Below are 288,358 nucleotides of genomic sequence, written 5' to 3' on the forward strand. Positions count from 1 at the left end.
CAATTCATAGGGGGCTTTTCTTCTTCCAAGAACTCATGTAAATAAAACATGGTAATGCACTTATAAGGGCTTCTAGGGTAGCTCAGCTGATAAAGAATCCACCAGCAATGAGGGTGACCTGGGTTCAATCCCTGGATTGGGAGGGCCCCCCTGGAGAAGGGAATGACAACCCACTCCAGTATTCTTGCCTGGAGAACTCCATGAACAGAGAAGCCCGGCAGGCTACAGTCCACCGGGTCACAAAGAGTTGGACACGACTGAAGCAACTTAGCACAGCACAGTACAAGTATTTCCACAATCCTAGCCAACAGATGATTTTAACCTATAACTTTTTTCCAACGTTACGTTTTTCGTTTTATTGGCAGTATTATGGCAAGACTTGCCAGTCCTGGTCTACTAGTCACAAATGATTATCTTATACACAAGTGACAGCAAATAAGTTCAAGTTGATTTAAGGAGGGAAAGAGGAAGTTGAGGAGAGGGAGCAGAGAGGCAGGGGGTGAAGAGGGAAGAAGGAGAAGAAGAGGAAGAAAAAATAGAAGGAAATGGGGTGTTAAGAGAATACACGTGGAGCTTACTTTATGTTAAGTGGTCAATACTCTCTTCTCTGAGGAGGTAAATTTTAATCTGAAATATAAATGATAAGGAGCCAATTACTGGGAAAGCAAACATTAATGGTCACAGGCAGAAAGGACATGTGAACAAGAGCCACAGGAGGACCACGTTTCAGCTCTCAGGGCTGCCCGTTTCCACTCGAGAGGGGCCGAGTCCACCTGACTCAGGCGGGAAGTATGCGGCCTGCCCACAGTGATTGGTCCAGGAATATGCCTACTGGCCTAATCAGGCCAAGGAGACTCTGGAAGGATGGAAATGCCTTTTCCAGGCTGGGTGATAAACAAGCAAGGGTGGTTTGGGACCACTGGTCATTTTGCGACCTCACAGAGGAAGTCTAGGTAAGAATGAAGGCCAAGAAAAGGGAGCAGAAGCCCGAAAGACAGAGGGCCCCTGACTCGGAGGTTTCATTTGCGCATTTGAAGTCACTACAGCAGTTTTTCTATATGAATCAGGAAAACCTCCCTTTCAGTTTAACCCAGTGGAGTTTGGCTTCCGTCACACGTAACTGAAAGCAACATGACAATGCGGTGGGCTTTGGAAATGACAGAAGTTAAGAGTCCCTGTGTATTTAGAGGACTGTATACTTCATGAGTCCCCTGGACATCCTACTGAAAAGCTTGGATATCCATCTTGGGATAGCCATCTGGCAGAGGATTATGTGGTGGTGGTGGTTGGGGGCGGGGGACTGGAAAATCATTTATGAAAACCTAGCCACGAATGATGAAGAGGAGGGAGACACAGATATAGGAATTCAATACCTTCCTTCTCTCCCTGTCCCTCGTACTGTGGTTAAGGTAGAGGGGAGAAAAATCCTAAACTGATACACCTGGGAGTAGCAAGAGTTTGGAAAAGGTAGAGCTTGCCCAATCCTCTCCAAACGTACAGTGATGAGTATCTATTGTTCTGCCTGCCTGAAGTCCTCTCCGCCATATTTTTGGAGCCGCATCACCATCTGGAATCTGGGTGAATCTCACCTCCCTTTCTCTTGGTTCACACAGTTTAGGTGCTGATCACTGAATCTACAGGAGTGGACCACATGACCCAGACCTGGCCATTTGGCATGTTCCACCCTTGAGCCACGGTGGTCACGCTCAAGTAGGCCTCTTCAGAACTAATACAGGGACTTGGCCTTAGCAACAGGGAAGAGGTGCTGGCTTTCAACTGGACCTTGGAACTACCAGGAGTCCTCATGGAGAAGATTCACCTGCAGAGAGGAGGGCAGAGTCCAGAAAACTATAGAGGGTCTTCCCTAGTAGTTAAGACACTGCACTTTCCCTGCAGAGGCATGAATTCGATCCCTGGTCAGGGCACGAAGATCCTTCATGCCATACTGCACAGCCGAAAAATAGAGAACAAAAACAAAAGCAGAAAAAACCACAGAGAGGCAGAGAGAATGCCTTGTTTAAGCCCTTTAACTCTGGCACACAGGAAATTACAATCACCATTTAGACTTTTTGGTGATGTGAGCCAATAAATTCCTTTCCCATTGGATAGGAATTCCTCTGTTCACCATTTATCCCCAAGCAAAGAATGGAAACTGAACAATATGAGTGAAATAAATTTCCAATCTCATTTGTAAGGAGTGGAAAAAATGTGTTAATGTGTTTTCCCTCAGAGTTTGTAATACTGGGACTTCAGGTACCTGATGATTAGCGTAGATTTTCTGGGTTAGCCTACAACCAGTTAGTAATTGACATTCTGAGATTTAACCTACAAGATTTAGGGCTTCCCAGGTGGCCCCAGTGGTAAAGAACCTGCCAGCCAATGCAGGAGATGAGATGCAGGTTTGACCCCTGGTTCGGGAATCTCCCCTGGTGGAGGGCATGGCAACCCACTCCAGTATTCTTGTCTGTAGAATCCATGTTCAGAGGAGCATGGTGGGCTATGGTCCCTAGGGTCTCAAAGAGTCGAACATGACTGAAGTGACTTAGCACACACGCACAGGATTTGCCTACATTAAAAAGAGAAATCATTCACAAGACTGTAAATTCTGAATCTTGCTAACTTCCTTCCACCAAAAAACCAATGAGCAGGACCTAACGTTATAAACCAACTGCACTGTGACCAAGACCTCTGCCCTCCTTCCCAAATTATCAGGTGTCTCTATTCAAAGGAGTAAGAAACATGCATTATAAAGGCCTTTTTTAAAAACCATTTATAGAAAGGGTACACTGAGTATGAGCATAACCAGAATTTATATATTCACTAAAAATCAAAACACAAATTACTTTTTGAATCCAAGAATAATGACATCTGAATGGCAATAGATTCCTTAACCAGAATTTTATATTTTCATTGGAAATGAAAACCTAAGATAAAATGCTTACTCATGAATAATAATGTTTTAATGGCAGCATTTTCATCCTACACAATAAACAAATGTAAACACACTTACCTTAGGAAAACAGAAGAAATTTTCCTTATCAACTCCATATAATTTCTTCAAAATCTCCAGAATTTTCCAAATGACATTCTTTGGAACTATTAACAAGTATTTTATACACACATATGTACACACACACAGTCAGAAAGATTAGGAGATATTACATACTATTCCAGTCCTGAAAACCCTCACACACATTTTCATATTTCAGAATGTGAAAACTCTTGCAGTAGAAAACTATTGTAATTGGATTAACATGGTATTGCCCAAAGTGAACTTTCTGAAAATTAACTATATCTCGTAGTTAACTATATTTCCATTTTGCTTCCTACCCCCACCTCCAAACCCTTATTCCCCAAAGCAACTTTTGGAACAGCTTGTGGAATGAGTTCCATAAAGCAAAGTTTGGGAAACACTAGTTTACTGGCTTCTATCTACACAGATTTTGCTGTCTGAATAATATGTAAGGAACTTTGAGTGACAATTGCACCCATTTGGTTATAACTTTAGCTGACTCCATAATTAGAAATTTAAAATGCAAATTTTTCTAAAGCAAACTGCCTTTACCATTTAGACATGTTGCTGAGATTTATTTGGATTTGGGTACAGTCATATTACTTTCCAGTGTATCTGGTAGAGGTAATAGGCTCCAAAGATCTATAAATATTGAACACAAATAAGATTAGCCATGTCTAAATTTCATATATAAACAAGTCTGACAATTTTAATATGGTAAATGTACTCTGTATTTGGTGGGATGGGGGAGGTATGTGCCTCTTGGGAAAACTGGGAATGGAATGGAAGCTTCTTCATTTATATTCTGCACAAGCTGTATGTGACAGAGATTCATGTTAGCATGGGTGAGGACACGAAACCATGGCTATTGGGCTTCAGAGGTGGCAGCAGAGAATTAAGACATCATTGCCATCTCTCTCTAAATATAATGAAAATCTAACTTTACAACACTCCTCTTAAATGAGCTTTCCTCATGCTACTTGGCTATGCATTAAATCTTGGCATACACAAAAAAATAAAAACACAGTGGTTCTAAAGGTTCATTTATGTTGGCTGGATTAGCAAGATTAACTCCTCAGATGGTGTTTGAAAGAAGTCATCAAATGTAAGTATAATTGAAAATAAAAACCTGAAAAACATTTACATACTGATAGACAAGTGAACAGATAGGATATAGCCAAGATACCTTTCTTTAGATACATAACACCTGTGTGTATCATAAAGGATTAAAAAAATAATTCTCTAAGGAATACAATAGAGATTCCAGTTTCAGCAAGGTAGATTTTCTGGAAATAGCATTTCTCAGAGCAGAGGCACATGTGCAGAGCAGAAAGGTTTAAAACAAGTTATATTTTTGGTCATTTGTGCTGAAGATGTTGTCACAACGTAGTAAACTGGATTTATTGCTCGTGCTCTAAAATATTTTAATCCTGGATCCTAGAGACAATAATGTCCTCTTCTCCAAAGTAGCCTGTGGGTTCCATCACCTTGCCAATTCACACAAACATCGGCCATATACTAAAATATAGAGTTTCTCAAAATGTGCATGCTTCTGTTGACACATATGATGATTTGAGGTGACCCGGGAGTATTCTTCTATTTTAATAATGAAAGTGGTTATGATGATAATATACAAATAGCTATACATATTGAACATTTACCATGTGCTGCCAAGCAAAAATTCTAGCTCATTGATTTGAATACTCTTCACAAGACCACTTTGTGGTAGCTGCTTTTATTATTTCCAATGAACAGAAAGAAAATGGAGGCACAGAGAAGCTAAGAAAATTGCTCAAAATCACACAGCTGGAAATGGGCAGAGATAAGATTCCAAATGAGTCAATTTAGCTGAAGTCTATGCTTTGCCATTTCATGGATCAATCTACTTGCTTTTTAAGTCGGTTTGCTGAATAAAGATTTAAGAAAGGTAAGTCTTTGCATATGAAATACAATTATACAAGCTGTAGGCAAATGTCTGATGTTAAGATAACAATTAGGGGTGGGGAGGGGCGCGCAGAGCTAGAGATTGAAGATCCTTATAGATTGTGAAGTGAGTGTGTATGGACAGGTCAGAAATCTGGGTTAAAATCCGGGTACAGGCTCCCTGAGGTGAAAAGCCCCAACTTTCACCTTACCTGCTTTCATTGTGGTCCAGAAAATTCTCTCATTCAGATAGGAAATCTTCCTACTTTACAGGTTTTTTAAGACATCACACAATCACATGTCTATGGAAAATATAAATGATTCAACTAACTCTGAAAAAGAAAAGGCTCGATTATTGTATATTACAGTTTAAGGGGGAAAAGAAAAATCAAGCTTAAGAAAAAGCTGACAATCAAATTAGAAACGTTATGGGAAGTTTCTTGCTCATTTTCTCCAGAGGTTAAACCAGATGATTTTTTTTTAAAGGGCAGAAGTTTAAGGTCTAGCTAGGGAATAGAGACATGTTTTGTCTGACACTTCCCAATTCAAATTCAACATTTATCAAGTGATTATTAAGTACTTAAAAAAAAAAAGCCAGCCAGGAGCTGGCAACCTGGGTATACTAAGGTTTCATTATCACAAATTTGTATTTTAAAAACCTTTTTTGTAAATATGCAAGAGTTTCTCTGACAATTTCTCTCTTTGTAAAGCCACCTTTCACTGAAACATTTAAAATAAGCTCCTATATCTAAATGAATTCTTGGCATTTGGGACTTTAAAAACTCCCCAAATTCAGAGTGGGGGAAAAAACTGGATAATTACAGTTCATCTGAGTGCAAGTCATAAAATAATCAAAAAGTAGTATCTTAGAGTGGCATTTAAAATAATTTTTTAAAAAGTACTTACCAGCATTTAAAAATTTTTCATGCAATCTGTTAATTATTAAGTCAGAAGAAATTGTGCACTATTTTTTTGATAAGGCAAACAATATTCAAAATTGGCATTAACCAAACACAACTGGCCACCACTATGTGAAAAACCAAATGCTTTAATGAGGCTATCAAGAACAACAGTTCAATTGTTTCATTGGATACATTAATATTGATCCATAATATACAGTGCTATGGACCATACAGAAATTATTGCTGCATCCAACAGCAGGTGACTAGTATTAACATTACAGTACCAAGCGTCCGCAAGAGACAGTCATTTGTCATTTATTTTTTCAAGAAATAGGGTTTTTTTTTTAATATACTGTTATCAACATCAACTTTCCCCAGTGCATTTTTAAAAAATATTAATAAGTGCATTCCTTTGTGCTTTATTTTATATCTTTTAACTTCCTATGTATTTTATCTGTTCTTATTGCTTTAATATTTTAAAACAACCAGAAAGAACTCTGTCATCCTATGTATGACCAGGTTGGTTGTATGGTTTTTTGGCAAAGTCAGAAGGTTTGGTATTTCCATTGCCATACTCAGAGGCAGGTGTACAAGTTTGGCATTTTGGTTACTCCATACGGAGGCCCAACCCCAAGGCACAATTGCGCACTCAGGGATGGGGGGAGTGGTGTGGACCATTCTCCTTGTCACAAACAGTGAGCCCAAACCACCACCTCTTGGCTTAGCTAGTCCCTAAAACATATGTGCACTCTATTTGGCAAAAAAGAAATAAATAAAACCACCCCCAAGGTTGCAGCATTCTCCTGAGCTTGCTCACCTGTCCCCTCCCAGAAACTGTTAAGAAGGGGATGGAGAAGGAGGCAATGGTGAGCTCAGGAGCTGCGAGTGTCAGGGCAGTGGCGCAACATGCCAGGCTTTCTTTCAACAAAGCTTTCTATAAGTTGGCTTAACCCTGGCCAAATTCCCTGGGCCATGGGTGACTCAACCTTGCTCTATTTTTAAGAACTCTCACGATCAGCTAAGGAAAACTAGCATCATACCATTGCAATCTTTGACTTTTGCACCCAGCTCCCCTCCCCCCATATAAATATGAAGAGAAAAAATAGACAATGCTATGATTGTATCAATGAACACTATGGTACAATTAGCTGTTCATGCAGATTTGCATCACTATTCTAGGAAAAGAGCTATACAATTAAGAGGGGTTGAAAGAATGGGAACTAATTTTCCCTACCCCCTTAAGTCATAAAGCTATAAAACTGATAGCATCATCAATGTTTCCAAGGATTCTCATTGCCCAACGTGTATGGGAACTATGCAGTTGATTATTTTCATGTAAGCCATCCATTCATGTATCTGACAATCACTCCTTCCCCCTGAACCCTCCAATACCCATCACCAATTCACATTTGACATTTAAACTGTTTTTCTTAAAAAAACAAAAACAAAAAACCCTCCTGAATAAGGTTTCCTGATGAAAGAAGTTGGCACTCTGTCACTAAAATATATTCCATATTAAAAATATCTGAAGGAAAACTGGAAGCTCTTCTATTGTCTACGTAGGCACCACACTACACGTCCCTCTTGATTCTAGATACCATCTTGAAACTTTCTCCTACATTACAGTTCAGTCAGTGCTAGAGACTACTGCTATATTTAAGGCACTTCATTCTGAATGGATATGCTTTATGCCACTTGCTATTCAATCATAGGCTGCTACTGAGAAATTCCATTCAACAGCCTGCCTCTTAACACCATATGTCATCTGTATAAAACATCTAGGCCTGATAGAATATATGTAACACTACTGTTATTGCATAGGACTATACAAGTAGATAATGCACTGAAACTAACTTTACAACATTGCTGTTTGTTAAAACATTGTTATCAAGTAACAGTAATTGGCCAATACAGTATTTCTCTCTTTAAAAAAACATTCAGGTTTGCTGAAATAAACCCCAATTTAAATTACCATAACAGGCATATTAACGCTATGGTTATCATTCTCCAAGAATATTGCTAGTTTTATATCACTAAAAATAAATATGTAAGTTGTTTCTCTTTTGAAAGCCAGTTTTAGCCTATTTATACTACACCTTAAATGTGTGGAAAAACAGTTCTGAGTGAGACTGCAATATACAAAATATTCACAAAGCTCTCTTTAAATGCAAGACCTTGCATAAAAGTTTTCTTTCATGTGTGTACAAAGAATGCGGAAAACCACTAGTGAGTTGTAAAAATATTGAAAACGTGCCATTTTAAGATGCATTTTCTTACAAATTAATACAAACATAATGAAAATAACAATGATAATAAAGAATCTGTACAAATCAAATGAACAGTAAAACATAATTTAAAAATAAAAATAGTAAAGCCAATTAGAAACGTGCCCAGTTTGGTTTTCTTATCAAAAGTGAAATTGAGAAAAAAAGAAAAAAAAAAAACAACTTTCAGTGCTCCTCAATATTTTCCTTTGAGAGGACATTAATGATCATTGCAAAATAAAATTTACCTCATGAAAAACTGAATCACGTTCACTGATGAGGAAACCTGTCACAGAGCACAGAGTGACGAGCAAGACGAGACTCCGTGTTTCAGAGCCTTGGCCTATATCTCCTTTCAATTCAGTTGCACCTAAGGTACTGGTTGTTTTCTAACCAGACAATCCACATGAAAATGGCTGCATTTTTTTTCTTTTACAGAATACAGTATTTCTTTAAAGAATTTGCAGTATAAAGACTAAATGATGCTAAAAGGGTACTGTATCTTTAAGGCAGTACCAATGAATCAATACACTTACAAAATGGAAAAAGGTTAGTACGGATTCCTTTTTTCTTCTGTTTTTCCCCACCCCTCTCCTCTCCGTCTAGCTCTCTCTCCCTTTCACTCTCTCTCTTGTTTGGTTGCTTTACATTCTTTCAATTAAACTTTACATTTCATTTCCAAGGAAGTTGCAGGCATACAGATAGCAAACCAAGTTTCCCCTGGATAAAAACGGACAGAAATTTTTCTGACGCCAAAATCCTCTTGCTCTGAAAGCTAAAGTCTGGGTGTATTCAGTTCACAGATACTGTACATGACCGTACAATACTTCGGAGGCATTTGTAGTTGTAAAATAGAATATACAAGTCTGTTTCACAAAATTCTAAAAATAAAATATATCCTGGGCTATTGATAAAGCATGAAAAAAAATTTTTTTTTCATATTAAAAGAAAATGATCAAGAAAACCCCTTTCAGGTAAATTATTAAATCTGCTGATCAAGAAAGGAAGCAGTTTGTGAGAAAGCAGAGCAGGGAGAATTTGCTAGCAAGCATGTTCGGTTTCTTCCATGCTCATACTGCTCCTTCGGCTGCTGGTTTTGGATGCTCCGGGGGACACCGAGGAAAGAAGTGGATCAGTTATGCCAACAGGAGAAAGGGTATCGTCCATGAGGATGTCTTCCAGTTTCGACCCCATTTTCGCGGGGACGCTGTAGGCCTGGCTGCTCTCGGTCCCAGCTCCGAGGCTGTTGTTGAAGGTGATGGTGCCGTCTGTGAGATCCAGGGTTGTTGTACACGTGAGGTCTGCGTGATGCTGGAGGAGGTCTTGGTTGCAGTTCTCAAGAGCGGGTTCCTGCTTGATGATCCGACTCACCAGATCTGGAGAGCAGAGACCCGTGGATGGGATAAGGGAAAGTCCGTGAGCTCGAGCCTGCATTTCAAGTTCCTAAAAGGGCAACAGAAGTCAGACACTTAACAAGGTGGTGCACAGGGGATTTTAGGACAGTGAATATTGAACGTGATATTATAATGATGGTTATCTGTCACTATGCATTTGTCCAAACTCAAAGGATGTGCATCGCTAACAGTCAATCCTTAGGTCAAGTAGTGATAATGGCGTGTCAGTGTAGACTCATCCACTGTTAGAATGTCTCACTCTGGTGGGGGGTATTAATATCGGGGAAGCTATATATATGCAGGAGTAGGAGTATATAAGAACTATCTACGACTTTAGGTCATATTTGCTCTGAACCTAAAATTGTTATAAAAAGTAAAGCACTTTTTTAAAAATCATATACTTGGAAGACAATAAATTATTAAAATAAACATTTTTTTGCTATTTCAAATTAATAAGTGTCATTTTTTTAAAGTACAGTGTATCACTGGTAATGTATAAAATGATTTTTAAGGTGGTATATGGATTTTATTATATATTAGGTAGGACAGTCTCTCATACATGTTAATGTTCACAGTGAAGATAAGTCAAAAAATATAAAAGCAAAATGTCAAAATGTGAGCTGATTAAAGGAAAATATTCAGTAAATAATATAGTCCCATGATCCCTAAACTGTGCAGAGATATCCATGGGTTCTATAATAAACTCCCAGGATATTGGGACTATTTTAAAGTTTCAAGGGAAATGCACCTTACTGTGAGAATGATCAAACTCAATATAGTTTCATAGTGCCAGTATGAGATTGTGCTACACTCTTTCCATCATATCATATCAACACAGAGCCAGGTCTCAGATGGTTACTGTGACTCAAAAAGAAAACAAACAAAAAAACCAAGTCCTGCCTGAAAATAAATGGGGAATGGGAAAGAGGGTAACAGTGTCCAAAATGACTCCAAGGCTGGAGAAGCCGTGCCCCAAGAGGCACACACATCTCACTGGTAGTAACATGGTTATTTAAAAATAAAATGAAAATATGATTTTTCTTTCAATTTATACATTTTGTCTTCTGAAATGGTTACTAAATTGTTAAGACCTAACAAGGAAATGGTAGGTATTTCTTTGGCTTAAGGTGCAATGAAAAGGTTACTGTGATACTAAGGGCACAGGGAACAAATAAAGATTGGATAATAATAGCAGAAGTTATGACAGTGCCATACGAGTAACTAAAGTCATATCATTTAATCCATCTCATCAAGGCAAAGGGAGTTATTTTGTTTTAATTCCACAAGAAAGTTCTTACGTGTAAGAGGAACAATCTCTTCTTACAACTTTTTCACATCCTTCCTGCTATAGACTGAATTGTGTCCCCTCCCCAAAATGACTGGAGAAGAAAATGGCAACCCACTGCAGTATTCCTGCCTGGAAAATCCAATGGACAGAGGAGTCTGGTGGGCTCAGGGGGTCATAGTCCATGAGGTCGAAAAAGAGTCGGACATGACTTAGTGACTAAAAAACAATCACCCTCAAGTCATACGCTGAAATCCTAATCTCCAGTAACTCAGAATGTGACAGTACGTGGAGATAATGTCTTTTAAGAGGTGATTAAGTTAAAATGAGATCCTTAGGGTGGGTCCTCATCATGAGGCACTGCAAGGAAACAGAGAAACAAATAGGGAAAGCCTTTCAAACAAGCTCCTTCCTGTCTCCCTTCCTGAGTATCCTTAAGTGAAAGTCCCTCAGTCGTGTCCGACTCTTTGCGACCCCGTGGACTATATAGTCCATGGGATTCTCCAGGCCAGAATACTGGAGTGGGTAGCCTTTCCCTTCTCCAGGGGATCTTCCCAACCCAGGAATCGAATCCAGGTCTTCCATATGGCAGGCAGATTCTTTACCAGGTGAGCCACAAGGGAAGCCCAAGATACAAGAGTATCCTTAGATCCTCCATAAAATGAACCGTATAGACAACTGACCCCAAAGAACATTTGTTCCTATGTGCCAATGCTATCTTCCTATGTTTTATGATACAATAAAAATAATAGACTATATATCTGAAGCAAGACACCTTGCATCAGGAGAGAAGGCAAAGGACACAACAGGTCAAACCTCTCAACCTTTGCCCACGAGCCTAGAAACACATGTCATGTTCAGCCTGTATGAAAGGCTGTCTGATCTCCAAGGACATTCTCTAGATTCAGTACAAGTGAGAGACGGGAGTCTGAGATGTCACAACACTATCTGCATATTCCTTCATGTGATTTCCCGACACACAAGTGTCCCTGGGCATCATTTGAAAACCATGGGCTGTTTAATAATAAAATTCCAGTCCCAGTGATATTAAGGCTTCATGGTCTTTCTTCTGTGAACATTTTTGCATGCATCACTTAGGGTGAAAATGAAAAGAATCCCTTAGGCTCAAGCTGATCACATGCACTACCGTAAATCTACACCCACATGATGAAAGCAGTGCCCCCACACTTGTAGTATGTCTTAAAAAAAAAAAGTTGAATGAATAGAGGCACACGTCTTATTCTAATCTTTTGTTGTTTAATTAAAAATGTTTACCAGCCAATTAAACTTTTACTTAGATTGTTAAATAGTGTGACAAGTCTCATCTAGAAAATTCAGGTTCACTGCATGACAGAGCTTTCCTAATTAATAATGCTTTCCATGATACACAGAAGTTCTAAAGGCTGCTTCACTGGCACTGGGAGAAACCCAAGACATAGTCACCATGCAATTTCCAATTCATATTTTTCACAGGATTTGTATTTCACATGAATGGATATATTTGGAACCCAAGTGACTAAACAACCACAATAAAGCATCTGGGCACAACCTTTCACCAACCAATCAACATGTAACTAACTTCATTTTATATGTGTTTCTGTTTAAAGATATCTTGTTTACAATAATATCATTGATTTGTTAAACCTAGCCTCTCTTTCAGAACAGTTATTGTATGTTAATATTTGTATTGAGATGCAGATGGTGACTGCAGCCATGAAATCGAAAGACAAAAAGTAAGAAAAGTAATGACCCTGGAAGAAAAGTAATGACCAACCTAGATAGCATATTAAAAAGCAGAGACATTACTTTGCCAACAACAGTCCATCTAGTCAAGGCTGTGGTTTTTCCAGTGGTCATGTATGGATGTGAGAGTTGGACTATAAAGAAAGCTGAGTGCCAAAGAAGTGATGCTTTTGAACTGTGGTTTTGGAGAAGACTCTTGACAGTCCCTTGGACTGCAAGGAGATCCAACCAGTCAATCCCAAAGGAAATCAGTCCTGAATATTCATTGGAAGGACTGATGCTGAAGCTGAAACTCCAATATTTTGGCCACCTGATGTGAAGAACTGACTCATTGGAAAAGACCCTGATGCTGGGAAAGATTAAAGGCAGAAGGAGAAGGGGATGACAGAGGATGAGATGGCTGGATGGCATCACTGACTCAATGGACATGAGTTTGAGTAAACTCCGGGAATTGGTGATGGACAGGGAGGCCTGGCGTCCTACAGTCCTTGTGATCACGAAGAGTCAGACACGACTGAGCAACTGAACTGAACTGAACACTTGTATAAAGAAGTAACACATTAGTATGAGTTGCTTTTGAAAATAGGTATATATACAAAGTATAAGAAACCAAAAGACCTCTGGCTAATTACATAAAGCAAGCAGCAAAAGCCGAAAAAGGGAAGAGGGTAAGGGGGATTTCCAAATGACATATAACCTCTGTTTCACTACCAAGATTCTAAAATGCTCTCCCAAGAAGAAAACCATCTTCTGCATCTCTGATCCGGGACTGAAGATTACTGCAGTGAAACAAGAGATGTGACCTCTAGAAATGTTGACAGTGTTGTGGGGCATTAACAAGATCCGAGATCATAAGTAATCTGCTCTGTTAAGTAAATGTAATGTCGGGGTATAAACGTCACTAGATAGCCTTTCAAGTGCCATGCTCTGCATTGCTATTCCACAATTATTTGCACTGGAAACATGAAATTAAAAAAAAAAAAAAGAAACCATTGGTATATGGCAAAACTGGGTACAAGTAGGTACATCTACTCAAGAAGAAGATAAAATGTCATTAACCCTTATTCATTGGTTGTGTTCAAAGTGAGCAAGTAAAGTAAAATGACTCTTGCCAACTCCTTTAATCATAAGCAAAAAGTCAGTTTTTCTTTCTCCAAGATAGTTTGAAAGGAAGTTGCATCTTTATATTTAGCATGAAGAGCCAAATGACAAAGAACCATCAGGACCTGATATGCAAGGGGTCCCTCATCTCATGCTTACATTGGTATGTATGCTCCCTCAATGGAATGACATAAGAAGTCCAAGTATTATTAAAATCACTTTTCTCCCTTTAAGAGCAAGTCAAAGATACATATGGAAAACTTCATTATCTGGAACAATTTCTAAAATTTATATCCTGATGATAAGATTTTCAAGGTGTCCCCAGGTTCCCTATAAACATGAGCTTGACCATGGATTGCGCCTCCTTCAATACTAAGACACCTTTGTACTTAACAACTACTGTGAGTTGTCATGATTTGCAGTAGTTATAGCTATGGAGTAAAATCTGTGCCCCCGCCCCCACCAAATTCATATGGTGAAACAATTCCCAATAGGATGGTATTTAGAGACAGGGTTCTGGGAGGTGATTAGATCACAAGCAGGGGCGCTTCACGAATGGGATGAGGCCCTTATAAAAGAGAGATCCTGCAACACTTTTGTAGTGTGAAGTAATACCAAGAAGGCAGCTATCTATGAACTAAGAAGCAGGACTTCAATCCCACAATGAAACGGCCAGCATCAGATTTCCCAGCCTCTAGAACTGTGAAAAATAAATGTTTGATGTGTAAACCTTTCAGTCTATGGTGCTTTTTATCACATGAGCATGACTGGTCAAAGACAGTTATGTACTACAGAGCTGCTATGAACACTGAATTAGTGAACGCTGAACCACTGCTCCTGGGGAAAACAGGATTACTTTCCTGCAAGCATCTGAACATGAGCTCCCCCAGTGGTTCAGTGGTAAAGAATCCGCCTGCCAAAGTTTGATTCCTGGATCTGGCAGATCTGCTGGTGTAGGAAATGGCAACCTATTCCAGTATTGTTGCCTGGGAAATCCCATGGACAGAGGAGCCTGACAGGCTACAGTCCATAGGGTCGCAAAAAAGAGTCAGATGAGACTTAGCGACTAAACAACTACGATAAAGCATCCGGGCACAACATTTCACCAACTAATCAACATGTAACTTTATGTGTCTCTGTTTAAAGACAACTTGTTTACAACATATCACTGACTCATTAATATTAAACTCAAGGCCAAGAGGCCCACAACTCATGCCTGAATGAAACGTATCTCCATAAAGCACATCACAGCCTTGCTGTGCTCAGAAAGATGAGAAAGCACTTCAGGGCCATGCTCACCGGCCACTTTAAATAGTGAATCACCCCAAAACCCCACAAAATTTGAACGACAGGACACTGAAAACACAGCAAAAAGGACACCTGTTTATAGTATGAACTGAAAGAAGAAGATAGAGCATTGTTCAACCTTAACTCGGAATAAACACACCAGCTAAGCCACATCTGCCACTCTGCACGTCTGTGAATGAGCATGTAAGTACCACAAGAGTCGATTTGGGGGTTTCAAATAACTGTTTTGCACAGAAACAAAAGCACAAAATAGAATCCACAAATAATGAGCACAGACGGTCTCACGTAAGTCAGGCCCCTTATGGCTCATTACACCCCATCTTCTCCATCTCCAGTCACCTCCACCCTGCGCACGCCGGGTACCTGTATTCTGAGTAACAAGTGCCGGTTGGCGTGCTCCAGCTTCTTCTGTCTGTTTTCCAGCTCTTTCGCACGTTGCTGTTCCCGTTGCAACTTTCGGATATAGTCCACGGAAGCTTTTAAAATGGTTCCCTTGTTCCAGCGCATGTCTCTGGAACGAAAATGGAAGGAAACAGTTTTAGTGTTGGATGCTCCATGAAAATTCAATACTCTCAGCATTCAGTTTCTCAAGATGAAATAACAATTAGAAGTTGAGAATCACTGTCATTGACTGAGTGCTAGTTATGTGCTGGACACAGTCTACTCACATCTTCTACTTTATCTTACTTCAACCAGACAGGTGCCTGGCGAAGGAGGGCCACTAGGCATGTGCTGAATCAGAGATGATTCCAATAGCCTTCCATTCCAGAGCTACATGAAGGCAGAGTCAGGACTTAAATTTAGGTCTGTTGATGACAAAGTCAATATTCTTAAACACTATATTCAATAGCTATAGCTTTCTAGGATGATAAAATTAAAACAGAGTAATAAACAGTTAAAAAAAAATTCTGTGAGATCCCACTACTTAATTGTATGCATGATAAAAGTGGCATCCTTGGGTTTTATCACGAATATTCATAGGCCGGTTATAAATTCTCTCCGTCTCCATGTCCTCATCAATAAAATGGTGATGCTATGCTTCTGTGAGCAGCCCCATAGGTATGTTGGTAGAATCAAAGTAGACCCTTTATATGAGTATGCTGAAAGAAGTCTAGAATACAGTTCCAACAACGGAGCAGGCACTGCGCTAGGATTCAACATCATAATTACCACAGCTACCTTTAAATAGCATTTGCTGCCTGACAGGTACTTTTTAAAGTGGTTTTCTGCTCATTTAATCATAACAACCTCAATTGGTAGACATTAATATCATCCCCATTTTATAGACTGAAAAACAGAGGCACAGACAGGTTAAATAATTTGCTCTAAGTATACAGCTAGGAAATGGTCGAGCCAGGAAGCCTGGAGAATCTGGTGCCAGACTCCATCCCCTAAACCACCTTCCTCTCAAGAGACTGAATCCTCAAATCAACTAGACTAGATAGAAATAGTCTGCTCCCCACCCTCCTTTTTTTTTAACAGGTAAGAAAAATGGAATACTTGGGGAAAATTTCCTCCCCAAGTCACACATCTAACAGGTTTTCTAATTCAAACGCAGGCAGCCTGAGCTTGGTGCCTTTGGGTTTCTAAACACTATCGTTCTAATGCATTCCTATATGAGAACATTAAAAAAGCCATTAAGGTGTAGGTAAGGTTGGTGGTTTAGTAGCTAAGTCATGTCTGACTTTTGCGACCCCTTGGACTGTAGCCTGCCAGACTCATCTGTCACTGGAATTTTCTAGGCAAGAATACTGGAGTAGGTTGCCATTTCCTTTTCCAGGGGATCTTCCTGACCCAGGGATAGAACTCATCTCCTGCACTGTAGGCAGATTCTTACCAACTGAGCCACCAGGGAAGATGTAGGTAAAACCGAGTTGAAAAACTTAAGAGTGCCCCAGAAAAATCATTAGGAATAAAATTATAACTAAACAGTGATATTTCTATATGCTTTAAATTAACCTGAGCTCTTTTATAGAAAATATCCATGATAATAATGACAATGGTAAAGCCAAAAACAATTTCATGTATGGAAAACCTCCTGTGACATAATCTAAAGCTGCTAAAAGCAGACTGGAAGTATCAGCTGGGACATGTGAATGGTGGTGGTTTAGTTGCTAAGTCATGTCTGACTCTTGCAATCCCATGGACTGCAGCCTGCCAGGCTCTTTGTCCATGTGATTCTCCAGGTGAGAATACTGGAGTGGGTTACCATTTCTTTCTCTAGAGGATTTTCCTGACCCAGCAATCGAACCCAGGTATCCTGCATTGCAGGCAGATTCTTTATCAACTGAGCTATAAGGGACACCCCATAATCTATAGCTGATCAAAGATCAGAAGTATCAGCTGGGATGTGTGAATGGAGGAACATTAAAACAAGCCACCAAGTAACTGATCCTCACATGGCTTAGATGGAGAACAAAACAGAAGCTCTCCCATGAGATGCTGAGTTACAGCCCCTGGAGAACTCCCTGGGGCTGATCTCTGGGGTCTGGGCACCAAAAATGGCAACCCAGGGAGGTGTCCTGAGATGCTAAGAGTGAGCACAAAGCCAACCTGTTCAAGGCTTAAAGGAAAACAACAGACCTGCCTCAGCAGCCAGAGAGAAATAAAATTATACTGAAAGATGCCTTCACTAGGCCAATAAGGTGAGAAACCCATAATTAAACAAGAAAGCAGATACTCTGGTTTTAAGAGGTGATGACTCTAATCACTTGGGCTTCCCTGGTGGCTCATCTGGTAGAGAATCCGCCTGCAATGCAGGAGACCTGGGTTTGATCCCTGGGTTGGGAAGATCCCCTGGAGGAGGGCATGGCAACCTAATCCAGTATTCTTGCCTGGAGAATCCCTATGGACAGAGGAGCCTGGCAGGCTAAAGTCCATGGTGTTGCAAAGAGTCAGAACGACTGAGTGACTAAGCACAGAATTAAAATCACTTACCTTGGGTTTCACTTCCTTGTGAGACCCAATTAATTAATTATGCTTTGGAGTTTTCTTTTTTTTTTTTGCAATGAGAGCAATCCTTTTTTTTTTTTTTTTTTCTCACACAAGGCAGACCTAGTCTAGGGTAGGAGAGGGTGTGGGGCTGTGATCAGCTTGACTATGTCTCTATAGCAGCCCCAAGGTCTGTGACAGAAACCTGGCTTAGAACAGAACAGATGCGGTCTGCTGTATCTTAAAACAATACCTACAATTAAAGATTGTTATCAGTTCAGATTATAAACACATAAGTATTCTAACACAATAAAGAAGATATGCAAATAGAGGCTTTCACTGCAGCCCCATAATTTCATAATATGTTGCTAAAGAGATCCATCTGCTGCAGTTTAAAAGAATATGCTAAAAAGTGAAAGCTGATAAAGAACAGGAAAATGGGAATTCAATTTCAACTATCATGCAAGACTGACTATAGGAAATGAAGGTCACAGCCCCTTCGTAGGATGCATTTGTGCTGCAGAACTGAGAATTTGAATGTTTTGAGTTTCAAAACGGCTTTCCTTGAAACCTCGGAAAGTGAAATGTTGATGATGGAGACTTTGCTTGAACATTCATCAAAACCACCTTAGAATGGGCAATGGTTTTATTTTGTCACAAATTCTCTGACAATAATGTGAATAGCAAATTTAATAAGCCTTGCATGAATAATGCTTGATTTCATCTTTACATTTTATTAGGTAGCTAAAAGGTCATATTCAGAGGCTAATTTCATAGAATGCCTGTGGGAGCCATTAAAATGTATACATCTTCGAGCCCTTTACTTCAAATGGGCCAATTTCTAATGGATAAAAATTGTGTATTTGTTGTCCTATTTGCTGACATTGCTGGTAGGAAAATTATCTTTACAACCGTTATCTCTGAAAGAGTGCATTAGAGACTGGAAGTTGAAATCCAAATTAGCTGACCGATGCTTATAAGAGGATTAAAAATTTCTTTTTTTCCCCTTGATTGGTAAAACAAACAAAGGGCATATAATTTGGGGGGGGAAAAACTGACTTTTTCTCTACTGAAGATTGTTAAACTTGAAATCTCCACTATCAGCTCTCAGTGCCTATATTGTATGAGCTTAAAAGCAAATAAATAGCCAACAAATCCTGCTTTATCACCTACTGAAGTCTCTGTCCAGTCTGAACTGATAAAATAACTTTTTTAGTAGTTCAGTGTTTGTCAAAGATTCTCAGATTTCAGGAAGCCACCTTCCCACCTCCAAAGCTGAACAGCTCATGTCCAATAATCTTTTGGAACAACTCAGTTCAGGTCTCTTGAGATTTTAGTTTGATAAACCAACCAAAAAAAAGGAGCAGGTGGTATGCATAAATGAAACCAAAGGAAGAAGGGATACTTCTTTAGTTTTATCTGCACACTTTTTGCAACATATGAAAAAACATTAAGGTATGAAAAAATATATGATGCAATTGTACTCACGGATCATTTGACTTGGGAATCAAAGTACCTAGTTCCTTAATGCGGTCATTTATGTTAAATCTTCTTCTTCGTTCAACTTCAAAAAAAGAGCACAGGAAAGGGCTATTAGTAATGGTGCCATATACGCATTTAGCACATCTCATTAAAGGCATGTGTGTATTATCTCTGCTTGGTTGGGACAATGAAAACCTGAATCTATATTTCCCAGTTACTTTCCTGCTTTTGGTACTGAGGTTAAAGCCCTTTAAAAGATGAGCTACCTTGGTACAGAACTGTATCATTTATGAAGCCCTGAGATTATAATTTCTCATTTGACCCTAGTAACTCCTGAAATTAGAGCTACCATCCTTAGTTACAAATGACAAAACTACCTAGGTGATATCAGAGAGCTGATGACGACCCAATAGGTGGAGAATAGCCAGTATTTGACCCTGAGCCTCCAGACCAGGGGCAGCCAGTTTTCTGCAAAGATAGTGAGCTCTCTGTAGGCCAAACAGCAAAAATAAGCATATAATTAAGTACCTACACAGCAAAAGAGAACACAGATTTCCATAAATTTTGTGTTAACAAAATTCAAAATGTACTAATATTAACTGAACACGATTTTCAATGATGCAAGTTTACTGAAAAGAATCACTGGATATTGAAACTTGTATTTTATATAATTTTCACATATCATAAAAAATTATTCTTCTGGCATTTTAAACCATTTAAAAATGTAAAAAAACATTCTCAGACTATAGGCCATACAAAAACCGTTCCTCCAGTCCAGGAATACCCAACAGAAACATAATGCAAGTTTCACGTGTAGTTTTTAGTTTTCTAGCAGTCTCATTAAATGAGTAAAAACGAAGAAGTGAAATCTGCTTTAATATTTTTATTAAACTCACTATATCAAAAGCATTATAATATCAACATGTGGACTCTATAAAAATTTATAAATATTTAACATCCTTTTATTTGTACTAACTTTTCAAAATCCAGTGTGCATTTTATACTCGCAGCAAATCACAGTTTGAATTAGGCACATTTCAAATGCTCAACAGGCAGACACGTCCACTGGCTACAATAATGAATGAAATCATCCTAGAAGTCAAGCATCTTCAACTATACTATGCATCCTAACAGCATTCTTCTTTTATAAATCCAGTTGTATGTTGAACTGAATAATCATCTTCTTGGGGGAAGGGGGGTGAAATAGTAGGCATATGACTTAATAAATGTTTTAAATTTACCTAGTCTGAAAAGAAATTCCAAATAACGTAAAGTCTAATAAACTGGATTAAAGGTATTAATATTTTACTTTGCATATACAAAATCTAATATATATTTATATTTGACTCACTAACATTCTGCATGCTCAATAAATAGTATTATTCACTACTTTCTCAATGCATATTATATTTTTTTCTTAGCTGAGTGATTATTTCTAAGATTAAATCAGTTATGCATAACACAGTCTTATCATCAGACTTTTATAAAATAGAAACAGTTAGGGATAATCACTGGCTCTGAAGAAGAAAGTTTTGGACCTCTGATCTAGCTAACTTCTTCCAAAACTCTGAAGCATGACATGTTTTCTTTTTCCAAGCATATAATATTCATAAAAAATCAAACATTACTGAAATACATAAAATGAAATAAAAGTCTCTAATGAGCCTGATACCACCACTGTAAAATTTATTACATATCCTTGGTGATTATTTTTATGTTCTAAGAAAAGCACACACGTGGCCTAGGGGTGCACCTAGGAAACAGATGTTGGGGCTCTTCTTAATCTACATTCAATTCCTGGTAACCTCATTTACTATTATGGTTTTGAATACCACATATACAATGATGACTATCGTATCTGCAGCCCAAACATCTCTCTGGAACTCTAGACTCACAAGTCTACTACTAGAGATTTATGAAGGTCATATGGAAGTCCTCCATATAAAGGTCCAATGGGCAGCCCTGACACTCCAGACTTCAGCCCCTGATCTTCCTTTTTTCAATAAGCTTCACCCTGGGGCTTTCTTACCTCACTGTAACTCCATCTTTCCAGTTGCTTAGGGCAGAAACTTAGAATCAATTCTGTAGCTCTATTTCTTCCACATCCTATATTCAATCCATCATCAAAATCTGCTGGCTCTATCTTTGAAATATTTCCAGAAGTTGTCCACTTCAAATCTCTGCTGCTGCCTGATAGAAACCATCACCATCTCTTGCCTGGATTATTGCAGTCCTCCCAAGTGGTACTTCTGCTTCGCCCATGCTCTTCATTCCCTACCCCCATTAGTCTATCTACAATGTATAAGCTGTGAAAACATGAGTCAGAGCTTGTTTTTTTTTTTTTTTTTCTTTTTCAGAACTTGTTAATCTCTTGCTGAAAACTCTTCAATCGCTTGCCCTTGAGGTGTCCTACAGGATCTGGGAGTTCCCATCCCTCTGATCTCATTTCTCTTCCTCTCCTCCTCTGATCACATTTTATTGTGGCTCGTCTGTGTTCCTCCTATCCTCAGCTTCATGAGCTTCTTGCTCTTCCTCAACCAAATCAGACACACTCCCCACTTTAGGACCTCATATTGCTGTTCCCCCTGCCTGGAACACTCTTCCCCCAGATACCTGAATGGCTCTGCCCTCACCCTCCTCCAGCAGTGACTCAAATTTACCTATGAGCCCTCCCTGACTGCCTATTTAGAAGGGACCCACCTCCTCCCGTACCCATCCCAACACTCTACTCCCCTCTCTGCACTCTGCCTCCTCATAGGACTTTCTGACATCTAACATCTATATATTTCATTCATTCATTCATTCATTTAATCATAGACCTGTCTACCATCTAACATTTGCCTGTTTCTATTTATTTATATATGCTTAGTCATTGATGCCTTCCAAGTACCCATATGAGCCTAGCACACACTAGGCCTCCAACAACCATGAACCGAATAAAGTATAACATCACTAAAGCAGAATTACACGAAAACCCATTCTGCATCTATCTTTTCTCATTTAACAGTGTATTGTTGATACATATTATCATCAACATTTGTATGTACATTTTATTTTTAATTCAGTGCCTTCCCCCTCAACTATGTTTTTACTATAAAAGTGATATCAGCTTGAAAAAAAATGGCAAAACATGCAAAAGTGTGTAAAGAAAAAAAGTAAGAAACAACTCTGCACACCATCCAACATCTATATGCCTGAGGAAACTGCCAGTGACAAGGCTGACTCCTAGTTCTTCTACACACACACACAGTGTATTCCTTTTACATAATGGGATCCTATACATATCATTGTGCCGTTTGCTCTCCTCATTCAGTAATTCGTTGCAGACAGATGAAACAGACCAACCCCATTCTTCTTAAGAGCCACTGAGTGTCCTTTATAAGGATATACCATAATTTATTTTTTTACAAATCCGCTACTGATAAATATTTTGACTATTTCCAATGTCTTTCTTTTTCAAAGGTATAACGACTACTTTTGCTAGTGGTCGCATGTACTTTTTATTCCCCTCACAGTACTTAGCCTATGCTGAAAACACCGTCTGCATGAATCTGTTTGCTCAACCATTCTGTTTGCCCCTGACTTACATGTAAGCTTCTCAGGACAGGGGACAAATCTGTCTGTCTGGTTCACCTCTGTAGAAAAGTGTCTTATATACAATGGGGCTCAAAAAGTAGTTACGCATGAATAAATGAATGTAATCTTTAGCTCATTTTGTCAGGAACTCTTACAAAATAAATTCCTAGAAGAGGAAAAGTCAATGGGCAAGTGAACCTTGAGTATTAATTTTTAACAGTTCAATGAAATCTTAAGACTGCTTTATTGTCCTCAGAGTTGGAGCTGATAATATTTGCACTTTACAGACAACCCTGAACTTGAGAGTTCAGGTGACAAAGTAAAGGCGGATACTGTTCTTGCCAACATCCAACTTAGTTTTCCACATTTCAGTTTAGGAGAAGCTTTAGAGACTGTCTCATTATCTCATTTCTAATGTATTTTATTTTATTTTATTTTTTTGAATTTTTATTTATTTATTTATTTTTAAATTTTAAAATCTTTAATTCTAATGTATTTTAAAAGAAGAAATATCTTAGAGTAAAGTTACTTGGAAACCAGAAGAGACTTTAGAAATATTAGTCAAAATCTAAGTTTCCTCTAAGTGAAAGGGTGACTGGGAAGAGCAGGATCTATTCAAAGAAAACACACAGACACAACCACCTTCCCCTAAGGACTTAACAATTCCATTTCTCAGCATTTACCCTGGAGAAACTAACTCTGCTGTACACAGAGAGCCATGTCTGCAAATGTTCGCTGTGGCATTGTTTATAATAGGGAGAACCTGGAAACAGAACTAACACTTGGCAATAGGAGGATTACTAAATATCACAAGTCACATGTGGAACACCATGCAACAATTTTTTTTAAAAGTAGATAGATCTAGACGAGTAATAGCAAAAGGTCTTTAGGACACACTGTGGAGTAAAAAACCAGGCATCAATATGAGACTATTTGTGTTAAATCATAGACAAAATCATTCTATTATAATCTCTGCATGCATAAGGGCGAGTATTCTTAAATACACAGGAAAAGGTTGCAAAGACAAACAACAAATTGGAAAAAAAAAACCCAACAGTGATTATTTTTAGAGCGCAGAGAAGAACTGTGAGCTTATCCTATCATTTTTACATGGACAAAGTGTTTATACATAACTTCATCCTTAAAAATCAATTTAGGAAAAAGAGGACAGGGGATCTTGAGATGAGAAATTCACACAGACACAATTTTCTACTTCCAAGCCCAATATTTTTTTTTTTGCAGCCTCTTGAACTTGTTTATGTAACAAAAATCTTGAATTTTCATAGGAAAAAGCATAAAGATGTGATTAAGAGTAAATTAAGCATGTAAGAAAGTAATTTTAAATGTTAGAAGACTTCTATTTTTTCTGTTTTAATGCTTCTTAATTATTAAAAAAATTAAAATTTTTATTTTACAGAACTGTTAGACTTTTAAAAATCACTTCCTCATAGAAAGTTATACAACAAATGGTAATTCTTCTACTGATAGAAGACTTTTTTAAAATCACAGTTAAAGTTAGAAATTTGGGAGGCTACCTCACCTCACTCAATGACTCTCCTCCAGATGTTTCATTTTTTTTTCTTTTAAATCTCACTGGAGAAGGTGATTCCATAATCCCCTTTTGTTAGTTAAGTTCCAGTGTGAGCAACTTATAATTGGGTAGTCAGGGATCAAGATTCCCTCTTACAAAAAAAAGAAAAAACATCAGTCCTCAAGACACTGAAAACAAGTGTCTGTATGTGTGTGTATATAATTCACTTTAATCTGAGATTAAAATGTGAGGCAAAGTATATACTTTGGACTCTTCAAAAAACAATTTTCTTTCATAAAGTATACCTTTAACAGGTAAAATCAATTTCTCTTTGAAATGCCTAGAAACTCTTTGATATAAGGGGGAACATCAACTCCAATGTAATAAACATAAAACCAACTTACTCAAGTTGTGATTGTCCTTTTTTTGTCTCTCTTTGGCCAATGCTCTTGCTTCAGACTCTGTGGGAAAAATACACGCTGTGCACATGAATGAAGTCATTAGAAACCAGAACCTTTCAAGGAACACAGTGGTGTAAACTAAAAAAACACTTCATTGTCTAAACAGATGGATGTTTATCTGACTTTAACCATAAATAAAAACAGAGTTAAAAAATTTTTAACTTTGAATCAAAGACTTCCTTTTTTTTTTCAAAAGCAATATATATCCAATAAATGCAGAATTTTAGCTTCTACAAAATGGCAGAAGACCAGTAACAAAGATCTCTGACAGGCTGGAACGACAGACAGGTACGAACAACAAAAAAAATAAATAACCAGAGATTATGAGAAGTTGCTGTCAATAGAGTATTGTCAGCAGTCAAATCTTCTTTTCAGGAAATAGCACTTTTCAGTCTTTCTTTGATGTGTTAACACACTGAGACAGAAGCTGAGCCAAGAAGCTCCCAAACTGGATCTCTAACTGGTTCATGGAAATGAACTCATTATTTAAGAACTTTGAGCCAGGTTCCATCAGAACCTGTTAGAGTGAAATGATTCAATGACTTCTAGGGCAACTATTTACTACTCTTGAGTTTATAAAAACAAAAATAGGCATTTGGGACAGAGGCAGTTGGTGACAACTCCATTTGATCTGTTTGCATAGCAGCTCTGGTGCAATCTATGCAATAAGGGATTATTAGCTGCCTTACAGAGAGTAAAACAAAACAAAGAAAAACAAATCAGGTTGCTTGACTAATCCTGGGGATTCAGGAACCTCTGTTACTTTCCTTTCAGAAGGGATATAAAAACATTACATTATCATAATCCAGAATTATATTTTAAAATATATATCTTTTCAGAGAAGGCAATGGCACCCCACTCCAGTACTCTCGCCAGGAAAATCCCATGGATGGAGAAGCCTGGTAGGCTGCAGTCCACGGGGTCGCTAAGAGTCGGATACGACTGAGTGACTTCACTTTCACTTTTCACTTTCATGCATTGGAGAAGGAAATGGCAACCCACTCCAGCGTTCTTGCCTGGAGAATCCCAGGGATGGGGGAGTCTGGTGGGCTGCTGTCTTTGGGGTCACACAGAGTCAGACACGACTGAAGCGACTTAGCTGAGCTTATAGCATATTTATTATATTGTTACAATGCATTATATATTATCAGGTCAGATTTGCTGACTTGTAAGCCTCTTTTTTGTGTGTATAGCGTGCTGCTTCCTGAGCTATCAGTGTTCAGAACCTCATTTCCTGTCCCTTTTCTCCTTTTCCTGCCATTTTACCCTTGTCCAGACCGGATTGGTCACTTTCTAAGATACCAGTGACTCTATAGGTAATGTCTGTTATACCTGCTTTTTAAAAAATTTAATAAATGTACACCCTCTTCACCCATTTCTTATATCCTCTTTCCCCTTGCTGCTGTGGTTTTATTTCTGAAGAAACAATCATATACATAATTCAAAACCCCATTTTACACTCAAGAATTTTATGCATGTCACTCTAACCATATTTTATCCTTATTTAATACAAGTTTCATTTAGCTATGTTTTCTAAAACTTCATTGTATTATTACTTCCTGGTACGATACCTACGTGTTTGTTGGCTTTTGATGGTTTTTAATGTATTAATCATCTTTTTAAAAACCAAATCAATGTCTTTTTTTTTAATGTCTTTCTCCTCCCACAATTTTCTGAACTTTTGTTTTTGTTCTTTCAAAGACACACTTGAATAGAAGAGGAATTTTTTTTTGCACCAAATCTATATTCCATAGTCTCAGTCTATTCACCGAATCCTGTAGGATGCAAGGATCAAATAATAAAAAGGGTTCGGATGAGCTGAAGGCCATAAAATCCAGCAGGGTAGAATGCCAGTTCTAATGCAGTTTCATCGTGTTTTAATGGCCAAATGCCTTCCCTAAAGCGTTAAACAAAAATGGCGAAACAGGTAATTTCACACTTGCCTCAAGAGCAAACGATACCCATTGCTCCATTTGATAAATTATTTTTTCACTCTGTGAGTGAATCTTTTGCACGTGAAAGAGCAAAAGTAACAGGAAGCATCTTAAGAGGTAAGAAATATGTCCTTAGTCTGTCCCAGCTGTGGGTCTGAACGTGTGTCAAAGGAAAATTCAGATCAGAGTTCTCAAACTCAAAAGTTACTAAGGGCCAGAAAAAAATCCAGACTGGGAGCCTGCTGCTCTCAGCCCAAAGGGGACAGCGGCCACAGACACAACGATGCCAGTCATGGAGGAATGGGGACCCAATTCCCAGCATCTCAAGTAATACTGGTAACCAGGATTTTCAAGTATAAGTACCCGACGCTAAAACATAGCTCCATGTTTCAACCACTGCACAGACCTGAAAACATATGCGTGTGAGTTGGAAATAGTTCTGGAGGTCACTACTTGGATAACTTTGCTGAACAGAACATGAACAGAAAACCTCCAGTGAGAGGCACATGTGCTGAGTATTCACCTGTGAGCTCCCTTTTTATGTTGGGAAGGTTGGCTGGGCAGGAGTTACTGATGGTGAGGCCTGGGGGTGGCAGGCCTTGATTTCCATAAAGGTCAATCAAGTTTCCAGAGACAGGTAACTGGAAAGAGAAAAAAAACAGGAATGGAAGTGAATCACTGAACAATTCCTAAATTAGCCAGCTAAAACCCATATCCTATTCCAGACTGTATTTACATATATACATCATTGATACTATGTATAAAACAGAAAACTAATGAGAACATCACGCTGACGAGCACAGGGAACTCTACCCAACACACTGGGGTGACCTGAATGGAAAGGAAGTCCAGAAGGGAGCAGACATATGTACCTGTGCAGCTGCTTCACTGTGCCGCACAGCAGAAACTAACACAGCACTGTAGAGCAACTAGACTCCAACAAAAACTGGTTTTTAAAAGAGAAATGATTTCATGTAAAAAATATTTGTTAATACAGGAAATGAGATGTTTACCGTTTCATTCATTCGCAGATATATGGTCTCCTTAGGGGTTCCCTTAGAGACAGGAAAGGAGGCAGAATCTCACACACATCAAATCACTATACAACCCATCTGATAGGTTTATCGTGAGCATCGAGACAAAGGATAATGTGGTGGACTCTATCGGAGAAGGCAATGGCAACCCACTCCAGTGTTCTTGCCTGGAGAATCCCAGGGACGGGGAAGCCTGGTGGGCTGCCGTCTATGGGGTCGCACAGAGTCGGACACGACTGAAGCGACTTAGCAGCAGCAGCATTATCTATAGCATCTAGTAGCTTATGGTAGATGTGCAGTAAATATTGGCTATTATTATTATAAGTCATGTTCTATGTGGCATAGCTTTGTAGCCAAGTCAGGTTTTGCACCAAAGTCAACTTTCTTCCTTCCTTTTCTTCCTCTCTCTCTCTACAAAGCAAAGTAATGAAAAGTGTTTTCTTATTGGAAAAGAAATGATATCCTTACTATTATACTAAAAAGGTATTTTCCTTGAAACTGAAATCTTCCACAAAGCCACAAGAGGGAGCCCACTGACTTTCATAAAAGAACAAAATGTTAACACTTAAAAAAAAAAAAGAAAAAAGAAATATTGAGCCTTTCCAAACGAGCTTAAGAGTGTTTGTCTCTTGTTCTGAACTGAATATTTTCAAGCAGTGAATCTGTTTTATCCCAACAATGACTTCCCTTTGTCACGTATGCATTTCCCTGTGACTAGCTCTCTGCTATGAGTTTGATGTACCCAGTTTTATAAACATATGAGATCCAAGACATTTCCTTTTCCCACTCCCTGAAATAAATGTCTAAGTATTAATTCTTGGAAAACAGTTAAGTGATCTCACTACTTCCATGGCAGAAACTTCCCATTTCCAGCTCAACTCGAATAATTTCTGAAACTATCATTACCAGGTGAGAGTTTATGTCTTTAAGCCCTTCCTTTACTTGATTATACACTCTGATTTTTACTCTAATCTGAGAAAAGTAAGTGTAGATAGCATTTAAGTCTGATTAAAATACTCAGTAATGCAGATGTACCTGGTAGAGGCTACATGACAATACAGCACGTGCCATTCTTTCCAGTAACCACTAACATACAGATTAAAAGATACCATGAAATAAAGATAGACTCAAATGTTTCCTCTCATTGGGAGCCACCAGGTATTGTATTCCTGTCATGACTTCTAAATAAACAGTCTATGAGCTAAACCCCTAGGTAGAGAGATGGGGGAAGTTTCCAACAGGTTAATATGACACTTGCTCTGGTATGATTGGGGTTGGGGGCTGTTCGAACAGACAGATCAGCAGAGCACATCTCTCTTCTGCACTCAGCCTTTTGTTCCTTTGCGAAGACAGCATCTAAATTATGCATATGAAATGGATTACACAGATCTCACTATACGTATACGTATGAAAATGTGATAATGTAAAATGCCCTTGAACCACATTTCAAGGGCCTCTAGCTAAGGAACTGATAAATAAGTGACTATGATTACTAGCTGTCTTAGTGGTTTTATATGAAACAGGTCATTTTCTCAGGTCAGCCTTGGCCCTGTGTTTGGTTTTATTCTTGTCCAACTTAATACAGCAAAGTGAAAGAGGCTCAAATGTCTCAACACAGCACTGCAGAGTCAGAGAGTCAGAAGTTATAAAGCTGGTATGACATCTGGTAAGACTTCGAGATTCCAAAGCTTTATCTTCCTCCTTTGTTGTTGCTCAGCCGCTCAGTCATGTCTGACTCTTTGAGACCCCATGGACTGCAGCACTTCAGGTTTCCCTATCTTCCACTGTCTCCTGGAGTTTGCTCAAGTTATCTTCCTATCCTTCTAGAATTTCAGACTTGGAAAGAACTATCAGGTATTAATAAACCAATAATGTGACTTGAGATTCAATGCCACAAGCTAAAAACAATTATTTCCATGGCTTGAGAAATAAAGATCACATGTGCAAACTGTGTGCAAAACATACAACTGGGTTATTATGATAATTTGTTAGGAATAAATAATAGGCAAGTGATAAACACAACTAACTTTAAAAAAAAACCTCTAAGTTATCACTGGATCAATACTGAACAGATATGTTCTATTATAAACTTCTCCAGGATAAGAATATATTTTCTAACCACAATCTAAAGGAAGATGGTATGTGTACATATACTTAATAAATGCAGACTCACAAAAAGAGAAAGAGAGGGTGAAAGAATTGAAAACTAGGGATGAGACAAAGAAACACACAAGGGGGTGGGTGGAAACAGGAAGAGAGAGACACAAACGCAAGAGTGGGGAAGAGATGGATGGGCAAGTCGGGTGGAAGCGGGGAGGACTCAGAAAGAAATGGATTGAGTAGGGGTTAAGAACTCCCAGAGAAGACTGTGTGGACTGGCAGCAGGGCTGACCAAAAAGAGAGATGAATTAAAATCTTCGGAACAAGACGCCTTATCGGGCACTCCACTGAGGTCAAACATCATTACTTCCAGTTGAAAAGGCAGCTTATAATCCTCTGGAGAGTTCTTGAAAAGATTTCTTGCTTCGGCAGCTTTTCCAATCTTGCTAGTTAGGAGTGGGCATCATAGAGCCTGCTGGGATATTTTGCTGAGAAAAACTTTATTTTGTGGGTGCCTACTCTGAGCCAGGCACAGAGATTAAAAGGCACTCCGTGTAACTTATCATGCTGACTTTATAAAAAGGAACATCGAGGTACTGCTCTGAGTGCAAGTTTTTGATAGGAGGTTCATATCGCATGTTAATTGTATTACTGGGAGGAGGGCAGGATCAACCTGCTGATAATAATCAATTAGAAACTGCAATTTTCAATTAATCTCCAAATGAACCTGAACAAATAAAAACCCAGTTGCTCACTAACTGTGGGTACTCAAATTTACAAATGAACGGGGCAGTCATTTACATCCTGGGCTAAGGAGCCTGTGACTCAGGTTAGAAGCTGCCTGTCCCTGACGTGCCAAATGATATTCAACTCTGTGAGGTGAGATGTCCCTCTCTGAAAAGTAGCAGTCGTACCACCCATCTCACAGGGTTTTGTAAAAAGTAAACAAGATAAAGTGGGTGAAACAGGTGGTGCAGTGATAAACAATCTGCCTGCCAATGCAGGAGACACAGGAGATGCGAGTTCGATCTCTGGGTGGGGAAGATCCCCTGAGGAAGGGAAAGGCAACCCAATCCAGTATTCTTGCCGGGAAAATTCCATGGACAGGGGAGCCTGGCAGGCTACAATCCACGGGGGTCACAAAGAGTCAAACATGACTGAAGACGCACACACGAGTGAAACAGAGTACCTGCTCTTAAAGTGACTGATAAACTATGTTTCATTGTTCAGTCACTCAGTTGTATCAGACTCTTTGCGACCCCATGGACTGCAGAACATCAGGCTTCCCTGTCCTTCACTATTTCCCAAAGTGGCTCAAATTCATGTCCAGTGAGGTTTTCCTGAAAGTATATTCTTTGTCTACGGTTTTTTCGCTCAGTGATGTCCACTCTTTGTGACACCACGGACTGCAGCTAGCCAGGCTCCTCTGTCCATGGGGATTCTCCAGGCAAGAATACTGGAGTGGATTGCCATTCCTTTCTCCAGGGGAACTTCCCGACCCAGGGGTCGAACCTGGGTCTCCTGCCTTGCTGGCAGCCTCTTTACTGTCTGAGCCACCAGGGAAGTCACAGTTTTGGGGGCAAACTAATTTTCACTTTGATTAACAAAACTATCCACCATATGAATTGCCAAGCATCCCGTGGATTGCAATGCAGATCTAAGCACAGAAATGAGGGGATGTGTGTGGCTAAAGTGACTACTCCATATTCCAAACCTTTTTCCATTGGGGGTGATTTTGCCCCTTTTCCCCAGGGGACATTTGTCACTGTCTCGAGACCTTCTGAGTTGTCACTGTGGGATGGCAAGGTGTGAATGGCCTCCAGTGGGTAAAAGCCAGGGACCCTGCTAAACATCCTACAACAGACAAGACAGTCTCCACAACAAAGGATTACCCATCCCAAATGTCAACGGTACCAAGGTTGAAAGACTGCTCTAAATGATGGCTTAGGCGCTTTATATTAACAGCTGTTATTTATGAATACTACTCAAAGGGAGGCTGATCAAAATAATATGGATTTCTAATTAAAAATCAGTCTCCTAGCCATGCAAATTTAGGAATTCAGTGGTTCCCTTTCTCATTTTGAAAAATTCTCCCAGTTACCTTCATTACTAGGTCAAAATAACACTTTTAAAGCTAAGGAAGACATTCGAATCAGTTCTAATGAGGTGGATGAAACTGAAGCCTATTATACAGAGTGAAGTAAGCCAGAAAGAAAAACACCAATACAGTATACTAACGCATATATGTGGAATTTAGAAAGATGGTAACAATAACCCTGTATGCGAGACAGCAAAAGAGACACAGATGTATAGAACAGTCTTTTGGACTCTGTGGGAGAGGGAGAGGGTGGGATGATTTGGGAGAGTGGCATTGAAACATGTATAATATATATGAAACGAATCGCCAGTCCAGGTTCAATGCAGGATACAGGATGCTTGGGGCTGGTGCACTGGGATGACCCAGAGGGATGGTACGTGGAGGGGGGGGGTGGGTTTCAGGATGGGGAACATGTGTACACCCGTGGCGGATTCATGTTGATGTATGGCAAAACCAATACAATATTGTAAAGTAATTAGTCTCCAATTAAAATAAATAAATTTCTATTTAAAAAAAAGCTAAGGAAGAGGAAACACAACTTCTGTTAACATAAATATATTGTGTCTTTGCGGGGGTTTTATCCAACACATTAACCTGATGGACAAGATTTCACTTCCAGTGCACGAGCTGTACAATGGACAGTAAAAGACACAGTCCCATTAGGACAAATAAAGAGAAGGTGGACAGGTGTGTGTATGTTCCCTCAACTTTGTCTGATTCAAGTTCTTCAATGTTCTGCTCCACCAAAATGAATATTGTTCCAAGTAAATGATAATTGCAAAATGTTATTATTTTTTTTTTCTCCCTGGATGGTCCCCTTCTCTGAATATCAATTAAGTACTGTAAGCACAAGTAAACTGGGACTTTTATTCTTTGTTTGCGATGGTACAAGAGGGCCCTTGTGCTCTCAGAATAGTTATTTCTAGACTCCAATTCCCTTAGGATAGTTTCCTCTCTAGGATAGTTTCCTCTCTAAGTGTTCCTTCCACTTTATTTTTTAAAACAGTTAACTTGAAATAGACCGTTTCGAAGAATCAACTAAAAGGAAAAAATGTCCAACATAAAGAATATTAAGTTTAAACTCCACTGTGGGGAAAAAATTAACATGTTAGTAAGTTGTAGTGGTTCTATTATTTAATTCTAACAACTAAAGCCCAATTTTATCAAGAATAAGAGCTAGAAACTAACAGCATAGGTTCTCTTGTTTTAGATGCTATTATTATCCCCATTTTCCAGCAAAGGAAAGTGAGGCAAAGACAAACAACTCACTCCAGAGTGTGTATTGAATTCAGATGTCTGGCTGAGAGTCTGTGTTCCTAACTTCTGTGTTACTGTGTCTTTCTGCCAGTTATAAAATGCCGAAATAGTTCCTTGTGGGAAACCTCTGATGTGGAGAACACAGAAGAGAAATGGGGACCAGGACAAAGTCAGTGACCCCTGAGGGTGCTGCAGGTTACTCTTCTCTTGACTGGGAATTAATCAAAGTCTGCCCTGGGGATTCTTTCTTATCTGGGGACTCCCCTGAGATGGTCTCTCTGCTTCTGAAACATCCTTCTCCATTCAAAGTCTGAAGTGGTCTCCTTTTCTAAGCTTGTAAGCCCAGTGAGACCAGGAAGGAGACCTGACTCATCTGCATCCAAAGCATCTCACCCGGCACTGGTCACATATGAGGCATCTAATAAAGGCCAAATCAATCTTAAAGTGAGGTCAGGAGCAATCGGACTGACCGAGGAGACACGGGTCTTCAGTCTAAAGGTCATGTCTTCAGAGGGTTGTGACAAGGACAAGTTCTCCACGGGGCAAACTGGGATCCACATCCACAGAGAGACTCACTATGATAAATATTTCCATTATTGAGTATGATATTATTCTAACATAGAGTTGGCATATTACAGTTGCTGAGTGAATATCACCTGGATAAAATACTATCAAAATCATTTAAACTATAATAAATTATATATAATAATTTAGACATTATTGAGTACAAGCTATGTTTCCAATGCTAAATGCTGTACATACTTTAGGGTTTCCCAGGGGGCTAGTGGTAAAGGGTCTCCTGCCAATGCAGGAGACAGGGGTTTCATCCCTGGGTTGGAAGATCCCCTGGAGAAGGAAATGGCAACCCAATCCACTACTCTTGCCTGGGAAATCCCATGACAGAGGAGCCTGGTGGGCTACAGTCCGTAGGGTCACAAAAGAGTTGGAAAGGACTCAATGACTAAACAACAACAATTCATAATTTAGGAGATGACCATGTCAAGGAGAAACAATGATCAGTTCTATTTTACAAAAAAGGAAATGGAGGACTTCAAGACACTAAGTAATGTGCAAGGTCAGGCTGTAAATGGCAGACAGGATTTGAATCCAGGTCTGATGATAAATCTTCAACTCCCAACCACTGTGTTACACTGCTTCACTTGTGAGTGTGGATTTGGAAGGTTTCAAGAAGCTGAAAGCCTGATATTTTGGAGGGGAATACAAAGGATATGCAAGAGGAAATTAAGGCAGTGAGTACTAGGTTAGATCAGATGACATCTGAGGTCCTCATCACTGGGGAAAACTTTTTTAAAAAGAACAATTTAAAAGAATCATGTCAATCCTACAGTTCTCCTGAGTATGCGCAGGTATCCATCTGATGCCACTGGAAAACTACCACCCTTGTCAGCAAAGTTCTTCTGAAATGACTTGGCCATCGCTAATTAGTGCTGCAAAGGGACTGCTGCTGCTGCTGCTGCTGCTGCTGCTGCTGCTGCTGCTGCTGCTGCTGCTGCTCCTAAGTCGCTTCAGTTGTGTCCGACTCTGTGCGACCCCATAGACGGCAGCCCACCAGGCTCCCCTGTCCCTGGGATTCTCCAGGTAAGAACACTGGAGTGGGTTGCCATTCCCTTCTCCAATGCATGAAAGTGAAAAGTGAAAGTGAAGTCGCTCAGTCGTGTCTGACTCCTAGCAACCCCATGGGTACATGTAAAAATATAAATTCCTGAGCGTAAGCTCCTCCAAGGTTTTTGCTCCTGTTTGTCCTAGGATTCTGACTACTGACAGGCACAGTCTGCCTCACGGATGCATAAAGCTGAAAGCAAGAGGGTTCCACAGCAGCTGACCCAGGGCTCAAAGAGAGTGGGACAAGTTTGGCATGGGAACATTTGTTAGAAATAATATTTAGTTCTTTCAAAATGGGGGGTGAGTTTAAACGGGTAGTAAATTGACAAAACTAAACACTCTAGAAAAAACTCAGAGGTTTTGAGGGAGTTCTTACTCCTCAAGACTTCAAGAAGGTGACTTAAACAACTGGATCAAGACAGAAAAGAAAATGTAACTATAAAAAACTGGTTTTCTAGGGATTTGGGTATAAATAAGTGAAAGCTACCACATTCCCTTGCCAAGGAAATTTATCATTGGAATTTAGTCTTAAAAAAAAATTCTGTGGTTAAAAAAAATATCATCTAAATTCACCATTTTTAATTATTTTTAAGTGTATAGTTCAATTGCATTAAGTATATTCACATTGTCGGGCAGCACATCTCCAGAACTTGTTCATCTTGCAAATCTGAATTTCTATAACCACTAGCAACAACTCCCTTTCACCCTCTTTACCACCATGGAAGTTAATCTTTTAGAAACCAATTACTACCCTGTTTAGGAAAAGCATCTTAGGAACCTGCGTAGAAATTCAGTTCAGTTCAGTCGCTCAGTCGTGTCCGACTCTTTGCGACCCCATAAATTAGCAGTTTCTAAAAGATGACTCCATCCTGCAACCAATCTTGCTTGCTTGAGACTGGCTCCCACAATCCGAACCAGCTCTGGCCAGTCTATCCTGTAACTGTCCTGAACTCACTGGTTTGTGTATACTGATTTGCTCGGTTTGTGTCAAGTCTGAAGTCAAGGGGAGATTCTATCAGCAACCAGAGTCCTCTGTTTAGTGCTGAATGGTAGGTTCTTCCTCCAATTCCAGGGCTTGTCTCCTAAGTGTATAGTTACACCACCCCCTAGATTGTCCAGCTGGTGAATATATTATGCAGTGTTAAATATATTGCATCCTTAAAGCTCTTTGTCCATTTTATTTTCATTTCAAAAATCTGAACAGAAGGCTAGCATATTCTTGAACCCTTGGTGAAATTTAAATGTTAGTAAAAATAGTATACCCCCCAAAACATACTAATTACTAAAGAATATGATAGTCTCACAACATTGCTTGTATAGAAAACAGAAAAGGATGGGACTAGGCATTCAAAGCGGAGAAGACAATGGCACCTCACTCCAGTACTCTTGCCTGGAAAATCCCATGGGCAGTGGAGCCTGGTAGGCTGGAGTCCATAGGGTCGCTAAGAGTCAAGACATAGCTGAGCAACTTCACTTTCACTTTTCACTTTCATGCATTGGAGAAGGAAATGGCAATCCACTCCAGTGTTCTTGCCTGGAGAATCCCAGGGACGGGGGAGCCTGGTGGGCTGCCGTCTGTGGGATGCACAGAGTCGCATATGGGCTCTGGTCGCACAGAGTCGGACACGACTGAAGCGACTTAGCAGCAGCAGCAGCAGCAGCAGCAGGCATTCAAAGATGTACCGTGTCCCAGCTCTGACACATCTGAGCTGTATAACCTAGGGCTACACAAGCTAACCTTTCCTAACCCTAAAACGGAGGGCAATGATCCATCCCAACATGACTCAAGGAATTCCTGCAAGAACCAAGTAAGACCCAAATGGAAGGAGTGAAAGAAAATAAACTCTACAGGCAAGGCTACAACTGCAGAGAGGAATACTTAACTGCTGCTGCTAAGTTGCGTCAGTCGTGTCCGATTCTGTGCAACCCCATAGACGGAAGCCCACCAGGCTCCTCTGTCCCTGGGATTCTCCAGGCAAGAACACTGGAGTGGGTTGCCATTCTCCAATGCATGAAAGTGAAAAGTGAAAGTGAACTCACTCAGTCGTATCCGACTCTTAGCGACCCCATGGACTGTAGCCTACGAGGCTCCTCTGTCCATGGGATTTCCCAGGCAAGAGTAGTGGAGTGGGGTGCCATTGCCTTCTCCGGGAATACTTAACAGAGAAGAGCAAATATGATCCCTGCTTAATGAACTAAAATTGGAATAAATTTGCCATTGAAAAGGGGCAAACTGAACGTCACTTAATCACCTGTCAATGGTAAAGGATCTCCTTTAAAAAGTGCATTACGTTTTCAGGCCGACCAGAAAACCACTGTAAACAACACAGTAAATAATAGCACGCAGTTATTTCCCTTGGCAGCAGTATACTAAGTTGGGCATCAGATGTCGAGGGGAGTTAGAAAACCTAGCATGTTATTGAAAGTGAACTTGGACTCCAGGGACTGCAGAGCTTTATCATGGGGTTACTGATAAACTCACAAGAAATCCTTAATTTCTAATGTCTGAGTCATTTATCTGTGATCTTGAGATATTTCTCTGCCTCATGAATTAACTTCTCAAAGATCACTTGCAAAGAGAAACTGAAAATTCAGGAACAGGAAAAAAACATGGGAAATAATATCTCAAGCTTTTCTTTTAGAAAAATAAAAAGATCACCAATACCGTATTTGCCATTTGCAAGGCGGGATCCATCAAGCCCAGGATCTCTTCATTATAACTTGATTCTAGGCTAATGATGTCGTCAATTACATCATCCATCTGAGGGAAAAAGGCAATGGAAGAGAGACAGATATAAGCAAAAACTGTGCAAAGCAATCCAAAGAGAGATCCATGGTCTTTCCTGATCTAAAGAAGTAACACTCTTTAGTAGAGTCTAAGAGATAACTGTCCTCTTCCTCTCCAAAGGAGTACATTATTGAAGACCATTAATGCTAATGGGTGATGAGGAGGAGGATATATGCACCCAGCACATAGTGAGTGATTACTAGGTGCCAGTCACTGGGCTCGCGGCTTTTTATGGACTAACTGGTTTACCCTGACAATAACCCTACCAGAATAGGTGCTATTATTACAGCAGTTTTTCAGGTGAGATACATGGGAAACAGCTTGCCCAAAGTCACCAATCAAAGAAGAGTTAGAGCCACGGTTTGAACTAAACTTTCAATTGTTGTATAAAACTGCCTGCCCTAAACAGGAAAGAGGAACCAGGAAACTTCATCTTGAACGATAGCTGCCTTTTCCTTTTCTCACCTAAATTTACATCCAGTACATTTCCCACACCGTCCTTGGAGTAAAAAAAAACCACAGATAGCTGTTCAACCCTTTGTTCCCATAGAGGTGTGGGGGGCACTGTGGCTCCCAGGCCACTGGTTAACCCTGCAGTAATCTTACAATAACTTGTACACTAAGTCTCTCCTTGTATGCCTGCCAGTGCGCTCGCACTCCCGGAGGAGAGCACCAGGACAAGGTTATCATTATAGTCGTGGAGCTGACATTCCCTCTAGATCAATTTTATTTCTGAAGTACCAAAACATCAATCACGATAGTAAACAACTGTGATTACATGTGCATTGCAGCAGTTGCAAAGACAAGTCTGTGAAAACATTTCTTCGTAAACATCTTATGTATTTGATCTAATTGGTATGTCTGTGTGTGTGGTGTGTGTGTGAGTGTGTGCGTGCATGCGAGCATGCAAACACCTGCTTGGGTCTTAATAGTGCTTCACAAGTACACAGTGAAAGCTCAGAACTCAGAGGGATGCCCCTGTGTACCTTTTTGCCACAGTTAAAGAAGACAGGCTTCAACATCATGGGGCTTGTCAGAATCTTGGCTCTCCCACTTTCTGGTTTGGATCATTGCCCCTAATCTTTAAGAGTCACAGTGTGCCAATCTGTAAAATGGGGTTAATAATACTCATGCCCTTATTGGATTCTTGTGAGATTTCAGGACAAACCATATGAAGTGCTCACAGTGCCAAGAATAGAGCATACATTCAAAAAATGAGCGTCACTGAGTGACTCCAGAGAAGAATAAATGGAGGTCAGTTTTGAGAAACTGCCAATACTGTTTCCTTTCCAGGTATACCAATTGTATGTCCTGTTTAAGAGATGACATTCCAAGTGAATTGCCAAACTGGAAAATGGGCCAGAAGACTTATGAGCAACCTTTCTTTGTAAATGTTCAATCTTTTTTTTTTTTTTTTTCAGGGAAAGGACATTAGTGGCTTTGGTGTGAGAGAATTTTTAAAATAATTTGTTCTTTTATGAAAAGAGTCATACATGTTGATAAAAAGTAAAAAAAAAATTTCTTCCTCTTATATATCCATGCACACATTTAAAATATAAAATATAATTAATAAATGGATGTAACAAAATTTATATATCCATTAAACAGGATGCCACAGAAGAACTTTTCATTGCTTGGGAAAATATTCATGAATTATCATTAAATGAATAAATAAAGTTTCCAAATATATTTTTCATGAGATTTCATTTTATAAAGCTATAAAACTATATAGATCTTACACATACACACATCTTGGTTTTACAGATATTCTGTCCAAGTTGCTAGCCCATATATTTGTATAACATACTTTGATGATGGTATCTAAATGAAGTACAGCAGTTTACATCTTATTTATTAAAATTTATGTATTTTAAGCACTGTTTAACACCTTACAGCAACTCAGGGGAAAATGCATTTTAGTATCATTTCCCTAGTAGTTTTAAAATCATGAGACATAATGAAGAAAACAGCACTGTTCATAGCTTTCTCAATTGGAAAAAAAAAAAAAATCAATGGGGGTGGGGGCAAAAATCCAAAATCATTAAGAAGGTGTGATTAGCCACAAATATAGATCCTCATTATAAAGTGTTATATCCTTGGGCTGCCGAGTCATTCAGTACCTGCATGCACGATGCTCGTGAATGTGTGTTCATACTTGGGCATTCGCTCTCCGCCCTGTTTTGCTCTTCGAACTTATAAAACCCCTGCAAAAACACAAGCAAAATCAGCCCATGACTTGGATTTGCAAGTGACTGTTCAGTGACATTTTCACACGAGGTTGATGGTGTAGCAACAAAATGAACTAAGCTCTCCAGTAAAGTGAAATGTGACCAAGAAGTGAAATAATGAAGGAAGAACTTCCATCGAATCAGTCTGACAAATGACAAGCATGGACAGAGAAAAATAAGATGGTTGGTTTAGGCAAAAGGGAGAAGACTTAGTCCCTCTAGAAATTAAAATCAACCAAACTTCAGAAGGGTTACCTCTGAAATCACATGAACATTTCAGAGGACAGTCAAACTCCATTAAAATGATGCTCATCATCTCACACTTTGGAAAAAAACAGGCATTAAATCACAACTTGCCTTTTAGGTAGGCTTCAAATTTTGGTGCCACAATTAGCTTTGAGGTATATTTGAGTCTTGTCTCCAACCCAGCCTTTATAAAAAGCAGCTTTCACCAGCAGCAGCAATTTATTAAGGAAACCAAATACACCTAGCAAGAAAATCTTTGCTTTTCTGTTAGATTCTCATGTACTACATTCTTCCAATCCAGCCATGCACCCTCTGTGCTTTTTTCGTTTTTCCTTTCCAGCTCAGGGAGAAATAAAAATAATATTTCAGACATTCACAGCAAGCAGAACTTCTAAACTGCCTGTCCGACACCTTTTCTATTTTTACTATCCCTTTTCCACCTTCCCTTCTCTCCCTGCATTTTCAATGCTTTGTAAATGGAAAGGCATGGAAGAGAACACTCAGCTAGCAAGCGGAAATGGGATAGGAGAAAAAGGGTCCTCGCCTCCGGGTTCTGCTCCAAGGGGGCCAAGTCCCCTGCCTGGAGCCATAACCCAATAACCCAGTGACAGTGATGGGGACCAGAGACTGGAGGATGACAGCTAGCATGGGGAGTCTGGGACAAAGGCCGGTGAAGGTGGCCACGCGGACAGACTAGAGTCCACAATCAAGTGCAGGAGGGAGATCCGACAGACAGTCATTCAGTGTAAGAGAAAGGAGAGGGGAGGAGACATGAATTACCTCTTTTTCACAGTTGGAGTTAAGTGTAAGCATAGCCATGGGGCTGTTGGGTGCGCTGCTCCCCGGCACTGGTGGCATGACATGGTCGCCAGGCTGGTTTGGACATGGCAAGCTCAGGACTTGGTTGGCATGTTTATTTGCTAAAGTGGTAGAAAGGTACTGCTTTACCTGCTGCCTTTGGGCTTGCTGTATGTGGTACTTGGTGGGGTTTTCGAGGTGGGTCTGCACCTGAACATAGCCATGGAGGGAAGAGAAGAAAGTGCTGTTATTGGTGAGTTTTGGACAGCTCTTCTTTTCAGGCACAAACATGAGACAGGCCAGTCTGTCAACAGAATAGATTATTAAGCCCCTATTAGGTACCAGGCACTGTGCTGATGGATTTTGCTATTACTGAAGTTTAAAGGCTAACTCTCTGGATTTGGGTTAATACTCTGCCTGGTTTCATTTCCCTGCTAATTAACGGTCCATCTCTTTAAAACCTTGTGCCCTTCTTCTCATGCATAATAGCTAAAAAGCTGCAACTATCTGTAGGGTAAAAATTTTCTCAAACACACCTGAAAGAGTTTATTAAGATCAAAACAATAATCTAGAAGAAGGTGTTTAACTTATTTCAGTTTTCTTTGGCAAATATAATAGCGTTCTGTTTTGTTTAAAAACACAAAAACAAAACCTCCTTTAGAAACAACTATAAAACAGTTGTAGAACATAAACAGAAACATTCTGATGATTAAATCCACCAGTTGCAGATTAATTCTTCCCACTTTCCCTGGGACATGAGTATTCAATATTTTAATTAAGATCTTAAACTCAACATAAAAAGCAGTTCCGCATGAAGTAGTTTCTTTCAAACACAAAAACACTTCCATAGATGTGTTTGTTTGTTTTTTCTTTTTTGGATGTGTTTTCAAAGGCATGTATATTAAGCCACCAGAATATTTTCACCTTGTTTCTTATAAGACATTAATAGAGAATACGAAGCTTTTAAACAAAATCAACGATACTCAATATAGTCACTTTTTACTTGAGAAACACAATTTAATCTTACAAGCTATGAATAGGAGTCATGGGGAGAATACAGCCATGCACAGGGGGGAAAAAATCCTACTAATATTTACTCTGTTCAAAACTACATTGGATTCCTGCTTATGGCATCAAACAATAAACAACATTAAATGGGAGGACACGTACCAACTGAAAACTGTGTGTCTACTACAATAACACGAAAAGCTGAAACACTCGATTTATGAATTACATTTCAGAGACTGAATAGAAGAATAAAGCTCACCTGATAGTGATTATATTCTAGCATTTCCAGCATAACCACGTTTTAGGTGGCCCCAATCCAACGAGAAACAGTAGACTATCCGTTCCCTCTACTTTCTGTAATTCCGATTCGTAGACTGGCATAGAGAAAGCACTATAAACAAGGTGTCCCGAGATACCACCGGAAACTTCATCACAGCAGCCCTGCTTATAATAACCTAAGCTAATTAGTTATGCATGTTAAAAAAAAAAAGAGTTCACACAAAGGGCTTTTTTTTTTTTGGAAGCCCTACGAATTTGCTCTTAAATATTGATATCAACCCCCTCATCCCACCCAGCTTGACGTCATGCTTTTTTTTCATAAATATAAAAGAACCTTTTTTAAGGGATGAGCTATCAAAGTCAAACTCGCTGTCAGATCAAGGCCAATTCACTATTCATCTTTAGTTCCAGTAGTATTAATAGACAATGCTATTTCTCTTTCAGCAATAGGTTAAGAGCTAGATGCCCTCTTTGGAGAACACTGCCTAAAAGCTACACATGAGACTTTGCTAATGGCTGAGTAACTCAGCCCCTTCCAAACACAGAAAGAGTGTCCTTTAGTATGCGGGAGTCCCTGATGAACTTTTGAGTTCAGCAGTCTCATCTTGCATCCAGGTCTCAAGATGTATCTTTTTCTTAGCTGGATAGATAAGTAAATTTCCTCCTGACCTTGCATTAGGAAAAGGGGGAGCTTTTCTAAATAGAAAAGGAAAAATACATATATCCACAGAGGCACTTTTGGATACATATTTACGTGCAAAATAAGAAATACACATCTACCCAATTCAGTCCTCAAATTAGGAAGCATAACAATTCTCACTGAAAATCTTTTAATGTAATTCTTGGTACTAGAGAAGAATATATTTATCATATACATAACTGGTGTATTTGTATATTTGCTCATTTATTCATTCCATTATTTAATGTTATTATGTGCTAAACGCTCTTCCAGGCAAAGAATGCATATTGTGAGAAAGTAGATACAATTGTCAGCTTTATGACACTGAGAGTCTGCGGTGAAGCAAAGGAAGGAAAACACAAACAGATATATATTTAAAATTAAGATAATGGTTGATAGGCACTGCTGAAATGGTGAGATATTTTAAGTATGAGAATTTAAAATTCAATAATTTTGTTCAAATGCCCAGGCTAATGAAGTCCTTTAGTTGACAATCTCAAATTGTTTCAAATGACTGATCTAACATGCACAGAAACATTTTAAGTTTCATAAAGGGTCCAGACATGATAATGATGAGGACAATAGACATTACTAAAATAAACATCAAATGAGGGCAATGGGTGTAATGTGCTTATTTCACTATTACACTTAAAAAAGAAAGGGCTGCACATTTAAAAATAAATGTTAATTCACTGGCAGATCCTTATTCTTTAAATGAATCAGAATTTCAGGCTTTAGTAAGGAAAAAAGCAACTTGTCTGTTCAGCATTGAGAGTGAGGTCTTTACTACAACCAGGTTGAGGTGGTCAGAGTGGGATATTTTGTTTCCCTTCTACTGTCAGTGTCTTTTGAAGTAAGTTAAGAACAGACTGGCTATAAACATTATGGAGAAGACAGAACATCCCCAGACATCACCAATTCAACACCTGAAACAGGTGACATAAAGGAGGTCATGATCTGTGGGGTTATGCACAGACCTCACAGGAGTGGTGAGGTCTGTGGCAAACTAGAGAGTCCACGTGCCTCATGTGAAAAAAAAAAAACCAAAAAACAGCTGACATAATCTGTAACTGACTGTGGCCCTGTGGGAACACCATGCCAGTTGAGTTAGGTTTTTTTTTTTTTAATTTTTCAGTTTAGCCTGCAACCTGAACTTGTTTTTTCAATGAAAACTCCCAGATTACGAAAACGACACCTAATTGTTTGATTTTTCTTACTGTACAAGACAAATCAAACACACTTGTTGGTTAGACTCAACAGAAATGTGGTCTCTGCTCTACACTGTCCAGAAGGAGAATCTTTCTTTCTATATTCTGGGGCCCGGCAGGAGCACCAAGGTTCTTAGAAGTTAGTTCTTCTTCTGAAACATTAGTGTCAAATATAGGCCATTCCATTCCTGGTGCTTCTCTGAGAGGCACATCATGCCTTCTGGCACAGTCAGCAGAAGAATTAGGTATTAGAAACCTGGGATCACATTCAGACCTCGCAACTTACTACTTATGTGACCTTCTGCACGATATTAACCTTTCCAGGCCTTCGTCACTTCATATGCTCAATGAGGGTGATAACAGGAACTGCCTGCTAGAGCTGTTTTTGGCATTAAGCGAAACTACACTTCTACTAGGCTTAGCAATCCATCTCAAACAACAGTTTTCAAATTTTCCTTTTTGCCTTAAGTAAGTAAGTGAAGTCACTCAGTCGTGTCCAACTCTTTGTGACCCCATGGACTGTAGCCTATCAGGCTCCTCCGTCCATGGGATTTTCCAGGCAAGAGTGCTGGAGTGGCTTGCCATTTCTTTGCCTTAGGACCCTTTTAAACTCTTAAATGTCTTGTGTTTGTATGGGTTATATCTATCCGTATTTATCATCTTAGGAATTAAAACTGAGAAAATTTTAAAACACAAGATAATTCACTAGCATACAGTTCGCTGGACATGAGAACAATGACATTGTAACACATTATGTAGCCTCTGTAAAACTCTTCTGTATAAAGTTATCCTTGGAATCCACAGGGATGGGTTTTAGGACCTCTGCAGATGGCAAACTCCAAGCATGCTCAAGTCCCTAACATAAAATGGCATAATACTCTCTTTGAGAGATGAGCATTTTAAAAAAGGAAAATAAGTTTGTTATTTTGATAAAAGTATGTTTGACCTGGTGGAATGGCAGGAGTCCTGGAGACCCCCCAGGGTTCTTGGATGACACTTTGAGAAGCTCTGATCTACCTGTAGCATTGTATCCAGCCCATCCTAGCCATGCTATTGCCCACTGTGTTGGTGGTGTATAACCAAGTCACTCACATTCAAAACACTAATAACCCTAATTTCCCATAGCATTGCTTTTGTTGTTGTTCAGTTGTTAAGTCATGTCCAACTCTTTGCAACCCCAACGACTACAGCACACCGGCCTCCCTGTGCCTCACTATCTCTCATAGTTTTCCCAAGTTTATGTCCATTGAATCGGTGATGATATCCAACCATCTCATCCTCTGCCACCCTCTTCTCCTTTTGCCTTCCATCTTTCCCAGCATCAGGGTCTTTTCCAATGAGCTGGCTGCTCGCACCAGATGGCCAAAGTATTGGAGTTTCAACTTCCACAACATTATTATGAGGCTCTATACTATAGTCTTTTGACTGCTTTATTTGCCCACTCTGTACATCCTGTGGGATCTTAGTTCCCTGCCTGGGGATCAAACCCTCACCCCCTACTAGAAGCACAGAGTCCTAACCACTGGACCATCAGGGAAGTCTCTCCTTTCGCTACAGTAAAAGCCATATAAATGTAACATTTTGTCTTCAACTGTCCTAAACCATAGATTTTTAGTTAGTGATTTCTCACTCATTCATTTTTAAACAGCCAAACAGGGATGCAAATGAAAACACATGTGTCATTAAACATCGGTATGATTTCCTGGTAATTTTTTGTATGTTTTTGTCCTTCAAGCCAACTGTATTATGGAATTCAGATGCCAAAAATTGGGTATTGTTGAGCAGTTGTGGTGCAGACCACAAAATAAAGCTGGAATACTTCTCACTCTATCAAAACACCATATTTTATTGACATAACTTATATTTCACATAAGTAAGTATGGTAGCTATCTGGGTCAAGGGCAAAAATCCAATGGCTTTGAAATTTCTCTTTCTTCTTATTACTACTGTCTTTTTCCCTTTTTCCTTCCTTCATTCAGATCCTGAACTGATAGCAAAAGACTGGGACTGAATCACTTTCTAGCTGTCACCGTTTAGTCTCACCACTTCCCAGGTGACACTGACAGGCTATTTCCCATCGGTTTCATTCTAAAGAGACCCTGGAGCACATCAGTGTAAGAGAGTGCCCGCAGATACCATCAAACTGGCTGACAAAAGAATTCACCGGAGGAAAGAAAAAACCCCATCTGATTGATATCCACTGCACTTCGATTACCTCTACTATTTGTAGATCAGAATAAAAATAAAATTGAGTGAATAGTCCCATAATTCTTTTCCTTTATAATGGATTTTACTTTTTGAACAAGTCAACAAAACTTTCAGATTTCTCACTTTGTGTTTAGAGAGAGAATGTGTTCTTCTGTTCAGCAAGTAAAAGAAATATTAAAATGGATTATAATTCAATCAGATGCTATCCATTACCACCCCCAAGGGCTTCCTTGGTAGCTCAGCTGGTTAAGAATCTGCCTGCAATGCAGGAAACCCCGATTCCATTCTTAGGTTGGGAAAATCCCCTGAAGAAGTGATAGGCTACCCATTCCAGTATTCTTGGGCTTCCCTGGTGGCTCAGACAGTAAAGAGATCCATCTGCAATGAGAGAGACCTGGGTTATATGCCGGGATTGGGAAGATCCCCTGGTGGAGGGCATGGCAACCCACTCTAGTATTCTTTCCCTGAGAATTCCTGTGGACAGAGGAGCCTGGCAGGCTACAGTCTATGGAGGCGCGAAGACCTGGATACGACTGAGTGACTAAGCACAGACACCACAGCACCCCCCAAACCACTCTTCTCTTCATACTATTTTTACAGGACAATGTACAGAGATGGTCACTAATGTAATCATCATCCCTTAGAACATGATGAAACAGAACATTCTGAAACAGCTATCATTCTGAAATGACTTACCCAAAGTCTTGCCCAGGGTCATGTATGAGAGGTGACAAGATTCTTTTCAGTCCCACAATTACAATATTACCATGAATGAAAACAACGGCCCAGAATGCAAGTTCTCATTCAGCAATGTTTTCACTGCAACCTGGACAACGTTCTCCTTAATAAAAAAGAAAGACAACAAGGACACAAATCCTGACCTAAGAGAGAAAACCATATGCAGACAAATGCAAATCCCAGAAGAGGGCATGGAGAAAAGGAACTCTCCTACACTGTTGCTGGAAATGTAGATTGGTATACACACCACAGAGAACGGCATGGAGGTTTCTCCAACAACAACAACAAAACCCTAACAACAGAGCGGTCAGAAGATCCAGCAAAATTACTCCTGGGCATATATCCAGGAAAAAAGAAAATTCTAATTTTAAAAGATACATGCACCCCAAGGTTCATGGTAGCACTATTTACAACAGTCAAGACATGGAAGCAACCTAAATGTCCATCAACAGATGAAGAGATAAAGATGTTGTATATATATACACAATGGAATATTACTCAGGCATTCAGTTCAGTTCAGTTCGGTCGTTCAGTCACGTCCAACTCTTTGTGACCCCATGAATTGCAGCACTTCAGGCCTCCCTGTCCATCACCAACTCCCGGAGTTTACCCAAACTCATGTCCATTGACTTGATGATGCCATCCAACCATCTCATCCTCTATCATCCCCTCCTCCTCCTGCCTTCAATGCTTGCATCAGGGTCTTTTCAAATGAGTCTGTTCTTTGGACAAGGTGGCCAAAGTATTGGAGTTTCAGCTTCAATATCAGTCCTTCCAATGAACACCCAGGACTGATTTCCTTTAGGATGGACTGGTTCAATCTCCTTTCAGTCCAAGGGACTCTCAAGAGTCTTCTCCAACACCACAGTTCAACAGCATCAATTCTTCGGCACTCAGCTTTCCTTATAGTCCAACTCTCACATCCATACATGACTACTGGAAAAACCACAGCCTTGACTAGACGGACCTTTGTTGGCAAAGTAATGTCTCTGCTTTTCAGTATGCTGTCTAGGTTGGTCATAACTTTCCTACCAAGGAGTAATCATCTTTTAATTTCATGGTTGCAGTCACCATCTCCAGTGGTTTTGGAGCCCCCAAAAATAAAGTCTGCCACTGTTTCCACTGTTTCCCCATCTATTTCCCAGGAAGTGATGGGACCAGATGCCATGATCTTAGTTTTTTGAATGTTGAATTTTAAGCCAACTTTTTCACTCTCCTCTTTCACTTTCATCAAGAGGCTCTTCAGTTCTTCTTCAATTTCTGCCATAAGGGTGGTGTCATCTGCATATCTGAGGTTATTGATATTTCTCCCAGCAATCTTGATTCTAGCTTGTGCTTCATCCAGCCTAACGTTTTTCATGATGTATTCTACATATAAGCTAAATAAGCAGGGTGACAATATACAGCCTTGACGTACTCCTTTTCCTATTTGGATGCAGTCTGTTGTTCCATGCCCAGTTCTAACTGTTGCTTCCTGACCTGCATATTGGTTTCTCAAGAGGCAGGTCAGGTGGTCTGGTATTCTCATCTCTTTCAGAATTTTCCACAGTTTGTTGTGATCCACAAAGTCAAAGGTTTTGGCATAGTAAATAAAGCAGAAATAGATGTTTTTATGGAACTTTCTTGCTTTTTTGATGATCCAGCGGATGTTGGCCATTTGATCTCTGGTTCCTCTGCCTTTTCTAAACCCAGCTTGAATATCTGAAAGTTCACAGTTCACATATTGCTAAAGCCTGGCTTAGAGAATTTGAGCATTACTTTACTAGCGTGTGAGATGAGTGCAATTGTGTAGTAGTTTGAGCATTCTTTGGTATTGCCTTTCTTTGGGATTGGAATGAAAACTGACATTTGCCAGTCCTGTGGCCACTGCTGAGTTTTTCAAATTTGCTGACATACTGAATACAGCATTTTCACAGCATCATCTTTTAGGATTTGAAATAGCTCAACTGGAATTCCATCACCTCCACTAGCTTTGTTCATAGTGATGCTTCCTAAGGCCCACTAGATTTCACATTCCAGGATGTTTAGCTCTAGGTGAGTGATCACACCATCGTGATTATCTGGGTCGTGAAGATCTTTTTTGTACAGTTCTTCTGCGTATTCTTGCCACCTCTTCTTAATACCTCTGCTTCTGTTAGGTCCATACCATTTCTGTCCTTTATCAAGGCCATCTTTGCATGGAATGTTCCCTTAGATTCTCTAATTTTCTTGAAGAGATCTCTAGTCTTTCCCATTCTATTTTTTTCCTCTATTTCTTTGCACTGATCACTGAGCCACTCAGGCATTACAAAGAATAATATAATGCCACAACCAGCAATATGGATGGACCTAGAGTTTATCATACTAAGTAAGTTGAGAAACACAAATACCACATAGTATCAATTATATGTGCTAAGTCACTTCAGTCATGCCTGACTCTGTGTGACCCCATGGACTATAGCCTGCTAGGCTCCTCTGTCTACAGGATTCTCCAGGCAAGAACACTGGAGTAGGTTGCCACTTCCTTCTCCAGGGGATCTTCCCACACCAAGGATTGAACCCATGTCTCTTACATTTCTTGCATTGGCAGGTGGGCTCTTTACCACTAGCACCACCTGGGAAGCCGTTACCACCTATATAAGGAATCTAAAAAAAAAAGATACAAATGAGTATATTTAAAAGACAGAAAACAGATTCTCAGACATGGGAAACAAACTTATGGTCTTCCAAAAAGAAAAGCAAGGGTTTGGGGGCATAAATCAGGAGTTTGGGATGAACAGAAACACACAACTATACATGAAACAGATAAACAACAAAGTCCTACTATATAGCACAGGGAGCTATATTCAATATCTTGTAATAACCTATAATGGAACAGAATTTGAAAAAGAATATACACATATATTCTTTTTCAGATTTTTCTTTCTTGTACAGCTGAAACTAATACAGCACTGTAAATCAGCTACACTTCAATTTTTAAAAATCATATGCAAAAAAAAAAAAATCAGTACTTAAATAAGTGACTACAGTTGATATAGCCAGGTCTTCTTCCCTATCACAGAGATCTGCCCACCAGCCCAATTAGGCCTGCTCTCTGCTTTTGCATGGCCTAAACACTAAGAATAGATTTTTACAGTTTTAACTGGCTGAAAATCATGAAAAGAAGAATGATATTTCATGATACATGAGAATTTTATGAAATCCAAATTTCAATGTCCATAAATAAAGTTTGCTTGGCACACAGCCCCTTCCATTCGTTGACATGTTGTCCACGGCTGCTCCCACACTATAGCAGCGGAGCCCACGTGGCTCCTAGCCTAAAATATCTACTATCTGGGTTTTTGGAGAAAATGTCAATCCTTGCTCTGTAAGAAAGTTTTACCAATCTAGAATTCAGTTTTCCTACTATGTTGAAGCTTAAGCAAGATTTGAAGAATGAGGTGATTTTTTTCAAAAGAGAAATTCAATATGTATAAATAATTTTATAGTTGTTTTTCCAAATAACTGGACAAAAGAACAGAGGATATGCTTAATTATCCCTATTTTAAAGGCTATAAAACACAAACTCTAAAAGGAAAAGTGAAAAGGCTCGCCAGGGCCTTGCCTCCTGTGTCCAATAACAAATGATGGAACCCCTTCACTGCTGATCAATTTCCATCAAGGACCTGAACCGAGTAAAGAGACAAAGATAAAACTACATCCAGAAGTGTACTCCCATATCTTATGCATGCAAAAATATGCATGAGTTTATATTGCATTGTTTTTGATCTGCACAGTTTAACACCACTTCCTGGCTTACTACTCTGTAGGCTCTCTGAATTCAGATGGATGCGTAGTAAATGTGCACATGAGGAATGGCGAGCAAATCTATTTTTCTGAAGCTGTGATGTAATAGAATAAAGTGGACTGACCTACCAAAAGTTCCTAGCAAGCTTCTTATCCTAAACCAATGACCTATAAAATACAGGACTTACTCTAAACTGCAAAGTGGGCATGCTTGGTATTTAGGAAAAACAATATTCAGCAGTCTTAAAAAAAAATAAAAAGGAAGTATTACTGTAAGAAAACTCATAGTATATATATTATTTGATCTCTCTCAGACCAAAATAAACCCAAGGTCTGAGTATTAAAAGAACATCAAGTGTTTATCTCAGCCAAATAGAAATATGAGAGATTAAAGGGTGGCAGCCATCTGCCTGCAGAGTATGAATAATCCCAGGTTAAAAACACCACTTACAGAATCAAATTCCTATAGGAGAAGCAGCAAGACCCAATAAACTTAATCCATTACTCACTTTAAGAGAAAACCATGCATTTACAGGTCCTGCATTCTGAGGACCATATAAATCATTATGCACGGTTATATCATATTAAATATAGCAGGATTTTTTCAAAACACAGAAAACAGAATTAGCCTTCATTCAATCAAAACTGTGTACCATGTACCTGATGCTGTGCATTTTATATTCACTCCTAGCTCAGGTCAATTTAAAATAAAGCTCAGAAATCACTTGGATAGCTTATAAAGTATTCTTGAAAGCTTCTTCTTACAATTTTTTACAATCATATGATGACAACTGATTAAATACAGAAGGAACTATAGACTCTTCAGATTTTCATAGGTTTAACCTCTTATATTGAATTGCTACTATTCAGACTATACCCAATTGTCCTCTTGCCAAACACAAAAAAGAACTAAATATAGGGTTGGGTGCAAGTCTTCATGTCTAAATAAATCATTTAGGATCTTATTAAGTGCTGTGTGATTCTGCAGGTCTAGGGTAGGGCCCAGGACCCTGCATTTCTAATAAGCTCCCAGGGAAGTCTACCCTGCTGATCCATAAACCACACCACACCCTGAGTGCAAGGCTTTAACACATTTTCACCTCAACTTCTGCTCCCATCAAAAGAGTTATATCTTCACCATTCACTCACCAAATACTGTCTACCAGCCAGATGCCAGGCAACTGTCTTCATTAGACACAGGCTGTTCAGGTGCAAAACTCACCCAGAAGGTGACGTGTAAGTACAGGTCTATAGTTGGGAAAAGAGAATGAGCTAGGAGATGGGTGGAAAGAGCAATCCAGCAAAGTACAAAAGTCCTCAGGTGTGAACAAGCCTCTCGTGTTCAGGGAAGAGTAAGGAGGCTCTTCACACACCTTTCCTTGGCTGCTTCGTGACAGGGTTTGACACTTGCCTAGGTTTTCTCCTGCCCCACCTCTTTCATCAGTTCTTCCCAGTGGCCTTTGCTAGTTTTCTCCTCTTCTCTCCTTCTTAAATGTCAGAGCACCCTAGGGTTCACAGCTTGACTTCCTCTCTCTGCAAGCACAGCCCTGGTGACGAGCCAGGCTCCTGGATTTAAACACCTGGTTCAGATGTCCTGAACTCCACAGTCACCTCCACCAGCCTACTCCATTGAGAGGACTGCAGACATCCTCCCCTCCCAATCAGCTCCTGCCATGCTCTTCTCCGTCTTAGTAGATGGCAATCCCATTCTTCCATTATGTTGAAACATATGAAATTAAAATAAATAAAGAACCTTCATCTGGTTCAGCCTAGTTGCTCATTTCTAAAACCGTGGTCAACTTCATCATCTTCAATTCATTTCTTTCCTTCACACCCTACATCCAATCCATCAAGAGGCACCGGTTTTCTTTTTAGGATATATCTCAAATGTAACTAGTTTTCATCATCTCTACTGTTACCACTTGATCCAAGCCATCATCATTCCTCATTTGGGTGACTGAAGAGCCTCTTGACTCTTCCACCTACAATGTGCTCTCTTGCAGCCTATGTTCAATATACTGTGTGATCCTTGTAAAACATGTCAGATCATACCACTCCTGTGCACAAAGAACCCCTCTCCAATGGCTCCCTATTTATCCCTGAGGAAAATAAAACTCCTTACAATGGCCTGCTGCTGCTGCTAAGTCGCTTCAGTCGTGTCTGACTCTGTGCGACGCCATAGATGGCAGCCCACCAGGCTCCCCCGTCCCTAGGATTCTCCAGGCAAGGACAATGGAGTGGGTTGCCATTTCCTTCTCCAATGCATGAAAGTGAAAAGTGAAAGTGAACTCGCTCAGTCGTGTCCGACCCTCAGCGACCCTTCCAGGCTCCACCATCCATGGGATTTTCCAGGCAAGAGTACTGGAGTGGGGTGCCATTGGTCTACAAGTCCCTAAGCCAGAGCTGTCCATGGGCTTGTTAGACATGCTCATTCTTGGGCTGCACACCGGAAGTGATGGATCAGTATTGCTGAGTGAGGATCAGAAATTGATGTTTTAACAAGCTCTCCCGGTAGATTCTCATCCACAACAAAGTTTGAAGACTCCAGCCCACTGTGCCCATCTCCCCGCCCATCCCGGGGTCATTTGTCTCTGATCTTATCTCCCATAACCATCTTAAGAATTTAGAAACCCCAACCCCCTCCCCACCAGTGGCCCCCACCCACCCCATCCTGTTCTCTGTGTCCAGAACATGGCCTAGCACATAGTAGGAGCTCAGCAAATATGTAGAGAATCGATGATTGAGTGGAGGCAGTGGGGCCGAAATGCATGAATGAGGGCAGAGACTAGAAAACTAAGGACAAAGGGCATCAGACTGTTTAGGGCCTCAGACAGGTTGGAGGTTAGGGTCCTGACAGATTCTGGAAAAGTCCTGAGAGAACGGAGAAGTGGCAGACTGATTTTCTTCTTGACTAATTCAGAAAACCCTGGAGGAAGTGTCTCCAAGCCAGGCAGATGATTCACAGTGCACCTCCCTAATTAGAGTTACAAAACTTCCTTTTCTGTGAGGGCAGACCCAAAGACTGCCAACTCTTATAGCTCTTGTTCATGATGCTCAGGGCCCTGAGCGTCTAACACACATGGCCAAGAGCCTGGACATTTGTCTCTATCTCTAGCTTCCCTCATAGCTCAGTCGGTAAAGAATCCGCCTGCAATGCAGGAGACCCCAGTTCGATTCCTGGGTCAGGAAGAGCCACTGGAGTAGGGATAGGTTACCCACTCCAGTATTCTTAGGCTTCCCTTGTGGCTCAGCTGGTAAAGAATCTGTCTGCAATGCGGGAGACCTGGGTTCAATCCCTGGACTGGGAAGATCCCTTGCAGAAGGGAATGGCAATCCACTCCAGTATTCTTGCCTGGGGAATCCCAAAGAGAGTAGCCTGGCGGGCAACAGTCCGTGGGGATCGCAAAAAGTCAGACACAACAGAGTGACTAACACTTTACTGCAGTATTCTGGCCTGGAGAGTTCCATGGATGGTATAGTCCATGGGGTTGGAAAGAGTCAGACACGACTGAGCAACTTTCACTACACTGTAGACCTCCTTATAAGTCACAATTAAAGCAGAAGTCCTCAAGATGGTGGTCCATAGGCACAGTCCACAGGTATGGCTTAATGGCCTACAGACTATTTAATTAAAAATTGGGAGTTTTCATACTAAAATTTGGATGTCTGGTTTCTCTGAATACAAAGACCTAATGGCACCCCACTCCAGTACTCTTGCCTGGAAAATCCCATGGACAGAGGAGCCTGGTAGGCTGCAGTCCATGGGGTCGCGAAGAGTGGGACACGACTAAACAACTTCACTTTCACTTTTCACTTTCATGCATTGGAGAAGGAAATGGCAACCCACTCCATTGTTCTTGCCTGGAGAATCCCAGGGACGGGGGAGCCTGGTGGGCTGCCATCTCTGGGGTCACACAGAGTCGGACACGACTGAAGCAACTTAGCAGCAGCAGCAGCAGCAGCGACAATGAACAACCACACAGTGGGCCAGTAGAGGGCAGAGTTGAGAAGCAGCTGCCTTCCTTTGATGTGACTCTTGCTCTTCATTTTGCCACATTCTCGTTGTTCAGTCACTAAGTTGCGTCCACCTCTTTGTGACCTCATGGACTGCAGCACACCAGGGTTCCCTGTCCTTTACTATCTCTTGGAGCTTGTTCAAACGCATGTCCATTGAGTTGACAATGCCATCCAACTATCTCATTCTCTGTTGCCCCCTTCTCCTGACTTCAATCCTATTCCCAGCATCAGGGTCTTTTCTAATGAGTCAGCTCTTCGCATCAGGTGGAAAAAGTATTGGAGCTTCAGCTTCAGCATGAGTCCTTCCAGTGAACATTCAGGGTTGATTTCCTTTAGGATTGACTGGTTTGATCTCCCTGCTGTCTAAGGGACTCTCAAGAGTCTTCTTCACACCATAGTTCGAAAGCATCAATTCTTCAGCACTCAGCCTTTTTTATGGTCCAACTCTCACATCCCGTACATGACTACTGGAAAAACCACAGGTTTGCCTATACAGACATTTGTCAGCATAGTGCTGTCTCTGCTTTTTAATATGCTATCTAGGTTTGTAATAGCTGTTTTCCAAAGAGCAAGTGTCTTTTAATTCTGTGGTTGCAGTCACCATCTCCAGTGATTTTGGAGTCCAAGAAAATAAAATCTGCCACTGCTTCCACTTTCTTCTCATCTATTTTCTGTGAAGTGATGGGACCAGATGCCATGATCTTCATTTTTTGAATGTTGAGTTTTAAGCCAGATTTTTCACTCTCCTCTTTCATTTTCATCAAGAGGCTCTTTAGTTCCTCCTGGCTTTCTGCCATTAGAGAAGTATCATCTGCATATCTGAGGTTGCTGATATTTCTCCTGGCAATCTTGATTCCAGTTTGTGATTCTTCCAGCCCAGCATTTCTCATGATGTACTCTGCATATAAGTTAAATAAGCAGAGTGACAATATACAGTCTTGGCATACTCCTTTCCCAATTTGGAACCAGTCTGTTGTTCTATGCCCAGCTCTAACTGTTGCTTCTTGACCTGCATACAGGTTCCTCAGGCGGCAGGTAAGGCAGTCTGCTATTCCCATATCTTTAAGAATTTTCCACAGTTTGTTGTGATCCACATAGTCAAAGGCTTTCAGGTATTCAGTGAAGCACAAGTAAATGTCTTTCTGGAATTCCATTGCTTTTTCTATAGTCCAACATATGTCGCCAATTTGATCTCCGGTTATCTCTCCTTATTCTGATATTTAAAACGGCCCTGATTTACTCGTTAATTTGCTTGACTCCTGAAGGCATTTAAATTGGCAAACTGCCTTAGCCTTTCACATTCCATATTCCAGGAGGTAGTTCCAAATCCGATGAAATGATGGTAGCATAAGTGGGACTAGAATACACTAAATGAACAATCTCATATGATACAGGTGAGAAAATGAATTGATACTAAGTTTTTAAAAGCACACGATCATCTAGCAATTCACATTTTACACAACTTTTCTAAGGTAATCATCAGATATAAGGGCAAAGATTTAAGAACAGAGAGGTCCAGCAGAGCATTACCTTAAAAAGAAGACGGCAAATTACTGCCTTAGGACCCACTGACTATTTTTGTAAATAAAGTTTTAGTGGGACAGAGCCACACTCATTAATTTACATATAGTCTACAACTGTTTTCAAGCTATTACAATACTAGACTGGAGTTGGGTAATAGACCTTACATCCTTCAAAGCATACGGTATTTACTACCCGGCCCTTTAAAGAAAGTGTGCCAACCACTAATCTCAAATAACCAAATATTGGAAATTAATATCAATACAAAGCAATGCATTCAAGTAATTATGAGGGAGCTATATGAGTTCAGGTTTCCTCAACCTCAGCACTATTGACACTATTGCCAAGTACTTCTTTGTTGTGGGGTTGTATGTGTTTTACAGAGTATTTAGCAACATCCTTGGCCTCTGTGCAGTGTATTCCAACGGAACCATTTCCTCAACACTGGTTGTAACATTCAAAAATGTCTCCAGACATTCTAAATGTCCTTAGGGTGAGGGGGGAATTTCCCTCAAATAGATGGACACAATATAGACAGTGAAATGTGTTTATAAAACTATTTAATGAGAGGAAAAGTTTATCATATAAGTAGGAACACAAAACAAGTTAGAATCACTACCTACTCTGTGACCCTAAACTGAATTTAAAATGCTTTCATTACATATGCACACACACACACACACACACCAGTTACAAATTATTCAACAAAAATCTTCATCATGACTATCTCAGGATGATTAAAGTATAGATGACTGTTATCTTATTGGTTTTTTAAAATATTTTCTATTATGTCACACAGAGTCAGACACGAATTTGCAACTGAACAACAACAACAATATTGTATATGATGATAATTTTGTAATTAAGAAAAAAAATCTATACATTCCACAAAAATTAAAGTTTGTGGATCTGGACAAATAAAAATATATTCAGGCAGAATTTCTCTACTAAAAATTTTGAAAACCAGAAATAAACTCATGAAGGCATTATGTAATGATGAAATCTGCCTCATTTCAATTGTTTTCTTTAAATACTAGATTAGATTAAGAAGACCCTGCTACTTTTGAAATTTTTGGTCTAACAATCAAGCCCAGACTGTTTCAGTTTGTACAATGTCTGACACATTTTTACGGTTTTCTAAAGGGCTGCAATTACGTGATTGCGTGGTGTTCTTACAATAAGAGCTCATTGTAAGGACTGTCCAGCTGCCCCTACCCTAATGGGAATTGTGAGTGCCGCATTCCACGTGTTATAACTTTTTTTTATGCCCCAGTTTAGCACTGCCTCCAAATCGCAGACGCCTTTTTGTTTCAGCATTTCTCCCCCCAAATGCCCCTATTGTTTGCAGTTTATCGGGTATTAGAGATCATTACGGCACAAGCGGCAAAACTTTTTGAGAAGGACAGACACTCTTTAAGAAACCGGCAGTGGTCAAGTTTGACAGAGATGAAAACATTGCCCTAGGCCTAAGCAAAAGGTCAGCCAGAAATGAGAGCTGAACGCTGCCGGTTTGAAGGTCAAGTCCACATGAGCTGAAAGCTGGCAAAAAGCAGCCGTCTCATAATAACACGGACTTCAGGGCCTGGATCATGAGACCAAGGAGGTCCTCCTGGTTTTTGAGGAAATGCACTGTGTTGGGCAAATCCTAAGACCTCTTGTACACATTATGTGATAAGTGAATTCCAGTCTAGAATGTACAACTCCAACAATTGTTAGCAGCAGCTCACAAGTACTTTCTGACTGAGAGTTTTATGTGCAGGTGCGTTATAATTACCCCACCAAACAACCTAGCCACTCGTTCAACTAGCATTTACAGAGGCTCAGAGGATAAAGCAGCCACTAAGGCAGAACTCCTGACCCCACAAAAGCCATACTGAAGCTGGGGAAGCAAAGACAAACACGATGGCAACAGTCAGCAAAGAAAGAAGAACTTCACACAGCGATACAAGTACAAAGCAGAAAAGATAAAGTCAGCCACTGGGAGAAAAGAAGGCTACTCTGCAGTGGGGACATTCCAGCTGAAACTCAAATGATGGGAAGGAACCAGGTATGTTGAGAGTCAGAGGTGCTTAAACCCTGAGCTGGAAGTAGCTTGGCATCTTGGACAAATGAGAATAACATCAATATCCAAGGCTGAGGGGCTGGAGCAGTGAGCAGGTCAGCACATAAACTGAGAGAGGTGGTCGGGGCCAGATATTATAGAGCTTTGTAGGCCTCAGAAAGGAATTTGATTTTTCTTCTCTGCTACTTATGAGAAGGTTTGGGGAGATTTTAGGCACAGAAGTGACAAGACTTGATGAACATTTGTAAAATATCATTCATGTGATTACATGGATGTAAAGGAACAGTACCTACAGAGCCTCTGGATGAAAGTGAAAGAGGAGAGTGAAAAAGTTGGCTTAAAGCTCAACATTCAGAAAACGAAGATCATGGCATCTGGTCCCATCATTTCATGGCAAATAGATGGGGAAACAATGGAAACAGTGACAGACTTTATTTTTCTGGGCTCCAAAATCACTGCAGATGGTGACTGCAGCCATGAAATTAAAAGACGCTTGCTCCTTGGAAGAAAAGTTATGACCAAACTAGACAGCGTATTAAAAGGCAGAGACATTATTTTGCCAACAAAAGTCTGTCTAGTCAAAGCTATGGTTTTTCCAGTCATCAGGTACGGATGTGAGAGTTGGACTATGAAGAAAGCTGAGTGCCAAAGAACTGATGCTTTTGAACTGTGATGTTGGAGAAGACTCTTGAGAGTCCCTTGGACTGCAAGGAGATCCAACCAGTCCATCCTGAAGGAAATCAGTCCTGAATATTCACTGGAAGGACTGATGCTGAAGCTGAAACTCCAATATTTTGGCCACCTGATGCGAAGAATGGACTCATTTGAAAAGACCCTGATGCTGGGAAAGATTGAAGGTGGGAGGACTAGGGCATGACAGAGGATGAGATGGTTGGATGGCATCACCGACTCAATGGACATGAGTTTGAGTAAGCTCTGGGAGTTGGTGATGGATAGGGAAGCCTGGCGTGCTGCAGTCCATGGGGTTGCAAAAAGTCAGACACAACTGAGCAACTGAACTGAATACCTACAACAACAAATAGCTACATGTCAAACTTCCCAGGTGCCTCAGTGGTAAAGAATCTGCCTGCCAATGCCAGACATAGGTTCAATTCCTGGGTCAGGAAGATCCCCTGAAGAAGGAAATGGCAACCCACTCCAGTATTCTTGTCTGGGAAATCCCACAGATGGAGGAGTCTGGCGAGCTACAGTCCATGGGATCGCAAAAGAGTCAGATGCGACTTAGTGAATTTATTACAACAGTAGCTCCCTACAGTTGATGATACCTTGGACTCATTAGGATACAGTTGGATATGAGATACATGAGCTGCTACCTCTTGTCTCCAGCCGCTTCTTGGCTTCCATCAAATCTAAGAATAAAGAACTTTCTTACACAATGCTATGAAAGGTCTCAAATCAACACGGAAAGTAATTATACATGCTGTACATGTTTGGCAGAATACCCCATGTACACCTGGTTGGAACACACAAGCTAATGTATGGCCAACGGTCAGTGCAATGGAGAAAGGCAGCCTTGTCTTATATCTGGCTAAAATCTCAGAGAGATTCGACCTCAAATCCTAGGCAAGTTGCTTAAATGCTGTGAACCTCAGTTTTTCTATCTATAAAATAGGTTCACAAATACTACCCACCTAGTAGTTGATCATTTTGTTGATTAGTTTAAGTGATAAAATGCATGAGAAGTGCTTAGCATGTAGTAAATGATCAATAAACTAATAATGCTCTCCATTATTATTAGTCCTGGATTTTTTTGTTTTGACATTCAAGTAGATCAGTGTTAGATCATTTAACTCATCTGGCTCAAAAAAAGAAAGAAAGAAAGAAAAAGCCACCCTGAAGGAGAAGTGAAGTGTTAGTCACTCAGTTATGTCCAACTTTCTGTGATCCCATGGACTGTAGCCCACCAGGCTCCTCTATCCGTGGGATTCTCCAGGCAAGAATACTTGAGAGGGTTGCCATTCTTTTCTCCAGGTGGAGAGGCAAAAAGGAGGGGGCAGTTCAGCCTCTTTCAGGTATACTTTTATCTTTTTCTGATTCAAATATCACTGATGGATGCCAAAGGTAAGATTAAAAGAGGAGAAATAAGAATCTGGGAGGACTGGACATTTGCTGACTGGAGTATCATACAGAAGGCTCTGTGAAATCTCTTTTTCTCTCCCACTTCCAAAGGAGTTAGCTCAAGTACTCTTTCTTAATTGGGGCCTCAGGGAAAGTGGAAACCCCTAAACATTATATGAAAACTTTTGGCTACGATTTTTCTAGAAGAGGTCTAACAAGAAAACATATAAAGATGAAATTACATATATAATTTGCAGGTAAGAAGGAGATATATACATTAAGCAAGATGACCCATTAGTTGAAAACCGTTAAAGCTAAGTGGTGAGTATATAAGGGGCTCATTATATTATTCTCTGCTTTTATTTAAGTTTGAATCAATCTATCTGCATTCATACAGCACAAAGAAATGTACATACCTGATACATCATTTGTACTCATTTTCTATAAAAAGAAAGGTCCTATGGTAGCATATTTACTAAGCAAGCACTTGGTCAATCTATTGATCAATCTGATATACCTTAAGCTTAAATGTCTGCTTTTTTCTGCTTGCCATTCTGGATCTTTGCCTGAAGCTTTCTTCTAAGGGAGCTAACTCGACATTCAATGAGTAGATCATGGATTCACCGTGAACCAGTCATTCCTCTATAGTGCCGTCATCCTGAGCACCTCTGAGAGAAACATTTTGTTAACAGAGCAAGTTGGATCTGCCTGTGTAGTATTCTCACTGATATGTATTTTAGCCAAAAATGAAATGTTTTAAAATTAACTTGTGTGTGTGCTCAGCTGTGTCTGACTCTTTGTGACCCCATGGACTGTAGCCTGCCGGGTTCCTCTGTCCGTGGGATTTTCCAGGCAAGAATACTGCAATGGGCTGCCATTTCCTCCTCCAGGGGATCTTCTCTTAACTTGTGCAGAGGGAACAAAGCTCAAACCACACCCTTTTTAGTCAAACTTAGGACCACCTCTTTCAAACCAAATGGCCAATGGTCTACATTTGTGTCATAGAAGGAAAAAAAAAAAAAAAAAACAGGCAACTGAAACTTGAACTATATTTAGGAGGAACTGTATTTTCCTCATTATAAAAAAGTTCAATTGCCAAAAAAAAGATTTATCACACTCTACAATGCAAACTCTCAGAGGGATTTAAAATTTGCTGCAAAACCATAACAATGTATAAAAATGGGACATATCTATACAAAACCAATACTGTAACTGAGATAGCCCAATGTGAATTTCTTTGGGTGACAAAACAATGGATAAAATGGATAAAGAGGAAAGGGACAAAATACTTCTTTCAAGAACAGAAATGGGAATTTTGAAAAGAGGAAAGAATATGAGAATATACTGGGGTTTCTCATAATGAAGAAAGACCATTAAAAAGTGAAAATGAAGTAATTATTGAGCACTCACACGGGGTAGTTTGGTCACTAAGTTGTATCTGAATCTTGTGGCCCCAAGGACTTTGTCCATGGGACTTCCCACGCAAGAATACTGGAGTGGATTGCCACTTCCATCTCCAGGGGATCTTTCCGACCCAAGGATCGAACCTATGTCTCCTACATTGCAGGTGGATTCTTTACCAATTGAGCCACCTAGGAAGCCCTATATATCCAAGCCCTGTCTATATACCACGTATATACCAGGGAGCATTCATATATCAGGTGATTCACCTAAGATTTTTCAACAGATTTCCTTATTTAATCTTCACTACAACCCTATGAGATAAGGGCTGTTATTATTTCCGTTTTAGGGAAAACGGCTACCCACTCCCGTATTCTGGCCTGGAGAATTCCATGGACTGTATAGTCCATGGGGTCACAAAGAGTCAGACACAACTGAGGGATGAGAAATCTGAGGCTGACTCCCAACCACTACACTGAATACTACTATGTGCTGAGTTATCTGCAAAATTTATATTTCAGCATAGTAGCACTGATTGTGAAACTGTAGTATGTGAAACTGTAGCTTTGTAGGATGCTTTTCTCTTGAAAACCTGATTTCACACTTTCATTATAAATAAGCTTCTGTTTAACATATGATGATCGCCTGCATGGATGCTAGGCCAATGTTCGACCTGATTCCTAAGTGAATAGAATGAAAACTGAATTTTACAGCATAGAGTAAAGGGAAAATTTCTTATGGGAAAGCTGCCTCAGTACTTGGAATAATTTAAGGGTTGATGCTGCTTCCTTTCTTTCTTCCTTTTCTGATGGGAGGTGGAGGGATGTGTGCAGGAACGGGGGAGGAGGGGTTGGCAGGCAAAAAGAATCTTTCAGACTCAAAAGGAATTTTTGTTAATCAAAAGCATCTGTATCATGGGATTTTTAAAGGAAAGGTTAAAACAGTGTACAGTATAGTGACTGATGTCTTTTATAAGAAAGAAAATGAGCCACTGTTATCACTGACATGCCAGTTGACATATACCTAATTATAAACCCGTATCAGGAGAAAAAAAAAGTTAGGGAAGAGAAGTGTGCAGATTACTCTTTGATTAAATGGCCCAATGCACTATCTGGTTTGGAAAAAAAAAGAAAGGCAATGAGTTAGTCAGTTCCCCAAAGTCTGTATCTTACATGTAGTAAAGAGAAAGAGGGATCTATCCTAATGTGAAAGTAACCCCGTCATTCCTCTCCTCAGCTTACAAATGGAGGGTTAGGGTGGGGACAGAGGAAAGGGAAACCCACACACAAATGTACACATTTTTAGATGGTCCAACCCTTGATAACAGTGGTTTTCAACCACAAGCGATTTTTCCTTTTGAGGAACATTTGGGAATGTCTGGAGACATGCCTAGTTGTCACAGCTGGACAGGGGGTGGCTGCTACTGGCATCTAATAGGTAGAGACCAGGGATGATGCTAATATGCTGCAGCGCGCAAGACAGCCCTTGACAACAGAGAATGACCTGGCCCCAATCCCAATATTGGAGAAGCCCTACGCTAACAGATGCTGTGTCGATTCACCACCCCAGACCTCTGAGGGTAGACTTCATAAAAAAAAAGGCAACAAACCAGTCAAGCCAAAGGAACAGTGTAGCTATGCCATAAACAACTGACGTGCTTTCTTCGTGTTCCTGCGTTTCAAGCATGCGTGGGTACTAAGTCGCTTTAATTGTGTCCAACTCTGCGATCCTATAGACTATACCCTGCCAGGCTCCTCAGTCCACGGGATTCTCCAGGCAAGAATACTGGAGTGGGTTGCCATGCCCTCCTCCAGGGGATCTTCCCAACCCATGGATCAAACCCATGTTTCCTATGTCTCCCGCATTGGCAGGCAGGTTCTTTACCACTAGTGCCATCTGGGAAGTCCATCTGAGTTTCAAAGTCAACAGTTATTTTATGTCTGGTCTTAACAAAGAGTTGACTCATTGGAAAAGACCCTGATGCTGGGGTGGGGTGGGGGGCGGGGGGTGTTGGGGGCAGGAGGAGAAGGGGACGACAGAGGATGAGATGGCTGGATGGCATCACCGACTCAATGGACATGAGTCTGAGTGAACTCCAGGAGTTGGTGATGGACAGGGAGGCCTGGCGTGCTGCGATTCACGGGGTTGCAGAGTCAGACACGACTGAGAGACTGAACTGAACATGTGAAGGACACTCTTCAGTTAAATGGAAGGAGGAAGAAATTCTGTCATCTCTGTGAAGAACTTAATTCAAAATCTGAGACTTGAGCTCTAGACAGTAACGGGGTGGGGTGGGGAGGGAAAGGTAAAATGAGAACTATCAATATCACATAATAATGATCAACTATGCCTGAAAACTACACAGAATAAAGATAAACATTTGTAATGATTCAAAAAGCACAGCAGAAACTTGCTTAGGCATCTGAATGCATTGGCAACTGTGAGTACCTTGGCAATATCACTTAAAAGTCTTTTCTATCTGATGAATATTAAAGGAACATTACTGCACTTGCAAACAAAGCCAGAGTTCATCAGCTGTTAGTTTTTACAAAGTTTCACACAAATCCTCCTTACCCTCCTAAACAACAATAACAAGAAAAATAGTTTTCGTTTATTCATTTCCTATATACTTAAAAAGGAATTATTTTTCAATGTATTTTAACAACTTCTGGGCATTCCCTGGCAGTCCAGTAGTTAGGATGCCATGTTTTCACTGCTGAGGGCCCAGGTTTGATCTCTGGTCAGGGGACTAAGATCCCACAAGCTGCATGGTGTAGCCAGAAAACAATATGTGTGTATATAAATAAAACAACTTTAAAATATATTAATTTATAATTTTTATATGACACATAGATTTTTATTTTCTAAATGCTTTTAAAAGGTCAAAATAGAAGTGACGCAAACACGTATCTTTTAAAGCTAAATAGTAGGGGAGAATGAGGCTGAATATGCTATTCCTATTTTGATGAATCTTAGAAATTTTCCTTCAAAAAGTCATAAAAAAAGTTTAAATAGTTTTTAGATGTATAAACACAGACACAAATGCTGTCCTGGGTGTTTATTAGAAAAAGTAATTCTAATGATTTTCAATTTCGGTCTTAAAGATTTCAGCTTTAGTTTTATTTTGATATCTGCCTCTTCATCCTCTACATTGAAAGAAAAAAAAATTCTGTAAAATAGTCAGAAGGGTAAACAAACAAAAAGCTAAAGTGGAAGAAACTGCACTCATTAAACTATCATCTCTAAAATCATTTGTCTCAAATGATGCTTGAAACACATAAATGTGGCTCTAAATGACCATAAATGGACTCTTAGTTTTAGCAAAATAAGTGATCTCACCTGCCAAACTGAAGATGCCTTATATTGTCTGTTTTATCTAATTAGCACTCTAGAAAATTCTTGCGTTGTGATGCCTGAATTTGAGTGTTGTCTCCTCTCCCTTTAGCACTGGAATATGTAATAATGCACTCATATTAATAACTTTACCACTGAATATGTTTGCAAAGTTATCATTTGATATACAATGATGAGAGAGAAGGAGGGAGGAGAGGACAGAGGGAGGGAAGAGGGACATGTTTTCTTGAAAAAATAGAAATGATTAAGGAAAAGCATGTCACGAAAGGCCAGATAGTGCAATATTTTTTATTGGTTTTCCTTTAGAGGGTGTGTGTGTGTGTGTGTGTGTGTGTGTGTGTGGGTGGGTGTGTGTGTGCACGCGCGCTTAGTCGCTCAGTCATGTACGACTCTTTTGCGATGCCACAGACTGGAGCCCGCCAGGCTCCTCTGTCTATGGGACTTCCCAGGAAAAAATACTGGAGTGGGTTGCCATGTCCTCCCCTAGGGTATCTTCCTGACCCAAGGATCGAACCAGCATCTCCTGCAGCTCCTGCAATGACCCGTGGATTCTTTACCACTGAGCCACTTTGGAAGCCTTTACAATACGATTATTTACTTAACAACAAGCCGTGCAATGTTCCACATTCAAAATGGGAGAGGCTAGCACACTGAGTTTTAACACAATTTTTACCCTCTCTGCTTAAAGAAAATTACAAAAGAAAATATACTTCTGTGGAGCATCTCTTCTGTATAAGGAACAGGCTCAGGAATTCACAGATGAGGACCTTACTTGATGCTGACAGCAATGGTAAGTGCGTTCACTCGTCTGGATTGCAGATGAGGGAACTGAGAAAGGTTAAATAACTAGTCTAATATCACTCACCTGCTCTCACACAGTCAGAGATCTAAACCCAAGTTTGCTGTGTTCCAAACCAACCAAAATAAGCAGGATACATCGAGGGTTCACTTCTCAGGAGTCACCAATGCCCTGCTACAAGTGATATGGAAAATACGCTTGCTTAAAGACCTCCAAAACTGTCACCACAAGAAGGAACGTACCAGAGAAAAACCACTGAGGGGATTGTATTGAATTTATTACTGCCCTCAAGACTAGGGAGGAAACAAGTATTTTATCACTTTTATTATTTAAAAATGTAACATGTATGGTTGGAGAAAATTTAAAACATAAAGATGAGAAAAGGGAAGGGAAAGAAAAACCACAGAAGTAATTCCATACTGAGAGATAAATCCTGACAGCATTATAACATCTATCTTCCTACCGATCAAACTAGAATTTTAATGCGGTCACCATCAATGTCAGTAGGACTGGAACAAATGTTATCTTGGTCAAAAAAGACCCAGGCTCCATCTTCCCTAAAGATTTCTCCCTGGGCTCTTAACCCCTAAATCCAATATCCAGATGTAAAAGCTTTAGACATGAACATATTCACCGTATCATTTTTCATAACAATGAAAATGTTATCAGTGATCTCCAGCATGAGAAGAATCGCAAAGTACATTCATTTTTATTATTATGCAACTATTTAAAAGGACACATAAGGGATGTAAACAGCAATACAAAAACACACAATATTGAAAACAAAATGCATATGTAAAAGTATAAAACCTATGATTGTACTGACAAAAAACCTTGATTTTTTTTTTAACTAAGAAAATTACATATTACAATATTTTTATATATGAATAATGGAACATGATATTTTCATCTTCTCTACCTTTCAAACTTTCTGGTATGATTATTAAAACAGTTAGCCAAGTTCTTTTGGCTGCAGAGCCAGCCTTCTACTAGAGAAGTGGGGAATCATAATTCTTTTCTGGCCTCTCCTGCAGCTCAGGAGTGACCACATGACTTAGGATCCACCAATCAGATGTACATGCAGAGGATGCAGGCGCTAGACATAAGTAGTAGGCATTAGCGGGGATGGTCGTGGTGGGAGAAGACTGGGTTCCTGGTGTACCAGGGGCAACAGGGTAGGCTTCCGTGGTGGCTGCTGCTAAGTCACTTCAGTCGTGTCCGACTCTGTGCGACCCCATAGACGGCAGCCCACCGGGCTCCCCCGTCCCTGGGATGCTCCAGGCAAGAACACTGGAGCGGGTTGCCATTTCCTTCTCCAATGCATGAAAGTGAAAAGTGAAAGTGAATGAAGTCGCTCAGTCGTGTTCCACTCTTCGCGACCCCATGGATTGCAGCCCACCAGGCTCCTCCATCCATGGGATTTAAGAGTACTGGAGTGGGGTGCCATTGCCTTCTCCCTCAGTGGTTGTTAGGCAGACCAATTCCATGCTGTGGTTTGAAGTACTGCTTCAGCTTCATGGCTCCAAGTCTGGTTCTCTTATCTACCTAACAACTCTGCAGGACTCCCAATGTGCTGTCAACACATTTCTTTTAAAATTAACCAATGTTGCTTAATGTCACTAGCTATTAAAAACTCTAATACAGAGCTACAGTTTGACTCCTTTTATAAATACATATGTATAGATATGTTATAAATACATATAATGAATACAGAAATAGGTACATATGTATACAGATATATTTATTTACATATATATAAAGGGGAACATTCACTAGGAACTTCCCATACAAACAGAACTATATGGTATGACCCATTTTTATTATGCCTGGTGGTGATGTCCACTTCTTGTGTTCAAAGGAATACAAGCTGTGGTTTAGAAAAGAATTCTACAGTATGGAAAAAATCACAATTGAAGGCATTCCCAAATAACTTCTTCCCGATATGGAACCAAGTGAAATGAACTGCTAACATTTCTCCCTGGGCTGCATACTGCAATTAAATGTAATCTGTGGAAGCAGGTAGTAAGTATCTCTATTCAACTTCATAGAGAAAAAAAGAAAAAGAGCAACTGATGATGTTCAGCAGCCATGTTTGTATCTATGTGTTGCACAGCATTTGACCCATGGAATACAAGCATGATTTGGTATCTAAGGAAAGACACTTATTTTACGATGTTTCTGTTCCATCAGAATCTACCAAACTAGGCTTTACACCTCCTGTGCCTGGTACAACACAGTGCTCATAGCAGGTATCCAATGAAACTGCAAAAACTGAATGGATAATGAACTATCCTGAACTGTTCATAATTTTTACAGGTTAAGGCCCCTGTTGTTGTTCAGTTGCTTAGTCATGTCCAACTCTTTGTGATGCCATAGACTGTGTAGCTCATTAAGCTCCTCTATTCATGGATTTGGCCAGCCAAGAATACTGGAGCAGGTCACCATTTCCTTCTCCAGGGGATCTGCCTAATCCAGGGATTGAAACTTTGTCTCCCACTTGGCAGGGAGATTCTCTACCATTGAGCCGCCAGGGATGCCTTAAGCCCCCTAGAGGAAGACAACCTTGGGGTTCCTCTTAGTCTCTTACTGAAACAACTGGTCAACTATTACAGTCCACCCATGCAAAAACATCCAGCCTTTAGCAGTCACCCTTGCTCATTTATTTACTCATCAGACACTGCACAGAGATGGCAGTAATTCAATGCTCCTGTGGGGCCAGTAAGCGTCACTACTGCCACCTCACAATTGGACAAAGCACCCCTAAGTCAGAGGAACTGATCATTTCTACACAGACAACAAATACAGAGAAGAATGTCAAGGTCATCTACTGGAGGGTGTTCAATGTGTGGCCCAGTTTATGTATCTTCTTCTGAAATGCAAAATCTTATTTTGAAAACAAAATGGTTCCATTCTGGTAGCAAGTATTGATGAGTATGGACTGTGTTTGGGTGTGCGTCTGTCTGTCTGATAAAGAAGCAGAAGGGAGGGTAACCACAGTGGAAACAAATGGAGAAGGTCGTGATGACAATTTCTCCCCAAGAATAAGTATTTTGTTAACTCACATTTCAAAAGGAGGAAGAATTCTGTCGTTTAAAGTGCCCAAATCCATCGTGTCATAGTCAATAAAAAGTGCGATATCAAATCTATATTGCATCCATGAAAGCCGGTCACAGCCTTCTTGTCATCCTGGGTGCAGAAAGACTGAACAGGCAGCAGTACCAAGACAATTCAAGGGCCTGTTATTTCATCACGCTATTTAGCACGTTTGTTAGGATGATATAAAATCACCAGCTTAGTTTACACGCCAGTGACACTCGTGGAACTGCCGGCTCTACCCTCCTGTCCAATGAGCTGTGCTATTGTTTATATCCAAAAAGGGTTGGCTGCATTATCAGAAACGAAATGCAGTTCATCACCACACCTGATGCTCAAGTACCTCAAGGGCTGAAAACTGAGTCACCTTCATGCAGACTCAACCATGTCACTGCTCCATTACCTCGGCTCTTTCTTTGGAACCACAGAAAAACCTTACGTTGCAAATGCAGGGCAAATTAGAGCTCTCGAAGAAGAATTTATCTCCTCAAGAAAAACAATGGCATAAAACAAGAAAGCAACATACTCCTTATATTCGGACAGAAATGTCACTCAAACACCGATAACACTACTATGTTGCTCATGAAACGATAAAACAAGCTCATTAAAAATCTTAAAACAATAAAGACAAACAACCCACCATTAACATTTACTAAACACTTTATTTGCATGCATAGGCATTATTCCCTCTTATATCATATATCTCATATCTCCTTATTATTATTGTTGCTTTATGGCATTATTAACTACTTTTGATAAAGCAAACTCAGTTTTACCTCTCTAAAGATTTCCATCACATATTTTCCATTTTGCCAATGGGAAAACACATCTAGGACATGGGAGAGGCAGAATTCCATGCCATCTGATACCAGTGCTTTTCACTCACATATTCCTGAAACATCTCCTACACCAAGGCAGAGTTAGGAGTTATGACTTTGAGAAGGAAGCTGAGTTTATGAATTCCAACTCTAGTCAATGGAAAGGACCACTGTGTCTCAATCAATGGCAGTTCAACACCACCACTCCATTAACCATTGATCAAAAAAAAAAAAAAAATTAAGAAAGAAGCTCCCAGAGATAAGGCTGCTGCTTGAAGTAGTTAAGGAATAAGCTGTCTTCAGAGACGAGGGCCTGATCTGCCTCATCATCCATGAGCGGTTCACGGTCAGAAGCAAGTCTCCGGTCACAGAAGGGAGTGACTACAATCAATAGGCTAACAGACCAATCACACTCATGACTTTGAATTCTTGGACCCAGTGTTCCAAACCAGACTTTGCTTGTCATCAGAAACTATGAGGGAATTTTTTAAAAAATAAAGATTGAAAGGGTACTTCCAAAGTCTAGGTCTAAATATAGCTGTATTTATTTTTAAAACCTCACCAAGTTATCTCAATGAGTAGCTAGTTTGGAAATCACTACTGTCAACCACAAACTAGATCCACTTCCTAGGGAAAACTGTTCTGATGATACACAATGAATTTTCGTCTCTATGGCTTCAAAATAATTGAAACTAAAACCCAGAAAATGTGGTCGACTTAAAAGGGAAATCAAATTTCTAAACTCTTTGAAGACTCAAGAGATCATAATTTATAATCTCCACAAACAAAATTAGAAATGATGAAACTTCATAAAAAATACCATTATTACATTATTTTAATTATTCTGTACTTTTGTAAAATGAAAAAGTAATTTTAAAATTCAAAAACAAATCCATTTACATTGAGGTTTTTTTTGTTTTTTACCTGAAAACATAAAGTACATATTAAAATGTTACAGACATAATTCCAGCTAAATATGATGAACTGCCAATAAACAACTACAAAGTCAAGATCTTTAAAGGCAAAGGCTTGAATGTGTTGCCATTTTGGTGTTCCAGAGGTCGTAAGTGTAACAAAGACTGCACAGTAATTAAAAGTAGTATTTTTGTTAGAAGATCAAACCAGTGTCTACTATATTAAAAAAAAAAGCCTCAGGCTGGTTTTCAAAGGGGTCTGTTTTATACCAGAATAACCTATGAGCTATCTGTTTCACCCTTCCTTTAGAGGAAAATATAAATCATCCTCACAAGCCCATGGACAGCTAGATCACTCAAACACAAAAATCAAGAAGTAAAGATTGAGTCATGGATTAAACTGAAATTTCTTTCAGTAAATATTTATTGAGTCCATGGTATGACCCAGTACTATTTTATATGCTGAAGTCCCAACAATAAGCCAAGATCCATGTCCTCACGCAAAACTGAACGTTATAAGTATGCAAAGATCATGAACTTATATAAATGGAAAGATGAGGATGCCTAAGAAAGAACCCATCACTGGAGAAACAGAAGAAAAAATAAGAAAAAGGAACAACCACACAACATGAATGCACTTCTTCCTCACAGATATTATGACTCTGCTGTAGAAGGTTTCAATGTCACCAATGGCCACCGATCCACTTTTCTTTTCACCAAGCATGGGCAACAAACTACCAGTCAAGGCCTTTTTCCACCGCCAACTGGATTGGGGACACACATCTCAATTTCCAATACAAATGGTTTCAAAGCAAACAGCATTCCCACCGCTTGCCCCTACCGTGGCAGACTGGGCCAGAGCTCCATTTCCTTCTACTAGGGTCTGTCCTGGTGGCTCCAACGGTCAAGAATCTGCCTGAAATTCAGGAGGACCCAGGTTCAATCCCTGGGCTGGGAATATTCCCCAGAGAAGGGAATGGCAACCCACTCCAGTATTCTTGCCTGGAGATTTCTGTGGACAGAGGCTACAGTCCATGGGGTCACAAAGAGTCAGACACGACTGAGTGATTAACCCTTCATACTTCATGTAGGCACATGCAGGCACAGAGGGGCCAACTCCAAATTGGTAATGCTTGCATTTCCAAGGGTGACTCACACTGGGATAAATAGCTAACTGCCTACAGCATATAAGTTCTTTTTTTAAATTTAATTTTTATTGGAATATAGTTGATTTATAATATTCCATTAGTTTCAGAAGGTGTAGAGCAAAGTGAATCTGTTACACATACACACATATCCATTCTTTTTTAGATTCTTTTCCCACATAGGCCATTACAGAATACTGAGAAGAGTTCCTTGTGCTATATAGCAGGTCCTTGTTGGTTATCTATTTTATAGGCTAGAAAGCCATGCTCAAAATACACGATGTTTCAAAAACTCAAAGTGCCACTTTGAGTGGCTTTCCTGCAACTCTCCAAATGAGATGGGTGGTGACAAGCAAATGCTTGTTTTCACAATTTAGTTAGTTTCTTCACCTTGTTACAACTTGTAAAGAAGTATGGAGCAACTCACACAACAGGACCAAGTGTCCTAACAAACAGCTGATTAGACCATGAGCGACTGGTTAGTGATAGCTAACCTCCATGGGCTCATGCACTATTCACTCAAAGTGCACTCTGACAAAGCCATTCATAAAGATATCTGAATCATGCGGGTTGGGAGAAGGACGGAGGATGAACAAAAGAGTAGAGTCAATGGCATAATGGCTAAAAAATTGGGTTTGTAAATAGAAAACTGTGCTCAAACCCATGAAATTAATCTCAACTTTGGCAAAATGGAAATTGTAAAAACTGTTATAAAAAACATGACTTAAAAAAAGAGCCAGGATACGTGCATTATTAATAACACACTATTCATATCTAAAGAAAAATGCTGAAATTAAAGTGAAATATTACTAATTTTAACACAGAGGCAAAAATCTTCCTGAAGATATAATGGATTTTTTAAAAAATCACTTTGATTCTCATAGCAGCATTATTTACAACTGCCAAGTGTCCATCAAAAGCTGAATCAATACAGAGGGTGTGGGCACACACACAGACACTCGAATACTACTCAGCCATAAAAAAGAATGAAAGCTTGCAAACTGCAGCAACACGGATGGACCTGGAGGGCATTATGCTTAGTGAAATAAGGCAGACAGAGAAAGGTAAATACTGTGTAACATCACTTAACGTGTGGAATTTAAAAAATACAATTAGTGAATATAACAAAAAAGATGCAGACTCACAGAGAAACTAGTAGTTACCAGTCAGAGGAGGGGAGGCAATAGCAGGGTAGAGGAGTGGGAGGTATAAGATATTGGGTGAATATAGGCTCAAGCATGTATTGTACAACATGGGGGATGTAGCCAATACTTTGCAATAACTGTAAACAGAGTGTAAACTTTAAAATTGTATTAAAAAGAACAACAAAAAAAGACTGATCACAAGTTTTGTGTTTTTTTTTAATTACTTTGCTTCCTATTACTGCTAATTTGGTTAAAGAGCTATTTTTTTTATCCAGCTGATCTAAGAATATAATGCTTGAAATTACAATCAAAACCCAAGTCATAAAGTTACACTGTAACAACTTCACCCAAAGATCTCAGTGTACTTCACACATATCTCATTCCATCCTCACAAGTTTTTTTTTTTCCCTTTTAATTGAGACAACTTTTCTGAAGAGATGTGCAAAATGGGACTTCTAGTGCCTAACATATTTTAAATCCACTTTTCCTATGTACGTACTACTTTCCCAGGCAAATTCTTCTAATTTCAATAGTAACAAATGCAGGACTCCCAGAAAGGACTATCTCTAAAGTAGACAGTGTATAATCACTTTTTACTCTGTCCGTCTATCACATTTTTCCCTTAGAGAGCATTGCCCTTCATCCTTTATACGCCTTAATTATGTTACTTTTGTTCTTAAAGTATCTAATCAAATATTTCCCAACTATTCAGAACATAACTTCCTATTATTACATTCACCTAAGCTGCTTCGTCCTTAATGAAGAAAGAGCTGGCCGAATACTTCCATCCACCCTTTTTTATCCTCTTCTATCAGTTTTTTGTCAACTTTAGCCCCAAAACAAGGTCACTGGTTTACCAAGTGTCAGCCAGTGTCGCCTCAGGAGTCAACCAGGAGAAGCACAGAGAACAAAGCTGTGGGAGGTGTTTGGATAAACAGCACCAGGAAGGATGAAAAGAAATTCAGATAAAGAAGGCACCACATGTATTATGCAAAACTAATTAAGGAGGAACTCTTGGAAAAAAAAAAAGAGAGAAAGAGGGTTTAGAAACAGGAGAAGATAGGACAAGCAAGAAAGGAAGCATCACATTTTTTACTTTTGTGGAGAAAGACTATCATTAATGCAAAAAAATAACACAGGTGCAACAGGGCTGGGCAAAGTGAGCCTTAACTGAGACCAGAGGAAGGGGTCGCCCACTGACTGTGATCTGAAAGGTGGCAGAGAAAGCCCCCACCACTACCCGCCAGGATCTTCTCTGAAAATCCATCATTCCTCCCCTCCCCCCATGCCAGCAAAAGTCAAGTCCTGTTAACACACAGACTTCTTGGAGGAAATTATGTTAAGTTACTCTCAACAAGCCTTTCTTGATTCATCAGATCTAAAAACAGAAGTACAGAAGTGGGCAAATCTCTGAAAACACGTGTCTGCTCTAAGGTCATGTCCCCAGTGAGACCCCAAAGAGGGACACCTTCCAGAGAAACTCAAGCCTAAATAAAGCCAGCAGCCCTTAAAATCATTTCCGTCAGAAGTCACCTGCATTTTTACTTTCTTTTTGCCTGCAACTGGCTGATCCAGAAATCCAGGCCTCCTGAGTTTACACAGTCAACAAAGGCATTCTTCTCTTCAGGTGAATTTTCTCCAAGTGATTCCAAGAGAAACTTTGATGCTGTTCTGCCAAGGCAGCAGGGGTTGCAGAGGAGCTGGTGTTTGCCTGAAGAGCTTCAGTGCACACACTCTCATAGGATGGACTGACCCCCACACCAGGATGAGACTCCCTCTAAACATTACCTGCCCATGATGGCTCAGAACGGAATAACAGGATCACGTTCTCTCTACAAACAGGAGACACACTTTCTAAAACTTAAGTCTGCTGACGCTAGCCAACATCCTTCCATGGCTTCTCACTGCTCCTGGGATAAAGACATAAATCCTAAAGATGGCCTGCAAGGCCCTGGTGGCTCTGCCTACCTTTTAGCCTTGGACTGTGTAATTCTCAGCCTCACTCTCTGCCCACAACCACCCAGATTTAGTTTCTTATTTCCTGGAGCTGCCAAGCCCTCTGGAACCACAGAGCCTTAAGCTCTGGGACTTCTGGCCATAAGCTTCCCTTTACATCCTGAAATGTGACCTCCCCACAAGACTTCACAGAGTTGACATCTACACTTCCTTCAGCTCCAGGATCACTTTCAGGGAATTCTTCCCTGCACAAACTCTTCCCCGCTGTTTTGCTATATATGCTCACAGAACCTTCTTTCTTTCCTTCACACTTGAGTTCTAAATTGTCCATTTGCTTTTGGGGAGTGGTGCTGGGAGAACTGTGTGACTAAGTCTATTTCCACAACTTTCCAGTAAGTCTTCTCAAGTTGCCCCAGAGATTCACAATGGCTCCTGGCCAACCAAGTTACATGCCTAAATGTTTTAATAGCAAAGAAGGAATGGGTGTCTTGGTAAAGGGGTCAGCCAACCATGGAAGCAAAGAGCAAAGAGTCTGAACATGGCAGGGAGGAGAACGAGCACTATGTCTGGTTTTGATCAACACTGGATCCCTACTACACAGATGCTCAGTAACTATCTGTTCAGTCATTGAATGAATATATACTCATTTCCCTTTCTTCTCTGTTCATCCTACAAATTGACAGCTCCATCTTTCCTCTTCCACTCCTCTCAGTCTATTCTTTCAAAGGTCACAGTTGACCTTCCAGTGAAACAATCCAATGGACGTTTCAACCCTTCACTTGGTAGATACTTGAAGACTTGCCCAAGTGCTACAACTGATCAGCTGTTCTTCCACCTCAAAACTTTTTTGTGACATTAGGTTCTCCAAGTTTTGTTCCAAGTTTTTGCATCTTCATAGGTTCTCCATACTTTGTCCTTCTCTACTTGTGTGTTCCAGAGTTCTTTTCAAGGCGCACATCTCTTCTCACAACACTCTCTCCAGTGAGCTCGTAATTCTCTCAGGATAAAAGTGCTAGACTATAGACCACTACATATATGTGCATGTGTGTGTATACACACACACACACACACACTACTGAGTATCAAAAGTCTCAAGTTCAGACTTGGCTCTAGAAGTAGATGGATACCTGCATCCAGATCACGAGAACTTTGCCCATCTCTTCACTCTCACCCCTGCACAGCTATCCTGCTCTCTGCTGCCACAGGGCCTTTGCACAGGCAGTTCCTTCTGTCAAACTGAAATCTATTCACTCTTCAGACCACAGACCAGGTGAAGACAGGAAAGCCTTCTCTGATTCTTTACACCCATCCTCCCAGCTCCCATAGCACCATGGCCTTCTCTTGTCTGGTACTTGGTCAACAATGCATCATTTCTGTGATGTGATTTACCTTTGCTAGTTTTTTCATTCAGTTATTCACTCATTCAATAAGAGTTGTTTTATGAGGTTTTACTACACACTGAATATAATGTAAAATGCTCAGTTTAGTTCAGCTGCTGAGTCATGTCCGACTCTTTGCGATCCCATGGACTGCAGCATGTCAGGCTTCCCTGTCCATCACCAGCTCCCAGAGCTTGCTCAAACTCATGTCCGTCAGGTCTATGATGCCATCCAACCATCTCATCCTCTGTCCTCCCCTTCTCCTGCCTTCAATCTTTCCCAGCATCAGGGTCTTTTCCAATGCTCAGAGGTGAACAAAAGAGAGAAGATCCCAACTCTAGGTTATTTGAATCCTCGGTCTACCACTAGACCATGTACAGAGAATAGCAGTCAGCAAACTTTTTCTCCAAAGACCCAGACAGTATGACCCAGCTTAGTGGGCCATGAATTCTCTGTTGCACTACTCAGCCTTCCACTGTAGTGTGAAAGCAGTCATGGCTGCATTCGAGTAAGACTTTACAGAGCAGACAGTAGGCAGAACCTGTCCTGTGGACTTCCTGTAAAGCAGCCCCCCGATTTAGACCAATTTCTTAATCTCTGCTCCGTTTCCTTATATGTAAATGGATATAGCACTATGTTTTCTTCCTTCTCCTTTTTATCTAATAAGTTTCCATTCCCTTTAATTTTTAAAAAAAACTAATGCTTTCTTCCTATGTCTCCTAAGACTCTTAGAGTCAATGCTTTCATAATTGATTCCCCCAATTATTTTAATAGCCTCCCCCCACCCCTAGAGCCTCATACTCCTCTAAAACGGATCAATCTCCCACCTCCACCAGTGCCCAGAGACATCCACCTGATATCCGTCCACAAACACATGTCTTCAGTGCCTACCCAAGACCCGCTGCGCTGGATCCAACCGCCTCAGGCCTTTTATCACGTGGCCCCTGCTCACCCAAAGCAGCTTCGCTTCCCAAAGCTCTCTCAGTCTCATCTTTCGCTATCCTTCATGTCACTGCATCGCCCCAGAATCTAGAACACGAACTGTGAGTTCATTCCTCTCTTCATGCCCTTCTGGAATGACCCTACTTGTTCGCCAAGGTTGCCCTCAACACAAACCTCTCCAAGGATTCGTTCCTCACCTTCTAAGACAGGACTGCAGGCCCTCTGTGTGCCCAGAGCACCTCCCCACAGGGCAGCCTGACGGGCTTCATCACCAGAGAAGGAAACACTGCGGCGTTCGAAGGCTTTGAGGGCACCAGCTCATATTTGTGCAGACTTCTTTCCTACTTATCCTTCAAGACACCGTGCAAAGGCAACCACCTCAGGAGCTGTGTTGTGTACTTCACATACATTAATTCATTACATGATCACAACTCTGAAGTTGATTCAGGTGTTCCTGCTCTAACTCCATCTATAAGTCCTGGAAAAATGTCACGTTCTGCAGAATCACAAGCTATGAATAACATGACATATAGGAGGAGAGAAGATGAGGGGCAACTCCTCGAAACCTCAGGACCTTTGTAACCAGAGCATGCATAATGACAATCAGTTAACTGTAATTCCACACTAGCTGGTTAAATTTCTACTGGTGTTTGCAGCCAGCTTCACAGACAGTTTTCAACCTTGAGCCACCAGCTTCCCTCCCTCCAAAAAGGTAGATCTTAGATGGTAAGTATTTCTAATGTAGATCATTTCTTTAAAAATGAAAATCTGATCCTGGCTACAGCCTTTGCTGTGAGTGCATTGTGATAATACAGAGAGAGATGTCTCTACAGCCTGCACTCAAATCTTCTTCAGAGAATGGAGAACCACAGAAAAGCAAGCAGTTTTTGAAGCCTAAATGCTACTATGGCACCCCACTCCAGTACTCTTGCCTGGAAAATCCCATGGATGGAGGAGCCTGGTGGGCTGCAGTCCATGGGGTTGCGAAGAGTCAGACATGACTCAGTGACTTCACTTTCACTTTTCACTTTCATGCATTGGAGAAGGAAATGGCAACCCACTCCAGTGTTCTTGCCTAGAGAATCCCGCGGACAGGGGAGCCTGGTGGGCTGCCATCTCTGGGGTCACACAGAGTCAGACACAACTGAAGTGACTTAGCAGCAAAAGCTACTAAAACTGCAGGAACGTCAGATGCTTTGTACTGAACAGATACCTGGCTTATGGTAAAGTCTTCATCGACAGCTAAGGCTTTCTCTTTAAATATCATAAAGCTTACCCTGCTGCTGGACTGCTTCAAACATTTACATGCCGTGGAAAAGGAACAAAAGGAATTTTGTGTTACAGCAGCATGAGTTCTTTACCTGCCAAAAAGATTGAAGCTATTCACATTAAAAAAACATACTACAACAAAACAGAATAAAGTGAAGTGAAGGGAAGTTGCTCAGTCGTGTCTGACTCTTTGTGACCCCGTGGATTGTAGCCCACCAGGCTCCTCTGTCCATGGGATTCACCAGACAAGAATACTGGAGTGGGTTGCCATTTCCTTCTCCAGGGGATCTGGCCAACCCAGGGATCGAACCCAGGTCTCCCACATTGCAGGCAGATGCTTTAACCTCTGAGCCACCAGAATATACTGACACTATATCCATATTCTAGGTGAGGAAACTAAGGTTTAGACTAGAGAATAAATAATCTGCCTCAAATTAACTAATGACAAAGCTGGGGATTCAAAGGCAACCCAAATAATTCCAGATTTAGGCATTTAAGGAAAGAAAGAAGGAAGGGACAGCGGGAGGGAGGGAGGAAGGGAAGAAGACAGCAAAGCAGAGAAGGAGACAGGGAGGGAGATTAACATCTACAAAGGTTTCCTCCAAGGGCAGGGAAAGGAAAGACTGAAAAGAAGCAAAGCTACTGAGAGAAAAATAGTCAATTCTCTCTTTCTCTCAAGAGAATTAAAGTGAGTATTAGTATGTAAAATAAAAGAAAAAATAACCAAATATATATACAGAAGACTCTACACATAGACATCACCAGATGGTCAACACTGAAATCAGATTGCTTATATTCTTTGCAGCCAAAGATGGAGAAGCTCTATACAGTCAGCAAAAACAAGACCAGGAGCTGACTGCAGCTCAGATCATGAACTCCTTATTGCCAAATTCAGACTCAAATTGAAGAAAGTGAAGAAAACCACTAGACCATTCAGGTATGGCAGAAAGTGAAGAAGAACTAAAGAGCCTCTTTTCTTTAATATAAATTTATTTATTTTAATTGGAGGCTCATTACTTTACATTATTGTATTGGTTTTGCCATACATCAACATGAATCCGTAAAGAGTCTCTTGATGAAAGTGAAAGAGGAGAGTGAAAAAGTTGGCTTAAAGCTCAACATTCAGAAAACTAAGATCATAGCATCCCATCAGTTCATGACAGATAGATGGGAAAACAGTGGAAACAGTGGCAGACTTTATTTCTGGGGGCTCCAAAATCACTGCAGATGGTGATTGCAGCCATGAAATTAAAAGATGCTCGCTCCTTGGAAGAAAAGTTATGACCAACCTAGACAGCATATTAAAAAGTAGAGACATTACTTTGTCCACAAAGGTCCATCTAGTAACGGCTATGGTTTTTTCAGTAGTCACGTATGGATGTAAGAGTTGAACTATAAAGAAAGCTGAGCGCCAAAGAATTGATACTTTTGAACTGTGGTGTTGGAGAAGACTCTTGAGAGTCCCTTGGACTGCAAGGAGATCCAACCAGTCCGTCCTAAAGGAGATCAGTTCTGGGTGTTCATTGGAAGGACTCTTGTTGAAGCTGAGACTCCAATACTTTGGCCACCTGATGCGGAGAGCTGACTCATTTGAAAAGACCCTTATCCTGGGAAAGATTGAGGGCAGGAAGAGAAGGGGACGACCGAGGATGAGATGGTTTGATGGCATCACTGACTCAAGGACATGGGTTTGGGTAATCTCCGGGAGTTGGTGATGGACAGGGAGGCCTGGCGTGCTGCGGTTCATGGGGTCACAAAGAGTCAGACACGACTGAGCAACTGAAGTGAAGTGAATCACGTGATCCTGCCCTGGTACTCACTCATCAATATGGACACCTTCAGCCTCAATTAATTCCTGCTTAAAATAGAACAAAAAGCTATAGGACATTCTGTAACACAAATTGTGTCAGAAATGGCTTTTTATGTTACAGATTTTGGAAACTTAAGAATTAAATATTTAACATGGATTTTAAGATGTCTGTATAAAAAACTAGTGGCAGTTTGTTCAACTTCCTCATCATCTATTTCCAATAAGTCTATGCTGAGAGTCTCTGCTTAAAAGGCCTTCAAGAATGTCTCAAAGATGCAAGAAGTGATATCCAGGATTACCATCACCATCATATTAAAAACACACAAAGACAAAAATAATAAAACAACTAAATAACAACAAAAGAGGTTTGTCAAGTGACTTTTTGCCACCCTCAGGTAGAAGAACCACTGTGAAACTCTAAGCAATATATACACTGGAGTGTCTTTATTATGACAATTGTCTTGTGTATCTATTATTTAAAACAATCCTAATATTTCTTCCTTTTTAAGGACTTTTTAAAGTCATCCTTTGTGATCTTCATCTTAATGTGAATGAAATTTCGGTCATCTATAGGTGGTCATCTCTCAAGGAAAAAGTAGAGACAGTTCACTGGATGTCAGTTAGGCTCTGAGACCAGCTAGTCCGATGGGGAGACCAGGGCCCAGAAAGGCAACTTCTCCAAGGTCATACTACAGGTCCACACTTGGGCATGGATACTATTCATGGATGTTTGATTTCAGGCCTGTAGTGTCGACTGTTAAGCAGTCGATGTTGTAAGATAGGTTGAAGGGAATGGCCTTTCTTCTTAAGTCAAGAATCTTATGTCACAGAAATAAGATAAGTGGTTTAATAACAAAAATAAAGGTCAACAAGCAGTTAGTAGTAAGTACAGAATACTCAAGGTGACATGCTTCTGAAAGGTAAGAAACAAAAAAGATTAAAATTATATATGTTATAAGCAATAGGTATTGGGAGAGCAAGATCTTAGACTAGGGGGGAAAAAAGGCAGATCATGTAAAGAAGAAGCCAGATAACCCCAGAGCATATGAATCAAAGCACTTAGAGACGATATAAAAATACTTATGCAGTCTGCTTAGTGATGAAAACTTTCTGAACACAGATAATGATTCGCATCAGTTGACTGGCTCTACAAAGTGAGTCCTGGGGCTCGGAGATGAGAGGCTGTGATTAAATGTATTTTGAATCTCTAATTGCCTAAAAATAATAATGCTTACAAAAGTGAACAGCTAATAAAATTTATATGATCACTTATTTTTAATCAGAGTTCCAGATCCAAAACTGATGATTTCTCAACCTATAAGGTGAAGTTTAATTTCAGAATCAGAACATTCTCACAGCCTTTGACACCTATTAATATTTCTTCAAAATTTAGCCCCACTTTTAACCACTTTTCCCAGAATTTTCTATAGGTAGGAATTTAACTGTTGCCTAATTTGGCTGTCAATCATCAAATCAAATTCTAAGAATTTTAAGTAATGGGTAAAATCTGGGGAGAAGTTAAAAACTGTGGTCAAGAATCACAGCCTTCCTTAGGAAAAAAAAATCACTGTTAAGGGAACCTGCATAATCAGGTGATTTTTAAGAACAAAAATTCCTTGCTGCTAAAATGTAACTCAATAATCATTGGTCAAAAGAAACTTTATATACCCCATCTACGTCTAGAGAAATTAATTCCAGATCAACTTCCCTCATTTTTTGCTAAAACATTAAAGTTTTGAGCATTTCTCAAGAACCCATCGGCAGTTCAATCACCGAGGACTTGGTGTGTGACTCTGGTGGAAATGCTGATGGCAGTAATCAAAATTAATAAGCACTGTGCTAGACACAGTGCTAAGTGCTTTGCAAGCATCATGTCACTTACTTCTCACAGTAACCCTATGAGGTAGGGACTTTTACTATCCTTTTTCATTGTGGTTCAGAAAGGATTTGGGCGCTGTCCATCTTAGTCCAGGGCTGAAGCCTTTAAACATGTACACAGCAACCAGAGGTGTGGCCTACAAACAACACCTTGAGGCAAGAGTTCTTTGAATCAATTTTAACTGAAAAATGGAAACCCTAACAGAAAAGTAAAGTAGGTATGGGAAAGAAGGTTCATGATCAGTGCAGAAGTTTGCAAGAGGTATCTTTAGGTTATTTCTGATTTCCTCCTCTTAAGAGAAGGGAGGTAAGAAGATAATCCATGTCTTTTGGTGGAAGACAAGGGCACTGCATGGCTTCTATGTGAGCCATGCTTCTTCTAAGGCTGGACTTCGGTCCATGTGCTGGGTGTGCAAATTAAGGACTCCAATATTAGAAAGAGTTGGTCTTTCCTGTGGAGCTTCCAAAAATGAAGGTTTGTTTTATTCAAACCCAGGGGGCAAGTTGGCTTCATGTACTGGATATACTGCCTTCCAGTGGAAAACTAATACTGAAAAAAGAAAAAGAAGAGAAAACACTTTCTGTTGATGTCAATGGCCCAGTGTAAAAGGCCAAGTGAAGACTATGGCCACGTCAGTAAAGACCTTTGATGTCAGAGACTGACCATCAAGGGCCTGCTGCTTGTGAAATGATAGATGTTAGGGTCCCCAGGACTCTGAAAAGGGCAGTCTGTGTTGCCATTAACTACATTCAATTTGAAAAAGAGGAAAGTAGATTCCCAAGTAGAGCTGAAGTGACACTTGATAGTTTAAGAAAGTTTCCTAAAAAGAAGTAGCTCTTAACATTTTTTTTTAAGTCAAATATTTCCAGGCCCTGTTTGATTAGAGTTGTGCTTTCGGTTTTTGCTGATCAAGAAAATGTGTAAAAATAAAGAATAAAATGAAATATATAGCCTTGGTATCAATTTGTACTTTGTTCATTGCAGTGGCATCAATGTTTATTTGAAGAAGAGATGTCTAGGTAAGTAAGGTGGATACTTTATTTATAAATGTTGGTGGACAAATGGATTCATTCATGCCTCAGAGTCCCTACAAAGTTACAATGGCTTCTGCAGCTTAAAATGGGAACCACTGTATAATTTTAGTTTCTTATTATTGTTTTATCCCCAACTCATCTCCCCAAGATTTTGGATGATTAATTTAGTTTTATCAACTTTGTGAAAATATCTGCAAATAATGGGATGCACCCCATGTACAAAAGACTCTACAGAGAGCTACTGGATGTTTTGCAACTTCCGCTGATCAACTTTACCGGAGAGAAACATTTCCTTTGCTTGTCTTCCTCTTCCCCTCTCCCCTCAAATGAAGTGCCTACCAATTTTACCACTGTTGGAGATTTTCCATAACTCTTTATATGTTTACTTTAGGTCTAAGAGGCTGACTTTATTTGCATTAGCATTTCTCAATTTTTCCTATGTTTCTTACATATTAACTTCCAGGTTTCTATAGCAGTGATTCTCAAACATGAGTGTGCATTAGAATTTTCCAGAGGGCTGGCTACAAGTTAATGGGCTCTATCCTCAGGGTTTCTGGCTCAATGGGTGTGGAGTGAACTCAGGAAATCTGTGTTTCTAAAGAGTTCCCACATAATGCAGGGGATCCAGACCCCAGACTATATTTTGAGACCCACTGAGCTACGGAGAAGGCAATGGCACCCCACTCCAGTACTCTTGCCTGGAAAATCCCATGGATGGAGGAGCCTGGTAGGCTGCAGTCCATGGGGTGGCTAAGAGTCGAACACAACTGAGCGACTTCACTTTCACTTTTCACTTTCATGCACTGGAGAAGGAAATGGCAACCCACTCCAGTGTTCTTGCCTGGAGAATCCCAGGGATGGGGGAGCCTGGTGGGCTGCCGTCTATGGGGTCGGACACGTGTCAGAGTTGGACACGACTGAAGCGACTTAGCAGCAGCAGCAGCAGAGCTATAGAAAACTTTCCCAAAAACACCTTTTAAAGTTAAGTTCTATACACCTTAGCTTCATGTCAAGCTGAATGAAAATTTTACATCAAAATGAAATATCCTCCCAGAATGTCCTAACTCCCCTGTCTATGAGACATTAGGGGTCCTAAGTGTCAGTAAAAACCAGCACAACATCCCATACTCTTAACATTGTATTATGAATTCCATCAGTGTTTTGTAATTAATGAGCTGGAAAAATTCTTTGGGTATAATGATATTAATATAAATTTGGAAAGCTACTGAGAAAATTGAAATCAACATGACAGTGCCATGCATGTTTGTTAACATATTATTTTAAAATTAAGATAATAATAATAATAAGTAATAAATAAATAAATAATAAACATTGAGATAATATGTAACTCCAAACGCACAAAATCATAACTTTTGACAACAGAAAGATTTTTTCTTTCTGGAACTCATTGCATGGTTAACATTTTTACTCCTTTGACTTTCTCACTTATGCAACTGAACAAAAATGCAACTTTATAGGCTCTTAGTTTTTATATGAAGAACACATTAAATCTTTCCAACAGAGTTTACTAATTCCAGTATAATCAACTCATTATTTGCATTAAGAATAACAAAGTATCTAAAAATATATAAATTATCATTTTAGACGTGTTTTTTTTTCTGGTTTAATAAATGGTCAGAAACTAGTATCAAAACAGAAATCCTGGGTGCCTGGTAAATAAGGAGAAAAAACCGTTTCATGGAATTATCAGCTATGCAGAAAATTCCTAAAAATATACTGCAAGTTAACTGAGAAAAGAAACATCCTTAGCAACATTAACAAAAGTAAAAATCATGTATAAAACTCCTTTAAAAAAAAAAGTAGGTTTCAACATCTTACTTGTTCATTCAGCTACTACGTAATATATATTTAAAGAAGAACTAGGATTAATTGATACCCTTTTCCTTCAATGTCTCTTTCTGTACCACGAACACTGATGAGATGCTTATATGTTCCTGAGGCTTTAGTCAGCTTTAACACACCACACAGGTGCTATTTAAGTGTGATGTGTGTAGGTTTGAGAAGAAACTGGATTTTGAGAGTCTGAGTAAGATGTGTGACTAACAAGTTAAGAGCTGTCATGGCTCAGGCCTGAATGGAAGGTGGTTGGCAGAGATGGATCCAAATGCAGTATTTCCAAGGGTGACTCTGTTGTGCCCTCCTGGGAAAGGGAGTTTTGACAGAAAATATCAGCCACATCTGAGATACATCAGCTAACCTGGGCTCCAAAGGGTTGTGAGAATGAAAATAATGACTAAAACTGGTTTGATCTTCTTTGGTGGGGAGGAAGGCAGTGGGAAAGCAATCGTGTTGCACAGGTATAATGGCAGCAAATAAAGATGGCAACTTGGAGTTGGCAGTAATACTTACTGTACCAATATTATTCATTATTATACAACGACACAGCAGAATCCTTGATTGAGCATTTTCCATCTACCTAACATGGCACTAAATGCTTTAGATATGTACTAAGACAGAGGCCACAGCCACATGGGCTACTGAGCACTGGAAATGTGGCCAGGGTGAGGAGGATTTTAAAAATTCTTTAAAATTTAAAGAATTTCAAAAATTTTTAAATTCCTTAAGAATTTCATTTTAATTTAAAGATTTATATTCAACTTACTTATTGGAAGTCAGTGAGTGGATAGGAATCTAGCTTTTCAACTGTAAATCTCATAAAACCAAAACAGATGGAGTAATTCAATGAAAACGTAGCATCTAAATGGCAATGTCTCTATAGGTGTAAAATATACACTTGATTTTGAAGACAGTATGAAGACTTAATATAGAAAAAAAAAGTGTGAATGCAAAAATCTTGGTAATTCTTATATTGATTGTATGTTGAAATGATAACATTTTGGATATACTGAATTAAATAATACACAGGATTAAAACTGATGTCATCACTTTCTTTTTACTGTGGGCTACAGCTCACTGGATCGCAAAGAGTCAGACACGACTTAGCAACTAAACAACAACTAGAAGATTTAAATTTATACATGCAGCTCACATCCTATTGGATAGTGCTGCTTTAGGTGAATTATCTCATTTAACCCTCACAAAAATTCTCCAGGTCAGACACTATTACTTCTATTTCACAGATAAGGACACTGAGACCCAGAATGAACAGGAAATGTGTCTAAGATCACCCAGTTAAGTATTGGAGACTATTTTATCTGCTTCATATGCTCCAATTTTGAGTCATTTAATCTAATCCCAGATTTTTCAACAAGGATGCTGATTATAGTCACATCTCAAAGCATAATGAAGTACATCAGCTGGCATTAAGGGGAATCTGGCATCCAGAGAATAACTTAGTGCAGTGTTTGGATACCAAGGTTACAAGGCTGAAGTCATAAGGTTCTGTACTTCTCATAAATTCAATCTTTTAAGATTAACCTGGCTGTCATAAATATCACCAAACACTTAACAATGCAGGAGGACCAAAGGCCATCACGACAGCCTGTCTTACCAGACGAAGGATTCAAATTAAATTCCATCAAATCACACGGAGTCAATATACTCTGACAAGCACCTCACATCCAAAACCTCTAAGAGCCTGGAATTTTTTTTTCTAATTTGCTCCCCCCTTTTCTTCACCAAGAGACAAAAGAAAGCCCAAGAAAATGCTGAATGGGGTAAAAGAAAATGCAACAAAGTTAATAGGGGACTTCAGAATTTGTAAAAACACAAAAACAAGAGGGCGCGTTTCCATCACTGCACAATATTGCTTTTGTTAAGAGCCAAGTCTCAGTCTTGAAATGTGTTGGTAATAAATCAGCAGGCATTATTTTAAATCAACTGGTTTTATGAAATAAGCCAAGAGTTGAAAGAGGCAGGACTAATTACCAACATTCCTTGATGAATTAGTTAGCGGCGTGTGCTAAGTCAATGTGCGTCTATGTCTTGATCCCCAACTTTATCCCATACTTATTTCCCAGGAGGTAAAAAGAACATGTGGCTAATTAAAGCACCGATCGCCACAGCCAGAAGTACTCAAGGTAGGATTCCTTTTGGGGAAAAAAAAAAAAAGAAAAGGTTCTTTGCCTGGTACTTATTAATCTAATTTTTACTACTTCACTAGAAAAACAGACCTAATCTTGTCACCTTTAGGCAGTCTGAACTACCATGCAGTGTTCTGAAAAAAATGTTACATATTTGTAATTTAGCCAATAAGAATTTCTTAAGCCTTTCCTAACCAGCAGGAATGTCTCTGGTTTGTCGCTTCTAATTAAGTCTTAAAATTTCTAGCTCCTAAATTTTAATTATACAAAACGCCAGGCCAACAGGGGAGATTATGACAAAGTTATGTCTGGTGGTAAGGTAGTAGAAATCTGAAGTTTGCTTTTCATGTTGGGCCTCTTAACTTTTATTTATTTTTATTTATTTTATTATTTTTTTATTTTACTTAACAATACTGTATTGGTTTTGCCATACATTAACATGAATCCGCCACGGGTGTACATGAGTTCCCAATCCTGAATCCCTTATTCACAAACTGGTGATTCAAATCTTTTTATTAACTTAATTTTCAGGATCCTCACACCTTGCTATTTTTCCTTTAGGGAACACCATGTAACAGGGAGTTATGCAATGTGCACATGTCTAGTAAACTCACCTAACAGAAGAATTGGGTTGCTCGAAAGACTTATAGGCGAAAAAAACTTCCCTAAGACTCCTAATAAAATGCATTAGAAGCCCACTTAATTATATTAAGAATGTATATGCATACATACACATCTTTAACCCTCTTGGTTAAAAAAATAAGTAAACAAAGTCTTTGACCACCAACATCTCCAATCCAAAAACTCATTCCAGACGTAACAAGTAAGAACAATTTGGTATAAAACAATCTAGGTCCTTTTCTAGAATATTCTCTAGTTTTTAAAACAGTGACTACAACTCTTTTTCTAGGATCATTCTCTACTTTAATAACTTCCTATTTTGTCTACTTCATATGCTCCAATTTTAATTCATCTCATTTTTGCAAAACTATAAATTAACAGGAAAAAACATCTAACTTTATAAACAAGGTCTGAAAGACTAGTGTATTGTTGGGAGTTAAATTTTTCTTAAAGTTGAGGCTGATGCTCAAAGAAGTCAATAACAAGAGACATATTCAGGGCAAGAGCCAAGATACTAGTACTGATTGCAGCTCTAACCTTGTGCAAAACCACTTACTAATTTACATATTTTTAAACACAGATCCCACCCCCTTATTTTAGTAGGACAATGTTAAAATTAGATTTTGCTTACACGTGTTCACCATCTCTGTTATTCAAGAGCATACCTATAGAAGATGGTCTTTCAAATCTAAGTCCCTTTTTTAATTTTTGGGATTACATAGGTAACATTTGTGAAGAAGATTCATGACCTTAACATACAGTGATATAAAATTTATGAAAGCAAACATTATTCACTTAAAAGCAAAGAGAAAAACAACCAGAACTGAAGTTCCAGTTTTAAGTGCTAAAATACAACAGAAGTAATAATACTGCAGTGAGGTCGGGGAAGAAAAATTCTAAATGCAACCATAATCCCAGCAGAAAATTAATATTAAAACACATGTACTGACTCTACCAAACTGGGTATTTCAAAAATCCTTTACAACAATATAAATGTATTATTGATACAGAACTATGAAAGATATGAAATAGGGCAATAAGATTAGCCTGGCCGACGGGATTTTTTCGAATGCAAATCATCTTGAGTTATGATTTCTCGATGTTGTTATAGAATATCTCAATATTCTGACCAATAATGATGACTATAATGAAACCATAAATTACCACAGTGGTCGATCTGGCTAGGAAGTATTTTTCTATAGTCCAGGTCTGCCATCTGGCATATAGTGGCAATTCAGGGATACACTTTAATTATTCCATATGGATGTCCCCTTACTAATTTCAAACGCTTAAGATCATGTGTCCTTCCATTAAGCCTGAAAGACTCCTCTGTAGTTTCTCTTCGACCTCCCACTTGGCTCTAACATAGTCTGTTACTGGTGATTTTTTGAGATGTTTAGAAGCTGTACTTGAACTTTGTAGGAAAGAGAGAGGAAGCAAGGTATGTGGTTATAAGCAGATAATGTAAGCTGATAAGTAGATAAGGTGGGCTTCCCTGGTGGCACAGTGGTAAAGAATATGCCTGCCAATGCAGGAGAGCAAGAGACACAGGTTTGATCCCTGGGTCAGAAGATCCCCTGGAGGAGGGCATGGCAACCACTCCAGTATTCTTTCTTGGAGAATCCCATGACCAGAGGAGCCTGGTGGGCTTCAGTTCATGGGGTAGCAAAGAGTCAGGCACAACTGGGCACACATGCATGCAACGTAGGCTGAGGAGTCTAACTGTGTGACTTCAGTGACAATCTCTTTTTGCATCAGTTTCCCCATGGGGAATATTGGGCTTATCCTACTTATCCCACAGGGCTGCTAGAGAGATATGTAATATAATTGACATAAAGGATTCAGCTTAGCATCTCACACAGCCAATAATTAATGTCTGTGCAGTCACTGCTTGTCCTCCTCGAAGCTGCTTTAGGTAGAATCAGTTACACCAGTAGTTCCTATATTTGCTGCAGGTACCAGGTTACCATGCCACTTAAGAAACTAAACATTGCTACTTCTGCCTCCTAAACTTTTTCAGGTCATTCATTCTAGGAGAGGAACAACCACCAATGATTAAGCAATTAGTGCCATGAAATCCAACTGAGTTCAAATCCTGACTGTACCACTTGTTTCACCCAATTCCGATGAACTATTTGACCCCTTCACCTCAGTTTCCACGTCTGTGAAATGGGGACACTAATAATGACTGCCTGATGCTGGACATGCTAACCATGACTGTGAGTCTAACAGTTCTCTGGGAGAAACAGACTAGCTGGAAGGCAGGCGGTACATCCATAAGAGCCTAAGTGTTTTCTAAACAGAACACAAAGAGGGGAGTTAAGAAAGATGCCAAACAGGAATTCAGCACAGAACCAGGAATGTTTCTCAAATCTTTTTTGTTTTTTCATCACCACCCGCTTAAGCAGATGTTTTAGACCTTCTTGTTCCCCCTAATTACCTCTCCCCTAATCCCCAACCAAGAAAACTGTAACAGGTACATATACTGGCTATCTGCTTATGTACTATGCCTTTTTAGAGCAGCGGTCCCCAACCTTTTTGGCACCAGGGACCAGTTTTGTGAAAGATAATTTTGCCAAGAGTGGGAAGGTGAAGGGGAAGGTTTCAGGATGATTCATGCACATTACATTTACTGTGCACTTTATTTCCATTATTATTATGCCAACTCCACCTCAGATCGTCAGTCATTAGATCCCAGAAGCTGGGGACTCCTGCTTTAGAGGATCACCAACTATTATAACACCTTATATTTTTTGCCTTCCAAGAGCCAATTTTTGCTCCCCTGGGAGACAATATCAGCCCAGTTAAGAAATACACGTCGTATCATATTGAAAAGAAATTCCCATTCAAAGGTAGATTAAAAGGAACAAAAGGCCCACTCCAATTTTCAGTTCTCACTCCAAGGCCCTGGACCTCCAGTTTTAGGATTATGAGAACTGTGTAAATTAGAAGAGATTGCACCTATCAGTATGGCTTCTTTCACCAGCAGAAAAAGAGGGGCTGAGCAGCTGCCCTTCGTGTAAACCCACAAGGTGACTTCAGTGATGGCAAACTAGCCCACTGAGAAGAAAAATCCCTGGCCCTAGAAAGAAGGTGACCCTCCTCCGAAACCTGCATGGCTCCACTGAGCACGGCTGACCCGACCCACACCCTGAGATCGCACCACCCAGATTCTATGATATCCCTCAGCCACATAAAAATGGCTGTGCGCTCATAGTGGAAGAAATCACTTCCATCTTGTGTGCCAATATTACCAAATGAGGGGCTTTTCAGGTGATGCTAGTGGTGAAGAATCTACCTGCCAATGCAGAAGACATAAGAGACACGGGTTCAATCCCTGGGTTGGGAAGATTCCCTGGAGGAGGGCGTGGCAACCCACCCCAGTATTCTTCCCTGGAGAATCCCATTGACAGAGCAGCTTGGTGGGCTACAGTCCATAGGGTCACAAAGAGTTGGACACGACCGAAGCAACTTAGCATGTACACATGCATGCACATTACCAAATGAATATGGAATTACAGCTGATATTTCAGTGTTTCCAGAAAAGTGGAATTAATTCGTAGGCTTAGCTATTTCAAGGCTGACTGTTTTGTTTTACATAGTTGCTCCCCACAGGGCTGCTCTTTCAAGTGGGCCAGGCCTAAAAATCTAAGCAAAGATGATTTTCTTTCAGCCAGGATTCACTGCTCATTCCTAGTTACTAAAAGCAGCGGAGACAGAAAAGATGTCCGAGGTTAATCAATGCACATTTACTGAGGTGGGTGCCCTACTTGGCCTGGGTTAAGTTAGATTTAGATTTCCCCGATGTAAGGCAACTTTATGGAGAACGTTCTTGTGCCAGCCCGTAGATTACTAACTCCTTACCTACGGTGGTATGGTAGGCATCGCATTTGCATGGGAAGCAAATGGGTCGCCAGGCACTGCCAAGGCAAACTGGAGCACACTTATCACCAGAATGATCTATGTGTTTCCAGCACACAGGGTAAGAAGTCCCTATTCTGCCCAAGGAACCGGAAGTTTACAGCAATATTCTCAAAAGTACAGACAAGGTATTTCTCTTTCAGAAAGAAAAGAAACTATGTGTCTCACTTCACCTGAAAAGGTGAACAAATACAGATAGGGTTTACATCTGCCGGATCAAAACTGCCTAATACATTTCTTCAGATCTCGCTCCCACAAAAGGGAAAGCAGCAGAAGTCAGGAAAGCTGTGCCCTAGTGTCCTGCTCGATCTCCCTCCACACTGCTTAGATCAGCTCCCAGTTAACAAGTACTGTCTATTATTTTTGTTTTATTTTATTGGAGTATAGATGATTTACAATGTTGTATTAGTTTCTGGTGTACAGCAAAGTGAATCACTTATACATATACATATATCCCACTCCAGTGTTGTTGCCTGGAAAATTCCATGGACAAAGCAGCTTGGTGGGCTACAGTCCATAGGGCTGCAAAGAGTTGGACATAACTGAGCACACACACACATACACATATCCACTGTTTTTTAGATTCTTTTTCCATATAGCTCATTACAGAATACTGAGTCGAGTTCCAACAAAAATGAGTTTTACAGGGAAAGAAAATTACCTTATGTGAACAGAAAGTGATAACAATCCAGAGATTCAAAGGCTCTGTAGGGGAAGGAGGTTTATAGGAGGATGAAAACATGTTTGCGGAACCTGGAAATTAAATCCCTTTGTCCCCGAGAGAAGATGTGGCCTTGTAGACACAGTGTTTGATCCAAAAACAAAAGGACACCAAAGTTCATAAACAGTCCTGAAACTGATGCTCACAGAATGTTCATGTAAGTCACACTGACCGGTAACAAAAATATATGCTGGCCCATGGACTATGGGATTAGAAGAATTCTCAGGTTTCCTTTCTTATGTGGTCAGCACCTCTAGCAAGATTCCCTAACTAAGGGGATAAAGGCAAGCTGAACTGAGACACATTGCATCTCTTCCCACTTCTTTTGGTCAATATGACGCTAATAAGGTTCTGTGTTCCTGCCTAAATAAATCTGGAAGAAAATCAACTGCATAATGGGGCCTGGGAGCCGTTCCTTCTTCTAATATAACCTGCCAACTCACTCATAACTCCACACACCTTCTTCAAGTTTCTGTATTATACCTAAAGAATAAGCCATACCTTGACAATTCAACATCAGGTAGATTTCATAAATTACAGAGAAAGGCCAGCAATTCGTTCAGCCACCCTCTCCTCCATTAGTGAAATTTCATGGAATATAGGTTGTCAGACAGGGTGACAAGAAAGCAGAACACCCCTCCAACCTGGGTTGCTAGAATCACTATTTAAATGAGATGCCACACCGTAAGTCAATCACCGAAAATTACCAATGTGAATTCAGTTCACAAGATCGAGGGCCCTGGCAAAAATGTGTTTTAATACCTGATGAACAGCAAGCATCACTTCTCATTCTGCAGTAATCTAATTTCTTGGGTTATCTGAGATGATTTGGAAAAAAAGAAAAAAATCTAAAAATAAATTTCTTGAAATTATTTAAAGAAGATATCCTAAAGTTACTAAAAATATCCATTTTTTTCCTTCAAATTCATATAATCTTTCTCCTAAGGAGAACAGAAAGATTCAATATACAATTTATTCCCAAGAGAATACCTTGCTTTAAAAATTTTTTAAGTCCAAAGAGAAAAAAGCAAAAAAAAAAAAAAAAAAGGAAGGGAGGCAGAGAGGGAAATCCTTGAAAATTCCCTATACTTTTCTAAATAGATAAATGTTTTCAAACTATAAACTCTTGTTTTCAACTATACACTGTCAGAGTCCATGGAGGGGGAGCAATTCTGATGAACCTGCCAGTTCAAGATCAGAGCAATCAGGTATTTTCATAATCAGTCAGAGTTAGAGAGATGAGACAGGGAAAATGCATGCTTGATGGATGTGCGGATGAAGACGCAGTGGTTGATAATGTGATGCTTCTTCAGCCACGAGACCATGTCCACAAGGCCTATCTCCGGTTCCTCTCTTTGTGTCTAAAAGGAGCCAGGTCAGATTTCAGAGCTCAGGTTTGCTTGTCAGTAAAACTACCTGTGGCAGAAACTACTTCTACTAATGGTTCTTAATGATATAGTTTGTTAATCCACAGTGAGAAATAGAGAGTGCGTATTTTCACTATTGAGAAATATATATTATGCACTCCAGATACTGGTTAATTAATGACAAAGAAGCATCCTTAAATTACAATACCCAATTGAATAGGGCTGTTCTTAAGAAACCTAGAGGATATATCCACTATGTGAATACATACAACAATAAAATTAACCACTCCATGTCACCTAAAATGAAAACCAATAATAGGAATTTAAAAAAATCATAAATTAATTAAATCAATGTAGAAACCAGAGGCTAATCCTGCAAAGTTTCATGAATTTACGGACTGAATGACAATCATATGGGAAATGAGTAATGCAACTTTCCAATCCCTATGACTTCCAAACACTAGTCCTAAATTTACTAGAAGAGGTCAACAATTTAAAGCATGCTTTATAAACCTTCATATTTTAAGCATAATTCTGTAAAAGAAAGGGGATTAACCAGACAATACTAATTGAGCTTTTCAAAATCATTCAACGCACCAACAGCAAAAATGTTCGTAACATGGGTTTGTGTGTGTGATTTTTCTATCAAGTTCTTTTAAACCAGTGAGAGACGGGAGCGATTTACCCAGGATTCTCTGGCACACGCTAGACGTCTGACTGCACACATCTACCTCCACTGAGAAGCAGGTATGTTCTGTTCTAGCAACTTAAATCTTTAAAACTTAAATGATGAATTTACTGAGACTATACTATTAGAAAAAAATACCTATTCAATATCATCTGTATCATTATGCATAAATCAGTACACTCGGTGTTACTCCTTGAAAATGTATATTCATAGAAATGTGGGTCAAGATTAAGCAAATTAACTGCTTTTCTATTGACCATTTACTTCATAATATATACTTATGATTTAAAAACTATAAAAGAGAAAAGAAAAAAATGACCATCTTTCTCTCACTTACCTTTCTGTAATAAATGATTCATAATATTTCCATCCACAAAACTTCCAAAAATAGGCAAACTATTTTTATAAAGTACTAAGTATTTAAGTACTTGAAGTAATCATGTATATGATACTCTCCTTTAAAATGTAATTTGAAGCTCTTAAAATGCCACCTTATATGGAATCATGTTTCTGCTTGGTCCTCCACATAAGGCCACTATACAAAATCTGTCTAAACAGCTACCAAACCTACCCATATTGCTATGCCCTACACCTCTTAACATACTTTGCTACTTTATATAACTGAAGTATAAAAAGTTAGAGATAAACTAATTCCGTATGAAATATACATTTACCATTTGTTCATTTTTATTTAGATTAAGTCACCGGGTTCTAATAATATATTTGTGTTTTAACTTTGGACATATTTCTAGCATAACTGAATTGAGCGATAGAGTTAAGGGCTAGTGTTACCAGGACATAGTAACATTTAAGGAAAAATGGTTATATTATTAAAACCAATTAGTATAGATTTTAATTTTAATCATATCACAATTACATATTTTAAGTAATAAAAACTTTTAAAAATGATGTCCATTTTTCAAATGAAATGGAAATAATGTTTCAACATACTCAGGTAATTTCTCTTTCATCAGATATAATCACCTTAATAGGAACATAGATTTCAACTATTATACTTTAATAACATTACCTTTGATTTAGACATAAACTACTACTAACACAAATCTGTGTCATCTCTTCTAAAATCTGTTCTTCAGCTTAAAAAAATAGACTACTACAGTAAATAAAAGAGACATTTCTCTATAATGTATTATTACTTAATTCATATAACTTTAAATAATCTAAGATACAGCTAAAAAAAATTATGACTCTTGTGAACAGCAGACAAATCTTAAATAAACCTTAGGTCTGTAAAAACCCACTGGTTGCCAATTTTCACCCAAGCAGAACAAAAAGTTTAACGTACAATCTACTTCCAAGAGAAAAACTTGCCTTTATTTGGAAGGTGGGGTACATAAAATATACACTAGGTGTGGCAATATTCAGAACTTCAGTCATATTAGAGTAAAATTTTCTGCTAAAGCATTGCAATCTTTTTCATCTTAACAGAATTTTAATATTAGTGTCTCTATGACACAGTTTCAGTACTCCATCACTACATTTCAAGAGTCTTTGCAAATAAGAAAACAACTGGCTTAAATTTTGTTTTTAAAGAATCTCTTTCCTTCTTCCTGGTAGAGATCATAGATTGTTTCCCAATTATCACACAGCATCCCATTTGCTTTCATAGTAAACTTTAAATAGTGAAAGATGTCTTTTCTGAGCACAGGAATGACTGCAAAGACCAACAATGAATCACCGGCGGGTAAAGTTCACTTTGTTTAATGAACAGTAACACTCGGGACTCTTCAGGATGGATCAATTAGGTAATGGGATTTAAAAAATTAAGAAGTAACGAAGTCCCTTTACTTTTCTTTTAACTTCACTTGCATCAGTCACATTCAAGAGTTGAAATGTTTAAAGAAGGAGTACCTCCCAATGTGATTGCAGGACCCATGTGTGAGATGGAATTCTATTCTTAGACTTGTTACAATTTTCCCTAGTAATTAGGAAGCTATATGTCCTGGATAGAATGATGCTAACAAGCTCCTGCCGTTTCTACTCTAGCAAGAAATCAAAGGGACCCAAAACAGACAACTCACTTCAGTTAAAAGATTATGCAGTCTGGTTATTAAAGCTAAACTCTTCTACCATTTTCTATCCAAAGAGATTTTCTAAAAGTCAGATTCTACAGCCAAGATGGTTTACTCAAGAAAAAAGAAAACTCAAGAATGGCCATGGAATGTATTTGCGGGGGAGGGGGAATATATATATATATATATATGTATATATATATATATACAAGTTATTAGAAGAGGTTCATTTCAGATAACTTGTACATTTTTAAACTTTCCCAAAGAAAGATGGGAAGATATCATTATAAAAACCATCTATAACCTCCTGGTAATTTCTCACGGGACATCAACACTCTTCCCCCATTTAGTGAGGGTTACTATTAAATTTACAGTTAGTTGGAATCTTTCTTTGGAAATACAAAGCCATGTAGGAATCAATAGAGGTGACATTTACAAATATGTTTCAGATAGGTCAATATAACCAAATAAACATGATGAGACAAATAAAACACCTAGAAAATGGAAAATGTTGAAGAAGAAGAAGGCTTGGCCCAACCAACAAGTGACACTCACATACCTTAAGGACTTCCATCGGCACCTGGGTGGCAGAGGGGAGGGTGGTGGGCACGCTGACGTTTATGGCTGGAGTCTGACTCACAGGCACTCTCTGTTGCATGAACTGGGCCGCCTGCAGCTTCTGCTGCTGCTCCCTGCGTTCCTGCTCCTGCATCTGCTCACGCATGAGTTGCTGGCGTAGCAAGATGCGTGATGTCATACTGGAGGAGCTTATCGGAGGCTTGGAGGCCCCAGGATGCTCCTCGGAACTGCTATGGGGAAACAGAAAAACACACATTGAGTTCCTAATGAGACCTTTCATTTGCATTTTGGGGTATCCTAAATCGCACCAAACTATGAAATGAGCCTGTGCAAAATATAATCAGATCGCAGAGTAGTACTCCACCTAATTGAAAATCAAGAGCTGACAGGATTTAAGTCATCAGTAGTTAAATTAAAATAAGTCGGCTTGATTGCATCCAGGCATTTTTATCATACAGCTTATTTTTTTTGACATTTTATATCGCCTACTACTCATCACCACCAAATATAGTGCTGCCATATGAACTGCCAAGAAGCAAGGGATCTTAATGGTACCCGGAGTTTCACACTTAAAAATAATTTGCTTGATTTCCTTTTATAGTCGTATCTAGCCAAATAACTACTCCTGTACACTATCTAAATTCCTTGAAGATATCTAAACTGTTTACTAACACACAACAGTTCAAAGAAAAGGTGAACTCTATCATGGGGAAATTTTTCTACGATACAAGTGAAAGTCATTAAAGAAGCCTTTGGACCAGAATCTTAACACTGAACTCAACCTCAGTCTTCAAGAAAGAGGGCAGAAGACAAGTTAGTTTGGCAACTCCATTCTTCTTCGCCTGGGTTTCTTTGTGCAGTCTTTTCTGATTCTTCTTGGCAAGTCCTATCCAATACGCATTCTATGAGTTGCTGGCGTTTACTCTACCCAAAATCATTTAAAAAGCTTAAATACTTGTCACAAGTCAAGAAGAAAGGACTTTTTGATTTTCCTAAATACAGATTTCTATTGTTATCTTGCTAGATCTACGACATCAACAATAAACCTCTCTCTGCCTTAGTTACCATGTCTGAAAAAGAGGAATAACAATATTTTAACTTACTTATCCATTTATCAAAATGGGAGATGCTTTTAAAATGTCTTTTGTATCATTTATACTCTAAAGGCCTTCCTCTTAGGAATTTTGTGAGGATTAAACAAAATAATGAATGAAATAATGCACACAAATCCCTTAATACAATGAGCGCTATGCAGTACTGCCTCAATAAATGTTTGTTGCTGCAATTACTATTATCTAGAAATTTTGCATCTGGTAATATCATTTTCTTAAAAAAAAAACAAAAACAGTTTAGGGCCAAGAATATAAAACCTTAATTAGTACCTGGAAACAGAAAAAAGAGTAATATTTAGGAAGTACTTATATTCAAATCAAAGTTATTCTTCCAGAGAAGTATCTGTACCTTTAAGCTTCTTTCCTTGAATGTAAATCCCAATATCATCCTTATCTTCTAACAAAGGCAAAATAAAGCCTTTAAATTATTGACCAGCCTTATAAACTCCTTAAAGATAAAAATTTTCAAATTCTTCAGGTTAAAAAAAAAAAAGTACTAAAGAATAAAGAAATGTTTGCATTTCACCTTCACAGAGTTCCAGAAAACTATATAATAAAAATTATACTAGCATTTGACTCATTACTCAGCACAGAAACCTGGTTCAATAGACTGTGATAAGTTCATATAAAATAATGCTGTTCATATATAGACATAAAAAATGGTATAGAGATATATTTATGGTTGTGAATTAAAACTATACAATATATTAAATGTATTGTAATTATACAATATATTAGAAAGGTATGATTAAACTTAAAAAAATGTTTACTACAAGAAAAAGTACAAAGATAATGCTACCCTGAGCTGTTGCTGGAATATAATATCACAATCCTCTAATATTATCAATATCAATATTATCTAATATTATCAATTATCAAGTTGACAATACTATCAACTGATTCAGAAATTTCACCGATAGATAACTTTCCTAGGAAAATAATTCAAAATGTGGAAAACCTAACATTACAAAGCTATTGACAAATTGCACAGTATTCTGTCCCCTAACATGGGCGTGATTATGTAAATTATGAGGGGAGATGTGACTTAAATAATACAAACTTTTAGTTACAAGATGAGTAAGTTCTGAGGATCTAAAGCACAGCATGGTAACTATAATTAACATTACTGCTTCGTACACTTGAAATTTCTGAGAGAGCAGATCTTAAGTGTTCTCATCACACACAAAAATATGTAAGTAACCATGTGAGGTAATTAATGTATTTCACAATGTATACATGTAAAAAATCATCACATTGTACATCTTAAATAATTTTGTTAATTACACCTCAATAAAGTTGAGGAAATAAATAAAACCATTCGAAAGATTTAAGCATAAAACAGGTTTAAAAAAAAGTAAATTATGGACTTCCTTGGTGGTCCAGTGGTTAAGATTCTGCATTCCCAATGCAGGGTACACGAGTTTGATCCCTGGTTGGGGAACTAAGATCTCCCACGCCACACAGTGCAGCCAAACAACAAAAAAAGTAAATTATGATACATATAGATTTGATAATATACCTTTTTTAAAAAATTGCTCAGCACACAGCAAAGTGCAAAATCCATGTCCTAAGACAAATTAAAAAGTAAAATCAAAAGTGGATGTCCACTCTAATCTAGAATAAGTAGAGTATACGTATGTACACAAATACACACATGACTAGCGAAAGGATGAGAGTTGCCAAAGTGGGAGTGGGATTATAGGTAAATTTCTTACTCTTTACTCTTCCCCTATAAACCATAATGTCACCATATTTTTTCAGTGGCAGGATATATGCCATGAATTTGAAAACATGAGGAACATGAATTAACTTATAAGCATGAAAAAGTGACTTGAGTGATCAAAGTCACCATTTGGCTGGAAGAGACTAGATCCATCCTAGACAGCATTTTGACAATAGGATAGGGAAGTGCTGACTTGTATCCAGCACACTGGTTCTTTTGGAAGTCTTCAGCATCCCAGAAGACTTAGACCCTCTTTCCTTTATAGTTTCCTACAGATATACAAAGACTGAAAATGCTAATACCCGGTTTATTACTTTCATATCATGCATTCATCTACACCATAAAAATACCCCATCATTTCTCAAAAACACTCCATTCACCTGCTCAGGTTCTGCTAAAAGAGCACCAAAAGAAAATGCATTTTCTCACTTTTGAGTATGTGTTCAAACGTACTTTCCTAAACCTAGAAAAGAAGGCTATTTAAAAATAAATAAATAAATAGATGGTCTTGCTATTCAAAGCCTGTCAGGTTAAAACATTCCCAGAGAGACTGATCCTTTTGATAAAACCAGGAGCAAACCTTTGTGCCTTGGCAAATGCAGCTGTGGAAAAATCGCACTAATTAGCTGCTCAAGACAAGCCATTGGCTGTGATACTGGGGGAAAAAAAATCCTTTCAATTAACAGTAAAGCATTCTTGAGACATCTTAAGTTAAAATTACTAGTCGTCAAACTCTAAGGCTGCAGACTTTCAAATCAACAACAGTATCATTTAAAACATTTACTGAAATATCCTATTAGGGAAAAAATTACATATTTATATGGTAGACCCATATAAATAAATTAAAACCCCACACACAAAAAAATCTAGCAAGGTTCAGCTAATTGACATTTGAATAAGTCTTCTCAAAGAACAAAAAAGAAAAATAGTCACTTCACTGCACACGTACCCTACTGGATATTTCCATGTTAAAGATGACTCTCAGATTGTCAGCTTTCCTCGATCTTTTAAACATTACTTCCTCTTAGAAATAATTGAATCTGCAATTATCACCCCACTGACAAAAACAAAAATACCTACACATCAAAATGTTAGCAGGTCACATGAGCAAGTTTTAAACTCAAAGTCGAGTTTTATGTGAGAACATTACAGGTAGCCAAGAGCTTATTTTTAAAATGAGGACCTGACGCTTCAACTACTAATAAGAAGACGAGTTGCCTCAAGGTATTTAGTTTTAAAAGCTGACCGAACTCATACAGGGCCCATGAACCTCAATGTGCATTAGGTAATCCTAATTTCATCAGTCTGATTCCTTTTAATCAGATTATTTAAAGGTCATTTATTCAACAAATGGCTATTGAGGGTTTCCCCTGTGCCAGGTGCTGGGAATACCTGGTTTCTAATCTCAATGAGTTTAAAAGGCAGGGTCGTGTAATTTTTTTTAAGATGCCTTAAAATTAAGTCAGTTATCTAGATTATCTAGTTCCATGTGGGAAGGTATATATCTCACCACAAGAAGTCACCCTTTGAAAGCCAACTGAAGGGGAGGCAAATGCCTTAACTGGCACTTACCCACATCACTAAGACCAGGCAACTTCCCTGAAAACTGGGAATTGCTCAGTGGTGACTCAAGGAGTATGGCCATCAATGGGACACAACTTCTAGTTGAGTCACTGCTGAGCAATCTGATCTTTAATGAGCCACTCAACTTCTCTGAACCTCTCCAAAACCCACCTCCTAAACATACAACAATGACTGAGGGAGTGAATGCCAGCTAAGTTACAGTGATAACACACCAGATAGAACATGGACACTTAGCTAAGTAGCCATAAACATGACGTGAGTTCCTAACTTGATGGCTAAATTTACATTTTTAACCTTCAAAGCCTGACGCTTCTCTGTGATGATAAGAGACATTTGGACATGTGCTCTGTGAATCACTGGTATATCCCTAAATTCAAAGAGTTAATTCCTCTGCCTTCACCAGCAACTTAAATATATCAGAAATCTCACAAAATTCAGTATCTCGCCATCCAAACAACACTTGCCTGACCAATCCTCACCTTTCACAGGGATGCCAATACCCCTTCACCAGATCTTAGGAATCAGTCTTTGGTCTCCATATCACAATCATCCAAGACATGAATCTGGCTGTAAGCTGCAACTTAGCTTCTAGGCTCAAGGAGCTGATGAACTTTCCCTTGCCTTACCTTTCGTCAGTTCCTCAGGCAGAATACAGTCCTGGCCTTTACTAACCTGTGACGATGGCCAAGTCAGTCAATGTCTTTGAGCTTTGGTTTTCTTTATTTATAGATTGTTTAATACATTTGCCTCTTGGCATCAGAAGGAGGATTAAAATTTGTAACAGAGGTAAAAAGCTTAGCACAATAACCAAAACACAATTCGGATAAACTAGAACAGAATTTTAAAAAGTAGTAGTCAGAAAACATGAAACCATGAACAAGCTACTTCTTTTTTATGCAATAAAGTGAATTTTTATAAGCCTGTATGCAAGCTTGGACCATAGCATATCTGCTTTTTAAGATTTAGGCAATCCCTTTTTGATTCAGAGAATTTGACAAAGTTTGAAGGGGTGGAGAGAAGATAATCTATCCTGCAATTCACTCACAAAATATAAAGTAAAGCTCCTAGTATTTTTTTTCCAGGAAAAAGGAATCTTCATTATAATCATTCAGTTGACAGAGCTCAAAGCCTAGCATCTGCCTGCACTGGATACAATGTAATTACATCCAAGAAAGCACAGTGGCTGATGTTCACACAGACAGTGAAGACACAGGAAGGCATGATAATTAACCTCATGCACAGGTAAGAAAGCTATGTCAGAGATAGGTTAAGCTACTAGGGTTTCCAAATGCAGAAGGCTGACTGCCACAAGATCAGCTGAGGACCCTGCCTAAAGTCAAAATGCCCAGGCTCCATCCCAAGAAATTTTGACTTCAGGTTAGGTAAAGCCCAGGAATCAGTATGTCTACAAAAACTATGCCACTGATTTTGATGCCAGGTTTGGAAACTTGGACACCCAAGATCGTCCATTTGTTTGGTAGGAGTACTGGGACATGAACTCACATCTTTGATTCTTAGACCAGAACACTTTCTTCCATGTCTGAGGAAATGCACATTCCATTCCCAGCCTCTGATAACTCCGACAAGAGCTCTGAAGAGTCCTTCTGATGCCGAACCCAACATGTGAATGGAAGGAAATAGGAAGGACCACCTACTCCTGCCAAATGGGCTATAAAACCAACAAGACAAAAAATCTGTCCAGATACTGCCAATGAATCATTATGGTTACAACATAACTATTCTATCATAAGGAGGATTACATAAGAACCTACAGGCCGAACCTACAAAAGTGCTGTTCTGTCAGCAAAAAGAGATTGTTAAGAGTCTTTAGAAAGTAAGTCCAAAAAAAAAAAAAGAAAGTAAGTCCAAGTGCATAAATTACCAAAGTAAGAGTCAGTAAACAGATATATCTTTTTAAATGGCAGTATGGATATCTAACATTTTAATATTTATTTTATTTATTTGGCTGTACTGGCTCTTTAGTTGTGGCACATGGGATCTACTTCTCTGACCAGGGATCAAACCTGGGCCCCTGCACCAGAAGTACAGAGTACTAGCCACTAGACCAAGCAGGAAAGTCCTAGTATTTAATGTTTTCAAAGGATCAGTTATTTCCATTATCTTAACCTTTGCCTTCTTTCCAAAGTCATTGCTCTATAAGTGTAGAGATGACTTTTTCATCATGTATGGCAGAAGCAAGTACCAATAAGAATATATATTGGTACTTGTCTATATGATATATATATATAAGAAATATATGGTGTATCTGATAAATGATATATATGATAAACATAACTGAGAGTATAACTCATGTAAATGTGAAAGTACCAGATTTCACACTTTGGGTTCAAAAGTGGAAATCTTGTGGACTTCAGCCATCACCAACCTTGGTTGCAGTGGTCAAGAAAAAAAAAAGAAAACATGCCAAATGCCCAGCTTTTCCTGGTAACACTATCAGCTCAGACAATAAATGCTACAGGTTTCTGGCACAGAGGAAATAAAGAGGCTTGCGAAGTGCAGCTTGTCTTTCTCCTCTTCTTTCCTTCAACAAATATCTGAAGGTCTTCCAAGGGCCCTGTTCTGCTAGACATGAGGCCGGCTTGGTATCCAGAGAGGACTGCACGCCCATCCTCTGGAGTTCTTTACTCTTTGTTGTGCATAAGGAGGAAAGTGTTCTAAAAAAGCAAGAATTGCCAAGTTAAAAATCCAAAATCGTCACTTTTCAACACCTGGAATCCAATTAGTTTGAAAGAATCGTAGTCTCTCTGAATCTGTTTAGGATTAATACTCTTTAAGCTGGACCTTCGACAGGCACCAGTAAGAGTAACTTCAATAACTGATGAGATAAAAATCAAAAAGAAGCATTATAAGACTTATATCAGTATTTGTCAAAGAAACATAATAAGACACCTAATATATCAACATTCTTCAAAAGAGGGTACAAAAAAAGATTCCCTGGAGTACAGGAAGAAAAGATTGAAATTTATATAAAATTTACCCATCATTTTTGTTTTCTATTTTTATACATGTTGTATATTATAATATTGGGCTTTCCTGGTGGCTTAGACAATAAAGAATCTGCCCAGGTTTGATCCCTGGTCAGAAGATCCCCTGGAGAATGGAAAGGCTACTCACTAAAGTATGCTTGCCTGGAGAATCCCATGGACAGAGGAGCCTGGCAGGCTATAGTCCGTGGGGTTGCAAAGAGTCAGATACAACTAAGCAATGAACACACACATATGATAATATAGCATCAGTATAGTGACACATGTATGAAATTTATAAGTAAATTAAAATATGTTGAGAGAGCCAGCTTGAAAAAACTTACTTTAGGAGATATGGCCCAAAATGTCTGAGATCTCTATAATATTAGCCCAGTGTTCTTCCAGGCAATATTCACCATCAGATTTTTTTTAAGTTGATTATATGCACCCCTCCCAAATCGATTTTCTTACTTCTATACATTCCAACCAAGGAGTATCTGTTACTGAAAGCTATTTTCAAACAAGGACATGAGGGTGCCATTTCCTCCTTTTAAGGCCACAACTGTCCTCCATTTCCCACAGATGCCACCATGGCTTTCCACACTCTTCACTCTCAACTCCTTTCTAAGAAATTATTTCTGGCAGCCTATCAAAAGGTCATAATGCAGATAAAGTAGACAGCCCCACACTCAACCCTATCTTTCCTATCAAGCTGCATTTCATTAGATCACACTCTAGAATTCCTCTTTACACTGTCCAACCGTGGAACCTCATTCACATCTAGATGCCATATTTTAAAAGACTCTGAAAAATCCATTCCTTACAAGGTATAAGTAATTGATATGGCATAACAATATAGCCCACTTAGAGCAATTTAAAAGGAACAAACTTTTATCCAAAACTATAGTTGGTAAAGAATCTGCCTGCAATGCAGGAGACCCATTTTCTATCCCTAGGTCGGCAAGATTCCCTGGGGAAGGAAATGCAACCCACTCCAGTACTCTTGCCTGGAAAATTACATGGACAGAGAAGAGCCTAGAAAGCTATGGTCCATGGAGTCACAAGAGTCAGACAGAACTTAGTGACTAAACCATCAAACCACCATGACAATCTAATGAGAGAATTCAGACATGAGTGTGAAGTAATTGGAAGGATCTTTTTAAAGACTCAAAAGCCTTCTATCTCTACTCAAACAATCGCCCCAGTCACAGGTATGCTCTGTCCATGTGTCAAGATAGCAACACAACAGGTGAGAGAAGATTCAAAAGCCTTAGACTGCCATCACTTAGCAATTACTACATGTCTAGGACATATCAACCAAGATGCAAAGTTTGCAAAACTGTAAAAATCAAGACAAAAGTACCAATTATGATCTCAGGAGCAGTGAGTATATGCACTTGTCATGGTCTAAAAGCCAGCCTTACAAACAGTGGTAATGATTTATGACGATCACATGTTACTTATGCTGGCTCACCATCCTGTCTCATTTCCTTGAGAAAGTACCCTAATTCCACCCTGAAAAACCAGCCCCTTCACTTTCCATTCATGAGGCAGGTTATGGTGGTGCTACTAACTCCAGACCTAGAAACACAACATGGGTTTGATCAATCAACATACCCATCGAATGGGCTTGTACTCTAAAATGATCCAATAAGAGGCAGCCCAATGCCTCTGACTAGAAGTACTGGGGTAAAAGACCTCTATTTATACTAAGGTTTAAAAAGATGGTAGGATATAAGTCTGGAACTTCCTGGACCTATGTGGAAAGAAAGGCAAACTAGAGGAAACAGTGATGTGAACTGCAAGAAGGAACCGGGGCCTAGAAAGAAGGAGGAGTGTAGAGGAAGCCAGCATGTGGATGACAAAGAGCATCTGGATCAAACCATCCCTGAAGCCTTATAACCCTGGACACCAGATACAGGGATGTACAAGGGACTCTCAATCTCCATTTCTGTTTAATCCAGTTGGATGTGCTCTGTCAAACCATAGTACATTTTTGTGTCATTTTAGAAAATATCAGTTATTTGTTAAAAAAAAAAAAATTCAATGTTTTGGCCTAAGAGCTATAACTGAAACAATCTAGCTACCCATTCTATTTTGCCTTTGTTTTGGCTGGTACACTGCCACTCACATTTCCCACCTTTTCAGGGGGTAGACTGGCTTCATGCCTAAGTTTTGCTAGTGAGACTTCAGCAGAAAGATCACGTGGTTTGTTCAAAGATTCTTCCTAAAGAGATACCCATTTTGCCATCATGTCTCCTAGAAGTTAGTTGTAATGGCTGCAGGTCTAGCAGCCACTTTGGTCCATGAAGATGAGACCCAGACTTAAGGATAGAGCTGGAACGTTCCTATCCCCTCATGACCAGACAGAGCTAGCTCTATGAAGGCGGAGATTTCTATGCTTTATTCAGCAGCACCTAAATTCCTCAGTACCTAAAAGAATATTTAGCACATAGTGGGATGAAATAAGTATCTATCCAAAGAGTAAATTTGGTATCGCTATCCTAACAAATAACCCACCTCCTAAAATCAGGTAACACTAGAACCTTAATGCTGGAAGACCTTTAATAAAAACCATTGCGGGAGTCATCCAGTGACAGAGAACAGTCTTTTCCCAAAAATCTCAGTTCTAGAGACCAACTGCATTCGTTTAATTATAAGACAAACTTTTCCTCCATATTTTAAGGTTTCTCAAGTCAGAATATATCACATATATATATATATATTTTTTTTTTAGTAGTAGAGCTTTCTTCTCCCCTAAGCAGTCATCTTATCATCAACAGTAAATCAGATACAAGGAAACCCATTTGATGGACAAATACTATGACACTGGATTAGTCATAGCCACTCAAAAGCACAAAGGAGGTACAGTTTGGATACTTCAGAAATCTGAGCATTGGAGAAATACAATTAAAAGGCCACAGGAAGAAACACCAATTCAGTCAGTATCTGAAATGAAAATCCATTGAGTGGAAAAGAGAAAAGCAGAAGCCACGTACCCAGAATACCTCTGTTGAAATTCCAGCTCTATCATTTCTCAGCGATAACACGTGGCCAGGATCTTTCACCTGCCCAAACCTGAATTTTGTCATCTACAAAATGGAGGTAGGAGAAAAGTACTTTTGTCAAAGAGCAAGTATGAGAACTGAATATGCTAATGCAAGTAAGATTTTTAGGACAGTAGTCAGCACACCCTGCAGACAGTAGTAAGTAAATGTTAGGCAATGGATTCTTCTGTGCTGGGCTTGAATTCCCAAATTGGTACTCTGAGCTTTCTAATAACTTGGAACTATTGAAAACTGAAAAGTTATTCTCTAGGAACCCAAATTCTTATAAGGCTGCCTTCTGCTATAATGTTTCTTTGCTTTCCTAGAGGAAAATACAAAAGAAACAATTAATTCACAGAGTGTACCCTCCCCAAAAGAAGAGGCAAGAAGAAGTTAATGAGCAACAGCTCAGTGAACAAGTTTTGTCAAAGATATGAGCTAAGAATTTCATTCTGAGACTTTATAAAGGGAAGCATGGTCCTATGGCCAGTATTTTAGTCAACCAGAAAAAAAAGAAATCAATTAAACAAAAGTAATTGAAATTAAGCATTATTTTGGATATAAATTCAAGGATGACATCACTACTATCCTAAAGCTAAATGGCATGCTTTATCCATTTATAACATCCATTAATTTGCTTAAAAATAATATTTCAAAAATTACTAAGTTATGGAGGACATGCTTATGTGATATGAACCACAGAGAACTAACTAGTATCTGATTTACAAAGGATAATATTATAACATTTCTAACCTAATGACATTTTAAATACATAATAATGTATATACTCTGTTCATAAAATGTTCTATCACTTTAGAGAAATGAGTAATTAAACTGTTTTAATGACATATACAACTTAAAAAGTCTATAAAAGCAAACCATACAGCAAAAATAGAACAAGACATTAGAAAACAATTTAAATAATTATAAAGTCTTTTAAAGATGTATCCACTGAACATTAGGAATTTTACCACAATTACATTTACAGGAATTTTATTTTTTAAGAATCAAATTCTAAAAATAGTTCTGCTACTTTTAGTATTTTTCCATTATTCCTGCCGTCTTTAAACACACCTTCACAAGCTGCTGAACATAATGCTTTTCTGACTTAATCAGAACCTCTCTCATGACCCAGGAACGTTCAGTAAATAATTATTAAGCTCCAGAGGTGGCTTTTGCTTAAGTTGATTTGCTTGAATGCCTATTCACTTAGGGACATGGCTTTTAGTATTGTTTTCAAATCTTATCACCTAACATTGAAAGTAAATATTGAAGGAAACGTGGGGGGGGGGGCGGGTGGAATAGGAGAAAGCTGTGATCCATTTAGCATTTCTCCATCTTAGTATTTCTTTGAAAGGGCCAATTTCAAACTCGTTCTACATTTCTATGCCAGATAAATGATTCTGATGTTTGGATGTTTTCTTTTCCTCTCAAAGAGATAAAAAAAAATCAATATAAAGAAATGCAAATGAAATGTTTATTAATGCAAGTGTACTACTCCACAGTTTGGGGTAGAGAGGAAAGGAGAAAGCAAAAAATCCAAACTGTCTGCAAGGGGACAATTCTGACCAATGTCACTAAGCACACCCGTTTTCCTGAAGAAAATCCTTTTTTAGTCATCGCAAAGCCCGGCTTCAGACTACCTTAGTAATCATAAATCAAACTCTGTTCTCACTCAGAGCAGTGATTTTTCGAGCAGTCATTTTGGGGGCATGATTAATTTAAGACCAACATTCCATTTCAAATGAGAAAGCAGAGCTAGAGGACTAGCATTTCAATCCCCCCACCCCACAGATTAGTTGTTATCCTTGTCACAGTCACCTACCAGAGGTTACAGCTGAAGCCGATTAAAGCCACATCACAGAGTAACAGTCCCAGAATTTTTAACTCCCGATAAAACCTTCCCTTTCTCTGTTCTCCCCTTAAAAACAAAAAATAAAAAACCAAAACTCCTGCCAAGTGGTCCCAGGATTATTTCCAGAATAAAACTCCACTTACAGATAAAAGCTTTCAAAGGAACAAGGCATGAACATCTGAACTCTAAGCGCCTCCATCTTTTTTCCTTTAAGGTGTTCTGCAAGCCCTTGGCGAAGAGTGAAAGTCAAAGTTAGTTCTGGCACTGGCTGTGTCACTAGGGGTGGCTCCTGATAAGGCCCTGGAAACTCCAATCCAAACACAGCTCGTGCTACAACGGTGCCCGGTGTCTGTCTGCAACAGCAGACCTGTTTAATCCAGTACCTACTGTACCTGCAGGACAAAAAACTGCTGCCTCACCCTGCAACAGGGGCTTCACGAGGACCAAAGCACCACCGGAAACCCAAGCCAGCAGCCAGGCGACACCTGGGATGCTCACTTAGCCCTCTCGAGCACCAGTACAGGTACCGGTGGGGGCTTGCAGTGACTGCGTGTTATTAGAGAACATGAAGGCAGAGGTAATTTTACATCCAGGTGAATTTCCAACACCGAAAAGAACCACAGAATCCAGGAGGGCTGTGGGACAGCTTGTTCCCGTCTCAACTGGGGAGACCTCTGGCAGCAGCTCATCACACAGCTCGAGCTGCTTTGCATCCGTGCAAAAGCATTTTTGGAACTGGAGGTTGCTCACTGAACATGCTTTCCTGCTGACAGGGTCGAGATCTGGACAGCATTCCTTACCCTCAGACCCCAAGAATATAAGGAGTGCTATCCCTTGCTCAGTCTTGGTGGAAATCAGACACAAGCTGCTTCTTACTGTGGGCAATATCTTTTAGGACATCTTTAGCCCATACCTCTGCATATTCTTAAATTGTCATCTAATTAAACTCTGAACTCACTGCAATAATAACAGATACCCTCAAAAGACACTTTAAAATTCTGACATGACAGCGTCAATAATATCAAATATTGATGCAGCTTCTACAGACTCAGCACATTAAAGATGTCCTGGAGATTTATGAAAATGTCTGTTCCTCCCTACACACAATTCAAAGGTCAGAACAAAGACATCTGATATGGACTAGCTGGGTATCCTGGACAAGTTACTTCACTTCTCTGTGCCTGAGACTGTCTTCAAAGTAAACAGGTGGAAAACAGTGCAATCTCGATAAGCCATACTCAAACTTGAATTTCATGTGATGAAGTGATCTTTCTTTAGTTTCCCTTTAATAATGGGAAATATCCAGCCAGAAGTCTCAGACAAGCTATTCCTGGCCCTTTGTATTCTTTGTTCATTTTTCATTTTTTCTTTCACTGAATAAATATTTATGGAACACCTTCTACATCCCAGGCACTGTGCAAAGTCTTGGAGCTTCAAGTCTAACGGGACACATCTTAAACAATCACCCAAGTATTTAATGTAACTTGTGATAAATACGACAAGGAACTGGGAAAGCTTAATATGTAAGGGTCAGGAAAGGCTCCCCTTAAGCAGGGACCTCTGGGCTTCGATGTGAGTGGGGGGTAGCAGTTATGAATTCTAGGTGTGAAGGGGGGAATGGGAGAAGAGTCTTCTAAACAGTGGTAAAACATGTGCAAGAACCCTGAAGCGGGGAGTTAGAAGGAAGCTTCACTGTGGCTGGAGGTCAGATAGCAAGGGGAATCATGGGGATCCATGAGACTGAAGCAGTGGCTACCATCAGACCATCAGGACCTGGGAGACAAGGGAAGAGTCACTGATTTTCTTCCAAGATGAAGAGGAAACCATTGAGAGGTTGTAAGCAGGATCAGATTTGTGTTTCTAGAAAGGTCCCTCTGGCTGCTGTATTGAGAACCACCCAGAGGAGCAACAAGATTAGCTACTGCCATAGTCCTAGTCACAGGTGACGATACTTCATGGAGGTGAGGGGAGGCGATGAGGGGGAAATGGGCAACAGTGGAGAGAAATGGATGAAAGCAGGCAGACTACTGGTAATGCTAAAGACCAATACGTAGAAGGAATGTGGGTGGGGTGGGGAAATCAGATCCCTGATGAAAAGAATCATGCTCATTATTAACAAGTTCCTGAGGACTGTCTACATACTGGATATTGTACTGAGTTCTAGCGTTAACAGATGACTAAGATGCAACACTATTCCCCTTAGCAACCTACTCCACACCTTGCTTTTCCTCCCTCTAGCACAGTAGAGCAGACAAATCAAGAACACAAGTGTGGGTGTCAACTTATTCAGATTCAAATCCCACCGCTTACTAATTCTGCGACCTTGTGCAAATTTACTAAACTTCCCATGCCCCAGTTTCTTCGCCCGAGAAAGGGGAAATGATAAATGGCTATCCCATAGGTTAGTGTTAAAACTGAAGGAAATAATATATGAACATATGCAACATGTATGGTACAGTCTAAGGAAGCAAGCTGTACTCTTGCTCTCTGCCCCCCAGCCACAGTGGAACTTCCTTCTTTGACACATATTAAGCTCTCATTTTAAAAAGTAGTTCTTAACGATTATGATTGAAACTGTCTATTCTGGATGCACACCGACTAACCTACAGAACCAATGGAAATTCAACAGAGTGGGTGGGGGGTGGAATTTGAGAAATTTGAAGATCAAAGAAAACAGAGAAGTTAGGAAATTACCAAATCAGAACCTTTAGGTGATGATTTTTTTAAAAAAAGACCAAGCTGGACTCTCTCCCACCTTGGACACTATTTGAAGCTGAATTAAGTTACACGGTTCCCAGTAAGTTTTTGAAATGAAACCCTGATTTATTACATGCTTACACACAGGGAAAATCTGTGCCCTCCGCAGGCTCTCAAATGTTCATCGTGAAACCAATGGCATCAATTCCAGCCATTCCAACAGGGACACCACATGGTGCCAAATTCTCCCCTGGCAGCTTCTGCCAATGACATCACCTGATACTTTGTCCTGGACAATCTACCAACCCAAGGAGGCTATCCATTGACCATTTACATAAATTTTTAAGTAAAATTACTTTCACAGGGCATGTGTTCAACTTATTCATGGTACCTTCAGAAATACCTATATCACACAAATGTTCTTGGGGAATCTCCCTGAACATAGGAATGAAATACCTGTCAGCAAATGGAATAAAGCTTGACATACACCTCTGACAAAAGCTATAAAATTCATGAAACATTACATACATTTCCACAATCCTATCCCTCAAGTAGTCACACAATCATTTAACAAATGTCTTCTGAGTGGCAGGAACCATATCTGTTCAGTTTACCACTGTATCCCTAGAAGCTAGTAGAATAAACAGTCCACAATTGACGTTCAATAAATACATTGACAATGAATTAATCTATAATGTGTAAGCAACTCTCTTGTTCATATATGTACTATTCAGATATATATGCTAAGTGCATATACACATATAAATGTATATGTGTGCATACACACAGACACATAAAGAAATATATACACACAAACCCTAAAAGTTAAATACAAAATAAACTGGTAACAGAGACAAAGGAAAAATAACACTTTTAACATGAAACACTGAGTGTAGAATAAAAATATTACCTGTACTCCCATATAATTCAAATCTTAACTGCTACTCCTTGCCCCAAATTCCAGCAAATCAACTAGAGTCATCAGAATTCTTACTGACCTTTTCCAAAGACAACTGTAACAAAAATGGAACTTAAAACTATCAAACATCCAAGTGACAGCCAATTTTTTTTTTTTTTAACTAACTTTGGGCCTCAGTCTTTTTGGAAGGAAAAACTCAATCACTATGTTGAACGAGTTAGAGAAGAGATAAGAGGTTTTACTTGTTATCCTGTCCAAAACTCAGCTGAAGAAAAGTAGAACCACTCTTTTAACACAGTTAGAATCCTTCTTATTTTATTTGGGTATCAAATGTTTTATTTTCCCCAAAGCACATCATTGTCTTACATCTTTCCTTCTGATAGCTATTGCTTTTTTCAATAAACTACTTCTCATCACCCTAACAATAATTAACAGTTGAAGACATCTAATACATGCCAAACACTATACTGACTCATAAACTACCTGCTACATACAATTTAGGAAGCATGTACCCATAATGTTTCATTATGATCCCAGCCAATGGTTCACCAAACCTGCATTTCTATCAGAAAGACCTAGGGACCATTCTTCCCCCATCATCCCTTTAAAATCAACTCAGGAGCATTTAAAAATACAAATGTCAAAGATCTTCCCCCAAATAAATGACTGAATGAAACTTTCCAAAACATTGTTTCAAATTCCAATCTTTTAAAAAGATTCTCATAAAAGACTAATATGAAGTCGGGCCTCGGAACCACTGCTATGTACCGTATTTCAACATACATAATTATATATAATATGTTCTATGAAAATTATCTCTGCAAGAGTGACAGGAAAATACCCAAGATTCTCAAGTTCCCTTTATCTGTTGAAATAAGAAGTCTTTACTTGTATAGTCTGATGGTGTAAAGTGTCCGCTTGGAATTATTATACAATGGATATGCTTTGAATGTTAAGTGAAAGTATTATGAGGTAATTAACAAGTATCGTGAAAGTGGCTGCAAAACTCAAAAACTTCTGTCCAGAGTAACAAACACGTCTGGCTCTTTTCCCCACATGCCATCATGCTCACATTTTGGAAAGTCAGATGTCACCAAAAGGCCCTTCTACTCAAACATTCACTGATGTGGCCAGCATTTGAGAGATGTTTCTCAGTGCTGTGGGGAAGATAAAGAAGAAGATATGAGAGCTTCTGCTTCTCTGGGGCTCACCCCAGGGAAACGCCCAACTCACATACACAGGCCCATGGTTAAGAGTTAGGAGTGGGGGACAGAATGGCAGTTTCAGGGGTTCCTCTCCACCTTTCAGATGAGGTCTCATGGGTTTTGTGCCTCTTCCCCAGGGAGGGCTTCCTCCCCAACCCCATCCTACCTAAGGAAGCAACATCCACTTCGGCTTCTTACTCTCTCAGCAAATGCTTCTTTTTTTGTAGCACTTAATCCCACTCCTAATCATTTGTTCTGTTTGTTTGTTTGTCGTTCATCCTGGAGGGCAGGGTCCTTCGTATGTATTACATTCTCAGTGTCTGGCATACGATAAGTGCTCAAAAAACTTTTGTTCAGGGAACAATGGATGAGTGGATGAGTGGAAGGAAAGATGAACAGAAGGGAGAGTGACCAAATAAAAAAAGATCAGGTAAGGATGGAGTTATGAAATATAATTTGATGACAGCACTTAATTAATTAGGAAGTCAACAGGCAGTAGTGGGGCTCATGATTGTATACTTTTCATTCGGAAGCTTTCAGTTGCTGAACACAACTTATTTTCATGGATAAAGCACGAGGATACAAAGCTACAGGAACTGGCAGCCCAGTAGTTCTAATTTGAAAACACTCACAGCAGGACTGAGGGAGATTTTTAATGACTATGTATCTGCAGAAATAAGTGTTCAGTACCACTCAATCAAGTTTATCTCTTTCATTCTGTTTCTTTTTTTTTTTTTTCCTACCAAGAACATAATCTCCCTATAACAATGATGGGACAGCATCTTCTGAAAGACTGCTCATTGTACTGAGCTCACAAAGAAGCCCTTTAAGGGTGAAAAGGAAAATGCACACAAGACCAAGATGACCCCAGGTAAATTTAATCTAGGCTCCTGTTGCCATTATCAAAGAACTGTAGATTTTGAGGGGAAAAAATAATGCTTTTCCAAACTATTTAGAAAACTCTGTCCTGAGAATACACATATAATCTACAAAAAGAGGCACTTCAAATGCTGGCTGAAGTAAATTTTTAAGCAATTAATGAAGGGAGAAATATTTGAAATAATAGTCGGTCTTTCATAAATAATCAAGACAAGAGATTAGTTCCTTACCTTGAGCTCTCTGATATTATCTGTTAGAGTTCACTTCAAAAGAAATACTTGCTCTCCATTAAAGGCAACTCGGAGGCTGTTTCTTTGCTATCTATCAATGGCAGTGGGGTATTTGCAATAAGCAGAACATAATCCACAAAAAAAGCCAAGTTCGTGAGGCAACACAAACTTGAGGAAGGAAACACGGATGGAGATTATGCCACTTTGATGGCATTTTCTCAAAAAAGAAATTTAGTAAAAATGCAATTACTTTCCTTATCAAGGTAAATAAATAGAAAAAGATAAGGCTATTGCCGTGGAGGCAGGGGTGCAAAGCTATTCACACCAGGATTTTATAATAAGTCAAATCTTCCACTTCAGGACTTTAAAATCACTTTGAGTGTTTTCCTCTCAATTCAGGGGTGAACTCTTAACTTATTTAAAAAGAAAAATACAGATTTCTCTTTCACTGTAGAAACTCTTTTTTTTTTTTTTTTTTTAAGTAATTAAACTGAATAGCAAAGAAGCCCATAGAGTCTCTGCTTATCCTAATGGTGTTGAGGATGGAAACAGGAGGGTGCGACCCTGTGGTCATCATGAAAGACATCAGTTTCATTCTTCTCCCCTAGAGTCAAGATATTCAAATATGTTAAAACAAGACAAATTCAGCTCTGACAAGTGGCCTCCACACACCCTCTGGGCTGAGGTCCTGGCTACTGAGGCAGGTGAGTCCACCCTTCCCCAGATTCTCACTCAGGGCATCAGCAACTGAAAGAACCACCTGACCCTTTATGGCTCAAGGGGAACTGGAAAAGCGATGAAGACAGAGAAGACACAGGCACTTTGCCAATTAGCCTTTCTGTTCCATTCACAGAGGTTTCCTATTTGTATTATAAAACCTGAACCAAAGGTAGAGATAGATTTTTCTCATGGACAATCACAACACTATGGTGCAAGGTGGTATGAAAGTGCGCCAGGTGTGATAACTCTTATCTGTACAACGTGTGGTAAGAATCCAGGACACGGTCTTTAGCCTGTGAGGGGTCCACTGTTTCATAAATAAGTGAATAGTTGCTCAAGTCTCTCTTGCTTAACGATCTAAACAGCGTCATCTTTCAGCTGGAGACAGCATTGTGTGGCAGTGGCCTGCAGACACACACATACCCCACGCACTATGTTCACCTCGTAGCTTTACCCTGGGCAACTCACTTCATTTCTGAGTCTTGAAATCTGCATCTGTAAAATGAAGATCGCTATTATATCACCTGTTTAGTAGGGTATGTGACTAAATGAAGTGAGGTATGAAAAGTACCTAGAACAGTGCCTGCAAAAAAAATTGCTCTCAATCAATATTATGCATGGGAAAAGGCCACTTTCAGAACACTAGGGCACAAGAAGTAGTCCTTGGAGCCTCAAAGAACTTCAACTTGTAGGACAAATAAAAGTTATTATTAAGAGACAAAAGTGAAAGGGCGCCCCTGGTGGTTCAGTGGTAAAGAATCCGCCTGCCAATGTAGGAGATACAGGTTTGACCCCTGGACTGGGAAGATCCCACATGCCACGAAGCCAACTAAGCTTGTACCCGACAACTACTGAGCCCGTGCTCTAGAGCCCAGGAACTGCAACTACTGAGTCCATGTGCCCCAGAACCCGATCTCCACAACAAGGTAAGTCACCACAATGAGAAGCCTGCACACTGCAACAAAGACTAGTCCCCCTCTTCACAACTAGAAAAAAGTCCGTGCAGCAACAAAGACCCAGCACAGCCAATGTAAATAAATTATTTATAAAGAGACAGAAGTGAAAATGTTTTTGAAACATGGTATTTGAAGATGGTGTGCAGACTGACGACAAATGTAAGCTCAGAAAAGGTCCAGAGATATTTGTGGATAACATATTCATTCATAATGAAAAACCAAAAACTAAGACGTTGATGGGGATCTGAAACTTATTCTGATAGTGTACAACTATTGATGCCTTTTTAATGGTTGTCTTAGCTACAGACAAAACTGCTAGCCCAGGAAACCTTCAGTTCTGACAATGTGTCAAATACTTTTTTAATTTGTATTTTAACTTTATAAACATATTCATAAGTCATGAAGGAAATAATGTACCTAAATAAGCAAAATATAACAAATCAAACTTCTGTGTTCAAAAGAAAGATCTCCATAGGTTAAATTTATGTCAATAGTCAAAATTTCCCAAACTTCCAAAGCATCTCAATACTTGAAGTGAAGTCGCTCAGTCGTGTCCAACTCTTTGCAACCCCGTGGACTGTAGCCTACCAGGCTCCTCCGTCCATGGGATTCTCCAGGCAAGAATACCGGAGCGGGTTGCCATTTCTCAATACTTACTCTCCACTAATGACATCCTGTTTCAGTTATGCTGAACAAATAGGATTTGAAATGAGAAAAATAATATTTGTACAGGAATCCTTCCTGTATGTTGATTAAATCTAATCAATCACAATAAACTTGATACACAATAGCATTCTGCATCTAACCTACACTCTAAGGAGTCTTGCCTATAATCAAAGTGTATACTTATGTTATAGTAAAATGTTAAAATAACCAATATTTTAAATTAATAGCCTGTGTAATTTCAAGTAATACTGCTATGTAGTGATACAAAGGAAAAAAGACATCTTTGCTCGACAAAATTAAGCTATATGTCCTTAAAAAAAATAATGCCTATCAGAACTATCTAATTCTTGCTTTGACATTTACCAAGTACTTATTACCTGCCAGGTATTACAGATGAGGCTGGTGATGGAGATGCAGAGAATCACCACCACTTTCAATCAAGCTTATTAATAAGCTCCTGATATCAAGTAAAACTGGTTCATTTTTAAAAGATAAAGATATAACATTGCAAAGCAATTATACTCCAATAATAAAATGTTAAAAATTTCAGAACAAAGAAAAACATACATATGGGCAAAATTATGAATAAAAGCTAGAAAAATCAAAAAATTCTTATTAAAACTCATTCATTCAACAAGTCTTCATTGAGCACCTACTTGTCCCAAGCACTACTGAATATGCTTGAGATACATTAATGATACACCATGGCGCTTAGATTATGAAGCCAGAAATGTTTTGAAGTAACTCTGAATGCTCAAATCATTTATTAATTTAAATAGGTAATTTGGAAATTGCATGAATTTACCATCTTAAAGCACCATCTACAACGACATTCCCATTAACAAAAACATTTGCTTTCTAATACTGGATCAAGGATCAGTGCATTTTCATTTCCTACTGAGCCAGGCAGAAAATTTGAAAAATCTGAAAAAAATCATGAGATCATGTCTCTGCCTCTTTTTTAAAAAAAGAGACAGGGGAAGAGAAAAGGTAGAGAATTCATCATATCATCACACTGATAACTGTGCCTTTTATTTGCATATCATACCTCATGTTTATTTAAATGAAGAAACAGAGGGAAAGGGAGTGAGGTGAGTAACTTGCTCAGAATCAAGATGCTGATGAACTGCAAATTCAGAGTTTGAAAACTCCAGAGCCCACATGCTTCTCACTATGGTTCTCTGCTCTAAGTTTCTGTGAGCCACTCAACAATCACAAAAGCAAACTAATTCTAAAATTAGAACCTTGCACTGGAGTTGCCTCTTTAGTTGTCTGCTCCCCACACCCTACACTGGTGTCTGAACTCCAAGAAGGAATAACCCATTCTGTTTAGTTCCCTCTTCATTCTTTAACCAGACACAATTCCAGATCCAGTGAAAGAACCCAATAACTAGTTGTCAGTGGGTTAAGTGAATAATGAAATTGATCATGGTGCATTTTCTGATCACTTTTGACTATGATCTACCTTTAAAAAAACACAAGCAGGAAATGAAGCAGGCTTCCCTGAATATTTATACCAAACATTAGTTAAAGTAATGGCATTCACTAGAAACAAAAAAGAAAGACACACTGCTTGTCCTCAATTAACTTAATCTAGTTGGGAAAGAGAGTGAGAAAACATGAATATCAGCACAATTTCTTCTTGTTAATAGAAGTATAGCAGTGCTCAGAAAATAAAGAATTATTGAAAAAGGCTTTTGAGGGGAAGACAAGGTTTGGACTTTGGGGGAGCATGACAAACTCCTCTGGAAAAGATGGCAAATTGTGAGCAAAGTTTCTCAACGTGTGGGATACAGGATGATCTCAAATGGAGACACAAAGACTCCACATTAAATGACCATGGAATTACCCAGAGAGAAAGGCCCTTTCAAATTTCTTTTCATCCCACGAAAAGTGTCTGTCTGATGCTAACATGTCTTCAATCTTGCAATACTTGCCCTTTGTAACAAAAACAGTTCAGATCTCAGACTCAGGCCCTTCTTGACAACACATCCAGTAAGGATCTAACTGTTTTCTTCCAATTTCATTATATTTATTTTACACATGCATCCATCTGTCATTGCCATTGAATACGGCATTTCCTTTCAATATGTATTTTTAATTTATTTAAGTCATCATATGGAATGTGGGGGCAAAGGTCATGAAGTTAGGATGAGTATGGCTCAAATTTGGGAACCCTGATTAAGAGAAATGAAGAATGTGCCAGAACCCTTCCGTGGAAACCAGATCAAACACAGCCCACAAATAGTGGCTACTCTATTGCAGTGAGAAGCAAACAGCTACAAAGAATTCCAGTCTGATAAAGGAAATCATGTAGGGCTCTGAAATCACAGTACATGGGCCTAGCCCTAATCGCTTCCTAACTGTGGGAAATGAACATGACTGGCAGATAGGATTCCATACAGGAAAACCAGGGGCCAGGCCAAGGAGGACGGAGAATATCACAATGGAAGTGGACAAGCCACAGTTGTTGATAGTGCCTGTAAACAAGACCTCCGTCCAGAAAAAGAAAAGGCAAGGCTGTTAGAACAAAATGTCAGGCATGCTGGATGTTGATGCTTCGATATATTACAACCTCTCCTCTCACACTGTGAAGGTCACTTTGGCCTGCATTATCTCCTGGGGCACAAATACAGCTTATAGCCCATCTTTGTTTTCATTTAACTTTTTAATCTAATTTCATAATGAAGTACCAAAGGAGATCCCCAGAATGGAGTTGTTGGTTTGGGGTTTTTTTTTTCCCCCTCTAGCTGTATAATACTTTCATACACTAGATGGAGCCAACTTTATAATGCTTTGGGATTCACACACAGGTTTGCGCTGGACATGAAAAAATATTAACCCATGCATATGGAATCTAGAAAGATGGTATTGATGAACATACTTGCAGGGCAGCAATGGAGATGCAGACATAGAGAACAGACTTGTAGACACAGCGGGGGAAGGAGAGGGTGGGACGAATTGACAGGAAAATGGAAACACATATATTATCATATGTAAAATAGATAGTGAGTGGGCATTTGCTGTGTGGCAGAGGGAGCTCCACCTAGTGCTCCGTGACAACCTAGAGGGGTGGGATGGACAGGGAGGTGGCAAGGAGGTTCAGGAGGGAGGGGACATATATATACCTGCGGCTGAGTCATGGTGATGTATGGCAGAAACCAACACAATATTGTGACGTGATTATCCTCCAATTAAATAAAATTTTAAAAAAAAGAAGGTATGGGAAAACCATATACCACCTAAATATATTTAAAATTTTGAAGATCAAAGTTTTAAAGATCAAAAGGTCCCATCATTTTACCACTCTGCCTATTTCCCGTAACTCTTAAGCCCAAATTAATATCAAACTATTAACGAAGCTGTAAAAATATGTCTGAAATATGATCATCTTATAGTTCACTGGCATTTTTAATTTTGGTTTAGTAACAAGTATTTATTATAGTTTTTTAAACTGGTTTCCAAAAAAAAAATTGTTTTTTTCTTTGCTTTGGGAGAAATGGAAGCAATTTATAAATGCAGTAAGCATGACTCATCAGACCCAAAAAGTTGACCTCTAGGATAGGAGGGGTAAGAGCAAGGGAGCGGCAAGTACAAAGATACTACTTCTAGGCTCTCACAGTCCCTAAGCGGAGAGAAAGCACTCACCAGCACGAGGTCAAACGGCCAAGGCACTTGTAAGAGGAAATGGCTGATCTCCAGGACCAGGGAAGGTCCCCTGCCAACCGACTAGAATATTCTTCTATCTAACCTGGAGCCCGGATGGGGCCACAGGGAAGCAAGAGGAAGGTTACAGTGATGATTCTCACCTGTCAGTCGTGGTAACTCAATGCCTTTTCACTGAATCCTAATCTTTTAAAATTGTGGCTCTCCAATGAGACACTGTTGTCCCCAGAGGACATCTGACAATGTCTGGAGACACTTTTGGTTGTCACAAATGGGGACACAGGGACTTCCTTGGCAGTCCAGTGGTTAGGACATCGCCTTCCAAGTGCAGGGGGCAGGGGTTCCATCCCGGGTTGGGAGTTAAGATCCCTCTTTCTCCTGGCCAAAAAAACCGAAACATAAACAATATCGTAACAAATTCAATACAGATTTTTTGAAAACTAGGTTGACAGGTGTTATGAGCATCTAGTACATAGAGACTAGGGATGCTATTAAACACCTTACAGGGTCCCGCACAGCCCCTACAGTAGAGACAATCCAGCCCTCAATGTTCAATACTGCCGAGGCTGAGGAACTATTTTATAGTAAGCAGCTCTGCCAGACAGGAGACAAAGGAGCTCCAACTCGTAGACGTCAAATAAATAAACCAAAATTTCGGGGTGTTTACCAGACAGCTTTTAAAGCCAGTAGGACAGAGTACACTGACCGATTGCACTTACTCTTCAGACACTCCTTGGGCTGCCCGTCTGGAGTCAGAACGTCACCCAACCCCAGTCCCCCGAAAACCACCTATTGTTCCATTCCCGCAGCTTTGTCTTTTCCAGAATGTCAAATAAAGGGGATCATTTAAAACATAGACTTTTGAGTCTGACTCCTTTCCCTTAACAAGTATATTTGAGTTCAATCCATGCTGTGGCAGGTATTGGTATCTATTTGCACGTTAATATTCCACTGTATGGATGAACCATGGCTTACATGTCCTTTACCAGGTGAAAGGACATTTGGGCCATCTCCAGATTTTGGTGATTGTGAATAAAGTTACCATACTTTTTAAGACTTTTCTTTTTTTTAAGAGTATCTGCAAATAACTCACTAAAGGTCATACAGTTACCAGAGATGTAAAGACAAAGTATACACTGCAAAAAAAAAAAAAAACTATGGGAAAACAGGAGTCAACAATTTTTCTCCTCATGTCAATGCACCCCGCTCACAATACATTTTCTGTAAAGAGATTTCACTAACTACTTTTTCTATATTTAGCGACCATTAATGGGCCAACTAAAGCACTTTTCTAAAGGCTGCTTCTTGCCAACATGACCCTATGGCCACACTACTATAAATAACATGTAAGCCATGATCTGTGTCCAGCTACTCATCAGTGCTATACGTAGACTAGTGATTATGCCCTGCTGGTCTCTGCCTTTCATCTGACCTACTGGACTTACCTGAGACACACAGAGGGGACAGTAAGTGACAGGTCTGGCACTCAGGGGTTCCAAGAACATGCAAGGAAAAAAGGCTACTGCAACGATCATGCAGAAGGGTGGCTACAGCTGCACTTTTTTCTGTTGATTTAAACACAAAGAAGCATATGTCCAAATCCTCGGGGGGCAGAGTGCCCACATCACAAATTTCCATTAGCTGGCACTTCATGAACCTAAGACACTACACAGCCAGGGTTGAGGCCAGGGGGAAAGGAAATGCCCAAGAGCAACATTTCAGGGAGGTCTCTGAGCTGAACCTGTCACCTTGACTAGAGAAAGCATGCTGGTTTTAAGCTCTGAAAACTCAAAGTGGCATGATAAATATTTTTGTAATATCACCATGATAGTAACTAGAAAAATCAAGAGAAACTCATACTCTAGCCCATTTCAAAGTTCTTCAGTAATAATAGTAATAGCAGCTAATTATAGGTAGTATGCAAAGTACTCCTGTGCTAGGCATTTTACACAGCACACCTTGAGGTATTCCTCAATAACAATCCTCTAACAGCAACACGATTATGATGTCCCTTTTACCAATGAGAAGAGTGAGGTTTTGAGGTGACTGTATCACTGGCTAGACTGTTTGCAGAGAGGAAATTCAATCCAAGGCACAGTCTGGCTCTAGATCCTCTGTCCTTAACCTCCAGCCCATACCCCCATGGTCTTACTTTTAGAGACATTCATTTATCCAGGTACTCGGGAAAAAAAATAGTATCATTATAGCCATCCAAGAAAATAAACACAAATCAGATATGCTCCTCCCCTCTAGGTGCTCATTACTTGGAAGAGGACAGAGAATCCTATAAATAATATCTTATCTTTTTGGTCAAATACTTTTCTCAGACTCATGAAAACTATGGACTGTCTCAAGAAAAAACATTCACATAGGCACAGAACAAAACTGAACACTGGGGGCCTAGGAATCCCTGGAATACTTAAGTAGCTGACTATTAGCTGCAAAGTGTTTTGATTAAGAAAGGAACAAAGTATTGTGAGAACTCAGAGAAGAAAGCTCAGGATATGGAAGTCCAGAAAAGAGTTCACTAGAAAAGGAAGGATGGAAGGGGGACTTCAATGAAGAGGTGCATGCATCAGAAGGCTGGTGGCAGGAAAAAGAGCTAAAAAGGAAAGAGGAAGAAAGCAGGGAAATAAGTAGCAGATCGCTAAAATATTCCAGTTAAGAGTTTCCTATTTCTAGGAAGGATGTGGTGAGAATGAGCTACCTGACCAGGCTCTGGGGTCAGAAAGAACTGGGTTCACATCTTAGAGAGAGAGAGACTCTGTGTGTGTGTGTGTGTGTGTGTGTGTGTGTGTGTGTGTGTGTGTGTGTGTGTGTGTGTGTGTGTGTGTGTGTGAGAGAGAGAGAGAGTGTGTGTGCGTGTGTGTGCACGTGTGTGTGTGCGCGTGCATGCGTGCCTGCACTCGCACGCAATGGAATACTACTCAGCCATAAAAAGAGATGAAATCTTGCCATTATCAACAACATGGACGGATCTTGAGGATATTATGCTAAATAAAATAAGTCAAACGGAAAAAGACAAACACCATAAGATTTCACTCGTGTGTGAAATTTTTTCTAACATGAACAAACAAATCAAACAAAAGTATACATACAGAGAACAGAGTAGTGTTTACCAGAGAAAAATGGGGTACCAGGGGAGGCAAAATGGGTAAAGGGGCCAACAGTATGGTGACAGATAGAAACTAAACATTTGGTGGTGAGCACACTGCAGTGTATACAGAAGCTGAAATACAACACTGTATATATGAAAGTTATGTTACAGACTAATAAAAATACACAAATACAGGTAGACCTCAGCAATACTATGGGTTCGGTTTCAAACAACCGCAGTTAGGCAAATATCACAATAAAGCAAGCTACATGAATTTTCTGGTTTCCCAGTGCATACCAAAGTTATGTTTACACTATGCTAGTCTATTAAGTGTGCAATAGTATTATGTCTAAATAAATATATACAAACCAATTTAAATTGTTTTATTGTTAAAAAATGCTAGCTACCACGTGAACCTTCAGTGAGTCAAAATCTTTTTGCAATAGTAACATCAAAGATCACCATAATGAACATAAAAATAGTGAAAAGGTTCAAATATTGCAAGAAATACGAAATATGACATAGACACAAAGTGAGAAAATGCTACTGGGAAAATAGTGCTGATAGACTTGTTTGATGAAGATTTGCTGCAAGCCTTCAGTTTGTTCAAAAAAATATTGTACATATATATATATATATGTTTGCAAAGTGCAATAAATCGAAGTACAAGAAAACAAGATTTGCCTATAAAGTCCCCTGCAATGAGAAAGAAAGAAGGAGGGAGGGGGAAAGGGAGAGAAGGAGAGAGGAAAGGAGGAAGAGGAGAGAGAGGTAGGAAAGAACAGAGTCAAAATCAAGGTCTGCCCCCTCTCATTAGCTGTACAGCCAGGGGATAATCAAACCACTCTAAGCCTCAGTTTTTTTTGTCTGTAAAATGGAGACAAGAAGAGCCCCAACTTCACAGGTGTTGTAAGACAATCCATGGAACAATGTACCTTGTGTACTTGATACAATGAATATGTGTGAGCATTCAATACAGTGTAACCATTATTATTAACAGTATCAGCACTGCCATTTTCACCCCAGCCTGGCGCAAACATAGACTCCCACAGAGAACTCCTCCAAAATAGTGTCAGAAATGAACTCCCTGATTCATGTCTGGGACAATCTGCTACATTCTTAAGACACATGAAGCACTGCAGAAGAATCTCTGCCCAAATAAAGCCCCAGTGCAAAAAGTCACTAGTAAAACACTGTCCTTATAAACTCCTTATACACTTATACTCAATTACTCATTCTCATTAATCACACAAATACGTGAGAAGCACACTATAGAGTAGGGGGAAAACAAAATCTAACAACTGTTGGGATAAATGGGAGGGGGTTGTTTTGGTTTTTAATATCACCAGTGTTAGCTTTCTTCTTAGGTGAGAACAGAGATTATCAACAGCTACACACAGACATTACATATTATTGTCAACACTATCATGTCCATAACAAGAGTATGAAGACATAAATTCTTGCAAAGCCTTTCTGCACGCAGTTCATCTGTATCACCATTCTTGGCACAGCATTACTGTATAGAAAAGGGAAATGGTACAAAAGATTATACCCTACTCTTCTTAATCAATGTGTTTCAGTAATATTTTATTTTAGATTCTTCACACATAGAGGAGCTAACGTAAAAGCAATACACTGGAACCCATCCATGAATGCTCGAGGAACTGTGTGGAGAGTATTTTGTTTTGATTCCTCAGCCATGGTAATAGACAGAACATTTATTAAACCCTTGCACTTAAAAATGTTCCACGGCCAGCCAATATTTGCCAGAATGATATTGCCATACAGTCAGCACTGGAAAAATAAAGTCATGAGAAAACACAACCATTCTCCTCTTCCCCAGAAAGCTGGCCAGGATATCTGCTTCCCCTTGCCATCGAGGCTGACACCTGCTACAAAAAACACAACTTTCCCCTCATTTGAAAGCACACGTACACAGGAAAACAAAACAGGGGTTCCAGTGGTCCTTCCCAAACTCGACAGATGGCTAGAAATTCACCAAGCTTCCTTCCACCTTTAAATCTGTTCTCCTTCAAAAGCACAAAAGTAATAAATCATTTCACACCACTGAAAATGGAAATAAGCAGTAAAAAACCTAACTGCCCTAGAATAATACTAAAGTAGAAGAGTTTGTTCATGAACTGGGGACAGAAGGGAGGAATCGAGGCTCACAAGAGGACAGCGTCGCTAGCACATCATTAAACATGAATGCGATAGCGAAAGCTGATAGGCTATGAAGCAAGAGGGATGTAACTGTCACACTTGGAAATTATCCACACGTTAGTGGAACAAAACAAGGATTCACGTTAGGAAGGGGTTCCCACATGACTTTCAGAAAACCTGATCAATCCTCCAGAAACTGCACGAACGCAGTCTCTGAGGCATACACAAACTAGGTAAGTGTGAGTTACAAAGCAGACCCCTCTCTCCATCTGAAACCTGTCATATATGAAACTTCCAATAGCATTAAAAGTCATCAGTTACTAATGCCAATATAGTGGAGCTGAATTCCTTTCATACCTCTGTTTCTGTATCTGCTAGTTATTCTTCCCTATAAGTGATGCAATCCAAGAGTAAGAACACAAGCCCTGGACTCACACGAGCCGTATCTGCCACTAGCTCTAAGCCTCCACTTCCCAACTGCAAATGAAGAATGTAAATAAATGAGTTGAAGCAAAGCAAGTAAGACATTAAAGCTCAGTCTGATCCTGACACTGCTGTGGTCTTTCTCATCTTCTCTAGTCCTAGTGTATCTTTCTTGGGAAGAAAACAGGCAGAATGCAGTGTGACTCCAACACTGCTTTAAGAAAGAAGTGAAAATGTATGCCGGCTTTGATTTTATTCACTCTTTAACAAATGTTCATTAAAGTCCTACTGTAAGCCCACAGGCACTCTGCTAGGAGTCAGGACATACCAATGAATAGTAACAGATACAGCAACACAGACACAGTTCAGGCCCCCTTCCTCCGTCATATATATTCCTCAGTGGTACTCTGTAGGTGCAGCCTGCTGAGCATAAAAACTGTGGAGTCACCATTAAAGAGAAACTCTTCGCACATATGCTTCAGAGCTGGTCATGTTCATTGTCATTAATCTGTGAGCCTGTGAAATACACTTAGCTAAGACTATGCTTTCGAGATCCTTCAAATCCTTCTATAATGATATATGCGTCCATCTGTTAACTGCATGTATATTTACTCAACATTTACCAAGAGTCAAAGACCAGACTTGACCTTGGGGAGAGACTAATGAGGAAGCCACGTTCCTTCCTAAATGTGGAAACTTGCATTTTAATGTGATTTTTTTCTATTGAAGTGTAGCTGATGTACAATACTAGTATTTAGTTTCAGGTGTACAGCATAGCAATTCATTGTGTGTGTGTGTGTGTGTGTGTGTGTGTGTATGTGTGTGTGAAGATGAGATTCCATTATTGGGTATAACTCCTGTGCTATACAGTAAATCCTTGTTGCTTATTTATTTTATGTACAGTAGTTTGTGTCTGTGAACCTCATATAGAGTCTTGCATTTTAGAGATGAGTGCACAGATATGGTCCAGAGGCAAATGCAACTGACCCTAATTTATACCATTAGGAAGCACAGCACTGAAGTAAAAACCATGCCTAACACCAAATGCCAAGTATGCCCCTCCTCAGGGATCTTATTCTCACTGCTATCCCCTTGGTCTACACTACTCAGCAAGTGAATTCATATCTCTATTCAAAAGGGACCTCAGAATTGAGCTTTAGCCTATGAGCCCCAAATGAAACAGGAACTCTTCCTGGCTTTCTTCTTCACAGCAGTTACCACCACCCCTAACAGGATGTAAACTCCAGTAGGTATGTATCTGCGCCCATTTCACTCACTGCTCTATGCCTAGCACAGGAACAGCACCTGGCACACAGTAGGTGCTCAATAAACGTGTTGGGTGCACAAACACAGTGATCTTTTGAACTACACTTTTAGGCACACCCATACCATTCCTGCCGGAGAAGGCAATGGCACCCCACTCCAGCACTCTCGCCTGGAAAATCCCATGGACGGAGGAGCCTGCAAGGCTGCAGTCCCTGGGGTCGCTGAGGCTTGGACACGACTGAGCGACTTCACTTTCACTTTTCATTTTCATGCATTGGAGAAGGAAATGGCAACCCACTCCAGTGTTCTTGCCTGGAGAATCCCAGGGACAGGGGAGCCTGGTGGGCTGCCATCTATGGGGTGGCACAGAGTTGGACATGACTGAAGTGACTTAGCAGCAGTAGCATACCATTCCTGCTGAGGAAGTTTGCAATTCTGAGACTGGGAAGAAGAGAGACAGTGATCAAAATTCAATTCACGAAACATGAATGCCACGGAAAGAGCTGAGTGGCTTGGGAAGGTGACTACCGCAGCAGGAAAACATGCCACAGTGTGGTTTATGCTAAACAGCAGATGAGTTAGGGTGGTGCGTTGACATGGCATTAAGCAACAACAGTCACATACAGAGAAATGGAGGGACACCGGGCACACGGCATTCATCGTCAGAGGCACCCAGACAAGAGGTGGTGGGAGGGTGTGGTGAACTAGACATAAATCCATGCAGGGTGGATGCTGGCCCATATGTTTGGGTCTCCAGATTTTTCAAAGGAATATGTAAACACTAAAGAGAGTATAAAAATTAATGATACCACATTTTGATCGGTCCAGAGTTGTTTTCAACACTATGCAGGCTACACTAACATCTAACAGCCAGATTGAGAACAGAAGGTCCCCAGACTAGCAAAGACTACTGACTTCTCTGACCCTGTCCCCGGAAGTCACAGCAGTGCCACAGGCAGGGTGCTGAATGGCACCTTCTCGGGGTCTTTGCACTTGGCAGATAAACTCTAGAAGGTTCATGGTGGCCTAATCTTCCCTCTTAGAACTGCATGAACAAATATTCTGACTTACCTAACTTTTCAGTTCTTTTTTAAAAAAATTTTATACTGAAGTTAAGATGATTAACAGTGCTGTGTTAGTTTCAGGCATATGGCAAAGTGATTCAGTTATACATTACCTGTACCTATTCTTCTGCAAATTTTTTTCCCATTTAGGTGATTATAGAATATTGAGCAGAGTTCTCTGTGCTATCTAGAAGGTCCTTGTCGCTTATCTCTTTTAAATATTGCAGTGTGTACATGTCAATCCCAAACTCCCAATCTATCCCCACAATACTTCTCCCTGGTAACCATAAGTTTGTTCTCTGGGTATGTGAATCTGCTTCTATTTTGGAATTTTTGGAATCTTAAAAAATGATACAAATGAACTTATTTTTAAAACAGAAAATTTTCAGTTCCTAATGCACGATGATGGGAAGCCAATGAATCTTAGGTACAAAACAATGCTTTCTCAGAGTCTCTGTGAAGAGTTACCAAAGCAAAACAAAACCCTAACAAGGAACTGCAGAGTTCTGAATGGTACTAAAATCAAGGAAATTCTAAAATAGGTCAGAAAAGAGCTGAAATTGTTTTAAATTCTTACCAGGCAAAAAATAAAAATAAGACGTTCTGAGGGGGAAAGTCACTCTTCTATTTTTATTTATTTATACCTTGTTTCTTCCCCCCCTTCAAAGACTTAAGGCAGCTTACATAAAAGCACACAACCCACAAGATAAAACAGCAGAAAACTAATGTGCGTGGATGAAGAAAACAAGATGAAAGAAAATTCAAAAAAAAAAAAAATTAAATGACCCTAGGAATACATTAGCTCCCAAAAGGCAAATAGGAGCCTGCCTATTTTCTAAAGGTAAGTCGCAAATTGGTTTCAAAGCCACTGGGCACAGAGTCCAAGGTCTACACGGGCCGGGCAGTTAAAGTAAGGAGGTGAAACAAAGGTAAGAGTGCCTGCTCTGTTGTAAGGGAAATGGCATTGCTTTATTGGATCCCATGGTTGCCATGGAGACACGTGATCCCAGCACTGCCAGATCTGATTTTTCAGTAAATGCTGGAAATCCAAACACACTTGTGAGAAATCTCATTTTCCAGTGTTGGCAAACTAGTTTTTCTTTTGGTTTAAAAAAAAAAAGTATGGGTTAAAGAAAACATGCCTGTGGCCATAAAGAGGAAGAAGACATGATCAGTTACATGACTAACTGTATCCATAAAACAAAAACCCAAAGTTGAGTAGAAGTACAGTCATTTGTGGTATAAAAACCAGAGAGACACTTCTTCCAAGAATCTTCATAAAGAAGACACTGGAATATCCATCCACAAGACAAGCACCCCATACAATCACGATTCATGGGTTATATCCCATGACGACCTTCCAAGGGGGTTAAGAGTATCAAATACTAAGTGTCATGTAATAAAACTAACTGCTGAGGTTGACGGGGAAATGGGGGCAGGACAAGTTCTCAGGTTTAGAGATTCTGCTAGTCTAGATTATTTCAGGTACAGATATTACAGTAGATTGCCCTTACCTACTTTACAACCAATGAATCCTTCTGATAAATATAAAACTCTCATGCTTTTCTTTAACGTTATTTGACAAATCAAAGTAAAAGCTACCTTGTGAAATGGCTTTTTTAACGACACTGCCCTCCTTCCTCATTGTTTCAGAGTATTCAGAGTAACAGATGAACCTCTATCCTTCAGACGGTAATCCATAAATGTTGGTTTTTCACAGAAGCAATTTGAGAAGCATTGAGTAGCATCATGTACAAGGTTAGATTCCCTGGTGAGGACCTGGAATGAGGTGCCTGTTAAGTTCAAGGTCATTTGCTTTACCAGACAGTCTATCTAGTAATAGGACTGAAGTTTGTGAATGTTGAAGAACCTACCAGCCACAAGCCAAGGAAGGATACAACGGTACAACCAAATGTTTCCACAAAAAGAGTAATTTAAAAAAAAAAAAAATTGTCCTATATCTCTTCCAGGTCACGAACAAAAGGACACACAATCTCTAGGCCACACAATGATGGTCTCCAGAATCACTGGGGTGCTAAAAGGGCAGTTGGGTTCCAAAGTAGGCTCTTGACATGCCTAGCACTGGTGCAACTTGGTTTTATCTATTTCATATAGAGCTAGTTCTGTTACGATGCTCATTTTGAAAATGCAAATCTGCTCAAACATGACTGATACATCAGAGGGCAATCTGAGCATAACCCACGTGAACTTGGTTTGGTCACCAAGGAACAGTAAGTGAACACAGAAAACCACATCCCGCTGAATCAAGTAGTGTACACATACACAAGATGTACACACTGCAAACATCTGCCTGCTACTTCAGTTACCATGTGTATTACAGGCCACACCACCCAGTCCTTTGCTACAACTTCCCACTCAATTTCAGACAAGCCTACTTATACCGCTGCACCAAAGTATACAAGCTGCAACCCTTCCCACAACTCCCTTCACAAAAAAAATACTAGGTCTTTTCAAGGCAAAGCTTGAAAAGTTGTGTTGTATTTGCATACTGCTTAACCATTTAGCAAGTGTAAAACTGTTTTTCTAAGGTTGCTATCTTTCCTTTATGTTCTTGAGGAAGTTTTTGACTATTGTGCACCTACAGACTATAGGGGCCCCTATAGACTCTGTATTATCTACTGCATGATTTCCCATTATCTAGTGGGTTTTGTTTGTTTAAGTCTTTTTTAGAAATGTGTATGTTTTATTAGGGCAGATCATACTGGGATACTAAATGTTATCTGAGAAAGAAAAAATGATTTCACTAGAATATAAGTTTTCCTCAAAGCTGTCGTGTTGCCTAACTCCAGGCAACATCACTGACATCTGATGTGTATCATTTTCATTATAAATTAACTCAGCATTTAACAAATTATTATGTAAGGCCTAATATGTGCCACGAAAGGACTACATTTCAAAGGATGCATGTGCTAACTTTGGAAAAATACATGAAAGCAAAAAACTGTATAAAAAATAAAAGTCATTCATCATCAAAAGTAAACATTTTGATGTTCTTCCTTTCAGTCTTTTCTCTTTGCACATATAAACACCACTACCCTTGCCACATGCACTATTTTGCCTGGCCTGTTTATCTTAACTAGTCTTTAAAACTGGCCTGCCACTTCTTAACTAAATATGCTTCAGGTCAGTTCAGTTCAGTCGCTCAGTCGTGTTCGACTCTTTGTGACCCCATGAACTGCAGCACGCCAGGCCTCCCTGTACATTTCTTTTAAAAAAAAAACACAAAGTGTTGCCAAGTTGACTCAATTATTTAAAGTTAACTGAGCATGCACTATCTGCTGAGCAATGTGTTACATGCAAATTAGAATATTCAATAGATTGGGCTTAGCCATCCAGAGACTTTCTTAAAGTTTCCAAATCTGGCATAGTTGCAACATTTCTTACCCTTAAGATTAATTACTATTTTCGACCTAGTTCTAAGATTGGTTAAAAATATAAATTATATAAATAGCACATTTGGAAAAGAAAATGGACTTGTTATTATCAGCCGCCTGCAAATTACAGCTTTAAGAATTGCATTCTGCCCTTGTATCTGTCACCTTTTCAAATATTGTACCACCAGAATTAATGATACAAAACAAAGCTGTATTTGAATATTTCTAAGTAGTAAATACACACATTAAAATGTCATGAAGACTGCCTACTAATTTTCCCCTCTTTATTTCTTCCAGGAAGGTTATTTTAAGATTTTATTTTGCGCGTGTGTGATGATGGATTTAAGAGTTGAGTAAATTACGAGGAAGATAAAGATAGATACAGACACATCTAAATATCTGTGTGTGTGCATCAAAGACTGTGCTCAAATATGTGTGTGTGTACGTGTATGTATATATTTTCTTGAGTTTTCTTTCCCACAAATTGAAACATATATGTCATTCTATATATTTAAGTTGAATTCGCTAACAAGCAACTAGGTGTGGAAAGCTGTTTGGGGTTGCATCTTGTCAGTTGATGAGATGCTGAGAAAGACTAAGAAATGAGGGCAACAAGGGACAAAACTCAAAAGAGGTGAGATAATCCAGACACATAATGTGCTCTGAAATCACTGATTTTACTCCTCTCTATAAAACATTTTTAAAATGAAACAATTATAATTTTTTTAATTGACTACTTGGCTAAACCACTATTCAGGTTCCACACCAGGGGAGGGAGGGAACATTGGCAAAGGTCACAGGGTTACATATTCAGGTGCCATTCAGGTGCCAGTCTTCACCACACTTCATGCTTCTCTGTCTCTCTCATTGAAAAAGGACCAATGTCGTCTTATGATAGCCATTTCCAGGTGGTAGTGAGCTAAGCCTCTAGTCAAGATTCCTGTTCCTTTTAAAATACCCATGTGTGTGTGACATGGTGGATTAAATATTCCAGCTCGCCCCCAGGCTTTTCTCAAACCTCATACCAATTCACCTTGAATACCCATAGAAGCAGTCATGGAAAGACTGCGTTTGCAAAGGGACGAACGTGAACCCCATAACTTTTCTACCAAAGCACGTTTCAGCCGAAGAGCCACATCCTTGCAAGCCCCTGGAAGGAAGGCCTAGGAGAACGGTCTGAGTTCACCATCAGCAAGGGAGAGGTCTCCAGGCAGCCTCACATTTTATCTCACATTCTGCTCTCTAATATCTCCTTGCTTTTATCGGCAGGAAACAGTTCTTAAGTTACTGACTAGTTGAATGATTGAGGCTTTTGTGTCTGGATCCCAAGTATTTGAGAACTATGGATGCTCTGAAAAAGATGGGCCGTATTAACCTCCAACCCCATGCAGCCCTTGGCACTAGGTTTCAGACTTCCACTAAGAACATAAATGCTTTGATTTTTTTAAAGCTCTAATGTGCATGTTTTTTAAAAAAAATCAACTCCAATCCCTTTACTCCTTTTTATCTATCAGTGTTTCTTGAGAAAGGGTTATATGTAGAGCAGATCAATTTTCCCCTTCATGGGTACTAAACATTAATGGACAGAAATCTTGAGGCACATCCCCTTCTGAGCCCACAGAGATGTCTCGGCCACTTGGAAAAGCTCTCAGCCCCGGACATGCCCCAGTCCTCACATCACAGTGACCTCCTCCAGCCTGAGAGCTGGAGAGGAAGGGACATGGGCAATATAGCCACAAGCACGCTGGGCAGAGATGCAACTGGGCTCCTCCAGCCCCTCCAGCCCAGGCTTGTCAGTACCCTCCTCCATTAAGAGAGCTATTCAGACCCCATCATTCACCAGAGTGTCCTAGAAAGATACAAAAAAGATAAAGTCCTTAACTGTGCTAGATACCGGAAGAAAAAAACAAGAGAAAAAAGGCAGCCACAAAATGAAAACTGCCTTTTAAAAGTAGCTACGGTTAAACATTTAAAAAAAAGGAAAAATCACATGCTTTTGCTCCCCATACTACAGCTAATGAAAAGGGGCATTTAATATCTAGTGGGAAAAGCAATGTTTTATAATTTCACCAGCAACTACTACAAAGCTCATTTGTAAGAGCTTGGCAAATCCTTACTTCTTCTAACCTCAAGAACCAAACCTTCTCTGAGGTCAGAATCCAGGGACTTATTCTAATGCTGAATGTTCTCCTGAGTCCCTTTAAAAGAAAAAAAAAGGAAAAATGAACTTCACATTGACTGATGCATGACATTGTTTTAATCCAAAAAAAATGTGCAAGTCGAAACCATTATAACATGTCATAAAGCATCAGTAATAGCCACTCAGCAAGAACTAAACCATTTTTAAGGTCATAAACAGGCACATACAGCATGCTACGCTAATTTATTAGAAACATCCTCTTGAAAAGAAAGGGTCACTGAGGGCTCTGGTTCAATCACACTGCTCTCCACACGCCAGCCGTAGAACTTACATATGACCTTTGCAATTCCCCTTGCAAATCCTTTCAGCACTCAAGACATTTCACTTTAAAAACTACGGGGAGGTGAGGTAAAGCCATAAAAACCAGTAGCAAGAACACCAGAATATGCTGGAATAAGATAAATGTCTTTCTCACAGAAAGAAACACAGGCACTGTTAACAAAAGCAATCCAGTGCAAAAGGCAACGAGTCAGCTCTCCTTGACCACGTATATTTTAAACTAAGAAAAGCAAAATCAGACTTACCCTGGGAAGCCATCCTATAGGCTGACTCAGTAAAGTAGCCTGTCGACAAGCCAAAAACAGCTACAAACCAGGGCTCCAAAAACTCACGGGGTTTAATCCTCTCATCCACCTACTGACCCCTGCTAGTACGTATGCATCTGGCTTTTGTTGAAGCCACTTCTGCAAACGTACAGAGGATGAGTAATCGTTCAGACTTCGTAAAACATGCCAAACCCATCACTAATAACAGTAGATTCATTTACTCATCACATTTTTGAGTGCCTTGATTTTATTTTTTTAAGCAAAATTAGTGTTTTTGCTGATGTAAATTCTCTGTCACTAGACCATGCATACGTTATCCAAAAGGCAATAGGCTGCATGGTGTGTGCATAACGTTTTCTGGGTCCCTGCCAGCAGAGAGAAATACTGAACTAATTTGTAAAGGCATAGCCTGTTTGATAAACTAGCCTTTAACATGAATAATACCACTACTTTCCTAAATAAAACCTCCACCCAATTCTACTTTTTCATTGAAAAAGGCAATCACTTTGTTATAATAATTAGAAATACTAAAGAAGAAGATATTCAAGCATAAATTCATCTTTCATTGTCATCCCCATCCAATCCCTTCTCTTAGAGATAATCACGATTAACAATATTCAATGTATCATTTCAGAAATTTCTATATACACAGTACACATCTGTATATATATACACACACACAAACATTCTTCAGAATAACTCCTGGGGACTGATGAGTCTTGGATGTCAGAATTTTCTAGATTTTGTAACACATTAAAGTATATACAGAGTGTGATATCCCTAGAGAGATCAGGGCAACAGCTCATAATCAAATGTACTAATATTTCTGCCAGAAAATATGAATATTCAATTAAGTGAGCTAATAACGACTATAAATACCCTCGTGTCATTTCAGGTCAGGTAATTCTTCTAAATGCGATTAAAAAAAATCATTCAATACTCAGAAACTTTTGAATTTTGGAACTCTGGATAAAGGATTCCAGCACTATAGGTTTTCTTCCAGTTACTTACCAAGTTTTGAAAATGTTTTTTTAATAAAAACGGCTCATGATAAGAAATGTTTAAAATGTTTATGAATAAAATTAAACTCACATGTAAAAATCCCACCACACAGAGAACTGAGCTTTAATTCACTCATATATTGAGTGCCTCCTGGGAGTACAGACTCAATACTCTTAGCAACTGAACAATAACACACTAAAAAATTAAGGCAAACACAAATCCTATTTTCTTTCTAAAAAAATTTTACTGGAGCATAGTTGGTTTACAATGTTATGTTACTTTCAGGCATATAGCAAAGTGAATCAGTTTTTTTACATTCTTTTCCCATACAGACCATTACAGATTATTAAGCAGAGTTCCCTGTGCTGCACAGTAGGTTCTTATTAGTTATCTATTTTTATATATGTAGTATGTGTATGTCAGTTCCCATCTCCCCATTTATTCTCCCACTCCTCATCTCTTGCTAACCATAAGTCTGTTTCCTACATTCATTCTTCTCCTTGTTTTTAAGTTCCATTTGTACCTGGGTTTTCTTTTAGGATTCTATATATAAGCGATATCATGTAATATTTGCCTTTCTCTGACTCACTTCACTCAATATGATAATCTCTAGGTCCATCCAAGTTGCTGTAAATGGCATTATTTTGTTCTTTTTTATTGCTGAGTAATATTCCATTGTATATATGGACCACATCTTCTTTATGCAATCCTTTGTTGATGGACATTTAGGTTGCTTCCATGTCCTGGTTACCGTAAACAGTGCTGCAGCGAACACTGGGGTGCATGGATCTTTTTAAATTTCGGTTTTCTCTAGGTATATGCCTCGGAATAGGATTGCTGGGTCATGCGGTAGCTCTACTTTTTGCTTTTTAAGGCACCTTCATACTGTTCTCCATAGTCGCTGTTATCAATTTACATTCCCACCAACAGCGCAGAAGGGTTCCCTTTTATTATTTTTTTGAAATAATAATATCTATCTGGAAAAAATTTTCCTGAAGAAAGATCTGAACTCTTTCATTTGCTCATTCACTGATTCAAACATTTATTTGAGCTTCTATTATATGTCACAAAATGTGCTAAATACCAAGTACTTCAGTGGCCAAATGCAGCATATAAAACTACCAGATATCAGATTAAACCTGAGTTTCAGATAAACCAGACATATTTCAGTATAGCATGTTCCACATTTGAGACATACATTTTTACAGATATAATTTTTAAGTATTTGAGATATACTCACATTTTTTATATGCTCCATATTCAGACAGATTTATATTAAAATATTACTCATTTTGATCTGAAACTCAAGTTTTACTGGATATACGTCATGTACATGAAAGAGGCAGAGTCCTTGTCATCATGAACCCTCAGTCTAGCATTTAGGAGTGGAGGAAGGCAGGTGGACAGGTAATAAATAGGCAAACAACTACGCACAGAGTGTAAATAGAAAAAAAGGGCTATGGAGGTGATAAGTTGAGCAATTAAGATGGAAATGGCTTCCCTCGTGGCTCAGTGGTAAAAATTCTGCCTGCCAAGGCAAGAGATGCGGGTTTGATCTCCAGGTCGGGAAGATTTCCTGGAGAAGGAAATGGCAACCCGCGCCTGTATTGTTGCCTAAGAAATCCCTTGGACAGAGGATCCTGGCGGGGTACCGTCTATGGGCTCATAAAAGACTCAGGCATGACTTAGCAACTGAAGATCAACTACAAGATGGAAATAAAGAAGGACATGTATTTAAATATAGAGTTGTTAAGGAAAGGCTTGTCTAGGAAGCAAACTGAGGAAAGGTCATGCTGAAGGAAATAACCTCATCATAGTAGAGCAGTTTGCATAAGTCTGTGCCCGACAGATGCTCAATAACTGCTCATTTATTCCTTGGCAGTGTCAGAACTTCATCTCCTGACTCACCCTTGTCTGGCCCTATGGCTTGAGATTAAGAGAGATTGTTAGAAAAGGTATATATTGACGGGGCTTCCATGGTGGTTCAGACGCCACCAGAATCTGGCGCAATGTGGGACACCTGGGTCCAATCCTTGGGTCAGGAAGATTCCGTGGAGAAGGAAATGGCAACCCGCGCCAGTATTCTTGCTTAAAGAAATCCCATGGACAGAGGAGCCTGGCAGGCTCCACTCCATGGGTTCACAAAGAATCAGACACCACTGAGCAAATAACACTTTCACTTTCATACATACACTGACCACCAACGGTTTCCTCCTTCAGAAAGTCTGGCAGCCACCATCTGTCTGCAAGCTCATGAGAGGTCCAGAGCCAGGACATCCCAGGACAGCCCCCTTGAATGCCTGACCCACAGAAACCATGACAGATAATGAGACGATAGCTATTATTTTCAACCACTATGTTTTACTATGATTTGTTATGCAGTAATAGTAAACAAGTGTTGGCAAGAATGTGGGCCACTCAGAACTCTCAGCCCCTGCTGGTAGAAATGAAAGTTGGGGCAACTGCCCTGGGAGGGTGCTGATGGTACCTAAGAAAGCAGAAAAACACACGCCCAGAGCACCACACCCTCTTCCACTCCCAACGTCACTGCTACACTTTTGGTTCTCACCATTTCCCACAATATAGCCCCTTCCTCCCTTCTCTGCTGGATTTGCAACATCCCCACCACCACTTACATCCACAGCCCCCAGACTGACCTTCCTAACGCTCACCTTTCACCATGCCAATCTGCAGCTACAAAAGTCTTCCATATATAAACTTAATAAACATTTGCTGGTTGATTACTTGTAAGAATCGAATCTAGGCAGTTTTATTAACTTGGCATTGAGGATGAAAAGACAGAATGCAAATAACCCAGGCATTCAGAGTTTACAAGGCAGCTCCTTGAAATGCCCTCCAAAAGAAAAAAAATATGAAACCATTGCCAGAAATTCCAACTGTTGTGAAATACATATGTGGAAATACATCTCAAGGACCTATTACTATCCATTCAAATAGAATGTCACCAAAAAAAGACTTGAGTACTGTTATCATGGTGACAACCAAGATCAGATTTGCATAGTGAAGAATAAATTTCAAACCTGAAAGCTCTTCCATCACATGGAAAGTGTAGACAAACAGTGTATAGAAAATGAAGAGGAAGAAAAAGAGAAAAAGGAAAAGAAGGGAGGACAACCTTTAACCTTCTCCAGAACGTTCTGTTAATGCTCTGCTCTTTGATGACTGTCTGGGACTGAATCATTAGTGGTGGTAACAATGGGAGGTAACAACAAGAACTGTCATTTACTTTGTTCCTGCCACATGCAGACATTATGCTGAGCCATAATATACTTATACTGTTATCAGAATTAATGCAATCAATAGTTATGCCAGACACAGTGCTTTCCATTTTGCAAGGATCATCTTATTTCATCCTCACAGCAATCTTACAAAGTTAGATATTATTATTATTCCCATTATACGGATGAATAAACTGAGGGACAGAGATTGCTGGCCTCTCCAGCTTGTCTAAGGTCTTAACCATGAACACTTGGAGGGTCCAGCATAAAATAAGATTCAACAAACAGCAAAAATCAGTAAGAAAAAGACAAAACTGCCTCATGGGAATAACTGACACATGGAAAGAAAAATAAAATGTTGAAAACACTGAAAGTTAATATATGGCAACATAAGAACTGAGATTCATGAAACCATGACCAACAGGACTGAAATACACATAGAGCAACACAAGGAATCTCAGCTAAACTGGAAGAACTGAAACTCCATGTTGTATACTTTGAAAGGAAGAATCAGATCCCATATTTATTCATCATATTATTCAATGTATATCAAATATACACTGAACATATACTATGTGTTAGATACTGTTTGAATGAAGCACCAGGGATACAACAGTGAAAGAAAGAAAGTGAAGTTGCTCAGTTGTGTCCGACTCTTTGGGACCTCATGAACTGCATGGATGTGAGTTGAACTATAAAGAAAGCTGAGCACTGAAGAATTGATGCTTCTGAACTGTAGTGTTGGAGAAGACTCTTAAGAGTCCCTTGGACTGCAAGGAGATCCAACCAGCCCATACTAAAGGATATCAGTCCTGGGTGTTCATTGCAAGGACTGATGTTGAAGCTGAAATTCCAATACTTTGGCCACCTGATGCAAAGAGCTGACTCATTTGATAAGACCCTGATGCTGGGAGAGTTTGAGGGCAGGAAGAGAAGGGGACGACAGAGGATGAGATGGTTGGATGGCATCACCGACTCAATGGACATGAGTTTGGGTAAAATTTCGAAGTTGGTGATGGACAGGGAGGCCTGGCATGCTGCAGTTCATGGGGTCTCAAAGAGTTGGACACAACTGAGCAACTGAACTGAATTGAACTGAACTGTAGCCTACCAGGCTCTTCCATCCATGGAATTTTCCAGGCAAGAGTACTAGAGTGGGTTGCAGTTTCCTTCTCCAGGGGATCTTCCCGACCCAGGTATCGAACCCAGGTCTCCTGCATTGTACACAGATGTTTTACCATCTGAGCCTCCAGGGAAGTCACTATACAACAGTGAACAAGGAGACAAAAGTTTCTACTTCTATGCAACATTTGAGTGAGAAAGGGCATAGGGACAATAAAGTTAGTAAATAACTAAGTCATCTAAGACACTAAAGACAGCAACATCTGTTAAAGACAGCAACTGCCAGGATAAAAATAAAGCACTAAGGACCAAGATAGGGACAGGAGAGGGATGTTATTTTGAACAGTAGTCAGGGTAAGCCGAGAGTGTAACAATAGGGCAAAAGCTTAAAGGAGGAGAGGAAATGAGCTCTGTGGACGGTTGGAGGTCAAGCATCTCAGGTGGGGCCAGGCCACACTGGAGCCACAGTGAGGAAGCAGGTCTAGTCACTGCAGGAAAAGACTAAGGGAGAAAAGAAGAGACACAACCAGATGAAATAACAGGATCCAAACTGCAAAAGGCTCTTGGCCACTGGATATCCATGATTCTTCAGCTTTGAGGGTCATGAATTACTTGTATAAGCTGAAGAAAGCTAGAAGACCTCATCCCAAAAAGTGCATATACCCTAAATGCCTGTCCTAATTTCAGAAAGCGGACATCTCTGTCTTAGACTCCCAAGATCTGAACAACATTTTACAGGAGATCGTAGTTCCTCCAGCTGAAACAAAGAAACAGCTTGGAACAAACTCTATATTTAATGACATCCCAAAGGCGGACAGCATTTCAGGACAATGGGCACCAAGGTTCCTCCAGGCTCTGAGGCTTCACTTGCTCCATTATCCTCACCAATTTGGGGAGGTCATGCTCAAGCACCAAGAGCCCTGAGAGAAGCCAACTACATGTGTCCCCTGGGGACTTTCTGGTAGTCACAGGGTTCAAACACAAAACTACATCAGTAGTGACCTTAATATCCACAGAGTAGAGGAATGCATGCAGTCATAGCCCAAGGGGAACTGGGTGCACTTGGACACAATCAACCGCCTTGCAGTTCATACGTGTGTGTGTACACAAATGTGTACACACATATTGATATATTCCAATTCTTTTCATATAAGCTAGAAGAGAAGAGAAACTGTTTTTTGTTTTGTTCCATTTTGTTTTGTTACTGATGAATTCCCAATGCTTAGAACAGTATCTGGTCCACAGTTAAATGCTCATTAAATAAAGAATGGCTGAATGAATGATTAAATTTTTCAAATAAGTCCAAAGAATTTATTTGCAAATAAATTTATTGAATTTATTTGCAAAGAAATAAATACTTCTTTGCAAATCACTCTAAGAAATCAGAGGCTCAAAACGTTACAATTAAACAGACAGAACAGCTACATTGGAAATGTTAGGGGATATGGTTAACTAGGGATTAGAAGAGCTTGATGCAACAAGAGCTCAGTATTCCATGTCCTAAATCATGCCTATGTAAGAAAATATACAATGAGAAAAGACAATCTCTTTAACAAGCGGTGCTGGGGAAACTGGTCAATCACCTGTAAAAGAATGAACACTTTTTAACTCCTTACACAAAAATAAACTCAAAATGGATTAAAGATCTAAATGTAAGACCAGAAACTATAAAACTCCTAGAGGAAAACACAGGCAAAACACTCTGACATAAATCACAGCAAGATTCTCTATGACCCACCTCCCAGAGTAATGGAAATAAAAGCAAAAATAAACAAATAGGACCTAAGTAAACTTAGCTTTTGCACAACGAAGGAAACTATAAGCAAGGTGAAAAGACACCCTTCAGAATGGGAAAAAATAATAGCAAATGAAGCAACTGACAAAGTATTAATCTCAAAAATATACAAGCAATTCACACAGCTCAATACCAGAAAAACAAATGACCCAATCAAAAAGTGGGAAAAAGACATAAACAGACATTTCTCCAAAGAAGACATACAGAGAGCTAACAAACATATGAAAAGATGCTCAACATCACTCATTATCAGAGAAATGCAAATCAAAACTACAGTGAGGTACCATCTCATGCCAGTGAGAATGGCTACTATCAAAAAGTCTACAAATAATAAATGCTGGAGAGGGTGTAGAGAAAAGGGAACCCTCTTACACTGTTGGTGGAAACACAAACTAGTACAGCCACTATAGAGAACAGTGTGGAGATTACTTAAAAAACTGGAAATAAAACTGCCATATGACCCAGTAATCCCACTGCTGGGCATACACAACAAGGAAACCAGAACTGAAAGAGACACATGTACCCCAATGCTCATCACAGCACTGCTTACAATAGCTAGGACACGGAAGCAACCTAGATGTACATTGGAAGACTAATGGATATGAAAGCTGTGGTACCTACACAATGTAATACTACTCAGCTATTAAAAAGAACACATTTGAATCAGTTCTAATAAGGTGGATGAAACTGGAGCCTATTATACAGAGTGAAGTAAGTCAGAAAGAAAAACACCAATACAGTATATTAACACATATATATGGAATTTAGAAAGATGGTAACGATGACCCTATGTGTGAGAGAGCAAAAGAGACACAGATATAAAGAACAGACTTTTGGACTCTGTGGGAGAAGGCGAGGGTGGGATGATTTGAGAGAATAGCATTGAAACAGGTATATTACCATATGTGAAACAGATCACGAGTCCAAGTTCAATGCATGAAACAGGGCACTGAAAGCCAGGACACCGGGCAACCCAGAGGGATGGGATGGGGAGGGTGGTGGAAAGGGGGCTCGAAATGGGGGACATATGTATACCCGTGGCTGATTCATGTCAATGTATGGCAAAAACCACCACAATACTGTAATCAGCCTCCAATGAAAATTAATTAATTAATTTAAAAAAGATTAGAAATTATACCACCTTTCTGCCTTGGTGGAAACCTCTCATGGAGGTTTCTCACCAATGTTTCTCAAACCATTTGCAATTTGTGGTTTGCATCACTTTATCTGTTTTGTTTTGTTTCGCTTTTATTTCAGATCCAACACAGACCAATACTTTTGTAAACTACAATAAAATTGAATTCTAAGACAAATGAAAAACAGAACACACACACAAATACGCAAGCCCAAATCTGTATGAGAACCAAGAGACCTGAAATCACTCTCTCCAACTGCTATAAAGGTTTTTGAACACTCAATACCTGTTCACAGTTCACTGATGACTGACATGCAGTTCATGAACCACTCTAATCCATGGATCATACTTGCAGTAGCAAGACTCAGACCACAAAACACACAGATAGACATACATGTATGTTAGAGATTCCAGCATGCAATTCAGATGCTAATAACGCATTTGCTTTTCAGCTGATAGAGAAAAATAGTGTTCTGCTTCTTAATACATTTCTGTCAGATACTTATTTCAACTATCTAGGAATAAAAATAACAAGTCCATGATGCTCATAATATCAAACTCCAAGAATACATTAAAACGCTGACTACACCTCACTTAAAATTATCCCAAGATTTAAGCACAAAAATTAGAAACAGATTGTTCACTTTATAACAGATCTTATATTATATAGAATGATTATAATGAGATGTACTTTGTGTATTTAAATAAGATGGTGATTTTATATTAATCCATTTATAAATATTGTCTTTATATATTTATCTTCTATATTTATATCTTCAGCTTTACAGAAACATATTTATTGTCCAAACTAGTAAAAAGAGGTTTTTAAAATGCTACTAAAACGATAATCAAAACATTTGGCCAAAAAAACATTGGGCCACAAATGTTTTCCTTTACCTATTTTAAGCTTGTTAACATTACCTATTTGAAAATTATCATATATACATACATATAATCTAAATAAAATAGGATTAAATATAATTTATAAACAAAACCGATGTATGACACTCCTAAGAAGTCAACAGGCTGTCCTTTCCTGTTTTCATTAAAATAGCTTAAGATTGATGAGGGATACTAGCCAATCTTCTTAAATTATCCTTTGTCTAAAAATATGACCTTTGAAACTATATAAACATAATCCTGAAATTTCTAGTCATTCACAAAGCTTCCTTAAATCAGGATGAGTTAATGATTGTCACCAAAGTCCAACTAAACACTGGATTAGTACATTCCAGAGGAAAGCCTATTTGAGGCTAAACACGAAGTCAGTACTCACTGACGCGGCATCCAGGCAAGTAGACTCTACCTTTGGGCCAATTATAAATGAAGGCGAGAACAATCCTGACAGTACTCCTAACAGGAATTTTCTAGAGGTGGGATTCAAGACAGTTGCCTTCAAGATCCACACCGTTTCTATCATCTGGCAGGAAGAGTAAATGGTTATTGAACTACAGAAGGAAACTGTTGATTTCTCATTTCTTACAGGTCACTGAGGCTCAGGCATACAAACCTCTTATTGCAAGGAATTTGCATCTTTGGGCAAAGCAAAAAAAAAAAAAAAAAGCAAATGTTATTCTAATGGTAAGCCTACATGGCAAAAACTGAGACGATAACTCAAGAATGAAATCTGCTAGAAACTCTTCTTCAATCCCTGCCCCTACACCTGGATTATAACAGGCAGGCAATGCGTATAGCGTGGAGAAAGGAAGAGAGAAGATAAAGAAGATGCAAACAAACAAGCGCAAGCTCTGAAAAACATGATGCACAAGCAACAGAATGCAGACAGTGAATTATCTTGAGGCTTTGTTACAGTTTAAAAAACATTAACTTGAAAAATACAACTTCTATTCTTTGAGAGCTTACTATATACACTGTGCAGAGTATCCATCATTTCACACAATTTTTTTCCAAAATTCTGAAACACTAGTCATGATGGTCATTACAAATAAGGAGACAGGCTTAAGGATGTAAATAACTTGACCAGGATCAAAGTTAGTATGTTTGTCTACTTTCAAGCTTTTGCCCTAAACCTCACACTTACCTATCTTCTAATGTCAAAACATTAAAAAATAATAATGAAGACAAATGTTCATACTTGTAAATGCCCCAAACTAAAAAACTCCCTAAATGCCCATCAACAGGAGAATGGGTAAATCTCAAAAAAAAAAAAAAATGTATTTGAAGGAATACCATATAATCATGAAAAAAACCAACTCTAACTACCCACAGTAGCCCAGATGAATTTCTCACACATAATCATGATGAATAAAGGCCAGGCACAGGCAAGTGCCTAAATATGACTGAATCCATTTCTATAAAGCACAAAACTGCAAAATTAATCTATGCAGTTATGAATCAGGGTGGTGGCTACTGTAGGGCGGGGTGATGACTAAAGAGTACAAGAAGGGAGCATCTGGGGTGCAGATATCATGTGATTAATTGATCTGAGAGCTGGATAACAGGAGTTCAATTTACCAAAAAGAAGCCATCATTCTATACACTTACAATAAGTATGCTTTTCTCTACATACATTACACTTCAATAAAATACTTTTTATCAAAAGAAGATGTACCTCCTTAAGGCATTTTCTACTTCATCCTTTTAATGTATTTAGACTCAAATATTCTTTAATAAAGCACTCTATATTTTCCCATGCTTTAGAAATCTTAAATACAAATATAAGAAAATAAATCATTTGAAGAATGATATAATACCATCTATAGCAACATGGATGAAGCTAGAGATTATCATATTAAGTGAAATAAATCAGACAAAGACAAATATCACATATCACTCAGATGTAGAATCTGAAAATAAATGCTACAAATGAATTTATTTACAAAAAAGAAATAGACTCACAGACACAGAAAACAAACTGATGGTTACCAAAGGGAATAGAGGAGGGAGAGGGGAAGATAAAACTGGAATGTGGGATTAACATATACACACTACTATATATATGAAACAGATAAACAACAAGGACCTACTATATAGCACAGGGAACTATATTCAATATCTTACTAACCCATTAGCGGAAAATAACCTGAATGTATATGTATATATATATAAATAACTGAATCACTTTGCAGTACACTTGAACACAACATTGTAAATTAACTGTACTTCAATTATAAAGTAATCATAAAAAAAAGAAAAATCATTAGAGATTTGAAAGTAAATAAATTGGAGTTGAGGGGAAAACAACTGATTAGAAGTTAAAAAAAATATCTGTCTTGGTGCATTCCCCTGCTGTCTCAGTGCACACTCTTGAGAGGAAGGCATTTAACCTCACCTGTGGTCAGCTTCCTCATCCAAAAATGGAAGAAATCAAACCCAATAATCCTCAATGGCACCTCATTCTAGTCCTTTTTTCCCCTGAGCTGTACTCTTGCTCGTATCACACTGATGCAGCATTCACTCAGAAAATGGGAACTGCTTGCAACCCTATCACATGATACAAGGGTAGAAGGAAGCAGACTTGACACATACATTTAATCAACCTCTGATTATCCATGTAGATATTACAGCTAGGCAGACAATCCCCAGGAACTGAATTAAACCACTCACCACGGGGTCCCTCAGCAGCCTTGTTCACATATCCTGAAGCTCCCACACAAAGCAGAATGGCCAATAGGTCCAACAAAGCCTTGTGTGGATTTTTAATGTGTGGATTTTAACTCTAGGATCATCAGCACAGTCCACAGGGTCGCAAAGAGTTGGACATGACTGAGCATGCATGCACGCACACACACTGGCACCACCGGCCTCCACTTTTACCACAGATAATTGCAGACTTTCAGTTTTTCCTAAGATTTGGTCATTCAATCAGAAGAACACAGAGAAAGTAACAATAGCTTATAACATTCAGATTTCATGCTCCTTTGTACTAATTCATTAGACTCTCCTACCTACCTGCTTCATGCAGAGCAAGAACGAAACCTAATTCTGATGATGGAACACTGTATTAGCCAGGATCCAATCAGGAGACAGCAACCAGATAAATTTGAATGAGGAAAGGAATTATTAACTATCACAGAGAATTAGCTAATAAGAAGTAAACTCTGATATAGGAATAGCAGACATAAGGAGCCGTCACGACCCTTAGGGCTCAGGGTCCTCCTCCCCAGGGCTGAGATCCAGGAGCTCTCAGCATGGGAGGGAATTCACTGTGGTCCTACACTTACAGAACTTATTGAACTCCATCCTCTGGAGTGCCTGGGAAGGCTATTCACAGAGAAGTGGCCCACCAGAGACACTGTGGTGGGCAGACACACCTGCTGCGGAAAGGAAAACGCCTTCGCCTTGCAGCGTCTCTCCAGCGCCCTCTCCTGACAAAGCTTAACATCATGCCAACTGGCCAAAGAAAAACATCTGCAGAGTCCAGATCCATTTTCACACAGCAGGCAATAAAGGGTGAAAGTCGACCTCAGAGACAATCAACTGATAACTAGAACACATCCTACAGCAAGCAATTGCAGTAAGTTCTCATAACCCAACACTGTCCACTCAAGCCACAGGTGCTAACTTCATCCTATAAGAACTGCCCTGGCTAAAGGTGACAAAACTGATCTGGAAGAAGGAAAAATTCTTTGTCAAGAGGCAAACAAATCTGACAACAACAGCAGGATAACAGAACTACTTCCACATCAGGTGCAGAATTCTTGTCTCCTGGGATACACCTAAACAGTCTTTTTTTTTTTTTTTTTTTTTTTTACTATATACTGAGCTTGTCTCAAATCATTTTTTAGAGAGTCCTTAGCCTGGCACAGTTTTGATAATACCAGTCTTCTGACAAATGATGACAGACTTTGAATATCAAATCACTCTCTGAGCCATAAATAATGTTGCTCATATTTTTGACCTTTGCTTAGCCATTCACACGAACGTGGTAACTGTTCTGTAATACGATAATTTCAGGCCTGTGTTTGTGTGTCACTCATGGCCTTTTGTCCAAGCTCTGGTCATTTTGCCAACCAAAATGCAAAGCTGGAGTGCATCTTTGGAACCAGAAAAAAAAAATCATACTCATATCCTCAGAGCAGAGGATTCATGATCAGGTAGTGTCACGAATGATTCCAACAACAGGAAAGATTCAAAATAAAGGATATGAGCAAACACTGGCCAATAACTAACTCACTTTGGTGCAGATCACAACATGCAGGCTTTTGAGGGAACATCAGATCTGGAGAAAGACCCTGATGCTAACAGAAATAAAATAATCGTAAGCCATATTTCCAGAAGAGGGGAGAAAAAAGCATGTAAGACTAAGGTTCAAAACAGAACTGTATGGAGCATACGAGCAACTACCCTTAAGTAGGAGGGTGCAGAAAAGCTGACTGAAAAAGCAGAATGAAAATAAATACTTCCTGTGAACATCAACCTAATTTAGAACTCAATAAGCCTGAGGTGAATAATCAATTTCAACTGGGGCAAAAAGAGACTTTTGAAAAGACATAAAACAGACTAGTAAGGAAATCACAGGGACAAGCAAAGAATGTTTTATGTTGGTGAGTCGGGGGTGAATTCAAAATCTGGGAAATAACTTCGTCACCGTTTTGCAGCACAGTCTGGGGAAGGAAGAACAGACGCTGAGACGCATAGAAGCTGCTCTGTTGCTCTCTACCTCACTTAGCTGTTTTCCCTTCCTGGGATTCAGTTGTCCAGTTTCTTATTTCCATTAGATTTGGTTAAGTGTAGTCTTTTTTTTTTCTCCATAGGAAGGTAAGCTCTGTGAAGGTAGCAATGTCTCTCTTTTTTTAAACTTTATTTCCCCAGTATCTAGGACAGCGCTAGGAATGGGACAAATACTCCAGAAATACCTGTTCGGTGAACTGACACAACCCAAGAAAGGAATTTTTATATTGGCTTTTGATTGATTATATATATAAAATTTGATTGATTATATATCCAGTATCAAGTGTTACACAGCAAACACATACTAAACCAAGAGTCAGTAGTAATTTTAGGCTTCGTGTCGCATGTTTTTTTGTTTTGTTTTACCTTAAGTGGTTGAGTATTTACAAGTATTCATTGTAAAAACCATTCTTAGTTCCCTAGCTAATACAAACACACACACCACAGTCAAAGCAATCTGGCTTGTACTTCTTTCATGGATAGATTTTTTTTTTTCTTTCCTATTCTAAATAGAGAATTCAGGAGCTAATATTAGTCTTGCTGCTACCTATTTACACTTTTTCCTAATTTTTTCAATCTAATTTGATCCTGTTGAAGGGAAACAATAAATTCAAGGGCCTGAAACAATAAAATGCAAAGTGAGCAAGTTCAGGACAGCAAGAGAGAAGCCATCTTGAGGCCAAGTGTATGGTTCCTGCCGTCTCTCCTTGTTTCCCATACGTCCTACTCACTAGATTTTAAGTTTCAGCAACCTCATTAATTTGTCAAGCTTTATGACTCAAGCTTAGGGGGTGGGGGAGAGGGCAGTGACCCATGAAACAAAGACTTCAATGTCTCCAGAAGCTGAGAAAATCCCAGCATTGTCAGGGCAGATACTATTTATAATCCAGTTGAAGTGTACGCTCCTAAATGCATTTTCTACGGAGAATATCCGACCCACACTTCTGAATTCCTGGCTTCCTCAATGGTGAAGAAGGCAAGCAGCTAAAACTCTGAGGACTGAGAAGGGGGAAAAGTGAACTCCTTGCTCTTACTATTTTATAACATCCGGCATCATGTGACAGAATTAAAAGGTTCCTGTTTTTGACTCACTTTTGACAAGAAAGTGCCTCATTGCTATGAGCTTTGAGCTGAAGTTACTGGAAACATGTGGGGTTGGAAAATATCCTACAATGCACACTTTAGGAGAGAAAAAAAAAAGTTATGGAAAACTCCATTTAACTATTTTCCAGAAAAATGCACCCACACAGGACTAGATGCCAAGCAACTTTATTGAATGTGCATACGTGTGGCCCATCATTGTGCACATACTCTACGTTAACACTTTTCTCTACGGCACAAGAGTAGGGCTCTTCGGGAAAGGGGGTATCTTGCCCTGCTGCTGTCCAAGGGGCTGGGTGCTAGGCAGCCCGGCGTTGCTACAGGGGCTCTGCGGTGATTGATGACGACGGACTCTGCAAGCCCTGCACATGACCTCCACTCCACTCATGGATCCCAACCAAATTAATTTTCTCCTGTGCCAATTCCATCACATCCCTTGGGTTTACAAAGAAGTTTTTACCAGGCCATCAGAACCCAAAAGGGAATGAACATTTTCGTCCTGGCAGGAACTTAAAATAGAGCTTAAAAATAAAACAATGGGAATGAATTTTTAGCTCTGCAAAGCTCTTAGTCTCTAGAAATTTCTTGTACAACTGAAAAAAAAAATCCTACTCCTGCTTTTACTGCTCCATTTAAACTGCAAGTTATGAAGAAACTAATGTAGAAAGTCCAAGGTTTTCATTCCAGATCTGAACTGACATATATCAAACTAAACAGTCATGTCAAAGTATAAGTGGAACCAAGTTTCATGTACATCCCTGGTTAACAGTCTAGCCCAAACAGTACTGCCAAGCAGAAATACAAAGTGAGCCACATATGCAAATTAAAATTTTCTAGTTACCATATTTTTAAAAAAATGAAGCAGGTGAAATTAATTTTATCTTACTTCACCTAGTGTGCCCCAAAGAGTATTTCAACATCAATCAAAAATATAAATTACTACTGTGATATTTTACATGTTTTTATGTTTTTGTTTACAAAAACAGGTGTGAATTTTATACTCGGAGAACACCTCAGCTTGAAATAGTCACACGTCAAGTGCTCAAGAGTCACATGTGGCCTGGGCTACCATATTGGACAACAGAGCTCTAAAAGCTTCTCTTATGTTTCATTAAGTTCACTCTTCCAATCCAGAAAGTTCTAATTGCAACAACAAAGCTATCATTGGCAGGAGAAGATATTCTGAGCAGAGTTTCAACTTCTTGGACAAGTTCACACCTGGGCTTCACTCTCTGACACGTCCACACTTAGGGCCATCTGTTACAGTGGAACGATGCCCACGAGAAAGAGGTTACCAGCTTCTAGAACCAGACATGCAACCACAGCAAGAAGATTCTCCTAGCTTAAGCAAGTTCCAAATCCTGAACTTCTGAACTTCATTTTTCCCAGGTGCTGCATCTGGACATTTAGCAGGGCTTGAATTAGTACCATTTTTGAGATACTGTCTTTGAAAGAGAGGAGGGAAAAAAAAACAGGGCTGAATCTTTATTAGGATGGGCCTTTGAAGAAGAAGGTTAAAGGAAACACAAGCTAACATTGGAAGAGGCACTGTGCCCATCACATGCCATTTAAAAAAAAAAAAAACAAATCAAGGCTTAAAAAGTCCCTTCAGTATGAACTGTTTATTCCCATCATACCTTCAACTGAACAACTGTAGTCACATTTCTGAGAACACTGCAGTCTTCTGATGTACATACATATATATCTATTTCTTCTTGAAGGTGAATCTTACTGAAATTTTAATCTATTAATATCACAGGATTAGAAACACAAAGCTGATGAATGCTGATTTTCATTTGAAACACTCACTCTTCTTTGATTTTTTTTTGCAAACCATGTGCTAGTTGTTAGAAAGTTTAAAAATCAATTTTTAAAAGAAAATTAACCTATTTTAATGCCCACAAATTCTAATATTACTTCTCTGACTTTAAAATATACCTTTGACTCCAAATGCTCTTAATATTTTATGAAAATAGTCATAAAATATTCACAAATACTTTATTAAAATGCAGTATTTTCCATTAAAGAACTTAAATATCTAGTGAGAATATGAGAGCCAAAAGCTCAAACTGTACTTCATTGATGTATTCATTCAACAAATATTTATTTAGTGGCTACGTTACACCAGACACTGCATACATACTACAGAGGTGCTGGAAAAGGAAAACAAACATGGTCTCTCCTTAGTGGAGCTTAAAATCTAAGCTGGAAGATGAATAAGTAAGTAATAACAGTCAGAATGTGGGCATTAATATTGGGGAATTACAGAAAGCAGACAGATGAAAAAGAGAGAGACAGAAGGAGGGAGGGAGAGAGGCAAGAAATTAAAGATGGTAGACAGACAGATAGCAGATAGACGTGTGTACCTGCTCAACTGCTAAGTCATGTCTGACTCTTTGCAACCCCACAGACTGTAACCCACCAGGCTCCTCTGTCCATGGGATTCTCCAGGCAAGAATACTGGAATGGGTTGCCACACCCTCTTCCAGGGGATCTTCCCGACCCAGGGATCAAAGCTGCATCTCCTGAGTCTCCTGAATTGCAGGCACATTCTTTACCATTGAGCCATCAGGGAAACCCAAATGGATAGATACATAGGTACATACACACATACATACATAAAGACCTGAGGCATATATAAGGGAGTCAGCCAAGAAAATTGAGAGAAACAGAGAAGGAGTTACAGATGAAGGGGGAAATTAAGTGGAAATAGATGAAGTAGTCACATGTCAAGCCAGGGAATGAACAGGAAATCTAAGAGATAACCAAAAAAAGAAGAAGAAGAAAATAAACTAAGTGTGGCTGGATGGCAAAAAAAAAAAAAAACACAGTAGATGATGTTTAGGAGAAGCAATGGAGTTGGATGAAGAAGGGAATGGCAACCCACTCCAGTATTCTTGCCTGGAGAATTCCACGGACAGATAAGCCTGGCAGGCTACAGTCCATGGGGTTGCAAAGAGTCAGACATGACTGAACCACACAGGCACGCAGGGAGTTGGGGGGTTTCATATGTCCCTTTAAGTTGTACAGACTACATCCTAGCAGTGAGACACCAACTCGGAGTCTGAAGATTCGAACAACTCAGAGGAGAGGAGATTAGATGGAGCGCATGGACTGGCCCAGGACTGAGTCCCTGCACTCCCATACCGAAAATTCACACTGAGGTAGACTTACCTAACAAATTTTATCCTAACAATAACTTCCGCAAGTATATGCACAGATGGAGCAATATTTCTGGCCTCAAAGCCTAACCTTATATTCTGCAATTGTCCCGCAGTAAGACGATATCTAATTTTGTAATCATATTCCTGGAAACATTCCCCAAAGTCTTGATAAAACATGAACTAAGACACTGAAGCAGAGTTTTAGTTCCAACTTGAACTCTGTTGTTATTATATTTGTTTTTAAGATAAATATCAAACAAAGACTGTAACAAATTCTGGGGTAAGCACCATTCAGATCTTTAGATGTTATTCCAATATCTGATTCAATTCTTGTCAGAAACAAAGCATCAGGGATTCAATTCAAGGCTTTTTTCTACCCCTACCTGTTCTCCCTCACATCCAATTCTCTCCTTAGAAAGAAAGTGCTTTCTTGAAACCGCCGTTTTCTTTCAGTGTTTTCATGCGCACACACACACACACACAGTCAAACACACACACACACAAACCCACATTCATTATAAATACATGGTAATGTTCTGCCCATATTTTAAAACTTGACCTAAGTGAGACCTATCTTACCCATCATACTGCACTTTGTGTGTTTAATTCTACAGTTTTTTAAACAAGCACGTCAAGATTATGTGAAGGGGTAAGACAGGTTTTTAAAATTATGAATCGTATCAGCTGTACCAAATGAAGACAAATATAATAAACACACCTTATCACACAGCCTAAGAAGTAAAACATTAAAGATATAATCAGGTTAGAAAAAGATGTAATCAGGTTAATTTTCTTCAGGAATTTTGCATCCCTATATGAGTAATTTCAGAACAAGCATCAGCTTATGTGACTACCATACCTACAAATCATTAATGCATTTTTCTGTAACTTCTCTGACAGTTCTGCAAGCAGAAGGATGGAAAATGTCCATGTTCTCCTTGATCCTATCACACTTCAGGGACAATTAACTGCCACAAGAAACTCAGTACCTTGAATTTCTAACCTAATAGCATTTTCTTCCCATGTAACACCCTCACTTAATGGCGCAAATACAGCTGAATACCACTACCATCACTATCATCATCATCATAGAATGAGCTTTAACATGTGTCAGGAGCTATACTAAGCATTTTACTTGCACTATTAAAAATAATGCTCATAAAACCCTGTGACTTAGATACGACTATGTCTATTCTGCAGATAAGGCAACCAAGTCAGAGAGATGTTAACAAGTTGCCAAAGATCAAAAGATAGTAAAAGCTGGAGACTAAACTTAACATCTACATCAACTGCTGATCTTAACTATTACATAAAAACTACATTAGAAAAAGTAATGCTCAAAATTCTCCAAGCCAGGCTTCAGCAATACATGAACCGTGAATCCCCTGATGTTCAAGCTGGTTTTAGAAAAGGCAGAGCAACCAGAGATCAAATTGCCAACATCCGCTGGATCATGGAAAAAGCAAGAGAGTTCCAGAAAAACATCTATTTCTGCTTTCTTGACTATGCCAAAGCCTTTGACTGTGTGGATCACAATAAACTGTGGAAAATTCTGAAAGAGATGGGAATACCAGACCACCTAACCTGTCTCTTGAGAAATCTGTATGCAGGTCAGGAAGCAACAGTTAGAACTGGACATGGAACAACAGACTGGGTCCAAATAGGAAAAGGAGTACGTCAAGGCTGTATATTGTCACCCTGCTTATTTAACTTCTATGCAGAGTACATCATGAGAAATGCTGGACTGGAAGAAACACAAGCTGGAATCAAGATTCCCGGGAGAAATATCAATAACCTCAGATATGAAGATGACACCACCCTTATGGCAGAAACTGAAGAGAAGCTAAAAAGCCTCTTGATGAAAGTGAAAGAGGAGAGTGAAAAAGTTGGCTTAAAGCTCAACATTCAGAAAACTAAGATCATGGCATCTGGTCCCATCACTTCATGGCAAATAGATGGGGAAACAGTGGAAACAGTGTCAGACTTTATTTTGGGGGGCTCCAAAATCACTGCAGATGGTGACTGCAGCTTACTCCTTGGAAGAAAAGTTATGACCAACCTAGATAGTATATTCAAAAGCAGAGACATTACTTTGCTGACTAAGGTCTGTCTAGTCAAGGCTATGGTTTTTCCTGTGGTCATGTATGGATGGGAGAGTGGGACTGTGAAGAAGGCTGAGCGCAGAAGAATTGATGCTTTTGAACTGTGGTGTTGGAGAAGGCTCTTGAGAGTCCCTTGAACTGCAAGGAGATCCAACCAGTCCATTCTGAAGGAGATCAGCCCTAGGATTTCTTTGGAAGGAATGATGCTAAAGCTGAAGCTCCAATACTTTGGCCACCTCATGCAAAGAGTTGACTCATTGGAAAAGACTCTGATGCTGGGAGGGATTGGGGGCAGGAGGAGAAGGGGACAACAGAGGATGAGATGGCTGGATGGCATCACTGACTGGATGGACATGAGTCTGAGTGAACTCCAGGAGATGGTGATGGACAGGGAGGCCTGGCGTGCTGCAATTCATGGGGTCGCAAAGAGTCGGACACGATTGAGCGACTGAACTGAACTGAACATTAGAAAAAAGTTCATTTTCAATCATGCACAGGAACCTGTACTACATTATCTCTCCCACTGTAATTAACTAGAAAATTAGACAAAATATATGAAACAACAGTTTTCAGTCAATAAACAATAAGCAATTTGGGACTGTGATTCCTGAAGGAAGAGGGACAAATGAGATGAGAAATATAACCACCTAAGAGTTCTGCCTGAAAGTATTTTCCAGACTGTGAGACAGAGAGGGGCAGCCTAGGCAGAGTAGAGCCTCAATGAGCTGAGAAGCAAAGTTTGGAATATGCGGAGAATCAGGTGGGTAGAACATGTAGGACAGAGTCAAGGAAAGGAAGGAGCTATGCAATAATAATAATAAACCCAGAAAATGTCCTTATAGATCTCCTTGAGTCTTTAGTTAATACACAAATGCAGAGAGTCAAACTCTGTCGGGCTGAGCAAAGACTAGCTACCAAAGTATGACTACAAGGGAAAAAACATCTACTGGGAAGCTATAAGCAAAACAGCTTTCAGAGCTCACAAAAGACTGGGAAACAGTCAAGATCCAACCTGCCCGAGTGGAGAAACTTCATTCAACACCTGCTTTATTCAGTAGAGACTTCATTCTGGAGAATAAACAAGGCCTACAGGAAGACTACTCAAGATCCACTCTCACAAAAAAATTAAAACAACATCAAAAGAATCAAGCTGATCCCTGAGTAAATTACGGTGACAAAATCCAGAGATACATTGTAATACTCACAATAGTGATCATCAAATAAAATATTACTAGACCTGTGGGCAGGAGAGACTTAACTCAGCAGGCCTGGGTTGCTCAAACCCTGCACATTTCAAAGGCAGGTCTGTCTGCTGGATTGATTTTCACTGGCTTCTAGAAGATAACCTCTGAGCCCTCGGCACAGTGTGCTTAATAAGAGTGTTTTTGTATGTCATGAGAAATGCTGGGCTGGATGAAGCACAAGCTGGAATCAAGACTGTGCAGAGAAATGTCAGTAACCTCAGATATGCAGATGACACCACCTTTACGGCAGAAAGTGAAGAACTGAAGAGCCTCTTGATGAAAGTGAAAGAGGAGAGTGAAAAAGTTGGCTTAAAGCTCAACATTCAGAAAACTAAGATCATGGCATCCAGTCCCATCACTTCATGGCAAATAGATAGGAAAACAGTGAGAGACTTTATTTGGGGGGGCTCCAAAATCACTGCAGATCGTGCTTGCAGCCATGAAATTAAAAGACACTTACTCCTTGGGAGGAAAGTTATGACTAACCTAGACAGTATATTAAAAAGCAGAGACATTACTTTGCCAACAAAAGTCTGTCTAGTCAAGGCTATGGCTTTTCCAGTAGTCATGTATGGATGTGAGAGTTGGACTGTGAAGAAAGCTGAGCGCTGAAGAATTGATGCTTTTGAACTGTGGTGTTGGAGAAGACTCTTGAGAGTCCCTTGAACTGCAAGGAGACCCAATCAATCTGTCCTAAAGGAGATCAGTCCTAGGTATTCATTGGAATGACTGATGTTGAAGCTGAAACTCTAATACTTTGGCCACCTGACACGAAAAGACTCTGATGCTGGGAAAGATTGAGGGCAGGAGGAGAAGGGGACGACAGAGGATGAGAAGGCTGGATGGCATCAGCGACTCAATGGACATGAGTTTGAGTAAACTCCAGGAGTTGGTGATGGACAGGAAAGCCTGGCGTGCTGCATTCCATGGGGTCACAAAGAGTCGGACACGACTGAGCGACTGGACTGAACTGAACTGAACTGAATGTCTGAGGCCTTAAGCCACACTGTCTTGACATGATCATCTCTCTCTGTGTGCCTGCAGCCATGGGCTACGCTATACAGTTTATCAGAAAACTTTACCCTAGAAGAGGTTTCCTAACTTTTGTTACCTTTTTAAACTTTTTTCCCTAACTTTTGTGATTTAGGGTGAATACTTGTTTTTGCTGGGGGGAGGGGGAAGGTGGAGCTTTGGGAGGAGTAGGGTAAAGTCAGAGCAACTGAGACCAGTCACAGGGGTACAACATGAACCCCCAAAAAATTCCAGTACACCAAGGCTCAGGTAAATATCTTCAGTTGGCAACACTTTGTATGTGTTATTACATACTGTTGCTGGAAAATTAACTGAATTCCAATATGGGAAGGGACACCTGAAAGTGTGTCCCTTGCACTGAAAGTCCCTTGCACTTGTTTCCACATGAACCAGTAAGTTAATAGCTGGCACATTTGGATATAAAGATACCAACATTTTAGACTACAGAGAAAAGGGAAAAGACTTACTGAATAAATCAATGAATCAGTACTTAAGTGATACTTTATAAAAACATACCACAAGGCTGCTGCTGCTAAGTCACTTCAGTCGTGTCCAACTCTGTGCGATCCCAGAGACGGCAGCCTACCAGGCTCCCCCATCCCTGGGATTCTCCAGGCAAGAACACTGGAGCGGGTTGCCATTTCCTTCAAAAGCCATCACACTGGGAAGATGACTGGAAGTCTATGGAGAATTGATTCTTTGAGAGGGAAATCAGCAAGCTGCCCTGTTACCCAATGATCTGACAAATGGTCGGTAGTTTTTTATCCTGGTTTATAGGAGCCAATCATATACTATTTAACCCATGGACAGAAGGTTAAATGAAACAGTACTCAGTCACAATGTTGATAAGCATCTAATATCTTCCAGCAGCACTTAAATACTTAATAGCCCTCCATCAAGTTACTATAGTTAATGCATCCTGAAAAAAGAATGAGTCAGCAATCCTCTTCCAGTGCCCTTTTACAGAACTTTATCTATGATCCTTATGTATTTTCACTTTTTGCTCCTAACACTAACCAAAAAAAGGCACCCTCTGAAAATAACTGATTTTCCACTACACTTCATTCTATAAACTCTAATCAACTTGCCAGAAAGTCTTTAAAAAGAAGCTGTGCATAGTCCATTCATACTTCACTGGACATAATAAACTTAATACCTCTTAAAGAAATTTTAAATACTTGGCAATGAGAAAACTCCATAAAAGCTGCTAATGACTCAAGACACTTTGTGGTCCAATGTCAGATCCAGGAACAGCAGTTGATGATCTTCCTTTTCTGCTAAAGCAACAGAAAACAATCTGGAATGCAAGGAAAAATGGCATAGGGAAAAAAATCTATCAAAACTCCTGATGTTGCTTCTGATATAAACTGAATTTATAAGTGGCTCCAAGAAAGGAATGATATTCATGTCCAAATATATTAGGAAAGGTAATAGTACTTCCAGAAGGGAAAAATCATCACACTAAGTGTAAATATGTATATAAATGACAGGAAAGACTTTGTACACCTTCTACCTACTACCAACTCAATCATCCTTTTAGTTTACTCTTTCTTAATCACTCAACTGTGTCAATGAAAAGTTATCTTTTAGAGTAATGAGGAAGGATGGGAAAATCCTGTCTGTCCCAGGCTAAGTATGTTTACTGCAGGGCCAATTTCCCTCAGTCATGAACTCTGGACACCCTTCCGATTCCAATGGTAAACCTTTCCCACTGTCTGGCAAGCCCACTGAGTGGGAGACAACAAAATGATTTTAGTATGTGCCAACTGAGAATAAGAAGGAAACCAACAAGCTAAATCCTTCCCATGCAGGACCCAATCCTTGCTCCTCACTGAAGCCAAAGAAAAACAGTAACTTTATCATTAACTCATAATACACAGAATTGTTACCCATATTCGCTACAGAACTTAATGAAAAAAAAAAATGAGTTGTACCTAAAAATGTGTATCAAAAAACCCTATCAGACAATTTAGGCAACAAAAATTTAGAAGTTCTAAGAATGAAATAATAACCAGCAAAAGAAAAATTAAGCTGTGAAAATAAAAAATTGACAGAAGGGAAGAAACAGTTCGCATGTGTGCGTGCTCGGTCACTTCAGTGTGTCCGACTCTTTGCAATCCTATGGACTGTAGCCTGCCAGGCTCCTCTGTCCATGGGATTCTCCAGTGCATTGCCATGCCTACTGGAGACCCATATCTCCATGGAGTAGGTTACCATGCCCTCCTCTAGGGGATCTTCCTTACTCAGGGATTGAACCCCCGTCTCTTATGTCTCTTTTATTGGCAGGTGGGTTCTTTACCATTACCGCCATGTGGGAAGCCCAAGAAATAGTCTATTGAGAGTTAAATCAAATACCAAAAAGCTTGATCGTTCAGGCATATTTTATAACTTGGCCTCTCTTCTGTCCTACCTCTTGTCTCTGAGAGCAAACATCTCAAAACTTGCTAACCCTTCACTGACATGCCCCTTTACTTTTCAAAGCATTTCTGTAAGTGTAATCTAACTTTCATTACACCATGCCTATGAGACTGCACCATTCCCATTTTAGACCAACCCGCTAGTGTCAAGCACCTTGGATAAGGTCACCGAGCTATTTTGGGACAGAGCTCTAACTTACTCTAACTTACTATCCTCATTCTTTCCACAATATTGCACTATTTTGCTATTCTCCTTACCCCTCCCCATTTGTTTCTCCAAAGTTTCTACTAACCAAATGGAGAAGGCAATGGCACCCCACTCCCATACTCTTGCCTGGAAAACCCCACGGATGGAGGAGCCTGATAGGCTGCAGTCCATGGGGTCGCTAAGAGTCGGACACAACTGAGCGACTTCACTTTCACTTGTCACTTTTATGCATTGGAGAAGGAAATGGCAACCCACTCCAGTGTTCTTGCCTGGAGAATCCCAGGAACGGCGGAGCCTGGTGGGCTGCCGGCTATGGGGTCGTACATTAGGACACGACTGAAGTGACTTAGCAGCAGCAGAAGCATATGCGGTTACCAGGGACAGAAACCCACTGAGGGGAGTACAAGGAAGGAGAAAGAATAAGGACACAGCAGGCCACACCACAGATACCTGAGGACAGCAATTTTACAGCTAGGTCCCTGGGGACTGGAACTGGGATGAGGTCAAAGACAAAGCTCTCCTTGCCGTGTCTTTCATGAATCATCTCCCTGCATTCTCAGGACATCTGTGCTTCGCTGCACACACCCACCCCAGTTCGTCTCACTTTACACAGTCAGCCTCAGTCTACACATGGCCCAAGGTAATCACCAAGCTCCCCTACCCCTTCCTCATCTTTCCATGCTTCACAGACTGTAATAACATTCATATCTTTACTCAGACTCTCTCAAGAGTGAGTTAGCTGTCTCTTCGTCAGATGATGGCCTGGCTAACTTTGGTTGGGTGTCCACCACTGGTTTCATTAGCTATGGGAAAGGGAAAGAACAATATGGCAGGGCAGGAAACCATTCTGGCAATAGGTAGTTCATAGACCGGGGCATTAAAGTACTACATTATAACAACTGTTGAATGATAGTACGGACATTTAACCAAATTCCTCATTTTAAAGATGAGAATACAGAGGTCTGCATAGTAAAGTGACTTACCTAAGGCCACAGAGATGCACCGTGGCAGTCATGCCTACAGTCCACATATCTGATTCTTTGAAGCCACATATTTTACTCTGAAGCCTATCATCAAAACTGGTCAATCCATAGTTAATGACAGAGCTCTCGCTCACATCAAGCTAAATATCCTGATAAGTCAATAGCAAATCTATCATTAACCACAATGTATAAGTACTCATGAAATATACCTACCTTTAAAGCAGTACACCTCAACCATAGCTGCCCAAATCATCTGAGGAGCTTCCTAAGAAATGCCAGTCCCCATGTCCCGCCCTAAACCAATTATATCAGAATCTCTGAGGGCAACCTCCTGACACTGGCTCTGTAGCTACTAAAAAGCTCCCCAGGCCATTCTAATATGCAGAGTTCAGAACCACTGCATCACAATCCTAAAATTAATGTGCAAATATATCTACAGAAATTCTTCAACATCTCTAATCCAAATTCTAAATCAGACAAATAGTAATTTAACAACATACTTTAGATCACAAGCTTTAAACAAAACTTGGATATCAACAATTAGTTACCATGTAGTATTCATCTATATTCTTAACAAATATGAAGAGATTATAAGCTCCATTGCCATTCTCTGTCATATCCCATACAGCACTTTGCACTGTTGATGCTTAACAAATGATTGTTGATCATACAAATAAATGAATAATCTTATTTATCTCTCATAGTGGCCCTCGAAGGTAGGCATTATTATTTCCTGGTCACTAATGAGGATTTTTAAGCTAAGAAAGACTCTAATACAGTCAGAGTGACACATGTGCTCCACTTATCATAAAGAAAATGCCAAAATCACATGTCTTTTCAGAGAATTAATCAACACTGATCTTTTGAGCAAACATCAAAACCGTTATTTCATACAGATGGCCAATAGGCACGTTAGAAAATGCAAGCAAAACTATAATGAGGTATCACTTCAAAATGGTCTGAATGACCATGATTAAAAACCTACAGATAATAAATGTGCTCAACCATAATGCATTTGCAACAACGTGGATGGACCGAGAGATTACCATACTAAGTGAAGTAAGTCAGAAAGAGAAAGGCAAATACCATGTGATATCACTTAAATGTGGAATCTAAAGTATGATACAAATGAACTTATGAACAAGGCAGAAACAAACTCATAGACATAGAAACCAAACTTATGGTTCCCAAGAGGAAAGAAGGTGGGGGGCATAAATCAGGAGTTGGAGATTAGCAGATACAAATCACTATATATAAAATAGGCAAACAATAAGGACATGATGTACAGTACAGAGAACTATATTCAATATCCTATAATACCATTATGGAAAGAATATGCAAAATAGTATATATGTATGTATAACTGAATCACTTTGCTATACACCAGAAACTAATACAACATTGTAAATCAGTTACATTTCAATAATTCTTTTGAAAAAACTGATACATTAAAAAAGTCATTTTGAATACTAGCTCTATTATTTAATTTCAAAATCTGAGCATACTGCCACCAAATAAATCTTTCGACTGTCCAAATTCCACTGGACAGTAATCCAGGAACTCCACTTATGGCAAACATAGTTTAAACTCAAGCCACGTATCTAACTCAGTGTGTAAAGTTTTAAGAACTGAATGGAAAAAATTAACCATGCTTAATCTAAAATATGACTCAAAGCTTAGTAAAAGAATAAGTTGGTGAGCAGTAGTCAATAATTTAGTAGTCACCTAAATTATTCTGAAACACTGGTTGTTTTCAATATCAAACCCTGCAAGAAGCTGTCAAAATCTGGACTAAGCTTTTGAAAAACAACATAAAATTCTCCTGGCTAGCAAACACCAGGCTCAGGATGAAGGACCAAAGGTAAATGAAGCTGCTTAATATACTCAGCTCTAAAAATAAAAGAAAACCAAAAAGGAGGTAACAGTAGAAGAAATGAAAATTCCTAACATATTTCCTCATCTCTAATCATTTGATCAAACAAATGAATGAATAATGCTATTTATCTCTCATAGTGGCCCTTTTCAGAAAAAAAAAAAAAACAACTTCTAATAGAAACTGGATCTCTTGCATAAAATGGAGCAAAATCTCATAATTTGCTGAGATAAAAGAGCTAAAAACTAAAGAGAAACCCATGCAAGAACCTGTGCTTCTTGACTAATTGAAACAATATTTTTGGAAGAATATTCAAGATATCATCTTAAAATTTTCATAATGTTTCTTATATTAATATTATTGCTGATTTTGGCAGTACAGTATCTGAACTAAGATTTTGCAAGATGGCCCCAGAAACTGGCTTCGTTCTGCTGTTGCTAAGAAAAATATGCCCACATATCAGCAATAAAGGCAGAATGAATGAGACATAATCCAGAGTGTACAAAAGAGCAAACTGCTACTTAACAACTACTATTTCGTCATCAGGCAAATACATAAATAATGACTTGAGCCTGGTGTTATGCCACATGCAAAAGCAAAAGTCTTCTTCTACCCACAACATTATGTTCTACAGAGAAAGATATACTTAGTTCCCTGGTATTTATACACATTCACGTGACCCTGTGGGTTTTTATTTTTAATTCATAAGCTCTGTTACATCACACTTTAAGATGAGCAACAGCCTGTATAAGAACCACGTGATAAACCAGTTGGGTCCAGTGTCTAATCTGATCCAGCACCCTGATCATAGATGAAGCATCTAGGCATCCTTACTTTAACCCCTTCAATGCACCAGGGTATTATTTAGAAAATTATTGTTCTAGTACCCTAAATGATACCTTAGTCATGCTGCCCTACAGGCTAATTGAAGAGAGATCTGGATAAGAAGTCAATGACAAAGCATTACTGGTTGGGATCATTCTATAGCTCAACTCTTGCATAAGAATGTAAAGAACTGTACTCTCCCCCACACACAGCTCATTCCACCACACACTACAGAGTACGCTGATGATGCCAAATAGTTAAGATATTTTCTGAGTCTCTGACTTCTCAGGAACTATCTCCAGTCACTTCTCAGAAGTCAGTGAAGCTAGCTCTTTCTGTTCTGTGGTTTCTGCTCAGTGCTGCTGATTTTAATTTATAAAACAGGCTGAGTGGACACAAGAGAATTGTGTATCATCACAGGTGGGCACAAAACAATTCCAAACACCCTTCAGTGCCCATAAGACTGTTTCCAAGTCCTTCTGAGTTTTGCTCCTAGATACCTCTCAGATTCACTTTAAAGTCCCCATTATCTCTCAGCTGGATTAACACAGAAACTATCTCACCACTGTCCCCAGATTTTCCTCTTGACCCTAGCCTTGCTTTACCCCGGCAATCCCTGCTCAATCTCTTCTTCACACTGCAGCCCGAAGGATCTTTTCAAAATCCAAACTTGATCATATGATCCTTCTACCTACTTGACCCCACCCCCCCACCACCACCATTTTAAATTCTATAACAGCTTTCCATTTTGGTTGAGGTAAAGATCTAAATCCTTCCAGGGCAGTCAAGGCCCCAGGTGGTGGGGCTTCTACCAAGCTTCCTAGCTTCATCCTACACGTGCTCTACATGGAGCCCCATGCTTGCATCACTCCTGTCTTACTGTTCCTGAAACACACCACACTCCCTTCCCACCCTAAAGCTTTTTGCACATGCTTTTTCCTTCTGAAATAGTCTACCAGAACTTCTATCAGAACTCAGCATAAATTTTACCTCTTTAGGAAGGCCTTCCCTAACCCCATGACCAGGTCAAATTCCCTTACTCTATGGCCTTCTATAATTTTTTCACAACTATCAATTGGTACTTAATATGTGATTATTGGATTAACTTTCATTCTCTTTATTGATTACCAGCCGCATGAGGACAGAGACCATGCCTGTGTCAACTAAGGTAACCCATTAGTCCCAATTTTCATGGAATAGTCCCAGTTCTTGCTGCTGCAGAATAATTACTAAGTGTACCACCTTTACCTTCCAGAAAAACCCTATTATACTAAAACGTATATGGTTGTCTCAGTTATGATCATGAATGAACTCCCAGTAACTACCGCTACAACAGCTATATAAAGTAATCAATGAATACTGATTGAACTACTAATGAGTATAAAATCTAATGTAATCTTGAGATATATCAAGAAAAAAAAGATCTGCTAAGTAGCTTTCCAACATACCAAACTGCTAAACAGAGACAACTATCAAAGATATAGCCAAGTCTTAATAGCCTTTGGCACTGAGAATATTTTTGCTTAGCTACACACAATACTTCAGATCAACTCTAGAGAAGCACCATTGTGTCCATATTATTCCACAATGGGTCACTGGAAGATCAACTGCTTTGATGAGGTCCGTACCTCAAAGGCTATATAAAGAACACTTTGACCCAAATAAAGGTATCAAAGTGGTTTTTCTACCACAGAACTGCAGTAAAAAAAAATGTTCTGCCTTAATTATTGCACTTAGTAAACGAAGGTGTTGTCTGTATATATGTCACTGTAGGCAATCAAGACTCCTCACATTCAACCATAGTGAGGAAGAAATTAAATTACATCTCCATGTATTAATTGGCTTTAACCAATATAAAAGGCCTTTGTTGAACAACCATCTTTGACAAGGGAAATGTAGAATTAAGCATAGGGCATGTAAATATCTGCTTTGGGCACTAGCCAGCATTTGATCATTAAATCCATCAAAGCAGTAACAGTTTAGGAGAACTATCTCCTGACTATAGCTCTGAATTCCCCACTAATCAGACTGAAAGAAGTAAGAGATCCACAGACTGCCAAAGGCAATAAAATAACATCCAAGCATTCCTCAGGTCTGAGGTGTGTTATGGCATCCCTAACACAGCTCCAGAGGGCTACAGTGCACCACAGGAATTTTATATAAAAGAGAAGTCAGGAAGTAAGACCACCAATCAACACACTGGGGGAAATCATAAATGTTAAGAGAGAGAATCTGGCCCGGCTAGAAATAATTTTGGGAGGAGCTTCCTCAAGAAAAGGCAGGCCACTTCAATAGCTTTTCTTTACGTTGAAAATTCTGAACAATCCATGCAGCCAAGATAAGAATCTTCAACAGAGAACGAGACAGGGATGAATGTGTAAAACCCTCTTCAAAAGGAAGCAGGACATCAGAATTTCCTTGCATTACTCATTTTACTGGCTTGTATTTTCTTCCTGCCTTAATTACACATAGAACGAATCTAACAATAATTGTGATTTTAATTACAAATCCATAGGCTCACAGAATTTTTAAAGAGTTCCATCTTCAAACTCTCAGAGGTTTGTTATTTATACAAAGCTTCAGAGAGAAAAGCCTGAATTTTCTGCATATGAGTTCAAGGACCTACATATAAAGGTCCATTAAGTCTTATTGTTACATGCACAAATTTATAGCAAACTAAATATATTTTCTCAAGATAGAATCTTTAGCTTTAAATTATAAACTGCCTCTTGACCCTCAATGTTAAGAACATTTTATTATCAAATGAATTCAACATTAAAAAAAAGAAAAAGCCTCTCAGTTAAAAACATAAAATCTAAATCCCGCAGTTTAAGAAAAAATGTTTAGTACTACAAACAGATAATCTATACCCAAAATTTGCTTCTGCAAGGTAGTTTTTCACGTAACAAGCTTATATTACATGAACGCATTCATTTGTAAGGGACTTACTGTACAGTGAATAAAATTAACATTCTTCTTGCCAGCATAGCATGTACTGTCAAGTGGAAGAGATGACAATACACAAGCTAATAAGTAAATGATGAAAATACATGATCGCAGATATTCTTAATCACTTTGAAAGAAACCATCAGGAAGCTGTGATTTAGTACAGCATCAGGGAGTCAGGGAAAGGCCCCATTCTTTTCCCCTTCACCCCAGAAAAGGAGAATACACTTGTAAATCATCAGAGTTCATGGGGACTATAGAGAGCTTCTTGTTCTTAGTTGAAGTACTTTTAAAATACTAAGTCAGATCTTCAAAAAGTATAGGTAAAATCATGAATATTTGTTAAAATATTACTTTAAAATTCTAGTTTCTAAACAAGAACAAAAAAAAAGATCCCAAATGGGGAAGAAATCCAGAGGATGTTACATGTGTGGCAACAGAATGAATGATTTTTTTAGTTTGAACTGGTGAGCTAAGAAGGCAAAAGGAAATTATCAGGTCAGAAAAAGGTATAAGATAAAATTATGTCATTTTATAGACTCAGTTTCTTGGTCGCTTAAATGAAACAAGCTTGACAAGTCGGAGAGTGATTCCGGTAACATCTGTCTCTACAATACACCCAGAAACTGGCAAGCTTTAATTGAAGAAAACTAGATTTAGAATCACCAGCAGTACACAGGTACTACAGCTGTGAGGCCTCCATGTATACCCCACTGTGCTTTCCCTGTTCTAATAAGTAGAAAAAAGTTGCTTCACAAGTTTTCAAATTCAAGCAATAAGATTTGCATGGTGAAGTCTTAGGACGACACCATGCCACCCCTCCACAAGACAGCCAACACCCCAGGGTCTTCCGTGGGCTCAGGACCTCCTCCCCAAGGATGGTCTCTGCGCCTGGAGCCCGTGAGCTTCCAGGAGCTCTAGAAACGCAGGAGAAAAAGAATTTGCAAGGAGACACATTATCCGGCATTATACCATTAAACCTTGCTCTCATAGGCTACAAGTGCAAACCACATTTTGAAACGATCAACTGTTAACTACACACGTGTATATAAACTTTTCAAAATTCCAGGTAAAAAATATACACAAAAATTATAGTGTGTATTTTTTTATTAAGAGACTTAAACATTAAAAAACACACATACACACACAACAACAACAACTTTTTCAATGTTAGACAATGGAAGAACCACAGAAGAAAAAAAAGGTAAGTGGTAAATAATGGGGAAAGGTCTGAGGGGACTCAAAATAAAAAGGGGGGTGGTGGGTGGGGGCTCAATTCTAAAAATGTGCAGAGAGTTCAGAGAGATTAACTATTGACATGAGGGGCAGGAGGAACAAACCAAACTGGCAAAAATTGATCAAGAAGCAAAATAAAATACCGTAGTCATGAAAAATGGTAATGTATTTTTAGAATTCCAGAAAGATCGTAGAGTTGGGCCATCTCAGTGAAGAATTAAGTCGTTTAGTGCGTGTACTTTTAAACTGTTTAAACAGCTCAGACTACACAGGAGTGACCAATGAAACTGCTCCGTGGTGCTGACTCAGTCCTTCCTTCTGGATGGGACAGGGTACATCTGCCTCACAGACTCTTTCTTCTATATAAATTAGAACAGAAACAAACCAAAAAAAAAAATTAGCCTAGCTCATCCATGATAAATATACACTTCTAAGAAGGGACTTCCCAGTATCCAGAAACTGCCTCTTCATCACTATGGGAAAATTTGTGGTTACTTTTAAAAAAATGAGCTATTCAGTCAATGAAATTCTTAATAATAATGTAAGCAATAATTCTTGCTTTTTCATGGTATAAAAGTACAAACTGTTAAGAATCAAGGTTTGCTTGTTTGCTTGTTTTATTGAGGCTTTCAATGACTAAGTCAAAGATCTTTCTTCATAAATGTGTCACATTATACTTGAAAATATATGGATTATTTTCAAATATCTTTTGATACTGATTTCTAACATAATGCCACAGTAATGAGAGAACAGTCTCTGTATGATTTCAATACATTTAAGACCATGAAACTTTTGCACCTTGCTTTATTTCCCTGGATATGTTTCAATGTCTCCTTGTTTATAGTCTATGGGAACTTGAACAGAATTTGTACCCTGCTGTCGTGAAAAACAAACTGTATAAATCTTGATTATGTTGAACTGGTTCATAGTGCTTTTCAGGTCTACTATATCCTTCTACTTTTCTATTCTTTCTATTGATTTTTGAGAGCTTGATATTGAAACTCCAAAAAATTCTTATCTACTAAAAATAGTATGTAATATATAGTAGAACTATGTGTAACTTTGCTCTGTGTTTTCCAAGTCTACTGTAAGTATATTATTATTTTATAACTTTAAAAAAAAACAAGAATCAAGGCTTTTGATGTGTCCCTTTGAGAGAGTGTGTGTGTACATGTGTGTACATTCGTTTTCTGTCATTAAAGGAATTTCCATCAGAATACAGGCAGTTTTTAAAAGACACATTTGTTTTATTCCAATCTTTTTTATAAGTCAGGCAGCTCTTTTTTTTTTTCTTGAGGGAAATTAGGTATTTTATGACACTTCCCACAAAGCCCAGCAAACTCTTTCATACTAAAATAATTATTAAGAGTAAACCACAAGGCTCATTTGATATCCAAGAAAGATTCTTCCTTCCCCCAGCAAAAACCTCAATTCAAAAGCGGTCTGAAACACAGACCAATACATCTTCTGTTTCTAAAAAGATGTTTACTGGTAATAAGAATGATAAAACTGCAGTTTCTTTCTGAAGGCTATATAAAGATTTATGGGAAGGTCACCCTGGTGGCTCAGATGGTAAAGAATCTGCCTCCAATGCAGGACTCAGGTTCGATACCTGGGTCAGGAAGATCCCCTGGAGAAGGGAATGGCAACCCATTCCAGTATTCTTGCCTGGGGAATTCCATGGGCAGAGGAGCCTGGAGGGCTACAGTCCATAGGGTCACAAAGAGTTGGACACAACTGAGCAACTAACACACACACAACAGAAGACACACTTTCTTGAGCATAAGTACCAGGACCTAACACAGTTCCTAGCAAGAAGATACCATGGATACATGCATTTATTTGAGCAGTCCATGAACAAACAAATAGATTAATGTAAGGGTTCAAGTGAGACAAGTACATAAACTGGATTTTCTAATACTGAACCTTTTTTTTTTCCACTTCTTATACTACATTTCAGAAATGTTCTCTTCCATTTCCAAGCTGTCTGGCTAGAGGAATAGAAGTTGCATGAGAATACAGCCCACAGAGTCGGTGCTCAGTAAGCGTGTGGAGAATTAATGACTGACACATGAATTAAAACATGACTAGCAAATCAATACTTGAATGAATGAACAGTGAAAGAATAAACGGATGGTGGTTCCCTCCCACATCACCTCACTTTCTTTGGACTTGGTTTGTCACCTTCTCATGAAGCTGTATTTGAGTCTCAAGCCATTACCCCATCTTAAAGGGACTTGTCAAAACTCACTTTATGTCACTCCCTGTATTCTCATGAAGAGAAGTTTCGGGGGAAAACAGAAACATATGGTTGAGAAAAGTTGGTTCAAATTCTACTTCTCTTCCTAAAAGCTCTGTGACTCTTGGCCAGGGTTTCTTCATCTTGGCACAATCAACGTTTTGGGCTGCGTAACTCTTTGTCACAGAGGCTGTCCTGTGCAGTGTAGAATGTTCTGCAGCCTCTTCAGCCTCTACTCACCAGATGTCAATATCATGCTGTACCCCAGTTGTGACAACCAAAGTCACGTCTCCAGATGCTGTCAAAAATCATCCCCAGGTAAGAACCACTGTTGTAGGCAAATTCTTGATGATTTAAGCCTCATTTTTCTCATTTGAAAATGTGTGTTGGACTTCCCTGATGGCTCAGTGGATAAGAATCTGCCTACCAATGCAGTGGACATGGGTTCAATCCCTGGTTTGGGAAGTTCCACATGCCACGTAGCAACAAAGCCCATGTGCCACAACTACTGAGCCCACACTCTAGAGTCTTCGAGCCTCAACTCCTGAGCCTGTGTGCTACAACTACTAAAGCCTGCATGCCTCAAGCCTGTGCTCCAAAAACAAGAGAAGCCCGTGCATGGCAACTAGAGAGTAGCCTCTGCTCACTGCAACTAGAGAAAGCCATGCAAAGCAACGAAGATGTTACAGAGCCAAAAATAAATAAATAAATATTTTTAAATGTGTATAATACCACTTTTCTTAAGTAATGGTTGTAATAATTAAACGTAAAATAACTATAATTACAAAAAAATCTGACAACAAGAAGACTATAAATATTATTAGAGTGCCCATTATGTGTCAGGAACCAAATAGAGGGAGTCCTTTAAATTAATCCCCTTCAATCCTCACAACACCCATATGAGTGACTGTGGACACTCATTTTTACCATAATCACACAAATGAAAGCTGTCACATCCAAGAAACAAACTGAAGCTATTTGACTGCCCGAACCCAAGCTCTCACCTACCATACTCTGCAATCAAGCTCCAAACACAGCTTGTAATTCAGTAGGCCATTAACAAGTATCTTTACACTTCCAATGTTTTCCTAATTTTATTTCCCTAGAATAATCAGAGTTCGGTGTGTTTCCCTACTGCACGAAATCTGGAAATGATGTCTTAAAATCCTGTGTCAGTTATATCTTCCATATCAATTATATCATAGCTGCCTCTTCCATCCTTAAAATTATTGAGTGCCTCCTGCCTGATATATGCTGCAAACACTTTGTGTCTGTAGCATCTACTGGCATCAATGCTCTGTACTCAGCTGTAAGTTCCTAAAGATCAGAGATTGGTTTCCACACATAAAAGAAGTCTCATTACATGTTTATGGGTGATGGTCTTGATCTTATACTAGAGAATAACAAAAATATATTTCTATTGATTTGACACTGTCAAGGTTTACAATGAAAAGTCATATAGAGAACATGAGAAGAGGTTAAGACAGCTGAATGTCAACTGAAATTGAGCAATTTTATTTTTTCAAATACTAAATTACATCTAATGAATAAAAGGAAAAAGAATCTATAATTGTTTAAGCTTCTCAATGCTGGGCCCTTGGCCATGATGCTTCCATTTGAAACAACAGAAAAAAAATCGGGTTGGCTAATATTAGCAGAGCTTTTTCTGTAGGATTTAAAAGATCTTAGAAGATTAGTCTGTACATGAAAAATCACCATAGTAAGAGCATATTAAGAATAAGAATTTAAAGTTTAAAAAAATAGTTATACAAAGAAAAGAAACCAAACCAGAAGACACACACAGTTTTATTACCAAATTTTTTTTGACTCTTCTGTATAATAATAGGTTTCTATAATTTATACATGAGAATATTTACTTGAGGCTTACTTTAGTAAAAAAAAATCCTAATTTGTAGGACATAATTGCTATTTTCCAGTTCAGTTACCTTCTGTAAGCATGCTGTTTCCCAATTATAAAGCAGTATTTCAAATACTATTCATGATTCCCTCAGTTCTAGCAAAGGTTCATTTCAAAATTTAATCCCAATAAAAATGACAAGAACAATAACCTTTTTTTTTTTTTTAATGAGACAGTGTGGGGGTCAGGGAAATGATCAAGTCCCACCAGAAACTACCATTTAAAAAGTCAGACATTCACTCAGTCGTGTCCAACTCTTTGCAATCCCATCAACTGTAGCCCACCAAGTTCCTCTGTCCATGGAATTCTTCAAGCAAGAATACTAGAGTGTGCAGCCACTCCCTTTTCCAGGGGATCTTCCCAACTCAGGCATCGAACCCAGGTCTCCTGCACAGCAGGCAGACTCTTCACTATCTGAGCCACCAGGGAAGTCCAAAGACCCCTTCACACACCCTAAAATAACTGTAATTAAAAAAAAAAAAAACTGAAAATAAGAAGCATTGGCAAGAATATGGAAAAACTGGGCACTGGAAACTTAGTACATTGCTAGTGGGAATGTAAAATGGTACAGCTGCTGTGGAAAACAGTCTAAGAGTCCGTCAAAGGGTTTAACACAGACTTACAATATGACACAGCAATTCCACTCCTAAGTAACTACCTGAGAAAAATGAAAAATAAATTCCAATACAAAAATTTATACACAAATGCTCAGAGCCTCATTACTCATAACAGCTAAAAAGTGGAAGCCACTCAAATGTCCATCAACTGAAGAATAAAAAAAAAATGTGGAACAGTCCTATGATGGAGTATTACTTGGCCACAGAAAGGAATGAAGTCCTGACACATACTTAAAACAAAGATGAACCTTGACAACTTAATTATTAAGTGAAAGAAACTGGATATAAGAGGCCATACGTTGCCTAATGCCACTGATATGAAACATCCAGTAAGCAAATCCATAGAAAGTAGATTAATGGTTGCCAGGGGGCAGGGGAAAGGAAAGCTGGAATTAACTGCTGAAAGGTACAGGGCTTCTTAGGGAGATAACGGAAATTTTCTGGAATTAGATAATGGTAACTAGTGCACAAGTTGTCAAACTAAAAACCACTGAAGTGTAGACTTTAAAATAGTGAATTTGATCTTCTGTGAATTATATGTTAATTTAACCTAACACTAGAAAAAAAGGTTGGAGACTAAAAAAGAAAAACACTCAAAGATAAGCAGTTAGTTCTTCATCCCTGTAACCACCCAATACCCGACAGTGGTCTCAGCAGAGCTTTCTGCCCTGAAAAATCGCTCTGTCATTAGTGACATGAACAGCTGAAATGAGAAGTCAGTGCTGAATCTTTAAACATTAGAAATGGGTAAGGGGAGCCAAAGGAGGGGATTTAAATCCATTTCAGAGTACAGAACCACACACACACACACACACACGTGCACTTTTGACAGAAGAAATACGAAGATAGAGAAAGAAACTGACAAAGAGGAGGAAGAGTTCATCGTACGAAGGGAAAACGACATCAAGTCTGCACTGCCATTGTCTGTGTGCTCATTTCTGGTGCATCGGTTTGTCTGTGTAAATAAACTGATATGGCATCCTAAAGGGGAAAGAAAAGAGAACGCTACAAATCAGACTCAAAAAACACAACCAAAGGCATAAACCAGAAAAATAAGAAACGCAGCAGAGGAAATACATGCACAATTTTCTATCAAGTCACTTCTCAGCTATTTCCTCTTTCCAATCCTCCACAGCTATTTCCTGCTAAGCTTCTTCCTTCCTCTCTGCATTTCTTCATTTGCACAGTTTTTCCTCCCTGCACAAACACACTGCGCTTCCTCGGTGGCGCGCCAGACCATGAACTAACCTAAATTCCCCAGGGGTGAACCTCACACCCCACGACTGCCTCTGCTTCCTCAAATATTGCCCAGTTATTTTCTATTCCCATCTCAGTCATGCATCCAGTCATCCACTCCCTCCCACAACAAATGCGTATGAAGGGGAACTAAATCAAGAGCCAGTGGTGATCCCAGTCTGACAGTATCTCTACTCTCTCAGAACCTGTAGTTGAGGATGAGGGTGAGGGATGGAATTCACTAAGTGAGCACAACAAAATGTAACATGACAAGTGACTTAAAGAATTAAGTATAAGCACCTATGAAGGTATTTAATAAGGGGATGAGGAGGGAAGTAAAGAAGTGTAAGGGAATGGGAAAAGAGGAGAAGACTAGTTCAAGAAGGAAAAATAGCATATGCAAGGGCCCTGTGCAAGAAAGTAGTACAACATGTGGAAAGAAATAAACAAAATCTGTAGAGGCCAAAGCACAGAAAGATCTATTGCAAAGCAAGTGGGGATTTGAGGTGGGAGGGGAAGGGCAAGAACAGATTATGATGAAGGGTCTTCATCCCAGCATCGGGAGAAGGGTTAAAGGGCTATGACAGCAACCCAGGAAGAGATAACAGTAGCTAGGCTATAGAAATGGTAGCAGAAATTCTGCAATATATACATATTGTCAAATAATAAAAATGATAATAACAACGATAGTGACAACAGCAGCTATCATTTGGTAAATGGTTATGACGTGGCAAGACCTGTGCTATATACTATAAAAACATGGTCTTTTTTCTTCACAATTCTGAATGGTAAATATTAGTATTCTTATTTTACCATTGAGGAAACTGAGACTCAGAGGGAGTTCACTGACCTCGATGAGATTCCATGCCTCTGATATGTGATACAAGAGGAACTGAATAAATCTGCCTGGCTTCCCCAGGCAGATTAACAAACACAACACAGTTTATTTACCATAAAAGTAATGTAAAAATATCCATTATTAAGGAGCCAGAAACAGGGCTAGCATGTTAAAAAGCAGTTGGGTTTTGAATCTTTCCAACAATTGTGTCAAATGGGCAGCAGCATCACCACTTTACACATGGGGAAACTGAGGCAGAGGCCTGTCAGCTGTGGGCATAAACGAGACCCATTAACAGCTTCCAGCTCAGTAAGCCGCAGAAGTGGGATCTGAATGCAATGAAGACAGCCAAGTTTGAGAGGGTCTTTCAATCAAGATAGACATTGATTAAAAACTAAAACTGTGAGTCACTGCTGTATCTATCATCTGTTTAAAGGCCTCTGGAAAATCTAGAGTACACGTTGTTTCAGAAATTTACACTTGTATTTTTATTGTAATCTCTGACCCACAGCACTGGGAGTCCCAGATTTGTATCATTACATATGCCACCACAGCCCTGACAGCTCATAAAGATAACCGTGGTTATAGAAGAAAAAATACTGAATATTTCCACCGAGATAGGCAGAAGAAATGATCTTGACAATTAAAGCGACATGTGGAATTATATTATTTTTCACTATTTGTATACTGAAAGAAAAGAGTCTGCCTGCAATGCAGGAGATCCCGGTTTGATTCTTGGGTGGGGAAGATCCACTGCAGAAGGGATAGGCTACCCACTTCAGTATTTCAGGGCTTCCCTTGTGGCTCAGCTGGTAAAGAATCCACCTGCAATGCAGGAGATCTGGGCTCAATCCCTGGGTTGGGAAGATCCCCTGGAGAAGGGAAAGGCTATCCACTCCAGTATTCTGGCCTAGAGAATTCCATGGACTGTATAGTCCATGGAGTCACAGAGTCAGACACAACTAAGCGACTTTCACTTACACTGAAAGTATCAGCATTTCAAAATCAAACTGAAAATAAATGTTACTTATAGCCAAACAGAACAATGTTAGATCATGAGAATTTAAGAAAACAAAAAAGTGTGAGAGAGGATCCCTGAATTCCTAATTATTCAACTATCATGAACTGTATCCCTTCAAATACAGAAATCTGCAACAGGATTGTTTTTCCCTCCCACTGAGTCCAACAAAATTGAATACTCTTCCTGTTTGGCCAAAAGAATCCTTTTTTTCCTATAAATTATTCACTTCCCCAAATTATTTAATGAATGATTCTTAGTATAATAGTAGATGCTATAAGAAATGTTCATTTATAGGATTTGTAGATATCACCACCCAGACAACAAGTACCTCTGTGAATATGAAGAATGTGAGAGCACAGGTTAAAAAAAAAAAAATACTTAGGCACAAAGATTGGCATTTTATCTTTCCCTGTGTCACCCTAACCTTCAGCTGCTGTGACAGATTTAATCCAGTTTTCATTCGCATGGCACTAAATTGCTTTGAGGAAAGCCAAATAAAAGAGGTATGCGTTATCCTTTGAGCCAAAATACAGTGCAAATTGCTGCATACTGCAATTTAAAGTAATTTCTCAACTTAGAGCAGAAGACTTTGTCTTTGCTAATGCATCTAGTGTTTATCAGAGAAAAACCTCCTAAAAAGTGGGTATTTTTTCTGCAAACTTTATTGTCTAAATGAGGTCTTGGTGCTTCTGCTTTAATAGTGTAACCCCCAAGCATCACTTGTTTATGGCATTTGCCGAAGTATTTTTACGTGTTTAGTTTGTTGTCAAGGCAACAGATGCAGACTAAGTAACAAGTCAGTCTGTCCCAGGACTTGTTTCACAACCATCCCAAAGAGCTGTTGCTTGTCAGCTTCACAAACTACAGTGAATCCAAAGGACATTAAAGGTTTTACTACCTGGAAAATCATTTCAAAAGATTCCTCAAGGCACTGAAAGAAAAAATCCTGTCAGATCATATCTCCTTTTTCCATTGAAAAGAACAACTGCCATACTCTTCAAAGGAATACCAACTAAATTCAACCTTTGAAAATAACAACAGATAATTAAAATTATTTCATAAACAAAGGTGATGAAATGTATTTGATTTATGATGTAAGGCAACCCTGTTCTATATAATATGGTATGGTATGCATATCAGCAAAAATAAAGAGAAATCACATCACCAAAGAAGACATACAGATGGCCAAAAGCACAGGAAAAGATGCTCAACACCACTAGTTATTAGAGAAACGCAAAGCAAAACTACAATGAGGTATCACCTCACACGGTCAGAATGGCCATCACCAAAAAGTCTACAATGACCGCTGAAGAGGGTGTAGAGAAAAGGGAACCCCCCTACACTGTTGGTGGGAATATAAATTGATAAGCCACTATGCAGAACAGTATGGAAGTTCCTTAAAAAAACAAAAATACAGCTACTATTTGATCCAGCAATTTCACTCCTCAGCATATATTGGGGAAAAAAACATAATTCAAAAAGATACATGCACTCTGATGTTCACTGCAGCATTATTTTCAGTAGCCAAAACATGGAAGCAAGATAAAATGTCTATCAACACAGGAATGGATAAAGAAGATGTGATACATATATACAATGGAATATTACTCAGTCATAAAAAGAATGAAATAATGCCATTTACAGCCACATGGATAGACCTAGAGACTGCCATACAGAGTGAAATCAGTCAGAAAGAGAAAAACAAATGCCATATGATATTACCTATATGTGGAATCTAGACAAATGTTACAAATCAACTTATTTGCAAAGCAGAAACAGAGTCAAGATGTGCAGAACAAACTTACGGCTACCAAGCAATAGTGGAGGAGAAGAACTGGGAGACTAGAATTGACATATATACACTACTATGTATAAAATACATAACTAATAAAGACCTACTGTATAGCAGAGAACACTACTCAATGATCTGCAGTGATCTAAGTGGGAAGGAAATCTTTAAAAAAAGAGTAGATATATGTATACCTATAACCGATTCACTTTGCTGTACAGCAGAAATTAACACAACACTGTAAAGTAACTACTAACCCCAATAAAAACAAATAACAAAAATAAAAAGCCCTATAACTTCCCTCTTCAAATATCATACAGGGTAAAGGTTTTTCAAAAAATATATATATATATACATATATAAATATGCAGTTAAAATAAGCAACGTTATTTGTTTAGTGGGGGGTGAGGAGGAATCTGTAAACTGAATTAATCAACGGGGGATTTATATGAAGAATGATAAAATCATACTATGAAATATACCACACTGATAAAAACGATTTTTAGGTAAAGGTACTGATTTGGAGAGATAGCCACAAAGTAGAGTCAGGTGAGTAAAGTTACAGCACACAACATGAGGCCATTTCTGTGAAAATTCTAACAAATAGGTCTTCCCTGTTGGTACAGTGGATAAGAACCCCACTGCCAACGGAGGGGACATCAGTTCAGATCCCTGGTCCGGGAAGATCCCACTTGCCCGCAGCTACTAAGTCCCTGCGCCCCAACTACTGAACCCACGCTCTAGGGCCCTTATCCTGCAGCTATTGAAGCCCACGCACCTACAGCCTGTGCTCTGCAGCAAGAGTAGCCTGCACACCACAAGGACAGCTTGCACAAAGTCCCAAAGACCTAGCGCAGCCAAACATAAACAGATTAAGTAGTTTCTAAAAATTCAAACAAACTTTTCTATCTACGGATCTTGTTTGCCTGAGCAAGGAAATGATTGATGATACACAACAAATTATTAATATTATTTCTCTAGCAGGGCTGGATTCAAGATGGTGAGGAAGAATATTAACATGTTTTTCTTTACGCTATTATTCCTTTCGAATTTAAATATATATATATATATAAAATTGAACTGAGGAAGGGAGGGAGGGAGAGAAAGATCAAAGAAAGGGAGGAGGAAGAGAAAAGAGGGGAAGGAAAAAAGAGAGAACAACACTACAGTGTAGCTGACGGCAAAACCTGAATCTGTTGTTCCTGTTTTTTACCAGTGAGTGCTGCTGTTGACCAATTTAATGGATAAAACCAGGGAAATCAAATTTGGGAAAGGAACTCCAAAAGTCTGTCACTTTGTTTACTTTCGGGTCCCTTCAGCCAGCAAAGCAGTGTGGTTTAACTGGCTTGTTCTGTTTGATTTCTCTGATCTGCTGCTCAGGGTGAAAAATTCTGCACCAGAGAGTGATGGGATCAACTACAGTCATATCTCATTTCAGTAACAGAGACACCCACTTCTCTAAATGACAGCCTCACTTCTGGCTAGCGGAGATAAAGATTCAGAGTCTCAGGGCACAGCAACTTAATTACCTTAATTCTCATTATCAGAAAGTTCTCCGAATACCTCCACTCTACTGGTACTGGAGACTAAGGCTCCTCCACTGCTGCTCACTATTATTCAACACACGAAAATGAATTTTTCAAGTTCTATGACACAAACAAAACAGACCCAGCATGAAACATACAGGCATTTCTAATAATGCTCCCTGCATATACACTCACACAGGCCCACACGAATGTTATGCAGGGAGCAGCTTTGAAAATTTTGGCAACTGATGCCTCTTGAGTATTTTGCCCGTCCTTACAATGGACACTACTAGCCCTATCTTTAAAGAGTAAATAATTAGATTTAAAAGATACAAGATTTTAAAAACTGGGTCAGTCTGAACTTTCCAATAACCAAAATTTTTACACTTTGCACAAGTAACTATTTTTAATTTCATATAAAGAGGCAGGCCCTTGGGTCTCTAGATTTCTTTCAATAGATAGACATTTCCTTACTGATTGCACATGAAAAGATCACAAAAAAATATGATTTGTTTTTGCTTGCAAAAATTATTTATGACCATACTATTGATAGTAATCCAGCACTAGTAAAATGAACTAAGGAACACGTACTTTTCTAAGTTATGACATTCAACGAATCACCACACTATTGAGAAGAAAAACAACTTGGAGAACTTTCCAGGGGTCAGGGAGCTTCTTTCCACCCCGAGCTGAATCACAGTGGCGAAGGCGGATTTCACAATACCCCCAGGGTCTGTAAACACTGGCGCCAATCATAGCATTTGCCCTGATTAGCAAACTGGCTTCAGACCCATCAAAAACTTTCACATTTGAAATTTAACACATCTATATTTAGAACATGACTGGTAGGACATTTGCTGCAAGCAAAACAGCTAAAGGAAAAAAGGAAAAAAAAAAAAAAAGCACTGAGTCTATACTGTTCTTAAAGACAAGAGATCAGAACTCTCAGACCTAAAACAGAAGAGGCTACTTAGAAAAAGCAGACACTGATTAGTGGAGGACATGCAGAGCACGCACAGTACAGTATCAGTAGTAATAGGGCATTAGGAATTACGGAGTTTAATTTAAAACCAACAAACAGACCAGGAAGTTAGCAGTTGACCCTTGAACAACATGGGTTTGAACTGCATGCGTCCACCTGAACTTTTTTTCAATAGTAAATACTGGAGTACTACACTATATGCGGTTGAATGAATCTGCAGGTGCAGAGGGGCAATTTTAAGTTATATATGGGTTTTCCATAGTGTGGGCTCTCCTAACCTCTGGATTGTTCAAGGATCAACTGTACATGAGCCCTTGGACTTGATATAAGGGGAAAAAAAAGGGAATGAGAAAAAATGTAGTCTTTTTCATGCCCTGTCTATAAAGAGGTTGGCTGCTCCTTAGTTCCAATCATTTGTTGACTAGACAAGGCCCAATGTACAGATTTTCCAGTTTTCCAAGAGAAGCTTAGAAGCAGAGATTTTAACGTGAAATTTCCTAATTCTTTAAAATGATGACCACTGATTCACATTTTATCCAAAAAAAAAAAAAAAGATTATGAGTCGATATGAATATACCTGTGATCCATATTCAGCCTGTAGGCTCAGGGTTTATAACTTTAAGATGTTCAAATAACTCAATTAAGTACTTAAATCAGTACCAGAAGACAAATACAATTTTTTTCAATTCTGATTTAAAAAACACACATCATAAAATTTACCATCTTTTAAGTGTTCAATGGTGTTAATTATGTTCACATTGCTATGCAACCAATCTCCAAAGTTTTTTCATTTTGCAAAACTGAAACTTAATACCCACTAAAAAAATCCCCTTTTTCCTCCAACCCCTGGTTACTACCCTTCTACTTTCTGTTTCCAGGAATTTGACTATTTTAGATATCACATATAAGTGAAACCATATACTATTTCTCTTTTTGTAACTGGCTCATTTCACATACCAGTGGCCATCGAGGTTGTACCATGTAACAGAACTCCTTCATTTTTAAGGTTAAATAGTCTTCCATTCTATGTATATACCAAACTTTGTTTATCCATTCATCCATTAATAGACATGTGAGTTGTTTCTCTCTCTTGGCTATTGTGAATAGTGCTATGCACATGGGTGTGAAAATCTCTCTTTAAGACTTTGCTTTTGATTACCTTGGATATATACCAGAAGTGGAACTGCTGAATCATATGGCAGTTCTATTTTTAATTTTTTGAGGAACCACCATACTGTTTTCCACAGCATCTGCACCATCTCACAACCCCCTCTAATAGTGTACAAGATATCTAATTTCTTCACATCCTTACCAACACTTGTTATTTTCTGAGGGTTTGTTTTTTTTTTAAGGGGTGAGGGGTGGCTGGTTGTTTGCTATTGTTTTTAGTAAAAGTCATCCTAACAGGTGAGATGTGATCTCTCACTGTGACTTATTTGCATTTCTCTTAATGACTAATGATGTTAAAGAACTGTTTCCATACTTCTTGGTCATTTGTATGTCATCTTTAGAGAAATCTCTATTCAAGTCCTTCACGTATTTTTTAATTAGGTTGATTATTTTTGTTGTTGAGTTGAGACATTCTTCATATATTCTGGATTAACCTCTACTAGATATATGATTTGCTGGTATTTTCTATAATTCCATAGCTTCTCTTTATAATCTATTGATTATGTCCTTTGATGCATAAAAGGTTTTAGGTTTGATGCAGTCCCACTAGTTTCTCATTCCTTTCCTTGTCTGTGCTTCTGGTGTCATATTCAAGAAATCATTGTATAGTCCAATGTCATCAAGATTTTCCTCCATATTTTGCTTTAGGACTTTTACAGTGCTGTATCTTATATTTAGATCTTAATTTTTGAGTTAATTTTTGCATATGGCAAAACACAACTTCATGTTTTTGTATATGGACATCTCCCAACACAACTGGTTAAAGACACTGTCCTTTCCCCATTTTGTAATCTTGGCACCCCTGTTAAAGATCATCTGACCATAAATGTGAGGGTTTGTTTCTGAGCTCTTTATTCTATTCCACTGGTCAATCTGTGTGTCTTAATGCCATTACTATGCTGTTTAAATTACTGTAGCTTTGTAGCAGACTTTGAAATCAGGAAGTGTGAGTCCTCCAACTGTGTTCTTTTTCAAAATTGTTTTGGCTATCAGGGAAAATGCACATTTTTTATGAAAAACTCTTTGGTGTTTTTCCAAGATCCATGCTAGGAAATGCTCTTTTTCAATCCTCTACCACGACTAGTCTATAGAAGCACTAACTTCAGAAAGATTTAAACACATAATGCAACTTTCCCAACATTCCAAATTAACATTGGATGTAATATCCTGGCTTTGAAAATAGTGGAGGGAATAGTGATCAAGAGAACAGGACTCAGAGTCAAAAGATCTATATTTTATCTCCACAGTTTCCTCTCTATGTGAACTTGTACATATTATTTAATCTCAGTTTCCCCAACTATAAAATGCAAGTAATGATAGCATCTCCCAGGGCTACTGAGATGAAGAAACAGAACACTGCAGATAAAGCACTTTGCGCAGTGCCTTCCTGTCCCACAGTCAGGCTACTACTATCAATCTTGGAATTTATGCCTCTCAATATTAATGATTTTATTTTTAATGGTGGCATAATTTTTATGAAATAAAATGTAATGTCAGGCATCCAGGAGACCAATGTGGAAACAAATATCCTTTATTTAGTAAAGCTTGAAGTTCAATGTCAAAAGCAAGGAGCAGTCACGCTGAGATCAATAGGAAGAAGAGAGTAATAAAGCTAGGGTCATTTGTATTGCCTTAATGAAACCTCAGATTCACTCACCCAAAACACATTTGGTATTAAAAACCACTGGCAGACAGAGACTCAATTTAATGCTTTACAAATTAAAAACCAAAACACCACACTGTTCAACAAGCTAAAAAGAAGAGAATCCCTCAATTTGGTCTGGTGTCGCCTGTATTACTAAGAGAGAGAGAGCTTGAAACTAAATCCCTTGTAAGTTAAATCTTGACCTAGGTCTTTTATTCATTAACCAGCCAGTTTCACATGTAACTGCTAACATGAGTGTATAAGAGAAAACTGTCAGGTAAAGTGTGTCATGAGTCTCAAAGTTTAACCCTGCATCCATTCTCACTTATGTGGAAACCATCTGATTTTCCATACCTCCTTTGCAAAGTTACATGCCACCTCAGAACGGAGGAGCAGAACATGGCACAATCAGTCTAAAGCCATTCCTTCATCAGAGGCATTGGCTGATGCATGGGAACATGATCTAAGTTTGGGTAATAAGAAAGGTTTGATCTTCTTTCTTGCTATTCAGAAACAGCCTCCAGAAATATACCTAATCTCTCAATCTCTCTCATCTCTGGATGTGGAGGGAATAAACTGCCTCAGGAATATCTGGCAGACATCTGGACATGAAGTAGAACCAAAAATAAACTAAAGGGAATTAGTAGCCTCCGGAATATCTGGTAGACATCTGGACATGAGATAGAACCAAAAAAAGACTAAAGGTGACATGTCACCATGAAGGCACAGTAGGTGCACAGAAATCAAGCCCATGATACTAACACCAGGCCTCTGGGTCAAAACCATCCTTAAGTTCAAACCAACCCTAAAAGGACCTGCACTCTTCACCTCAAGGAACCAGCAAATCTCCTTTCTTGCTTGAGCTGGATTTTGTCATTTACAGCTAAACGGATTTTTACCTAGTACACTGATAAAAACGGATTTTTACTGGTACAATTACACAGCTAAAACAAAACTTTTAAAAAAGCATACACTACCAAGGATGCATGCCCAGACATATGCACTTGGGTCTCTGGCCTCAGATATTTGGATCTCGGAAGGACAAAGTCAATCACATAAACATAAGGCTCCCACAGTCTTATGGGGAATTCAACATCAACACTGCTCCTGTTGTAACCAAGCATCTCTGCACTAGGCTATAAGAGCCTGAAGATTTGACTCTGGGGAGTAATAAACATTTTGCAGATCTATCTTCTTCCCTCCCTCTGATGAGCTAAACTAGTTAATATGTCCTGCTAGGACCCACATTTATTTTTCAAAGTTAACCAAAATGAAGGAAGTCTGGATATTTGATGTGACATCATGAAGACCTTGGACTTCAATAGTGTCTTTCTTTAAAGCAGCTCAAAGAGTTTTACGGTCATTTACTGACAAGATTCCCATAAAGTAGACAGAAGCAGGTATCCATGCCCCTGGGGGAAGCAAGACGGAGCCCTGATGAAGGTCACCAAACACTGGGCAGTTACAGAATAAAGCCACATTCTCAGGGAGTCTGCTCTGTTTTGAAAATAAATCATGTCTCAAAACTGCACTGGGGAGGAAGCAAAGTCAGAATAAAATGATTCTCTTGGTCGTCATTTCCCCAAGTGCACACACGCAGGTATTTTCCCTTCATTCCTTCTGCTCCTCGACAAAGGCAGATGAATTCTGTAGTGAAGTAACTCTGAGAAACACTGGACACAGATTCACAAGTGTGTTGACTGCTGGACACTTCAGAACCTTTAATATGCTGAGGCACATTATGATGCTTGAGAAGGGTAAACAGGTAAACAAAAACACACACAAGAACTAAGGCTGGGGCCTGGCACATATATTCATGCTCAGGAGATGTCACCAGAAGAGGCACTAGGAGGAGGAGTCCAGTGCCTGAGGCCAGGCCGCTTTGGTTAGGCTCCCACCTCTGCCACCCAATAGCAGGATGACCTTTCTCCATCAGTAACATTGGGATCAAAATAATACCTTATAGTACTGGTACAACAAAGTGCTTAAAGTGCACACAGGAAGCATTTAGTAAGTGTGGGGTGCTCTTGGTGTTTTGGTTGTTGGTGCCTTTTAACTGGATGTTAGAAGGTAGTTTACTAAATTTACTTGACCAGAGGACTTTTTTTTTTTTTTTTTTTGCATAAAGTGTCCCTTAGCATTATTACCTGGCTGACCTCTGAACTATAATCTTAAATTATACTTAATGTCCCTCCTGCTCCTCTAAGGAGATACAAATCTCCCTGGATGTGTCTACCTGTCTACCTCTTTCTCTCTTACCCAACCCTCCCCCTGACAAGATTCCTTTTATCCCTGGAGGATTCAGTAAATGGACATGGTCTCAGGCTGAAGGTCATGCTCAGTTTCCCAAGGTTGAACTTTCTCTCTCACTTAAAACCTAAACTCATGAAAAATAAGGAAAGGGAGTCATCGGTCCCTGGATTACTCAGTAAAAAAAATTGCTAAGTAAAAATTGACTATGATGTGATTTAAGAGGGGGTGGGGAAGCTAGCAACAATGTGTACTTCAGTCAGAAAAAATGTAGTGTGGCTGTTAAATGGACACGTGTGGCCACCCAAGAGATCAGAGTTCAAGTTCCACTTCTACTTCTTACTAGTCTCCTGTCTTTGAGACGATTATCTGTAAAATGGAGATGAAAGATGGAGCTTAGTTCATGGGACTACTGCCAATTTAAATGCTATTTAACACATGTGACGGGCAAGGTGGGAGCATCAATAAATGCTCAACCAGCGACTGCTACTAAATTGTTGCTGCTGCCACAGCTGTTATTTCAGGACACCAGTACCCCAGCACACCGTGACTCACTGCCATTGAGTCCTCATGAGAAACGCTCAAACCGCTCCCAGGACAACCCAAATTATAGTCAGGGCCATGTCCATCAGCCCAGCTCTGCCACCAAGGGTTCTCTGCCAGTACAAAGCTTTCATCAAAGAGACACAGCAGGGAGATAAGAGATTTGTACCATTAGGGGGGAAAAAAAATCCAACCACAGCACTTGGACAAAAAAATAACAGGCTGTCACTTGTATTAACCAGTCCAAACAAACAAACAAAAAAAAAAAACAGTGAGGTGCTAGAGCCCACAGTCCAGGCCAGTCTTTCCCAGGCTGGAATACAAAATGCTGGAGATTAACCTGAGGGTCTCTAAGAGGAAACAGACCTTGAATCTGACACTTCAGAAGGAATCACCACACAGTTTCTCTACTTTGCAACACTGAAGTGATGATTTTCCTTTTATAATAAAGAAGAATATTATAGAAGAATCTGCTTCTAACATCACTGTGTGGATTCGACAGTGGATAATCCACTGTCTGGATACCTTTAGAAGCATCCATCTGAGTCACCTGAAAAATTTCTATTCTCTTGGAATCCAACAAGTTATTTACTATGGATTAAAGTGAAGACAATCTTGCTAGTTCAGCTTCACAACAAAGGGATTTCTCTGATATGGGAGAGGAAGGGAGGGAATTCACCTGTCAGGAATACTTTTGGTTAAAAATGTCCTATTATTAACAATCCATTAAAACCTCTAGTTTTACGACTCTTTCATATACTTAGAGGCCTAAGTTCTTGACACCATACACTGAGGGAGTTGTGACGGCCTATTCTGAGATCCCAGAAAATCTGCAAAAGGATTGCTCAGAGAATTCTGATTCCTTACACTCACCCCAAAAAGCAGGCTCTAGAAACTCGGGTTTTGCAGGTGGCTCTAGCGGTAAAGAACTGCTTGCTGATGCAGGAGACTTAAGAGACATGGGTTCCATCCCTGGGTCAGGAAGATTCCCTTGAGAAGGAAATGGCAACCCACTCCAGTAATCTTGCCTGGAGAATCCCACGTACAGAGGAGCCTGGCGGGCTACAGTCCATGGGATTGAAGAATCAGACAGAACTGAAGAGACTTAGCATGCACACACGCACTAAATTCTGGGATTTATAAAAAGGACGAGTCATAAGTTGCTGAAACCATTGATGACAATATCCACTATCAAAGAAAGCCACGGTTCATCCTGAGAAAAGAACAAACAGCATGTTGCTCCTTCCTGGAGATTTACTGTGGAGAACAGTGGGCATTTAAAAAAAACAACACTCTTCCCCAATGGCGCCTTTTGTACAGACCACAAAAGGAAAGATGGAATCGTGATATTGCTAAAATAAACAAAAGACGTTTATGAACAATTTTTTAAAATACACCATTAGAATAGCTCTTGAAATACTTTTAATATATTTGATGGAGGGGGCGGAAGACAAAAGATATGAAAGAGGAAGACAAAAAGAGGAAAATGAACCAGGACAGAGAAAATTAAATTTACTCTTTATTCTCCTGTTAATACATTTCACATCATGGATCTCAAAGGATGGTGTGGTGAAGAATCACAAAGGAGCCAAACAAAATGCAGTTTCCTGGAAACCCAGAATGAGTGAGGCTGGGATACTAGGACCAGTGAGGTTGGAGTGGAAGAACCAGTAAGGCTGGAGTACCAGAACCAGTGAGGCTGCAGTACCAGGACCAGTGAGGCTGCAGTACCAGGACCAGTGAGGCTGGAGTACCAGGACCAGTGAGGCTGCAGTACCAGGACCAGTGAGGCTGCAGTACCAGGACCAGTGAGGCTGCAGTACCAGGACCAGTGAGGCTGCAGTACCAGGACCCAGGAATTCATATTTTGACCATGCCCCCAGAGATTTTGACGCAGGTGATCCTGGGATTACACTGTGTGAAACATTGCTTTTAAACACATGGGGTGAAACATATTCTGGATTATTCCAGACAGCCTTTATCAGAACCTTGCAAATAAGTATAATAAGTTATCCCACAGACCCTGACAAATACTTCAACTAGAGTCGGGAAATATTCAGTTCTTGTGGTCTGAAAGCAACATTAGCTGACATGCCATTTTAACAAAGACTTATGCAGATACATGTGTATGTATATGTATGTGTGAATACATATATACATATGTGTTTCTATGTAAACAGGTGACTAGGTATACTGTAAGCAAATAAAGCACCTCATCTTTCTTTCCTACCTGCCTGACTTGAACTATCAGTCAAGGATAACAGGGATTAAAAAAAAAAAGATGACTATCATACTGTCTGCAATTTAATACAGTACAGATGGGCAAGAGAGATGAGAAGCATCGAAGCAAAATATAATTTTTGGCACTTGAACTTGCCAAAAACCAACAGGGGCTTCCCAGGTGACTCAGTGGTACAGAATCTGCCTGCCAATGGAGGAGACATGGGTTCGATCCCTGGGTCGGAAATATCCCCTGGAGAAGGAAATAGCAACCCACTCCCGTATTTTTGCCCGGGAAATTCCATGGACAGAGGAGCCTGGTGGGCTACAGTCCATGAGGTTGCAAAAGAGTTGGACACAGCTTAACAACTAAACAAGAATAAAATAAACCATCAGAGGATACCAAGTCTCTGCTTCCAAAACAGCACTGTTCTCATACTTGGAGGAAAGAACCCATCTATCTACATGCATGGATTTAACTGGACTATCACTCTGACAGAGAAAGAGAATTTTAGTTGCTACCTGGGAAAGAAGGAAGAAAGCAAAAATGTGTTTTTCGAGAGAACTGGTCTCCACTCTCACCATATAGCACATTATACTGAAAGCAGCATAAATGAGATGAGAATAAATTTCCTTATCAGTACTAGGGAATTCTCTAGTGAGGTTTAGGGCTCTATTCTCAACAATGTCAAGGAAATGAGTTAAGTTTTATGTTCTCTTAAGGATCTCTTAAAAACATAGCTAAAATATAATCTCTTCTACCGTTTACCATTTGTAATTTCAATTAATTCAAATTGAAAATTCCTACACTTACTGAAGTAGATAGAAATAAAACCTATGGAAGGCCCGGTGGTTACTCTGAAAAAGGTTAAGAATCCTGAGTCACACAAACATAGATGGAGAATATTTCATTAGGATGATCTAGAAAAAAGAAAAGGCCCATGATAAAACAGGCTTTAAATGGTAAACTGTTACATGCAAACATTCCTCTAAAAATACAGGGTGCACCCCCTGCAATGTTGCTTGGATTTGGAAATCAGACAGAACTGGATTGAAATCTCAGCTTGTCATTTAATTAGCTATGTGACTATGGGCATGTCACACAACCATACCTGATCTCAGCGTCCTCACCTGTTAACTGGAAGAATAACAGTAACTATCAAATAGAGTTGTTGTGAAGATAAAATTAGATAACACATGCAATTCTTAGCACATAATAAGCATTCAATAAATGTTAGCTTATTATTATTCTATTATAAGGGTCAGGAATGTAGGCATGACAGTAATTTGACCTTCGCATCCACTGATTGACAGGGATGATTAAAAAAAAAAAAAAATTTAAGAGCTTATGATGCTCCCGGTCAAGGGCCCAAACAAGTAATTCAAAGTGGCTCATGTATTATTAAAAGTCAGCTTCACAAACACCTCTCTTAACTACTGAGGTTCTTCCAGGGCAAGCCCTCCATGTAGGGCCACTTGGGCTGAGCAGTACAGAATGCCTGGAGCTGCCATTCCTAAATCACAACTGGAAAATACCCCTTATATGGGTTGAACTGTGTGCCCCTCAAAGTTTTATGTTGAAGTCCCAACACCTCAAATGTGACCTTATTTGGAAATAATATCCCTGCAGATACCATTAGTTATGATGAAGACAGATGGGAGTAGAATGGGCCCCTAATCCAATATGACCAGCGTCCTTCCACAGGAGGGGAAAGGTGAACAGAGAGAAGCCAGGTGAAGACTGCAATTATGTCACCACAAGCTAAGGAGCCACCGGAAGACAGGAGGGGGGCCGGGAACAGATCCCTCCCTGGAGCGTTCGGGGAGAGCACAGCCCTGCTGACACCTCAACTCCAGATTTCCAGCCTCCAGAACTGAGACAACACATTTCTCTGGTTCAAGCCACTCAGTCCATGGCACCGTGTTTCGGCAGCTCTCATAAAGGCATAAACCCTATGAAGTTGGGCAATGCGGCAGCCTTATCTGGAGTCCACCGGCTGCCTCCCAGAGATCTTGATCCCCAAATCCCCAGCATAACAAACGGGGCTAATATCTGTTTCAAAGGAACGTAAATGCCCATCGCTTGCACAGGTAATCTATTCTGTATGCTTTAGAAACAGAGTTCAGTAAAAAGGGAGACAACCTGTGAAACGCTCAGCCACATAGACCATCCCCACGACGCTGGTGTCCCTGGAATTCAGGAATCTGCGTGGCAGAATGTTCAGCCTAACGTCAGCCAAGACCGGTTGCTGTGGCCAAAAGGTATACTGCCTGCTTGGGAGCAGAGGGCTGTTCAGACACAAAGCTTCCACTTTTTCTGATTTCTCTAAGCAGTGCTTCTAAAACTTTTCTGCGTGTCAAAATCGAATGAGAATTTGATTAGAGTCAATGGTTCTCTTCTGGGAAAACATACTTTAATGCAACATTTGCACACATGTTCAAGGGGCTACACAAGGCCAGCCTGGTGCACAGGTACGCAGTGCATTGGGCCTGGGCTTAGTTTCATGATCTGCTGTCACCATCTTAAAATTCTTACTTTTAAAACCAGGGGTCTCACAGTTTCATTTTGTATTAGGTCCTGCAAATTGTATTGCTGTTTCCAGGAATACTCAGAAGTGTCATAATAATGGACAGCTGTCCCTACTGGTGGACAGTAAAGACTTGGGATTCTTATTCAATGGATTTTATTTGAGGGCCTCCTTCCTAAAAGGATACATCATCAGAAAGTCAACATTAATTAATAAACTGGTTGCATATCTGAAAAGCACACGCTCAACCAAAACCAGAATCAGTCTGTCTCATCACTTAGTAGTAGTAGTATTTTTAAAGGGCTAGAAAGCAAATAACTACAAATGAGTTATGGTTCCAAAGTATGTCATACTGAAAATTAAATTTCTCCAGAATCACCGATACCATAAAAGAAACTTAGTATCAGGAAATTCTCAAAAACTTCAGAGGAATAGGGGCTGGTAAGCAGGAGAATTTGCCCTGATCTGCCAACTTATCTTGGTCAACACAATCCCCAGTATCTGGGTATCGAGACTTCAGTTGTAGGTGGTCTCTAAAAACCATAGTCAGTGAACAAACAGGCCTGAGTGTTCATGCTCCTGTGTAGTTTCCTCTCACAAAAAACCTGGGCTGGCCTGAGACTTGCATTAACTAAGAAAAAGAGTGATGCTTTGGCAATTCTGGACCTAACTTCGGTGAGACTGTTAGCATCCTTTCAATTCTGGAACGTTTACTCTGAAGATCTTCTGAGTCACCATGTAAGAAATCCAGTTACCCTGCTAGAGAGACCACAGGGAAAGGCTACCAGAGGCCCTGAAACTATAGGCAGGAAGACAAAATTCCAATTGTATCAGGGCCCAAGACAGATCTCCAGATTGCTCCAGCCCTGACCATCATATGCCTACAAACTAAACAGTACCTCTATGAGGGACCCCAAGCAAGACCAGCAGAAAAATGGCCCAGGTAAGCCCAGTCAACCCTTAGAAGTGTGAGAGATAAAACAGCCCTAGTTTTAAACTGCTACATTTGTAGAGTCAAATCTATCGTCTTTCCAGTAGTCATGTACGGATATGAGAGTTGGACCATAAAGGTCAAGTGCCAAAGAATTGATGCTTTTGAACTGTGGTGTTGGAGAAGACTCTTGAAAGCCCCTTGGACTCCAAGGAGATCAAACTAGTCAATCTTAAAGGAAATCAACCCTGAATATTCACTGGAAGGACTGATGCTGATGTTTAAGCCCCAATAGTTTGGCCATCTGATGTGAGAAGCCAACTCAGTGGAAAAGAATCTGATGCTGAAAAAGATTGAGAGGAGGAGAAGGAGGCAGCAGAGGATGAGACGGTTGAGCATTACTGACTCAATGGACATGAGATTGAGCAAACTCTGGGAGATAGTGGGAGACAGGAAAGCCTGGCATGCTACAGTCCATGGGGTCCCAAAGAGTCAGACACAACTGAGCAACTAACACACAGGGTGATTTTGTTACACAGCAGTGGATAACTGAAATAAACCCTAGACATTCCTGACATAAGCTCTAAACATCCCACTGAGAAAAGAGAGGCTAGGAACTGGCAATAATGAAGTCAATCAAGCGCACAGGTGAATGCTAATTGTTTTTTTTTTTTCAAGCTGTACTAGGTAATATTTAAAAATTGGGAGATCTCACATAAAAATCTAGATTTCTAGCTTCTGAGAAACCAGAATTATCAATCACAGTGGACCTACATTCCCACGTGGTCATAACCAGCAGAAGCAAAGTGGCGGTTATCCCCTCTGCAAAGCACTCACTGTCCTGTCCCAAGCAACACAGCTTCACCAGCCCACCTCCCCTCAGTCACAGTGCCTGTTCTCTTGTCAGCTCACCTTTCAACCCAATGTTTAGCAGAGACTGGTACACAATTAGTCCTCAATACCTACTTGCTGAGCAATTGCACAAGGCATCAAATGCTCTTATCACCCCCATATGACTGCCAAATCCTATTATTACTACTTCAGGTATCCCTTCCCATCCAATCCTTTCACCATGGCCTTCATGTCCTCTTTTAGATCATTAACCTCCAAAGGATCTCCTAGTCTCCATGTTGTACCTCCAATCCATTCCAGGCCATCACTACCATGATCACCCATTTAAAACACAGATTCAGACATATTGTGGACTGTTCTCAAAAGTCTTCAGTGGATTTCTGGCTGTGATATTGTACTGGGGAAAACTGGGCAAGTACCCAGGATCTCTGGGTGTTATTTCTTAAAACCACACATTTTAGGAATCTACCACGATCTCAAAATATTTAATTTTTAAGATCTATGGACATCTTAAAGGCACAGATTCTTTGACCCACAAAATCCACTTCTATCAAAATTAAACTTGTATGAATTTTTCAAGTGTCTGTGGTTATTCCCCATTACCTAGAAAGCAAAGTCCAAACTCAGAGAGACTTCCAAGGCTCTTCTCAATCTGTCCATCATTGAAAACAGAAAGTCTCTGAAAGCATCAAACACACGCTGCACACCATGTCTATGTGCTCAGCCTGGGGCCATCCTCCACCATCCTGTAATCCCTCTGCATTCTCCTATTAAATACATGAGCTTCCAGTCCTCTCCTCCAAAGGCCTTCTTAAAGTCTCCCAGCAGTCTCCCAGTTTCCTTATCCTACTCCCCACTAGATATTACTTGCATCTTCAGTGTACCCGGCCATCCTTGTTGCAGCTGTTTTTTCTATACTTATGTGGTAGGGACCATACAACTATCTCCTGCTCTCATCCCAAATTTCATAGCATCTATCAGTTCAGAGAGGTTAAATTCTATTCGCAACATCACATGGCATAGTGGTAAGCTTGAGAAGCCTTTTTCCAAAATCTCTGCACCTCCTGCCCTACTTCAGGGACAGAAAAGTTCCTTATTCTTGGAACCACTCTGAGCTAAAGCAGTCACTAGGAGAACTCTGCATATATTAGATGGGGAGACTCTCTTGAGTTAAATGGGAAGAGAATAGAGGACAAATATTTGCATCTTACGATACCCTCAATAACCTTACCTGCAGAAAGAGTGAACAAACATTTCCTCTCTCTAGTTTTAAACACAGAATAATTATATCCTTCACAGATACAAAAGTCATAGTAAAGGGGATGACATTTTCCATCACGCACTCCCTGCGTTTACACGCAATGCATATCAGTAAGTGAATACCAAACAGAATTTTCCTCATTGGCTCTAATCCCAAAGGGGTCCACTGAGAGAGAGCTTAAGGAATTAGGAAGATATGGAATAAATCTGAGAACAAAAGTCTTCCACAGGTTAAGAATTTTAATCAGATAAGGAAAAGGTATGATTATTATGTTTTAAAGACAATTCAGAGTTATATGTGTTTGAAGGTAACAAACAAAAATATAGTTAAAGCTGAAACACACTTCATAATGTACATGTTAATAGGAAATGGTGGGCTTCTCTGAGTGTGTCTATATACATATTTGACTAGGTATACTGTAGTTAAATAGAGCATCTCATCTTTCCTACCTGACCACTGAACTGTTTAGTCAAAAATAACCAGGATTTTTAAAACTATGACTCTATTGCAGACTCTAACGATGTCTGCAATTTAATACTGTATAGATGGGCAAGAAAGACAAGAAGCATCCAAACAAAATATAATTTCTGGCACTTGAACTTGCCCATAAACCACCAGGGGATTCCCAGGTGGCTGAGTGGTAAAGAATCCGCCTGCCAATGCAGGAGACCCCAGTTTGGTCCCTGGGTTGGGAAGATCCCCTGGAGGAGGAAATGGCAACCCACTCCAGTATTCTTGCCTGGACAATCCCATAGACAGAGGAGCCTGGCAGGGTACAGTCCATAGCATCACAAGAGTAGGACAGAATTGAGCACTCTGGCATTCATTCTGAATACCCAGAGGAGAAGCAGCCATCTTGCAGTCACAAGATGAAAAGCAACAGAAGAAAAGCCAAGATAAATCACAACAAGGATGGTTCTGACATCACAGAACCACTAAAAGAATGGCAGGGGTCACAGAGGCCTGGGTTTCTTGTATGGGACACAAATGGATCCCCGTCTGTTTAGGTGACTGTTAGCTGGCTATTGCGTTTCATGCATGAAAATGTAAACCTGTCTGAAATACTGACTCTACCCCTAGAATCATGCCTGTCTCAGTGCTCTCTCAAGTGTCAGCTATTCTATCTCATACCCCATGCACAAAGAAGAATATCCACTCTCCCCAAACTCTTTCTCTTCCAAGAGCTTCATCTCTGTAAACAGCACTAGTGTTCTACCCACCTGCTCATGTGAGAAATCTCAAAGCCATCTTTTCCTCCTCACTCTCTCCACTTTATGTCCAACTGATCACCCAGGGCTGTGCTTCTTCAGCCCTAGTGTGTGTGTCTCAGCCCCAACCATCTCTACAACCGCCACACTAGTCCAGGGCTGTATCATCTCCAACGTACACAACTCCTCAGTTGGTCTTCGTCACCACCTTCTGCAATCCATTCTCCATGGCCCTGCCACAGAGCCTTTTCAGAAACACAAACAGGACCCTTTGGCTCCTATTTAAATTTTTTCCAAAAAAATAAAATAAAATAAAACTTTTCCAAGCCTCCTCACTGGCCATTGAATAAAGACCACCCTCCTAATTACGGCTTAAAAGATCCTCCATTGACACTGAACTCAAATTAACTTTCTCTCCAGATTGCATCCTTCAAACCAACCAACACTCTCAGCAGATATCCGCACACATCTGGAAGAAGTTCTCCCACATATTTCTGATTGAATAGCTTTACTCATCCTTCCAGAATCTAGGAATTCTATTAGCACCTCCATACTTTGACTTGAGAGTATCTACAACCTAGGCACAACCATTTGCATTTCTCCATGCATCTGACTACTCAGAGCAAGTTCTCACCTTCCATTGAAACACCAGGCACTCCCAGGTCAAACATAACACAACACCCTGCTTTTCTCAAATCCCATTTATAGTTCTGGATTACAAATGATGTTGTTGCTTCCCAACCTTTTTAGGTTTTATTTCTTTTTTAAAAAAGGAAGTTGAACTTAAAGATCTATTGCAAAACAACACAAAGGTGTAAATATGGATACTGTAGACACAGTGACCCAGATGACTAAAGTGGAAAATGTTACCAGCACTGGAATCAGTACTTAATTATTTCCGGTGACGTGTGTTATAATGTATGATTATCAGCCCTAAACGAGATTTAACAACAGAAATTCACATAACGTCAAAACTTTATGAACACAATGCCAGTTAGGATATGAAATAGACACAGACTCAATTTAAACATGGTTTAAGAGATGGCTTTTTTGTCTTTTTATTATGGAAATTTTAGTTCCTAACGTTTCCTGTGAGTCATTTTCCATGAATATAAAACTGTCCACCTAACATTGACCCTGACTAACATTGACCTTTCGTGACCCAGAAAATTGTAAACACACGATTACGAGGCTTTTACTGAGTATTTTCAATTTGCTGAAATAGCTCCATTTATAGAAATATATCAACAAGAGACCTCAACATCATTTTCTACATATTAATCACGTTGATTTCCATAGAGGGTTTGTGGAATTCATTTTAGAATAAACATTTTATATAAGACAGAAACATATTAGCCATAAAAACTTTTTAATGGAAACAATCAAGTGACAGTGATAACAATGATAACAAAAATATTTGCTATGCCTCTTATTTACTGAGTATTTCCCACGGTCCTTTTCTCCTTTGCCTTTCACTTCTCTTCTTTTCATAGCTATTTGTAAGGCCTCCTCAGACAACCATTTTGCCTCTTTTTTTCCAGAAAAACATCTAATTCTGCTTTATTGACTATGCCTAAGCCTTTGACTATGTTCAGTTCAGTCGCTCAGTCATTTCCAACTCTTTGCGACCCCATGAACCGCAGCACACCAGGCCTCCCTGTCCATCACCAACTGCCAGAGTCCACCCAAACCCATGTCCATTGAGTCGGTGATGCCATCCAACCATCTCATCCTCTGTCATCCCCTTCTCCTCCTGCCCTCAATCTTTCCCAGCATCAGGGTCTTTTCAAACGAGTCAGCTCTTCACATCATGTGACCAAAGTATTGGAGTTTCAGCTTCAACATCAGTCCTTCCAATGAACACCCAGGACTGATATCCTTTAGGATGGACTGGTTGGATCTCCTTGCAGTCCAAGGGACTCTCAAGAACGACTATGTAGATCACAACAAACTGGAAAATTCTTAAAGAGATGGGAATACCATACCACTTGACCCACCTCCTGAGAAATTTGTATGCAGGTCAGGAAGCAACAGTTAGAACTGGACATGGAACAACAGACTGGTTCCTAATCGGGAAAGGAGTACATCAAGGCTGTATATTGTCACCCTGCTTATTTAACTTATATGTAGAGTACATTATGAGAAATGCTAGGCTGGAGGAAGCACAAGCTGGAATCAAGATTGCCGGGAGAAATATCAATAACCTCAGATATGCAGATGACACCACCCTTATGGCAGAAAGAGAAGAACTAAAGAGACTTTTGATAAAAGTGAAAGAGGAGAGTGAAAAAGTTGACTTAAAACTCAACATTCAGAAAACTAAGATCATGGCATCAGGTCCCATCACTTCATGGCAAATAGATGAGGAAACAATGGAAGCAGTGAGAGACTTTATTTACGAGGGGCTCCAAAATCACTGCAGATGGTGACTGCAGCCATTAAATTAAAAGACGCTTACTCCTTGGAAGAAAAGTTATGACCAACCTAGACAACATATTAAAAAGCTGAGACATTATCTTGCCAACAAAGGTCTGTCTAGTCAAAGCTATGGTTTTTCCAGTAGTCATGTATTGATGTGAGAGTTGGACTATAAAGAAAGCTGAGCGCTGAAGAACTGATGCTTTTGAACTGTGGTATTGGAAGAGACTCTTGAGAGTTCCTTGGACTGCAAGGAGATCCAACCAATCAATCCTAAGATCAGTCCTGAATATTCACTGGAAGGACTGATGTTGAAGCTGAAATGCCGATACTTCAGCCACCTGATGAGAAGAACTGACTCATTTGAAAAGATCCTGATGCTGGGAAAGATTGAAGGCAGAAAGAGAAGGGGAGGACAGAGGATGAGATGGTTGGATGGCATCACAAACTCAATGGACGTGAGTTTGAGTAAACTCCGGGAGTTGATGATGGACAGGGAGGCCTGGCGTGCTGCAGTCCATGGGGTCACAAAGAGTCGGATGCAACTGACCGACTGAACTGAACTGAACTCCCATGGTCCAGGCCCTATGCTAAGCACTACGCATATACATTATCTCACTGATCTCTAACAAAACTTGGCACTGCAATTAGAATCATCCATATACTACAAAAAAAAGAGGAAATAGAGGCTCAGAGAAGTTAGTAATTTCTTCATAGTCACGTATCTGGTACACGATGGAACCTTACTTATAACCCTAGACCATCCGTCAGCAGAAGCCAGATTTCTTGATCACAAACACAAACATCCACATAGCATTTATCGTGTAGCAGGAGCTGACAAACAGTTCATCTTTACAACAACCCGAAATAGCAGGTATTATTATATTCTCATTCTTCGTATGAGGAAACTTTAGCATGAAAGGTCAAGTTATTAAATCAAAATGGTCCAGAGGATAAGCTGCAGAGATTCAGGATTTACACCCAGGCCAGGACCTCCAGGGTATAAACCTTTAAACCATCACCATGTCCGCTGTTGTCCCCCAAGTAATGATATCTCCAGGGCATGTATCACGTGCTAGGCATTGTGAAACTTTCCATATATGATCTCCTGAAATCCTCAAATAATTCTGAAGTAAGGGGTATTTTTATCCCCACTTTTCAGATGGAGGTTCTGTGGCTCAGAGAAGTTAACTCAGCTGTCTAGGGTCATGCAGCCAAGTGCCACATTGGAGGATACAAAGGGCAACAGCTGGGTTTCGCTCCCCACCTCTCCAGTTCCTTTCCTGAGGCATGAATGGCTGGGAAACAGTATGCATCAGACTTTCCGCCTCTGTAAAAAAACCATTCAGTTCCTATAGTCTAGGGTGTGACTATTCATAGGTACCTTTGAGCTAATCTACTAGGAGCCTGTGCAACCACAGTGCATCATACTATAGAACAATACATGCTTTCTCTATAAATTACACACCCCAACCTAGCTTGGGGAAAGACCATCTTTTCAGTATGAACACTAGGAATAATTTGGTTTTAAAAACAGAGAAAGTCTACTGTTGTTGCCTTTTTTTTTTTTTTTTTCTGTACAGTTTGAAACTTTACTCCTCCTTCTACAGAAAGTACCTCTTGGTGTTCCATTCCTATCCACTTAAAAGTTCCATCATTTAAACCCAAACAAATCTCTCCAAAAAATACATTATGAAACTTATTAAGAAAAAGCAATTGTTTCATTATTCATTTTTAATAAAAAATGAAAGGAGTAGTATCAAAAAAAATTAAACCTCATTTCTGGAAACAGAATTAAGTAATAAAAAATGCAACTACAGCAAAATAAACTGATAAATCATGGCCTAACATGTCAGGCCCACACAAATTAAAGAAAGCTGATTTGTGTGTGTCACTGGGTTTTTGGTTTTTGTAGAGACAACTTTAATAAAATTCCACAAGGCCACAGACTCATCTGGAGACAAAAATCACATCCTCAGCATCCTCAATAATCTACAAAGTCAATAACAGTTGTTACCCTTAGCCAGGATAGGCACAGACATTTAATATGAATAGACAGGAGAAAATGCAGTCTGCCTTTTAATCATTCTTTTATTTATGGACTCATTTAATCAACAAATATTTATACAATGTCTATTCATGGGCTAATCTCTGGGAACACAATGATGAACAAAAGAGCCACACTCGCTGACTTCATGGAGTGGGAAGACAAGACATTGAAGACATGGATGAATATAGTTTCATTATGTAAGTAATTGAGTATGTAGGTAACTAGTATGAAGGAAAAGATCAGGAAGCCATAAAAGAATAACACAGCAAGCTAATTCAGATGAGGGGGCAAGGAGGTGGCTCAGGAAGCAACCTCTGAACTGAGACTGGACAATGGAGCAGACAGTAGGCAAAAGAGTGCTCAGAAAGTGTTCAAGATGGCAGAAAGAATGTGTGCAAAGACATAAGGTAGAAAAGATGAAAAGGAAACAGTGCCGTGGGGGTCAAGACTTCCTGGCTCTAGTTCCAGCTCAGCCACTAACCTGGCAAAGTTGTTTCACCCTTCTGGGCCTCAGTCGCTCCAACAGCATTCACTGGCACAGTCAGCGGCCTCCTAAGCACCACCATAGGGACAGCTTAGTTGCTAAAGAGATGGCCTCATTCTTCTCAGAGTCCTGGCACTGGTAACTATGCTAACTCCCGGTGGCAGAAGCGCCTCCAGCAACCCACTCCCAAAAATGCACAAGGAGACCTCAATCGAAGGACCGCTCTGGCCAAGCAGCAGCCCTGCTACCTCCTGGGAAGTTGCATCCAGAATCCTCAACCTGGAAACTTACAATATCCCTAGACTGTCCAAGACAAGGCCAGTTAATAGAACACCAGGAATACATTGTGTCAGTGGGTAAAAATGCCTGGAGCTCCAACTGACTCTTGACAAAGAGTTCAAATGGGAGGCCTGAGATAAGCCAAGGCTGGGGGGATATTTCCCGACAGGGAAGACAGAGCAACTCACCAGCCATGTACCTCGCAGGGGCACCTGTCTATATAAGATGCTAAAACATCAAAAGAAGTGGAAGAGATATTCTGGTAGAAAGGAGGAGGTTGAGATGCCCCAAGGACATTCTCCAGTCATAAAAGATGGTTCTTATACTGCCTCCTAAAGGGGGTTAACTGTAAGACCTTGAAACTCTTTAACAGTGTGATGCAAGTTTGGGGCAGAAACAAGTTGCTTGGGGCTGTAGAAGAGAGGCTGCCGGCCTCTGGCACCTCCCACCTTGCATAGCACAAAGTCTAACTGGATGGTGCAGACAAACTGAAAGAATACTAGTGTGAAAGTTCACCTGGTAAGTCTGCAGAGGACTCCCACGGGCCTCAGGCTGACCATGACTTCCTGCCCTCTTTCATGAACACCGCCTTTAACACTTTTTTAACCAGACCTGTCTCCTCCTCCTCCTCAACTCAGTGAGCACAGAAACTGTCTCCTGTTAATCACTCTACCTCAATCGATAGGTCACTGTAACAGTGAGGTATTAATAAATCAGCTCTATGCTGTGTAACCAAAAACTAGTATTAAGGCTATATGATAAAGCATTATAACCCTGAAGTGTTAATTCAGGCTAAGAAGTCTGCAAGCCATCTTTAACTTCAATAAATAAAACTACTTCATAGTTTGCAAGGTTTTCAGTGTGAGATGCTTATAGAAAAATTTCCTGCTCTGCATATACAGAAATGTAATCAGCCACAAATAGGAAATACGCAAACACATCAAGATGATGGGGAGGGGGAGAAAATCGATGAACGTAGAGAAGTTATATCAAACCACCGGGGAAGGTCATTTGCAATTATCTACTCCACCAGCCTTGTTTTCATAAGGAGAGAAAAAAAAAATTTGAAGCTCAGAATGCTGAATGAAAATGCCCCTACCTGGTGACAAAACCATGACTTAAATGATCTCTGAGTTCTTAGATCATTGTTTTCCCCAGCACACTGGGCTGCCACTTCAATAAAATCACATCATGTTACTCCTCTAGCTAGAATCGGCAAAGGCTCTCCATTTTTCATAAGTAAGTGGCAAAGTGTGTACAAATGTCTACAGGGTCTTCCTCCATCTGGATCCCATTTCTTCTAGTGCCATTTCAACCACTTACCCCTTTGCTCAGCCAGTCTCAGCCAATCTCAGCCAAGAGGACAGTCATGCTGTCCTTGAATCAGGCACCCTCTTGCCCAGGGCCTATGTCCTAATCCTTCCCTCTGTCTGCTGAGCTTTCCCCCCAGACACTGGCATGATCCACTCTCTCTATCTCCTTCAGATCTTTCCTCCAATGCCATTTCTCAGTGAGGCTTTTCCTTGCCCACACAATGCTAAATTACAAGTCACCCTAAACCCACCCATGCTGTATCTTCTCTATAGCATGCATTGCCATTTAACATTTGTCTTTTACTTACTTATGTATTTGTTTCTACAGCTCTCCCCTCCCTGACATGTAAGCTCCTTGAATACAAGGGTTTTCAACAATTTGGCTCACTGCTCTGTTCTTCAAACCTAGATGAGTGCCTAGCACACAGTAAAAACCTCATAAACATATGTTGAATAACTGGTTATATGGATTGATGGATGGAGTTCAAAAGAAGCTCAAATTCAGAGAATTCAAGAGCTGTGAAATGCTTCACAGGGTCTGGCAGCCCCTGGGCAACAGCCTGTGGCCTGGGTGTCATCTACCATCACTATGTGCCCACTCCAGAACTGGCATCCGCTGATACTGTGGGTGAAGGACGGTAAACGAATGAAGTGACATGAAGACTTGTCAAAGCAAGTCCCTGTGAGGCTGCATGACTCCTGGTTAGAAAGGCAACTAACAAGCCAGAATTTTTATCAGCAACAAGACGTTCTTACATGGAGAGATGCTGAAATCACCTCTGAATTGCTTCCCTGTGCCCCTCAGCTTAAGTAGAAGGGGATGGTTTGCTCAGATTGGACATCCCAAAAAAGAGACCATATTTCAAAAACTTTCTGGCGTGAACCAACATTTGCCATGAAGCCTGAATGGCTGGCACAGCTGAACCTCCATGCATCATTCTAAATATAAAACATCAAGCTTCAATTATAACTTAATGACAGATATATAAAGGAAGATACTAAGAACAGCCAAAAACAAGGCAATAGGAATCAAGGCGAGATATTAAAACTGCATAGTATTTGGCCCACTCATCAAGAAAGGAACAACAATGACAACATTCAGACAGACTCAAGCGAACGTAAGCAGTTATGGTCTTTCATGTTTAAGAATCCAATAAAGGTTTGCATCCAGGCTGTATTTTACCCACTAGAACCTGAAATAGCAAAAACATCCACCAAGAACTACCTGTCTGAACTTGAAAGACACAGGCTAACCCTAATTCACAAACATGAAATCCCAGGGATCACTAAACACCTTGCTAATTTCTAGAAAGCCCAACAAATAGATAAACTGAAAACTAAAGTTTTCCATCCCCAGTCTCAGTGGGCCCTCCTGTGTGCTGGACAAGCTACCCAATCCAATGCTCTTCATGATATGCCTTCTTATGATCTGTTTACCAATGTGAATCCCCTGTTATGCTTTAATTAATTTCCTGGAGAATCAGGGGTGATCTCTATAATCACCAAATGAGGGAGAGCCATTTTTTAATAGCATTAATTTCTTCAGAATCATTTCAGAGAAAGAAAAAAAAAAAAAAGCAAAATTGTGAGAAAAGAACTGTTGAAAAAGATTCTAGCATTTACTGAAATGGTAACTCTTACTTTCCAGTTCCCCATATTTCCATAGTTAAATCTAAGATGGGGATAGCTCTTCTCTTAAACCCACAAAGGCTGAAGCAGGTGCGTGTTTATAATATGCCATCTGTATAAACCTCCCCACTTGCTAATGGTGCACTGCTGGAGAACCATTTGGGACCATTCAAAACCATTAAGGCTATTAACTCTGACTATGGCCAAGTCTAGTAAACAAATGCCATCCCAATAGGAAATGAGTTAAGCTGGCCTCCAAAGTCACATAAGCAAATATTCCCGCAAGTCAGAGGGCCTCACAAAAAGCTTCTCATTGAATTCTTCTGCTGTTGGTTTTGCCCAATTGAAACCAGAGATATCGCTGGAAATGCTCATGTCAGGAAAAACCCACATTTAACTGGAGTGACTTGCGGCGCATTTGAAGTGACTCACAAGAGTTGCTAAGTGCTGCCCGGGTCTCTCAGGCCACCTCACTCATAGCAACAGCAGGTGCACAGAAAAATATTTAGGGAACCCTCATGGACTGTGTCCAGCTCCTCCTACATGAAGTCAAGTTCCTGATCTGGAAATTCTAGACCATAAACAGTCTCACAAAAGAGAAGAGGTCACAGCCAGTGGCGGTGCTAGGTATATTTTTGTCAGGTCCAAATAACACATTCTTTTCAAAATGGAGCTGCCTTCATGCTAAGACTACACCTAGAACACTTCATTTCCCAAATGAAATCATTCTCATCTTTGAAAAGTTCTCTCCAGTATGACCCTCCAAGAAGCCCTTCTTAGTACAGCAGGATCCATCCCTACTCCATTTGCTTTTCAGATTTAATCACTGCTTACATTCAGCCATCTGAGGTCTGGCTTTACTAGCCCAGACCCTGGCTTTAGTTATTCTGTCTTGTGTCATAATGGTTACTGCTCCACTCAACACTAAGGATCTGGGGGAACTTTTTCAATTCCTCGCTACCCCTATGCAGTTGCTTTACAACCAAGAGATACTATAAATAAATGCTGGCTGAACGGAAAGTATCTTAGTCTTAGATTTAATTTTCTCAACATCTCCAACTAGTCTAATAGCTTAAGAACCAAACCTACTTAAAAATTAACTTCAGTTTTAAGTATAATGAAATCACTCTAAGTTATTAACCCAACCACTCCATGAGTTTATTTTCCTATTTTGTAAAAGCAGGCCAGCCATTGGGTATGATCATCCCTAGGTAGGCAACTCTAAGACTAATGAGGTAATTTCCTTCAATGATGAGGTCTTCAGGATTCTCTGGAATTCACACCTCCCCATTAGTGTGTCATGATTAAGACCCAGTTCCCTCTGGGGAGAAATGACACAAGAGCACTTCAGAATTTTCAAGCAACTCACTACAGACTACTCAGGAGTCACCATAATCTCAATGTGATGGTCCCATACTGTTAAAGAATTAGGAGAGAGTTTACTACAGACAGGAAACGTCCCATCAGATTTGCGTAACTAGTTCTAAACTCATGTTCCAAGTGAGTAAACTCACTATGTTTGCATAAGGATTCATATACTTTTCAGTGAGTTAAAATTAAAAAAAAGGATGACAGCGTAAAAGGGGTATTACCCCAAAACTCGGGTTGCAAGATCTTACAGATACAAATATAGAATGTCCAGTTAAATGTAAACTGAGTGATCAAATAATAACTTTTTAGTATAAGCATCCCATGAAATATTGGCAGAAAGTTTATACTAAAAATTATTCTTTGTACAAAATTCAAATTTACCTGGACATCCAGAATTTTATCTGGCAATCCTACTCCAAACTCAGAAACTGTATTTTTTTTAATTTAAAAAAAAAGAGAGAGAGAGAAAGAAAGAAGAAACCACAGAGCAATGAATGTGTTTGGTGATGGCTTAATTTTCAGAAAGAATACAGTTAGTCATCAAATAGCATTACAGAACATTTCAGAACACTCGAGATAATGATGCAGGAAAAATAACAAGTAAGTTATACTGAGTACTATGTGTTGGGTATTATGCCAAATCCTTATCTCATTTAATTCTTACTCCCTCCTCAAGAGGTAGTAACTATTACTATTATTACTATTAATGAAAGCAAGATACAAGGTAAACAAGTTGCTCAGTGTCACAGACTAGTAGACACAGAGTCAAATACAGACAGGTTTAATGAAAGGTCTTACCTGCTTAATAGCTGCCACATTTTACAGGTGAAGAAACCAAGAATCTTAGCATTTTGCCCAAACTCACACAGCTGCTCATCAGTGTGGCTGGGATTTGAAGCTCGCAGCGTCTGTATTCAGTCTTAGCCCTAACAAAACACAACCTCTCCAACTCATGCAAAATGGAGAAAATCCCTTTGCCACTTAAAACCAGTTGCAATTACCACTGTCATGTCAGAATGCTTCATCTTCAAAGAACAGTGAGTGCTTAAACCCAGAATGGCCTCCTCGGAATTCTTATCAGACCCATCCAGCTGAATTTTGACTCCTTATAATCTTAAACGTTATCCTGAGTTAGATGGAGAATGTAGAGAAGAGTTCTAATTGGAGAAGAATTTGTTGTTACTGTCATTTCTGTACCAAAACATCTCTTTTAAAGAAGCCACTTATCTGATGTCAACTAGTCTTGCTGCCTAGAGGCAAATTCTTCCTCCTGTACATGAATCCCAAACACAGGCTATAACCTGGAACACAGACATGAAGCAGCCACCAGAGCCAGCTTCAAGATCCAATTATGTGTGGAGAGATCACAAGAGCGAAGACTTTTCTGCTTGGATCTGGAACTAAACAAACAGGATTACTACATGTAAAACATCAGAGTTCAGAAAATATCAGAATGTATCCAGAACTTTACCTGTAGCAGACTTACTATGGGAACTCTCATATGCCTTATTTGAAGTGTTTGTCTACCTCTGGAATGAAGACAGATGTCTTAAATCAGAGAAAGAGAGAGGGAGTGTGTGAGTGTGTGTGTGTGTAAGCATGTGCGATACAAGGTATATATAATACAATGTTTATCTAACTTTACCCTCAAAAGTTCCTATAGGGAACAGAAAACATGTTGATCAGAATATGAGTTGGCTGCAGGAAAAGGAGAGGGTGTCTATGGAAAGAACTGACACAGAATTTTTCTCACTTAACTTATAAATACATAATAATCTATAACCATCTGAATACTAGACTGTGTCTTCCGTGAGAATATCGACTTTTTGAGGACAGACACCATGTCTACTTTATCCGCTATGGTGCTTCCCGGGTATATGGTACAAAATAGGCACCCAGTGATGTGATGGATAAATGAATGAATGAGCAGTCACTGTTGCCACCGTAAACAGTGTACACACAAATCTTACTCCTGTCCTCAGTGCCCTTAAAATCTGTGACCAAGGTATGTATCCTCTCACAATCATGACCTCCCTTCAGAGTTAAATGGTGCACGTGCATCACCATTTCTCACAAAGGCTATTAAGCTGGAACCATCCTAACTGGCCTCCGTGACACCAGACCTTGGCCACCCTCCAGCCTACTCTTCATCTGGCAGCCACAGTGCTCTCCGTCTGCTTAAATCCACCCATGTTCCCTAGTGCTCCAGCCACACTCAAAAGTTTACGACGTCCAAAAGGCAAAATGCTGGGCTGTATTTCCAAGCGTCCTGTCTAGAAGGTTCTCCTCTCATTTGCTCGGCCATCATCTTTCGATAACAAACTTAAACTTCCTTTCTTCTATGAGATTTCACTCTTTCCTTCTCCCCTCAGAGGAACTGACCCCTCCATCTTTTGTCCCTAAAGCTATAATTACAGACCTAACATCACATTCACCTTGGTGAGTTACAAGAAGGTAGAACCCATGTCTTATGGACTGGCCATTGTAACCCTAGCACAGTGCCTGGAAGGCAGTCGGTACTGAACAAACCCTTCCTCAAGGGATAAATGGGTTTTAGAAAACAAACGTGGAAAACTCTGTTAAGCTAATCATTTCTTGATCTCTTATTCCACTGGAGGAATATTGTCCAGACTCATTCATTAAGTTCTATATTTATCTGCTAAATCTACCAGAACAATTATTGAAAGGAGGGACAATGGTGTGTGCTACTGTTGTTTTCATTGTTTAAGTGAACACCTGCTGACCAAGAAACTTCACAGAATGTTGTCTACTTGTACTCGGGATTAAGGTGTCAAAAACAAACCAAGGAGCCCCAAATCAGGAGCCATAGTAAGGGACCTCAGACAGAGGATACTTCTGAGAGAGCAAATAAGTTTCGCCTCTAGTGTCCATGGTGAGACATGGAAGCCTACAGCAATGAATTCAGAAGGGCCCAAGGCTCCTTCTAGGTCCATGGAACAAAGAGAGGTGACTATAAGTAACATCTACTGAGGTGCAGTTGGGGGAAGGAATCAACAGAGCACCACACAGCCACCATTGTCCAGTCCTTCCCCTTGATTAAACATAAGAGGAGACTCTCTGTGTGTGTGTGTGTGTGTGCGGTCACTCTGTTGTGTCTGATTCTTTGCACACCCCATGGACTGCAACTCACCAGGCTCCTCTGTCCATGGGATTTCCCAGGCAAGAATACTGGAGTGGATTGCCATTTCCTACTCCAGGGAATCTTCTTGACTCAGGGATCAAACCCACGTCTCTTGTGTCTCCTGCACCAGTAGGCAGAATATTTGCCATGGCTCCTCACTAATGGTTAGCTGAGGGTCACGTGATTAATGAATGGCACAGCTGGGCCTGGAACCAGGCCTCCTAATACAGGCATTCAGTCAACATTTGTTGAGAGACTGTTAGGCTCTGAATGGTGCCATCTGCTGAGATAAAATGATGAACAAAAATATTCAGAGTCATCAACCTAGTGAAATTCAGTTTCCTCGACGCCTAATCTGTGACTCCTCCTACCACTTCATAATGTTTTCAACTTCCACCTCCCCACTAGAAAACTCCCATTATACACAGTGACACTGCCCTGAAAATATAAAAACTCTTTTTAAAAAAAATACCTAACTCCAGGTACCTTCCTGGCAGTCCAGTGTTAAAGACTCCACACTTTCAACGCAGGAGGTGCAGGTTCAATCCCTGGTTGAGGAATTAAGGTCCCACATGCTGTGCACCGAAAAAAAAAAAAAACACAGAAACCTAATTCCAAATATTTCACCCATATTATAACTATTCTTTCTTTCTCTTTATTCTATTTATCCAAACTTTTAAAAACTCATATTTAACCAACAACCCCACAGTGATATTTGAAATATTTTTCAGATAGCTATATCATTCCCAAATCTTATCATCAAAGAACTTATCACAACGTTAGAAGGAAATGTTAGTTAAGCTTACAGAGACCCTATAATTCATGTTTTCCAGAGGTTAAACAATTATCTTAATACTCAGGAACTCAAACCAGTGCATAATAGTTCTTACAGTAAGGAAGTTCTATTTTTAAACCTAGTCCAAATCTTACCACTAAAAGTTAAACTAAATCCACTGTATCATCAAAGACAACAAAAAAACCAGTCACCATCTTACATCAGATAGTGGAGTAAATGTGCTTTGGGTCTGCAATTTCTCAGTTTAATCTTTTTCTCTTTAAAAATGAGAAAAAAAAATAATTAGTGGGAAAGTTAAGCAGGAAAAATGACTGCTCTGAAATCCTAAATAATTCAGCCAAAAATTTTCTTTTTTTTTTCCAAGGAAAGTAATTGACCCAAAAAGAAGTATTATCTACCTATAATTTTCACTAAAGAGTTTCCATTTTGACTATGAAGGAAACACATGATTTTTCAAATTCATGGTTTGCAAAATCCCAAGGCTCCAAGGAACACATTATTTCCATAGAGTAAAAAGACACATTTGGGTCTTATTATAAAAAGGACATCAGAAATCAAAACTAATACTATGAACAAACAAATCTTAGCTAAAACTCATTGAAATAATCCAAATGGTTTCCATTCCAGGGAAAATAGTAAGTCAGCAGTTTGCATACGGCTGCCTTTTCTAAATACACAAAATAAGCAAAAACACCACCAGAGGAAAGTGCAAATGCTGAACCCTTTCTATTTCTGTTTCCATGGACTGTAATTCGATCAATATTGCCGCCTGCAGAGCTCCAGCACCATTTACGCACACATCCAGGTGGCCTCCAAAGTCCCGCCCCAAAGACTCCTAGACAAGGTTCAGGGAGCCCTCAATCAAGCCACAGAGTGACAAGACATTCTGGACTCCAGGCTCCAAACACTGCAAAGCCAGAAAAATTCATCTTTGAAGGTAAGGAGCAACCAAGAATGCTCACCAAGAACATTCAGATTCTAAATAAGAAAACAATGGGGACAGAGGCAGGCATTCCTTAAAGGACAAAAGACTCTGGAGGAAAAAAAAAAAAATCAATGCATCATAACCCTTCACCTAGTACCATTAACAGTCTGTAGATGGTGAAGGACTGTTGAGTAAAAATATTCTATATAAGGAAACTTAAGGGAAGTATTCAAAACCCTTTACCCAGGAGAGAAGACAACTCGATATGCAAAATCCTAAGTGGGGAAAGTCTATCTGAGATTAAGAAAGAGTACATTAGGTAGAGAGTATCCTAAAAATCAAACTATCTTTGAAAAATAACAAAAACAGAAAAGTGCTGTTTTAACATCAAGACAGAGAACTTAATTCCAAATCCCCATCTTCCTACAGAATTTGAAAGGACAATAATTAGTTAAGAAAATAGCAAAATGAGGAAGTGGTATTCGCTTACAATTTCTGTTAATCCCCACCAGCTGTAATTTAAGAAATTCAGTGACATCAGCATTTATAATGGATCCAGCAAGAATGACAGAACTGCGGATGGGGAATCATATGAGAGGGGGGAAAAGAAACTTGGGGGCAACTGGAAAACACATCTGAAGATGTGGAAAATTAATTCACTTTGTAGTGAATCACTTCAACAGCTTCAAACACCATCACTGCCAAAAATAACAGAAAAAGTGGAAAAGGAAGCAAAAGCACTCCAAATCTAATCAAACGATCCAGTGGAATATCTGAAAAAAAAAATCACTGAAACAAGTGAAGTAAACATTTCTGGAAACAAACAGAAAGTAATTTAACTATTCATGAGTGACAAGAACCGAAGATTCAACATTACGCAGAGTGTCACTTTTCAAAAAACATTCATAAACGACATGAACTTGTAAAAACGAAGTCACTTTGGTTATTATTTACATTACCTTCTTTGAAGACTGACAAAGAGTCAATTCCATGGTCGCCTTTTCCCCAGAGAGAGAAAACAGCTCCTGAGAAAATCATCCCAGTATTTTCACAGTGTCCCATCTGAGTTCACAGATGGATCCGGAACAGGTCTGAACTCCCCACACAAATGCCAACCAAGAGGTTTTACTGAGGCCAGAGTCAGAGGGAGAAGAAAACCACACCAAACTCAACTGACCGAACAACCTACAGAAGAGTTGAAAAGACTCACCAGGGCTGCCTCAGCCCTTTGGCTGAACATTGAGTCTGCTGAACTGTCGCAAAAAGGAGATGATTACGGAGATGTGACTGTAGCTGCTTGGCCACACGCTTACATGCACCCTCTCTCAACACCAAGAAGACTAAATGAGAGATGAAGTGATAATTAATAGGATCGTTGGCAGCAGAAGCCAACTTCTTGAACAAACCAGTAATTGCTGCCTGCTTAAAATGACAGGGAATCCAGCCAGCAAGGAGGGAGGTGCTAACAATGCGAATCATAAAAGGTAAAAAAAGACTTTACATCAACAGGTTGCTTGGCTCCCATTCAAAACAGCCTCCTTATCTACACATTCAATGAATAATGATAGCAAATAAATTGAGAATCACATATAGGAGGACTAGAGATCAATAATCCTCCCAGAGATATTACCACAGATGTGAGATTTCCCTTCCACACACTCTCCAACACCCAAAATATCATATATTGATCTTGAAGACAATTATCGACTTGTAAATGATATCACACTGGAGATGAACATTTTTCCCATAAGTGCTATAGTTGACTCGGACACCCTTTGAGGATAGCCAGTCTGTTGAGAAACTTTCAACAGCAGCCACAGACATAATTTATGCTCTCTATTTTGAAATTAAAACAAGGTCTTGGATGTAACTTCTCTAGGAAAGAAAAGGTATTTAGCTTAGAAGTTTTTTACCAGAATGACTGAACATTTCTGGCAAGGCAAAGGACAGGTAGCACAGAGTGGCTCCAATTTAAACCACTCGATCTCAAATAAGAGAGTGCTGATAACCAAACACTCTACTAAACAATGTTCCTCTGTTTAGTTCAGAGAAGACCAGCACACACTCAACACTCTCTAGCAAGAAACAGACAAATATAACTCTAACATCTTCTGATGCCCAGAGACATGAAGAGACAAGGATTCCATCTTCTGCCATGGAGAGATGTCTACAGAGATAAACCAGGGCAGCAGGCACATAGTTTCATAATGACTAATGTTGACCAAAACTCTTCATAAAATCAACTCAACAAGGAAAGACCTACCTAGCTCATTTGGTCAGGAAAACCCTGGCTCTCTGATGGTGTTGCAATGGATGACCTGACACTCTCCAGAAAACAGATCATTGCGAGAATATGGGCTTCCTGACAAGACGCAGCCCAGAAGTCCTTATTGATAACATCTCATAGAAATCTCCAACACTTTTTATGGCAGTTAAAGATACATGTGATGTACTGAATCAGGAGCAAAAGCACTGAAAACTCAAATGGTTTTCATTTTTCTTAGTATACATGAGCATTAAGTGCTTTTTCCTTTTATTGCTGGCCTTTCTCCTCTCCCACTAATAAAAAATAAAAATGCCTTTACATTCATTCTGAGAATCTCTAACCCATTGCTGCTGGAACCCACTGCGTATATGGTTAAAAGCCATCAATTAGAATTTTTATAACATCTTCCTCTCTATTAGATCATTATATCCTTTTATTGAAAATATTTAACTCAATACTTTGCAATGACTAATGTTCTTAACACCCACATGTCAAGGCAGAAGTTATGTTCATTACACAATATTATGATGTTTCAAGACCTTTGGCATTCAAAGATAAACAGTCCAGAACGTAATAGACTGGCTACAACTTCATAAAGACATACACGAAAAGCAATTAACAAGTCAAGTTAGAGGGGGAAAAGAGAGAGAGACAAATAGAAAATACCAAGATGTTAGGAACTTTATGTGTTCAGTGGGAGACCACAAGGATGGACATGTAGACAAGACTTTTTGCTGTCACCAACTAAGGTCATTCAAAGAAGATCTTTAGTGGGGAATGATAAAAATTTACAACTTACACACCACAACCCTGTGAATGACTACGTACACACCATCCCATCTTTTGCTACCTTTCTTGAAGCCTTCACAGCCTACCTCTTTTCAATCATCAGAAACAGCTTTGAAAACAAAGGACAAGGCAGCCAAGCATTCGGTGAGCACCTTTAATAAATAGATCTATTTATCTTGGATTAAGATGTTCAACCACACCCAGAGTGAGTCTCTCTTTACTTCATCAGACACCTAGTCCTGTTTCTTTTCCAAAGTCAACATGAGTTGTTGCCCCTGATCTCTTCCTATCCAGCCTTCCCTTCCATGCCTCAAAATACACAGTAACCACTGCAGCAGGGTGAGCAGAGCTGACCTACTGGAAAAGACACTGATGTTGGGAAAGACTGATGGCAGGAGGAGAAGGGGACAAGACAGCTGGATGGCATCCCCAGTTCAATAGACACGAGTTTGAGCAAACTCTGAGAGGTAGTGAAGGATAGGGAAACCCGGCGTGCTGCAGTCTGTAGGGTCGCAAAGAGTCAGGCAGGACTTAGCCACTGAACAACAACTACTGTAGCAGGGCAGATAAAAGGGGAAGCTTTGAAGTCAAACAGTCCTCCAATTTAAGTCTTGGTTCTGCCCTTATTTCAACGACTTCAGGCAAGTGACTTACAATGGCCAAGCCTAAGTTTATCTATAAAATGGGATCCTACCTATCTCATGGGGCTTCCCTTGGTGGTTCAGATGGTAAAGAATCTCCCTGCAATGCAGGAAACCTGGGTTCGATCCCTGGGTTCAGAAGATCCCCTGGAGAAGGGAATGGCAACTCACTCCAATATTCTTGCCTGGAGAACGCCATGGACAGAGGAGCCTAGTGGGCTACAGTCTATAGGGTCACAGAGAGTGAGACACGACTGAGCAACTAAACACACATACACTTACCTCACAGAATTAACTTATACAAAGCATTGGAAATGGAGCTAGTAGATGTCTCAATAAACTTGTAAGTAAACTAGATCTGAGCTATTCATTACTGCTAGTTCGGCTTCTTACTTTTCTAATATGTGAAAAATACAAAAAAAAAAAATTACACAGGTAACTTCCTTATCCCAGGACTAAGACAGAGAGACAAAGGGAGACACACACACACATACACACACACACACACACACAAATTATTAACAAGGAAGCCATTCTTTTTATAATACACAAGGATACATTATAAAAGTACAAAAGGTACAGATGGAACGCAGAAAAAGATGGCAACGTTCAATACTTTAACTCTATTGTTCTAGAATTTTCATTACTTTAACCCCAGTGGGTTTCAGTCTCCAAAATGCAGATGAGATTAAAGCACTGACACAAGACACAGTCTGTAGTAAGGACTTTGAAAATGCTAGGTGCTACTGCTATTATTGTTTTTGTTTGTGTTTCTTTGTTGTTATTAAACTGTATGATCTATCTGCTGTGCCACTCGAAACTACTGGACCTACTGAAAACAATTCTTTTCTTCCCCTCTTCTTAAAAGAATTCCAAGCATTCTCAACAAGCACTCAATTAATGTTTACAATAGTGACTGTGCTTATAATTAAAATATGCTAATTTTCAATACACTGGGAAGTCAAAAGCATCACCTTTATCTTCTAGGCCATGACTAAACTGAGCTTGGTTACTTCAAAAACTGCCTGCAGAATTTCTAAGCCATCTTATTGCCTTCGGCTGGATTCTGTAGCAGTGGTCGCCACCATTGTTCTGTACTCTTTTCCCTGGTCCCTATTCTCACTCTTCATCTTCTAAAGAACAACAGAAATTATATCAAAATAAATTATATCAAAATATATATCTGAACAGCCCCACCCAACTTTAAAGATCTGGAAGTGATAAACCATTTTTATTGTAAATAAACTCATAAAAAGAGAAGATCAGGTGCCTGGAAAAGTTTCATTATTGTGGCTTCAAGTTTAGTCCACAACAATTTCAGAGCAGACAGTGTTTAAAAATATGTCCCCCAGTGAGATGCTTTTTAGATCAGAGAAAGAACCACTAGAAAACAGTTTTTAATACAACCACTCCTCATCATTCACGGATTCCCTATTTGCAAATTTACCGACTCACAAAAACTTACTTGTAACCCCAAAATTAATATTTGCAGCATTTTTACAGTCATTTGTGGACAGAGAAGTGAGAAATCTGAGTCACGCACACATGCATTTCCAACTGAGGTCAAACAAGGCAACACTCGGCCTCCTCGGTTCAGTTTTCACAAGTGTCTTGGGGTGGGGGTGGGGTTCATTCAGCACTACGCTATTTGCATTCTTTTGTTTTCTGTTGGTAACTTTACCAACAACCCCCAAGTCTCGTGGTGGTTTAATCCCTCGGTTGTGTCCAACTCTTGTGACTTATGGACAGTAGCCCACCAGGTTCCTCTGTCCTGGGATTTTTCCAGGCAGGAATACTGGAGGGGGTTGCCATTTCCTATTCCATGGGATCTTCCCAACCCAGTGATTGAACCCCGGTCTCCCACACTGCAGGCAGATTCTTTACCGTCTGAACCACCAGGGAAGCCCCTGCTAGTGCCGAGGTGTCCTCTAGTGGTGCTGAGAATGAGAAGACTGTGAGGTATCTTATGGAGAAAGCACAGGTATTAGATAATCTCATTTCAGACATGACTCTGTTAGCCCTTAGTTCAATGCTATGGTTTAGTCACTAAGTCATGTCCGACTCTTGCAACCCCACAGACTATAGCGTGTCAGGCTCCTCTGTTAATGAATCTATCTTTTTTTTTCTTTTTGGCTATGCTCTGGAGTGGATTGCCATTCCCTTCTCCAGGGGATCTTGCCGACCTAGGGATCAAACCTGGATCTCCTATATTGCACATAGATTCTTTACTATCTGAGCCACCAGGGAAGCCCATTTATATTGGTCGTTCTTTATTCAAGAAATTGTTATTGGACATTCACTATTCTGTAGGTGCCCAGGGAATTTACAAGTTACATGTTTTGTGGGGCCTCTTTCAGGTGACGACTGACAGAAATAAAATAAATATTTCCTATCAACATATTTTTAGGTAGAAGATGCTTGATTTCTTAAAATACACGTCCTTTTTTAAATAAGGGCTTCAAACAAGGTGACAGCTAAAGGCTGTCTTCAGTGAAATCAGTTTAAAATATGTTTCTCACTTACACTATACATGATCTCTTACATTATCTATGATCTCACTTACATAAAGAACCTTAAAGGGGGGGGGGGTGTCTTCAGATACAGAAAACAGAATGTTGATTGCCAGACACAGGGGTTGTGGGGGTGGGCAAAAAGAGTGAAGGTAGTCAAAGAGAAAAAAATTCCAGTTGTAAGATAAGTAAGTCATGGAATGGAATGTACAACATGGTGACTAAAGTTAATACTGTATTATAATAAGCAACAAGGATATACTGCATACCACAGGGAACTATAGCCATTATCTTATAATAACTTTTAATGGAGTATAACCTGCAAAAATAATAAATCATAATGCTGTATACTTGAAACTAATTTAATATTGTAAATCAACTATACTTCAATTTTAATTAATTTTTAAATAAAAATTAGAAAAAAAACAAAAAATACTGTATTGTGTATTTAAAAGTTGCTAAGAGAATAAATCTTTAAAAACTTCTAATCACAAGAAAAAAATTTTTAGAAAAAAAAATTTTGTAACTATGTATAGTGATGGATATTAACTAGATTTCTTGTGGTGGTCATTTTCCAATATACACAATTATCGAATCATTACATTATATACCTGAAACTAATATAATGTTATAAGTCAATTACACCCTCAATCAAAAATAATAATATTTATACTGACTACATTTTGACTTGGTAATAATTGGATATATTGGATTAAATAACATATTGTGTGTGTGTGTTCTCAGTTGCTCAGTCACGTCCAACTCCTTGCAACCCCATGGACTGTAGCCTGCCAGGCTTCTCTGTCCACGGGATTTTTCCAGGCAAGAATACTGGAGTGGGTTGCCATTTCCTTCTCCAGGGGCTCTTCCCGACCCAGGGATCAAACCTACATCTGTTGCATCTCCTGCAGGGGCAGGCAGACTCTTTACCACTGAGCCACCTGAAAAGCCCCAAACACACTACTCTCCTTTAATAAATATCTCACTTATGCATATTTCTTTCACAGGGTAACTGAGTCCAAGTACACTCCTTTCTTCCCCACCAGGAAGGGATCCTCTGGCCCAGGATGATCTGCTGTGGCTTCCGTGTTAGCCCTGGGCAGCCACGCATGTGCCAAAAGCAACAGCAGTTTAAGGTTGACCCTCTTTGTTCACCATCATCTCTAGACTCCACAGTGGACTCAATAAATATTTACTGAATATCATTTTACCTCATGGGAAAGGAAAATTTGCCCAAGGATCTTCCAAATCATTCCCAAACCATGACTCTAAGAAAATAGAGGAAGAGTTAGATCTCTTCACGTCCATCTGTTGAGACACCCAAGACATAAATGTACTCTGAAAACTCCCCAAACTGCCTTGCCCATTTCCTCTTCCCTTTAGTTATGCGTGTCTTCATTTTCCACTCCAGCCTACACAGCCGATTCATCCTGTTCGCTCACTAAAATGAGGCGCTCAGAAATCCATCAGGCTGGGCAGTTTCTGGCCATCCTTCTCAGGCTTCATCCTGTGCTATGCTCAGGAATTCCCCAAACACACTGGATCTCACCCTCAAGTATCCAACTCACCACCTCTTTCACTTCTGTGGGGGTGTGAATATGGATGTGGTGCGGGGGGGGGGGGGGTGGATTTCAATTATATGGAAAGAGAGAAACTGTCATTTTCCCTGTTTCTTTATAAAATTCAGGAAAGGGACTGTTGAGCAGAGAACCAAATTTCAAACAGTCTAGACAATACCACAAAAAGGCTGCAAATACCCTGAAAAATGCTGCCTTGAGAATTCCATATGTGTTTGTATGAATATATGTCTGGTTTCTGGTAGGAAATGTCTCCCACTGATTGAGAATCAAACTAATTCCCATTCCTCTGCACACACACAATAGCTGGGGTAAGGGATCGAAAAGACTGTTGGGTGACAACCAAATGCAAGTCTAGGTTTGAAAACTCACTGCAAGAATCCCAAACACATGCAAACTGACTGTATGTGCTTAATGGTGACAAAACGATGGTAGTGTCAGCAGCACCCATACAGATGAACCACTTCTTTGTTTCCTGTGTAAACTCCTAAATTATAATGGCAATGACACCAGTAGCAGCACTTGGGTGGAGCAGGAGGCAGAGAGTAACAGTAATGCAGGTACAGCAGCAGGTACAGCCAGCATCCACTGCGCCTTTACTACAGGTAAGCACTCTCACTGCCTCACCAAACCTTCCCAGCCAGCCAATGAAGCCGGGACCCTCGTTACCCAGGTAACAAGTCTAAGCTGTAACTGATGAAGGCATCCACTTATGTGGACGAGATAATGGTGATTCTCCTCCAGAGAAAGATGGAAGTTCTTCAAACTAATCTCCCTTTCTGCTTCCCAGTGGTTGGTTTAGCCACAAGTTTGGGGGAGAAACTCTGTGAGGCTCAAGCAAAGCGTGTCATTTGACCGTGGTTGATTGTTCCACAATGTATACACAGACCAAAGCATCATATTATACACCTGAAATATATAAAATTCTTATTTGTCAATCACACTGCAATAAAGCTGGAAAAAAGAAAAGAAAAGCAAGCTATCATGTTGGTGTGGATATTTAGTCTCTAAAATAGCTACGTGGTGCTACTAGGACAGAAAAAATTCTAGAGGAGTGAAAGATACAAAGATATTGAAATTTGAGAACATGAGGTATTACAGCTTTTACTGGATAAAGGTAACTGTATAACGAGGCTGTCTTGTGAAATGTGAAAAGCTAAAGCAGGAACTCACTACAGGCCAAGTCGAAACGTGACAGTGAGGAATGACAGCCGCCCGTGTGGACACAACCGTGGAGTTCGGCTGCTGCCCTACACAGCGTTGTGAAACCTAAGTTAGTGCACCTCATTATTTATTCCTCCACCTCGCTGGCCTATCATTACGATGAAAGGAAACATGTTGATAAAGACAAAGATTGTTCTGGCAACAAAAGTAATCCCTAATCCGTAAATAGCACGTGCTGTCTTTAAATACCTCTCTGTGAGGCATCCCGGAGTTTACCACTGTTCAACCTGCATCTACTCCCAAAGTTCCTCATGCTAATCCCTGGTGGCTCAGACAGGAAAGAATCTGCCTGCAATGCAGGAGACCAGGGTTCAATCCCTGGCTCGGGAAGATCCCCTGGAGCAAGAAATGGCTACAACTCCAATATTCTTGCCTAGAGAATCCCATGGACAGAGGAGCCTGGTGGGCTAAAGTTCATGGGGTCGCAAAGAGTTGGACATGACTGAGAGACTAACATTTTTAATTTTTCACTTTTGAGAATCACGGGGTTAGTAGATTCAGAAGCCCAGGGTCAAGCCAATACAAGACTCCGAAGAGCAAAAAAAGGCAGAAGAACCCTACAGAAGAATCTGGCTAGAGTTGGCCTGGGTTGGAATGATGGTTCTGGATCATCTAACCAAGAGATAATCTAGCCCCACTCCCCTTCTGTTCTGTGAACCCTCTTGTTTTCCTGCTCATTGCTTTTGAGTCATTTTATCTTAGTGCAGTGTCTCAAACTAAAAATTCATTTCAAGTCAAAAATTCATTGCATTGCACCCTGCTGGTGCTGTGGACAAAGATGGAATCACAGTGAGAGCCTGGTTACTGAGCACAGGCTTTGGGCTGGGGAATTAAGTCAAGTATTTCTTTGTAATTCACTCAATTATCCTACAACTTAGATCATACTATTATCCACTCACCCCACTTAGTCCTCTGTTGAAAGAGAGGCTACAGGAATAACTTGTTCAAAGAGGAAAAAACAGTAGTAGCTGGTCAAACTGAAATTTAAGTTAAAAATCCTTCTTACTCTGAAGGTTGAACCTAGAACTCTAGACTTCTCTGACTGTTTACAGCTCTTAACCAGTTTACAATAAGAAGAGATTCTTTGCCAAAAAAGCATCAGGGCTTTTTGTCTGGAGAAGGTCAGCATGCAGCAAAAGAAAAAAAACAAAAGAATCAGAATGCTTGGGTTTAAGTGGATTAAAAATAAGAAGAGGTTGAATTTCTTGGTAAGTAAAAAGTCCAGATCTACCCTATAGGCCCTGCTTGTTTGACATAACACTGGCCTTACCATGCCCTCTCCTCTAGAGAGAAGGATGGCCTGGTGAGATTCAGAATGAGGGGGACAATCTGTTATGTCGGGACACCCTAACATGCGACTAAACAGAGGCTGCCTGGTCGCAGTCACCCCGCCCCTCTGTTTTGGAAGCTCCCACATTCTACAAACTGTCTGGAATTCATTACAACAGGAAAACAGGCTGACAGTCGTATTTCAAATTTTATTCAGCAGAAGTTCTGTGGAAAACAATTTGGTCATGCGGGCACACTCAAAACCACCATCACTGTTTCTCAACCAAATCATTCAGTCAAGTGACTGCAGTGTGCTTCAAGTTTCACACTTTGCAAATCTCCGATAAACTACAGCCCTCTGAGACCTGGGAGAGGGCTCCTTATGGAAGCACAGCCAGGTTAACTCCAAGTCACTCAGAGTTCACATCTGGACAACCCAGCACCCTACCAGGTTTCACTGATATACATGTGATCACTAACATTCTAGAGGGAATTTTCCTTTTTTCTTTTTTTAAAATCAGTATGTGATTATTATCAATGACCCTCTCTAGCCTGACCATAACAAGCAACACCCTATTTTTTTTTTTTTTAACAAAATATATTCCAATCCAGGGTATTTTTCCTATGTGGAGACACAGGACTTATGGTAAAAGCATTAGGGAAGTGTGTGCACATCAGCATGTCCTGGGGGACTTACTGAAAGACACAGACTGCTGGGACTCCCCAGCCACAGTTTCTGATTCAGAAGGTCGTGGGTAGGGGCTGCAAATAAGCATTTCGAACAAGTTACTAAGGGACACTGAAACTGTTGGTCTGGAGGCCATATTTTGAAAATGATTGCACTAAGGTGATGGTGGTAGTGGTGGATGTACTGTTGTTGTTAGGAAATGGGGTGGTGATTTTAATCAGTGAACTGGAAATAGGAAGCAATCAATACAGAGAGGTGGGGCCCAGACAATGGATCAGCGCGGGTGGCCCCCATTGGAGTGACAGAAAATTTAAATTAACCACGTTTAATCAGAAAAAGAAGATATAAAATAAAATAATAGAAAAGACCAAGGATAAACCTAAGCAAAGATAGGCACAACTCGATTCAGAAGCCAAAACCTTCCTACTAGGACCATGGTGATGATGGCTAGCTATCCACCAAAAGTGGGTTCTCCTTTCTAAGTTAGAGATTTTGCTGCTCAGCTGGGGTCTCTCTTTCCCAGTTCCCACCCCAGCATCCAGACCTAGATATGAAACTGGACCTTGCCAGAGAATCTGAGCAGAAGTGATGCCTGTCACTTTGGGACTTAACTTACGCCTTCTCCTCTTCCTTTCCACCACCAGACACAAAAGATGCCAGGGTTCTAGGCAATGACAGAACCAGAAGATGGAAGGAGCCTGGGTTCTTGATTTGTCACATGGAGGAAAGCTGTCTGCCTACCAGGAACTACTACTTATATGATTATCATCTGCCACTTCGTTATAGCAACCAACATTAACCCAAAAGAAGGACTTAGTTTTCCCTGCCTCCAAGTTAGGGCTTCATTCTAAAACACAACAACCTTCCCAAGTTCAAGATCAATGGAAATAAAAGGAGACTCTCTGTGAGCACCCAAGCAAATCCTGGGATTCATTACGTTAGGCTTCCCTGGTGGCTCAGAAGGTAAAGCGTCTGCCTACAATGCAGGAGACCCGGTTTCGATCCCTGGGTCGGGAAGATTCCCTGGAGAAAGCAATGGCAACCCACTCCAGTACTCTTGCCTGAAAAATCTCATGGACTGAAAAGCCTGGTAGGCTACAGTCCATGGGGTCGCAAAGAGTCGCACACGACTGAGAGACTTCACTTTCACTTTCACATGTAACTCCCTGAAACTGATCCCTGTGATACAGAAGAGAGGCGAGCCTGTATCGATTTCTCCACCCCAAAGCCATGAAACTCAAGCATGCAGGCTAAGCACGTGGGAAGGGGCTGTTACAAGAATTTGGAAAAGTGACTATGGGCAGGCAAAATAAAGGTGCCCATTAGGGGAAACACATGAGGACAAGGGAGCTGGCTGCCACTGAAATCTGATTAGAAAGATGACAGGTGTATGAAACCAAGAGTGAGAAAGAGGGATACCTCGGCCAGCAGAGTGACATGTGTATCACTGACTCCAGAAACAAATCCCAATTAATTGCTCTTGCCATTCAGCCCCTTGCCATTAAAGTATGCATTTTAGCAACTGCGATACTATGACCAAGCAAACAGCATCAAATTCTCTCATTCGCTTCTAAATCAGCAGTGATATAAAGCATCCACATGCTATCAATATCGACAGAGTTGCATTTCACGACCCCGTCATTTAGCATTTATACCTCTAGCCTTCATCTAGATAAGATGTGATTAGTGTTTATTTACCTAAACACCAGTGGATAAATGACCATGCCAAGGTGATGCAAGATGTGGTTCCAAAAAGTCTACCACCGATTGTCCCATACACCACAAGCCAGGGGCCAGTTTCTCTCACAGGTTACTCTCTAACCATGCTTCTTTGGAGCAAATGGGCAAACTTTTATTTGGAATGTCACCAGGAATCGTGCCAGCTGTTTATATTTTTAGAGGCTCTTTTACATAAGCTATTGTAAACTCTACCTTGAAAAATGAACAGACTTTTCAAGAATGCATAGTTGGTGTCATCCTTTTCCCTTAAAAGGAAATGATCCTAACTGGCCAATACTATTTTAATGTTTATTCACAGTCATTATGCTTATTCACAGTCATTCTCTGCCCCAAGTTATTATAAATTTGTTGCAAAGGGTTCTATTGGCTGAGATGCCAATTTTCTCAAGTTATACAGTTATTTGAGACTTATGAGTTATTTGAGTTTGAGTTATTTCTCAAGTTATTTGCAGTTTACAGAGAGCAAACTGACCCCAAAATAAGACCTTTTCATTTTTTGCTAAAAGATTTCAAATGCAAAAAAAAATTAAACAGAAGTATACTCAGTCCTCTTGACAGAGAAGGGATTGTTACAATATTGGAGTGCCTGTGAATACCACCTCCAACTGTTTAGGTTCAGGCAAGAGGAACAAGGTGGCCACATCTCACTGAGGTGCCCAGGTAGACTTTATAGAGATTGCACTAGGTTCCAAGTTAAACAGGAAAATCATCCTTATGTTTTCTGTGTGCTTTTCCCTTCATCAAGTTTCCAATCTCCAGTTATAAAAATAAAATGTATGTTTTGAAAAGCATGCTTTTTTAGGACCAGTTAATATTCAGGAACATATCACAGAAAAGGTACCGAAGTAAGTACAGCATTCCTGTCTATTTTATCCTGATCTGACATACAACCTCAACCACGGGGCTCAATAACTTTTCTCTGCTTCAAATCTTCTTCCCATGGAAGCAAGTTAAGCTTCCCAGAAAGAAAACCTATCCTACAAAAGCTACACACGGTCCCATCAGTGGGGACGACCACCCTTCCCATCGGCTCTTGACCTTGCGGGAAAGTAGGGGAATGTGTGTCAATGTGTCAGCAAGTTCTCCCACTCGGGGGTGGGGGTGGCAAGGGCGCAGGCCACAGAAGCCTTCCTGAAATTGCTCAATAGCCCACAATTTTCTTATAGAAAGACACGATTTTACCAGTGCCTTCCCTAAAATTTCAACTTACCACGTTTGGATTTAAAATATTTGCTCCCACACAACCCAAGACCTTTTTCCCGTGGACACTTGAATCAAAGAACACAGTTACTGACATTTGAATGCTTTGAAGATTTCTTTCGTAACGGAGTGAATTAAAACACGCCATTGCCTATGGATGTCAACTCTGATGGAAGCTAGAAGTGGTGTGTGGGAGGAGAGGCTTCTTCTTTTACTTTCTGCAGGAACACTGACATTTTCACATCAGTGTAGACAGGAAGCGTGTGACCCAGGGGCTGAAAACAGCCCTGGGAGTCAGGAGTTCTACGTGGGTCATTTCTTTGTGGTGGGCATGTGTATTTGCTGAAATCGATCTCAGGCTTTACTTTTTAATCCTAGGTGACTCGGCCCTCTCCTTTGCACCAAAGATGCAGCCAAAAACTGTTCCTAAACTAAACATAAAGGAAGTATGGCCAGACCAGAATGATCTCAATGCAACAAAAGTGAAATGAGCAAGGGGACCATTCAAGTAAGACGATCCTGGAAGAAAGGAAGGATAATAAAAATACCAAGACCCATCGCCACGTTTAGTCCGGGGGTAGATTTGTAAAGACAAGCATAAATCTCTGACTCCCTGGACATTAGAAAAACATTTAAGACTAAGTTATAAACACTTATTTACAGTGAAGATTAATGCCTGCATGTCTTTCTCCACTGTTCATTTAGTAACTCTTTTCATGCATTACCTTTCATCTTCACAGCAGCCTTGCAAAGTAGTTATCACTCCATCTTACAGAGGAGGGAACTCAAGAGAGGTTGGTGAGCTTGTCCAAAGTCACACAGCTAGCGAATGGCAGCGGCAAGATCTGCGCTTTTAACCCAGACATTTGGTGCCTCAAAAATCACTTCCTCTATGAGGTCATTTCTAAAGACCCATCCAATAAAGCACCTTCTTTCCCAGGCACTCTCTATCAATAACATTCTATTTCATTTTCCTAGCATGAAAACTTGTCTTATTCATCTATTTGCTTCATTATCAGTTTATATCTCCCACCTCCAAGATGACAGCACCATCTAGTTTATCTGATTCTACTTTTGATTCCCTACACCAGCAAAGAGCTGTCATACGATAAGCACTTAATAAATAAGTGTTGTAAGGAAGGAGAGAAATGGGGTAGGTACAGAAAAGAAAAAAAAAAAAACAAATCCATGTCCCTCTGACCCCAAAGTTATACTGCCTTTGCTGAAAGCGACTGAGTGACATTTGAGAAATGACCTGGGGAGGACAACGGGGGCTCATGACTTTGGGGTATCATTTATTTCCTAGTGGGTCTTTCTCTCACCATTGTCTCTACTTCCTGAAGCACTGCATTCCTCTCAGCCTGCCCTGGTTCAACCTCTGTGCGAACACTCCAAAGGTGTGTGTCTTTAACCTTCACAGCATGCATGAAAGGCCACAGGAAGGAAGATGCAGCAAAGAAAGAAGGTAGCCACATTTAAGACCAGACCTAGAGACACAAGGGGCCTGGTCCCCAGTCCTTAGGAACAGAAATAGGGTGTGGGTGTTTCAACAGAGATCCCAGATCTGCCTGCTGGTCCTCTCGCCCTCAGCTGGCTCAGGAAAGATGCAGCCTTCATGGCTTGCTATAATTCCTAGCCCTCAAGTACACACTGTTCACCAGACTCACAAAAACCTCCTTATAAACGCTACATTTGTCTTTACAATATGAAAAGCTTGGGGCAACTACACTGACTATCTCTGACCCGCCTTCCTGACTGTTTTCTCCAAATAATGCATATTTGGAGATGAGTCAAACATATTTTTATAATTTACTTTGATGAGACAGACCTAACAGCAAAGTACATTTTATACTTAAAACACACACACAAAACAAATGAAACTCTTGCTTACCGTCCTTGAAAAATGACCAAAAAAACACAATTTAGCCAAAATTTTCTCCTATTATTTATCCTAATACTGCCAGTTCTGAAACAAAGCAGTTGGAAGAGGAAATTTAGTAACTTTGATTTGTCCCAAGATACATTTTTTTACACTGAGGTCCTATTCCTGACAGTAAGCACATGTGACCTGTTCTAAAAAAAGGATATTTTCCACTTCTTGCACAACTGGAGCAGATATAAACATCAGCCTGTGCAAACGGCACTGCAGAACTCAAAGGGAATTAAACACACACACACATACACACACTTAAATAATTCTATAAATAGCAGTACTCAGGAAAAGGAAATCTCTAATAACACACAAAACCAACACTTAGAATCCCACTTTAATCAAGTTTTCCATCTAATCATACCACACAAGCAATCTGCATAATAAGATCTGAACATCTGCCAGGTTAACGTACTTCAATCTTGCCTATTTTGCTTCAGATACATAATTCTGCACTTGTCTTAGTGTTGTGATGTGGAGGGGGAACATTGCAATCATGGTAAAAGAGAAGAGAAGGAATTGATATTACTAGCATGTGCTAGGCACGCTACAAAGCACATTTACACATGTTATCTCAGTTTTAAAATTTCCACCAATCCTAAGAGGACACTTCTGTAGACTCCACTTCACAGGTAAAGAAATTGAGAGTCCAGGAGGCTAAGAGTCCAGCTGTGAACACAGACACATCAGTTAAGTGGCAAAGCCGCGGGCACTGTGATTAATTAAGCATGGCCACTTCTGAACCTGTCTATGTGCATCCATTCTCTGCCACCCCAGGTGACCACAGAACAAGAGGAAGAGCTGGGACTCTGGTGAGAAGTATAAAGGCAGGAATGTATCTGGGGGTGCAGTGGTTAAGACTCCATGCTTCCAATGCAGAGGGTGCGAGTTTAATCCCTGAACGGGGAGCTAAGATGGAAGCAGTATTATAACAAATTCAATAAAGACTTTAAAAACGGTTCATATCAAAAAAAAAAAAAAAAAAAAAGATCATGCCTTAAGGCATGTAACATTTTATTTAATGTTATAAAGAACTATGCTTTGAGTATTGCTTGACATTCAATGCCAAAATCGAATCCCCGTATTTACTGACAAAACTCCACCCCGGTTTCCCTTCCTCTATTACGTTCCCATGGCTCATGCCCCTGATTATCACACTCCGTCCTGTATGTTTGGCTGGATCTGTGTGTTCCCTTCCCTCCCATTACAGAGGCGAGTTTTGGAGAAGGCGCAGCACAGGCAGGCCCCGTGCCTTTCACAGGGCAGCCCAGACTAGTGCACTGGAACACAGGACCAGAGCCAGAACCAGGCCCATCTAATCATGATGCCTTGGTTTCCTTCTCTTAAAATGTCAACAGCAAAAATACAAGCACCCAAGGTAGAAGTGAGACTTAACTGAGTTCACAGAAGTAAAATACCCAGAATCATTCCTGGCATGTAGTAAGCACTGCATGTTACTTGTTTTTAAAATTATAACCACAACATTATTGCTCTTATTTATTATTATCATCTCAAGCAGGTTGTGCAAGTTAACACATGTAAAACCACTTAGGACAGGGGCTGGCACACAGTGCGGCCTCAGTAAATGTTAATAGCATTCATCGGTATGAATTTGCAGGTACTCAATATATATGTGTAGAATATGAATCTGTATGTATGTGATGATGCCACAGATGTTCTATTTTTTTTTTAACCAGCATAAAGAAACAATAAGGACTGCATCAAAATTATAAAACACAAAAGATTTATCTGCAGCACCTCATTAGGGGGGGAAGCAAAAAGATTTTACTAAACTTGGGCTAATTTTATTGCATAACAACGCTGGCCTTAGAGAACAAAGCCAGAGTCAACCAAATGCAAACACATTCTGGAAGGTCAGGACTCACTACTAAGTAATAGAGAAGTAACAAGAACATCTGCTAACATTTACTGAGCACTAAATATGTGCCCAGCATCATGCTAATACTTTTCCATAGTCAAAGTCACAATTAATGTCCTTAAGACCCTTAGGAGGCAGGCCCCTCAGTTGCCAGATGAAGAAACTGAGTTGAGAGGTCATCCAGCCCCCCCAAGGTCACTCAGCTTGTTAGGGACAGACAGAAATGACAGAACAATCCTCTTAAATCTCCATGTAAAGTAATTCTCTACAGATCAGACAGAAAGAAAAATCAAGAAAACTTTCCGAAATCAATATAAAATGGACAGTTCCGTCTTGCCAAGAATGAACAATCATTCATCTCATTTTATAAATGAAAGGGTATTTTTAATAGGAAGATGTGGGTGCATGCAAGGTCGCTTCAGTCGTATCCGACTCTTTGTGACCCTATGAACTGTAGCCCCCCAGGCTCCTCTGTCCAGGAAAGGAGCCTCTCCAGGAAAGAATACTAGAGTGGGTTGTCATGCCCTCCTCCAGGGGATCTTCCTGACTCTGGGATTGAACCTCTTCTGTCTCCTGCCTTGGCAGGCAGGTTTTTTACTACTAGTGCCACCTGGGAAGCCCAGGAAAAATCTCAGACTAAATCCAAGAAATGGTGGTGACTTTACATGGAAATTCATGCATGTGAGCATGAGTTGGACACAACCATCTTTTCTTTCACATCTGAATACAAATCTGCAACAATTTCACACACCTCTCTCTGAATCAGCATCTGGGAACCATTGCTCTACCTCATCCTGCCAATATAAACCTAATACTCATTTTCATTCCCATTTCTAATTTGTGGGAAGTTAAAGAACCATTATCTAAACCATTATTAAAACTTTGAGAAGAGGAGAAACTGGAATTAGATTAAATAAATTCTGAAGTCTGTCTAGGAAAAGGGCATTAGCAGCTACAAAGCCACAGAATTTAGCACCAAGGTGAGAGTCCCTTGGACTGCAAGGAGATCCAACCAGTCCATTCTAAAGGAGATCAGCCCTGGGTGTTCTTTGGAAAGAATGATGCTAAAGCTGAAACTCTAGTACTTTGGCCACCTCATGCGAAGAGTTGACTCATTGGAAAAGACTCTGATGCTGGGAGGGATTGGGGGCAGAGGAAAAGGGGACGACAGAGGATAAGATGGCTGGATGGCATCACCAACTCGATGGACATGAGTTTGCGTGAACTCCGGGAGTTGGTGATGGACAGGGAGGCCTGGCATGCTGCGATTCATGGGGTCGCAGAGAGTCGGACACGACTGAGCGACTGAACTGAACTGAAATGAAACAAAAGAACTATGAACCTGAAAGATGCTAACATATTTTTAAAAAAATTTTTGGGGGGACCTAAAGCCCTACAGAGAGTCCCTTCCCTGATGGTTCAATGGCTCCACATCTGACCCTGACCTGACTGTGCCCATGTGTGATATCTGGGTTCATCCTCTCATATCTGGCACCTTTCCTCTGCCACCCACCATTCGCGGCTCATTTCCAGGAGAATACACCAAGGTTTCCAAAACCTTTGGAGAGGAACCAAACTGCAAACATTTCTTCAGGAGACCCTTTTCTCTTGTGTGTGTCTCTCTATGACACAGCTTCTCCAGTCATTGTGACCAAAGTGGGGTTCCATCACCTAAATCCATTGGCTTCACATTCCTAAAGTCTAGGAGGTCTGGGTTAGGAATGAAACTGTCTTTCCTCATCAAACACTTGCACATCTAAGCCTAGTCCAGATGAAGAATATATAAACTCCTCTTTGGAGACAGCATGGTGGATACCTATTTTAAAAGGAAGGCAGCCTTAAATGCAAAAACCAGAATCAAATGGCCCATCCAGAATGAAATACAAAGGGAGAAAACAACACATAGTCAAACAACAAAACACTATTGTGCCAGGCATTGTTCTAGGCCTGTTCATCTGCAACAGGGGTGAGTCTGTGTCCCATGGACATTTGGTGGCATCTGGACATATTTTTGGATGTCACAACTTGAGGAGGGATGCTATGGCCTTGAGCAGGAAGAAGCCTGGGATGCTGTTAAACATCCTGCAACGCCCAGGACAGCACCCACACCAAAGACCTATCCAGTCCAAAGTGTCAACAGCACTGATGATGAAACTCTGTTCTAGGTCCTGGGGGCATCACAGTAAACCAGGAAGACCCAGAAATCCCTATCCCCTTGGACCCTGCAATTTAGTACAGAGAAACATAGCATAACTGGAACCCATTAGAAAATGACAGACTAGGTCATAATGTAAATACTGTGGGAAAAACCGAGCAGGGCAAGGGACACTGAGAGTTTAGACAGAGAGCCACAGCACAGAGCGTGCTCAAGGCAGGAATGACATTTAAGGGAAGACAAGAAGTCAGCTGGGGAGGGAATGAGCTACTGCTCTCCGGACAAAGACAGAAAGTGCACTTGCTGGCACCAGCAAGTGCAGCTTACAAAGGGCCAGAGGTGGAGAGGTCTGGAGTGTTCCGGGAATGGTGAGGAGGCTGGCTGCAGCAGAGGGAGCCAGGGGAACAGCAACAAGAGACCCACAGTCAGCACTGACAGGGAGCCCACCCATAAAGTGGTCTGCCTTGGACCACTTTAAGGGTCTCGAGTTTTACTGATACCAGGGAGGGTTCTGAAGGGAGAACATGATGTGATACATTTACCATGAGGTTTCTCAACCTCAGCAGTAACAATCTGGGTACAGATAATTCATTGTGAGACTGTCCTGAGCACTGGAGAATGTTCAGCAGCATTTCCATTCTCTACTTACTAGAGGCCAGTAGTAACTCTCATCCATTGTAGCAACCAAAAATGTCTCCAGACATTGCTGAATGACCCGAGTGGGGCAAGCCACCATTCAGGTTGAAAACCAGTTTTAACATAGACATTGTGGCTCCTGTGTTGAAAAATCCACTGAGAGTCAGCAAGGAAAAAGGCAGGAGAACAGGTAAGAGAAAATTAGCCAGCGAGGCCAGGTGACAGTCTGAACCAAAGTGGGAGCAGAGGAGTTGGTGACAAGTAGGCAGATTCTAGGGGCATCCCTGGTGGATCAGATGGTAAAGAATCTGGCTGTAATGCAGGAGACCCACGTTGGATCCCTGGGTTGGGAAGAGCCCCTGGAGAAGGGAATGGCAATCCACTCCAGTATTCTTGTCTGGAGAATCCCAGGGACAGAGGAGCCTGGCAGGCTACAGTCTATGGGGTCGCAAAGAGTTGGACACAACTGAGCAATTAACAGTCTTCTTTTTCAGGAGGATTCTAGAGATATCTTCACCTCCAAAAGACAATCCAGAAAATACATCTGATAGACAAGGCCGTTGCAGCCATCTTCCCCTTCTGATTTCAACTTTTTCCAACCAAGATTACAAGAAGGGAGGTGCCCAGGCAACGACTTAAGACAAAAAGCCACGAGGAGGAGGCCCTGAACATGCAGCCCTTGCAAAGTCACACAACAGATGTCGATGACAATACATCAGAAAACTGTGGAAAACTGTACTATAGGGAAATTTTGCCAACCCCATATATTTATTCACAGATTTTATTTCACTGGTTTATTTCAAAGAGCATGTGTCTGCTCCACAGACAAGTTTTACAACTTTTTTCATTTAGCCTTTCTCTGTGCACCGGTTCCATCCTGCACCTGTTTCCAGCTTCAACGTGTGAAACCAGTGCTTCCCACGTCCCCGAAATTTTTTTTACACGTGCAAGCTAGCTCCTGAGGATGCTCAACCCTTGCAAGTCTTTTTTTTTTTTTTTGCCGACTCTGAAAAAGAACAGGCCCCAAATCCTCCAACGTGAGTTTCATGGCATTCATTTGGGTTTTTCCAGATGGTATTTTCCTCACTCTCTCAAATTTATTTAATGTTATGTATCAGCTACCATCAAAAATGTTCCAAACAGTCCGGTTAATTCATTTCTTTCAGGACTACACACACACACACACACACACACACACACACACTCCCTCCCTCATTCTGGCCATGTAAGCATTTGCTTATAGAAGCAAAAGCAGAGACTGCTCGGTAAAACACTGGTCCCTTCAGCCGAATACAGATAAAGCCCCAATGAGCATAACCAACAATACCCTTTACACACTATTACTCCACACCCCCAACCCCCAACACACACAATCTAGGCTCACACACAAAACAGCCATTATGAAGAGAAACCACTAACTAAAGGCTGGTTTTAGGCAACTAACTGCATAGGAGGTTTCCTTCCAATCTCCCTGAAGCATCTGCCAAGAGGCTGCTTCAGCCACCCCGTCAGTCGGTGTGCTCTCCGCAGATTTTCTTCTCCGAAGTGGATTCACAGTCTGACACAGCCCTGAAGGAAACGAACCTAACTGCACATGCCCCCATGCCCCAGCAGCTATGATCACATCCCTTCACTCCGGATTCAGTCCTTCCTTCACCATGATTTCTGGACCCTCTCCCCCTCTGCCAGCCAGGCCCCTTCACCCAAACACTATCGACAGTGAGGGGCCGGCAGGAAGGTTTGAAACGGATGCAGAAGCACTGCGGAAGCTTCTAGTTCCAGCCTCATGCTACCTCAGAACTGAGGGATGGAACTAAACCCTCTCTACTCTCAGCGCCTCAACTGACCACCTCTCTCTTAGTAAACACTGGAAATGTCCTGAGTGGCCACAGGACAGAGAGGAAGAAAGACAACCAAACTGCTCCAACGGACAAGTGGGAGTGGAGGCAGCGTAAGAAGTGAGCACTAGGGGTGATGGGACGCCAGACCAGCAGGTGTCTTCACTCTCCTCCCAAACCGTTTTAGAAGTGCCCAGAGAATTAAACACATGTCGCGGCCCAACAGCGGTCACTCGCCAAATTTCCGTCTCAAAGTTGTTTTTTTTTTCCCCCTCCAGGGAAGGCCTGCACTTGAATGGGACCCCAAAGCCCGGGAGTTCCACCTGGACAAGGAGACACGCCCCCCCACCTCGCACCCCGCCCCTCCCGCACAGGGGTGCCGCGGCCGGGAAGGTCAGGGGCGGGGCTCGGGAAACCTCACCTGGAGGCGGCCCGAGGTCGGTTTTCCCAGAGGGGCCCGACTCCTAAGCCGCCAACAACACAGGAGCTAATTGCTCGTCTCTAACGTCGCGCTCGATCCACCGTAAGCTCTCCCTCCCCCAAGTTCTCAGCACGCTGGGATTTTCAGAAAAGGGGTTCACTCGAAACTAACACTGACCGCGTCCCGGCCCGGCGCTCCTTCTCCCCCACCTCCGCGTCGGGGCACTCCCCAGCCCCCACCCGCTCTCCGCAGCTGGTATCCCCAACCGAGGGATCCCCTCGCCCTCGCGGGCTGTCCGGGGCTGTCCGGGGCTGTCCGCCGCACCCCTAAAATGCGCTCGGGCGGAGACCCTCATTGGTGCACCCGTCCGGCCGGCGCCCAACTGCGGGGGTCAGTTCGCCCTCTGCCCCGGGGCAAGGGCACGGGGTCCTTGTCCCAGAGTCCGAGCCAGCTGCTTTCCTCGCCTCAGAGTGGGCGGCAACGGGTCCCCCAGGTGCGGGCCGCGCCTCCCTCCAGCTGTCACCACTCACCTGCTCTTCAAAGGTTGACTTTTGAGTTCGTAATAGGTTTTGGGCTCTTCGTGAAACTCCTCCCCGACTTCGAAATCCGGCACGATCCCCGATTCCGACTGCATGGCTCCAGCTTCCCGTCCTCGCACTGCTCCAAAGTGAGAACCGAGCCCGGGGTCGGAGTGGAGGTGGCGGGGCCTGGGTCCCCCGAGCGGTGCGCCCCCAAGCCTTGCAGAGCTCAGCCCGCTGGCCCGCGCGCGGCCGCCCGCCCCGGCGCCGGGAGTTTACACTCGAACCGGGACGGGAGGGGCGGCTGCCCGGCGCCGTCTGGGATCTGTAGTCACAGCCGGGCCGAGTATACCCGACTTGCCAGGGGAGCTGCTCGCCACAAAACCACAATTCCCAGAAGGCTATGCGAGGGCAGAGGCAACGTGGTAGACACCGCTAGTGCAACTCCTGTTTGGATTCATTGTCAATGTCAGCAGCTCCTCTCCCTTCTCTCTCTCCACTAGCTTCAAGGGTACAGACTTGACCATTTAATATTAATAACAATGGTCTCAGCTGTGTTGTCCTACCATCACTCCTCCAAGCTCACACATTCGCGAGGGCACGCCAAGTCCTTGTTAAAAAAAAAAAAATAGTAAAGGGTTTTGGCACTAGAAAGTTTCAGCCTTCAAGTCTCTCTTAAACAGACTTTATATTAGGCTACATGTATTACAGCGCTGCTGCGACAAATCAACCTGTCCTCGATTTGGAACTGCGTGGAGGAACTTTCCTTCACTCTCTAAGTAAAATAGTACTGTTCTTGTGCGTCCCTTTCCTGTAACTAACTCAGTCAGGGCTTTTACAATACTTTTCATCCAGCTGAATGACTCTCTCCTTTATCGAATTAGCCACTTCTAATCCAAAGCGGCACTTGAAAGGTGCAGTTAATTTTAAAAGGCACAAAGTTACAAAACAGCGTCGTCACTGTCTGCTTTTAATTTCTCAGTTGGCTGGGACTTCAAATGAAATCGTCCTAACTTTACAGGAGTGAAGCTGTAGGGCACATAAAATGTACAAGTGTCAACTCCCCCCACCCCCACCACAGCTTCCCGGCACTCAGTTAGGTAACAGATTAACAGACACTGTTAGGGCTCATTTGAACTTCCAGTCTTTCCCTCTGATTAGTTCCAGGAGGGTATTTTTCTTTTTAAAAGTGTTTGGAGGTATCAGGGAGGAAGTAGAGAGTTAGAGGGTGGCTTTTAAAGTTCTACGACCCACAGTTGAAATCCCGAGTACTTCTCTAAAGTGCTGTGTAATCGTGAGCTTGTCACTTGATTCCTAGAAGCCTTAATTTCTTCAACTATAAAAGAGGAGATTGCAAAATCTGTTTTTTGAAGATGTTTCGAGGTCAAATGCAACAGAGTGATCTGTAATCTATAAAAATGCTGCTCAATGGTCATTGTTTTATTTGCCAGATCTTGAAGATATTTCTTAGACTAACACTTCATTTGTGAGTTTGTCCTTTCAAAAGTAATAAATGATCATCCTGCGAGAAAATTCTAAGGAGGCTAGACTAATGACTGGTACCTTCCAGGAGTTGGCTGTTTGCTAGTTCGCCTTGAATGAAACATCACATTAGGTCCATACCAGTAAAATATTACAGAACCTAAACACTCCTGTGGAAAATAGGCATTTTGTGCTCGTGAAATAGGATCCCAGATTCCATGATAGATACTACTGGAAATTAGACATTAAAGTTAAAAAAAGAAAAAAGTTATTCTCTGCCAGAAAGAAGAGGAAACGTAAAACATGCAAGAAACACTGAGACTATACTTGTGATCTCATCTTGTTTCTCAACTATAGGTGACTGGAATATGCACTTCCCTGTAGCTCAAATGGTAAAGAATCTGCCTGCAATGCAGGAGACCCGGGTTTGATCCCCGGGTTGAGAAGATCCTCTGGAGAAGGGAATAGCAATCCACTCCAGTATTCTTTCCTGGAAAATCCCATGGACAGAGGAGCCTAGTGAGCTACAGTCCATGGGGTCTCAAAGCATTGAACAAGACTGAGCAACTAACATTACTACTACTAGAAGGGGATGAATATCATAATAACATGGAGGTGTTACAGGAATTTAAGGGGTATGGGCTAGAGACTCTTTATGTCTTGCACAATGACAAACTTTCTTATCTAAATATCATCCATACCTGTATTGAGAAACACTGGAATCTTCTTAATCTTTTGGTTCACTGGAAACCTTTTAATATGAGGAAAGCCACTGATCTGCTCCACAGAAAATGTAGATGAAAACAAGATTCTTGTGCCTAATTTTAGTCCGTTGACCTTCAAAGGCTATCAAGGACTTCGGGTTCAGTTCAGCTCAGTTCTATTGCTCAGTTATGTCCGACTCTGCAACCCCATGGACTGCAGCACGCCAGAGTTCCCTGTCCATCACCAGCTCCCGGAGCTTACTCAAGCTTATGTCCATTGAGTCAGTGATGCCATCCAAACATCTCATCCTCTGTCATCCCCTTCTCCTCCCACCTTCAATCTTTCCCAGCATCAGGGTCTTTTCTAGTGAGTCAGTTCTCATCAGGTGGCCAAAGTACTGGAGTTTCAGCTTCAGCATCAGTTCTTCCAATGAATATTCAGGACTGATTTCCTTTAGAATAGATTGGTTGGATCTCCTTGCAGTCCAAGGGACTCTCAAGAGTCTTCTCCAACACCACAGTTCAAGAGCATCAATTCTTCGGTGCTCAGCTTTCTTTACAGTCTAACTCTCACATCCATACATGACTACTGGAAAAACATAGTTGTGACTAGACAGACCTTTGTTGGCAAAGCAATGTCTCTACTTTTTAATTTGCTGTCTAGGTTGATCATAGCTTTTCTTCCAAGGATCAAGGGTCTTTTTGAATTATAATGAAATAGTCCATTTTGTCATTATATCCCACAGTGACCTGCTAGACCTAAGGGATCTAACCCAAAAGGCAATCAACTGTCAGGAAAGCTAAGACACCTGGACTTAGCTCCAACTAAGTAAGCTTGCCCTGAGGTACACACAGAGAGCTGCTATTTTTTTCTCCTTCATTTTTTGTTCTGATCTCATCCTACTCGGTCCAGGAAGATGACTCTTTTCATCACCTATGGTTGGGTTATTGATGACAGTGCCATCTGCCACCCTGTAGGAGTAGCTATGAGACTGTTCCTGGCCCATCAGGGGGGCCATTTTCCTAGCCATGGTGATTCCTGGAGGGATGGACACAGTGTCCTACCGTGACTAGAAGTCCTCCTTGAGACTCTTCTTCTGGGGCATCTTGGGAAGACTGTCTGATTCTTGGAAGCATAGTGCTGGAGGTAAGGAAACCTAGAGCTTATTACTTATGGTCACAGAATAATGGCCATTTTTGATCAGCAGTGAAGCTGATAAAAAATGAGAGAAAATGAGACAAGATCAACAAAAAGAAGCAGAAACAAGCAAAATTGAGAAACAGAAAATAACAGTAACATCGTTTCGCTCCCCATTCCAACCACATCTGAAATCAGATATCCTTGGACTTTTCAGATATATGAACCAAATTTTTTCTTTCTTTTTGCTGTAACTGTTAAAAATGTTCAAAGTAAAAATGCACTGGTTATGAACATGGTATTCTGTTAGGTACCCAGACTACAAGAATGTATCTGACTTCCTGCCCTCAAGAGGCTCAAAGTTCAGGAGCTGAGTTGGGGCTTGTAGCACAATGAGAAGCCACACCCAAGGTGGCAAATGTTAGGCGGCAGATAACTGGTGTGTGATTTATACTTTATACTCATTTATCCCAACAACTATTTGTGGAGCCAGCCACATTATGTGCTAGTTATGGGGGAAACGGCAGTAATGAGCCACCTGTATCCCCTGTACTCAGGATAGGGTCCCTGACTTTTTAGGAATAGTAGTGAAAATGATCTCATGGATAAATAAAGTGATAGGTAAATTCTACAAGTGTCTGAAAAAGAAGCAACCACTGAAGGCAAAAAAAGAGATAGTTCTTGGAGGAGAAGTGACTAAGCTACAAGAAAAAGAGTCGGGGAAGAAGGAAAGAGAAAAGAAAAGGAGGAGGAGAGAGAGAGAAGAAGGACAGAAGAGAAAGAAAAAAAGGAAGGGAGAGAGTAAAAGAAAGAAACCTATGTATAAACTATGAAAACTACCACCAATTTCCGGGGGGAAAAAAAGAGAGAAATATGTTAATAATACCACAAGGATTCAGAAATTGAGAAATCTACAAGACATTGAGAAATCTTCAAAAAAAACAAACAGCATGAAATAAAGGGGAAGGAGGAACTGCTATACAGATTTTTAAATATTTAAAAGACATATTAGGTACATGAGTTAAATCTCATTTAAAAAATGATTTTGGAAAAAAAGAGACATATCACTCAAACATTTTGCAGGCTTTATTTGAGTTCTGATTTGAACAAAGCAAAGAAGATGATTAATAAAAAATCCAAGGCAAAATTTGTGAAGCTTAGGTCTCAATATAAATTGCAACATAAATGGATTAGGAAAAGACTGGCTGAGGTATGAAGGGTGATTTAAATGAATTTAGGAAAGGAAATCTAATGAGTCTCAAGAATAGCTAGCTGATTGCCGTGCAGCAGTTGAAGAGCCACCGGGGTTAAGAGCTAAGCAATGAGTTTGAAGAGAGGCTTCCCTGGTGGCTCAGGTGGTAAAGAATCCCCCTGCAATATAGGAGACCTGGCTTCAGTCCCTGGGTTTGGAAAATCCCGTGAAGAAGGGAACAACTACCCACTGCAGTATTCTAGTATTCTGGCCTGGAGAATTCCATGGACTGTGTAGTCCATTGGGTCATGGAGAGTCAGACATGACCAAGCCACTCTCACTTTTACCTTGTTAAGAACTTCTAAAGAAAAATTATTCTGGCACTTACTAAAGAATAAGCCCAACATGATTCAGGGGGACTATTGCCATAGGTGTAGGAAAAACAGCAATGGGTGAGGTTTTGCAGTAGAGGAAACACACTGGACTCAACTTCAAACACAACAAGAAAAAGTTGGAGATTTATATCCAAGAAACAGAATGTGTATTGGGGTGTGGAAGGTGGTCAGTGGGTAGTAAATTACTAAAAAGGTAGTGTAGTTCTTTGCTTAAACTGACCTAACAGGATTCTTGCTGAAGGCAGGCTAGGTAATCAGATATTTCCTAGGGGATGGTAGGGATGAAGAAGGTGATCAGATATCGGGGTTGGGGCTGCTGGTTAAACTGACTTGACTGGATTCTTGCTAAAACTGGTCAATGCTAGTGGAAATCCAAAAGTCAAGGTCTAACTGGGAAGAGAATTCAGAGGCAACTAACTAAAGTTTAGTCCAGGAGAGAGATTCAAAGCAAAGAAGTGCCTTTTACAGGGAATAAATCCAATATTTTGTGACAACTTTAAATGGAGTATAATCTCTAAAAATTTTTAATCATTATTCTGTACTCCTGAAGCTAATAAAATACTCTATAAATCAACTGTACTTCAATGGTTTAATTAGAAAAAAATTGTTTAATTATTTTTTAAAAAAGGGATGCCTTTTGAAGCTCACGAGCCCCAAAGCCCCTACAGTCCAAGGAGTCGCAAGAGTTGGACACAACTTAGTGATTAAACAACCACGACCATGTTATTATTACATATTTAATTTCAAAAAATATTCAGAAGAATATCATACTGAATATACCATTTCATCACATACTTTTCCCTTTCATATAATATGAGTAGCTTTCCTTGCCCACAACATCATTTCAATGTTTTTAAAATACACTTTCCATTCAGTAAATTTGCAAGACCTTATTTTTCTAATTTCTGTATTGCTGGACTTTTAGATTGTTTTCAATTTTTCACTATTTTAGGTAATTTCACTCCTATCCAAGTAACTAAATCTTTGCTCCCATCCACAATAATTGCCTAGAAATTAAACTGCTAGGCCAAAAAGCAGGTGTGCTTTTGAAATTTTTCCAAGAGGAATCTTTTTAAAACACAAATCTCATCTGGTCTTTTCCTTATTTTAAAATTTGAATATGCCAGGCTATTTCTGTCTGGAGCACCTTTATCTCCCCTTTTGCCCAACACACTCCTTCAAGACTCAGCTTAAATATTACCTTCTCCAGGAAGCCTTGCTCTATCCCACCAACCTTCACCAAGTTCCCAGATTGGTTTAAGGGTCCCATCCCTAAGTTTACGAGATATGCTATCTGCAGTACCCAATCCTGTAGTCATCTGCTTAACTTCTGTACACAGCTCTCACCACCCTAAAACCCCTCCTTCCTCCATCACCACCACCCCCACCACAAACACACACCCCCAGTGCACTCCTCTCCCTGCCCAGACGATGAGCTCCCAGAACGCTGGGTCCATGCCCACAATGAATGTTTAAAAATTGTCTAATGCTTACTCCTTGGAAGAAAAGTTATGACCAACCTAGATAGCATATTGAAAAGCAGAGACATTACTTTGCCAACAAAGGTCCGTCTAGTCAAGGCTATGTTTTTCCAGTGGTCATGTATGGATGCGAGAGTTGGACTGTGAAGAAAGCTGAGCGCCAAAGAATTGATGCTTTTGAACCATGGTGTTGGAGAAGACTCTTGAGAGTCCCTTGGACTGCAAGGAGATCCAACTAGTCCATCCTAAAGGAGATCAGCCCGGGATGTTCTTTGGAAAGATTGATGCTAAACTCCAGTACTTTGGCCACCTCATGCGAAGAGTTGACTCATTGGAAAAGACTCTGATGCTGGAAGGGATTGGGGGCAGGAGAATGAGATGGCTGGATGGCATCACCGACTCGATGGACGTGAGTTTGGGTGAACTCCGGGAGATGGACAGGGAGGCCTGGTGTGCTGCAATTCATGGGTTCGCAAAGAGTCGGACATGACTGAGCGACTCATCTGATCTGATCTGATTGAATAAATGAATGGATTACCTATCATGTGAAAAAAAAAAGTTTTCTAGCAAACACACATTGTTCGTTTTTGTAATGATAGCAAGGATATTGCAAATGAAAATAGAATTTTCAGTAGGTTTTCCACAGTGTCCATTTGTACTTAGGCAAATATTGATGGAACAAAATAACTAATTTCTTCTCCAACACTAATGCTCTATCTTAGTCTGAATTGATTTATCAAAGCAGAATTTAGCCTGTATCCCAGTGGCACGGTTGATAAGGAAACTGAGATTTCTTCATTAGAGCAACAAGCAAACACGTTTAGACTTGCTCATGGGAGATTTAGAAAAATATGCTGGAAAATAACCGAATGAATCACATTTAGCACTTATTAAAGGAACTAAAATCAGAAATCGAAATAAGCCAAGATACATGCACATTTCCTGTTGTGAGGGTTGCAAGGGTAAACCTCAAGGGATCCGATGTTCCCAACCAAGTTAACACAAAACATTGTCAAAAGTTTTAAAAGACAAGGACTCATTTGTCAGGCTGCAAATGAAAATATATTCGTCTTTATTTCCTCCTAGAACTCAGTAAGGAGTAAGGACTCAGTGTGCTGTTGCTGAACTGATGTGTCAAAAGTAGTGTGCTAAAATATTAAGCCCCAGGGATCAAAGGTCAAGTAGCTGGAAAAAAAAAAAACCAGAAAACTTCCAGCCTAGGAGCAAATGAAGAAGAAGAGGTCCCCAGGGACTTATTTCTTAGAGATGAGGAAACGAATTAATATTAATTCCATAGGGATTAATACTTGTAAAATACATAGACCAGTGGTTAGCATATGACATACTCCATACAAGACTTTTATAAAGTAAGTAAAATAACTAAATCTTTATTTCTTTATTCATTTTAAAAATATCTTTGTAGTACTTACTTTGTGCCGCTCATATACTGAGAAAGACTGGTTGACTGATTCAAAGTTTGTTCAACTTAGACAAAAACAGGTTTAAATGTATACTAAACAGTGACTGTAGCCACAAAAGTAGAAGATGTTTGCTCCTTGGGATAAAAGCTATGACAAACCTGGACAGCATATTACAAAGCAGAGACATCACTTTGCCAACAAAGTTCCATATAGTCAAAGCTATGGTTTTTCCCGTAGTCATGTATGGATGTGAGAGTTGGACCATAAAGAAGGCTGAGGGCAGAAGAAAGGACTCTTTCTAGTTGTGGTGCTGGGGAAGACTCTTGAGAGTCCCTTGGACTACAAAGAGATCAAACCAGTCAATCCTAAAGGGTATCAGTCCTGAATATTCATTGGAAGGACTGATGCTGAAGCTCCAATAATTTGGCCACCTGATGCAAAGAGCTGACTGATTGGAAAAGATTCTGATGTTGGGAAAGAATTAGGGCAAGAGGAGAAGAGGGCGACAGAGGATGAGATGTTTGGATGCCATCACTGACTCAAAGGATGAGTTTGAGTGAGTTCCAGGAGATAGGGAAGGACAGGGAAGCCTGGTGTGCTGTGTGCAGGGGGTTGCAAAGAGTCAGACAGGACTTAGTGATGGAACAACAACAAATACTCTGACCTCCTTTTCTGCATCAGAAGGGCCACTGGCTGGCTATGATCTCTGGCTCCACCAGTAACCAGCTGTGTGACCTTGAGTAAGATACCTAAAGCACCCTGATTCTCAATTTTGTTTCATGTAAAAATGGGGTGATAGTACCAAAGTGGTGTTCAGTTCAGTTCAGTCACTTAGTCGTGTCCGACTCTTTTCGACCCCATGAATCACAGCACGCCAGGCCTCCCTGTCCATCACCAACTCCCAGAGTTCACTCAAACTCAGGTCCATCGAGTCGGTGATGCCATCCAGCCATCTCATCCTCTGCCGTCCCCTTCTCCTCCTGCCCCAATCCCTCCCAGCATCAGGGTCTTTGCCAATGAGTCAACTCTTCACATGAGGTGGCCAAAGTGTTGGAGTTTCATTTTCAGCAGCAGTCCTTCCAATGAACACCCAGGACTGGTCTCCTTTAGGATGGACTGGTTGGATCTCCTTGCAGTCCAAGGGACTCTCAAGAGTCTTCTCCAATACCACAGTTCAAAAGCATCAATTCTTCAGTGCTCAGCTTTCTTCACAGTCCAACTCTCACATCCATACATGACCACTGGAAAAACCATAGCCTTGACTAAACAGACCTTTATTTGCAAAGTAATATCTCTGCTTTTCAATATACTATCTAGGTTGGTCATAACTTTCCTTCCCAGGAGTAAGCGTCTTTTAATTTCATGGCTGCAATCACCATCTGCAGTGATTCTGGAACCCAAAAAAATAAAAGTCTGACACTGTAGTGAGAATTAAATAAGCATCAGTATAATACTCTTTGGTTTATATTGTCTGGAGCTCATAAGAACTCTTGGCTAACTTTATATTATTAGGAATCCACTGATGTCTGTTTAGGGACTTCCCTGGTGGTTCAGATGGTAAAGTGTCTGTCTACAATGTGGGAGACCAGGGTTCAATCCCTGGTTTGGGAAGATCCCCTGGAGAAGGAAATGGCAATCCACTCCAGTAATATTGCCTGGAAAATCCCATGGACAGAGGAGCCTGGTAGGGTACAGTCCAAAGAGAACAGAACACTTTCTGTTTCTGTTTTAAGATCTCTTTTTACAATTATGAAATAAATTACACTTTGGAAAAGTACGTAAACCACAAATGTATTCTTTTACAAATAATGATCTTTGTCCATTTATATCTTCTACCCTCAGAGAGGTAATCACTTTTATAGTAATCATTCCTTCTTTTCTTCTACAGTTTTAACACCTAAATATGCCACCCTAAGCCATACAGTTTATTCTTGTCTATTTGGGGGCTTTAGATATATGAAATTAGGCTAGTCAGCTTCCAAGATGGCCCTCCAGTAATTCTGGTCTCCTGGTGATCTCTCCCTACACTGAATCACGGTGGGTTGTGTGATTCATCTCTGGGGCTATCAAAAAAGTAAACTGCAACTTGTATCTCGGTCTTTCAGACTGTTGAATCTGTGAGGACCATGAGGAAAGTACAAGAGACCCATGTACACAGGAACTGAAGTTTCCCACCAAGAGCCAACAGCAACTAGCCAGACTTGTGACTGGGCCACATTAGAAGTGGATCCCTAGCCCAAGCCAAGCCTGAAGAAGACTGTAGACCGAAAGGGCTTTGGCCACAACATCATGAGCAACCCTGAGCCAGAAACGCTCCAAGCCACTCCTACAGCTCTGACCCATAAAACCATGAGCAGTAATAATGTCTGTTGTATTAAAGCAAGAGGTTTTGGAGTCATTTGTTACAGATAAATAAATAATAGATAAATAGATAGATAAATAATCAGAAATTATACAATGTGAATTCTTGTGTATCTTGATTCTTCTACTCAACATTTTTTAGAGATTCATTTAAATGGTACTGTGTGTAACTTTATTTCTATGGCTGAATAGCGGCTTATTGTATGGATACATTTTAGTTTGGTTTTTATAAACATTTTTTGTTGTGGTGGGGAAGATTCTGTAGGGCTTGAGAAGTGGTAATTTTTGATCTGGAGATAGTTCATGGGCATCCCTGGTGACCCGGTGGTAAACAATTTACCTGAAATGCAGGAGATGCAGCAAGAGCTGCGAGTTCGATCCCTGAGCCAGGGAAGGTCCCCTGGAGAAGGAAATGGCAACCCACACCAGTATTGCTTGGAGAATTCCACGGATAGAGGACCCTGGCAGGCTATAGTCCATGGGGTTGCGAAAGAGTCGAATACTACTTGGTAACTAAACAAACAAACAAACAAAAAGCTCTGCAGTTAGGGGAAGGGAGGATAAAACAGCATTTGCCACCTTTGAGGCCAAATTTACCATTATGAATCCAATATCTTGAATAACTCAAAACAAGAAGTTTTTGGAATGATCCTTATCTCTTTTCACTATAAACACAATCATTCTGAGTGACAACCTTTCTTGTCCTTCGTATCATCTGACATAGACTCTAGGCTCCTCTGCCTCTGAAATCGAGACTAGAGGAAAGGACAGTGTGCACGCTTGCACCTGCCTGTAATATCCTTTCCTGACAATTAAAGTAAAGCAGACACGCTTTCAACCTGCTGCAGACTCAGAAAGTCATGTTTTCTTAATAGTTTGGCTGTTGATCATGCAGGAATCCTAAGTACCTCCAACCCCCAGCCACCTGGTATGACTCAGCCCCTTGTACTCTGCCACTGTTTCGGTGGGACACACAGACTACACAATGGAGACTGCAAACCTGTTACGTGGGGGGAAACTGAGAACAAAAATTCCATGGCAAGGAATCTATATTACAGAAATACTCTCACAAAGGTGCAAAGATGTGTACACATGAATTTTCACTGAGATGTTTCTCATTATTTTGAAAAACCGGGACTATGGCAAAGGGGCGGTAGATAAATTATGATGATTCTTACAGCTGAATTCTAGGCAAGTGTTAAAAATAATTGAGACTGAGCACTATGAGCAGACAGAGAAAGAGGTCCAACATAAATTTTACATGAAAAAAAATCACACTGCAATCAATATATGTCAATTCTATTTTCATTTAAGAAACAAACTGTGTGTGTGTAATGGTGTACATAAATTAAACCACTAACAGCTATTATTGGGGCTGAAGAAGGAATTATAAAAAAAATTCACTTTCAAAATCACACATTTTGGATTGTCTTTAGTGCTTGACATAAGACCTTCTTTTACCCACGCCTCCCAATTATTTCTACCATTAATCAAAGAGCCAGGAAAACCAGACAGCATGAAACAGATGAGCCATAAGTGATTAAAGTATATATTTCCTTTATCATAGTCCCTTTTTAACAATTTCATGAGTAATGTATTTTCACTTTTGAAGACTAGAAGGAGACTACAATAATCATTGAAACAAATTATCTGTAGTTGATCTACCAGAGGGAAATACACTTATCATTTGCCTGGACAGTGGTCCAAACTTTTGTCCAAATGTTACTATACACACACACACACATGCTAGCCTCTTCTTTTGTAGCTAATTTCTCTTCAGTATATTCTGAACAGCATTTTATATTAAAAATAAACTCATAATAATGATTAAACCTAAACAGTATTCCATTACATCAAGAATATATCAAGTGGTTGTTCATAACAATTCTCGGATTTAGAGGTAAATTTTTACTTGGTTTACAAAATACCCAAAGCATTTATGAGAAATTATATGCACAATGTACACACATTTTTCTAGAAAGGGAGCCAGCAATTATTCTCAGGTCCTCCAAAGACTAAATAATAATTAAAGAGGGAAAAAACAGAGTTGAGTGACCCTATGTTATAGCTATACAAGAGATGTCATGACTATATAAACAATTCCTTCTTGATCATTTTCTTTGTATCTAGTTTGCACTGTTACAAACAGTGCTATAAGTAAATCTAGGAGTTTTCAATTTTGATGTTTAGGAAAACATGAAAGGCATCAGTCAGTCAGTCAGTTCAGTCGCTCAGTTGTGTCCAACTCTTTGTGACCCCATGAATCGCAGCACGCCAGGCCTGCTGTCCATTACCAACTCCCGGAGTTTACTCAAACTCCTAGCCATCGAATCGGTGATGCCATCCAGCCATCTCATCCTCTGTCGTCCCCTTCTCCTCCTGCCCCCAATCCCTCCCAGCATCAGGGTCTTTGCCAATGAGTCAACTCTTCCCATGAGGTGGCCAAAGTACTGGAGTTTCAGCTTTAGCATCAGTCCTTCCAAAGAACACCCAGGACTGATCTCCTTTAGAATGGACTGGTTGGATCTCCTTGCAGTCCAAGGGACTCTCAAGAGTCTTCTCCAACACCACAGCTCAAAAGCATCAGTTCTTCAGTGCTCAGCTTTCTTCACAGTCCAACTCTCACATCCATACATGACGACTGGAAAAACCATTGCCTTGACTAGACGGACCTTTGTTGGCAAAGTAATGTCTCTGCTTTTCAATATGCTATCTAGGGTGCTCATAACTTTCTTTCCAAGGGGTAAGTGTCTTTTAATTTCATGGCTTTAATAACCATCTGCAGTGATTTTGGAGCCCAGAAAAATGAAGTCAGCCACTGTTTCCACTTTTTCCCATCTATTTGCCATGAAGTGATGGGACCAGATGCCATATCTTCATTTTCTGAATGTTGAGCTTTAAGCCAACTTTTTCACTCTCCTCTTTCACTTTCATCAAGAGGCTCTTTAGCTCCTCTTCACTTTCTGCCATAAGAGTGGTGTCATCTGCATATCTGAGGTTATCAAGATTTCTCCCGGCAATCTTGATTCCAGCTTCTGCTTCTTCCAGCCCAGTGTTTCTCATGATGCACTGTGCATATAAGTTAAATAAGCAGGGTGACAATATACAGCCTTGATGTACTCCTTTTCCTATTTGGAACCAGTCTGTTGCTCCATGTCCAGTTTTAACTGTTGCCTCCTGACCTGGAGTACTGCAATATTATTGAGACTCCTTATGCTGAAAAACAGCTGAATGTGCTCCAGTTCAAACATCAATACAGAAGACATTTTCTTAGAGTCCTCAAAGTAGAGATTAGAAACCCCTAGATACTGAAACCCAACAAGCTCAATTATACCAAGCCTGTCACTGACTGCCAAACCTAAGACAGTGATCGGCAGAAGAAAAGCAGAAAACTCACCACAGAAAAGAAGAGAGAAAAAGACAGGAACAGTTCAGCCATTAGGGAAAGAATGAAATAATGCCATTTGTAGCAACATGGATGGACCCAGAGATGATCATACTTACTAAGTGAAGTGAGTCAGAAAAAGAAAGGCAAATATCATATGATATTGCTTATATGTGGGATCTTAAAAAGTAACACAAATAAACTCATTTTCAAAACCGAAACAGACTCACAGACAGATAAAACAAACCTATGGTTACCAAAGTGGAAAGGGACTGGGGATAAACTAAGAGTCTGAGATTAACACATATACACTACTATATACAAAACAAATAATCAACAGGACCCACTGTATAGCACAGGAATTATACTCGATATCTTATCATAACCTATGAAGGAAAAGAATGCGAATCACTTTATGTACACCTGAATCTAATACAACATTGTAAACCAACTGTACTTTAAAAAAAAAAGAAATGGAAAAAAAGATAGGCACAGGATGGGGGAAAAGAAATTAGTGCAGTTTTTTGAAATTACAATCGTTTTTTGACTGAGTCAGCCTTCTTTCCTTTCTACCTTCTTCTCCTAAGAGCACCTCCCTTTCCCTTTGGGGAACTGCCCCACCTCCATCACGGGTGGTATTGGTACATCTGTCAGTCAACAGTACCCAGCTCACTCTGGTCAAAGCAGTGAAGTGCTGTAAGCTAGGCCAAAAAACTTCTCAAATCCAGAAAGCCGAATCTCCTACAGAAATCCCAGGAAGGAGGACAATTGGAGCTGAGCCATCCAATAACAGTACCCTACAAAATCAATCCATGGGTTCCTGCTACAGAGATTCCCCCAAGAACCCCAGGTTCCTGCCCTTCCCCAGATATGATTATTTGACTCTTCCTTCTGGTCTCCAAGTCTCAACAATATTCTTCCAGTTAATTCCTTCTTTTTGCTTTAGTTACTGAGAGTCGGTGTCTATTGTTCGCAACAATGAAAACACAAGTCCTGATACAGTTAGAATTAGACCCGTGGATACAGTGATAATACATGGCCCATGGCCCACCCTTTGATTTTTTTTTTTTTTTTTTTTTTGCTGTTTAAAACGCAAACACACACACAGGCCCAATAATGCCAAGATACCTGCCAAGGTCTCACAGCTATTGATGACAGAGGCAGGACCAGGCACAGATCTGTCCCCAGTAGAATATAAAAGTCTTAGGAACAGAGAACAGAAACAGGATCTTATTTCATGGTGAGAACCCCATCCATAAAACAGTGTGGTAGACAACTTAGCTATTCAATAAAAAATGAATGCTGTAAAAAAAAAAAAAACAAAAGAATGCTGTTACTGTTGTGTAGTCATTGTTTTTGTTTCTCGACTTAAACACATGGAGAAGTGTCCAAGATATACTGTTAAATATAAAAACACACTTTGCAAAATGCTATGTACTGTGTGATCTTATCTTTGTCATCTGAAAATGTACTGTAATATTTATAATTGCATTGTGTAAAAAAAAAAAATTACCTGGAATTAGGTTCCCCCATTCTGTTAAGAGTGGTCATCTCTGGCAGAAGAAAGGAAAAAAGCATTAAAAAAAAAATGTTTCAGTGTTATTTGAATCTTTGCAGCTTAAATATATCACTTTGTGATTAGAAAATAATTGCTTAAATTCAGGAAAGGGAATAAGGAAAAAGATAGAAAAAAAGGATGAAAAAGACATAAGGATAAGAAAGATGAGAAGGAAGAAAGTAAAAAGGAGAAAACAGAAGAGGATTAGAAGTCAGGACAGTGACATTCCCTCGGGCACTCTGCCATGGACTCCTTGCTGATCCTCAGGATTACTCACCTATATTCCATTTTCTTCTTTCCAGTTCAGTTCAGTCGCTCAGTCGTGTCCAACTCTGCAACCCCATGAATTGCAGCATGCCAGGCCTCCCTGTCCATCACCATCTCCCGGAGTTCACCCAGACTCACGTCCATCAAGTCCATGATGCCATCCAGCCATCTCATCTTCGGTCGTCCACTTCTCCTCCTGCCCCCAATCCCTCCCAGCATCAGGGTCTTTTCCAATGAGTCAGCTCTTTGCATGAGGTGGCCAAAGTATTGGAGTTTCATTTTCAGCAGCAGTCCTTCCAATGAATACCCAGGACTGATCTCCTTTAGGATGCACTGGTTGGATCTCCTTGCAGTCCAAGGGACTCTCAAGAGTCTTCTCCAACACCACAGTTCAAAAGCATCAATTCTTCGGCGCTCAGCCTTCTTCACAGTCCAACTCTCACATCCATACATGACCACTGGAAAAACCATAGCCTTGACTAGACGGACCTTAGTTGGCAAAGTAATGTCTCGGTTTTTGAATATACCATCTAGGTTGGTCATAACTTTTCTTCTAAGGAGTAAGCGTCTTTTAATTTCATGGCTGCAGTCACCATCTGCAGTGATTTTGGAGCCCCAAAAAATAAAGTCTGACACTGTTTCCACTGTTTCCCCATCTATTTGCCATGAAGTGATGGGACCGGATGCCATGATCTTAGTTTTCTGAATGTTGAGCTTTAAGCCAACTTTTTAGCTCTCCTCTTTCACTTTCATCAAGAGGCTCTTTAGCTCCTCTTCACTTTCTGCCATAAGGGTGGTGTCATCTGCATATCTGAAGTTATTGATATTTCTCCCGGCAATCTTGATTCCAGCTTGTGTTTCTTCCAGTCCAGCGTTTCTCATGATGTACTCTGCACAGAAGTTAAATAAGCAGGGTGACAATATACAGCCTTGACGTACTCCTTTTCCTATTTGGACCCAGTCTGTTGTTCCATGTCCAGTTCTAACTGTTGCTTCCTGACCTGCATACAGATTTCTCAAGAGGCAGGTCAGCTGGTCTGGTATTCCCATCTCTTTCAGAATTTTCCACAGTTTATTGTGATCCACACAGTCAAAGGCTTTGGCATAGTCAAGAAAGCAGAAATAGATGTTTTTCTGGAACTCTCTTGCTTTTTCCATGATCCAGTGGATGTTGGCAATTTGATCTCTGGTTGCTCTGCCTTTTCTAAAACCAGCTTGAACATCAAGGAGTTCACGGTTCACATATTGCTGAAGCCTAGCTTGGAGAATTTTGAGCATTACTTTACTAGCATGTGAGATGAGTGCAATTGTGTGGTAGTTTGAGCATTCTTTGGCATTGCCTTTCTTTGGAATTGGAATGAAAACTGACCTTTTCCAGTCATGTGGCCACTGCTGAGTTTTCCAAATTTGCTGGCATATTGAGTGCAGCACTTTCACAGCATCATTTTTCAGGATTTGAAACAGCTCAACTGGAATTCCATCACCTCCACTAGCTTTGTTCGTAGTGATGCTTTCTAAGGTCCACTTGACTTCACTTTCCAAGATGTCTGGTTCTAGATTAGTGATCACATCATCATGATTATCTGGGTCATAAAGGTCTTTTTTGTACAGTTCTTCCGTGTATTCTTGCCACCTCTTCTTAATATCTTCTGCTTCTGTTAGGCCCATACCATTTCTGTCCTTTATCGAGCCCATCTTTGCATGAAATGTTCCCTTGGTATCTCTAATTTTCTTGAAGAGATCTCTAGTCTCTCCCATTCTGTTGTTTTCCTCTATTTCTTTGCATTGATCATTGAAGAAGGCTTTCTTGTCTCTTCTTGCTGTTCTTTGGAACTCTGCAGAATGTGGTCCACTGGAGAAGGGAATGGCAAACCACTTCAGTATTCTTGCCTTAAGAACCCCATGAACAGTATGAAAAGGCAAAATGATAGGATACCAAAAGAGGAATTCCCCAGGTCATTAGGTGCCCAACATGCTACTGGAGATCAGTGGAGAAATAACTCCAGAAAGAATGAAGGGATGGAGCAAAGCAAAAACAATAACCAGGTGTGGATGTGACTGGTGATAGAAGTAAGATCTGATGCTGTAAAGAGCAATATTGCATAGGAACCTGGAACGTCAGGTCCATGAATCAAGGCAAATTGGAAGTGGTCAAACAAGAGATGGCAAGGGTGAACGTTGACATTCTAGGAATCAGTGACCCAAAATGGACTGAAATGGGTGAATTTAACTCAGATGACCATTATATCTACTACTGCGGGCAGGAATCCCTCAGAAGAAATGGAGTAGCCATCATGGTCAACAAAAGAGTCCAAAATGCAGTACTTGATGCAGTCTCAAAAATGACAGAATGATCTCTGTTTGTTTCCAAGGCAAACCATTCAATATCACAGTAATCCAAGTCTATGCCCCAACCAGTAACGCTGAAGAAACTTAAGTTGAACGGTTTTATGAAGACCTACAAGACCTTTTAGAACTAACACCCCAAAAAGATGTCCTTTTCATTATAGGGGACTGGAATGCAAAAGTAGGAAGTCAAGAAATACCTGCAGTAACACGCTAATTTGGCCTTGGAATGCGGAATGAAGCCGGGCAAAGACTAATAGAGTTTTGCCAAGAAAATGCACTGGTCATAGCAAACACCCTCTTCCAACAACACAAGAGAAGACTCTACACAGGGACATCACCAGATGATCAACACCGAAATCAGATTGATTATATTCTTTGCAGCCAAAGATGGAGAAGCTCTATACAGTCAACAGAAACAAGACCAGGAGCTGACTGTGGCTCAGATCATGAACTCCTTATTACCAAATTCAGACTCAAATTGAAGAAAGTAGGGAAAACCCCTAGACCATTCAGGTATGACCTAAATCAAATCCCTTATGATTATACAGTGGAAGTGAGAAATAGATTTAAGGGCCTAGATCTGATAGATAAGAGTGCCTGATGAACTACAGAATGAGGTTCGTGACATTGTACAGGAGACAGGGATCAAGACCATCCCCATGGAAAAGAAATGCAAAAAAGCAAAATGGCTGCCTAGGGAGGCCTTACAAATAGCTGTGAAAAGAAGAGAGGCGAAAAGCAAAGGAGAAAAGGAAAGATATAAGCATCTGAATGCAGAGTTCTTCCTTCCAGGCACATGGTAAGATTGAACTTCCCACACCCTTGAAGTTAGACTGAGCCACCTGTCTTGCTTTGGCCAAAGAAATGTAAATGAAAGCAAGTCATGTCACAGTACCCAGCTCCCTCTGGTCAAAGGAAGTGAACTGCTGAACCAAGCTAGACCAAAAAGCTTCTCTCATCCAGAAAGCTGAATCTCCTATAGAAACCCCAGGAGGGAGGGGAATGGGAGCTGAGTCATCCAATAACAGTACCCTACAAAATCAACCCATGGGTTCCTGCTACAGAGATTCCCCCAAGGGCAGAAGCTTTTAATGGTAAGTGATTTATCACATGCTTTTCCCTTATCTACAGGAATCACTGATGGTAGCCACTCCTTATGGCCTGGGTCCCCAAGTGAGGCTGACAGGAACACAGCCTCCCCTCAACTCCAACCCATGATGGATATGGAGCATAAGAGATCTCTGTTATAGACAGAATGTTTGTGTCCATCCTCCACCTCAAATTCCTATGTTGATGTCCTGCCTTTGGGCAGTAACTGGGTTCAGATGAGGCTGTGAGGGTGGGGGCCTCATGATGGGATTAGTGCCCTTCTGAGAAGACAGCCCTCTCTTCACCTCTGTCAACTATGCGAGGACACAGCAGGAAGGTGGCTTTCTGCAAACCAGGGAAGGAATCCTCATCAGAACCCAACCATGCTGACACCCTGATCTGAAACTTGCTGATCTCCAGAACTATGAGAAACACATTTCTTTTGCTTAAACCACCCAGTCTATGGTATTTTGTTGTTGAAGTCCAAGATTACTATTATAGTCTCCTACAGAAAGTCAATGCTATGTCAGTGCGAAGCAAAGAGTCCAGGGCTATTTCTCTAGCACTGCTTGTGCCATTCTCTCTCTCACCTCATGCACTACCACCACACCCACCCCATTCTGCTGAGCTTATACAATTCTATTAGAAGTTGTCTGAGTGTTTCATGATGCTACAGCTATATTTTTCACTCTCTTTTGTAGGCAACCAGCTCCCCTTTTTTTCCCTTTAAGCAGCCTTCTTGGACTATTCCATCTACCCACATGTAAGCCTAACCTAGATCTCCTTCCTAAAATGTCTGCTATCACCCAGGGCTTGTCACTTTGCACATTTTTTTGTTTGGTTTGTTGGTTTTGGAGAACTTTTTAAGGTAACTTTTTAAGAAAAATATTTGCATAGTACCTAGAGTTTCCGTATTGCATCCACTCAGCTTCCTCTTATGTTAACATAGCCATGGTACATTTGTCAAAATTAAGAAATTAGCATTCATATAATACTATTAATTAAATCACAGACTTCATTCAGATTTTCCCAGTTTTCCTACTAATGCTATTTTTCTGTTCCAGGATCTAATTCAGGATATTACAATGCATTTACTCATCAAATCTCCTTAATCTCCTAAAGTCTATACAGCTTCTCAGTGCTTTTCTTTTCTTTAAGACCTTATAACTTTTGAAAAGTACTAGTCAGGTATCTTGTAGAATGTCCCTCAATTTGGGTTTGTTTGCTGTCTTCTCAGAACTAGTCTGGGATTATGGATTTGGGGGAAGAATATGACAAGGTGAGATAAGCTTCTCATCACACCACATCAGGAATATACGACATCAATATGATTGATCATTAGTAATGTCAACCGTGATTGCTTGGCTAAGCTGATGTCTACCATATTTCTTCACTGTATTGTTACTATTTTTCCCTTTCCATATTTTTTTCTTCGAAAGAGGCACCAAGTCTAGCACACACTCTAAAGAAGGAGAATTAAGGTCCAACATCATTTTGGGTGGGGATCCCCTGGTGTCTCAGTGGTAAAGAAGCTGCCTGCAATGCAGGAAACCTGGCTTCAATCCCTGGGTCAGGAAGATCTCCTGGAGGGGGAAATGGCAACCCACCCCAGTATTTTTCCCTGAGAAACTCCATGGACAGAGGAGCCTGGCAGGCTGCAGTCCATGGAGTGGCATAGAGTCAGACATGACTTAGCGACTGACAACGGCAACAACAATCATCTTGTATGCTCTCTCTCTCGCAGCTCTGGGGGGATGAGTTACTCCATCGAGTAAGCACCCCAGTGAAGAGCATCATATGGCGAGGAACTGAACCCTCTGCCAATACGGGTGAATTTGGAAGTGCATTCTTCAGTCCCTGCTGACAACTTGACTGTATACTCATGAGAGATCCTGAGTCACAAATACAGTCTCAGATTCTTGAACCCTGAAACTATGTGAGCTAATAAATGTTGGCCATTTGGGGGTGACTTATTGTATAGTAAGAGATAATGGGCTCACCAGAAAATACTTTCACCTCTTTTGGATTTTCTAGCCTTATCTTCTTTGTCCTTTCCTCTCTTTTCATGTCATTCCTCAACTTCTTGCCCTTGGCCGAAATGGCCTCTGAACATCTTCCTCAAGCCACCAGACCACCCTGAAGAACAGTCTCTCAGTTGTAAATTCTAGGGACAGAGAAACCCATTGGCCCTCAATGGGTCATGTGACTGACCACTCTGGTCCACCTCATGTGGATAAAATCAAGTTGTAGAAACATGGCTGCCTGGGGTCCAAGCTGCTGCGTGTATGGAGACGGACACTTCTCAGAGGAAGAGGGTTAACATGGCCCTGGCAGACACACCTCCAGCATCCAACACTACCTGCCTCACACTTTCAAAGGAGTGAGAGATAAAACATAAGTTTTCTTCTGGACCCCAAATTCAGGAACTGATGATGAGAGACAAAAGTGTGCAGAGCTGGTGAACCTCCTCAGGTTCTTCCAAAATAGGCTATACCTACATCCACATGGCTAGACTGATTCCACCTAGAAATGGCAGGAAGGATCCTTCCAAAAAAGGGATGACTTCAGGGACAAATGTGTGAAATGTAGCATGTTATGTTATAAACAATGGAGTTCACAGCTATGTAACCTCCGTCTCCGTGGACATCCAGTAAGTCTTTGATTTGTCATTAAGGTGAGAGCTCTTACAAGGATTGGTTTAAAAATAAATACACTGTGGGTGAACTGCTTGAGGCAAAGCGTGAACAAAGAAACAAGTGTCCGGATGAGTTAATACTAGGCTTGGAAGGAGTCCCCTTAGGGTTTCCAGATGTTGAAGACATCTAGCTCACTTTACTAGTTGGGGTCCAGCAACAGCAGGATATTAATGACTAGTACTGTTGAAATCTAGCTCTCTGCCAGGAGGCAATGGAAATGGCAAAAGCTATGTCATAAAGTAACAGTCTACAAGAAAATACAATTTCTGACACTGCACAGAAATACTAAAATTAGCTTTTACAATGTGAGAACTGCCTGGGATTTTCAATTGCTTTGATATTTTAATATAGATATGATTAACACACACATATATCAGAGCAACTGGAAAATACATAACATATCCAAATTTCAGAATCCATCACAAACACAGGTTGTGTGAAAACATTTATTTCAAGACTGTTTAAAATATCCTTGAGATAAAGGATGCAAAATTAGGGGCTTCCTTGGTGGCTCAATAGTATAGAATCTGCCTGCCAATGCAGGAGACACGGGTTTGATCCCTGGTCTGAGAGGATCCCACATCCCATGGAGCAGCTAAGCTGTGCACCACAATTACTGAGCCAATGCTCTAGAGCGGGGGAGCCACAACTGCTAAGCCCATGTGCCACAACTGCTGACACTCAAGTGCCTAGAGCCAGCGCTCAGCAACAAGAGAAGTCACCGCAATGAGAAGTCCACGGGCATCACCCTCTAGTCTCAACTAGAGAAAAAATGCCCGTGCAGCAAAGAACACCCAGCACAGACAAAAATAAATAAAATGTAAGTAGGACATTAGAATTAAATTTTTCAAAAAAGGATGCAAAATGAATCCCTCCCAAGTGCAAAGTTATCGTGTTCAGCTCACAGCTAGACTCTTGCTAATCATCCCCTCCAGATTCAAAAGAGGGCTGATCACATCAATAATAAAGATTGCTAAAAGAAAAACCTCCCCAAATCTTCTGAGTCATCAGGTTGTAGCTGGAAAACATCAGACATAAGCTGCAGAATTCTATGGGTTTAAAAATAATCCTTTTTACTTTTAAGCCTGTCCTCTTGAATTTGACTAAAGAATTTCAGTACTCCTCTTCTCATGGCTCTTATCTGTAGAGAGAGCATCGCACCACATCAGAAGCAATAATTCATGCATTCCCTGGTGGCTTAGACAGTAAAGAACCCACCTGCAATGCAGGAGACCCAGGTTCGATCCCTGGGTCGGGAAGATTCCCTGGAGAAGGGAATGGCAACCCACTCCAGTACTCTTGCCTGGAGAATCCCATGGACAGAGGAGCCTGGTGGGCTATAGTCTATGGGGCCACAGAGTCGAACAAGACTAAGCAACTAACACACACCACGAGGATGCTGCTTAACCAGAGAGGGAACACTCAGCAGACACCAGAGATGACACTGAGTAGATGGCTGGGCTCTTGTTGGTCCTGTGCCTTTTGCTCTCAGCTCCAATCCTTAGGCAACAACATTCCTCAGGCTCTGTTTCCCTCTGACTTTCAAGCAGTTTGGCCAATGGGAGGCACTGGTGCAAGGCTGAAGGACTAGAGGAGAGCTAAGTTGCTATTCTTTCCCTGGACTCTCTGAGTCACAGGGTACCTCTGATATGGTTGTGTCTGCTCTATAGCTTCCTTTCTACAGGAAAGCTCCTCTATCCCTGACCCTAGTTCCTGCCTGGCAGCCTATTATGATTCCAGCTTCCAGTATACGGCCCCAGATATTGGGCTCTACTAACTTATACCAAATAACTTATGTGGAAACTTTCTCTCTCCAGTCCTAAGGCTAGGACTAGCTTCCTACCTATTTCTAAACTCTTGTCCCCTCTATCATTTTTCATCACCTGTGTAACCAATCCCCTATACTAATTCCTCTGTTTGATATACCTAGTTGCTGTTGTTCAGTCACTCAGTTGTGTCTGACTCATTGCGACCCCATGAATTGCAGCACACCAGGCTTCCCTGTCCTTCACCATTTCCCGGCGCTTGCTCGAACTCATGTCCATTGAGTCGGTGATGCCATCCAACCATCTTCTCCTCTGTCACCCCTTCTCCTCCTGCCTTCAATTTTTCCCAGTGTCTTTTAATTTCATGGCTGCAGTCACCATCTGCAGTGATTCTGGAGCCCAAGATAATAAACTCTGTAATTGTTTCCATTGCTTCCCCATCTATTTGCATGAAGTGATGGTACCACAGGCCATGATCTTAGCTGTTTTAGTGTTGAGTTTTTAAGCCCACTTTTCCACTCTCCTCTTTCACTTTCATCAAGAGGCTGTTTAATTCCTCTTCACTTTCTGCCATAAGTGGTGTCATCTGCATATCTGAGGTTATAGATATTTCTCCTGGCAATATTGATTCCAGCTTCTGCTTCATCCACCCCAACATTTTGCATGATGTACTCTGCATATAAGTTAAATAAGCAGGGTAGAAGTATACAGTCTTGACCTACTCCTTTCCCAATTTGGAACCAGTCTGTTGTTCTATATCCAGCTCTAACTGTTGCTTCTTGACCTGCAGACATGTTTCTCAGGAGGCAGGTAAGGTGGTCTGGTATTCCCATCTCTTGAAGAATTTTCCACAGTTTGTTGTGATCCCACACAGTCAAAGGCTTCAGAGTAGCCAATGAAGCAGAAGTAGATGTTTCTCTGGAACTCTCTTCCTTTTTCTATGATCCAGCGGATGCTGGCAATTTGATCTCTGGTTCCGCTGCCTTTTCTAAATCCAGGTTGAACATCTGGAAGTTCTCAGTTCACGTACTGTTGAAACCTAGCTTGGAGAATTTTGAGCATTACTTTGCTAGTGTGTGAAATGAGTGCAATTGAGTGGGAGTTTGAACATTCTTTAGCATTGCCCTTCTTTGGGATTGGAATGAAAACTGACCTTTTCCAGTCCTGTGGCTACTGCTAAGTTTTCCAAATTTGCTGGCATATGCAGTGCAGCGCTTTTACAGCATCATATTTTAGGATTGGAAATAGCTTAGCTGAAATTCCATCACCTCCACTACCTTTGTCTGTAGTGATGCTTCCGAAGGTCCACTTGACTTTGCACTCCAGGATGTCTGGCTCTAAGTGAGTGATCACACCATCCTGGTTATCTGGGTCATTAACATCTTTTTTGTAGAGTTCTTCTGTGTATTCTGGCAACCTCTTCTTAATATCTTCTGCTTCTGCTAGGTCCATACCATTTCTGTCCTTTATTGTGCCCATCTTTGCATGAAATATTCCCTTGGTATCCTTAATTTTTTTGAAGAGACCTCTAGTCTTTCCCACTCTATTGTTTTCCTCTATTCTTTGCACTGTTCACTTACGAAGGCTTTCTTATTTCTCCTTGCTATTCTTTGGAACTCTGCATTCAGATGGGTATCTCTTTCCTTTTCTCCTTTGCCTTTAGCTTCTCTTCTTTTCTCAGCTATTTGTAAGGCCTCCTCAGACAACCATTTTGCCTTTTTTTTCTTGGGGATGGTTTTGATCACTGTCTCCTGTACAATGTTACTAACCTCCGTCCATAGTTCTTCAGGCACTCTGTCTATCAGATCTAATCCCCTGAATCCATTTGTCACTTCCACTGTATAATTGTAAGGGATTTGAAGAACACTGAATAGTCTAGTGTTTTCCTTTCCCTACTTTCTTCAAGTCTGAATTTGGCAATAAGGAGTTCATGATTTGAACCACAGTCAGCTTCCAGTCTTGTTTTTGCTGAGTGTATAGAGCTTCTCCATCTTTGGTTGCAAAGAATATAATCAGTCTGATTTCGGTATTGACTATCTGGTGATGTCCATGTGTAGAGTCTTCTCTTGTGTTGTTGGAAGAGGGTGTTTGCTATGACCAGTGTTCTCTCTTGGCAAAAATCTGTTAACTTTTGCCCTGCTTCATTTTGTACTTCAAGGCCAAACTTGCCTGTTACTCCAGGTATCTCTTAACTTCCTACTTTTGCATTTCAATCCCCTATGATGAAAAGGACATCTTTTTTTGGTGTTAAGTTTTAGAAGGTCTTGCAGGTCTTCATAGGACAGTCCAGCTTCAGCTTCTTCAGCATTAGTGGTTGGGGTATAGACTTGGATTACTGTGATATTGAATGGTTTGCCTTGGAAATGAACAGAGATCTTCTGTCATTTCTGAGACTGCATCCAAGTACTGCCCTTTTGTTGGTTATGAGGGCTACTAACCCCTCTTTTTCTTCTAAGGGATTCTTGCCCACAGTAGCAGATATAATCACCATCTGAATTAAATTTCACCCATTCTGTTCCATTTTAGTTCACTGATTCCTAAAATGTTGATGTTCACTCTTGCCATCTCCTGTTTGACCACTTCCAATTTACCTTGATTCATGGACCTAACATTCCAGGTTCCTATGCAATATTGTTCTTTACAGCATCAGACTTATCTTCCACCACCAGACACATCAACAACTGGGAGTTGTTTTAGCTTTGGCTCAGTCTCTTCATTCCTTCTGGAGCTATTTCTTTACTCTTCTCCAATAGCATATTTGGCACTTACTGACCTGGGGAATTCATCATTCAGCATCATATCTTTTTGCCTTTTCATACTACTCATGGGGTTCTCAAGGCAAGAACGCTGAAGTGTTCTGCCACTCCCTTTTCCAGTGGACCACGTTTTGTTAGAACTGTCCGCCATGATCCTTATGTGGATGTGGATGTGGATCCTTATGTGGATTATCCTTATGTGGATCCTTATGATCCTTATGGGTGGCCCTACACGGCATGGGTCATAGTTTCATTGAGTTAGACAAGGCTGTGATCCATGTGATCAGTTTGGTTAGTTTTTTGTGATTGTGGTTTTCATTCTGTCTGCCCTCTAATGGATGAGGATAAGAGGCTTATGGAAGTGCCTTCCTCATGGGAGGCACTGGCTGTGGGGAAAAGTGGGTCTTGCTCTGGTGGGCAGGGCCATGCTCAGAAAATCTTTAATCCAATTTTCTGCTGATGGGTGGGGCTGTGTTCCCTCCCTGTAGTTTGGCCTGAGGCAAGGGTATTGGTGGTAATGGATATACCCAGAATAACTTCAATTTTCTTGTCTAGACCCTAAATGATGCAGGGACACAAAACCAACATACATGCATTCAAAAGTCAAAAGTAACAAAACTGTATGATTAAAGGAGTAATTTGGATAGTCCAAAAAGTGTTCACAGAAGGCAGAAACCAGAGAAGTCTAAAGATCAAGTTTTCCTGTGGTGCATCATAGTTCCTAGTATGACCCTTCTTCTACATCTTGACCTTATAGCTTCAGTGCCTACAAAGAATGGTCTTTTCCTCTTAGTATGAGTCAGCCAAATTTCTAAGGACTTACTAAGTTATGACATTGTTGGCACAGGATGCTGCTTTCCCTTACTCCCAGACTCCCTTACGGTCTGGTCAGCTCTGGCCCCAAAAGAACTGAGCACAACAATAATGCTCTACCTGACATACACTGAACAGTAAGTCTGGGTAAGGAACCTTTAATCAGTTATCTCATTTATTTTACCTCACAACCTCATAAAGTAGGTATGATTATTTCCATTCTTAAGAGGGGGATTTCCAGACTTAGAAATTAAACACGCTGTCTCTGAATACGGTTGTCTACCGCTGCATCTTCAGGGAGGGTTGCACCTTCACTGGTCCTGCTCCTCCTAGAAGTCCAAGGGAGGGAAGGTTCCAGAAGAGACTGAGAATAGTGGAGGATCTAGAGGAGGTACAGTCCATGGGGTGGCAAAGAGTTGGACACAACTATGCGACTTTCACTTTCACTTTCAGAGGAGGGAGCCTGGCTGTGGAAAATTTTGCAAATAAGGCCCAGGAGGTACATTTAAAAATTGGATTCTCTGCTAAGGGGATGATGTTAATATAAAGCATAATCTTTGTTGTTATTTAGTCCCTAAGTCATGTCCGACTCTTTGCGACCCCATGGACTATAGCCCGTCAGGCTCCACTGTCCATGGGATCTTTTCAGGCAAGAATACTGGAGTGGGTTGCCATTCCCTTCTCCAGGGAATCTTCCCAACCCAGGGATCGAACTTGCATCTCTTGCATTGGCAGGCAGATTCTTTACCATTGAGCCACCAGGGAAGCCTTTGTAGGTGGTAGCAACTGATTCAGTTTGGATTCCTTTTATAAGAAAGGCCTTGGCCTACTTCTAGAGGGATCTGAAGACCTTCTCTTATTTAAAATAAACAGTATTAATATTGTGTTCAGAGTCTCCACATGAGCACAATTATTTGAAGCCCATTGACAATTCCCATCATTAAAAAAAAAAGGAAAGTTACCGAATTTAGAAACTGAACAATCACACTCTCCTGAAGTAAACTCATTACCATCTACCTCCTCCTCCATAAAAAATGTAAAGAAAAACAATTTGGGTTATTTTTATTGCATTCCTAACCACAGCCCAGTGCATTGCAGTGATCTTTCTTGCATGTCATGTTGAAAAGAGTATATACACAGTTTTCACAGCGTGATAGGTAAGATCATCTTCCTATACAGATACCTGCTAAAGGTTTTTAAAATTTTAATTGCACCTGTTCAAAATTAGGACCTCTGAGCTTTTGAATGGGTCAGCAAAAAGCAAAACTGAGCCCAGGATTCAAATCTCCTACACACAGATGCACATACACACACACACACACACACACACACACACACACACACATCCATTCATACAGTTGTATGCCTCCATTTAACTTCCTTGATGGAAGGCAGAAAGTGTAAATCTATACCTCTACCCAGGGATGAGGATCTGGTCTGGAGAATGAAGGATTAAAATGAATAATTTAAAAATACTGCACAATGAGAACAGCAACCTCTTACAAACCCTGGCTGTGCAGAACTACAGGCGGTCCAATGATGTCATGCAGCCACCATTGACATGAACCCTTTATAGAGTCCTGCCAGCTCCATGGAAAAGAGCATTCCTGCAGAAGGGTGGAGCTCAGGGTTGGAAAACAGAGTGCTGTGCTATGCTCAGTCACTTCAGACATGTTTGACTCTATGTGGCACCATGGTCTGTAGTAAACCAGGCTCCTCTGTCTGTGGGGTTTCCCAGGCAAGAATACTGGAGTGGGTAGCCATTCCCTTCTCCAGGGGATCTTCCTGACCCAGGGATTGAACCTGTGTCTCTTGCATTGCAGGTGGACTCTTTACCGCTGAGCCACAGGGGAAGCCCTAGAAAATAGGGAAACCCACTTTAATATTTGATATACATGAAAAAAGAGAAGAAAAAGTATCCTTTCTCCCCCTTGTAAATAAAAAGTCTAATTAAAATGTCAGAGGTCAATTTGAGCACCTTTGGCTAGGAATCTAAATGCAATAATGTGCCATTTCATACTATGAAGAGGAATTCTGAGAAAGGTAGAAAATGATCTGAATCTGGTTTAGTTTCAAAATTCAAATTGATTTCATTAATTTCCAAATTTGATGGTGCTGTAAACAGAGTGCTATGGGAAAATCTAAAGGCTTATCTCTAACTCTGCAGCCTTGGGCCCATTATTTGATCTCAATTTATAAAATGGGCATATTAACCCTTGCCTTACAGGCAGGGCATTATTTAAGAGTTAAACTGAAAAGTTTTATTATTCCATCATGATACTTTCTAAGGTAAAATGTTATTTACTCTATTTCATCATGAAAATGACATTCTTCAGATTTTCTGAATACTTTAAATTTTCAGTATAGTGAAGTGAATGTTGCTCAGCCATGTCGACTCTTTGTGACCCCAAGGAATAGTCCATGGAATTCTCCAGGCCAGAATACCGGAGTGGGTAGCTGTTCCCTTCTCTAGGAGATCTTCCCAACCCAGAGATCAAACCCAGGTCTCCCACATTACAGGTGGGTGCTTTACCAGCTGAGCCATCAGGGAAGCCCAGTTCTTAGTATATTTTTTTCTAAATTCTTGAAGATGAACCTAAGAACAACTGCTTGGGGGAAGCGGGAATTATAGCATGATTTTCTTTCTGCTTTTTATAGCTGGAATAAAATTAGTATAGCTAAGGCTAGTGGGGAAAATTTCAGGAGTTACACGTTTTACAAAAATAATAGTTAAGAAGCATATATTAAACTTGCTTATGTTTGATAGTTAGAATGATACAATATCTTCAGGGATTGGGTTTGTGTCAAATATTTCTTCTTATTTTTAATATTTAAACAACAAAAAAGAAACCCAAAGTGCTACAACTTAGACAAACCCTGAATAATCCTCCCAAATGTAGCATGTTATAAACTTCATTGTTTTTTATTATTGATACAATAGTTAGGAATATACTCCAAAGGAAACATGATAAAACAATTCCCAGGGAAAGCAAAGACTTTGAGTTTCCCTTTTGGTGTAAGTCCTTCGCTCAGTACATACGAAGGGAATGCAGCCAGGCAGGTCCCTCAGATGTTCATTAGCGCTAATGGGAGGACCGTGGCCAAGGCATGCAGGGTAAGCATGCGGCTCTGGAAGTGCTGGGTTATTTGGACAGGATAAGAAGCAACTGAGTGATCAGCACCTTTAGCATTTGTCATCTGGGGACTTCTTCTTTTTCAAAGAATATATTCCTGTTATTTTTTTAACTGATCTTCATATTTTTTTGAAAGCAGAATACTTTTCCAGAGATGAATAAAATGGTAGAATATTTTACTATAATTACCAGACTGGTGAAAAAACTGAGTCCTTTCTGTATTCCTTTTAGATTCAGAAGGCAGGTTTGGGGGGGAAAAAAAAAAAAGGTGTCATTAAAGAACCAATAGCAGAGTCACTTGGACTTTGTTTTAGAAAGTCGATGACAAACACAATTCTTCTGCCAATGACTTTGACTGATCTCTAGAGTCTAGATTTGGTGGAGACCACTGCTGGCAACATGAGGTTGGACCAGATGACACATAAGATCGGACATAAAAGTACAGATGAAAAAAAGGAAAAAAAAAAAAAAAAGTACAGATGAAGCCAAGTGTTCATGTTCTGATATGGCCTCATGACTCATGATGTGACCTTGAATAACTCCTCCAACACAGCTGCCCTGTCTGTCCAATGGGTAACAAATTCATACTTCACAGAGTACTGAAACTCTATTAATTTATAAGATGAATTTAGAATTGTTCCAGCGATGTTTGTTCATCAGATATTCAGATTTGGAAGCTGGCAAAGACATTCTATCCCATCACATTCTGAATTATAGGACAAAGAACCTTAAGCATTTTGCAAGTACCTCAAACTACGATGTGGAGAAGGAAATGGCAACCCACTCCAGTATTCTTGCCTACAGAATCCTGTGGACAGAGGAGCCTGGTGGGCTGCCGTCTATGGGGTCGCAGAGAGTCAGACATGACTGAAGCGACTTAGCAGCAGCAGCAGCAGCAAATTACGATGGCTGTTTATAGTCTTACATGTTTTGACAGTTGCATCAGTGACCATAACCTTTAATGAGAATCAACTACAACAGATACACCTTAATGACCAGTGCTGGCCCTTGATGGAACAAATGATGCTTTTTGATAACCTAAGTGATTAGGCCTGTGTAGTTCTATAGATATGATGACATATATGAATTCAAAATAGGAAGCTTCTTGTGTCATGAATTTGAGGAAAACAATAACTAGAGTCTGAAAATGTATTATCTAACATTGGAAGTCAGTTTCTTTGATGGCATAGCAGATTAAATAACAAATTTTTAGGGGCTATCTTGTGCAAAACTTTTTCTTTGAAGTAAAGGGAATTGATCATTTTCTGTTTGTTGGGCGTGTGTGTGTGTTTGTGTGTCTATGTTTGCTGTGTACACTGGTTGAATTTGCTTATGTTACAACTCCACTGTAAATACCTCGAGGACAAGAACTGTGTTTCTAATGCCCACTACATAGGAATAAGTACTCAGAGGGTGCTTATTAATGGTTTTTGTTGTTAGTGCAACAACTAATTGCAGCTTTTAACATAATTACTGTGTAGAGCAGCTTTGAGCCATTGAACAGAAATATGCTGGGTCAGTGGTCTGGAGTCCTTGGCAAACACATGGAAGGATTGCTACCAGTCTTCTTAGCTCTTGATTCTGAGTCCTTCCTCTCAGCTCTCTGCCCTCCTCCAGGCTGACAAAGTTCCTGTCCCACTCTCCCCATGCAGTGGCCATCGTGAGTCTTCTGGGAGGCAGACACCGGTAAGCCATTCCCTCCAGTCTGGCCTGGCCCACACTCCAGTTCATCACTCTTCCCTTGTGACTCCATAGCCACACCTGTGATTTCATGTACCTAGTTCCACGAGCCAGTCTGAAACCTGCTCAGCTCTCTTCATCTGCCAGCGTGGGGTGTGCTGCCCTTGGGAGTGTGACCCACAGACCTCCAAGTGGAGGGCGGATTGTGGCCACAGCCTCAGCCACTGTATCTGACACGCATCACTGTGTTTGGGCTGACGCTGTTTCCTGTGGCCAGGGACTGAGCGTGGAGGGATACTGAGGCAGGTCTGTTCATGGAGGCCACAGAGCTTCTTTGATGGGCAACTTTGGCTCAAGGGCTCCTGATGGTCTTGCCAAAGTTTCCTTGGAACTGCATTTAGAACCTCTTTCTCTTTTTCACTGGGACCAGATTTGCAACAAGGTCACCTATCCTCTCCATTCTCTCTCATAGACATTTCTCCTAATGAACTTTGTCCATTTAATCCTGCTTTAGTATTTGTTTCTGAAAGGACCTAAGCTGACATACTGAAGGTGGGCTTTTACATTAAGATGGCAAATTGTATGTGGGGATGTCAATCTTATGAGGAGTTCTGGAATGAGAACAGCCTTTCAGAGTTGCCCCCCTGCCCTGGCGGTGTGGCTCTTAGAGCCTTGAGTTGAGAAGGATTCTGAAGACATGGGCTTTAGGCTAACGCGCTGCCACTCCTCCTTTCTGTACCCATGACAGACACCGCTAATTGATCATATGTACTTATGAACCAGAGCAGTGCTGAGTGAGCAATCAGCCATCAGTACAAGTGCTTATAGATGTCAGGCTCTTGTCATTATGCTTCAGACCTGACTGCAGAACCTAAATGTGAAAGTGGTGTGTGATGACTGTTTGACTTTGGGAGGTTCACTCCTTCACCAGGGTTCCTTTGTCAAGGTTTTCCAGCAACTCTCGGAATGCTTGCATGTTCCACGAGTCTGGGCTGGTTAATGCATGCCATCTCCATTAGTCATCCAGTTCTGAATGTCTGCACTCACCACTTGCCACTACCATGATGGAGAAGGCCGTTTTCTACTACTTCTAACTTTTTTATTACATGACTTTGAAAATTGTGTATTAAGTGAATACATGTACATAACTTGGAAAGTCTAACAAAGGTAGTCCTTAAAGTTTTAAAAATTTTAAGTTATTCCTTGCACTGTCCTTCATTTCTGACCCCCAGAAGCAATGCCTCCTTAACTCTACTAGCTGCCTCCCTTAATACTTACTTCCTTATTTCTAGAATTTTGCATGTACTAAGGTATCCACTGACTTTTATACACTTATACACACATACTTACACTTATACACACATACACTTATACCCACTCTACTCCAAAACCAAGCAATAATATATAGACATTATAGGAAGCATAATCTGCAAAGATGAAGATTTTCATTGAATAAGATAGTCTTATATGTTCTCCTGCAGAACAGTTAAAATCCTCAAGACCCTCCAGGAAGGGTCTTCCATCACATTTGTATATCAATGTTTTCCCCCTAACCAAGGGACATTTAGCCACAAAATAATGGCAAGTGTCCATCTCCTGCAAATAGAAAATGGCTCCATTGGGAACATTTGTAATCATAGGATTTGTTTTCCCATGTACTAGAGCCTAATATTTATAGCCAATGACTGTGAAATCAGTCATTAACGGGTTCAAATTCCAGCCATGTAACTTTCGAACAGTGAGTCCTTGAGACAATTATTTCATTTCCTATGCTTCAGCTTTCTTATCTGAAAATGGGAAGAGTTGGAGAACCCACCTTAGAGAGGGGTTGCTAAAGTTAGCTGAGGAAATTCACATGAAAGATCTTCACAAAGTGCTTAATTCAATAAATATTAACCACCATTATTATTCATTAAAAGTGTGGCTGTCTTTTTTGCTTCAATACATTGAGTAATTCATTACTTATTAAGATAGGACATGAGTGATGTAAACTGAAAAATCTAGGCTGCTATATGGAGACTACCAATTAAAAACCATGGATGTCAGAGGTCAGAGTAGATATTTAGCCCCAGCTAGTAAGATGATCCCCTTATGTGGCTTGAATCCCATTTCAATGAGTTAAGAAAGAGGCCCCCAATTCTGCAGGGGGGTTTTTTGGTGTGTTTTTTTTTTTTTTTCTTTTTTCTTCTACTGACATGAGGGAGAGGCTTCAGGAATCCTTGGCCAATTTAAAGCTTGACCAATTTAAACCTGACAATTGCCTGCCAGTCTGCACTGTTCAAAAGATGAGTGATAATGAGGAGTTTCCTAATTACCAGGGTTCCAGGCTTGTCAGATTATAAATCTCTTCGTGAGATGTAGCTAATTGGTACTGTCAAGGAGAGAAATTTAGAAAGACTTAGATAATAAGCAGATATTGAATTCAGTTCGGATGACTATTTTCTATTGTTTCTGGTCATAGCCCTGTTATATAATACATCTCCCATCTCTCTGCTCACATGTTGGAGGGTTCTGTCCCTCCTCCTTCTTCCTCAGTGGTATACTGGTAAGAAGTGAAATTTGTGGGATATTATTCCTCCTTGTCTCTGGAGGGTTGAAAAAATCTAAACCTAAAATCATGTAGATAGCATTTCACTAGATTAGTTTTTAAAGATCAAGAACCACGTTTTGTGAAAGAAACCTAGATTTTTAAAAATGGAAGACAAAGTTCCAGGTCTCATCTTGCTACTTTACAACACATGGGAACAGGAGTAGCTTATGCCCTCCTCAGTCTCAGATTCCTCTCTGTAAAGCAAAGAAAGGAACATCCACGTCACAAAACTTTCTAAAAGGTAAATTAGATAAGCACATAAGCCCAGTGGCTGTCCATAGGAGGTGGCTGGTAAACTTTTTAAATTAAGAAAGTAGAACTCTTATTAGGTAGGTTTTTTTTTTTTAATACAATTTCCAGGCACATTTTTTGGCTCTGAAAAATGGTGTTTTTATGGCTTAAAAACTCTTTTTTTTTTTTTAGTGGTGAATAATGTTCCATTTCTGAATGTACACAGGTTATTATTTTTCCATTTGCCCACTGAAGGACATCTTGGTTGCTTCCCAGTTTGGGCAATCATGATTAAAGCTGCTATAAATAGCTGTGTGCAGGTGTTCATCTCTTCGGGTAAATACCAAGAAGCATGACTGCTGGATCATATGGTAAGGGTATGTGCAGCTTTACAAGAAACTACCAAACTGCCTTCCAAAGTGGCAACTTCATAGAATTTTTGCATTATCATGAAATCAAAGTCAACTTTTAATTTCTTTTCTACAATTTAAAATATAAAAACCATTCCTTAGTTGTATAACATACAAAAACTAGTGGTGAACTGGATTTGCCTATCCTAGACTAATCTGTTGACAGCTCCTTTGTCATCTAATTTAAATGACTTCTTTTTTTCCTTCTTTGTCATTAGACAAACATTCATGTTAGCATCAGAGTTCTCATTTTTAAAATGGAATGGTCAGTGGACCCAATATAACAACTGCTTGAGAATTATGTTGAAAGATCTATATGGTACTCTTCCATCTCCATACACTAATACATGCACATTTTCTTGGTGTTTTATGAGTCAGGATTCTTTCAAGTGAGCGAGTGAGTGAAAGTCGCTCAGTCGTGTCCAACTCTTTGTGACCCCATGGACTGTAAGCCCACCAGGCTCTCCTCTGTCCATGGGATTCTCCAGGCAAGAATACTAGATGAGTTGCCATTCCCTTCTCCAGGGGATCTTCCCCAAACAGGGATCAAACCCAGCTTCCCTGTTTTATCTTTTTTCAGTTTTGCTTCCTTTTGGTCTTTACCCTCTGGGGTCTTTGGGAACTGTGCATATGTATAATAGCATCTACCATACTGCTTCATTTTAGCTTAGGCTGGATTTGAAGAGCCAAAACAGGAAAACACTTAAGGAGACCTGAGACTCTCAGAGAGAAATAAATTAGAGCTGCTGTTTCTTTTAGCTTTGCTTTCCTGTTCTTCTTTTTTTTTTTTTACTGTAATCTCTCCTTTTATCAAACTTCATTTCATACTGTAAGAAAATGAAATCACTAAAGGCAAATAACCATATGAATCTGCTGAGTGTGAAGAGAAAAGGCCATGGTACAGATGAATGGATTAGAAGGGAGACACCTAACTCTAGGGCTGTATGACTTAGGATTCTTTCAAGTGCAGGTAATAAAAATGCAATTCACACTGACTTCAACAATAAGGAATATTTGTTAGCTTATATGGGCCTTCCATGGTGGCTCAGATGGTAAAGAGTCTGCCTGCAATGCAGGAGACCTGGGTTTGATCCCTGGGTCGGGAAGATCCCCTGAAGAAGGAATGGCAACCCACTCCAGTATTCTTGCCTGGAGAATTCCATGGACAGAGGAGCCTGGAGGGCTACAGTTCATGGGGTTGCAAAGAGGTTGGACAGGACTGAGCGACTAACACTGCTCTCTACACTGTTAGCTTATACAAACAAAAAGCTCAAACACAGCTGTACCCAGAGGTTTAGGAAATGTCACCGAGAAGAGATCCCTCTCCATCATCCTTCCATGCAGTTTTCTTCCTTGTTGACCGTACTGTCAGACATCTTCTCTTCCAAGGATGGCATCTGGCAGCTCCAGGCTTACATCATCCCAAATTTCCATTCAATGTAAAAGGATCATGTCTCTTCTTCAGGTGCTCAAGCAAAATGTCAGAATTAGCTATGATTGAGCCAGACTGGCCTGACATAGGATAAATATTCATCTTTGACTATATTACCATGATTGCATGGATGTGATATTCTGCGGTTGGGGTCTCTGTCACACATCTACTCCTGGAGCAAAGGGTAAAGGCGAGGTGAAAGCAGCTCCATTCAACAACACAAACTAAGAGTGGGAAGAAGATGCTCCTTCAAAACAAAATTACCATGCTATTATCTGATTAAAAAAAAGAAGAATGGACTTGGGCAGCAAAACTCACAAATATAAAGTTCAGAGTTTTTAATCACAGATTCTGATATCATTGAGAGTCTGGCCTAATTTCTTGCCAACGCCACAGCCATGAAATGAGAGATATTTGCATAACTGATGATTCTGTTTTTGTAGTTGTTGATTTTATTGGGTGTTTTGCAATGTTTCAAAGAACTGTGTCTTTTCGGTCTTTAGTTGTTTGTCTCTCCCAAGAGAAATGACTTCAGTTAGATTGTTAAGGTTTAATCTCTCCCAAGAGGCCTAAAATGAATAGCACTCTCCTCTCTTGCACCATTTCTTTATTCTCAACAAATCCCTTCTTTCCAATAAGTCCACTAGACACTGAAAGCTCAACCACAGAAAGTTTAAGCTTTCTGATCAACCAGCAGGCATTTAGCGGGTATAATAAAGAGAAGAACAGACCTCCGAATGCTGTTTCATCCACTGCTTTCAGTAAGGATACAGTTCTATCACTCAAGACAGCCTAATGTTTTTCTTCAGGGAATTCCCTAGTGATAGTCCAGAAACAAAATCTGAGATTTAATAAACACATAAAAGTATACCCCATAAAATATAACCATTTGTTGTAGCAGGGTTGACTAGGGTATTTCTTTAAAATCTCTGCTCTTTTCTGAAAATCTCTAACAACCATGCTCCAATTAAAAATAAATATGTTCTTTCAAAAAAATGGACCCAACCGTGGTTCTTTTCCTATCTGTCCAATTGGTCTGCTTCCTCTCCTGTCATGCCCTCATTCTTGCTTTGTATCTCTCTATAAATCATGTTCTTTCTTCTCCTCCCTATTTGTCTTCTCCAGCCTCAGAGCTTGTCTCTCTATATACCTGCTTCTTTACTTATTTCATTTGTTGTCACATTTCAATGATCACTTCACTGGAGCTGGGGTCTCTGGACTGATTACTCCCCACCAGGAGCTGTATTGTCCATTTGCTCCAGTGAGCAATATATTCACCATTTTTCTTATGTGCCATAATATGTAAAATTTGGGAAACATTTGTAACATTTGCCTTCTATCCAGCTTTCTTACCATCACCAGGCTAATTCTTTTTTTTCACAAAGCTAATGGTTTCTTGCTTAGAAAACTACCTCATATTTTATTCTTCTCTCAACATCTTGTTTCCCACTGTACACAGTCCAAAAATTCCTACCACCTGATTTAAACTTGCTTTTCAGTTTTCCGCCCAGACCTCTGCAAAAAATACACTTCTGCCAAGTGGGTTGACTTAGCATCTTCTAAGAATGCCTTATTATTTCTGCCTCCCTGTCTCAGGATAAGTCTACCCTCCTAGAAAACTTCCAAACCCCAACTATCCTTCAAATCATTTCAAGTTCCTCATCCTCCATGAAGGCCACCAGATTATTCTGATCCATAATAATGTGTCTGTTTTGCCTCTGACCTCCAAGAAGATACTCTCTGTAATACTATGCTGTCTAATAGAATAGCTATTAGTCTCGTGTGACTATTTAAATTTAAAGAAAACTAAAATTCAGTTTCTAAATCACACTAGCTGCATTTCTGGTGCTCAGTAACCACGATGACTAGTAGCCACCATATTGGACAGCAGAAATATAAAGCGTTTCCAATCACTGCAGAAAGCTTTATTGAAAAGCTAAGTTTATGCTGGCTTCCCTGGTGGCGCGGATGGTAAAGAATCCTCCTGCAGTATGGCAGACCTGGGATCGATGCCAAAAAACTGAAGTTAAACGGTTCTATGAAGACCTACAAGACCTTCTAGAACTAACACCCCCAAAAAGATGTCCTTTTCATCACAGGGATTGGAATGCAAAAGTAGGAAGTCAAAAGATACCTGGAGTAACAGGCAAGTTTGGCCTTGGAGTACAGAATGAAGCAAGGAAAAGGCTATTGCCAAGAGAACACACCGGTCATAGAAAACACCCTCTTCCAACAACACAAGAGAAGACTCTAAACATAGACATCATCAGACAGTCAACAGCAAAAATCAGACTGATTATATTGTTTGCAGCCAAAGATGGAGAAGCTCTATACAGTCAACAAAAACACTGGAAGCTGACTGTGCCTCAGATCATAAACTCCTTATCGCCAAATTCAGACTTAAATTGAAGAAAGTAGGGAAAAACCACTAGACCATTCAGATAGGACCTAAATCAAATCCCTGACGATTATACAGTGGAAGTGACAAATGTATTCAAGGGATTAGATCTGATAGACAGAGTGCATGAAGAACTATGGACGGAGGTTAGTAACATTGTACAGGAGACAGTGATCAAAACCATCCCCAAGAAAAAGAAATGCAAAAAAGGCAAAATGGTTGTCTGAGGAGGCATTACAAATAGCTGAGAAAAGAAGAGAAGCGAAAGGAAAAGGAGAAAAGGAAAGATATATCCATCTGAATGCAGAGTTCCAAAGAATAGCAAGGAGAGATAAGAAAACCTTCCTAAGTGATGAATGCAAAGAAATAGAGGAAAACAACAGAATGGGAAAGACTAGAGATCTCTTCAAGAAAATTGGAGATACCAAGGGAACATTTCATGCAAAGATGGGCACAATAAAGGATAGAAATGGTATGGACCTAACAGAAGCAGAAGATATTAAGAAGACATGGCAAGAATACACAGAAGAACTATACAAAAAAGATCTTCATGACCTAGATAACCATGATGGTGTGACCACCAACCTAGAGTCAGACATCCTGGAATGCAAAGTCAAGTGGGCCTTAGGAAGCATCACTACAAACAAAGCTAGTGGAGGTGATGGAATTCCAGTTGAGCTATTTCAAATCCTGAAAGATGATGCTTTGAAAATGCTGCACTCAATATGCCAGCAAATTTGGAGAACTCAGCAGTGGCCACCAGGCTGGAAAAGGTCAGTTTTCTTTCCAATCCCAAAGACAGTGAAAGTGAAAGTCGCTCAGTCGTGTCTGACTCTTTGCGACCGCATGGACTATCCATGGAATTCTCTAGGCCAGAATACTGGAGTGGGTAGCCTGTCCCTTCTCCAGCGGATCTTCCCAACCCAGGAATCAAACCAGGGTCTTCTGCCTTGCAGGCAGATTTTTTACCAATTGAGCTATGTGGGAAGCCCAAAAAGGGTGGCCAAAGAACATTCAAATTACTGCACAATTGCTCTCATTTCACACACTAGCAAAGTAATGCTCAAAATTCTGCAAGCTAGGTTTCAACAGTATGTGAACCTGGAACTTCCAGATGTTCAAGCTGGATTTAGAAAAGGCAGAGGAACCAGAGATCAAATTGCCAACATCCGTTGGATCATATAAGAAGAAAGACAGTTCCAGAAAAAGATCAATTTCTGCTTCATTGACTACACTGAAGTCTTTGACTGTGTGGATCACAACAAACTGGAAAATTCTTCAAGAGATGGGAATACTAGACCACCTTACCTGCATCCTGAGAAATATATATATGCAGGTCAGGAAGGAACAGTTAGAACAGGACATGGAACAACAGACTGGTTCTAAACTGGCAAAGAAGTATGTCAAGGCTATATATTGTCACCTTGCTTATTTAACTTATATGCAGAATACATCATGCGAAATGCCAGACTGGATGAAGCAGAAGCTGGAATCAAGATTGCCAAGAGAAATATCAATAACCTCAGATATTCAGATGACACCACCCTTATGGCAGAAAGTGAAGAATTAAAGAGCCTCTTGATGAAAGTGAAAGAGGAGAGTGAAAAAGTTGGCTTAAAACTCAACATTCAAAAAATGAAGATCATAACATCCAGTCCTATCACTTCATGGCAAATAGATGGGGAAACAATGGAAACAGTGACAGACTTTATTTTTCTGGGCTCCAAAATCACTGCAGATGGTGACTGCAGCCATGAAATTAAAAGACGCTTGCTCCCTGGAAGAAAAGCTATGATCAACCTAGACAGCATATTAAAAAGCAGAGACATTACTTTGCTGACAAAGGTCCATCTAGTTAAAACTATGGTTATTTAGTAGTCATTTATGGTTGTGAGTGTTGGACCATAAGGAAGGCTGAATGCTGAAGAATTGATGCTTTTGAACTTTGGTGTTGGAGAAGACTCTTGACTGTCCCTTGGACTGCAAGGAGATCAAACCAGTCAATCCTAAAGGAAATCAGTCTTGAATATTCTTTGGAAGGACTGATGCTGAAGTTGAAACTCCAATACTTTGGCCACCTGACGCAAATAACTGACTCTTTGGAAAAGATTCTGACACTAGGCAAGATTGAAGGCAGGAGGAGAAGGGGAGGACAGAGGATGAAATGGTTGGATGACATCATTGACTTGATGGACATGAGTTTGAGTAAGCTCCGGGAGTTGGTGACGGACAGGGAGGCCTGGTGTGCTGCAGTCTGTGGTGTCACAAAGAATCGGACATGACTGAGCTACTGAACTGAACTGACGTTTATTCTAGTTATTTAGTATTTAGTCATTGTTTCTGACTCTGGGTTGTCTTTTCCAGGGCCAATTTCCAATTGCCTTACTACTTTGTTACCTCCTATCATAGAGCCTGAAAAAACTAGATACTTCTATTTTCAGACTTCCTTCAAGTAGGCTTGTCCAGATCTGGCCAAAGCCTATTGGGAGGGCAACAAGTCCTTTATATGATCAAAGAGAGAAGTCTTCAAGAAGATCTCTCTCATTAGATATCCTGTTCATTGCTTTTATTTTTTTTTTTCTGTTCTTTTTTTTTTTTGTTCATTGCTTTTAGACATGACCATAAGAGGATTTATCTAAATATGTAGCAGATATCTCATGATGCTGAAGGAAAAGAAAAACCAGAACTATCTCAGAAACTCCTATCCCTGAAATGGTTAAACCACTCAATCAATCCTAAGACTGCTGCTGCTAAGTCGCTTCAGTTGTGTCTGACTCTGTGCAACCCCATAGACGGCAGCCCACCAGGCTCCCCCATCCCTGGGATTCTCCAGGCAAGAACACTGGAGTGGGTTGCCATTTCCTTCTCCAATGCATGAAAGTGAAAAGTGAAAGTGAAGTCGCTCAGTCATATCCGACTCTTGGTGACCCCATGGACTGCACAGCCCACCAGGCTCCTCCACATGGGAGACTACTAATGCCCAGACATCTTGGTATGTGATCAATTACATTGTTATACTATTCAAACCCCTATTAGTTATAATACTAGTTGCAATGTTAATTCTTAGGCAATAACTGCACCCTTAGTAAACATGCCTATATTTAGGCCTTGTCTCTTTAAAGACATTGGGAAAGACACTAAGACAAGAATATCCTCATAATGCCTCTCTGACTCATCCATAGTGCATAGTAGGTGCTCAGTAAACTCAAGGGTGCTGAATGATGTCTCACTGTTCCTAGGCTGGACCATGGGCTTGCAAATTTCTCTTCCGAAACTCTCTAATCTTAGCCTTTGTGAAAAAGTGTGTCATTTTAACAACAGCAACACTTCAATCTATATTTGTACCTGAAAGTTACACTGGAAAGGCGAGAAAGGAAGAAATATAGTTCTTGATTTTTACCTCTAAGATACACCCAAGACATATCAATTACAAAAATTAATCTGGTAGCATGGTATTAGCAACAACTTGAAAGGAAGCTTTTGAGCTTCACTGAAAGCTTTGCCAGGTAATTTAGTCACACTTAGCTTTGAGAATCATTTGCAGTATATGGTGTGTGTGGTGTGCTATGTGTGTGAGTGTGTGTGTGTGTGTGTGTATGTGTGACACTGTTGTGTATGTTCTCCTCAGTGGCTTATTATCAAAGACGTGTGAACTAAAATAGGATATTATTGAGTCCACTTTATCTGTTTAAGCCCTGTTTTCTAACCCATGTTAAAGTTCTATATCTTGATCCAACAGGAATTCTCATTTCATTCATTCATTAAACAGCCATCATTTGAGTACCCACACAGACACCAAAGATCCAAAAATGAAAAAGATACAAGCTCTGCTTTATTAACATTTTATGGTGCTACCAGTTATAAATTTATCCCCTTTGATTCACTCTCCAAATCCAGCAGGAGGGGTCCTTCCTGCCCCCAGGTATGGTGCTAGCTCTAAGGCCAGCTCTAATGCTGGAAGTAACTGAACCACAAGGCCAGAGCTAGTCCCAGAGCTAAGACTGAGCTTGATTTTCTAGAGCCAATCTCTGAGCTTGATTTTCTTAATCCTGATTTTTCCTCCCTTCCATGCCACCAGTCATTATGCGAAAAAGTTTCTGGGACACTGGCTCTGGAATCAAGAGGCAGATTCCTACACCTGCCTTGTGCTAGGTGGAATAATTATGAAATACATGAGCATTCTAAGCCTTGTTTCTTTCTCTACAAGGTGGAGATCATAATAATATTTATAACAGCACCTATCCCACAGAGTTAGTGAAATTATCCAGGACATAGTCTTTTCAACGACTGAACTGACTTAGCAGCAGCAGCAGTCTTTTCAATTAGCAGTATTAAGTGCTCAATAAATGCTAGAGTGTATACTAAACCATTTCAAAGCATCAGTTAGTGTGAACCAAGTGTATGGTGCGAGGAGGGAAAATGTCTGGAGGAGATCATATATATTCACTCCAGATTAAGTGGACAATGGGCTAGCTGGGATCAGATCAGAGATGCCCCTTTCTTCTGCAACAAGGGGCTGCACTCAAGCTCAGCTTCCCATGAAACCAAGTATAACATCCCATAGGCTCCAAGGTCTCCAGGTGCTGGGCACCTGGTATTGCCAGAACACTCCTTCTGAATAGCTGATCCTCAAATTGAGACCACCGTGCCAGAAAATCTGTGATTTCAAACCTGCTCCCTGCCCCCTAGGAGAGAATGCAGTGGAATACCCTGATCTGGTGTGGACTTCGTGGAGTAATGAGAGAGTGGGGACTCAGGCCTTCTCTTCTCTTGCTGATCTTGTATAAGTTGCTCCTTTCTCCAATAAAGACTATTTATTTCTTAAACCATAGAGTTTGTCTTGAACTCTAGTGCATGACAGGTGGAGGCTCAGAGGGGACTCAGCTTATCTAATAAGTAGGTATAAGATAGATGCTAACTGGCTGAATTATAATTGGTCATAAAGCAAAGGATATCTGCAGGAAAAGAACCAAACAAGCTTTGAGAGAAAGATCATCCAGAGAAGCTGAGCATACCATAAATGAAACATAATTTGAGTCCTAAATTCCCCTTTCCTCATTCCATGTATGTATTCCCTTTCATACACAGTATTTCTATTTGCGATTTTTGTTTTCTTTTTCTTAAAGGAGTACCTCAACTGTACAAGTTTCAGGCCCCGCAGACCTTGGCTGTAACTGATCAGCAATAGTGTCAAATGTAGCATCCTGTTACATGCAACCTCTTCACTTAACATACGAAGAAACTGAAGATGGGAAAGTCATGACTTGATCTTTCTTGGCCCCACAATCAGGGTTGATAATAAGAACTTTAATCTCCGGTCCCCATAGTTGTATCAGCAACAGTAATGAGGCAACAGATTCAGCCCTTCTTCCCTCCACCCCAAGAAACAGGTAAGATTTCTGAAGCAGTTTTGGGAAATGGTTACGTGACGGGCATGCGGCGGGGGGCGGGGGTGGGGTGGGGTGGGGGTCGGGGCTGGAGCCAGACAGAGTCCAAAGTTTAAGCCTTAGTGATAACTATACCTGTCTCATTTAGTCACTACAAGGATTCAATGAATTAACTAATGAAAGCATTGAGAAGGTTGGCTGGCACATAGAAAGCACTCAATAAATGGGAGAAGGATTGGAGCAGCATGCTTCTCAACTATTTTTTTTCCTTCTGGTTCTAGATCAACCTGCACTTGGGATGAAATGAGTGTTTTAAGCTCTGTTCCTACCACCAGATAGTAGGGATGTAAGAGATGAGCCCAGGACTGGCTTCAGGAATCAGGTTCAGAAGTTCTTTCTCTGTCCCAGGAAAAGTGCAAAGCAGTAATTCCATGAATGCGAATTCTTGCTTGATAAGATGCATCCAGGTCTAGACTTGAACAGAATACTTATGAAGTCTAGAAGTGGTTACAGATCAGGCTACTTTCTTCAGTTAACCTTTACCAACAAAAATAACTCTGTTTAGATTTACTTCTTTCTCACAGGAGTCCATCTTCTCCTTACTTACCAATTGAGGGGAACAAAAGTAGGAAGAGAGTGCTGCTCTTTGGTTTCCTTCAAACAGAAGTCAAATCAACTCTGTAATTTAGGACAACCAATGCCAAATGGAGTGCTCTTTTAAGAGCTGAAGTCAGAGGCTTTCTGCTTCCCTGCTATGTTGCAAGGCAGAGGAATCTGCTGTGGCCGGAGCTCCAGGGCGAAGTGTCAAGGTACACGTGGTGCCTCCCAGGCGCCATAGAGCCATTCCTTGCTGAGGTCTTGCCAGCTCCACACTCCCCACCCAGGGTGTGGCCCGTCGGTGAGCATGGGTTCTGGAGGTACTGATAGGACACACAGATCCTTAGCTGTTGAAAATGCTGTTCCTTCTCTCTTTCATTTTTTTAAACACTCCTAGCACCTAGTATCATCAATTAGTCATAACCTAACTATTCTCTCTGCTGTGTCTGGCTGCTTTTACCTCCCATGGGATTTTATCAAACACTTTTTGCTTCTATCCAAATCCAACCTTCTTCTTCTTTCCCAGAGCATGAACTCTGGAGTTGAACAGCCTGAGTTAAAATCTGAGATCTGTTTCTTACTGGCAGTGTGACTTAGGCAAGTCACTTAACCTCTCTGTGCCTAAGTATCTGGATCTGTAAAGATAACAATTGTACCCACATAATAGGGTCCATAGGGCTGCAAAGAGTCTGACACAGCTGAAGCGACATGCACACAGTAGGGCCATTGCAAGGATCGTGTGTTAACATATATATGCGAAGCTTTGGGAACATCCTGCTATGTAGCCAGTTGCTGACTATCATCTCTTAGTCTGCACCAAAACCCCAAGAGGTAAGCATTATAATATCATTTTATAGACTGGGGTGAGGATATACTGCTACTCTGGGAATTGTGTAGACATTGATTTCATTTATATTAGGTACCAAATTCCCATAGAGGTTTTTTAAGAGGGACTTAGGCAATATCCAAGTTTATTTTTAAAGCTGGAGCAAATTATTCTCTAAGTATAATTAAGCACTTTTGAGAGTCCAGTAGGGATGATTATTCACTAATAAATGGTAATCTTAGTAATTCAAGATAATTAAAAAAAATTTTCCCTCTGACTGATCCTCAGGGAGAGACAGCTTTTTCAAACAGCTGGAGGATAGTCTGGAGGCTCAGGTAATGTTATTCCTGCAATTTATTATTTATTTACACTTGGGCAGGGGCTGACTCAACTGGCAGGAGTTAGGCCATTACTTCATTAATGTCTCATTATTAATCTCATTACTTCCAATATCTCTATTTTGGAGACAGGTCCCCAGATCTTCTGAGACAGCTCTAATTTTAAAGATCCTATTATGTTCTCCCTCAAATCATCAAAATCTCTCTCAATAAAAGTGCCAGTATCAGAGCATCTCAAGTCATCTCCGAGGCTGATAGAGGCACACACAAGTAGAATCGTCTTTTTACAGTGTGTGCATGGATTTCAATTTGGAAAACATCCCCCCTAGGCCCCATAAATTATTGAGGCAGTAAATTTAAGAGCAATCATGAAGGATGTCCCAGTGTTAGGAGAGTCTGGATTATGGAAGCTGAGACTCTCTCTTGGCTGGTTAGTTGAGGGACCATAAGCAAATTGCTTAATTCAAGTTTTCAACTTGGAAAATGAAGGTCTGTAGGCCCCTGCCCTTTGCCCTTTTTCTACTTTAAAGCAAAATGTCCAGGTAACTCTATAAACTAGTAACAGAAAAACAAACACAGAAGCAAATGCTGTGTTTCCATCTTGGGCTGAGTCAGGAGTTCTTGGTTAAGACGGAGCTGATATTTATCTGGTATGTACTGGTAAATAACAGCTGTCTTCCTTTCTGGTTAGGCCAGCATCTCTGCTGTCTGCTTAGTCTCACCCTGCCCTGAATTTTATATATTTTGGTGACACCCCTCTTCTCCTCCTCCCCTCCCTAATTAAGAGAGTTAAGGTGTCTGTGAACTCTGGGGTCAGAATGACCTGGGGCTGAATCCTGACTCTGTATCCCACCAGCTCTGTGATCTCAGTTACTTAAGCTCTACTGCCTCCACTTCTGTAGAGTAGGGACAACAGCAGGCACTCCTGGACATTAAATGAGCATCAAGCTCAGCGTCCGGCAAAATGTACACGTTTGCCATTATCATTAAAGTTAAAAGAAAAACCCTCAGAGTCTTCAGGTATAAAATGATAAGCAAAAACCTGTCCAATAGAAGGATTAAAGGAAAACCTAACAGTTGTGGAGAAAACCTACCATTATAAAAGGGAAAATTACACCAAAGAGAAGAAGAAATGCAACCAAAATTTAAAATTTGCCTTATCAGTAGATAACATTCAGTTCAGCATATCAAGACAATTACAGAATATCAATTTAACTAAATACATTGTCATAGATTTATATTGGGAGGGTGAATGAAGGAAAATTTTAACTGAGCGAAGTTCGTATGTGCCATAAGAGGCAATCATTAAATATCAAAACTGATTTATCAGTAAAAAGCAGCAGGGCTTCCCTGGGGACTCAGTGGTGAAGAACCTGTCTACCAATGCAAGAGGCAGCGGTTCAATCCCTGATCCGGGGAGACTGCTCTGCAGCCCGTCCTCCGCAACAAGAGAGGCCACCAGGGAGAAACCCATGAACCACAACTACAGCCTCCACTCTGCAACTAGAGAAAAACCCATGCAGCAACAAAGACCAAGCATAATCAACAATAAATAAATACCATTATTTTTTAAAAATAGAAAAAGCAGCAAAAGCAAATCATTTAGAAAGGTGGATGAAAAAAAAATTAAAAAAAAAAAGAAAGGTGGATGGAAACACAGGAAGAAATAGCAGAAAGTGTTGCACATGGCTGGTGAGCTAGATGCGGATCAGGCAGCTCCTATATTTTTCATCATTAGCCTTACAGCACAATATTAGTTAGGATTGTACAAGGCTGCAAGTAACACCAACAGCAACAAAATGTATGCCAGTAACCATGCTTAGATGTAAGAAAGTCTATTTTTCACACCACCAGAAACAGAATGTATGCAGGTAACAATCACTTAAATATGAGAAAGTCTATTTGTTGCTCAGGTGAAATTTCATAGGAGTATACCTCAGTTCTGGTGTGGGAGCTCCATTCCATGAATAAAACTTAGGAGAGCAAAACTCCTCCCAGCTCACCACCCCTAGGAAGCAGCCTTCCTTTTTGCAATCCAAAAACCACCTTTCTCCCAATAAGGTGGAAAGAAAGAAAGAAAGTGAAGTCACTCAGTTGTGTCCGACTCTTTGTGACCCCATAGACTGTAGCCTACCAGGCTCCTCCATCCGTGGGATTTTCCAGGCAAGAATACTGGAGTGGGTTGCCATTTCCTTCTCCAGGGCAATAATGTGGGGAAGGGATGAAAAAGAGACATGACAGGTTAGGGCCCGCAGTCTTTTCAGGAAGGCTCCTTGAAGCAGTCACACTTGTGCTTGCATCCTGTTGGTGAGAACCTATTCCATGCCCACAGTGAGCTGTGAAGGAAGCTTACGCACAGTTATTAGTGTTTATCTGAGACAGCCACATGCTTACGCACAGTTATTAGTGTTTATCTGAGACAGCCACATGCCTGACTACAGATTTCCTCTTATGGAAGAACAGGGGATTGGATATGGAATACAACTAGTTGTTCCCACAAGCACTTACAGACTAATTTAAATTTCTGAAACTTTAAATAAAATCTAAAGCAAACCAAATACAACACCATGTGTTATGTGGTAGTTAAGGGTTCAAGCTCTAGGATCAGAGGCCTGGGGACTGAATCCTATATTGTCCACTTAGCATTCCAGTTTTTTATCTGAGCCAACAATTAAAGGAGTTGATCCTAAAAAGTGCTTACAATAGTTGCTGGCATATGGTAAACATTCCTTTAGTGTTTGCTTGTTGTGTTGTCATAAACATTCCACAATTATGAAAATAAACAAGCACCTAAGCCTGTGATATCTGAGAAAAACCAATAAATGGAAGAGCCAAGATAAACAGAACAACTGAATCTCCAAGAGACATTTAGAGACTCATTCAGGGAGTAGATTAGATTAGCAAATTTCAGTAAATACCTTAATAATATTCAAGAAGATATGGTATGAGTAAAAAAATAAATAAATGCATAGAAAGGGGCAACACAACAGTATGTGTGTTCATTGCAACACAACTAATACAACACACTCAGATTCTCCAGGCTTCCTCATTTCCACAGACTCACAGCGGCATCCTGGGCCTCAGCCCACCGAACATTATAGCAACTGCCAGGCAATCACACCATGTGAGGTCAGCCAATCACAGGCCATGGTTTCTGGCTTCTCCCACCATTTCTGGAAATGGTGTGCATTCTGGTTTCCCCAGAAGGGATGGATGGTATAACTAGTGTTGGAGGTGAATTAATTCCAATGGAGTAAACTTTGACCAGTGAGTGATAAGAGACAGGAGAAAGTCGGACCACAAATATGAGAATAATAAACATGCAACAAATGAGTTCATGAATTTTCTTTTCTGTTGAGTATGAAAATGTTACTAAACATGTTCAAAATTTTATACATTAACAATGGAAACTTATGTATACTATTAGTCAAAGCCCCTAAATTAATCAGTAGAAGAAAACCAAAAATGTCAAGTTAACAAAAATTGGGAGTGTCTTGGGTAATAACAAGCTAGCAAGGAGACAACAGCTATGCTGTGAAAAACTAATAGTATAAACATAATATGGAAGTTTAATGGTAAATGCCAGGGGAAAAAAAATCCCAAATATTGTTTTGGCAATTTTTTCTAAGTAGTAAGACCAGGAGGAACATAAGTTTTCATAGTATATTATTCTACATTGTTTAGTAAAAACTTGTAATACTCAGATATTATGTTTCTATAGCTTCAGATATAGATAATTACCTTTTAAATTATGGAAAACTACATAAAGTCTCATGTTGGTTAACATGCCAGGGGGAGGTTTTGTCCAAGTTCTGTTCCACGTTTTATTCTTTTGGTTGCTTGAATATTGATGTGGATCAGGTATGACATTTATGAATAAAGTTATTAGGAGGGAAATTCATACCGCAATATAGACAATGCCCATCACTTCTAACACAGCAGTATAGACAATGCCCATCATGAAGTGAGCAAATAGCTAAGGAGTAAATGACACAACGTATGTAAGGCATTTAGTACAGAGCTTGGTGCCACTAAGTAAACATGGCTATTACTGTCATCTTGATATTGCTGATCTTTGGGGTTCTAGTTTTCAATTAACTGAATAGCATCCCACATGAAACTTTCAGAAACAAATCTAAAAAAAATTTCTTCCTTCTATCAACTCAGGGGCCAAAGATTTTACAAAAACTCTACGACAGACAAATCCTGGTTCCTCCCTTCACTTGTGATGAGGTTCTGAGCTTCAGTCCCCTTCTGAGAAATGGGGACAAGATGAAACTCAAAGGCTGTAATTTCAACCAGCCACTAGTACACAGCTAAATCTTAATATGTGAAAGCTACTGTTGCTGCTTTTGTTACAAAGAGCCGTGAACCCAAATCCAGCAAACATACTAAATAAGAAATACTTTGACAAGCATGCAGGTCAAAGACAGATTTCTTGAGTCCCTCCTGTGCAACTGGGAAGCACAAGGGATTCATTGTCCAAATTCCCCAAGGCTGCCGTCCCCAAGGCTGCCAAGGCTAGGATCTGCTGCCTCCCTGTGGAATTTCATAGACGACACAGTCATCAGACAGGCAGGGCTTCTGGACTGGGATTTCATCACCAAGCCAAGCTCAGAAAGACCCCCCGGGGGCTTCAGACTGTCTTGTTGGTGGGTTATTAATACTTAAGTCTTTACACAATTGTCACCTTCTCAATGAATCCTATTCAGGCTCCTCTGTAAAAGGGCAACTCACACCCACTTGCTTGTAATCTTTCACACTGTTCTAGCGTTTCCCTTTTTTGTTGTATTTATCACCTTGCAATATATTACCTAATTTACTTATTCCTATGCTTAGTATTTGTTTTCTGTATTTTTCCTTTTACTTCACAAGGGCAGAGATTTTTGGAGTTTGTTTGTTTGGTCTAATTTGATTCCAAGTGCCTAAAATACTGCCTTCTATACTGTTTACTGCAGAAAAGGAACTCAGTATTTCTTGATTGAAAGGATGAATGAATGTCTTCTCCTGGACCATGACATGAATTGCTTGGGAACTTTGAAGATATTAAGTGTTTTAGTTGCAATGAACATATGTGCATGGAAAGCCACAGTCCATGGTGCCAGATGTAGTTTCTAATACAATCCATACGATATAATGATCAGCAACGGAAATGCAGCAGAAAGGCAGTGACACGTATTCAGGTTTTGCTCCCCCAAGCAGACCCTGCTTTGTGTGCTTGTGTGTGTTATGACCCATGCAGGATTTTGAAGATGAATAATATGTGAAAGGAAGAACTAATTTCTTCCATGATGATTAGAGGGTAATAAGAGAGGAGCGGGAGTTTCATAAATCTTCAAAATTTTTATCTTATACTTTTAGCCAATGTGAAAAACATATGAAACTGGCTTTTAAAAAGCACAATCCAAAAGGGGACAGGCAAATCTCAGTGAGATATGAATTCCTTTCTAGTCTAACATAATTCAAGTCCAGGATGTATGGCTTCAAAGTCAGGGCTGGGTTGAAATCTCACCTTTGAGACCTCACATGAGTCACTTTCACCACCCCTGAACTTCAGTATCCTCATCCATCAAATGCGTATTACCATTTAATCACTGAGAAATACGTGAGATAGTGAATTTGTAAATCAGCCGTTGGTGAAACCCAAACCCCAAGACACAGCTCTTTTTCTCCCTAATTATTAAAAAAGAAAAAAAAAAAAAACTGGCTCAAGTCCACCTTCCCATCTACACTGTGAAATTAAGTCTATCTTCCCTGGACTGTTTTCAAGTGGGAGGAAGAGGTCACTTTTCCAATGGACTGTGACTGGTCTTTGGCTACTGTTTTCTCTGTCCCATGTTGAAAGAAATATGGAATATTTTGTCACTTGTCCCCCATACAGGGCAACTGTATGGCTCATGTCCAGTAAAAACTGGGGGGAGCAGAAGGAACCCACCTCCCAGCAAAAGGCAGCTGCCAAGTAAACGTAGCTGTTCTTAAAGGTTTATTAAACATCCCTCATGGAAATCTGTCGCCGGATGTGTTTTGCTGGGGGTAACCCCCTCCCAGCTCCCATCCTCCCACCCCTAGCCTCATCCACTTTTTCTTTCTCCCGGCCACCTATAACCTCTTCCTGAATGTTTGTGTTTCTAGCCTCTCGTGACCCACCTTAAGTGAACACTGAATCTGTGTCTGCATTTTCAGACACCCATAAAGAGTGTCTGCTCTACAAGAGATGGCTCTGCTCTACAAGAAGCCATCTCACAGAGGACCTTCACCTCCTCACATAGCAGAGCAGCCACAGAACCTGAGACATACATCCAGTGTTTAACACGAGTACAAACATCTTTGCTCTCAGTACGAGGAAGAAGGTAGAACACTTATGCTAGCACCATTAGAAGAAAAGTTTCTTTGCAGTTACACTTTTTCCCTCCTCTGCACCTTGCTAAGCACATGGTCGGTGCTCAGCAAATGGAGCTCTTATGATGATGCTTTCCTTGCGTTGAGATATTTGCAGCTCTGAGAGCAGAAGGCAGAAAGCAAAGCCTGAGATAGAGAAATCAATGCCATCTTGGCTGGGTTTTCCCAAAGCAGGACCTAAGATAAGGACTCTGGAGCAGGTGGTTTATGTGGAAGCCAGGAAGCAGGGGAAGAAGAGAAGGGGGAAGTGGGAAAAGCTGATAATAGGCCTTGAAAATGTGGGTGAGTGCTCCAGGCCAAGGGGCTCCATCACACTGGGGAACCTTGGAGGAAGCAAGACAGAGATCAGGGGCCATTTGTCCATGACTCCCGACCTTCACAGATTAGAGTCTGCCTCTGGGGCACATTAACCTGTCTTTCATGCTGCATTTACAGGTTTGTCTTGCTATACGTGGAATCGTTGCCACTGTTGTGGACAAGTCCAAAGGGGAAGGGGAGGGCCATTCCTTCACTTGAATCGGGAGCTCTTGTTCTACCCCAGGTGCAGGGGAATACAGAGGTGGGCACAGGGAGGCGGAGAGGGCTGAGAACAGTATCTGTGCTGGGAGGGAAAGGCAAGAGCCCTGGATCTCAGTCCGGACGTGGCTGCTAAGTACTGCTGACTAAGAACTTGAGTCTTCTGCGCCCTTCACCTTTTCTGTCCTACTATGGGCAAGAAGAAAGAATGACTTTCACTGCAAACACACACTGGGTGTAGATGAATTAATCCCCTGGGAATTCCTGATGGGGATCTTGAACTACACAAGTAATAAGACAAGATATTTTTCTCTGTTCTACAGACAAGAAAACTAAGACCAGGAGAGCTAAAGGTATATACATATATGCCCAAGGTCACTCAGCTATACTACAGAAAAAAACTAAGCTTTGAGGCATTTAAAATTCCCAAATCCTTGCTCTTTCAGTCATCCAATATGAAATGGGGAAATCCATCACAATCTGAACATACACAACAGAACACTGCAACATCAGGCGAGCAAAGGTTCTCTCAAAATGGCGCAGATTTGTTGCTGTGCTCAATAAAGCAGTCGCCCTTCTGTATTTCCTACCTTCCTTATTAACTGTGCTGAGTGCAGTCTCTGTCCGTCTTTGCTCCTTGTAACATCTGCAGCCAAGAAGCAGGTGCTATTTACTCTAAGTCCATGCTGCCTTGAGGCCCTTAACACCTTAGGGGCCCAGGAAGAAGGGTCTGGCAGGCAGAAGGACTGAGATGGACTCAGGGAGGCTGGGAGTTAGGTAACTCATTTGCTAAATTTTGCTCAGCTCTACACACACACACACACACACACACACATATTCCCCCCAGCTAGCTGCCTCTAGATACATACACACACACACACACACACACACACACACACACGGAGTACACATTTCCCCCAGCTAGCTGCCTCTACATACACACACACTACACAGTCCCCCCAGCCAGCTGCCTAACCTTTCCAATCCAATGCAGTGAGTTGGGCTGGAAGCAAGGCTGGCAATTCTTTCCTCTGTCTGAGATTCCATAGGCCACAAGAAACTTTCTGCTGGACCAGATCCTGAACTAGTAGAATTCATATTACTTGGATGTTTCTGTTTTTCTGTTAACTTTCCTTTTCAAGGGGTATTTTTATGAGTCATTTGCTGGCTTGCCTTCTCCCAAGTCATCTGATTTTCATTTAGATGCTGCTCCAGCTTCACGATGAATTTTCTTTTTCTTTTAAAGTTGTTTTCGTTGGACTTAATTGGTCTGGTACTGTCTCTGACTGAAGTTTTGTTTCTGCTCGTTTTATGGGTGCTGGATGTGAGATTCATTTGGCTTAGTCAGCTCTGTATTTTCTTGTGTACTTTCTTACTTTTCACGCCTTTCCCCCCTACTGTTTTGCAATCAAGTAACTTTAAATCTTCATAGATTTTTCATTTGACTTTATTTTTCCTAGTTGAGTTTTACTGTTTTCTAAGTGTTTCTTTCTCCTTTATTTCTTAATATACTTTGTTCCTCTCCTGCTTTGGGACTTTGCTGAGGGAGTGATGGCTTTTCAGTCTTCTTATAAGAGGTTCCTGTAGCCTCATTTGTCTTGGACAGCCCTGCTGTTCTAGTGTCCGGTCCGATACTCTTGAAAACGTCCCAGTTAGTGGATAAATTAAATGGTTGCTGTATCTGAAAGTGGGTTTGTTCCACTTTAATGTGCAAACCAGGACTGAACATGCTTCGATTCTATGGATCCAATGCCTGAAGACACATCCTTTTTTACATGTTACTCTCTGTGGGTTTACCTATAGTCTGAAAATGCTCCCTTTCTTTTCCTGAGAGTATATAATAAGGTAAAGTTGTTGATATACCTTGTGAGTAAATTTAAACTTGTGACTGGGCATCCATGTAGAATATGTCCTTAAGAAAGTATGGTAACTGACTGAACATGGGAAATGAAAACAGGTAGGGAGGGATACACATTATTGGTTCATTTAAACTAAAGTGCTGAAATTAACACTGCAATATCTTAAGTTCTGTTTCCATATTTTCCAGGAAAATAAGGAACCCTGGGGTCCCCCCCTGCATTTATGCATTTGTAAGGGCTTTAGTTCACTGACCTGGATCTGAATCCCAGCTTCATTCCTCTCTAACTGTCCAATCTCCGACAAATTACTAATGCTTTTCTAGTCTTCTTCTGCCA

The 288,358-nt window shown here is 40.1% G+C and overlaps 1 protein-coding gene across 8 annotated transcripts; it reads right to left on the reverse strand.

The window, feature by feature from the left end:
* Positions 1-9,069: 9,069 nt before the first annotated feature.
* MITF (melanocyte inducing transcription factor) lies at positions 9,070-233,488 on the reverse strand. 8 transcript variants are annotated; one of them, XM_068981587.1, is made up of 10 exons: positions 233,385-233,488; positions 97,437-97,683; positions 41,003-41,230; positions 39,869-39,952; positions 37,626-37,721; positions 27,372-27,489; positions 24,858-24,914; positions 19,353-19,428; positions 15,297-15,444; positions 9,070-9,545 (listed from the first exon to the last, which is right to left on the reverse strand). In XM_068981587.1, exons 1-10 carry the CDS (start codon positions 233,486-233,488, stop codon positions 9,144-9,146), a joined length of 1,560 nt encoding a protein of 519 aa, XP_068837688.1. In that variant the 3' UTR covers positions 9,070-9,143. The 8 variants fall into 8 exon arrangements, with proteins under 8 accessions (XP_068837688.1, XP_068837689.1, XP_068837686.1 ...); XM_068981588.1 differs by having other exon boundaries at positions 24,858-24,932; XM_068981585.1 differs by having other exon boundaries at positions 97,437-97,686.
* Between the last annotated feature and the right edge of the window lie 54,870 nt (positions 233,489-288,358).

This window comes from Capricornis sumatraensis, chromosome 10 (assembly GCF_032405125.1).
Source record: "Capricornis sumatraensis isolate serow.1 chromosome 10, serow.2, whole genome shotgun sequence".
Lineage (NCBI taxonomy): Eukaryota > Metazoa > Chordata > Mammalia > Artiodactyla > Bovidae > Capricornis > Capricornis sumatraensis.

Bases quoted from the DNA above. Each gene is read 5' to 3' on its own strand.
- MITF (XM_068981586.1), bottom strand. From the start codon at position 233,488: ATGCAGTCGGAATCGGGGATCGTGCCGGATTTCGAAGTCGGGGAGGAG. The intron at 41,231-97,436 runs GTATGTGAGTGT...GGCTATGTTCAG, and splicing joins TGCCGATGGAAGTCCTTAAG to GTGCAGACCCACCTCGAAAA. The intron at 39,953-41,002 runs GTAATTCATGTC...GTGTTTTTGCAG, and splicing joins ACTCCAACTGTGAAAAAGAG to GGGTTTTATAAGTTCGAAGA.